Genomic DNA, 271,656 nt, shown 5'->3' on the forward strand with positions numbered 1-271,656 from the left:
AGGGTCCCTCCAGCTTCTCCGGTGGGGGCGGCGCTAGGGAGCCCTGCGCCCCCGCCCTCCCGACGCCCCCGCCCCATAGGTGCCCTCGGACCCGCCGAATTCCCAGCGCCCGGAGCCCGCGGGGTACGCCGGGAGGACGGCGCAGGCGGGTGACGTCAGCGCCGCGCCACTCACGCAGGCGTGCGCGCGTGCGCGGCGGCGGGGGGCTGCGCTTCCCAGGGGGCCGCGCGGCGCGCCCACTTCCGGCGGGCGGCGCGGGCCCGGAAGCGGCGCACCGGCGAATCCCGGAGCGACAGGTCGGCGGCGGCGGCGGCGGCGGGAGCATGCGGGGAGGCTGGCGGCCCGCGGCGCGCGGCGCGTTCTTTCCCCGGCGGTGGCGGCGGCGCGCGGCGGCTCTCGCGTGAGGGGCGGCGGCCGGAGCGTCCGGCAGGGCGCCGGACGGGCGGGCGGCGAGGCCCGCGGCTGCGAGGCGGGCCGGACCGGGCGGCGGCGGCGGCGCCATGTGGAGCGGCCGCAGCTCCTTCACCAGCCTGGTCGTGGGCGTGTTCGTGGTGTACGTGGTGCACACCTGCTGGGTCATGTATGGCATCGTCTACACCCGCCCGTGCGCCGGCGACGGCAACTGCATCCAGCCCTACCTGGCGCGGAGGCCCAAGCTGCAGGTGAGCGCGGGGCTTCGTACCTGATCTCTGACCTCGGGCTGGGCGGGGCCGGGCCCTTCGCACCTGAACCTGACCGGGCCTGGGCTGAGTCCTCTCCTCCCCGCCCCCGAATCCTAAAGCTCCTGACCCCGCACGCTGGCCCCCGTGCCCCTCTTCACCCCATCACAAGGCGTCCAGAGTCCCTGTACCCCTGCCCCGTTCATCAGCCAGCCACACACTTTAGCAGGTTGTTCCTTTGCAGCAGGCGTGTCCCAGAGCCTCCTGTCACCGAGCGGAGGTGTGTCCCTTGGGGAGTTAAGATGCACCTTTCCCTGTGTGGCTGGTCAGGTCTCTGTGTGCTTTCTGCCAGGGGCTTTGCCCAGCTGACTTTCTTGACGTCTTTTCCAGCTCAGCGTGTACACCACCACACGGTCCAACCTGGGTGCCGAGAACAACGTGGACCTAGTCTTGAACGTGGAGGACTTTGACGTGGAGTCCAAGTTTGAAAGGTATGGTTGTGGACAGGGTGACAGGCAAGCGTCATTGACGTTGAGATTGTTGACAGGTCAGCGTTCTGCGCGTGAGGAGGGTACCACGGAGAAGCGTCACCAGCCGTCTCGTGCACGGTAGAGCATTTCATTGCAGGCGTGTGTGATACGCACACAAGCAAACTTTGTTTTACTTGAAAGTAGCAGATGCCGAGTTTGTCCTTTAGGAAGTAGCTTACCCAGCATCTGACAGCTGTGGGATACAGTGCGGCCCTGGGGAGCTTCCAGAGGAGTGGGGATTATGGTGGGGACTACATGGGGAACAGAGCTTACACACGCAGTTTCCCACAGAAAACAACTTGTGTTTTCCTGGCAGAAGTGGTTCAGTTATGTCATCTAGAAGGAAAAAGGGAGAGGGACGGAGAGAAGAATTTAGCAGAAAATCATAATTAAGTGAAATGTAACTTTACAACAGAGCAAGCAGGATAAACGTTGACGTCTGTAGAGTGACTTTTTGAAGCTGTATTTAAGCTATGGTTCTAGTTTCTTAAATTCTAGCAAGTTTAATTTTAAAGATGATGTGTTCGTCACAAGTTCTCTTCTTCCCTCTTGGTTGTCTGGGAGGCGTCTGAGTGAGCACCGGGGTGCGTGGTGTCTTGCAGGATACACATCCTCTAGCCGCCCGCCCATGGCCCCTCGGAGAGCTGCTACGGGGGCGGGGCAGGGGGCGGGGCACACACGTTTGGTGTTGGCCCCCTTAGCCTGTGACCTCAGCGCCCGGAATGCAGGCCTTTCGGCTTTTGGGCAGCTGCCGTGCTTTCAGGGTGTGTTCCATAAATGTGCGCACTCAGGACTTCAGTAACGTCCAGGTAGCTGGGTTTCGTTTTCAGTATTTCTCAGCTAAAACTAGTTGGCTTTGGTTTGAAACAACATTTTTTATGGAAATATTTGCATAGTCTCTACTCTGTGTGCACACACAACATAATGTGTGCATGGTTGAAGTCATCATTTGTTTTGTTGCAGGACGGTCAATGTTTCTGTTCCAAAGAAAACCAGGAACAACGGGACGTTGTATGCCTACATCTTTGTCCATCACGCCGGCGTCCTGCCCTGGCACGACGGGAAGCAGGTGCACCTGGTGAGCCCGCTGACCACCTACATGGTCCCCAAACCGGAAGAGGTCAACCTGCTCACTGGGGAATCTGCCACGCAGGTGAGTGGTGCCGGCTGAAGGAAACCTGCTGACCCCCTTGTAGTTCACACACACATGTCTGCACGTACAGTTTGCATCTGGCGCTAGACTGACTGCTGGGAAGTGAAGCGATCAGATGTTATTGGCACATACGTTTTCAGCTCAGTAGCTTCTCATGGGTTTGCAAATAAATTTATGTCAAATTAGTGACATGCAATTTAAGTAGTTCAGTGATTTTTGTTTTTTATTTTTTCTGACTGTGCCGTGCGGCATGCGGGATCTTAGTTCCCCAACCAGGGGTCGAACCCGTGCCCCTTGTATTGGAAGCGTGGAGTCTTAACCACTGGATTGCCAGGGAAGCCTGTTCAGTGACTTTCTTTACCCAGATTCCTTCTCAGGCCACAGGACCTCTCAGCCCCCAGGGAGCGTGTGTGCACCCCAGTGGGTCCAGGGCAGCCCCTTCCACAGAGCTCAGCTGCAGTCAGAACTTAGAGTTGGGAGACACTGCACTGTGTGTAGGACAGGACAACGCTTGAATATTTATTCTAAGGATATAACTCAAAATTATGAAAAAGGTGTGTGTGCAAATTGTATCTTGTACACCCATAGAAAGCTGTACGTACAGCGAAAGGCTGGAGATCGCATACGCAGTCATTACCGCAGTGGAGGGTGGGACAGAGGGATCCTGGTATTCGGGTCCGCGTTGAATGCAAGGGAAGTCATCCACGCCAGGGGTGGCAGCTTTCCGGGATGTGTCTGCAGCTGTCACGTGTGTGTCCTTGGAAAGACCCCTCAGTTCTGTTTCCCTGGGGACCGCACGACACTGCCTCATGGGCCTTTCTGGGGTGCCAGGCGGTGGTGTGAAGGGTGGAAGGAGTCTCTGGAACTTACAGGTGCTGAATAAACGTTAGCTATCGCTACTCCTTGGAAGGCTGTCTTTAGTGTAAATATTAGGGCTAAATTGTAGCTTTAGGGAGGACATAAATATTAATAGAATGACATGGTTCACAGAGCTTCTCAGTGAGATCTGAAATCAAGACTTCCCGGCCGGGCAGAGTTTGTTTCTGAGTTCCGTAGCTTTAGGCTTTTTCCCTAGACGTGGACATGCCCCCTTCCAGACAGCTGGGTGGCGCTGGTTTAGAAGCACCTCCCTTCAGCCTCCTTGCAGAGGGCGGGCTCTCAGCTCCAGCACCTCCTGCAGACGTGCCGGAGGCTTGTCCTTCTCGGGGTCCCTGCTCCGGACAAGGGCCCGAAACAGGAGGCAGAGAGATCCAGGACCCCGTGGTGTGAAACAGCACCCCTTTGGCGTCTGTTGCGAGAAGGAAGTGCGGGTATGAGAGTCGGGGAGCTGGCAGCGTGGGTCCTCCCGTGCCCCGCTGGCCCTGCTTCCGGTTGTGCTCTCGGCTCGTGGGCTGTTCCGAGATGAAGGTGCCAGCGCCCTGCTGCCTCAGAGCCCCCCGGCCCCTCCCACCCCAGCCTTGGTCTTTTCCCGCTAAGTCAGCCCTTACGTGTAGCAGCAGATCGAGGCTGAGAAGAGGCCAACAAGTGCCCTGGACGAACCCGTGTCTCACTGGAGACCAAGGCTGACCCTGAACGTGATGGTGGATGACTTCATCTTTGACGGGGCCTCCCTGCCCGCAGACGTGCATCGGTACATGAAGATGTAAGTGCCGCTGGTCTGGCCGCTGAGCTGAGGCCCAGACGGTGGGAAGGCCACCGTAGTTCACGTTCACTTGCCCGGCTTTGCGCGTCGCTCGTTCACTCCCTGAGCGGACAGCAAAGGGGTGACCTGGTGGGTGGGGGGTGGAGGGATCGTGGCCGGCCAGAATCCTAAAGCAGATGGGCCGCACCCACGTTCCTGAGCCCTCTCTGTGACGAGGGGCCTGGGGTGCTTCCTGGAGCACCCCAGCCTGTCCCTCCTCCCTGGGGGTCTTGCTGATCACGGCTGCCGCCAGGACATGGAAGGGAAACGATGACACGGCAGGCAGTCATCTTGCCCTTTGCTCTTGGCGAAAGCTGGAAGGGAAGATGGAGAGCCTTGATGAGACCCTGTCACTCTGCACCCTGCACAGGAGGTTCTGTCCTGTCTGCGTCCTGTTAGCTCTGACTCGATTACCTTTGCTTAAAAATTGATTGTTAGGTTGTTCTGTCCCCATCACTTGCTATCGTAAGCATGACTGTTAAAATTCACTGACTTAGATGATCCCGTGTCTCTACACTTCAGGGAGCCCCCCTGTGAGATCACAACTTGTCACTGGGTCGTCACATAGCACCTAGAAATGGCTCTGATGAGAATTGTTTCCTTCTTCAGTTTTCAGTGGGTCCTGTGGTGGTGTCATGAGGTTTTCCCTTTTGTAAAACTAAAGTCTAATTTCTGAACACGTGATACATTCACATGGTTGAGAGTGTGAAAGGCACAGAAGGGTCATGGGGTGAAGGCCAGGCGTGGAGGGTAGATGGCTATTCACTTCTCAGCACGTCGCGGGCTGCCCCGTGTCGGCGCACACGCGGCCCCTTGCTTCCCCTCGCGTCCTGAGTGGTGTCCCACTGTGCGCCTGGTGCCCACCTCCTCACCCACCTCCTCCTGGTGGCAGCTGTGCAGGGCAAGAATGTAGCTCATGGCGCCCCTGCTGCCCTGGGCAGGCGTGTCCTGGGACTGTTGTGACCAGAAGCCACTGAAGGTGCGGGGGGATGAGTTCTGTGAGGCAACCCCGCGTCTTGGGGCTGCCTTCAGTCCTGGGGGCACGGGAGCTCACCGTGACCTTGAAACGGCTCTGACCCCCAGGGTCCAGCTGGGGGAGGCGGTGCACTACCTGCCCATCCTGTTCATCGACCAGCTCAGCAACCGGGTCAGGGACCTCATGGTGAGTAGCCAGGGCTCCCTCGGGCCTGTGCTCGGCTCGGCCGCTCGAGCGGGCCCCCAGCTCCTGCCCAGGAGGCGCCAGCGCCCGGGGCTGTGGTCGCGAGAGATGCGTAGGGCCCGGGTGGTGGGCGGGAGGTCAGGGTGCCAGGGCTTCCTGGGGGGGAGCGCCCTGCCGGTGCTGCGAGCTGGGGCTGGGGCCCCACGGGAGGGGAGGGCAGGGCAGGGGAGACTTGGCCTTGGGTCCGAGCAGAGCAGCGTGCGTGGGGCTGGGCTCTCACGGCGCCCTCCCCGCAGGTCATCAACCGCTCCACCACCGAGCTGCCCCTCACTGTGTCCTACGACAAGATCTCACTGGGGCGGCTGCGCTTCTGGATCCACATGCAGGACGCCGTGTACTCGCTGCAGCAGTTCGGTGAGGCCGCTGGGCGGGCGCCCTGGGTTCAGGGGGTCAGTCCAGCCCGGGAGCCCCGGAGCCCGGCTTCCATTCCTCCTGTGAGATCGTCCCCCTTGAAAGGCCACGTTTGGCCCGAGGAGCTCTTCCTGCTGATGAGATGTAGCCTTGCCAGGGCTCTGGTGTGGGGTTGGCAGCGTCCGTCTCACGCAGGGTCTCTGTCCTTTGCAGGGTTTTCAGAGAAGGACGCTGACGAAGTGAAAGGGATTTTCGTCGACACCAACTTGTATTTCTTAGCGCTGACCTTCTTCGTGGCCGCGTTCCACGTGAGTGCTCCTGGGCCCTCAGCGGGGCCTGCCCCCCTCCCCCGCTCAGGAGAGGGTCTGCACCTCGCGCACCAACCAGCTGAAGGACCTGGGGCTTCGTCTGCTGCTTTTGGAAGCTGTTTTGAAAACAAATCCAAAACCAGTGAGATCAACGAATGACTTTGCAAAATAAGCCTGTCCTTGTGGGTGGTATGGTGTGGCAGTTCAGAGGGTGACGGATCAGCCCTGCCGGGAGAATCCCTGTTAGACACAGCGGCTGGCGGCTGCTGGGGAAAGCCAGCCTGGGGGCTCGGGGTCAGGGGGCGGGGGTGAGGCCGCGAGGCACGGGCGCCAAGCTGCAGCCGGTTCCCAGGGCCTGGGAATTGGCCGCCAGTGAAGCCAGATCTCGCCAAAGCTGTGCTGGGAGACACGGGTGTTACTGAAAGGCCAGCATCTCAGGTTGAGCCCAGGCTTGTCTACACAGCTTGAGGGGCTCATCGCTGTCCTGTTTTCTTTGCAGCTGCTTTTTGATTTCCTAGCGTTTAAAAATGACATCAGTTTCTGGAAGAAAAAGAAGAGCATGATCGGAATGTCCACCAAAGCAGGTAGGTGCGCTCAGAACTTGCCCCTGTCCCCAGGACCTGTCCCACCGCGGGCTGATACAGGCGGGTGATAAAGCTCGTTTTGAAACCTACAGTTTGTGATCACCCGTGGCCAACATGGCTCTTGTTCGGGAGGGGCTTTTAGATCCCCTGTGCTAGCAACCCGGGAGGGTGCTGTCTCTGCAGTCGTGGCGAGCGTCACGGAAGCCTGGGACCATAGAGGGCAGGTGACACGGATGCTGATTCTCAGTGCCCGTCTGTGTCGGTTCACAGTCTTGCTCGGCTCCCAAGCTGGGTCTCCAGCAAGAGACGGTTCTTTTCCTCCTGCGGAAGTGACACCCAAGTGGGTGGTCTGGGATGCTGGGTTGGCCCCCGAGTCCAGAGTCCGTGTCTCGGGGTCTTCTGTCCTGACCTCTGGCTTCCTTGGAGGGGAGGGTCCCTCGCTGAGCCCTCCTGCCCCCTCCTCTGGCCTTTTCAGGCTGTGGCACGAGCGGGGCTTGTGGGCCCCGGGGCCTGAGCTCCTGGCGGGGAGCGCCCTACAGGGAGTGTTTCCACGGCTGTGGCGCCTCCTAAAGCACAACCTGAAAGGACGAAGTGCAGCTTGTAAGGGACAGCGGCAGGCAGCGCAGGGCCAGTGCGAAAGCCGGAGAGCCTGGGGTTGGGGCGCAGGATCCCTGTCAGGAGCCCGTTGTCGTAGCACGCCTCGTGTGCCTTTCGTGCCTGTGAGTGTAACTCACACGCGTTCACCTGCTGAGCTTGCCTTCCGTTGGGTCCGTAGCCTTTTGTAATCATTTTGCATGTCCCGTCGCCGCCTGTGGTCCGCGGTTCCTCTTCAGTGGACAAGGCGGAAGAAGCGGTTAGGGAGCTGGTGCGCGCAGGGGCCGTGGGCGAGGCGCGGTGGGGCAGTTCCCCGGCCTCGGCACAGCCCGGTTTCTCCCCAGTGCTCTGGCGCTGCTTCAGCACCGTGGTCATCTTCCTGTTCCTGCTGGACGAGCAGACGAGCCTGCTGGTGCTGGTTCCCGCAGGCATCGGAGCTGCCATCGAGGTGAGCTGCCCGCCGGGGCACCGGTCTGAGCGCGTGTCTGGGGTTCCGGGGCCCAAGCGCTCGGCGCAGTCGGGACCCGCGTCACTGCCCAAGGAGCGGCCGCCGGCCCGGCAGCCGGGCGAGGGCGCGGCTGCCGCGGCTTCTCGGGCAGAGCTGCCGACGCCTCCACGTGTCTCGTGGCCCAGAAGCTTCAGCTTGTCCCGTCCGTCCATGGGATGTGCTGACACGGTGGCTGAAGCCCGTGCAGCCCTTGCTGCGCTGGATGCCGTGCGAAGCAGAACGTGTGATGCAGGGGCAGTGGAGGGGGCGGCAGGCCTCTGGCACCACCCTGACCGGGACCCTCAGCCGTGGTCGTATTCCAGGGCCCCTGCCAGTGGGCACTGGCTCACACGGCTGTCGGGTTGGGGGCTGCGCCGGCACCGCCCATCAAGGAAGTGCTGGTGGGACCCCTCTATGGGCACTAGTCACCATGTGGAGCCGACTTCACGGCCGTGGTGCAGGTCCCACTTTAGGGAGGGTCCTGGAGAGACCTGGCCACAGCGGGGCGTGGGGCTTGGGGTCTCCCGGGGAGCAGAGGAAGGTGCCAAGGCGAATCTGGAGACAGGCGGGGTGGGGCATCAGTGCAGGTGGGCTGGGCGGGGGGATGGCCCGACTGGCGCCATCTCGGTGGTCCTGGGGAGGTGGTTGGGTCCACGTGGGCGGACAGACTGGGTGGGTGTGGGCTGGAGACCGGGGGGCCGTCCTGGGGCGTACCCGCTGGCAGGCGTGAGGGGCAGCGGGTAGCTGAGTGGTCGGGCTGGGCTGGGGCGTGAGGTGCCTGAGCAGCCGATGCCCTGGTCAGTCGCCATCCGAGCAGCGGGTCCCGGCTTCTCCCTGGTCCTGGAACCTGAAGTGTGGGTTTTTCACCTTCTCAGCTGTGGAAAGTGAAAAAGGCCTTGAAGATGACTGTCATCTGGAGAGGCCTGAGGCCCACGTTTCAGGTAGGGACCCAGCCGCATCCTCTCGGGGATCTGTCACCTCCTCCTGCTACTCCCAGCCCACCTTCTTCGTGTTTCGGCCAGTCTGCTCATGCAGGTTGCTGATGTGTTTCCTAGTTGCGTCCTGAGGAGATGCAGGTCTCCGTGAGGGCAGGGGATCGTCACGTGGTCACGTTGCTGACCTTCCGACCCCAAGAGCAGCTCGTCACCTGCAGAGCAGTGGGGAGACGCAGGGGCGTCTCGGGGCGAGTGGGCGGCTCACTGCACCTCTCTGCAGCTCTGCCCACGAGCCTCCTCAGTTCCGATGCACCCGGGGTCCCCAGTCGTAGACCCAGCGCCAAGCACGCTGCACAGCACCTCCGCCTCCGTGACCAGACAGGACGCTGGGCGGCCAGGCTCAGGGGTGGCACTCCCCACTCCTGCGGGGGTGTGATGCCGCCACGTGACAGCACAGTTCCTAGTTTCCCGAAGAGCTGCCCTTTGGTGTGGAGTTTCCTGGGCAGGTGCGGGCAGGGGCTCGGGCGTCAGTGTGAGGTTTACGGTCGGGCAGCTCACTGCTTCCTGTGACGGGCCTTGGGGTTTATGACGCTCCAGGTTTCCAGGTCAAGGGCAGGTCACTCGCAGACAGGGTGCAACTTCCCTTGATCTGAGTCAGCCCAGTGAATCCACTTTGATTTAAGAGCAGTGTCTTCACTGCGGAACTCCACGGAACTGGGAACAGGAAGCAGCGCGGGGAGTGAAGCGCAGGTTGGCGGCCCTGCTTCCGCCTCGTGTCCCACGCGGTGTGGCTTGCGGGTTGCGGCCATCGGGTCCTCTGCGCCACCGCCTCTGAAGCGGGGGGGCTGCCACGCCTGGGCTGAGCATTCCTGCCTCTCAGCCTGCAGCCCGGTCCCTCCTGCTGTGGCAGCCAAGCTGAGCCCAGATGCCTGCCTGGGCCACGACGTAACGTGGTTGTATTGAATTTCGTTGCAGTTTGGCACTTACAGTGAATCTGAAAGGAGAACGGAGGAGTACGACACTCAGGTGAGCGGTGGTCTGGGGCACGCATGCCGGCCTGGAGGTGGTGTCCTGGCTGCAACCGTCCCTGTGGAGAAGCTGTGTCCTGGAGCCAAGGCCCCCAGGGAGCCGGCCTGCCTGCCTGGGGGTTCTGACCCGGGAGGGAGCCCAGGGGCTTCTCTGTTTCCCAGCCCCTGCGGGCGCCCGTGCTGAGTGCTATACCACCGGGAGATGGCTTATTCCCGGTGGGCGGCTGTGGGGTTGCGAGCTGAGCCTCTGTCCCTGAGACGTGGTGACCCCACAGGCTCTGCGTCCTAGGCCATCGGACTCCCCCTGCCGAGGGGAGCTGTGGTTTTCATTTTGATTTAATACACGTTTCCCGAGCAGGGATGCTTTTATGTTCTGGTTTGATGGGCATCGACCGCATCCCAGTTTTTATTGGGTTTTTGATAAAGTTCAAATCAGAATTAAGGGTGATGCACTGCGTTAGTTGGAAGGCAGCCCTAAACTCGGAGTTCTGGGAGCATTTCTACAGAGTTCTTTCCAAGACGTTTAGCCATTGCTCTGCCCTGGGTTGGTCTGTCAGTTTGGCTGTTTTTTGCGGGCCGGTATTGTTACTGTTATCTCTGCTGTGCGGTCTTCATGGTGGACGTTCTGTGGTGTTTGCACAAATGCTCACCGACACACATCCTCCACACAGACTAGCTTCGCTGCCCTAAACGTCCTGGGTGTTTTCCCCTTTTTGTTAGTGAGTTCCATCGAGAAAGTTTCTGCAGGTTTGATGGTGGAGTCTCACTGGACGTGTTCTGTTCCCCGTAGGCCATGAAATACTTGTCGTATCTCCTTTACCCTCTCTGCATCGGGGGCGCCGTCTATTCTCTGCTGAACGTCAGATACAAGAGGTAGGACGTCACCCCGCTACTTTTCAGCCGGAGCCCAGGGTCACGGGCTGGGCCAGCAGTGGGGCCGGCACTGGGACGCCCCTGGGCCGCAGTCCTGGGCCTGCCCACCGCTGCTGGCTCTGCACGGCCCTCTCTGGTCCTTGCGGGGTCGGGAACGCTCATGGGAGCAGGCCTCGGGCTTGAACACACTGCCCGGGGCCAGAGGGGCCGAGGCGTCCACGGGCATCCGTGGTTTCCCGTCTCACTGGAAGTTGTGAAGGAAAGTCCGTCGGTGCCGAGTCTCTGCCCTCACCTTGGTGAGGGCTCCTGGGAAGCCGCTCCCTGTGCAGGTCGCCCCCGGCCAGCCAGCAGGGTCCCGGGGCTGTGGGGAGCAGACCCCAGCCCTGGCGCTGGCGCTGGAGGGCGTGCGGGCGTGTGTGGGGCTCGGCGGATAGCAGAGGCCAGCGCCGGGGCCTGCGGCCTCCGCCATCACCCGCTCCTCCCTTCCAGCTGGTACTCCTGGTTGGTCAGCAGCTTCGTCAACGGTGAGTCCTGGGTCTCCCGTCTCAGAGACAGCGTTTGCAGCGGGTCACTTTGTCCCACCGCTGCGTGGCCCGGTGTGGTGAGGGGTCCCCGTCAGGCCCCGCCCTGCCCCGTGCTCTCCTCTCCGGGCCCCGTGTTGCCTGCTGGGCCCGCGGGACTGGCCGTGGGCGGTGCGCTCTCCGTGGGATGGTTGGGTGCGGGCAGTGAACCCCGCTGTCTTAGGGCACCCCAGAGCCCCAGCCCCCAGCCCTGTGTCCTGGAAGGAGCGCCCGCCCACTGGGCTCGCCCTGACCGCGCTGCCGCTCTGCAGGCCGACAGGGCCGGGCTCGCGGGCTGCCGCGTTCACCAGTGTGGACAGGGGCCCTGTCTCAGCCCCGCGGGCGGGGGGCGGGTGGTTCACCACAGGACGGGGCTCTCGGGCGCGGGGTGTCCAGTGGTCGTGAAGCCTGGGGGGCGGCCGCAGGCCCGAGCACGGCACGTCTCCACGCCGCGTCTGTCTCCTCAGGAGTCTATGCCTTTGGCTTCCTCTTCATGTTGCCCCAGCTCTTCGTGAACTACAAGGTAAGACGCGTCCCTGCGTCCCCATGCCTCCCCGCACCGCCCCCCGCGTCCCCGTGCCGCCCCTGACGTGCTTTGTCTCCCTGTCCCCAGATGAAGTCGGTGGCTCACCTGCCCTGGAAGGCCTTCACCTACAAGGTCAGCGCCTCGCCTGCACAGGGCCCTCGGGGACTTGTCGTCAGGCTGGGCCATGCATCAGGCGGCCCTTCTGTGGACCGGCGTCGGGGGCTCCTTTAAGACATAGGGTGCCCTGCGGCGACTCTGAAAGGCCACGCTTCTTTGTCACAGCAGCACAAGGTGTTCTCCGAGTTAGAGCCGTGCTGCTTCTTGCCAACACGAATCAGAGAGCAGGCAGATGCCCTTGACCCGGTGGCCAGTGTCTGGGGTGCTGGGTCCGTGTCCACCCAGACGGCGGGTCCAGTTTCCCGGGGCCGGGCTGGCCGAGGGCTGTCTTGGTGCGTCATGGCCTGTCCCACACACACAGGCGGGGACCACACGGCCCTCCGGTGCTGTTGGCTGTGAACTAGAGCGAGCGGCATTGGGGTGGGGGAACGGTTAGAACATCCTTCTGTCTTCGGAACCGACTGGCCGTTCTCGGGCAGGCCGGCACCGTGATAGCCAGGCTCCCGGGTGGTGCTCCTGGGTCCCGCGTGCGGAGAGCAGGTGGGATGCTGGGCCTTGGGGTCTGTGCAAGGGGGTACCCTGGGCGTCAGCCCCCCCCCCACCTCCAGCTGGCTCCTGCTTCGTGTGGTGGCTCTGAGGTCACTGTGGGCGGCGCGAGTGCAGGGACGAGACCGCGTGCCTGGGTGGTCCAGGTGGGCACTGGGGCCCTGTCTCACGGCCTCGCCCGCCCGCAGGCCTTCAACACCTTCATTGACGACGTGTTCGCCTTTATCATCACCATGCCCACCTCCCACCGGCTGGCCTGCTTCAGGGACGACGTGGTGTTTCTCGTGTACCTTTACCAGCGATGGTGAGTGCCCAGTGGACTCGCTCGGGCCGCAGACCCACGCCTGGTCCTGTGGGGAGAGATTTGCGGGTGGCGGATGGGGCCTGGCGCTCTGGTGCCGGAGCGCTGCTTTCTGTCTGATTCGATCGCCCCTCGAGCGCACGGCTCTCCTGCGGCGGGAGGGTCGCTCGCAGCTGCTGTTCCGCGGAGCCCGCCGGAGGAGCTGCCTCAGCCCGGTGCTGCACGGCGGGGGCCGGGCTCAGGTCCCCTGTGGACGTGTCCCAGCCCTGCCTCCCCCTGGCCATCACTGTCCTCGTCCTCTCATCGGCCTCGAGAGCAGAGCTCTGGCCTGACCATCGCAAGAACGTCAGGCGGGCACGAGGCCAACCCGCACGCACCTCTCCCGTGGAGAACCGACCGTCCAGGTCTTGGCCGTCGAGCGCCCAGGACACGCGCGTGCGCCTGTCCAAACCAGCTGGCGTGACGCACGCGTGGTCTCGTTGCAGGCTTTATCCCGTGGATAAGAGCAGAGTGAACGAGTTCGGGGAGTCCTACGAGGGGAACCCCCAGCGGAAACCCCACGCAGACTGAGCCCGACCCTGGCTGCTCACAGCCGCGCGGAGGCTTTGGTGGAACTTCTGACGTCACACCCCTGCGTTGCCAAAACCCCGAATGTCCCTCACGTCCCCGGGTTCCGTCACGCTGTGTCCGACGGGAGCTGGCAGCCCTGCCGCCGCCGCCCGCGTGAACGTCTGTCCAGTGGCCGTGGCTGCGGGAGCGTCCGGTGCTGGCGGGGGCTGCGCCGTCACTGCCCTGCCCCAACCCGGGGGAGTCGTCTCGGGGCCTGTAAACAGTCCTTGAGGGGATATCAGACGTCTCTGAATCCATTCCGTGCAGACTCTGGGATCAAATGGCTTTTTTCCTTTTTGTTTAAAATTTGACTATTTTAAGGCTTAATGTATGTATGTTTCTATTTTAAAATAAATTTCTCTGGCTGTAACACTCTTTTTGATCTGGTATAACATGTAAGGTTTCAGATGCTGGCGTTTACCCCATTCCCGGAAATGAACGTGTGATGTGGTTTGTCCATATGTTTGTTAAAAGGAGCAAATTTAAAGAATCTTTCAGGCCAGGACTGTTCTTAAAATGCCTGCGTCTGGTATTGAAGCCTAAGTCATCACAGTCTTTGAGGGGTCAGGTGGATGGGGTTTTGTTAGAGAAACGCCCTGGGTAGCGCAGAGGGAGAAATAGGGCAGGAAGGCGTCTTCCCTGACAGGACAGGGAAGGGCGAGGTCTGGAGGGTGCCAGGACCGAGTCCTGTTCAGTGAGCTTAGCTCCTGAGGGCCAGTTCTCACCGTGAGTGGGCACGTGAGCACGTGCAGGAGGCACGTGCGTACGTCAGCATCTCAGCCCCTGTGCCTGGCTCTGAATCCAGTCTTTCTCATTGATGCGATCATTCCTCGGCGATGTCTACACTGGCAGCCTGTGGCCTCCAGAAGTTCGTCAAACGGCCCCTTCCTGGGCAGAACATGGAGCCGAGGCAGCTGGGCACTGGCTGGCGTCTGGAGGCGGCTCTCAGGGTCAGGGCTGTGTGTCCTTCCCACGAGTCCTCACAAGGCCAGACAGAACTGCATCCAGAGGTCAGCGGCCAGCATTCACCACCCGTGTTTTAGAAGAGAAGCTGCTGATTTAGAATTCTTTACCCACTGAAGGTATGTCTCAGAATACATTTTAAAATGGGATTTACAGACATCCAAAAGCTGGAAGAATTCATCACAGCAAATTTGCTCTGTAAGAAGTTACAGGGAGTCCTTCCATCAGGGGTGAGGGCAGCAGGTACAAATCTGATCTGCACAAAGTAGGGTAAACCCCGGAAACAGCAACCACGTGGGCAAGTACAGACTTATTTTCTTATTTAAATGATCTAAAAAATAAACCACTTAAAGCTAAAATAATAACAGTGTTTTGTGAGGCTCATAACATGTAGCAATAAAATGTGTGACAGCACAAAGGCCTGCAGGGAGGTTCTTGCACTGGGTGTGAAGATGTGATGTGACTCCAGGTGGATGGAGATGGGTTAGAGACAAGTGGCCTCTGAAACAAAACAGCCAATAAGGAAGACAGAAACACTCAGCGCAGGAGAAGGCAGGGCAATGTGGAAAGGAGCGAGAACAGTTGGGACGAGTTGAAACCAGTAGCAAAACTGTATACTTAAACCCAACTTATTAATAATCACATTAAATGTAAATGGTTTAGACACCCCCAACTAAAAGGCAGAGATTACCAGACCAAATAAAAAAGCAGGACCCAAGAACACAGACAGGTTAAAATCAAACACTGAGAGAAGATCCACCATGTTAACATCAGGAAAAGTATATTTTAGAGAAATAATATAACCAAGAAATGAAGTCTTTTCATAAAAATAAAGGTATCAGTTCATCAAAAGGACATAACAATCCTAAATGTTTATGTACCCAATAACAGAGCTTGAAAATATATTAAGCAAAAATGTTTAGAAATGCAAGGAGAAATAGTGGAGTACACAGTTATAAGAGATTTCAATGCCATCTCAGTAATTGATAGAACAAGTATTAGGAAATCTCTGTAAGAACAGAGGAGACTTGAACACTTTCACTCTATGTGACCTATTTACAGACACTCCACCCAACTTCAGAAGTGTACACATTCTTTTCAAGAGCATACAGAGCATTTACCGAGAAAGAATATTCTGGGCCAGAAAACCAGCCTAAACAACATTTAAAATGCGTCAAGTCATACAAATTATGTTCTTTAGCCCCAGTAGAATTAAGTTAGAAATCAATAACACAAAGATCTGGGGAAATCTCCAAATATTTGGAAATTAAATATCACCACTTTGAAATAAGCCATGAATCAAAGAAGAACCCAAAAGGGAAATAAGAAAGTATTTTGAAGTGAATGAAAATGAAAACATGAAATAGCCACATTTGTGGTACTTGATGGGGAGATGGAGGCCCAGCTGAAGCCATGCTTAAGAGGGGTTTAGGGCACTAAAAACCTATAGCAGGAAAAGGTTTCCACATCCTCAGCTTCCACCTTAGGAAACTAAGAGCAGATTAAACCCAAAGGAAGTAGGAGAACATAACACGTATCAGAGCAGAAATCAGTGACACAGGAAAAAGACAATACTGGGACTTCCCTGGCGGTCCAGTGGTTAAGACTTCACCTTCCAATGCAGGGGGAGCAGGCTCGATCCCTGGTCAGGGATCTAAGATCCCACATGCCTCAGGGTCAAAAAATCAAAACATAAAACAGAAGCAATATTGTAACAAATCCAATAAAGACTTTAAAAATGGTCCACATCAAAAAAAATCTTTAGAAAAAGACAATACGGAATATTAATGAACTCGAAATCTTGTCCTTTGAGAAGATCAATAAAATGAATAAACATCCAGCCAGACTAATTAGGAGGAAAGGAGTGAAAACGCAATCACAGCATCAGTTATGAGGGAGGTGACATCACCAGATTCTACACATGTTTAAAGAATAGTAAAGAATATCGGGGCAGCTTTGTGCCGATACAGCCAAAAAACATGGACAAATGGACAAATCCCTGGAGAGACACAAACCACCCAAGCTCTCACAGGAAGAAACCTGAATAGCCCTGTCTCTTCTGAAAATTCAATTTGAAGTTAAACCTTTCCCACAAAGAACCTTAGAACCAGATGGCTTCTCGGTGCGTCCACCTGACATTTAGGGAAGAAGTGGTACCAGTGCTATGGTCTTCCAGAAGACTGAGCAGGATGGGATGCCCCCCGACGCCCAAGCAGCATCACCGCACGTCCAGGCCAGACAGGCCTCGCGGGAAGAACGTTCCAGGACGTTTCACTCTGACCCCACCTCAGTGCCGCTCCCGCGGGCTCCTGGCTATTTCTCCCTGAACCTCACGAGTAAGTCTCCTGCTCTCACACGTGCTTCCGTTCCCTGGCCCACATTTCTTAGACCAGACCCTCCTTCCTGAAGCACATCCTCTAGAAATCCGGCTGCTGGTAAGATCCTTCCAGGTTTATTCCGCACACAGGCCTTCACTTCACCCTCATCCTTGAAAGATGCTCCTGGGGGATGGTGGTGCTTCTCCCGCTGCCAGCAGTCTTTCCAGAGCCGCCGTGGCTTCTCCCGTCTGAGTCCGCGATGCTCTCTCTACCACGTGTGGCATCCTTGCCGTCTCCCTTTCCATGTGTGATGCACTGATTCCAACAGCGTGTTGGAGTCTCCCATCGACAATGGGAGCGCCTCGGCCACTTTTCCCAGAAACGCCTCTTCCACACGTGGCTTCTCCGCTGAGATGTGTTCTGTTCTCCCTCCTAGTTGTCAACCCCCTTGCCCCTCTGTGCTGAAGGCAGTGTTGTTTTCAGAGAGATCTGTGTTTCCACGGTGCTAATTGTCTCGACTTTGGCACTTAGTTCATTTACTGAATTGTTCATTATTCAGTCATCTATATGGTTCCAGACGTTGTATTTGATTTTAATTTTATTTATTAAACCTCCTGGTCTGTCTGAAGGGTCTTCTCCTCTGCCTGCTCTCCCGCCTCTGGGTTTGGATAGAGGACGGGTCGGCGCTGGGGGTGAATGTCCTTCGGTGGCTGCAGAGTCTGCAGGCCGGATCCGGCTGCTTTGCTTCTGTTGGGGTCCGTCTGTTCTCACTCACAGTACTTTGTCCTCCTGTGCGTCCAGAGGTTTTTGGTTGTGAGCTCATATTTGGTTAAGACTGATCTGTGGGAATCCTGAGGCCAAATGCGTGGGTGATTCCTTCCAGGAAGCATTAGAGCTCGTGTCCTGTCTGCCGGGTCCCGGGCTCTGTGGGTAGAAACACCTTGAGACCCTCCGAGGCCCTGTGAGCCCGGGGTCGGCCGAGGCGGATAATGTCGGCTTCTGGTGGCCAGGGTGACGCGTCTGGGTTTTATTCCAGGAGCAGTGGAAGGCTCTGGTGGGTGTGATACGCTCTGACTCGGGCTTTTCTGAGATCATTCTGGCGCTTCCTGGAGCGTGGCTGGCGGCCTGGAAGGAGCTAGAACCCACCCACCCCCTGCCTGCGCCCCACTGCCCCCCGAGCTGCAGCTGCCCTGCATCCTGACCGGGGACTGGGTGTGTCTGTGAGGAAGGCCCTGCTCACTCCTCTCAGCGAAGCTCGGACCCCGGCCTCTTTCCTCCCCCTCCCCCCTCGCTCTTGTGACGGGCGGGGCAGAGTGGCCCCATGGCTCACAGCTTCTCAGTGACCCTGGTGAGGACCCCCTCCGCTGAAGGGCTTTGTAGACGCCCCCGCCCCGGCCCTGGGCCGTGCCCACTGGGGAACTGGGACACGGCTGGGCCAGGCGCGATTAAAGGGCTTAATTCTGTAAGTAAATTCCACCATTCAGCATCCAAGTGGATAATTTTATCTTACCGCTTCCTTAAACTTCATCAAATAACTTTCAAGTGTGCAGAAAGCCAAAGGTGTGTGTATAACAGGAGCCGAACTGTGTTTGCCAAAGTGCGAGGACTAAATGCCCCATTTGGAGGGATTTTTAGTCCTAAGCACTTTTTATTGGTTTTCATAAGGTGGTTTAAGGTGTGGGAGAAAGTACACAAAGGCGTGGAAGCCGGTCAGACGGATCTGAGGCCAAGCTGCCAAGCTGCCGGGGGAGATCAAAGGTCTCGTCCACCGAGAAACTGGGGAAAGATGACTGTATTCCCCAGAGTCGCCCTGTGGGCAGGCAGTGAGCCTGTGGGCTGTGTCCCTGGGTCCCCCACCCAACTTGCTGCCTTTCCTCCTAGCTACGCTGTGTCGCCCCAGCGCCAGCTGGGTGTGCAGCGGGACACCGTCCTGGCTCTGCCCCAGATTCTTGGGGGCTTTCAGGAAGCCGCCAAACGGACCTGCAGGGCAGGGTGATGACACCTGCCCACCTCCTCCAGGGCCGCTAGGAGCTGCTGTGTGGGAAGTCGCTGTGTGAATCATAAAGTTCCACGAAAACGAAGACCGTTCTTCATGTTATTTATCTTTACCTCTAAGAATTAAACAACCGTTCCAATAAACGTGAGGCAGGACAAACCTCCACAAAAAAGGGGCATAAAACACCCACTGCATGAGTCTGCTCCCGGAGACCCGCCCAGGCTCCTGACCCATGAACCCCATGAGATAATAAAACGGTTGCTCTGAGCCCGCACGTTGGAACAACGGGATCCTTGGACTCAGAGAACCTGGGAGACGGGACGGAGGCAGAGGTCCTGGAGGGCAGCCCTCCACCCAGGGTGGCTCCGGGCAGGACGGCTGCCGCCTCCTGCCTGCGTGGTCCCTGCCGCCAGGACCGTCCTCCTCGTCCTCTGCTCCGTCCCCTTCCCAGTGGGCCCCCTGGCTCTCCCTCTGGTGCCAAGAGGAGGTCCGGCCCCTCTGCCCCTCTGCTTCTCCAGAAAACACTTCCTAAATGCCAGTCCCTAAAGCTGCCTCGGCAATGTTCCCCCCGCCGCCTGCCCCCTTGGTGTCCAGCATGAAGGGCAGTGCTCTGCCCATCATTTGTCTTCTCTGTTCCCTGAGCCAGACCCACCTCGGCCCACGTGCAGCCCTGCTGTCGCATCAGCGCCCCCTCCCGGGTGTCTCCAGCGCTGCTGGAGTCCAGGCCTCTCAGGACCCGTCTGTCCCGTCTACTCCCCGTCAGAGCCCCTGCAGGAAAATTCAGGGACACCACCACGTGCAGGCGAGGGACCTCTCATATGGCGCTGGTTGGGATGCAAAACAGAAAACTAGACATATACTCATGACGTGACCCAGCGACCGGACCCCTGGGCGTTTGTCCCCGAGCGACGAAAAGTCATGTAATTGTGTACACTATGTACAACAAACACCCTGTCTGCAGTCGTTCATGGCGGCTGTATTTGCAATGGTTCCAAAGTGGGAAAAACCCAAATGCCCCTCAACAGGCCGCGTGGCTACATTAGCTGCCCATCCAGGCCTGGAATGCTGTTCCAGGATCAAAGGGGCAGACGATTGACACACACACGAATTATGCTGAGTGGAAAAGCCACCTTGAGGTGACGTGTGATATGATTCCATTTATGTAACTGTCTTGAAATGACACGGTTCAGCACAGAGTAGGCTAGTGGTCACCTGGGGCACTGGGAGAGGAACCCAGAGGCAGAGCCGCTGCCCTTGACAGCTGCACGCTCTGCTGCATTGAGTGTCGAGGGCAGAGGGATGGCTCAAGGACGCCCCTTCCTAGCCCTGGAACCTGGGCGTGTGACCTCCTACACCAGGGGCTTTGAGGCCGGGACACAGCCCGGACTAGCTGGACCCTGAGTCAATCGCAGGCTCCTTGTCAGGGTCACGGAGGGGGCCGCATCCACAGAGGCAGAGGTCGGGGCCAGAGAGCGTGGCAGGTCCACAGGCCATCCCTCTTCTTCTCCCTCTCCCTCTCTCCCTCCCTCTCTCCCTCTCTCCCTCTCTCCCTCTCCCTCTGTCTCCTTTTTCTTCTCTCTCTCCCTCTCCCTCTTCTCCCTCTCCCTCTCCCTCCCTCCCTGTCTCCTTCTTCTTCTCTCTCTCCCTCTCCCTCTCTCCCTCTTCTCCCTCTCCTCTCTCCCTTTCCCTCTCTCTCCCTCTCCCTCTCTCCCTCCCTCTCTCCCTCCCTCTCTCCCTCTCTCTCTCTCTCTCTCTCTCTCCCTCTCTCCCTCTCTCCCTTTCCCTCTCCCTCTCTCCCTTTCCCTCTCCCTCTCTCTCTCCCTCTCTCTCCCTCTCTCTCCCTCTCTCCCTCCCTCTCTCCCTCTCCCTCCCTCTCACCCTCTCTCTCTCCCTCTCTTCCTCTTCTTCTCTCCCTCCCTCTCTCCCTCTCCCTCCCTCTCACCCTCTCTCTCTCCCTCTCGTCCTCTTCTCTCCCTCTCCCTCTTCTCCCTCTCCCTCTCTCCTTCCCTCTCTCTCTCCCTCCCTCTCCCTCTTCTTCTCTCTCTCCCTCTCTCCCCCTCTCCCTCTCCCCCTGTTCTTCTCCCTCTCCCCCTCTCTCTCTCCCTCTCCCCCTGTTCTTCTCCCTCTCTCCCTCCCTCTCTCCCTCTCTCTCTCTCTCTCTCTCTCTCTCCCCTCCTAGCATCTGGTCCTCAGGTCCGTGGTGCCGTCCCACGTCTTGGCTGCAGATCCGAGGGTGCCTGGGTCGGGGCGTGGGCACGTGCATCAGGTTTGCCAGCCCGTGGGCATGGGGTGGTGCCAGACACGTCACTGTGGCCTGTCCCCCTCCCTGGGCTGCCCTCCAGAGCCAGCCCTCCTGCGCCCGCGGGGCTGCGGTGTCCCGAGGCCAGTGGCAGCGAACACAGGAAGCAACCGCTGCCCCTCGGACAGCCCTGCTCGGGAACCAATGGCTTAATCGTTTATTTAAACACTGGCCAGGGCTCCGGTCATGCCCGCTGGTTGGATTCTCTGGGACCCTCTTTCCTCCCTTTGCCGGGCTTCTCCCTCTTCACGCCTTGCGGTGACTCCTCGCAGACGGGGGGTGATGGTCCACTGCCAGCCCTGCAGGCCCCCCACCAGCTCCCCAAGAGCAGCCCCGGTGTCCAATCACTGCACACGCTGTAGGAAACCTCAGTCGGGCTACTGTGTAATTGGCGGGCAGGGGGGGCTCTGTTTGCCCCTTCAGTGACAAATGACACGTCAGTATTTGGCTCCTGGCCCAGAACCCACTGTTTAGAAATTTCCAGGTATGAAGTGTGAAACCCATCCATTGCCTTCCAGAAGTTCTAGAATCGGATTTTGTCATAAGCCAACAATATGAAATGTTTTCTGGGAACATCTTCATGTTTTACGATGCAGTGACTTCAGACCACCCCTAGCTTTCCAGAGACAGATTAACTGCACGTGTAATAGTGCACAGAGTATTCAGGAGATGAACGATTTCCATTCTCGCTAGGAAAAGTTTCCTCACTTCAACATGGTATATTATTCACACTGCTTCTGTTTCTTCTTTAACAAAAAAAAATTTTGTTTTCCACGCTGGTTTCTCCGGTTTCTAGTTGTTGGAAAAGAACAAATTTCCCAAAGCCGCCCCAAATCCTCTACTGGCAGAAACAAGCGAGTCTCAGAGAGCTCGCGGTGCTCACGCAGTGGACTTCCAGGAGAGCCACCCTTCGTCCCGAGGGTTACGAGCCGGGCAGACCAGAGCAAGCGGGATGAATGTGAGACGGCGTCGTCGACAGAGGGGTAGCGGAGGCCTGTTTACGCCGTGAAGACAATCAATTTCTGACCACGCTTCTTAACGCTGTGAAAGGCTAACATTTGTTCAGCCGCTCAGTGTTTGCCAAACTCAGGTGCATCGTCCCCGCAAGCCTTCCAAGACCCAGAAGCTTCCCATTTCTTAGGACTCCACCTTGAAGGATCTGCGGCGTCTGGGCTTGGGTGGAATGTCATTAGGGTGACTGCTCTGAATTGCCTGGTTCGCATGACCCGCCGGTGTCAGAACTGTGCCCCAGGCCTGGGGAGGGTCTCTGCGGCTGGGCTGGAAGGCAGGGGCTCCTGCTCTTCCTGGGGCCGCGAGCCTGGGGGCAGGCCCTTGACCTGTCCAGTCTCACCTTCCTCCTGGTGCCTGTGGAGGAAATGGCAGCTCTGGGTATGGAGGGAGGCCATGGGCAGGTGCCAGGAGCCTGCAGGTGGTGCCCCAGGGAGCCTGCGGCTCCACTTCTCCCCTTCCTTTGCCCAACCCATCAGATGCGTGATTAATAGGGAACTGATTTGAGGATTTTTGGTTTCGGTGGGAATCACAGAAGAACTCAAAAAGAGAAACTACAGCCTGGGGTCAGGGAGACCAAGCCAGTGGGGGAAGTGCTGACCGCTGCCTGCTGACCACTGCCTGCTGACCACTGCCTGCTGACCACTGCCCGCCGCCAGAGCCGGGCAAGAGCTCCAGGAGCCCCACCGCGGGCCGGTCCAGGTCCAGGATGCGCCTGCTCCCTTGGTTTCCCTAGGTCCGCCGGGCAGGGGCGGTGGTCCATTCTCTCCCTTGCACATCATTACACATTCACTGCCATGAGCCCCTGCTGGACCCCAAAGCATCCCTCACTGCCCGGTCACGGCCCACGTGAGAAAGTAACACACCAGAAGGACCCGCTCCGCAGGAGCGCAGAATGCACCAGGTCCCCCAGGGACCCCACGTTATGGTCCCCTCCCTCGGTACCATAGAGCCTCTCCTCTGTGCGACCCTAGCAAGACCCCTGCGCCCTGGGAGGGGTCACGGCGTGTGGGTGGGGACACTGCCCGGAGCAGCTGCGCGGTCGGAGCAGGTTTTCGTAGTACCTGGGCGCAAACACCTCTGGGGCCACACCCGCGGCCCGCAGGGTGAACCAAGGGCGGGGCTGCGGGGCTCCCGCGACCCCGCCCCTTCCTCCTCCCGACCCCGCCCCTTCCTCCGCGCGGACCCCCCTTGCTCCGGTGATGCCGCGCGCGCCCAGGTGCCGGGCGGTGCGCGCCCTGCTGCGGGACCGCTACCGGCAGGTGCTGCCGCTGGCCACCTTCGTGCGGCGCCTGGGGCCCGAGGACCGGCGGCTCGTGCGGCGCGGGGACCCGGTGGCCTTCCGCGCGCTCGTGGCCCAGTGCCTGGTGTGCGTGCCCTGGGATGCGCATCCGCCCCCTGCCGCCCCGTCCTTCCGCCAGGTGGGCTGCCTCCGGGGACTCCGGTCGGGCCCGCCGCGGTGGTGGTGGAGGGAGTGGGGAAGGACGTACCTGCGTCCCCAGCGACTCAGGAGCCCTCCCCCTCAGGTGTCCTGCCTGAAGGAGCTGGTGGCCAGGGTCGTGCAGAGGCTCTGTGAGCGCGGCGCGAGGAACGTGCTGGCCTTCGGCTTCGCGCTGCTGGACGGGGCCCGCGGCGGGCCGCCCGTGGCCTTCACAACCAGCGTGCGCAGCTACCTGCCCAACACGGTGACGGACACGCTGCGCGGCAGCGGCGCGTGGGGGCTGCTGCTGCGCCGCGTGGGTGATGACGTGCTCACCCACCTGCTGGCGCGCTGCGCACTCTACCTGCTGGTGCCCCCCAGCTGCGCCTACCAGGTGTGCGGGCCGCCGCTTTATGACCTCTGCACCGCCGCCGCGGCGCGGCCCACGCGACGCGCGGGCGGAACCCGGACTGGCCTCGGACTCACGCGCCAGGCCGGGAATGGCGGCGACGGGGAGGCCGGGGGATCCCGGGAGCTGCCGGCCAAGGGCGCGAGGCGGCGTCGGGGCGGCGCGGGGGGCCGTCCGCCTCCAGCCAAGAAGCCCAGGCATGGCCTGGAGCCCGAGCGGGGTACCGAAGGGCAGGCGCCCGGGGCCCACCTGGGCAGGGCGCCTGGGCGGAGCGACAGCGACCCCCGCGTGATGACACCTACCAGAGCCGCTGCGGAAGCCAAGTCTCGGGAGGGCAGCGTGCCCAGGACCCGTCGCCCCTTCCCGCTGGCGGGTGGCAAGAGGGGTGTTCGCTCCCCATCCTGGCGGCCGTCACATCCCCAGGGCGAGCCCGGTCCCCGAGCGGGGGCTGAGACCAAGCAGTTCCTCTACTGCTCGGGGAGCAAAGAACGGCTGCGCCGCTCCTTCCTGCTCTGTTCCCTGCCTCCCAGCCTGGGGGGGGCCCAGAGGCTCGTGGAGACCATCTTTCTGGGCTCTGAGCCCCGGCCCCCAGGGGCTCCCCGCAGGATGCGCCGCCTGCCCCCGCGCTACTGGCGGATGAGGCCGCTGTTTCGGGAGCTGCTTAAGAACCACGTGCGGTGCCCCTACGGCGCGCTCCTCAGGGCGCACTGCCCACTGCCGGCCTCCACCAGCCCGGCGGGGCCAGGCGATCAGAAGAGCCCCGGAGTGGGCGCCTGCTCCGGGGAGAGCCCAGCCGCTGCCCCCGAGGGGGACGCGGGCTCGCGACGCCTGGTGCAGCTGCTCCGCCAGCACAGCAGCCCCTGGCAGGTGTACGGCCTCCTGCGGGCCTGCCTTCGCCGGCTGGTGCCCGCCGGCCTCTGGGGCTCCCGACACAACGAGCGCCGCTTCTTGAGGAATGTGAAGAAGCTCGTCTCCCTGGGGAAGCACGGCAAGCTCTCACCGCAGGAGCTGACCTGGAAGATGAAGGTGCAGGACTGCGCCTGGCTGCGCGGGAGCCCAGGTGAGGAGCCCGACCTCAGGACCTCGAGCGCGGCAGGGCCTTCTCCGTACCTCGCTCGGGGGGCAGGGGGCTTCTTGGTGGCTGTCGGGTGGCTCCATCTGAGTTCTCTGCCTCTGTCCCCCCCTCCCGTCCAGTTTGCATAAATCTCCCGACGTTCATGGGCTCAGGCAGGTTCTGGGCGCTGGGCAGGGGCGGTGAGCGGGCGGGACACGTGGTCTAGGGCTGCACCAACAGACGGAGGTCAACAGGAGGTCCTGTGAGCGTGTCGGCGGGTCACTCATAACCCTTTTTGACGTCAAGGTTTATCGCCTTGGCATGGTGCCCCGCTGATAGAAATGGGGGCTGGGCCCAGAACCCCGTTTATGGGGTCGGGAGGCGAGGCTCCTGGGTCCCCCGCTGGATCTGGGCAGCCCGTACGCGGATCCGGATGTGAGTTCTAATTGTGCCTCCGCTAGGCCGGGGCCAGGCAGGCGGGAGGAGTGAAAAGACCGTGTCCTTGAGCAGGGCCCCGGCGTCACCAGGGGTCGAAGGGGAGCATCCGGACGCCGTCCGCTGGCCCAGGGCAGTGGGCAGCCGCTGTGGGTGCTGGCAGGACTTGTTCTGTGAAGCTGAGCCTGCGGTGTCCCTCCCGCTGTGGTGTTCTGGGTTTGATGTTGGGCTTCCTCCGGCCCAGCCGCTGTCAGCCCCGCCTCGGTCAGCACCCTCCTTGTCAGGGCGGAGCCAGGAGCGAAAGGCCCAGCACCCTCCCTGCTCTCCCTGTGTTTGACCAGCCCACGCTCCTAAGATGATCACGACTTCTAGAAGGAAGTCATCTGTGAGAGCCAGGTTTGCCCCCCGCCTCCCCCGTGCATGTGACGGTCCCTAGGTGGGGGCCCCAAAAATCGCGACTGTGGTGGCCTCAGGTGCGGCCGGGGCACGCCCTTTCTGGCTTCCCAAGAGACCCCAGGGGCAGGTAACGCGGACAGTCAGGGTGACCTTCAGCAACTTGGTTTAAAAAAATTTTTTAATTGTGGGAACGTAACATGAGACCTACCCTCTTAAACAACGCTGAAGCGGACAGCACGGTATTGCCCAGTGTACGCTCGGTGTCCTACAGCAGATCTCCAGAAACTTTGCATCTTGCGTGACTTTTACACCCCCTGGGCGGCAGCTCCCTGCATGTGGGACGCCGTGCATGAGTCTCCAGGAGGCGGGCTCAGGAGACCAGGCCCTCACCTGACCCCTTTGTGCTCGTGGGGCCCCAGCCCGCTTTGTGGAAGGAGGCTCTGAGTTCTGTGCTCTGGCCCCGATTTCAGACGGGGTCCCCGTGCCCCTCGAGCTGCAGGCACTGAGGAGGTGGTGTTTTCCCAGGCGACTGGGCCCTGGCCCCTGGACCTCCCGGGACCTGCTCACCTGAGCTGCGCCCCTGGCCATTTGCTCCTTTCCCTGGCCTCAGCCACGCCTTCTGCCCGCTGGCTGAATAAATGCTGCTCTGAGCCTCGGCTCTCCGAGGTCACCCCTTCCACCCCCTCCTGCCGGAACGCTGCCCCCTCCTCTGCGCCGGCCAGGCACTCCGTCCACAGCGCCAGCCTCCTCTGCCTCTGCTGAGGCCATTGCCCTGCCCGCCATACTGCCCACTGATACCTGTCAGCTCCCTGATGCCCAGCCCCGGAGGCCAGACAGCTGGGCTGTCCACATCTGGGGCCACGTGTCACTAGAGACGCCACCAGAAGGACTCCTGCTCGCTGCCTTAGCCTCTGGTTGGCCCGTCCTGTCCGCCTACATCCGACCACGGTTGCTTTTCCTGAGCTGAGGGGGGGAGCGTCCCCCCCTCCCGCCCCTGAGCCCCATGGACCTGAGGAGTGGCTGTGATGTCTCAGCGGGGTGGTGTCAGCCTCTCAATGTCCCCACCTCTCTCCTCCTCGGTCACCTGCCGCCCCTCCGACTCCCGGGCTGTGCGTTTCCCCAGCCCCGCGATAGCTGCCCCGTGTTTATGTCAGCTGCTTTTCGGTGTTTTCTGTTTCTACTGTGATTTCTCCTTTGATCTTGGAGTTATTTGGACGATTATTTTTTATTTTCCGAATGTGTGGCAGTTTTAAATTGCCTTTTACTGTTGATTTCTGACTCAGCCATGTGCAGGTCTGTAGGACCACGGTGGCCTGGAGCCCGTGGAGACTGGCTTGGTCTCGTGTGCGGCGTTTGCACTAATGGTTCCCGGGCGTTCGCAGGCTGGGGTGGGTGCTGTGGTCACCACATCAGGTGCCGCGCAAAACGTGTGTCCTTCCAGATGCCGCGACGCTGAGAGTACACGGCCCCCTGGGGTGGGTGTGTCCTTTCCTTCTTGTCCCGCTGGTCTGCACGTTGGGTTGTGTTAGCTGCAGGCACATTTTAGACTTACTCTTCCTCATGAATGTCTAGTGGCTCTTTTTACCGTAAAGTGTGTTTACCTGCCTTCCCGTTGGTTAGTATTTCCCGCTTGTGTCGTTTTTCATTACTTAGTTTTTATCTTCAACCTGTTCGTAACCTATGAGGATACGTGGTTTAGGTGTCTTATCAACAGCACTGAGCTGACGTTTTACGTTTATTTTCAGTCCATTCTGACAGTCTTTACCACTTACCTGGAGTAATTTTTTTCCATTTTCTGTGATGGTAGGCGAGTGTGGATGCATTTTTTCACCTTGCAGTTTGTCCCCTCTTCCGTGTTGTTATTCCTCATTTCCTGATGTGCATTTTCTCACGTGTGTGTGCGTGCGTTGGTTTTGCTTCCAGGGTTAGCTTTGTATTCTCCACTTACCCCCTCTGGGTGGTTGGTTACCTTGGGAACCGTGTAAGGGCTTTGCGTGTTGGAACCAGATCACTCTTGAGCTGTTCCCTCCACTAACCCAGTTGTGTCCCAAGTTAGATGCTGCTGGTACTGTTTCTACAGTCGATGTTTACGTAGCTTCATCCCCCCTTCTCTTCTCCTTGCTCACCGTTCATTCTCCTGCCCCAGACCTGCCTCTGGGGCCCCTTTCTTCTCCTCTGTGTTTCTTTCATGCCGGTTACGGGTGGTAAAGCCCCGGCTCTGTCTGCACTGAGGCCGCCCTGGCAGCCTGGTGACAGCTCTCGAGATGCACCTCTGCTGGAGATGTTATGGAGTGCACAGAATAAAATGCAGAGGACCGCAGGGGAGAGCGCTCACCTTGGCCCGTGGCTGGGTCCGGAGCCCCGCGCCGTCGGGAGTCCCTCGGCGTGTGGCCGCGTCTGCTCGCCCGCGGTGTTCAGCCTGGAAAACCCCAGGAGTTTCTGGCTCTTGCCGCCCGGGGGCGATGCCTAAACTGCACGCCAGCCCCCACCGCACGTCCCCCGTGTGGAGCGCGGTGTCTGCTTCCTCCAGCCTGTGCGTAAAGGGGACAGAGGATGAGGTGCCACATCATCGCTGCCCAGTGGAAACAGAACATGAGCTACATACATTTCAGATTTTCCGTAGCCCCAGTAAGAAGGTAAAAAAGGAAAGGTGAAACTAACTTAAAGACATTTTTTATCAAAGCCCAGTGATCCAACATCATCACTTTAACATGCAACGGGGGAAGCGTCGTTGCTGAGATACCCGCGTTCTCCTCTGCCCGAGGCGCCGAGTCGCGGCACGTGGGCCGCACGTGCAGCCGTCCAGGCCCGAGGGGCCACTCAGGCAGCACGTGGGGCGAGCGCCGGCCTCTCTCCTCCCAGGGGCTCGCTGCATCCCGGCCGCCGAGCACCGTCTGCGCGAGGCCGTCCTGGCCAGGTTCCTGTGCTGGCTGATGGGCGCGTACGTGGTCGAGCTGCTCAGGGCATTCTTCTATGTCACGGAGACCACGTTCCAGAAGAACCGGCTCTTCTTCTTCCGGAAGCGCGTCTGGAGCCAGCTGCAGAGCATCGGCATCAGGTACGGCCATCGGGAACCACGGCCTCTCCCTGCCCAGGGCTCCTCACCCGGCTCCTTCAGGGACCCCGCCCTCGGCACGGACTCCTGAAACCCCCTTCTTACCTGAAAGCCGGGGGCTTGGGCTGGATGGCCTGTGGGGTCTAGGAGTCTGTCTGGACTGAAACAGTACGGGCGGGCCGCTTACTTCCCCCTGGCACGTGGGCCCGGTACTGTTTAATCCGCACAGAACAGATAGGATGACACGCGATGACAAACCCGCCTATTTGATGCTGTGCAGTGGGGCGCGTCTGGGGCAGAGGCGTTGCCGTGAAGCAGGCCTCCCAGGGGCTGAATGGCCGTGGGGTGGCCGTGAGCTTTGTCTCAGTTGCTCACTGACTGTCTTACGTCCATTTTGAAAGACTGGGCAGGTGTCAGCTGGATTGGGACCCAGCCAGGATGGATGGGGTGACAGCCCGAAAGCCACGGGCCGGGCCTGGCCGAGGCACCCGGTGTCCGAGGGCTCAGCTGTGCATCTGCGCCAGAGCCGTGCCCTGCGCCCTGCGTTAGGACGTCTGTGGAGGGAGCCGGGCCGGGGTCCCTGAGTGCATGTGCTGCGGCCTGTGTCCTCCTGTGTCTGGTGGGGGGAGGCTCTGGAGGCCTTCATCGTGGTCTTGAGTGAAGGCGCCCCATTTAGGTATTTCACGCCATGTGATCCAAAGCGGCCGTTTAGGCTCTCCTTGTGGGCCCCTGGGGCCCGACCCCTGCCTGGTGGGGGTTTGAATCCCACGATGGGCTGTGCTTGGACCCACGCTTCACCCCTGGGGCCACCGGCCCAGCCAGCATCCTCACCCCAGCGGCCGGGAGGCGGGGGCCACCCAGGCCCTCCCTGTGGGTGGTTTTGGGCTAAAGGCTGAAGGTCACAGGTAACAAGGAGCTGGCAGGCCCATGGGGGACAGTTCTGTTCCTCGGGGGGATACGCTGAGCACTCCCTGCCCATTCTGTGTGGAGGAGGGCGGGGTCTCTGGCCCACGGGTCCCGGCCTGCACCAGCCAGGGCTCTGTCCGCCGGGAACTGGGTGTCCTGGCCCTGCCGAGGAGGGGCCTCCAGCAGACCCCCGGCCACCCTGCAAATCTGGGGTGCTGGGCATGGGTTCAGCTAACTTCTTGGGCGCTGGTGGCTGCCATGCTTGCCCGCCCCGGCTTCCCACGGGCACCTCTGTTTCAGACAACACTTAGAGCGCGTGCAGCTCCGAGAACTATCCGAGGCAGATGTCAGGCGACACCAGGAGGCCAGGCCGGCTCTGCCGACGTCCAAGCTCCGCTTCGTCCCCAAGCCCAGCGGGCTGCGGCCCATCGTGAACATGGGCGACGTCGTGGGAGCCGGGAAGTCGCACAGAGACAGGAAGGTCACCGCTTGTGCCGCTTTTAGGCAAAGTGCATTTGAACCCCAGGCCTGGTGGGTGTAGTCAGAGTCTTGGGGGGCCGGCAGCCCCGGTGAGGCCGTGGAATGGTGGGGTGCCGTGGATGGGGTTCCCGGGCCCAGAGAAGGAGCTCCCGGGAAGGCCAGTCCTGTGAGGTGCTGGATGGGCTCCGGGAACCCTCTGTGGCCCTGGCGCCTGGAATCCTCCGGGGGTGGGGTCGGTGTGCTCTCCGGGGCAGAGGGACCACACGATAGCTGTCACCAGCCTGCCAGGGTCCCGAGGACCCCCGTAGGACCTCACCCCCATGGTTAGCCCCCATGACTGCTCTCCCCGCCACGGCACCTCTGCCTCACCAGCAGCTCTGACCCCTTCCATGCGCCTCCCTGTAGGATTTGGGGGTGATTTGGGGGTGATTCCACCGTTAGTGAGAAAGAGAAGCTGTCGCTGCTAATGGGGGTTTGGTCCATGAGCGAAGACAAAGTGCTCACCCAGTGGGGCTGGGGTCCTCCAGGAGGTGGTGCCCCCCTCTCTGCTGGGGCTGGGGTCCCCCAGGAGGCAGCACCCCTCTTCGCTGGGTGGGGGGACCAGGTAAGTAGAGGGGACCAAGGGTGTAGCTAGTTGCATTTTTCCACACGTGGTGTCCATGATCCCAGGACGGGTCCCTGGGGAGACCCTGGGGTCTGGGGTGGGCGTGGGTGGGGCAGCCATCTGGCCCTTCAGCGGTCTGGGGTAGGCGGGGGTGGCAGCGGGGGCGGCACAGAGCGGGGGCCTGCCTCTCGTCCCAGGGGGCTGTCTGACCCTACATCCCCTTTGTCTGGGGCCCCTCTGGTGACACCGCCCGTCCTGGGCTGGGCCTGTAGGTCCAGCATCTCACCTCCCAGGTCAAGACCCTGTTCGCTGTGCTGAACTACGAGCGGCTGAGGCGCCCCGGCCTTCTAGGGGCCTCCGTGCTGGGCATGGACGACATTTACAGGGCCTGGCAGGCCTTCGTGCTGCCCCTACGGGCCCAGGGCCCGGTGCCCCCACTCTACTTCGTCAAGGTGGGCGCCCGATTCCCACCCCCCACCAAGGGAACCGGCCCTGCAGGTGACCCCTCGCGTCAGGCCCCCGCCGGTGTGGGGAGTGGCCAGCCTTTTGCAGTCCCGTGTTTGCCAGAACGAGTCACCCCTTGGTGGAGCTGCGTCCGTGTCCCACAGATTCTCCTGTGAACGGGAGGGCAGGGGACCCCATCTCCATTTGAGGGTGTCTGGCTCCCAGGGGCAGAGGCTTTGTGCCTTCCCCTCTGGAGTGGACTCCGTGACTGCACCCCAACTCCATGGGAGCTCCTGCCCTCGGGGTCCCCTTCAGGGAGGGAAACACCTGCTCAGGCCCCAGCACCGGGTGCCCTGGTACCCTGGTCATCCGCCAGGGGCCTCCTGGTCCCCAGCCTGCAGCTCAGAGAGAGGGGCGAAGACCCGCCCTGAGGGTGCTTAGAGTCCTGGGGAAGTGGGTATCTCAGCGAGAGCCCCGTGGGGGGCGGGCGTGGGGGACGGGGACGGGACAGTGTGAGGGGAGGTCCAGGGTCTCCCCAGGCCCCTGGTGTACGATTCACCCCAGGGTTTGCTGACCGCAGGTCAGAACCAGAAGGACCCGGGAACTCGGGGCCCAGGTGAGCGCGTCCTCAGGCACTTCGGTTCCCACGTAGGTGGACGTGGCGGGGGCGTACGACGCCCTCCCCCAGGACAGGCTGGCGGAGGTGATAGCCAACGTGATCCGGCCCCACGAGAACTCGTACTGCGTGCGCCAGTATGCCGTGGTCCAGAGGACTGCCCGCGGACACGTGCGGAAGTCCTTCAAGAGACACGTAAGCCCCACGGGGGGCGTGTTCGGTGCTGCGGAGCGCGCTCTGCGGGAGGCGTGCGCTGGGTGGTGGGGGGCGTGGTCTGCTGGAGGCGCATGCGCCGTGGCGGTGGCGGTGGGCGTGCTCGGCGAGCCCCCTCACCCCGCGCGCGGTCGTCATCCTCACTCTTGGTGTTCCCGTCGGGTCCTGTTCTCCCGCTGCCCGTTCACAGCCCCGGGGCCCCGACTGCACACCGGGCTGAGCAGAGAGGAGGGACCCTGGTGGCAGCAGAGCCACGCCTGTTTTCGTGGTGTCCCAGGGGCCACGCAGCAGGGCCGCGTGTGCGCCATGGGAGGGGAGGTGCCCGGGACTCCTGGGCCGCGCTGCTGTCCGTGTGTGCGCAGTGGGGGGAGGGTGGAAGGGCAGCCCCTCGCTGCAGCCGCCTGGGGTCTCCGGCCCAGGCAGGGCTGGGAGGGGACAAGGGCATTCGGTTGACCCCGAGGCCATCAGGGTGGGGGGTTTCCTAGCGCTTGTTGGGAAGGCTTTTGGACCACCTCCCTACCCCACCCCGGCCGAAACAGCGTGTGTACCGAGGTGGGGGGTGGTGTGGGAGTTTCCCCAGAACTTCTTGGAAGAGGCGCGTGTGAAGACCCCAGGACAAGGCGCTGGTGAGCGTGGTTTGCGAGTCCTGAGTGTGCGACGCAGGGATCTTGGGTTTGTGGACCGGGATGAAGCCTCCTCCGCTTCACGGTCCGGAACAGCAGCGCCCGCGGGACTCCCTCCCGCCCCCGGGGACCACCTCTCCTACCCCGTGCTCGGCGACACGCTCGCCTGTCTCTAACTCTGTAATGTGAAATCAGGGAAACCCTGCCCTCCTGTCCGGTTTCCGCCGCGTCTGGGGTCCAGCCGCCCAGAGCAGCCTCTCCGTGTTCTGTCCGCGGACGCCGTGCGCGGTGAGGTCTCACCTTCCGCTGGGTGGGCGTTTGCTGGTTCCTCTTTGGACGTGAATGAGGCCGCTGCCTCATCTCCGTGATGTGCCCTTTCGGAAACAAAGCCCTCGTTGCCGTGGGCGGATTCCAGGCTTGTGTAGTTTTAGGAGATGTTGCCCAAGAGGTTCCAGCGCGGCTGCAGGCGCTGCAGGGGGGCCCTGGCGGCGGTATTGGCGGTACGGAAGGACCAGAGCTGCAGCTTGCAGCCCGGCCGCCCAGTGGGGCAGCGCAGTCCTGTCTGTGGAACTCGGTCTGGGGAGATCTGGTTCTGGGCACCTTGTGTACCGGCCACGTGGCTGTCCTCTCATGGGGCACTGCTGCCAGGCTGTCTCCTTGGTCGTCCATCTTAGGGGATCTTCCCACGTTCTGGGGACAAGTCCTTGGGCAGCTGTGGGCTCCCAGGCACCTTCTCGGCCTGTCTCGCCTTTTCTTTTGCAAGTGGAGTCTCCACAAACAGATGCTTTTGTCTTGACGGATCCAGTTTATCCGCAGCTTGGGGCTGAAGCCGTGTTGTGCTTGAGCGGCCCACATGCCGGGCTACCTGACCTTGATGCTCCTTTAGAATGTTTCTCGTTAGAGCTGCGGCGGTTCAGCCCAGGGTCCGTTTTGAGTTAACTTTGGCGCTGCTGCTTTAATGTGTTCTGTCTCTGCCGGAATTTGGGCGTTTACAGACCTGTCTTCTGGTTCACTCGCCTTCTCTTTTCTGTCTCTGATTTTAAACCCGTTTAGGAAATTCTTAATTTTAGCCAGCCTATTTTTCAGTTTTAGAAATCCATGTGAATTTTCTCACAGATTCCAGGGCTCTGGTTACGTCCTCTATCTTTTTCTTTGTTTTGTTAGCAGTGTTATCTTGAGTGATTTTAAAATTCCAGAAACTCCATACCAGCTCGCCTGCAGGCAGGTTTCTGTCCTGTCTGTTTCTGCTGTTTTGTGGGTGGTTTTGGCCACACAGGCCTATTCTATAGCTTTTGGAATTTTATCACGGTGTGCCAGACTTTGTAAATAGGGATTTTAACGTAAGGGGTTTGCGAGCTTTCCTCCAGAGTGGATGGTATCTTCCTGGCAGTGGTGGAGCCGTGACCTTAGTCCTGCGGGGCCCATTCTAGGCAGTGTGGTGCCTGGTCTCCCTCACTTGGCCCTTGCCCAGTGGGGTCCCCTCGGGGCTGGGCGTGGCTCCGGGGGCGTGTGCTGCTGAGGGTGCTGTCCCTGCAGCCCCTCCCCCGGGAACCGCCCCTCAGTCCCAGCTGCTTCATGGCTCTGAACCCCAACATCTTCAGCCTCAGAGCCCCCACTTTCTGCTCGGGCTTCACCTCCCGCGGTGGATACAGGCCTTGGGGAGAAGTCGGGGTGAAGGTGGGATGCACCCCGAGGGCTGAGACCCCAGCCCGCCTGCGTCCCGCCTCCCCAGCATCCCCAGGCGGCCCTGCTCTGCATCTCATCCCTGGTCGTAGCGGCCATGGCGGGGCCTCCCAGGCTCTGTTCCCCGTTCTGAGGGTGCCCTTGCTATCGGGGCTTGGGGAGGGGGGCTGCACCCGCCTCACTCCGTCTTCCCGGCCAGCAGGTGTCCACCTTCACGGACCTCCAGCCTTACATGAGACAGTTCGTGGAGCACCTGCAGGCGACCGGCTTGCTGAGGGACGCCGTGGTCATCGAGCAGGTCAGTGTGGGCGCTCGCTCACTGCTGGGTCCGGGGCAGCTGTGGGCACCCTCCATGGCTGGCAGAGACTTGCACCCGCTTTTGGCCACGTTTTCCCTCTTTCTGGGCCTCACGCACCCTCTGCCGCCTGCCCGCAGCTCCTGTGAGATTTGCTGTACATCTTCGCTCTCAGTTTTGGCCTCGAGGTCACACGAAGGCGAGTCCCCTTCCTCTAGGAGGACAGAGAGGGTGTGCCCCGTAGACCCGCCTCGAGCTAGCCCATTGAGTGACCCGTTTCCTTGTGTGAGCAGGGTGTCCCCAAGCCATCGTTGCCAGCAGCGGGTCGGCCCTCGCGGTCCCCGTGCTTTGTGCACAGTAGTCTCGGAGCGACCCTGCCACCACGTGAGGCTCCCAGACACCAGGCGCCTTCCTTTGGGTCCGGGGCCCCCACCACGCGCCGGCCGGCTGGCCCGCCGGCTGGCCCAGGGCGGCGTCCACGCTGGTGAACGCCCACCTGCCTTCGCAGAGCTGCTCCCTGAACGAGGCCGGCGGCAGCCTCTTCAAGCTCTTCCTGCGCCTGGTCCACAACCACGTGGTCAGGATCGGGGGCAGGTGAGTCCGGACCCCCCAGCTCCCCCTCATCAGCCCCCGGACAGGCACTGCAGCCTTGCGGCCGGGTGACAGAGCAAGGCTCCCACAGTTGTGGGAGGTCCTCGCATTCAGAAGCCGGCAGATAATTGTTTTAACGTGTTTGGAACCAAACCGGCCTGGGCGAGTGCCTGTGTGAGACCCTGTGTGCGACCGAGGAGAGCAGTGGCCCTGGGGGCTTCGGGCTCACGGCCACGGTCGCTAGAGGTCAGCCTGGACTGTGGGGCCTTCTCGGAGGTCGTTAACCGTGGGCCAAGCTCAGGAAACTTTCTAGTTAAAGGGTGTATTTTCATTATCGTTATATTCTCAGTAATTACAGCACTTACTGAAAGATAATTACGTTAAAATATTAAAAAACATGTACACCCTTGGGAGGCACACGTGCCAACTGCACAACAGGGCGAATTTTGACAAAGGGGACACGTCTGCACGTGAGGGTAAACGGCACCAGGTGGGAAGAGAACTTTCTCCACGGGAAAGGCCACGCCTGTGGCCCCTGGCTCCTCCCCAGGGGCACCACCACCCGCTGTGACCTTCGTGGAGAGGGGTCGCGCCACGTGTGACCGAGGCATGGCAGGGCCTCGCGGGGGAGCGTGATAAATCTTGATTCACGTTCCCCCAGGCGGGTGTGGCGTGGGCACGCGTGTGCATGTGTGTCTGTGCTCCACGTCTGTGCACGTGTTTACGATATGAGCATCAGGCCCACCGTGGCTGGCCCACCTTCTAACCACGTCCTGCCCCCCAGGTCCTACGTCCAGTGTCAGGGGGTCCCCCAGGGCTCCATTCTGTCCACCCTGCTCTGCAGCTTCTGCTACGGAGACATGGAGAACGAGCTCTTCCCCGGAATCCAGCGGGATGGGTATGGACCCCTCTGTGTTGGCGGATGTTGCCTTGCTTGGGGCCTGTTTGTATTTTTGGTTCTGGATGTAGACGGGGCCTCACCCTTTCTTCTCGTAACGGCGCACAGGAGGTGGTCAGCAGGCCTCAAGCGGGGAGTAAACGTGGCTTTCTGCGTGGCCGGGGCTTCGGACCAGCGCCAAGCTCATGTGCTTCCGGCCCGATTGCAGGGCCCCTGCTCGGCATCCCCAGCTGGAGCCGAATCCCACAGAAACCAAAGTCTTTGGTTAGATTCTTTGGAGAAGGTCGCTTTGTCCGTGTCCCTGTGAATTCAGACGTTAAGTTTTTCAGCGTTTGCCCCGAGGGAGGACGTTGCTGGCGGGCTTGAAGCAGTGCGTTCAGGGTCCCCCCTCACCTCGGGGTCAATCCGTGTCCAGGGTGCTCCTGCGCTTGGTCGACGACTTCCTGCTGGTCACCCCTCACCTGACACGAGCCAGAGCCTTTCTCAGGTAAGGTCCCCCACGCGTGTGTCTCTGCAGGCGCGTTTTGGCCCACATGCGACGGATGGGACCTGTGTGCGAACACCCGTGCTCCCCACGCATCTGCGCATCTCTGGGGAGTGTCACGCGGTGCCGCCCCGCGGCTCTGAGAGCCCAGAGTGCCGTTGCTTCCTCCTGTCGCTGGCGTGGCCGTCAGGACGCAGGTGCCACCCGCAGGAGCTCAGCTCTGGCAGCGGGGCCGAGGCCGCAGAGGCTCCTTGGAGGCTCCGCACCCGTGATGCGCTGGTGGTGGACGGAGCAGAGGCTGTGCGCTGCACACCACGGGGGACGGAAGAGAAAAGGCCTGCACGGCTCACCTGCGGCTTCCCCGCGGAGAACATCTGAGAGAGCGGGGAATTCAGACGTGTCAAGAAGGAGGGGTTACCAGGCATGGGGATCGTGCCCAAAGTAAACCCGGCACCTGGGGCCCTTTGGGCTGCGGCCGCAGTGCCCCATCTCTCCCGGGAGTCTGGGGGCTTGTTTCAAAGCGTGGTTTTCCAAGGGAGAAGAAAGTTCCAAACCGAGCCCTCAAGGCGTCCCCGCCTGACACTTTGGTCACTTTGGTCGCTGGGCTGCCTTTGGAGAAACCCACCTGGACAGCACCCGCGTATCCCGTGTCTGCCTGCGGGGTAGCCCAGGCTTGAAGCCTGTAGAGTCTGCCCGCTGTGGTGCTCTGGGGCTCCCTATGGCAGCCCTAGCACAGGACACTGCAAACGTAAACTCGTCAGTTAAATCCAGCGTTGCATCCGGGTCCGCACGGGCACCGGCCACAGTTGGAGGGCTCACTGGCCACACGTGTCCAGTGGCCACCGGAGGGGACAGCGCAGAGGTCGTCGCCTCCGTCATGGGAAGTTCTGGGGGCGGCGCTGCCCTGTGGTCATGGGGCAGGGAGGTAGCTCTGAGCGTGCTCGTCGGGTCCCACCAGGGGGCGCAGCAGACAGGCGCGCGTCCAGGAGACGTCCTGCAAGGAGTTGGCTCGCGTGATGGTGGGGCTGGCTGGGCAGGTTTGAAACCCGGGGGCGGGCGGCAGGAAGGGCAGGTGCTGGGGCTGCAGTCTGTGGGCGACCCCGCCGTCAGGACACCCCCGTTTGGCTCTCAGGGCCCTTCCCCGATGGGTGAGGCCGCCCCACTCTGGGAAGTGGCCTCCTGTAAAGCCGGCTGGTTGCAGGTGTCAGCCCCACCTACAGACCCCCTGGTCTTACCCAGACTCGAGTTTGCACACCTGGGGACCGCAGCCTCGCCAGGTGGACACATCAGCTGGCCGTCACAGAGAGGACCCATCCCTCGGACGCTGCCTGCCCTCCGAGCCCCATGTCCCCCGGGTCCCAGCTGGCTCCCCAGCTCAGCCGCTCACCCGTCTTACCTGGAGGGATCAGCCTGGCATCCCTTCGTCCTTCAGGACTGGCCCTTGGGGCTTCCGTGCTCCCCTCCCCTGCTGCCTGCCTCTGCCCTTGCTGGCCTGGCCACCCTGGCCTCTAATCGTTGGCACTTGTTTGCCCAGAAGCCTGGAGGCCAGAGCAGGGCTGTGTCCGGCCTTCCTCGCGGGCCCGTGGTCCCAGCCCTCCATACCCCGCCTGCCTTGCTGGGCTGTTAGGTGACGTTGACCCGTGCCTCCGAGACCTGCGGGTGGCGTCCCCTCCGCCCGGTGGCTGACGTGGCCCCCCTGCTGCAGGACCCTGGTCCACGGTGTGCCCGAGTATGGCTGCCTGGCAAACCTGCAGAAGACGGTGGTGAACTTCCCCGTGGAGGACGGTGGCCTGGGCGGTGCGGCCCCCCTGCAGCTGCCGGCGCACTGCCTGTTCCCCTGGTGCGGCTTGCTGCTGGACACCCGCACCCTGGAGGTGCGCTGCGACCACTCCAGGTGAGCGCCGCCGCCGCGCGGCTCCGTGCATCCTACTCCCGCACGGCAGGGCCCGAAGCCCCAGGGGGTCAGAGGCCAGCGGTGGGCACTAGGGGATGGGCTCTTTGGGGGAGCAGTTTTCTGGGCGCTTTTTGGGTTTTTGTTTTTTTTGGCTGCGTCGGGTCTTGGTTGCGGCACGCGGGATCTTTCGTTGCAGCATGCACGCTTCTCTAGTTGTGGCCTGCGAGTTTCTCTCTCTCTAGTTGTGGTGCGTGGGCTCCGTAGTTTGCGGCATGCGGGCTCTCTCGTCGAAGTGCGCGAGCTCAGCAGTTGTGGCGCACAGGCTTAGTTGCCCTGCAGCATGTGGGATCTTAGTTCCCCAACCAGGGATCGAACCCGCGTCCCCTGCATTGGAAGGCAGATTCTTTACCACTGGACCACCAGGGAAGTACCTTCTGGGCATTTTTGATGAAAGGAAATCGCGTGGCAGACTCGGGGGCACGGCATGTTCCACCGGGAAGTGTGTGGATCTGAACCAGAGCTTCCAGGACCTGCCAGACAGGGGTCCCCGTGGTCTCTCACTGGGCACCAGGATTTGTGGTCACCTCTGGCCCGTCGGGGAGCAGGGCTGTCGTGCGTGTGGCCTGCTCTGTTCACAGTGTCTTGGGTCCCTGCCTCGGTTGGCTCAGGCTGCTGTAAAAAACACCACGGACGTTTCCGTTCTCTCGGTCCTGGAGGCTGGAAGCTGAGGTCCAGGTGTCGCAGGCTGGTTTCTCCTGGGGCCTCTCCTGTGTGTGCGTGTGGACGCAGCTGCTCCCCAAGGCCTCACACGGTCACCCTCTGTGTTCAGCGCCTCAGTGTCTCGGGACACCAGTCCCATTGGATTAGGGCCCCACCTTTATGATTCCATTTTGCCTTAATCACCGTCTTAAAGGCCTTATCCCCAGACAGTCTCGGGGGCCAGGGCTTCAACCTGTGAGTTTGGGGGATGCAGTTCGGCCCCTGACAGCCCGTGCCCCCACCTCCCCCACACTGAGCCTGAGAGCACGCAGCCCAGCCTCAGGCTTTGCGCAGACGGAGGGACTCACGGTGCACGTGGACGCAGGAACCTGGGCTCTTTCGTGAATAAAAAGCGCAGGTGTCAAGACGGTGGTGGATGGGCGTGCCCGTCCTGCGCTGGTAACCCGCTTCTGCTGGAGCCCTCGGGGCTGCAGCTGGTCCTCCTCCTGGGGTGCTCCCGGGAAGACGCAGGTGCAGACGCGTTCCACGCGCGGTTCACGCGTCCGTCTGCTGCTCCCGCCGCCCCCTCGTGTCCGGGCACCGACCACGCCGGTCAGTCGTGAACTGTCCACCAGGTTGTCTGGCTCCCCATGAAGCCGTGACTGTTTGGGGGAACGGGTGCCCGTTCCGGCCCAGCGCAGCTGATGGGCTGGACGTGTGTGGCGGTCAGAGTGTGAAGTGGACACACGTGTTTCCTGGAACCCCACGCTGTCTCACAGTTACGCCGGGACCTCGATCCGAGCGAGTCTCACCTTCAACCAGGGCTTCAAGGCTGGGAGGAACATGCGTCGCAAACTCTTGGCGGTCTTGCGGCTGAAGTGCCATGGGCTCTTCCTGGACCTGCAGGTGTGCGGGCTGCCCATGGGCGGCTGGGGCTGCAGAGAGAGAGGGCAGCTGGCATCACCTGGGGGTCTGCGCGCTTCGTAGATCCTGGGGGGTCGTGTGTGTCTGCTCTTGTGTGCGGGCGCGTGCATGTGTGTGGAAGCACATCAGACGTCACATACGTGTGCGCTCACGTGTACGTGTGTGGAAACGAGTGTGCCTGTGTGCGCTTCGTAGATCCTGGGCGTTGTGTGTGTGTCTATACCTGTGTGCAGGCGCGTGCATGTGTGTGGAAGCACATCAGGCATCACATACGTGTGCACTCACGTGTACGTGTGTGTGAACAAGCGTGTGCTTGCGAGTATGCGCAGGTGTGTAGTGTGTGTGGGTATGCGTGCATGTGCCTGTGTGTGCAGGTGTGCACTGTGTGGGTGAGTGTGCGTGTATGTGTCCTGGGCCCCCGGCCCTCACCCTGCCGCGTGGCTGTCCCGCCCTCGTCGCCCGGGCCCCTCCTCACAGGCCGTGGGGCCCAGGACCGCTGTGGCCTCAGCGCTGGAGCCGCGGGGCCCAGGCCGTCGCCCAGCCGGGCTGGGCTCTCCCCCCTTGTCCTTCCCGCAGGCCTGACTCCACCGCAGCCGCTGAGGGGCCCCAGTGAGGACCTGGCGGGTTTCACGGGAGAGGTTGATGGATTCTTATCGAGATGGTCCTTTTTCTTGTTCTGTTTGATGGGGCAATAAAGCAAAAGACAGAAACTCAAACGCCAGAGGTATCGCCAACATTTCTTTTCCCTTATGACTCCAGGTGAACAGTCTTGAGACAGTTTTCACAAATGTTTACAAGACATTCCTGCTGCAGGCCTACAGGTGGGTGCACGGGGCGGCTGCCCTACGAGGGAGGTGGCGGCCTCGCCCTGGGGGGCACGCTGCCCCCGGGCCCGCAAGGAAGCAGCGTCTGTGTCTCAGCGGCAGACACCGCCTCTCCGCAGAGTCCTCGTCAGCTCTGGAGGCGCTGCTCCGGGCACCAGACGGTGCTGGGAGGCCAGAGCGGCCCGGGGTGGCCCGAGTGCCTGTGCCGGCCCTTCCTGCAGCAGGAGGAGGGCTGCGGGGCCGGAGGAGGGCTGCGGGGTGGGAGGAGGGCAGCCGCGGGCGGGAGGAGGGCTGCGGGGCGGGAGGAGGGCAGCCGTGGGGCGGGAGGAGGGCTGCGGGGCGGGAGGAGGGCGGCCGCGGGTGGGAAGAGGGCGGCCGCGGGGGGGGGCGGGTAGGAGAGCAGAGGGCCAGTCGGTGCGCAGGAGCGTGTGTGGTCCCGAACCCTCAGGTGCCCCCAGGAGGGACGGCGGGATGCAGCTCCCGGTCAGTCCAGCGACTCTTCCGGAATGTTCCCTGCCCTTGGGTGGCTCTGCGGCCCCCCCTCCGAGAACCAGGGCCGGGCAGGTGACCGTGGAGGCCGGTGCTAGTCCGTCTTGGGGAGGTGGACCCCGTCCTTCATTAACTGTGCTGGCTGGCCTCGGGGACCCAGAGGCAGGCTTGCCGCCCGTGGTCTCCAGGGCGCCCTGCCCCGGGCAGCCTGGGGAGGCTGGGCCCCTGACAGAGCTGACACCCCCAGGTTCCACGCGTGCGTGCTGCAGCTCCCGTTTCAGCAGCCAGTCAGGAGGAACCCCTCGTTTTTCCTCCGGGTCATCTCTGACACCTCGTCCCGCTGCTACGCTCTCCTGAGAGCCAGGAATGCAGGTGTGCACAGGCGACCAGGGTACGGCTGGCGGGCCGAGGGGTCGCCCGGGGCGCTGGGCACCAGGGTCACCCCCACGCGCTCCGTCCTGTGCCCGTCCCGGGTCCCTCGTGCCCCGCGGCCACCGCAGCACCTGCCTTTCCAGCGGCCACAGCGGAGACGGGGCGTCGGGGCGCCTTTAGCTTGCTAGCAGCTCGCCGCCGTCCGCCGCGTGCCTGGAGAGTGACGTGGTGCTTGGGGGCAGCTGGTGGCCCCCCTGGCTCGCTCCGCCCGCTCCCGGGCAGGCCCTCCTCCCCTGGGGCTCTGGGCGCTTGCGTCAGTCCAGGCCAGGGTCCGCAGGAGGCCCTGGGCCAGCCCTGCCCACCTCAGGGTGGAGCCAGGGAGGGGCACCTGCGCCAGCCGCGCGCCCATCTGCTTTGGGTTCACCGCCCCTGGGCTCGGCCTACTCCGGGGCGTCCCCACCTGAACGCTCCCGCTGGAGCCCCTGCGTCTGCACCTGCGGCCTCGTCCTGGGCGTTTCCGATCTGTCTGAGGTTCAGGCCGTGCGTGTCTCTGAGGTCCTGGGTGTAACAGGCTTTGCCCTTCGTCACGTCTGTTTGTGGAGGTTTCTTGGAGAAGTTGAAGAAAACGTCTCAGTTTTCAGAATTCCTTGGTGCTCGTGTCGGGGTGGCCCCTGAAATGAAGTGGCCAGTCTCCCCGCCGCCGCCCCCAAGACCCCACTCATGCCATCACCCCCGGCAGGAGGGCAACGTCTGGGGTCCCTGGTATCCCCGGGGAGGAGCGCTGGGGCGGGGCCGGCGGGGCCTCAGCCTCTCCTCGTGTCCCCCAGGGATGTCACTGGGGGCCAAGGGCGCCTCCGGCCCGTTTCCTTCCGAGGCCGCGCAGTGGCTCTGCCTGCACGCCTTTCTGCTCAAGCTGGCTCGTCACCGCGTCACCTACAGCTGTCTTCTGGGGGCGCTGCGGTCAGGTAGGCATGGGTGGAGTGCAGAGCGCCCCTTCGTGAGGTGCAGGCCCTGCCCTCCGGTGCTGGGGCCCCTCCGTGTCTGAGGGGCAGGCGGGCGGGTCTCGGAGCCCCCAGGTGAGGGGTGCGGGTGCCCCGGGGGTTACAGGCCCCCTCGCTCACCCGGGGGCCTGGCATGACCACCTGGGTCTCGCCGCCGCTCTGCCGCTCCTTGGGTCCTCGTCCTCTATCTCCCCTGCAGGCCCCCACCCGCGTGTCCTTCCTTGCACCCCCGACCCAGGTCCCCGTCGGGCCTCTGCCTGACAGCCCCCGTGCCCCCGGCAGGGGTGGGGTGCTTGCCCCCTCCTGAGGTGCCCACCCCAAGCCCGCCTGCACACGGGTGCTTGGCAGTGTAAGTGCCTGCTGGTCTCAGCGGTGCCCCAGGCCCTGGGGAAGGGCGGTCTCTGGTTCCTCCGGGGCGTGGGTGGGGGGTGTGGTGGTCTGATTTCAGTCACTGCCTTGCAGCCAGAGCCCGACTGTGCCGGCGGCTCCCCAGGGCCACTCTGGCCGCCCTGGAGGCAGCAGCCGACCCAGCCCTGACCGCAGACTTTAAGACCATCTTGGACTGACGGCCAGCCCTGCTCACAGCCTGGGCTGGGCTCTGGAGCCCTGTGGGAGGGGGCCAGCTCCACAGCGAGGCCTGGGCCCTCCCCCGAGACCCCGGGAGTGGTCGGCCCCCAAGTCCTCAGGGAAGCAGGGCCCACGCGCCGTGGCCTTCTCATGACGGGGTCCGTTTTCCAGCTGTTGACCACCGGGAAGAGGCAGGTGGGAGAGCCGGGCATCGGGCGTCAGGCGTCTGGACGGGGCGGGGGGGACCTTTGTCACCCCCTTCCCCTCGCTGCAGGGGCTGCCCCGGTCTGGAGCGATGCCACATGTGTCCCTGAGGGCACGGGGCGGCACGTGGGGCTGAGTGGTGGGCGTGGGCTCCTTCCTGCTGACCTGTGCAGTCAGTGCCCAGCTCAGCCGTTCACACCCACCTCGGGAGCAGTGCCTGCCCCGGGCGCCTCCGCCGGCTGCATCCACGGTTCACGCCCCATGGTGCTTTCCCCAGAAGCGAAGGGCCCAGTCAGCTGTTTGAGGCCCGGTTCCTCCCGGCCCCGCCCTTGCTTCTGACCTCGCCTGTCCCTAAGCTCTGGACCCTTCCCGGCCAGTCCCCTCTCAGCACACGGCCCGGGTCATCCTGAGTGCGCTCCTGCACCGCCTCCTGCCCCCCCCGCCCTGCCACCCCAGTGCAAGGAGCCTTTGCTGATTGTTTTCACAGCTTACAACTGTTCTCTCAACGTTTGTATTAAAACGCGTACTAGTAAGTACTGTGTTCTGCAATTATAAACACGTGCATCTGTTGGGATGCGAGATACACGTGGGTCCTCGGCCTGGCGGGAGTCGGAACGGGGTTCCTGGGGTGGGGATGTGGAGGGAGGGGCGGGTGGCTCAGCGAGGGCGCTCCCACGGGACCCGGCCCAGCACCCACCGCTGCCTGCAGCCAGCTCTGGCCAAGCTCCATGGACACGTGGGAGAGGATGGACAGGAAAGTTCTGAGGACGTCAGGATTCCTCCTGAGCATGTTTCTCCTCTGCCCGTTATCTTCTCAGTGGACCATGGGATTCTCCTCTTTCCAGAGGGCTCTGTGGAGTGGGCAGCAAGGGCCGTGCACACGGGGGTCCGAGTCCGGCCCCATCTCTCCCCCAGGGCGCTTGTCTCCTCACCTCCTGTCCCCGTGTGCTGGACCTGGGCAGGTGGACGTGCTCAGGCAGGCAGTCCCTGGCTGTCCACCTCGTCTGCCCCCCTCTGTCATCTGGGTGACCTGTGTGCTGACCGCTGTGGGGCTCCTTTGGTCACATGCTGTCACATCCACTTAGCTGGACTCAGGCACAGCGCCTGGGGGGGAGCAGGATAGGCCTGGCAACAGGGCCTCCCAGAAATGGGGGGCTCTTCAGAGGGGAGCTGCTTGGGTCCCCGAGGGTAAGATCTCTACGGGAGTCTTCCTCATGCACGGGGGCCTCCCTGCACTGCCAGGGCATATGGGGCTCTGCTCAAGGTCAAGGATCGTGCTTCGGGAGGCCGTGTGGAGGACCCGGGGAGAACGGTGGTCAGCCCCTGACCGGGCCGTGGCCAGGTGCCCCAGAGAGCTTGTCCAGGGAGCCGGGGGGCTCGGCGGCGAGGGGCAGATTGCAACCTGGGCTCCCTGGTGGGGGGTTGAACCACACAGATGCCACCCCTGGTCCCCTGGGGGGGTGGACCACACAGATGCCACCCCTGGTCCCCTGGCGGGTGGACCACACACGTGCCACCCCCCAACACACACACGTTTCCGGCCCAGCAGGTCTGGGAATGTGAATCAAACTATTTCCAGGTGGTATTGGTGGTGCTGGGGGGCAGGGAAGTTGGAGGCTGTCTTCCATGCAGTGACCCCCCGGGATGGAGCCGACAGAGACTGGCTGGGTCCAGCGTCAGGGTCAGGGCTCAGGAGGTGGGTAAGGGCGAGGTTGCAGGGACACGGCTCAGCCGACACCAAGAGGGACTGAGGCGCCGGGGGGCTTGTGTGAGAGCAGGCCCTCCTCGCAGCAGCCCGTCAGAGTCCCCGCCTCCGCGTCCAGCCCGGCTCAGGTCCCTGTGGGGCGCCTCCACCCGGAGGAGCCATCGCCCGGGCCTGCCCTGCTTTGTCTGCACTGAGGCTGTGCCCTTCAGAGCCCTGCGGGGCACACAGAACAGGAGGGGCAGCTCAGGGGGTGACCTGGGGGTCGGCTATCTGCCCTGTGCCCGGGGGCGGCACGGAGGCTGGAAAGCGGCATTTCGATGACCTTGAGCAGTTCCCAAGGCTTCCTTCCGGGATGTCCCTGCTGGGGCCGCATGATGTTGCAGGTGCCGTCAGGTGTACCTTGGACGGGGTCGGTGCTAACGCAGCCCAGATCAGCTGAGCGTGAGTGCAGGGCGCCTGCCGGGGTTTATGACTGTTGCCTGTTTACTGCCACTGCTGCAGCGTCCGAGTGACCGAGCGTTTATGATGGACCCAAGTCCACAAGTGCATCATAAATAATCAGTGCGGGACTGACCCCACCCACCTGCTGCCGGCCTGGCGGTGCCCCTGCTGGGAAGGACTGACCTGCTGCCCAAGGCGGAGGGCGCTCCATGCAGGGGGAGGTGACCTGGTCCCCACAGCTGCACCCCACTGACCCGCCACTGGCCACCGCAGGCTCCCAACACCCCTGGGCCTGTTTCTGGCATTTCCAGAAACAGGCCAGTCATTGCTCAGTTTTCTGACTTCTACATGCCTCTAGAACCTTGTTTGTCTACTAAATGCATTTTGTCCCAATTTTACTCAAAGTCACTTGTATTTTTACTAAAGTGTAAAACCCTTGGAAAGGGCATATGCTCTGGTCAGGCTCAACTGAGTAAGACCTCACTCTGATTTATCTATTTTTTAAAATCACCATGCAGACTGCCAAGTCTCCTCAGGGTGAAACATGAAAATAATAGGATTCTGAGAAGCAAAGAAAAAACATCTAGTTTCTTGGGCTTCCCTAGGTCTGAACTGCAGGTGAAGGAGCCTCTGACTCACGTGCCCCCAGGTGTGTGCGCAGCCAGAGGAGCCAAGGTGAGAAAGGCATGAGGGGCAGGAGTGAAAGCAGGGCACAGACGATGGCCGGGGGCCCTCAGCCCCACGGCTCTGCTCCCCTCACCGCCATGACCCTGGTGTGTGCTGGCGCCCAGCCATGGGACGCTCACCTGTGAAGGTCGCTGGAGAGCAAAGGGCTTCCCAGACCTGGCAGCTCAGCGTCCCCCAGGCGCTGGTGGGAGGATAATGACTCCCAAAGACGCCACATCCTAACCCCAGAATCCACATCACCTGACGTGGCAAAGGGGCATTACCGGTGCAGGTGGAGTTTGTAACTAATCAGCTAACCTGAAGGTGGGACGTGATCCCGAATGCCCTGGGCGGACCCACTGGAAGCCCAGCGTCCCTGAACGTGGAGGAGGGAGGCTGAAGAAGACTCACGGCTGTGTTGGCTTTTTGATGGAGGAAGGGGCCACGAGTCACGGAGTGTGACACGGAGTGGGCAAGGTGCGGGCCCCGGCCTCCCCATGCGGCTCAGGACTCACTTTGGGGGCACTCTTGGGTTAACCCCGCTTTAATACTCAGCTCCTCTTAGGTGGGCAGCAGTGCACGTGCTTCTGTTTACTGGGGTCTGGGCTGCCGAGGGCCAGGAGGGCCCCTCACGCACGCCTGGCCTCACCGTGGTACTTGTCAGCTGGGGATGGTTCAGCACCACGGACAGCGCTTGCCCGGCCTGGGACTGGAGCTTAGCGGGAAGTGTTCCCAGCAGGACACCAAGGACACGCATGGTCTCCTTGAGTGAGGCCGTGGGGCTGGGGCTGGAAGCAAGCCCGCGTATCCAGTGCCCAGCGCCCTAGAGCTGACCTCTGGCTGTCGGAGGAGGGCCAGAGCAGAGGAGGGCGGGTGGAGGTGAGTGGGCTCAAGAATGGGCAGGTCTTGGCTGAAGGAAGGACCGGGCGTGAGTGAGGGTGGCCTTCCCCTGGAGACAGTCGAAACCTGTGTGATAATCGGCCTTTTTGTTCTTTCCTGACACATTTGACTGAGAAAGTCTCAAAAGAATAAAAGGCAGTGCTTCTGAGCCAAGCCTGGGAAGAGCCGGCTTCCCCACTGGCTTTCTCACCGCAGCTCCCTGGCCTTTGAGAGAGGGATGGGCCATGCTTCTGTGATGATTCTCTGCATTGGGTGGCCCGAGCATCGGTCGAGACGGACCCACACCCCCGAGATTCCCCATCACGTGCAGTCACACCAGACCCTCCCCATGACCCCAGGGCTCTAGGTAAAGAAAGGGGCTTCTATGGGGCGGGGCCTCATGGCAGAGAACGCAGTCTGCTCTTCCTTGGAGACCGGCCCTGCCTGCAGATTCCCAAACTCGCATGGCACGAGACCCCTCGGCTGTGGGGTGTGGCTGGGCCTTCCCAGATGCCCCCCTACCGCTGGCCTGGCTGTCGGGACCCCGTTGTTTTGCCCATGGAATCGCCGGGCACAGTGCATGGCCACCCAGACTGCCCCGTGCATGACCACCCGCCGCAGGGCCCAGGAGGCGGACAGTGGGCTGTCCCCCATTTGGGGCAGGAGACAGGTCCCCCCCACCTCCACTCCTGGACGGAGCAAGGCGGCTGCTCGGCCACAGGGGCCGTGAGTTGTGTGGGGCAGCTTCGCCCCATCTCTTCCCGAGACGAAGCACCCAGGGTGGGTGGATGGAAAAGGCACACGGCCAGGGACCGCTCCCCGGGGCAGTGGGGACTCAGGCAGCTGAAGCTCCGGGACTTGGCTGAGCCTCTCGTAGGGTTTTGGCTCTGAGAGACGGGCCTGGGATCTGGGGCGTCAGGTTCTGCGAGAGCCACTCCGGACACCCCTAGGGGCTGCAGGGTCTCGGGGCTGCCTTGGCCTGATCCTCTGGGCGTCGTCAGACGCTATGCTCCCTCCATAAGGGGGGCAGCGCCACCCACCCGAGCTGAGGCACTGTGGCGAATCTAACAGGACAACAGTCACGGAAAGCTCTTTGAGAAAGATGGCGCCATTCCTCCTGTGCCTGTCTGGTCCTCTGGGGCAGCTCCTTTCTGGGGAGGATTTGGAAGCAGCTGCTTCAACGCTCCAGGCAAGGGGCAGCTCTGAGCCACCAGACAGCCGGCAGGTTGGCGGGGCCCACGCGGCTCAGAGCACAGCCTGGGGCCAAGAGCTGGCTCGAGTCGGGGCCACGCGCCCACGCTCTGACCAGCTCGGTGGCGGTTTCTAGTCTGGGACCCGGCTGGGCGCTTGCAGAGCCCATCCCCACGGCACTTGGGAAGTGTGGCTTGAAGCCACGTCCCTGTGGGAGGGGCTTCAGGGACCTGTGAAGTCACCGGAGTCTGGAAACTGCTCCTGTCCTCCTGCCACTGACTGAGGCCCTTGGCCAAGGTCACCGGGTCTGCTGGAATCGGCACCATTGCCCCAGGGGACGTCGGGGATCTGGGGATCTGGGGTCTCAGAGCAAAAGCAGCCCACGTGGCCCTTCGGGCACGAATGTCCACTGTGAGGGTCTTCCGGGCCCTGGAAGGCACCAGGGAAGGGCCAGGCCGGGTCTGAGGTGGCCCCAGTGCTCCCAGCCCCCACCCAAAGACCTACGTACTGGGGGTTCCAGGCCTTGTAGCACGGGGTGAGCTGGCCAGGAGGGCAACGTAGGCCACAAAGATGGTCAGCAGCAGCAGGGGGCTGACAACCTTCCAGGTCACCTGCCAGTAGAGGCCGGGCCGCCTCCCGGTCATCCATGCTATGTCGTCACAGAACCTGTCACGGAGACACTCAGATCTGCCACGGGCTCAGATCCCCCAGCCGCTCGACCAGTAGCCTTTGTCCTGCCACAAAGATGTAGCCCATGGGGCTGCCCCACCTCCACTCTGACCTTTGCCCCACATCTTCCTGAGTGGCCCCCGGACCAGGCAAACTTCTGGGGTCCTGATGAGGACTCAACCCCCAGGTCAATGTGTGGGGAAGGCCAGAGGGGCAGGTCAGCCTGGCCCAGGGCGCAGCAGGACCTGTGGATCTGGCCCTGGGGGCGGGGAACTCCGGCTCTGAGGGGTACCGCTGTGGGAGGCGAGGCGGCGCCTGACCCGGGCGCCCAGGACGGGGACAGAGGCCCAGGGTGTGCAGCAGCCACTGCAGACCCGGGAGGAGGTATCGGCCACCCAGGAGCCGACCCTCCTGGGGCCCCTCCCCTTCCTGTCCCCCCGCCCCAGGCCACTCCTCACGGCTCCTGAGGGTCCGCTTCTGAGACCCACAGCCCGTTGAGCCCTGGGGCTCACTGTGCCCCCCTCGTCACCACGGGCCACTGCCTCTTACTCCCGTCTCCCGAGGGGGCAGCATGCCTCCGGGGACAAGCCCACTGTCCCAGTGCCCACAGAGCAGCATGGAGGCCATGCATTTGGCGCTTCTCAGGATCTCTTAGAATACAAGGTCAGGGGGCACAACCTCCAGGGTCATCTGGGCAGGGCTACGGTCAGGGTGACAGGTGTGAGTCCAGGCGTGAGTGTCCCTGAGAGTGACAGATGTGAGTGCAGGTGTGAGTGACAGGTGGGCCGCAGGCCCGGGCCAGGTGTGGGTGGGCAGGACCAGAGGCCTCCAGGAGGGTGGGGCTTGGAGCCCTGGCGGGGTCTCCTGGTACCCTAGTGTCCACCTGTCCTTGGACTTTAGGAGTCCCCCCGCGTGGCTGGGGACTGGTCGTTTTGTCACTGGCGTCCCCACAGCCCGGCGGGTGGGTCCCAGGGGTGCATCTGTGAACGGGTTTGTTTGGGGCGGAGCTCAGATGGTCCGTGTCATCCTGCATCTGTCCAGGAGACCGGCTGCCCGATGCCCACACGTGTGTACTTGGGGACGCTTGGAGCAGAGGGGCGGGGCCCCTGGAAGCTGACTCACCGTTTCCTCCCATAAACATAAATGACACCAACCACCTCGGAGAACGCGAAGAGGGTCAGGTCCAGGGAAGCGATGTAGCGGTCACAAGTCTCGAGCCAGTCGTTTCCCGACCGCAGCGTGAAGCAGGTGGCCGAGAGGAAGCAGAGCAGGCAGGCCAGCCCTGGACACAGCCCCCATGTTCAGGCGTCTCCCCTTGTCCACCCCCCCATCGTGTCCCCCTGCACCCAATGAGCTGGAGGACGCGCTCGGCTGGGGTGGCCTCCGTGGGCAGTGTGGGACGGAGTCCCCTGCCCCCGCCCCCCCGACCCTCGGCTCCCCTGTGCTGACCCCTGAGGCACTGAGCCAGAGCCGCGGGGTCAGGGCCCCCGAGCCTCGTGGAGGAGGGGCGTCTGGACACCGGGCAGAGTGGACGGAGGGTAGAGGCAGCAGGGCAGTGAGGACGGGCCCTGCAGGGAGGCCTGGCTGTCCACTCACCGGTCAGGGCCTCCTTGGGGACCCACCGAGTCCAGGCGTGGTGTGATGACGCTTTCCACGTTCCCGAACACGGATGTCGGGCCCGGGCTGAACAGCACCCAGAAGAAGAGCACGGCCCCGACGGGGGCCCCCGGCATGTGGAGGACGGCCTCCGTGAAGACGATGAAGGCCAGGCCTGTGCCCGAGGCGCTCTGCAACGTAGCGCACGGTGGGCCCTCACATCCACGCCGGGGCACGCGTGTGCGCCAACACGCCCATGCGGGAACACGTGTGTGTACCAACACCCTCCTGAGTCAGGCTGCGGCAGCCCTGTCCTGGCTGTGTTATAACAAACTGCAGGCGCACCTCTGAAGGGGGGGGACCTGTGCCCCTAAACCCCCTGCAGCAGGTGCCGTGGGGGCTGGGGGCCTTGGGGGCTGGGGGCCTTGGGCTCAGGAGCCCATCCGACCGCTGCCCCGGGGACCTGTCCCCTGACTGCCCCCGGCCTGCTGTCCCTGTCCCCACATCAGCTGGCCCCGTGCGTGGCTCCTCCAGCCACAGTCTGGCTCCGTGGCCACGCTCAGGCCCCTCTCCCCGGGCTCTGGGCACCCGCAACGCCCGCTCTTGGGTCAGCCTGGATCCCCGCCTGCTGGGCAGGGCCCGTCGGACCGGCTGCGTTTAGGCCGTGGGGTTTTCTAGGAGCTCAGAGAAGCGGGGCACAGGGTCAGCCCCGAGCCCTTCACTGCTGACCCCGGCTCAACGCCTGCAGCCACCTGCAGCCCGGCCGCAGCCCCTGGGGTACCTTATCCAGGAAGTCCTCCAGGCAGCAGGCCTCCAGGGGGAGCCCGCCACCCGCTCGGGCTGCATGGCGTCCAGGTGCGCGAGGGCAGCGCGTAGTCCTCCCTGGAGGTGCTCCGGTTGGGGAGATGGAAGGCGTTGGTGAGGCGGGGTGGCAGGTGGGGTGAACAGGTGCCCTAGCGGCGGGCACGGGGAGGCCCGGCCTCGTGCACACACGGGGGACAGAGGCTGCAGCCTCGGGGCCCGGGTACAAATGGGCCTGCGGCTCCCTGCCTCCCCGACTCGAGGGCCCAATGGCCCTGGGAGTGGCGCTCCTAGAGCTGCTGCGGCGGGGCTCGGGGGACAGCTCTCCTTATGCCTCCACGTCTGTCTCAGGCCTCGAGGCTCAGACTCCGCGGGGCTTCCACGTTTGCGAATTCTCCTGCTCGCTAGAAGGAACTTGTCACCTTGCATCCAGTCCCCACACCATCCCGAGGGCATTTGCGGACGTGTCCAGAGTGGCCGACGCTCCCGTTCCCGCCAGGCCCCCGGGACGCTGTGCCCTCTCATCCCCGGAGCTGTAGACAAGCCTCTCCCAGGCTGGTTGCGGCCGCGGTTTTCGCGTTTTTGTGGTTTTTTTTTTTTTTTTACACACACACACTGTATTTTATTTTTACAGGAGATAAATAGACTGACACCAAGCATTGTAAATGGATGACCACAACAAAAGCAACAATGATTGCAATTACCAAGCACGAAACACACTCATACTATGTCATAATATTGACATTCAGTCCAGTAATCCTCCACTATAACAGCTCTTTTACTTTGCAGTGAAAATTGATTTGTATATTTTTTGCCTCTGAGTCCTTGTGGGATATTTTTTTTTAATTCAAACAGAAAGTCACAAAAATTATAATCAATCTCATCAGTTCACTCAGTTCCATGTAATTAATTTTTTTTTCATCTTGATCTTTTGTTAGCACTTTTATGAGTTCATCAGTTTTTCATTAGAGTTCTGAAAATGTTTATTCATTCAGTTCAGCAGTACAGTCAGTTACCAGAAACCTGTACTTGTCAGAGTCTTTTCCATGAATTTCTTGAAGATGAAACCCTTTTATAAGAACATTTTTGCAAAAGCATCAGAGTACACCCAGAACTGTCTGTAAATGACAAAAGACTTAAAAATGACCACGGTTAAAGATTTGATGAAAGTTCAAGGAAATTTAGTTATTTCTGAGATATACATTTTAAAGTGATAACTAGAATTATGACTTATAACATTATACCAGAACATATAAGATTTTTAGAAATTTCATGTAATGTCTGAAACATTTCTATTAACATTTTTGTGCTTTTTGTCGGTGATTTTGCTCTTTAAGTGCTGTCCAGTGTCCCAGATGCAGCAAGAAGATGGGGATGCCGCCTGAGGCACGGCCGTGGGCAGGAGCCCAGTGGTGATGGGTCAACAATTTTGTTCGCCGGGCGTCTCGGTGGAGCGGCTGGAAGAGCTGCTGTCCCGCGGGGGTGACGCTGCTCACCGCTCGGGCGTGGCCACTGCAGCCTCTCCGGAACATTCCAAGAGGCGCACTTGCTCAGCAGTGCCCGGAGCGCCTGGCGGCTGCCCTTCTTCCCCCAACACAGCTGAGCAGGGTCAGGACAGGCGTCCCCCCACGCTCTGCGGGCACGGCCATCGTTCTGCTGGCCGTCCGGGGCCGTGGGGACGTTTAGCAGCACCCAGAGGGTAGGCTTGTGCAGCTCTGATGGGCTCTAACCGGGAAACCATGTCTGGAGGCCACCAGGCCGTCCGTCTAACATGGTAACTTCAAGGGTGGGGGCATCCTAACGGCATCAGCTCCCGGGGCTGTTGTGACAAACGACTTCAGCCTGGGGGGTCTTAAAATAACGGGGATTCATCCTTTCCCAGCTCTGCAGCCAGCCGTCCAAGATCAAGGTGTGGGCAGGACTGCGCTCCCTCCGGAGGCTACAGGAGAGGGTCCTTCCTGCCTCTTCTAGCCCCTGGGGCCCAGGTGTCCCCGGGTTTGTGGCCACGTCCCTCCAGCCTCTGCCTCTGTGGTCACCCGGCCTTCTCCTCCGTGTCTGTGTGTCCCCCTTCTGTCTCTTATCAGGACACCAGCCATGGGATCGGGGACCCACCCCGTCCAGGACAGCCTCACCGTAACCAGTCATCTCTGCAAGGACCCTGCTTCTGGGTCAGGTCCCATCCCAGGCTCTGGGTGGACCCTCCTCCCCACTGCTCTGGGGAAACAGAAGGTCATCCGGGGGACCCCCACGAGGGGGCCGAGCTGGGGGCCGCCTCGCCCCAGAGCCCGAGGGCACCGTGCTCCCTCGTCCTGGCAGCGCCCGTGGTCGCTGGCCGCCTGGAACCCCAGGACAGAGAAGACAGTGATGGACGCACGGAGGGAAGTCATGCCGTTGACCAGGGCGATGGTCACCGCGTCCCTCCTACAGTTGTTCCTGGGCAGACGCGCGTGTCGTCAGGGCCCCCGGGGGCCTGCCTGTGCTCGACCTGGAACACGGTGCGCTCCTGTGCTCTGAGGACATCTCAGACCCCTCCCCGCCGACAGCCTAGCGGGGGCCCGGCTCACACTCACCCAGTGGTCCCCACCCCCTCTCCTGCCCCCCACCGCCTGTCCCCACGGACAACCACCCGGAGGTAGGTTTAAGCGCATCACCGCTGGCACCGTGTGGCTTATGGCCCGCGGTCGTGCCTGGAGCCACGGCCAGTCTGTCTCATAAAGAGGCACAGGCCTGGTGTCTATTTTAAGTGACAAGGAGGTGGACACAGGCGGTATTTCTGCTTTTATGGCCCCATGCGTCACACACAGGCGGCCCCCGGTTATGGCCTTTTTCCGGGGTTTGATGACCCAGGTTCTCTTCCTGCAGCCACTCCGGAACTTGCTGGAAGCTGCCCCAGAGGGCCCCAACCTCCCGGCCCTTGGGGGATGACTCAGTAATTGCCAGATCTTGACAGTCTGTTCTTATCAGAAGCTCACAGCATATCGCCCTCCATCCCCGGCAGGAGGTCACGGCAAAGAAGTGCTTGGTGTGTCTCTCTGAAGCCTGGCTCCCTGCCCCCAGCCCGGCCCTACCTGGGCAGGTTGTAACTTGCAAAAGCGATGTGTCCTCCGAAGGCCAGGGACAGAGAAAAGAATACCTGGGTGGCTGCATCCAGCCACACCGGGGGCTCTGCAGGACCTGCATCTGCAAGGAGATAGGGGCCCGAGATCAGCAGACAAGCTGCTGTGGCCCAGTGCCTCCCGTTCTGGAATGTTCCCAGCATCCCTGGGACTACTCCCACGAGCAGTGCCACCTGCTCAGGCCCCAAGAATAGTTTGGGACCGCACGCGCGGAGCAGTTGACGTGGCCAGCTCAGGCTGCCTGCTCGTGACGTGTAATGGCCCCCCGGGTCCCATCCACACGAGACGTGCGGCCCTGAGCGCTTGGGGCACAGCCCCCTCGGGGCTGGAAGTCAGGGCTGAGCAGCTCGGACTCAGGGTGCTTGTTCTGCTTCCCCTCAGGCCCGGGGTTCTGAGGACTTGAGGGCCGGGTGGGGCCCCCGTGCACATGGTGCCTGATGTTTCTGCTGCTAGACCGGGCAAACCTCCGCCTGCCTGCATACCAGAGGCCCGTCCCTCCCCCGGGCAGGGCTCTGCCTGGGAGGCTGCGGGATGAGCTGTGCAGCCCCTGGGGTCCCGGCGGTGCTGGGGTCCCGGAGACTGTGGAATGGCCCAGTGGCTCCTCGCCTGGTGGGGTTGCACTGCTGGACGAGGGCCTCAGAGGTGTGGGGCCTGGGTCCCCAGCCGGCCTCCCCCGAACCCCCATTTCACAGCGGCCCCCACGTTCCAGACCGAGTCTTTGTCCTGCTCTCTCCCCTCCGAGCCTGACCCCTGAGACCCCAGGCTGCCCCTCCTTGGGGCCACATCTCTGCTCTCACAGCCGGGGGTTGGGACGAGCTGGGCTGGGCAGGGGCCCCAGCTCGCGTGCTTCCTGAGCCCGGGCCCCAGGGGGCTCGGATTCGGGACCCGCTCACGTCGGGCGTGAATAGGTGGGTCAGTCCTTCGGTCGCCCCGGGCAGGGTGAGTCCTCTGGTGAGGAAAACCGCGGGGAGCAGTTGAGGGAACGAGGCCATGAAATGAGTTGCCTGAAAAAGGCCGGTTGTTAGTCTTCCCAGCGTGTCTGTTCCGTGTGAGCCCTGGAGAGGGGTGGGCATACCGAGATGCTTGGGTGCACTGCCACGTCCCCCGTGGGGTCCGGGTGGGGGTGGGGGGGCGTGAGCTCCAGTCAAGCTTGCGGCGTTCGGGGCTCCCCCTGAAGCCCATACGTGGACGCCGCTGAGGAGGGCGATGGCCTCCCCGGGGCGGGCGGACTCCCCCTCGTCCACAGGCCCCTCTTCCTTCCACCCTGAGGCCCCCAACCGGCCGCTTCTCAGGGTCCATGGGGCCACACACCTGCCCACACCTTCTCCCGCAGAAGGACCAGCCCCCAATTCTTTCAGGGCTGGGGAGGGGTCTGCACACACGGCGTCTGCGAAAAATAAACCTGCAAGTGGACACCCTTCCCTCCTGACCCCCAGACCCCAATGCAGACACTGGGGAACTACCCAGTGCATCTTCAGGGACTTTCATGGCAGGATTATTCGGGGTTTCTGGCTGGCTTGTTGCGACAGATGGCTGCTTCCAAAATTCCAGTCCCCTCAAGCTAGGAGCCCCTCACGTGAGAGTAATCATCACCCTCACATGGTAACCGAGAAAAAGCACAGGCACACATGCACACTCGGACCTGCAAACCTCCATCACCACGGATCGGGAGGCCTGGTAGGAATGCATGGGATTTCATCACAGTCATTTAAAGGACAGACATATGAAATATTGGACTTATCCAAGCCCAGAAGGAAGAGAGGGTGGGAAGCCCTGTGCTAGGTGCAATTTGAAAGGCAGGCTTGGGGGCTTAGACTCAGGCTTCCCTGATCCTTACTGCATGGAGACCAGGTAACTATCAATATGTTTTTTCTCATTGTCTAAGTCTCTTTAAAAGATAATCCACTGTTTGAAACAAAAATGCTGAGAATGCAGGGGTTTCCTGGCAGTCTAGTGGTTAGACTTGGCACTTTGGTCAGGGAACTAAGATCCCACAAGCCGTGTCGTGCAGCCAAAAAAAAAAAAAAAATGCTGAGAATGCACTTGCTGTTTATAACACATTGCAAGTCCAATGTATGACAACAGTGTGGACACTGTGGGGAGGGAGGGTGGTGCTGAGAGCTTCCTCTGTACAGTGGTACAGCATTGCTTGGAGACAGACCATGATGCTACAACCCCTAATTCAACCACCAAGCTGCTACTAATAAGCAAAGCACATAGAGTGGGATCAAAAAATACTCAGCAAAAGAGTGAAACAGGAACAAAGAATAGAGGGGACAAGCAGAAAAGAAGTACAAGATGACAAACTAAACCAAACCAGATCAATAAGCACATTATATGTAAATGGTCTAAGCACCCCAGATAAAAAAGGCAGGGATTGTCAGACTGGATAAAAAAGCAAGACCCAACTATATGCTGTCTACAAGAATCACACCTCAAACAAAAAGGCCCGAAGAGGTGAAAAGAAAAAAATGGGAAAAGTGCACTGTGTTAATTTAGTCACAGAAGGCTGGAACAGCCCCTCCAATATCACAGTGGACTTGGAGCTGACTCTCACCAGGCGGAGGAGCTTGACCTCGTGGTGACAAAGGCATCAGTTCTCCGGGGACACGTGACAGTGCTGGTGTTGCGCCCCTCCTCGCCGAGCCTCTGAACCCCAGAGGCCAGCAATGACGGAAGTGGGGAGGGGTCCTCTGGGGCTGGCGGGAGCTGGGGAGCGGGGTCTGGCCTGTGGGCTCTCACCTTCCCAGTGGGCTCAATGCCTCTGATGACACACAGGTACACAGTGGCCCAGGAGGCCATCAAGCAGACCACCAGTCACCACTGGACAGAGCCACCGTCGTTGATGTCAGCCGTGGTGTTCAGTGTCTGCCGGTACCAGAAGTAGCTCACAGCGCCGCTGTCCCGGCATTCCTGCACAAAGCCCGGAACCAGCCCGTGCAGTCATGGGCTGGCCATAGACTGCAGACGACCTGGGCACACCGGGCAGGACCACTGCCACCCTGAGCGAGGGGCAGGGAGGCTGACTGCCAGTGGCCTCTGTGGCCGACATGGGGAGCCTCCCAGCCCCGACCCTTGGTCTGAGCACCCAGGGCCAGCCTTGTCCAGCGCGTGCCAAGCACAGGTTTCTCTCAGCCAGAGGCAGGAAGGGAAAGAGGTCAACCCAGCTTTACGAGCAAACTTGAAAACCATGACCGTTTCCCACATCGGGGGGGTCTCCCCAGATGGCGCCCTTGGCTGGGGTCTCCACCAAAGACTTAGTTCAGGGAGCACAGCAGCCTGTCCCTCACCCTCCCGTCACCGGCACACGAGCAGCTGCGAGGGCCTTGGTGCTCCTCAGTGAAGGAACAGGGCATCCGGGGCCCTGGGTCCCGCAGTGAACAGGCAATGGCAGGGGTGACAAGACCCAGTCTCAAGGTGCCGGCCGAGGCTGGGCTTCTTGCCCGAGCGCGGGGCCCGCGTGGTTGAGGGCCGGCGGGCAGGCGGTCCGGGGCAGCGGGTTGGGAAGAGTTGGGGAGGCGCCACAGCACCCGTGCCAGGACCGTGTCGCAGCGCGTGCTGACCAGGACAGATGTGATGAAGCCGCCGAGCCCTGCGGGCACCAGCCACGGTCAGCGTCCCCCTCCTGGCCCCCCGTTGCAGACCGTCCTCAAGCACATCCCACATTTCTGCTCCCTACATCGCCCCAAAGGGCTCCCGCTGTCTGCCCGCTGGCCTGCCTCTGGCTGCGTCCGCCCGCAGGCAGCCCGTCATCTTCCCAGCCACGCGGTGCTCTCCGGGCTGGGCCACGTTTGGCTCTCCACCAGCCTCAGGCTGCTTCCAGGTGGGGCTTTCAGATGGCCTGCAGCCACCAGGTGTGTCATAGGCCTGGGTGGTGACGCTCGGATCCCTTACTGCAGCACCCACCTCAAGGGTACACGGGGAGCTGGGCCTGCCCTCTGCCCGGTCTCCCCTGGTGCGTGAGCTCCTGGGACAGGGAGCTCTGCACGCATGAGCTGGGCGATACGGGACAGCCTGCTGCTGCGCCGGGGCTGGCCCGCCGCCTCTGCCACCGCACCCGGCATCCAAGTCCTCAACAGGGATGCCGCTGCCCAGGCCCCTGCATCTTTGCATCAGGGCACCTCCTGTGTCTGCAGGTTCAAAGCCACTGGATATGCAGTGGAGTGATGATCAAACACCCATGAAACACGCATGGCACACGTAAATGCAGCCCCACCCCGCCCCGCTGCCCCCAGCAGCTGCGGGCAGGGATCAGAGGGAGGTGGGTACCTACTGCACCCAGGTAGGGCGAGATGGCCGTCCACACCCCGATGCTGGCCCTGTGCAGGCGCTAGCCACTGGCGCTCGATGGGGAAGACCGGGCTGCTCTCGAAGACCAGGCGATGGGGTAGGGGATGAGGAAGGCGCCTGTAAAGACGCGGCAGTCAGCCAGCGGCGCCGTCTGCCCGGCCAGGCCTCGGGCCGGAGGACGGCACAGGGGTGAGGGAGAAGCGCTCGTGGCCGCCCAAGGGGAGGATAGGGGACCCCCGTGTCAGGGGGTTGCCGTTGTTTTAAATGACTTGGTGTCACCCCACCACGTGGTGCTTTATTGGCGGTTTTCATCCACGGACAGGCTGCGTTGTTCTCCCTGAGGCCCTGTGGCCCCTGGTTCCGGGGCTCCTGAGTCGGGGAGCTGGCCTGCTCACGGGGAGCCTCGGACTAGGAGACCCCCAGACGCTCTCCCAAGCTTCGCCCTGAGCTGGGGCAGGAACCTGTCTCTCCAACCCTTCACCCCAGTCCAGACGCTGGGAGGTGGACCCAGCGGCGGTGGGAGAGGGCGCCGAGGCCCCCAGGACGGAGCACGTACCGGCCGATGCAGGAGCCCAAGGGAAGGGCAGGCAGAGATGGCGGCGGCCCTTCTGCGCCGCGAGCCCCCGTGGACAAAGTGGGTGCCGCAAGGTGGCAGGGCCTGGCCCCCCCGAACCCACAGACCTGCCAGGCCTGCTGGGGAGACCCCGGTTCCCCCCTGGATGCTTCCACGCTGTCGGGAGGACCACTAACTCCCCAGCGCGGAGTCGGCGATGCTGGCGTCTCACCTGAGGGCCCTTCCCTCTGGGTCCCCGCCAGCCGCGCGCTTTGGAACAGCACGTGGGGGCACGTCGATGCTCCAGGACCGACGGCAGCTGCCCCACCCCCACCCCCGCCGCACGCACAGGTCCAGGTGACCCCAAGGAGCAGCTCAGCCTGTTAGGACCCCTGACCAACGAGGTCGGCCGGCTGCATCCTCCCCACACCGTCTGCAGGAAGCTTGCATTCAGCTTCGAAGAGCCACTTGCACGCACCACAGGCCCCTGCACAGCCTCCGTCTGGCTTTTCGTGTCACAGTCCGGTGTTTGGAGGCTGAGCTGGGGCCCTGGGGGGGCAGGTGGCCACGGAGCCCTCCGCCCACGTTGGGCTCTGGCAGGACTCCAGGGCCAGCGCCTGGGGCAAGCTGTGCTTACGGGTGTCTTCCACGCAGCAGCAAAGAGGCAAAGCCGCGTTAAAGGAGAAAGTTAAATTCCCGAGGGACTCAGCCTCGGGGGAGGCGCCGGATGCCCCAGGGACGGGAGGGCATCTGTGGGCTGGGACTTGGAGCTAGAGGGTGTGGACAAAACCCGGGTCACCCAGGGAGCCCCTGGGGGGAGGGGCCGGTCACAGGGCCGGGGCCCAGGGCACAGGTGGAGGGGCCCTCTTCCCTTGCCGCCCCGTCTCCATCCTGCCCTGCGGGGTCTCCTGCAGGCGGGCCTCCCAGCCACCCTTAGGCCTCGGCACGCACAGCTGCAGCGCGGCAAGGACCGACATGGAATGGCCACACGGGCAGGGACTGAGTCCTAGGTATGCGATCCACTGTCTAGGAAGGGCCGTAGCCTCCAGGCTAACCAGACCTTGGCCCCCTTCCCCCACCCCCTGCTCTGAGGGGAAACCCCCAGCCGGACGGGGCCCGGGTGGGGGCCTCAGGGGCGGCTGAGGTCAGCATGACCGGGTCCACCCAAAGGAAATATGCAGGGAGGGCAGGGGTTCTCCTGTGGCTGAGCCGCCACGCGGGGGGAGGAGAGAACAAGAGGTGTTTCTGGGACCACGTGGCGAGCAGCGTCCACTCCGTGCGTCAGATGCATTTCATCCCCGGCGGGACTGCCATGGGAACAGGAACTCATACCACAAACCAGGCTGGGGCACTGGGGGCGGGGCTCAGAGCGCTCCACGTCCGGCGTGGGCACCTGCCTCCCTCGAGTCCCACAGTAAGTTCATTTCTGCTGGATCTGAAGGAGGGAGGAGAGTTGGTCCACCATCGGGTGGACCTCAGCACAGGGTTCACAAGATCCGTGATGCTGGGATGAGGTAAGACAAGCGTATTTGGTCCTCATCCCGAAAAGAAATGCATTTCAGAGCTCAGAGCTCCGAAGACCCTCAGCATTTCGCGGGTGACGGGAGAGAGAAGCAGCTTCTGCCGTCCGTGATAAGCCCTTTAACCTTACCTGGGCTCACGCCAATGAGGTAACTCCTGGAGGATGGAGCTGGTGGCCAGAGGCCCCGACCATGCCCTCCAGGGAGACCGAGTTAATCACCAGTCAGTGGCCAGTGGTTCCATCAAAAACCCCGCCTGGCGGGACTTCTGGGTGGGTGACACTCAAGGCACAGGAGGGTGGCCCCCTGCACCTCGCCCTTCACGTCTCTTCCATATGGCGGTTCTGAGTTGTATGCTTTATAATAAACCTGTAAACCTAAGTGGTTTCCTGAGTCCTGGGAGCCATTCTAGCAAATTATTGAGCCTTAGGAGGGGTCGTGGGACCCCTTGAATTTGTAGCCAAGTTGGACAGAAGCTGTGGGTGACCTGGGGACCCGCTACTCCAGATTGGCATCTGAGGGGGGCATCTTGTGGGTGAGCCCTTGGCCTGTGGGGTCAGGCGGTATCAGGGTGGGGTTAGGGCGTGGGGCACCCAGTTGGTGCCCACTGAGAACCGGAGACCCGGTCGGTGTGGGGAAAACCTCACGCATTCGGTGCCACGGCCCTGAGAGCAGAAGGGGCACTGAAGCGCTGGTGACGCGGGGCACACAGCCCCGTCGGGGGGCCCACTGTACACGGCTGCCCGCTGGTGGATCTCGGAGAGCCCCACCCTCACCCTGCGCTCCACCAGCCCCGGGATGCTGGGTGCGGCACACACCAGGCCAATCCACTAAGAAACTGTGGAGAAAAAGAAGGTTCCAGTCGGAACAGCAGCAAGAGCCTGGGTTGCCCAAGATCTTTACGGAGAGAATCACACTAGGACAGAAAGGAGAGTGACACGCTGTGTGTGTTTGCGTGTGTGGAGGGGTGACTCACGTCGCTGGGGGGACTGCTTCCCAAACCCACCTAGACAGTCGACACCACGCCAGACACCCGGGCTGGTGTGTCCGTGTCTCTGGTTTGCACAGAAGAGTGACGGCAAAGGCGTTTGAAGGACGAGCAAGCCGAGAGGATACTGCTGGACACCAGGGCTCCTTAAAAACCCGTGCCACTTAACTCTGGGCCGCTTTCGGTGCCGGGGTCCACAGACCTCCAGGGACACGGAAGTCTGGGCGGGACAGGGCAGCGCAGAAATCTCAGCCTCTTGGTGAGGGACCCCATCTGTGTGGCTCCCTGGGGTGAATCCCGAGCCGCAGCGCATGTCAGAGCCCCGCGGTCAGTGACCTGAGTCACCGCCGGGCCTCTGTGCTTCTACCGTCCTCTGACTTAAAGAAAGCTCGCTGCAGAGTGGCGTCTATGTGACAGAATCCCTGGCCATCTCTGTCCAGATGTTGTGCTCAATTCTGCCACAACGTCGCCTTCCGTTTCCAGGCGGGGCAGGACGTTGAGGTGGGGACTCTGTGCATATCAGCGTGAGGCAGCGTGTGCTTGTTGCCCCCCTGTCACCTTCGAAGGCACCAGAGGCGGCCAGGGCAGGCAAAAAAGGGCCTCTCGCACTGTGAGAAACTTAAGTATTTCATGACGTTGGATCGAGAGCTTCCACGTCTGAAAACAGAGGCAACAGAAGTGTTTCAAAGCCCCGGGCACGGCTGGGGACCGGGCTGCCCTGGCCGCGGGCACGGCCGCCCCGAAGGCCTCACCGTCTGGACCGCGGGGAGACGGACCTCGCAGGAAAGGGGTTCCCAGGCCCCCGGCCCCGGCAGCCCTGACAGCGGGTAAGGTTGTGGGTGAAACGTCTGCAGACGTCCGATCCCCAGCGTACGGAGCATGGCCGAGACCCTGACCTGACTCAGAGGGCGCCGAGAGGCCCCCGGGAGCCCCGGGTCGGGTCTGCCACCTGTGCTTCTGCACTTCCCGAGGGGCCCCCTTCAGACAGGCGCCGGCCAGGAGACCCGGGGCCCAGGCGCCCGCCCGAGCCCACACCGCGGGGGCTCTGGCATCTCTGGGGCAGCTGTTACAGGCGTACCTGCATTTTCAAACTTTCCTGCATGCCATGTATCTTCTCACAATCAGGAAACAAAGACTTTATAAAGACGCAGCGTCCTTATGACCAGGAAGCTCGGCGGGCGGTGCTCACGTGGGGTCTGCTTGCCCACCGTCCGCTGCCCACCTGTCTCGCGAGGAGGGCCGGCTGTCCGCCCTTGAAAGGGCAAGGATGCCTGCCCGACCAGAAGATGTGGCGTGAGTTGTCAGCAGCTCAGCCTTTCCCGTCTCCTGGGCCCTGAAAGAGACGTTCCCCAAATTTCCCACCAGAGACCAACTCAGGCGGGAAGGTCTGCAGGCGCTGGGGAACCGCCGGTCTCTCAGGGGCAGAGCGAGCCTCAGCTCAGAGCCCACAAGAGGACGAGCCTGCCTGAAAAACCCCCACCCTGAACCTGGGGACAGAACGGGCCACGTCCGCCCCCGAAGGCAGTGGTCCGGCCAGCCTGCGGCCTCCTGTCCCCAAGAGCGAGCGTGACACCAAGAGAAGGCCGAGCGAGAGGCACCCCAGGCCGAGCCGCTGCGGCTCCAGCCCACGGGCTTCGGTGCTGGGAGCCTGAGCAAACCCCTGGGATCGCGGTCTGCGGTGTTGTCAGCAAGGCCGCAGCGCCTGCAAAGGGGGCCTGGGCGCCCTGACCGCCGCACAGCCCAGACGGGCAGGCTAACGTGCAGCACCGCAAAGCTGAGGCCACTGGGCCTCAGAGGGACAAACCCCCCGGGGGCGGCAGGTCCCCACCACCCTGGAGGCCGCGGTGGGGACAGATGAGGGTGCGCGGCTCACCTCCCCCGTAGGTCTGGCACAGGTACAGGACCTCCGGAGGTTGCCCAGGCCCACGGCAAACCCGACGCAGCTCGGGAGGTTCTGGAGCTTGTTGCCCCACGTGGGCCGCTCATCCCCACCAGGATCCACAGGTGGGTCCGGCTCCGGGGTGCCCGCCACGCCCACCACCTGCTCCTGGCCGCAGCCCGGGACCTCCACTGGGGATGGGAAGCCGCAAGCCGTCTCCCCTGCAGGTGTGATTTTTCATGATTTAAAGGAAAACCAGTGGAGCCGGTTAATGGGTAACAACCCCCCGCCCGCCACAACTGCATGCCCCTGCCCCCCACTGGCTCCCGCCCGATACCAACAGCCCGCAGCTGCTGCCACCACCAACACGAGAACCTGAAGGATTCCAAGGCTGGGGCACATTTAGTTGTTTTTATAAAATTTTACTTTTAATTAACTTCGTGAGATAATTGCAGACTTACACGTGGCCGTGAGGAATAGTACCACGTGCCCACGCACCCAGCCCCCCAGTGGAGACATCCTGCAAACATCTCGCCAGCGTCACAGCTGACACAGCGGACATGTCCATCCCCGAGGGTCCCTCTGTCCCCTGTGTGGCCGCACCCCTGGCGGCCTGCATCTGCTCTGCGTCGCTATAGATTTGTCATCTCAAGCACATTGTATAAACCGTGTGACCCTGGGGTTGGCCTCAGTCTCTGGAGACCCACCAGGCGGGGTGTAGTACGGCCATGGGGCTCCGTGTCCGCTGCGCACTGACCGGGTGGGGCTGTGAGGAATAGCTGAGATGAACATCTGCACACGGCTTTGTGTGGATGTGGGGCAAATGCCCGGGCAGGACTGCCGGGCCTGGGGCTGTGTTTATTTTTAAGCCACATTTATTTTCCAAAGAGATTTCCAAACTTCTCAAATTGTCTGAACGTGAACTTTCCCTCTGGTTCCCAATGTTCCTCTTCTGAGGATGCCCAGGTAAGTTCCAGAAGATCAGCCCTCCCCTCTGCATCCACTGGCACCCCGGTGCCCAGGAATCCATGCTGGGTGTGAGCCCACCATTAGCCACAGGGGTCGTGGAGGGAGTGGGGGCCTGGATACCCAGGGGGCTCCCTGGGGTGGGAGGGTGGCACCAGGGCACGGGGAGGGGGCTTGGCCAGGCTGGGGGACACGTGAGCCCTCCCCTTAGCTCGGAGCACCTCCTGCCTGCGGGCTGGAGAGGTAGTGAGCTGACACGGTGGATTCAGCCTAAGCCTCCCGCTGGGGGCTCCCTGGACACGTTCCCGCCCGACCCAGCAGACGCTTCCACTAGGACAGGCCAGGGCCCTACATCCATAATCTCACGTTTCCTGGAAGCTAGTCTTGCAGCCGGGCAGCAGGATGCCAAACATGGGGGTCCCGGAAACTCAGGCTCCAGGGGACACATTTTTTAGAGATCCCTTTTTGGGTGAGAGGAAAAAGTGAGAAAAGGGAGAATCAGAGAAGATGGAAAGCAGTGGGGGGAGAGGGAGCGGGAGGGGAGGCTGGAGATGAGAAGGGGGAGGGCAGGCCCAGCCCCGAGTTACCCGCACAGGCCTTCCCCTCCATGCTTCCTGCTCCGTTTTTTCCCTGTCCCCCCCCACAGCGACCTGGCCAGCAGCTCCCATATCCTGAGGTCAAGGTGCACCCACCCCTGCACTCCACCGGGTGCCTCGGGTAATGGGGGCCCCGTGGGCGCAGCAGAACCGCAGTCCAACCCCGTCCCTTCGAGGCTGGGGCTCCGCTGCTTGTGCGTCCTCTGCATTTAGACAGCATTTAGGCCAAGAGTGTGAAAGGGAGTGATTTATTCAGACAGGTACATGCGATGCCCACAAAGCCCAAATTTCTAACAATTTGCGAAATGTGAAGTCTGAAAGGAACCCTCACCAAGCCACAGAGAGACGGACGGACCAGCCCCGTCCAGGTCACGCGTGGAAGCGTGTCCCCCTCCATGCCCCGGGGCGGGGGGTGGGGCGTGTGTCCACGGGGTCCGCAGCAGAGCTGCCCCAGAGGAGGGTCGGAACGCTCTGGGGAGCAGGGAGGGGGTGTCCTGTGGAAGCTGGCGGGGCATCTCCAGGTGGGAGGGACATGGTGCCGGGACCCACTCCCACTCGGGTCTCCCATCCTGCGCCGAGAATCCTCAGAAGGTCCTGTTTAACTTAAACTTCCAGATCTTTCCATGGAAAGTGGAGGCGACTCGTTCTTGGAAACAAACACCCAAGTGCCGCGTGGCCTGGGCTGAGACTAGGTGTGGCACCCCGTCCCTGGCTGAGAGAGAGGGGCCGACGTCCGCTGGCGACACCCGGTGCACGGCCCTCTGGGCCTTCGAGGCCCCTGACGCTGCTCGGGACGCATGCACGGTCCTCCACCGCGGTGGCCAAGGCTGAGGTGGTGACCCGGGAACTCGTCTTTCCCGACACCTGGCTAAGTACTCACGCAGTTGCCGTCCGCTCAAGAAAGCGTGAAGTGGGATTTTCTGCCCTAAATCGCCCAAGCTGAGTTTTATTAACTATTCGTCTGTTCATGGCGGCCAGATGCAGTGATTAAGTGGGTCAGCCTTCACGACGCCGTAATGTGGCCAAGACTCGGGGGCTCTTCACGGCCGGCAGGTGGGCGGGGCCCCACAGGGCTCTGCCAGGTTCTCGCAAGCTCACCGGCCTCTTCTGGACAGGCCTTGGGAAGGGCACTCCTAGCCACGAGGTCAAAGCCCCGACCTCACGGCGGGAGTCCCGAGCTTAGGCGGTGACAGTGAGGGGAATGGGCGGGGGGACAACGAGATTATGTTCCTAGGGGCCAAGATGAGCAGGACACGCCCAGCAGGCACACCCCCGCTGCAGCTCTGACTCTCCCTGGGAATGCGGGCAGGGCGGGGGGACCACCAGTCTGCTCCTGGGCCGCTGGGCCTCACCTGGCAGGCATGTGTGCCGCAGGGCAACATGCATGTGTACACACATAGCCATAGGCGTGCATGCATACACACAGACACACACATAGCTGTGCATACACATACATACGCACGGATATACATGTGCACGGTGCATAGACGCACGCACATGCGTGCACACTCACGTGCGAGTACATTCATGCACCAACTCATGTATACACCTGCTCACACATACATGTACAAGCACACATACACATGCATGTGCACACACACTCACACGTGTGTGTCCCCACACCGGGAGGGTCTCTCCTGTCCCCTTTTGTGCACACATGCTTACATACACCCACACACGCACACATACACTTGCACATGTATATACACTCACCCATACACACATACCTATGTAGGCACACACCCACACACTGTGTACACACTTTTATACTTGTACACTCGCAATGTACACATACACACTCACACACGTGCACACATGTGTACATAGGCACACGGTCACGCCCATGTATACATGCCCCCACGCAGGCACACTCACACAACACACACACACACGTGCACACACACGCTCACACACGCACACACATGCAGACCACCCTCTCCTCTGACGCCACCCCCCCATGCCGTGGGCTGGGCCACTCAATACTTCAGGTCCCCGTTCACCGAGACCGTGGACGGCGCACCAACCAGCCCCTGCCGGTCCCCTGCCCTCTGGAAGCGGTTCCTGATGAGCTTGTAGATGGCGAAGCCAGGGATGACAAGGCAGGGCACCCCGGCCACAATGACCACCACGCCGTACACCCAGTTCGGGTACTTGAGTTTCTGGGATTTGGGAAATTCCTCCTGGAGAGAGAGAGCGACGTTGGGGTGAGCAGACAAGGCAGCCGGGGTGTCCCTCGGGGCGAAGTGCCCTCTCACCGCTGTGACTCTCTCCTGGGCTCCAGGGTGAAGGCAGGGAGAGCCCGGCCCCGCCCCCACGCTGGGGGCCCAGGGCTCACATAGGCTGGGTTCCAGACGCTGTATATCAGCTCCTCGTTGACCTTGATCACGAAGAAGAACAGGAAGATGGTCAGCATGATCAGGGGGCTCACCGCTCTCCACGTGACCTGCCAGAAGGTGTTGGGCTTGTGGCCGACCATGAACTCGATGTCCCTGTTGAACCTGGAAGCAGAGGCCGAGGGGGCCGTCACCGGCGCACACGGAGAGGCCTTTAACCCCAAGAAGGCAGAGCCTCTCCACTGCCAGACAGACGGCCCCAGTCCCGCGATGCCGCACTCCGACCCGTCACATCCTTCTGGGCAAAGACGCGCCTCCCCTGGGAAGACCACCACGGGCACAGCAGAAGCCGATCTGGAGCCTCTGAGAAGTCCCGCCGTCCCACGGTGCCGCTGCCCAGCTGGACCTGGGGACTCTTGTCAAGGTGTCCTCCTCCTCAGGCCCCGGGCAGGCACTGATGCGGAGGAGGGGTCAGAGCCTCTGGGGATGGAGGGGGGAAGCCGTCGGAGCTCCTGCCCCAGCCTCCTTGGCATGGCAGCAGCCCTGACCTTGGGGAGCCTCACCATCTCCCCCCATCCTGTGCCCAATGCCCTTCTGCACAGATGCGTTTGTCGTCTGCAGAAATCAGAACAAAGTGGGCAGAACGTAAACGTGAGCTGTCCAGGGCCCGGCGAACCCAGAGGATGCTGCTGGAGAAGCACAGGCGCCCAGGCCTTGTCGCCTGCGGGGCTCAGGAGCCCCGTGACCCGACTCTTCCGCTCGGCCCGTCCTCCCCGAGGCAAGCGATACAGGGTAGCTGCCCGGAGCCAGTGTCTGGCTTCAACGGTCCTCCGGCCGTTCACAGAGGGATGTGCTCTTTCAGACGGTTTCACACCCACTGCAAGGCCAGCATCACACATGCGGTGGCATCCGCACCTTTCCATCCCCACGTTCCTCCCTGACGTCTGCTGATGCTACACACAGCAGGTGGTCTCCCCACGGCGCCACCAGGCTGGTTCAAGTTGTGTTGCTGAGTGAGCCCCTGCACGTGTGTCCTTACACACGTGTGCTCTTGGTGGTGCAGGGAAGGGGCCCCGAGGCGGCCCCTCTATGGGCTCGTGCAGTTCAATGTTAATTGATTCCAGCAGATTATTTCTGGATCTGTGGTGAGTCCAGCTCCTACTAAGAGCCCAGGGACCGCCTTCTGGGTCCCCACCGATCCCCGATGCCCTGAGCGACTGGCCAAGGGATGGCTGACCGGGCCACACTTGTCTGCCTTTCTTTGCCTGAGAAGCCCTCCCCAGACCCCTGGGAGCGGCCCTGGCTGTGCAGCCCGAGCTGGAATAAAACACCCAGCTCCCTCCCCACAGGTGGGGTCCTGGGGAAGCCCCTCTACCCGCAGCAGACGGCCTGCCTGTGCACCCGCCCTGGCTTCTCTCACCCGCCCCGAGACTGTGCTGTCTCCTCCCGCTGCTGCCAGCGCTTATCCTGAGGCCTGGGAGCACCTGGAAGCTGGAGGGGGTACGGTTTGCATCCATGCGGGACCCCTCTTCTCTCCCTGTCGCCCTCCCAGGGCCAGGCCGCTGCCCACATCACGCCGGGCCGGAAGGGAGAGGCAGGCTTGGTCCTGTGTCTTCGCGGGCCGGCCGCCCCCGTCCTGCCCCGAACGCATCCCCTCGTCCCGTGATGGGAATTTCCCCTGGCCACTGGAGACGGTCCTTCGCCTTCCCTCCTACCTGTCTATGCCGTACACGTAGACGACGGAGAACATCTCGAAGAAGGCGATGATGAGCAGGGGGATGGAGCCCGCGTAACTGTCCAGCAGAGACAGCCAGTACTGGCCCGAGTTCAGGGTGAAGACGAAGGCGATGAGATACATCCCCAAGCAGATGAGGCCTGCGGGGCACAGAGCAGGGCCATGGTCACCGGGGCAGAGCGGGCTGCCGGGGACACAGGCCCCACGTCTGCACCCTTCCTCTGGCGGCTGCACCACGGCCACGACCCCCGGAGCCGGTCCTCCCAGCTCGGCCCGCATGGCCCTGGCCCCAGTCCAGCCTACCTGTGAGCAGCTCCTTGGGCCAGTTTTTGGGGATGACCTTGAGGTCCTGCAGGGGCACCACCACACCCTCCATGTTCCCGAACATGGACGACAGGCCCAGACAGAAAAGCATGATGAAGAAGAGCACGGACCAGAGCGGGGCCACCGGCATCTTGGTGATGGCCTCGGTGAAGACGATGAAGGCCAGCCCGGTGCCCTCCACGCCCTGCAGGGTGGGGCAGGCGTGTCACCCAGGGCCTGCCTCTGAGGCACCCACAGGCCAGTCTGGCCCTGTCACCGGACGGCTCTCCACCCGCCAAGCCAGCACCACGCAAGCATGGCTGATGTGAGCCATTTTGTGAAATGACCAGACCTTGCCTTTTAGCCCTAAGCGTATTTTAAAAAGCTGAACTAGTTTCACGACCGGAAGTGGATCACATTGTCCAGCAGTGGTCAGGGCCCCGTGCGGCCGGACAGACACACGCGGCAGACGCACACGGACTGCCAACTGCTCGCTGATGGGCACCCCCCTACGTCTGGGGCCAGAGCACTAAGCGACTTCAATGGGCCTGAGCGCGAGTCCCCAAAGCAGACACCCTGGACGTGCGCCCGCCAGCGGTCAGAGCAGCCCGCGGGGCAGGCAGCGCCAAGGACGGGCCCGCGGGTGCGTAATGACCACGCTCTGCCCGGGGTGGGTGGTCCTGTGCGGCCACATGTGGCCCACACAGGTCAGCAAGGCCTCAGGCACCAGCTCCCCCTCTCGGGGGCCGGGGTTCCCGGGGGTAGAACCTCCGCAGAGAAACCTGAGCTCGGAGGGACTGAACGGGGAGCCAGCAGCCCCTGCAGGACTCACGCGGGGCCGGGATTCCATCAGAAGCCGGGGCCCAAGGCAGCGTAGCAGCATTTACACGAGGGCCCGGGACACAAGGACTCGGCTCCACGCAGAAGAGTGGGAGGCTGAGGGGCCTGGTGCCCACACCGCGGAGGAACGTGTCCGGGGGTCTAACAGCCCAGACTCCGTGGAAAGACAGAAGCACGTGTGCGCTGCCCGGGGCGTGGGGGAGGGGGCAGGAGCACAGCTGACGGAAGACCTCCAGGGTGCGGGACTGCATAAACTTACGGCGTAAACTTACTAAAACCCTGCAAACTGCGCTGGACACGGGAGAGCTTCCAGGTGAGAACTGACACCTCAATTAGGTTGCTTTTTAAAAAGAAAGGAAATTCAGGCTCTCGGCGGGGTCGGGGGTGGTCACTGTGACTCCCTCCCTCTCACCCGGGGCTCCCAGGGGAGAGCCAGGCAGGGAGGACCCTCTGCTCTGTGACCGCTCCTGGCGAGATTGTGCTGTCGCCGGAGAAACAGGCCCTCAAAATGCTCCACATGCCCCGAAATGTCGGGTGGCTCCAAATAAGAATATTGCAAAAACAAAATTAGTAAATGTTGGCCCATGAGCATCACAGAAGGAACCGTCACTCATCACTGGGGTTGGTGTTCAAAGCATTTGTGCGTCAGGCGAGGGTTTCCCAGCACCGTGACGGCCACCAGCTGTCGAGTGATTTCAAAAGTACAGTTATAATGACTCTGACCTTTTCGTAGAAGAAATTAAAGTAAAAATGGACCACAGGTGTTTGACCTGAGGCCACGGAGAGGTCAGGCCCATGGAGGCCCTTGGGTCCCTGCCTCTGCATCACGGGGCCTCACACATGGGATTCGTGGCCCAGCAGACGCTGGTGCCCTAGACCCGGCGCCCAAGGGGCAAGAGGGGCAGGGCAGGCCGGCACGTGACAGGGGGGCGGGCCTGTCAGAACTGAGCTCCCGGGGAAAGCTTGGCGCCCACCCGAGGTGCCCGCTGCCCCGCCTCGCGGCCCCAGGCGCCTACCTCTGAGAGGAAGGTATTCATGTCGCATGTCTGGAACTTGAGCTCTGCGTAGGCTGCGGGGTTGGAGGCATTGCACCACCGCTGCATCTCAGCGAAGTTCTCCTGTGTCACGTTGCCTTCGGGCAGGTCGAACCCATTGATAAGTGTCAGGATGTTCCTGGAAAGAGAATGAGGCTGACTCCAGCCCTGGCGGGCTCCTTGGAGGCGGAGGCGAGGGGCAGGGACGCAGCGGCCGCCAGGGCGCCAACCAGCCACTCACGCGCTGAAGCAGTCATCGAAGCGCTCGGTGGCGCGGAAGCCGATGATGGAGTAGACCACGGTGGCCGCATACACGGACGTGAAGCCGTTGATCACAGACACAATGACCGAATCCATCTCGCAGTTGTTGCTGCGGACGAAAGCGGCTTCGGTGACCACAGTCTCGGGGACGTCGTGTACGCCCGACCAGCCCGCGCCGGCACAAGTGGGATGGTCAGAGCCATCGGGCCAGCCTGAGAGGCTGAGCCGCCCCTGGGCATGGATGGGGGAGGGGGCTCTCCCACAACCCGCCCGAACGCCAGGTGACGGTCCCCAAGCCCTGCTGCGACCTGGTGGCCCCTCGGTGCGCCCCCAAGCCCTGGGGACCCCCAGAGCTGGAGCTGGAGATCCCTGTGTTCAAGTCTCTGCTGGGTCAGCGCCTGCTCTGGGCTCAGGAGGTGACTCGTCAGCCCCACACGGGCAGGACAGCCTGGACCTTACAGCCCACCAGCCACAGAGGCTTCAAAGAGGCGGTCTGGGCCAGGTGTCCCCCACCCCCTGGCCTGGACCCCTTCCCTCCCCCCTCCCTCCCCCCTGCCCCTGACAAGGACCCCTCCTGCCGGCTCCAGGCCCTCACGGCTGAGGACCCCCCACCTCCACCCGGACACCCAAAGCCTCCCCCAGCTCAGCACATGGCCACTGACCTCCCCACCCTCCCCCCCTGCTGACGACACCATCCTTCCAGACGCTTCCATCAGGAGCCCCCAGGGAAATGCAAATCAAACCCCAGTGAGATGCCACGGCACACCCACCAAGGCGGCTGGAACCAAAACATTTGAGAGTGACAGGTGTGGGCGAGGGTGTGGAGGAACCAGGGCTTCCCACACGGTCCTGGGGGTGCTGCGAGGTGGGGCGGCCGTGGTGGAGAGCTGCATCTCAAATGGTCAGACCTCGAGCTGCCCTGCGGCCCAGCAGCCCTGCCCCTTGGGGTACACCCGCAGGGAGCCAAAACGGGTGCACACGGAGCTTGAACGCAAACGTTCACAGCAGCCAGAAAGTGGACACAGCCAGATGCCCAGCGGCCGAGGGGTGATAAACGGAGCCCAGCGCGGCCCATCCACAGGCCTCGGGACGACTCAGCCACGATGGAAGGAGCGTGACACGTGTGACAACGTGGGCGAACCCCGAGGGTCTCAAGTTCAGTGGGAGGAGCCAGACACAGAGGACGAAGGCTGGAGGAGGCCTGTCTGTGAGATGCCCAGAAGGGGCTGGCCCGCCGGGGAGAAAGCAGCTGAGTGTTCCCGGGGAGGGCATGGGGCTGACTGCTGAGGGGCGCAGGCTCTCTCGGGGGTTGGAAATATTCTGGGATTAGCGGTCATTGTTGCATGACTCTGTGAACACACTAAAAGCCACGGGACTGTGCACTTTAAAGGGGGTGGGTGTGTGCGGCTGGAAGCAGCTGAATCTTCACCCTCAACTACCCCCCTCCTCGCCAATCTGCTGGACCTCACGGCACCCTCGGCCTGGGCGACCACACTCAGCTCCCACCCGCCGTCGGAGTCTTTGTTCACGTGGTCTCTGGAGCCCCAGCCCGCTCTGACGCCAAGCCGGCCCAGCCCCAGGCTCCAGACCCCTCGCCCTGCTCGGTCCTTGCATTGCCTGCGACCTGACAGAGGCTCACTGGGCTGGTTTGCCCCTGCCGACGCAGGGACGCAGGACCCAGGAGGATGGGTCCTGGCGCACGGGAGGCGGGGACGGGCACACAGCATGTGCTCCATAAGTGCTTATGAGATGAGCGGACACCACGGCGTTCCTCTGGAGGCCCTGGGGGGTTCTGGCGCTTCCTGTGTGGGTGTCGGTCTGGGGTGGACTGTGGGGGACCCACACCCGGGGTGCTGGATGCCGAGGGGTGGGGGATGGAGGGGGGAGCACCAGCGCCCGCTGCCGCAAGGGCCAAGGCACAAAGGAGAGGCCAAAGGGTAAGCAGGTCCCGCCCGCCTGCTCACGGCCCTGCCGACCACAATCCAGAACACTCGGACCAGCGCCTCTGGAGAGCGCACGTCCCCTCCCTTCATTCCCACGGCGGGTCCGACGGGGAGACCGAGGCTCCGAGCGCCGGAGCGCCTGGTGCACTGACAGCCCTGCCGGCCACGGGACCCTCTGTCCCTCACACTCACTGGACGGAGTTGTAGCTGGAGAAGGAGATGAGGCCCCCGAAGGCCAGCGAGAAGGAGTAGAAGACCTGGGCCCCCGCGTCAAGCCAGGTCACTGGGTTGGCCAGCTCCGTGACCTGCGGCCAAACAGACCCTCAGCTGTGCACCGCAGGATGGGGGATGCGGGAGACACAGGAGGGGCGCCCAAGGGGGGACAGGAGCCTGGAGGCAAGGTGACAGCCGAGGCCACCAGTTGGCAGTCAGAGGGGCGACAGCTGATGACCCTCCACCCAGAGCCGCAGCTGAGCCGGCTCGTGACCCTCACAGGCCCAGCGCACACCCAGGGACCCTGGGACCGGGCAGGCGCTGCAGTGCCCAGCCCAGCGGGTGGACGGCGGGGACTCACGTTGGGCGTGAAGAGGAAGACGATGCCACTGGAAGCTCCCTTCAGCGTCAGGCCCCGGATCAGGAAAATGGTCAGGACGACGTAGGGCAGCGTGGACGTGATGTACACGGCCTGGGGAGGTGGCAGGTGTGGGGCGAGGGAGGCCGGACCGGGGGTGGGGGCCCCGGCCTCGAAGAGGAGGGCTGGCCACGTGCGACCTGCGCGGCTCTCCCCCGTGCGCCCCGGGCCCCAGCCTCCCTCTCTGGTTTCTATGTTCTGCTGTGAACGCGGTTACTGTTTAGCTCCTGCCAATCAGACGGACGTCACTGTCACTCCCACACTCGGCTTCTTAAACACGTGCTTGAGAGCCGTCTGGTCCAGCACCGAGTCTGCGGCGCCGGCCTGGGCGACCAGCAGAGCCCTCCCAGACAGAGGGCACGCAGGGGCTGGACCCTCGGAGCCGGCTGAAGGGGCGGTGGCCTGGGCGTGCCCCCCCACGCCCCCAGGAGTGCCCGCAGTGCCCGCACCTTCCCGGTGGTCTCGATGCCGCGGATGGTGCACACGTAGAGCACGCTCCAGGCGCACGTCAGGGACAGCAGGACCCACCACTGCACGGAGCCCGAGTCGTCGATGGAGGTGGAGATGTTGAGGGTCTCCCGGTACCAGTAGTAATCCACGGAGGAGCTGCGGGCACACTCCTCCACGTAGCCTGGCACGGGCACCCACGTCAGTGTGGGTCACAGAGCGCGCGGACCCCCAGGGAAGAAACTCGGGCCCAGATGCCAGGGCACTGACGCCAGGGGTGCAGTGCGCCTGTGCCCAGGCGTGCACATGTGTGTGCACACCCACACAGACACACGCAACAGACAATATGCACACAACATACTTACAGGCGTGTGCACACGCGAGCACATTTGCATGCAATCGTGTGCACGTGTGCTACTTGTGTCCATGCATAAGCATGCACACACCAAACAGACTTGCATGCAAACTCACATGCAAACCCAGGTACATGCACACACACAGGCACACGTGTGGCGTGCACACAGGGCCTCGACTGCCTGCCTTCTCCCCTCACCCCCGCCCCACGGCACTCAGCCATTCAGGGGGTCACCAGTCTTTGGGGGTCCCAGGCCGGAGCCCACACCGGGCAGCTCTGTTCAACCTCACACACTCTCACCACTCTGATCCCCGGGGTCCCAGGGTCCTGATTGCCCCCCGGGCTCACGGAACCACAGAGAGACCCTGCCAAGGGGGGCATGGTCTAATCCTGGCAGACCTCCCCTCACCCTCACCCCGCCCCCATCCCCAGAGATAGGGAAGTTGCCCTGAATGGTCCCAGTGAGGCCAGGGAGGCCACGGGGGCAGGGCCCGCCCCTTTCTGTGCTCTGGTTTTTGCCAAACTTGGGCTACAACCATGCGAATTTTGGAGAATCAAAGGGCAGCTGCTTGTGGGCCGACGCCCCCCCTCCCAGGTCCGCCAGGGCTCACCTGTCTGGTTGGCATTGAGTGGGCACTGGCTCCACGGCAGGGGGTCCTGGAAGGAGTTGAAGAAGTACCACATAACCCAGGCGATGATGGTGTTGTAGTAGAGACCCACCATGAAGGACACGAACATGGATGCGATGCCTGAGGGGGGGTGGGGAGGTCACCTCTGGCGGGAGCCTCCTGACCCACTGCGTGTGAGTGGACGGAGGCCCCAGACAGCAGGGGGCAGCCCCAGCGGTCAGCGACCCTCCCGGTCCCTGCTCTGGGCAGGCAGTGGGGCGCTCCGCTCTCCCCACGTGTCTGCCCCTCCCAGGCCCTGCACGCCTAGGGACTCGGGACGTCCTCTGCTGCCCGGCTAGCCCCTTGTGGCCTGGACCCTGCAGCTACACCCCAGGAGATTCTAAGGAAGGGTTTGCAAAGGCCTCAGGGCGGGGGCCATGGAGCCCTGGGACCTTCCTCTCCCTGAAACGTAAAGGGAAGGAAGGAGGACGGGGTGGTGCTTGCTGCCAACACGGGACCCCAGGCAGGCCCCCGAGTCCGGGCGCAGACACGCACCTACGCCCTTGAGGGCCGGGTGGATGGAGCTCCAGACGCCCACGCTCCCCTTCCGCAGCCGCTGCCCGATGGCGAACTCCAGGTGCAGCAGCGGGATCCCCTCCAGGACCAGCAGGATGAGGAACGGGATCATAAACGCCCCTGGGGTGGGAGGGGCGGCACGTCATCAGCGGGCGGCTCGCTGGACCGCAGAGGCCACTTGCACAGGTGTTTGCCACAGCACAAAGGACGTCGCCGTCGACAGTGCCCGTGCTGATGGCCGTCGGCGTTGCTGTGGGCGGGGCTCACGCCACCTCCTAACGGGGGCCGGCTCGTCCTCGTCTGCCATCTCTGCAGGACGCTGTCTGCCCCGCCGCCCCTGGAGAACTAGGGATGGTGTCCGCGTGTAGGTGGAGCCCGGGGAGGGGCACGTGCCAGGGTGAGCCCCTCGGCGGGCGTGGACACACATGGCACCCTCACGCAAAGGTAGGGAAGGGCAGAGAGAAGAGGCCAGGGGTTCAGAGGCTGACCCAGACATCTGGCAGGAGCGTATCTCAATCTGAGGCTTAGGGACCCTGCTCTGGGGACGTGGAGGAGCCAGACGCAGCGCCTGTCGGCTCTGCTCCCTGACGGGCACCAGGGCCCAGCCTGGCACTGACCAGGAGCCCCATGAACATCTGCCGAACGTAAATGAAGGATGGGGATGTGGTGACACCTGCTTTCATGGTGCACGTGGCCCCACTGGGCTCTGCTACCCGGCCCACAGTGACGCCCCTTCCTTTCTGTGCCCTTTCCCACTGCTCCGTCCTCAGCACCACCACCCCCAGCCCCCAAAAGCCATGGTTGTACCAGCCTCCCTGGCCTGAGCCAGGTCGGGACCCCCAGCTGCTCCCAGCCCCCTGACCCGGGCTCTGGGGAAAACAGGGGAGGCCGTCCAGGTGCACACGGCCTGGCACCGTGCCGAGCGCGATGCAGCCGAGATTAGCACAGTCGTGGTTACCAAAGGTCGTTAGCATTAGTCGGGACGGAGCTCAGAAGCCGAAACTGGGCGATAAGAATTGGAAACACACGACTGCTTCAGGACTTGAGAGTGGATCCAGGTCCAGCCTGATGGGGTCTTGCGGTTGGGTTCCCTGGACACCGGGGCCGCCAGCACTGCCCTGGCATGCTCGCTCTGTGGCACTACCTCTCCGCCCCAAGTGGCCGGGTGTCCAGCTGTGAACCTACCAAGTGAGGCGGTGCCCGCATCTGCCCCGCACCCTGGGTGTGACACCCCATCTGGAGTGTTTGTGCAGCCCCCGTCTCCCTGCCTTCCCTCCGCTCACCTCGCCCCCTCGTTCTCCCCGGCCCCGCCTCCTTTTTCCGACACGCTCATTCTCTGTTCTGCCCCAGATATCTCAAATCCTTCGCTTCTGCCCTGTTCTCTCCCCGACCCCAGCCAGGCCACCACCTCCCCACACTGGCCTCCTGGTCAGCGTGGGTGTCAGACCCTGAGCTGGAGGTCCTCATTGGCGTGGCACTGTGTGTGCGTGTGTGCCCGTGTGTGCGTGCATGTGTGCCTCCACACGTGTCTGAGTGTGTGTGTGTCCACGGGTATGTGAATGAGTGTGTATGTGTGAGCGTGTGGGCGTGTCCGTATGTATGTGGACGCTCGGTGTAAGCGTGCACATGGGTGTGTGTCCTTGTGCATGTACGGGTGCACGTCAGTGTGTGCGTGTGTAGGCGTGTTTGAGAGTGTGTGTCTGTGTGCACACGCGTGCTGAGAGTGCGTGTGTGCGTGTGTGTGTCGAGAGGGACTTGGAGGGGTGGGCAGGGGGAGGGGCGGGGGGCCCACAGCCTCTGCCAGCCCGGCTCTCCCTTTAGCTCCTGGGTTAGTCCCTCGGCCTTTTCTCTTTTTCCCTCCTCCGTCTGCCTCCACAGAGCCCTCACGTTGGCGGGGACAGGCCCCAGAGCCCAGCGGCACCTCCTCCCTCCCCGTGGGCCTTCCTCGGTCTCCACGTCAGGACACTGAGGGGCCATCGGCCGCAGGCCTCTCTCCCAACCTGGGGGTCCACGGACAGGCTTCTTCCGGTTCCAGGGCTGCCAGGGGGCTGAGGGCCAGGAAGCAAGGGGTGTGGGCTGTGACCATGAGGAAAGACCCCAGGAAGGAAGGCCCGCCAGACGGATCCCCTGCGGGAGGGGAGGGGAGCTGCCCTGGGTCTGGGGACACGGCCGGAGACGTAGGCTCAGGGCAGGGACTCCTGTGATCCCTCTGTCAGTGAAGGTAAAGTTGAAATAAGATTTGTCTATCTGACGTTTTCTCTGGAGCTTGATTTGAAAAACTTTTGGGCAGAACTACCAAGAAGAAAACAGCCCCATGGTTCCAAATCCCGTCCCCTCCCCTCACGATGCCACCTTTACTCACCCCCCACCCCCAGTCTCCCTGCACCTTCACCTCCATCAGGAAACTCCTATTCATCCTTGAAAACCTCACTTGGATAGCACCTCCTCCAGGAAGCCCCCCCCCCTCCTGCCTGTGGTCCTGGCACCTCTCCCTCCCACAGGCTCCTCGGGGACCAGAGGCTCAGCTTCAAGAGGATGGGAGGGTGGGACCAGCACATGTCCACTGCACCCCAGAGGTGGGCTGGGCCAGTGAGCCCTCCCGTGTGCCCATGTTGTGCAGTCTACCTGCCCGGCTCCCCCAGCCCTGGCAGCACCAGCAGGAGGCAGGCACTCAGGCTCCAGGGAATATGCATCTTCCCTTGTAAACGGGCTCCTCTTCTGTGGGGGCAGGTGTGGAGGAGGCGGAGGGACAGAAGAGGGAGGGCTGCGGGTCTCAGTGAGCGAGGAAAGCCACTTAAGTGCCCGGTGCCCGGCATGGTTCCAAAGGCCCCCAGAGACGGGGACGGCCCCCACGGAGGGACACACATGCACAGAGAGACGCGGGGGCAGGAGAGGTAAACATCCCCGGGAGAATGACACGGAGTTTCTCTCCGAAAATCAGGAAGCGAGACGGGGGTGGAGGGAGTCGCCGGAAGAGGACCTGGCGGTGGCCCACGTGGCGCAGGTTCAGGTGCGGGGTACTTCTCAGCTTTGGAGTCTCCCAGGGGTGCCTCACTTTTGTTTAATCATGAAGGATAATCGCAAACCCTCAGTCGGCTTCCAGGAGGAAAGTGAAGTGGAAACTGAGGCTGCTGCCCCCCCCGCGTTGAGGATTTACCGGGGGATTTGCGGTGGCTCCGCGGCTGGGCTTGTGTGGGGGGTGGGCAGCAGGTGCCTCAGCGGAGGGCCAGCCTCCCCTGGGCACTGCCCACTTCCCCAGACACCCATGGAGGGGCCGTGGGTCCCCCTGCCATTTCCCCAAATGACACCACTGCCCGCCCTCACCCAGGGCCTTCCCTGCGTCCCTGCCAGCTCCGTGATCTGGACTTAGTGCCCGGGAGAAATTGCTAGGCCGCCGCGGAGCCGGCCCGCGGGAGGGGCCGAAGTCACGTGGGTGGGTCCTGCCCTCCCTGGGCCTGGTCCACCCTGCTGGTCTGTGGGGTCCCAGTCAGCGTCTGGCAGAGCGGCCCCCCTGAAAGGCATCCAGGTCCCCCAGGCCAGGGGACACCAGAGCCCCGTGGCACTGCCCCGTGGGCACAGCAGCTGCCCAGAGGGTCTGGGGGCGGAGAGGAGGCCAGGGTTTGTCCAAGACCCAGAGGTCACGACCCCAGAAGTGGGACCACCCAGGACCCCGCACTCCCATGGGCCCTGCTCTGCCCTCCTCGCCTGGGCCCTGTCCCCCATGGGAGCCCCCAGCCCGTGTGTGCCCCGGATCTGCTGGATGGGCAGAGGTGGCCCTCGCAGAGGGAGTGGACAGAGCCGGGGTGTGGAGACCGGCGATCCAGGCACCCCGGGGGGGCCCACCTCCTGGAAACCCAGCTGGCACGGGGGAGGGCGGGGTGCGGGGTGGGGCCAGGGAGCTGAATGCAAGCGTGGCCCCTGGATGCCGGACTCCTGGTCAGAGCAGAGGGCAGGCAGCAGGTACACTGCCCGTCTGCCGGCTGGATTTATAACCGTGCGTGCGGACCCGACGACGGAACGCTCGCCCGGGGACTCGGGAAGGAGGGGCACAAAGGACGAAGGAGGAGATTCCTGAAGTGAGGCCACCCTGCGACGTGGAGGGAGGAGCGGTGTGGACGGGTCGGGGAGGGAGGCGGGGAGAGATGCCAGCGTCCCCCACATCCCTAGCCCAGAAAAGCAGCAGGTTCTTCCCAAACCCCAGGGAGCTGACACAGCCGGGGCTCCCACACCCGCCGGCCCAGGGGGCTGCTCTGGGCCAGCAAGCTCCTCCTCTGTGGCTGGGGCCACGAGCCTGCCCGCAAGGGGACAGCTCCTTCAGCGTCACAGACCCCTGCTACCTGCTGACAGCAAACACTCACCCCAGAGCAGAGGCAAGCAGAGGCTGAACCAGCCCGCGGGAGGGTGGAGGCGAGGGCTGCACCCCCGCACCCCCTGCTCGCCGAGATGCCGGGACCCATCGGAGACCCAGACCCAGAGGCCCGTGACAGCTTGGTCCCCCAGGGTCGGGCAATAGCCGGCTCGGCGTGCACACGGCTGCACACGGTCACACACGCAACAACTACCGGGAAAACGTTGCTGGTGCTCAAGCCTCTATCGGGGGCCTGGGGGTCTTTATTGTGGCTTTCTCTACTTCTCTGTATTTACTTTTTTTCATAATATAAAATTTAAAGTAAAGTAAAAGATCCTTTACTTCTTGAATTACCCAAAAGTCCTGGAAATAATTGGAGACAAAGTAAGTTTTCACCAGATCAGAACTGATGGTCAGGGTGGGAGGAGCTCAAATACCTTCAAAGGTGGCATTTTCTCCTCAAGCTGCACAACTGCTCCCCTCCCTCACAGCTGGCTCTGCGGGGGCGGGGACGTCACCCTGATGGGTCGCCGGCCACCCGCGGCCTTGTCCTCAGGGACTGTCCCCCGGGCGTGGAGGACAGGACACCCAGCTCCTGACCCGTGAGCCGGCCCTCCGGGTGGGGCGGGTGGACCAGAGTCCCGACCTGTCCGGGGCGGGGCGGCAGCCTCGCCCGGGTGTCCGGGGCTGGACCTCCACCCTCGCCCAAGCTGCGGGGCGGGGCCGCGTGAGGGACCCCAGCTGCCTCCGTCAGCGGGGTCTGCAGGCTGCTCTCGCGCTGCCCCTTGGGCTCCCGGCCAGTGTGCAGCTGCGCCCGGAACCCCACTTCCCACGGGGAGTTCTTCCTAGTCAAGGGCCTAGGAGTCTGGGAGTCTGAGGTCTTGGTTTCTGCTCTGTCACTCTCACTGAAGACCTCGAAGCTGCTTCCAGCGTGTTCCTCCCGGGCGTCCCTCCCCGGCTCTGGGGTCCCAGCCACCTCTTCTCAGGGACAAGCACGTGGCCTCCACCCACAAAGCGGGTCCATCCCGAGCCGCCCCGGGCGCCACGTGCGGAGGGAGCGGCGAGCCCCTCCTCCCTCTCCACCTCCTGTGCCTGTGCTGAGCTCGATGCTGGGACCCTCCCCGAGGATGGCCCTTCAGGGGCCGTGACCAGCACCTTCCAGAGGGGGGGCACCAGCCTCACTTAAGCAGCTGAGAGCCCGGCAAGAATAGGCCGGGCTCAGGCTGGGGGTCCCTGACCTCACAGGCTCCCTGGGGCCCCAGGCACAGAGGGAAGCGCAGGCTGGACCAGAGGCTCAGAGGACACACCCTCGCGGACACTCAGGAGCTCGAGTCCTTGGGGGGAATCACTGAGGGGACCCCGGGAGGCCGCTTCCACGTCTGCTCTTCTTGAGGACACTCGTGTCACAAAGCCTGGGAGAGCCTGCAGGTTCTTCAGAGTTAGAACTGACTCACGTCCCTGGAGAGCGTTCAAGAGCCCACAGGACCAGGAGCATACCCAGAGCATCCGACCGGCCAGCTCTCGGGGCCGTCTGTCCCGCGAGCACTGCGCCTGCCCCAAACCTCCTCCCCGGGTCCAGTTCCCCTGCCCCAGGCCGGCATGGGGGCCGGAGGGGACCGCAGTGTGGCCTGTATCCCTGCAGCCTGTGGACACCAGGAGGGGGGGGGATCGTGGCCACGGGGACCCAGATCCAGAACCTGGGGGGGAGGGGGTGCCTCAGCCCCCGGGGAAGGAGACCCCTGGGCTCCAGGCAAGGCCCCCGGAAGCCTCCGGCGGCAGCGGGATGGGGGGAGAGGGCTCCTGCCTCGGCCTGTGTGCACATGGGTTTCTCCATGGTTTCCTGCTCCCGGCCCGGCCCCTCCTCGGTCCATCAGGAAGCGAGGTGCCCAGTGAGGTTGGGATGCAGGTGACACACAGGGAAGGCTCAGCCCGGTGCCTACTTGGTGGCCTCACCAAGGGCCGGCGTTACTGCCCGTCGGGCCAGCACCTTCCACACTCAGAGGAGGGGGCTCCCCCTGACCCCCACCCCCAGGTCAGACCAGGTCTGGGAACAGGGCAGGGCTCCAGGGCGCTGGAGCGTGGGGGCCTCCCCGATGCGCAGGCCCTGGACGTGCGGGGCTGGGGCAGTGCTGCCAGCCCGGCGCGAGGGGGACGCCGGCCCCCAGGCCACAGCCTCCCGCCTCCGCGCAGTGGGGCCCGGCGTGCCCGGAGCGAGGGGGACGCTGGCCCCCAGGCCACAGCCTCCCGCCTCCACGCAGTGGGGCCCGGCGCGGAGGCGTGGGTGCCGCCCGCCCGCCGCCTACCTCCGCCGTGGCTCTGGCACAGGTAGGGGAAGCGCCACACGTTGCCCAGGCCCACGCAGAAGCCCACGCAGGTGAGCATGTACTGCGCCTTGTTGTCCCACTGGGGCCGGGAGCCGCTCTCCTGCTTCTCGAGGCTCTCCAGCTCACCCAGCGTCGGGATCCGGGCCTCCAGGCCAGGGTTGGGCAGCACCAGCCTGACCATGGTGGGTCCGGGTGGGTCCCTCAGGCGCGGCCGGAGCGGAGGGTGAGTGGCCGCAGGCCGGAGCCCCGGCACTTTATAGGGAACCTTTGGCACCTCACCCCGAGCACCTGGGCCGAAAGGAAGCGTCAGCAGATCTGGAGGGCGAGTCCGCCAGACTGTTAATGCCTTATCTGCAGAGGCGCCGCAGACCCTCCGGGCTGCTCCCTGGGCGCTGCCGGCCCCTCCCCCTGTGCAAACGCCAAGGCAGCGGCTCAGGTGAGCCTCGCCCACCCACCCCCACACCACAACCGCGAGGGCACACCGGACTCTCCGGGAAGACCCGATGGTAGGACAGCCGCCTGGCTCTGCAGGACTCAGGTTCTCCCCACCCTCGGAGCCCCGCCCACCGGCCACAGCCCCACCTGCGGAGGAGGGGAGGGGGCCCTCTTTCCCCGGCTTTCGCTGCCAGCGCTGGGGTGGGGGGAACGCGGGGCATCCTGACCCCCTTCCAGCTGGAGCCCCGGGTCCTGGGAGCAGCCCGCAGCCCTGTCCGCACTGAGCTCGGTGCCACCTGGCCCCTCCGGCCCGAGCTCTGGGCTCTAAATAGGTCCTCAGAGAGCGGGGCCACCAGCGCCCGGTGCCCAGAGCTGCTTCAGGTGGGGCCTCCAGGCTGGGCCCTCATCCCCACGGGCTCTCCTGGGGGCTCAGAGCCATTGCCCTGCCGCCTCCCGCCCCTCCCCCGCCCCCCAGCTGGAACCCTCCACCAGCTCCTGTGTCTCTAAGGGCAAAGGCCTCCGGATCCTGCAGGCCCTGCCTGCCCTGCCGTGACCTCTCACCTCGCCCCCCACTCCGGCCAAGGCCCCTACTGCTCCTCCGGCCCTGCCGCCCTCCCGGTGTGCAGGGGGCCGTCCTCCCCCTTCGAGCGGGACACGGCCTGCGGGTGGCCCTGCTCTCCCGTCCTCAGCATCCTCTCCTGTGACGGGACGTGCGGCTTACTTAGCTCCCTGGCTGATTGCTTGGTCCCCTGTTCCCGGCTGCACTCTCCTCTCCCCGCCTCTTCACTCACATTCATAGCAACTTTTTATCACGAAACAAATACATGCTTAGTCAGGAAAATTGGAGAGTTTACACCAGGAGTTTTCTCATTGTTCTGTACAGTTTTATAAACGTGTATGACACCCACTTACCCACTACTGGAAATGTCAGTGTCTGTGCATGACTTTTACTTAACATCATAACTTGAGAATGTTCCGTTCGTTAAATTAAAACTTTTAAACTAAATTCAGGTTTTTCTTTATTTTATTTTATTAACTCTTTGTTAAATTTTTCTTTCAAACATCATTTTTGATGTGGAACCTCAAACCTGCTCCGGGTGTTGGGCCTACTGTAATTTATTACAGAAACTTTCCCTGACGTGGCACATCTCTGCTGCTTTCGAGTTTTCCCTGTTACAAATATTGCTGTGATAAATGTATGTGAACACATGTCTTTTGTTACTGGTTGACAGGTTGGTGAATTTTGGTAAAGTGGGCACACCCATGTAACAGTCACCCAGATCAACAGACAGAACATCCCAGAACCCAGAGGCCCTGCCCCCTCCCAGGCACCGTCTGTCCGTCCACCTGCAGTTCTGAAAGCACAGCTGGGTTTGCTGCTCCTGAGGGCACCTCCTGCTCCCGGCTTCCCGGGCTAAGCGAGGTCCCTGGGTTCTTCGTGCCTGCGCCCCGCTGTCTTCTCGCGGGAAGTGCCCGGTCCGTCCAATCTGTCCTCAACCTGCGGGACAGCATCTGGTTTGTGCCATTTCCACGAGTGCCGCTCTGAAGCCCGTCCTCGCCTCCTGGTGCACCCGGGACGGTACCCGGGGCAGATGACGCCCCCGGGGCGTGCACTGGCCCAGCCTGAGAAGACGCTGCGAAACCGCTTCCCAGAGGACTGAGCCAGCTACCTGCAGGCCGGCCGCCGGGGATGGTCCACACTGTCACCAATCACCGGCCTCTGAACCTTGTGGCCACAGTGACCCCGCTAAAGGCAGTGCATGGTGGCCTTAATCGGCATTCCCCCCAGGCCTGTGACACCGCTGTCCTCCCGTGAAACCCATTCAACTGTCCTTTGCTGGTGGGATGCTGGCCCCGTCCCGCTAACCTCGAGGACTTGGTCATGCGCTCTGGGACCCAGAGCTTCACAAGCCCCTTCCCGCTTAGCCTTGGCCTCCTGTCCTCTCAGTGTGCCTTTGATGAGAAGAAGCTCCCATTAAAATGTTGTTGGATCAGCTCACCTTTAAAAGACCTTTGTCCACCTCAAGGTCATGAAGACACCCTCTCACGTTTAATCCAGAAGCTTTAACGTTTTCCTTATGTGTTTAAGTCAATGATCCTCTCGTCACGTGTTGTGTGAGGGCAGCTGTTGGCCAAGAGTCCTTGGCGGGGCGGGGGGGGGGACATGTCCAAACAACCTGGCACCTTTTACCCAAACTGTCACCCTTTCTCACTTCCTGCAGAGCTGCCCTTGCCATAAATGCTCATATCTGTGGTCTGTTTCTTCACTTTCCATCGTGTTCCTTTGGTCTTTTTGTCCACTCTCTTCTCCAGGGCACACAGCCTTCATTCCTGAAGATGTATGATAGGTCTTACGTCTTCCAACTGTGTTCTTCAAGGATGCATACTTTGTGGGATAAACTTGCCAATTTCCACAGAAAACCTGCTGGGATTTTGATTCAAGTGCATTCAATCTATAGATCAATTTAAACGGGATCTTAACAGTATTGAGTTTTTCAAACCATAAGTGTAGTACATCCCTCCATTAATGTAGGTCTTCTTTTTCTCAATAATGTTTCACAGTTTTTGTGTTTTTTTTGGCCACTCCACATTGCTTGTGGGATCTTAGTTCCCTGACCAGGGCTTGAGCCTGCACCCTCAGCAGTGAAAGTGCAGAGTCCTAACCACTGCACCGCCAGGGAATTCGTTTTGTCGTTTTTTTGTGTGGCGGTCTTGGAGATCTTTCATTACATTTATTCTTGCATTTGACATTTTTGAACACTCTTGTGAATGATATTTGTTCTTAATGTTTATCTTTTCATTGTGTATTGCTGGTACACATAACAACACAATTTTCATATCAAACTCTTTCTCTGACATGTTTAACCATTGCTTTTAAAAGATATTCTCAATAAAAAAAAATTTTTTTTTAATTTATTTATTTGGCTGTGCCAGGTCTTAGTTGCAACACGCGAACTCTTAGTTGCGGCGTGTGGGATCTAGTTCCCTGACCAGGGATGGAACCCAGGCCCCCTGCATTGGGAGAGCGGAATCTCAGCCACTGAACCACCAGGGAAGTCCCATCAATACAAAATTATGCCAACTAAAAATGACAGTTTTAATTCATCTTTTCCCATCCTTTTACCTTTTCCTCTTTTACTTTTCTCACCTCAGTACGTCGTGTCCAGCACTGCACACAGCTGGTAACAGGAGCAGCCGGCCTCGTTTCCCATCTTGGGAGAAGCTTTCAGTATTTCCCCACTCGGACCATTGAGTACGGTGGAGGCTTTTGTACAGACTCTTGTCCGGTTAAGGAATCTGCCTTCTATTCCGCGTGTGCTCAGAGGCCCTTGCATTTTGCTGTAACAGCTTTACTGAGGCGGAATTCTCACAAAGGACAATTCACTCCCTTTAGCATATTCACAGCGCTGTGCAACTGTCACAACAGCTGAGGTCAGAGCGTTCTGTCACCCCCAGAAGAAACCCGGCCTTCAGCTACTCCCCTCGTCACCCTTGAGGGGCCTTTTTTGTTTTAACGGTTGCCTATAAACTCCTTTTCCTTTGTTCTCTTAATGTGAATATACAGCTTGATTTTTAACTTTGAAACAACCTCGCGTTCCTGGGATGATCCCAGGTTTTCCAGGAATTATTTGTATCCCTGGGTGCAGTTTGCCGCAGGTTAGCCCAGAGGTTTTACAGCTATGTTCCTTTCCAGAGGAGTCAGTCCAGAATCCCAGTTGCTCACGGGGCCCTGGTTCCTCCACCTCCAGAGCAGTCGTGGGTCACAAACCGCCCCATGCTCCTGCCAAGAGGAAGAAGAACAGCCTCTCTCTGCACTTTCACAACGATGGGGATCAGTGTCCTTAATCTTTGCCAATTTCATAAGTTTTAAAAAATGTAGCTGAAACGGACCAGATGGTTTGTTGACGCCTTTATAAAGTGGGTCCCACCTTGATCAATTTCACATCTTTTCTATCAGGTTCCATCTCAACGGGGCTGGCGGCCAGCTTCCTATTTCTCTTCCAGTTGTGTTTAGAGGACGCCCACCCTTCAAATCCTCGGGAAAATGAGCCGAGCTGTGCCGTCTCCCTGGGCCGGGCAGGACGGCACCCGTAAGCCCCGGACAGCAGGGCCTCGGACAGAATTGACTACGCTTGAGTCCTGCCCTCCCTGCCGCCCCCGGGCTTCGGGCGACAGGCGGGGGGCCGTGTGGTCCCCTGATCCCCGCAGCAGTCACCTTTGCCTCTCAGGTGCTGTGTCCTCACGGAGGAGCTGATTACAAGGCCCGAGTTCCTGAGTTGAGGCCCCGGGACTCCCGGGACCTTGCATGCTTCTCCGTCCCATCCCCGCCTCCCCCCACCCCGGGCTGGATTCACTGCCTTCTGGGCCCAGAGTTGAGCCCACAGCTTGGCGCCAGCCACCCCCGCCCGAGAGCCTCCTGGTCTTTATCTGTGTTTGCTCTGCGTTTGTCTTCTTAAGGGGAAGAGGGAGCAGAGCACTGTCTCTGCAGGAGAGAGACAGAGACAGAGACAGAGACAGAGGGAGGGAGCCGGTGCCGGCTGTGCAGCCTCTGCACCTGCCGCACTCGCCCATCGCTCTCCGGAAGGGCCGCCCCACAGCCCGCTCTCCAGCAGCAGGACTCCCCAGGGCGCCCGCCTGAGTGCAGCTGGTACCCAGGGATGCTGGCTTTGGACCCTTGCTCACCATGGCCGGCAGAGGCCGGAGTCCCCTGGAGTCCCATTCCCACCTGTTTGTTTACTGCTGGGTTATCTAGAGAACTGATTGTTACCAACCTGGGTCTCTGAGGAAATAACCCCAGATAAGCAGGGATGAGATGCAATGTGATTCTGCCTTTGTTATGATAACAGCTGCCCTCAGAGCTCAGCAGAGAGAAGTGGGAGGGGCAGGGAGGGTGCCGTGGTTGTCCAGGAGGCCTGGGGAGGGGGTGGTCCGCCTGGGAGCCCTGGGTCCACTGCACAGAGCCCTCTGACTTATTTTGTGTGGTTGGAAAAAGCAGACAAGGCATTAGCTACAGGGTCTAAAGAAGTTTTGTCAGATCAGTAGTAATATGTGCACATTTATATTTTTATAACTTGTGATTATAAAAGTAATACATTTTTGTAATGGAAATGTGCAATGTAATTTGGAAAATGCAGGACAAATACAAGACATGGGTAAAAGCATTCATGATTTCACCAGCCATAGATGGTTGTAAAAAGCTAATTTAGCATTTTTCTTCTGATATGTGTGTGTGTATATATATACGTGCATACACACGTATGACACGTATATCCTAACATATATTCATAATCGGTATCATTTTGCATTTTCCAGTTAACATATTGTGTTTTCCCACACTATAAAACTCACACTGCCCACTAGCCCCCGTGTAGGGACATATTAGAATTTTTATTACCCATTTTTACCAGTAAAACAGGTTTACTCAGGGCAGCAAAGAATTGCAGTCCTGGCCACGCAAGCGTGGGGAGCCAGGGTGTGTCCGGAGGACACAGGAGAGGACCTTCTTTTACAGGAAGCAGGGGAGTTGTGAGGGGCTTTTACACCCAGAGAGCCCATCGGAGGAAACAGGCTGTTCATTGGCTGAGCCGTTGTCAGGCGGGGTGAGGATCTTTCCTCCTCCTGCTGGTGACCGTGAAGTGGCACCATTTCCTGCGGGAATGCAAGGCAGTCACCTCCTGCTGGCCTCTGCACCCACTGGCTTCCCGCCTGCCTCCCTGCTGGCTCGGGCTCCCTCTGCCGGCTCCCCATCTGCGTGTCCCCCCAGCTGGGACAAGGACTTCACCGGCCTCTCCTAGGGGCTGCGTCACCTTCCACCTGCAGTGGAGGACGTCCGAGCCCTACCCTCTGCAGCCCAGAGAAATGGGCAGACGGTGGGCACAGGGGTGCCGGGGTCCCTGGCGAGAATGTGTATGGGGGTCCTCACGTCCAGCCACTTGACCCCCGGGCTTTGGGAGCAGAGGGGCGGCCTGGCCTGCCCTCCCCAGCGAGGCGTGAGCCCCCGCAGTCACGGCCCCCCTCCCCCGCTATCGCTAGCTCCCGGCTGCTCAGGTCAAGTTGTTTTCACGCCTGGGCTCGTGATTAACCATCAACCTGAGGCAATGACTTCTCAGCGGCCTCCCAGGCCAGTACTTTTCCAAGAGGCCCTGCACCACCCCCCCGCGCCCCGCCGCACCCAGTGTCCCTGGGGGAAAACCCTGGGGGGTGGGGCAGTCCAGGGACCCCGCCTCTGCACCTGTGGCCCCTGCGGGGGTCCCCACAGGACCCCCACATGGCACCCCAACTCCCCCAGTCCAGGTCCCTTCTCCCCAAACCTTCTGGCCCCTCAGCTCTCTTCCAGCGCCCTCCCCAGCTCACCTCAGACCAGCCCAGAGCCCTCAGGCCCCTGCATTTGCCCCTCCCCCCAAAAGTCAGCCCCCTGTCCTGCATCCCAGCTCCCCCGGATGCTCAGAGCCTTTCCTCGGGCCCCACCGGATGCGCTCAGCAGACCCAGCCCTGGGGCTGCCCACACCACTCGCCCTTCCTTACAGGGGCCCTGAGTCCCCTGGGAGTGGGGGGCAGGGCTCCTCACTTAGCACCTGGGGAGACCTGAGGCGCACAGAGATCGCACGGAGCAGGTCGGGGGGTCTGCTGTGGAGGGGCGCCCAGGGCCGCCCTGGAGGCCCCCGCAGCGCCCTCTGGGCCGGAGCGCGGGTATTGGCGGCCTGGGCAGCCGCACGTGAGCAAGAACCGTCATTCAGGGGGCATTTGGCTTGAGGAGCATTGCTGAGCTTCGACAGGCAGGTGAGGCCCTGGTGCAGCTGCACCTCCAAACAGAGGTGCTCGGGAGGGAATGTAGTTTAGGGGGAACATTTTTATCACGAGAACAAAGTTCGAGGTTCACCCAAAAGAACAGTTTTGGAACTGTTTCTGCGTGATCCCACAGCTCCCTGGGCGCCAGGGCCCAAGAGACAGTCTTCACTGGAAGCCACGTTGACCTTGGGCCAGAGTGGCCGGTTCGCGGGCTCTCCCGGTGTGGACTCTGCTGGGGTTCCCATGGCCTCTGTAACAGACGGCGCAGCCACACAAAGGGATGGCATCCGTGGGGCTACACTCACCAGTGGGCCTTACGACGCCTCGCCGAGAGGTCACCGACAGCCTTCAACACGGCGGCACCGCCCGGGCCCACGGCCCCATCCCGAGCACATACTGCGTGCAGGCGCCACTCGGGACGGGCCACTGTGGGGCTGGGTGGCGTGGAGAGGAGCCGGGCAAGGACACCAGGGTCCCCACACTCAGAGATGACCAGGGGAGTCAGGGTCAGAGCTGGGCCGGAGAAGCGGGCTGGGGTCAGGCCCGCAGGGCAGGCTAACCACCCGAGGGCGAGAGTCATCAAGCCGGGCAGCTTGGGGGGCCCCTCGGAGCTCCTGGAGACGAGACGGTGCTGGCTGCAGGGGGGTGTGAGTGGAGAGGGCGGGGGGCCCCTGCCGGGGGGTAGCCTGGATGCGTACGCCTGGGGGACACTGGGAGGGACACGCGGGGGGGGCTGCGAAGATGCCACCCCCGAGTGCCAGCGCCTCCTGAGGTGGGGGAGGTGACCCACCGCCCCTCCACTGCCGCCCCTGGAGGACAGACCTGGGGGCTCCTGGGTGCGGACGGGCCGACCTCAGGGATGCCCATGGTTGGAAGCCAAGAGCGGCTCTGACGAGGTAACTGAAAAGAGTCAGACGGAGAAGGAGGCTCTGAGCAGATCACGTTCCCAGCTCACACGGCGCGCGCGGCGCAGTTTGCAAGAATTCGTGTACAGGAAAGTCAGTGCCTTCAGGAGAGCTGCCCGGGAAGGGAAGGAGGCGTGGAGATAAGCCCAGGCTTAGTCAGCTCACCGGGGGCAGGGCTGGCGGGGGAGCGGCACTCGGAGGTGGGCTCAGGGCAGGCGGTCAGGCTGGACGCCAGGGTTGCGGACACCACTGAAAGCCTGAGGTGGGGGAAGGGAAGCAAACCCAGCTCTGGGGACCCTCGTGAGCGTCAGAGGGCCCCCCGGCATGGGCCCCCCCAGAGCAGACTCGGGACATTTGGAGGGGTGCCGGGGAGAAGGCTCTAGAGCAGGAGGACCCGTGAGGGCTGGGCGAGGTTGAGGGCCGTGGTGAGCACGGCCGACTGGCGGGCACTGCGGCCGGAGAGCCCGGGGTCTCAGGAGCGGCCCTGCGCTCCCAGGGCTGCAGTGTTGGCCGGGCCGGGCTGGGGTCGGCTGTGACACAGGTCCGGGTGTGGTCTTGGCTGGCAGCCGGGTTCGGAGGGCAAGGTCACGGGGCGGGCAGTGCCTGAGTCAGCTCTGAACACGTGAGCGGCTGGCAAAAGTGTCAAGGAGCGAGGGAGCCTGACCAGAGTCTTCAGAGGAGGGACAGGTCGGAGGTCAGAGGTCGGAGGAGGGAGGAGGGACCGCACGGGCTGGGGTTTGGGAAAGGCAGGGTCAGCGGTGGCTGGGGAGCAGGGTCGACCCTCCGCCCTGAAGTCCACGGGGCCGGGAGAGGGACAGCCTCCCAGGAAAGCCCTTCCCCACCTGAGCGCTCACCTGAGCCAGGAGGGGCCCAGCTCACTCTGGGGTCGGGACGCCAGCCTCACGCTTCAGGTGGGGAAGCCAGACCCCTCCCCCCTGCCCCTCCCCGCCCTCTCCTCCGTGACTCAGTGGCAGGTGTGGCCTGCCCCCACCCCCAGGCCCTGGGACTCTGCCTGGGCGACAGCCACGCCCCGTCCCTTTGCTTCACCTTGACCCAGGGCGAGGCCCGGGCCCACCATGGACCCTCGGTCACCGTGGCTCAGACCCCATCTCGCCGGCCGCGCCCTGCTCAGAGCGCTGGGCCTCTGCCGGCCCAAAGGGCCAGACTGGGCCGTCCAGGAGGGCCGTCCCGGGATCCGCCTGACCCCCGCCCAGCGCTCCTGTCTGAAGTGCTGACAGGACAAGCTGGTCCCCTTTGCAGGGACGGTCCCCCCCGCCCCAGCCCTCAGCGTGCAGGGGAAGGTGTGCAGGGTCTTGCTGCCCCTCTCTTGCTGTCCAAGAACCCAGAGGGCCCGGAAACATGGGTCAGCGGACGCCTCTACTCTGTGGGGGTCTCCTCCCTGATGGAGGGCCCTCGGGCCCCCACCTGCCACGGTGGTCCTGCCAGGGGTGCCGAGGCTCCTCCAGACCTCCCCTCGCCCCCTCAAACTCCGGACTCTGTCTGGAGTCAGATCCCAGGACACGCTGACCCGTCGGAGACGCTGAGCCCTGAGCCGTGCTTTCCCAGGATGCGAGCGCGGCAGGTGCGAGGGTCCAGCTCCGACATGGCTGACGGTTTGCCCGCGGCCGGCCGGGCCCTGCGCTGAGACCCCTCGCCGGAGGGTGGAGACAATCCCCCTGGAGATGACGCCTGGCGGCCTTCTCGGTGTTTTGGACGTGGTGAGACGGCTCTGACAGAACTGCAGAAACGCAGCAATGCGGCTGCTCCTGGTACCTCTTGCCTAAGGTTAGGAAGCAGCACCCCCCTCGGTGCCTGCCCCGCACCTTGGACCCAGCAGGTGCCTCGTCTGTAGCTGCAGGTCATCCTGCTTACCGAGGGGCTGCAGGGCTGCCTGCTCTCTGCACGGCCAGCCCACCCCGCTGGGGTGCTGACCACGGGGGGGTCCTGCAGGGAGGGGAGAGCCTTCAGGACGCAGAGCACAGCCTTCCCACTTGCTGGCCGTTCACTTGCATGGAAGGAGCAGTGGCCAGAGGGACCGTTTACACCAGTCCCTGGGCAACCGCTGCTGGTTTGGCTGACGGCCGACCTGGAAGGAAGGTGACCAGGAAATTGGCAGCCAGATGGCCTGGGAGGTGCTTTGCTGACGGACCCACCCAGATGCACAGGGGCCAGAGGATGTTTGCGCCCGTGCGTGCTCCCCAGGGGGACCCAGAGCCCAGCAGGAAGGTGGACGACACGCCGCTCTCCGTGGGTAGACAGCCTCTTCCCAGCCCCTCTCCTTCCCGGAGGAGTTCAGGTCTGCGAAGCGGAGGCAGCGAGGAGGCCCGGCGCGTTGGAGGCTTGGCCTCCCCTCACCGAGGCCCCGCTGGCTGCAGGGCGCCGTCCAGCACCGAGTACCCAGCAGGCCCCCTCTGCGGTCTGGAAGACGGCGGTAACGCGTCCTTGCGGGACAGGTGCGTCCACCAGCCTCCCCTGACCCGGAGGCTTTCTCACTCGCCCTCCCGTCTGCCTGAACGTTTATTCAGAGGATTCTCCTCACAGTGTTTCTGACCCCGAATCACGGTAGGGGGAGGCGGGGAATGGTGGTGGTGAAAGCTTCAGCTTGGGGGGCTAAATTTGGGGAAAGAGAGTTTACAGAGGCCCAAGCGATGAGCAGGCAGGGTGGCCTGGCGGGGGGTGTCTGCGCATTTCCCTCTTCTGAGCACTTTCCTGGGGGCTGGGGGCCTCGCTCCCAGAGAACTGCCACCGGGGCTGGGCCGCATCCACAGTGAGAGGCGGTCACTGAGCCTGGGGACAGAGCGGGGCGGCTGCCTCCTCCCTGGCGGGGCCAAGTGGAGTGGGGTCCCTGGGGGACAGGGCGGAGGGACACAGCAGAGCAGACCCTGCCCGTGGGGGGCTCCCCCAGTGCAGCCAGCTGTACCCAGAGGGAGGACCTGTGGCCCACGTGAGCAGGCCCGAGAATGGCAGGTCCTCTGCCACATGGAAGCCCCCCGCCCTCCCCCGCCGCAGGGGATGGGGCGGGCTGGCTTCCGCTCCCCTCAGGGTCACCAGCGCCCTCCTCGGTCGGCCACCCTGGCTGGGGGCTCCTTTGGATCTGTGGCTGGAGGGGAAGAGGGTCCCCCGAAAGAGGGGGCAGTTCTCAGAGGAAGGGAGACGGTCCCAGGCCACCTGCGCTGGACCGCGAGCTCCCTCCATCGGGTGCTAAGGCAGCTGGTCCCCAGTTCCTTTCGGAGTGACATTCCCACAGTTCACTGTCAGCGTGAACGTCGATGAAGCAGACAAAACTACACTTCTCTGCGCAGCCTGTCGGGCGCCAAGACCCCCTGCCCTTTAACAGCCCAGGAAACACCAGGGTTTCGGTTAATTCCAAGCACCACCCCTGATGAATACAGCCTATTCAGGCTGCCCTGTGTCTTCACTGTGATGACCTTCCCCACCCAGGAGGGACCCAGCGATTGCCTTCCAAATCTGGATGCGGTGCTGGGATGAAGTGGGCAGCTGGGGGCGGGGGTGGGCAGAGCGTGGGCGAGAGCCCAGCCTCCCTCAGTGCCAGTCACCTCTCTCAGGTACATGGGAGGCTAGCTTAAGGCCCTGGGTGGGGGACAGGGCAGGGGGTGGGTGAGGGTCACTCCCAGACAAGTCCGTCCTGGCTGGACCAGGTCACACACTCAGGACGCGCCGCTGAGAGTAATGTCTGGATCGGCCAGCAGGGGGCACAAACACTCAGAGAAACGGAGAGACACACACTGCATGCGCATGCAGAGGGACACAGGCACACACGTGCACACACAAACACACACACGCACACTAGCAGGGCCCCCGAGACTCCCCTGAGATTAAGGTTTGCAAATCAGCTGCTGAAAGCCCTAGAGATGGAAGGTCAAGGCATAATCCACGCGACCGTCCATCCCTAGCCCCCCGCTTCGTGGGACCCGTGGGAGTGAAGCTGTCTGGAAACGGGCACTTACCAGGCTCCGTCTGCCCCGAGCTCACAGCCTCGAGAACAGCCGCGTGGAGGCTGAGACAGTGGGCAGGAGGACCAGCCCTTCGAGGGTCACTTTGCTGCATGTTCCTTGGCCACCCTGGGACTTTCACACAACTTCTCAGTGCCGCTCCTCTGGGGAAAGAGAAAAGGCTTAGGCAGAAGTTCCAAAGTCTCATTCAAGTTGAAAACATGTTCATTCTTTAGCAAGTAGCACTGGAGATCATCCTGAAATGACATCCAGCTTCTGTCTGTCTGTCTGTCTCTCAGACCCACTGCCGGGAAGGAACTGGGGGCGCTCCAGGGGCGGGGCAGTTGCCCAGCAGAGGGAAGGGTCACAGCAGAGGGCCCTGGGAGGCAGGAGGAGGAAGGACACCCCCGAGGGCCTGAGTCAGGAGGCGGTGGGCTCTGCAGCTGCGGGGCGGGAATGGCCAGAAAACCGGTATATGGCGCCCGGCCTGGCCCAACCTCTCAGGCGGGATGGCTCAGACCCATGCGGGGTCGGCATGTGCCAGCCTGGGGGCAGTGGGCCGAGGCCCCTCCCAGGCAGGCTGAGCCCCTGACAGGTCCGCGCGCGCCCCGCACGGACAGACCCTGTGTCCCCAGGCCTGGAAGCAACGGCCTGACTTTGGATTTTAACAGTTGAGCTGAGTCGGCATTTGTGGCCGTCCCCTCCTGCAGGGCCTTGAGGCCGGTTGAGACCTGCTCCTGTCCTGGCTGCCCCTGAGGCCGGGGCGCAGCTGTGCCGGGCATCGGGGTCCACGGTCACACGGGGTCCTCCAGGCAGCCGTTTGGGCCGGTCCTCGGTCTGTGGCCCGTGGCCTCCCGCACATGCCTGCAGGCTCCTTCCCACGCTGGGCGCTCCCTGCTCTCAGGGGCGGGACATCGGGACCTCTGCCACGCAGGCCCTGCGGGCCGTTTCTGCTCTGGGCTCACTCTGCCTGGAATTGGCCTTTGATCAGTGCCAGCGCCCATGGGGGCCCATGAGGACCCCAGGAGCCGCCTCAGTCGGTGGCTGGGGAGGCCCTGCTGCCCCCGCCCTCATTCTGAGAGGCCCCAGCTCCTGGGTGGGGCTCCAGGGCAGATCCGCCAGTGCCTCCCTCTCTGTGCCCCCCCACCCCAAGGCAAAGGCCCTCCTGCTCTGTGTCTGGGCAGGGCCCAGGCTGGGGGGCAGTTGGAAGGGGCCAGTGGGCCCTGCAGTAGCACTCAGGACCAGGAGGCGGCGGGGGTGGTGGTGAGCAGGAGGGGCCCTGGCCCCCGGGGCGGGGGGCGGGGGGAATGGGGAAGCTGGGCAGGGGCTCTGGGCACAGGCGGGGGCGGGGCTGACAGTAGCGGGACACTCCCTTCACTCTGAGAAACTTGGGGTGCATGTAGCCATCTACTTTAATACATATGTGAGACACTGAAGATGCAGACAGCGGCCAGACCAGCCGTGAAAGCAGAGCTCGGCCCCGCGGCCTGCGGCGGCCACCCTGGAAGCCACCCACCACCTACGACGAGCCCAGCGTCCCTGATTCTACTGTCTCCAGCTCAGGACCAACCACAGGGGGCCAGGCGCTCCCCTCACCAACCTCGTGGGACGCCCCCTTCCAGCCCCACCCCCCCGGCCTACCCGGGCCGCAGCCCCTGTCAGGGCACCTGCACCCCTTCTCTGCTGGGACGCTCTCCCCCACTGCCCGCCTGGGAGTGACATGGCAGGGCCAACCCCCTGCCCCGCGAGCTCGGAGGGCAAGCCGCCCACTGTCTGCTGGGTGGGCTTCACTTGAGTCCACGGTCGGCCTCGTGCCACTTTGGAAGGTGACCCTGCTGACGGGGGCTCTGGGCTCACACAGGTTTTCACGTCCCTGGGGAGGTCTGTTCCCTCCACACAGAGGCATGGTCTCCAGGGAAAGGCCGGGGGAAGCTGAGCCGCGGAGAGGGGCTTCCGGGGCCCCCCGTCCTCTGCAGACGCGGTCCTGACAGGGGTCCAGCTGGGTGGACCTCAAGGAGCGGGCCTCCCTCCCAGCCCCGCAGGAGCCCCCCCTCACTCGGCTGGCTCTGCAGCCCTGGAACTGGGTGAGGGTTACCTGGCGCCAAAGCACTCCTCCCTTCGTGCTTTCAATGCCTTCTTCTCGAAGTCTCTGCCCACCCCGGCTGCTTCGAGGGCCGTGGGTAGGGCTCGGAGTCATGGTCGCTGGCTGGATGCACCTCTATCATGCATTTTTGCCACCCGGGTGACGTCCTTGGCATCTGGCCGCAGCCTTCCGAGTTTGCACCTCTGCTCCTGTGCCCGTGGGCTGGCCTCCAGGTCCGTGACGGCCGCCAAGCTCACCAAGAGTCCCTCGGGGGTGGGGGACACAAGTGGCCGCCCTGGCCTCCCAGACCCTCAGGCAGGGCCGTTTGGGGGACCACAGCATCTCACCCACACGCGCGTGGGCTTCTGGTCGGTGCTGGCCTCCTCGCCCCCCCTCCTGCAACCCCAGTGCTCACGGGCCCCTCGGCGTGACAGTCACAGCGCAGAGCACCACCCCCGCCCCGAAGAAGCTGAGCTCGTCTCCCGAGAGCGTCCGAAGCGTCTGCGAAGTCTGCTGCTCGCCTGACGTTGAACGGCAGGCGTCAGCTCCTGAGGGACAGACAGACCGTGGCCGCTGACAAGCTGGGGGGCGCGGGGAGCCAGGTGGACAGCCGCAGCATGCAGTGGACGGTGGGTGCATCGGCAGCAAGCGTGGGTGACAGTGAGGCCAGGGGACCCCACCAGCCCTGGGTGTGCAGGGAGCAGGGGAGGTGGCCTCAGTGGGTGATGGGCTGGGGCCAGACGCCAGCAGGGGTATGGGGACAGGAGAGCAGGGGCCCTGGCCATGGTGATGAGATGGCCGCCCATGCTGCGGGGACCCCCATGGAGCCCCTGGGGGACAGGACATGCTGGTGCCCGCTCAGCCCCGCCTACCTGCCCTATCAGCCTTGAGAACACAGGGCACGGGGGGCCCTGCCTTCCTTGAGTCTCTCCTGGTCAGCAAGCCCTTCCAAGCCCTCTGGCCCTGGCCTCCTGAGCATGCCCCCCGCCCCGGCACTGCCCAGGCCAGCACCCCAGTGAGCTCCAGGGCTGAGTTCTCGCCCGGGGTCTGGCAGGCATCTCGCACCCAGCAGCTCAGCCCTGCACCTCCCCCAGCTTTCGAAGGCCCTGCCCCCTCGGAGGCTTTCCAGAACAAAGCAGGAGCCAGCCCAGGCCACGCGTGAAGACGGTGCTCCTGCCCGTGGGGGCCTCGCCCGTCACACAGCCGTGAGGACCTCCGTCCTCCAGCCCTGGCGTTGGGCGGGGATGCCTGGCCGCCTGTCGGAGAGTGAGTCCTCCTGAGAACCAGGAACCACCGTCCAGCAAACCTGCAGCCCCATCTCGCGATGGTGACCCCTGTCCCACGAGACCAAGGGAACCACACCAGCCAGCTGGTCTGTGCCAGGTCGGCTGGTCAGGGCCCCGGCCAGGCCGCAGGGTGGGGTGCCTGTGCTCCGCCGGCTGGTGAAGTCACGTGGAGACTGGGGGTTACTTTCAGGCACCTCCTCTGCCCACACAGGCTCTGCTCTCCCGCTGACGCCCGCCGTTCTGTCCCCGAGGCTGTGACTTTCCCTTAAAGCTCCGTGCAGCTGACTCTGTCTTGGGCGTCTCCCCTCTCCGGAACCTTCCGGAGGGTCAGCTGGCTCTTCTCAAAGGCCCTTTAAAATTGAAACACACTCTACCTTCAACCATTTAGTCTCTGCTTTTGTCAACATCCCACACGGCTCAGAAAAGATTTCAAAGAAGAAAGATTTCAAAGAACACTTCTTCTCAGGTGGCTTCCAAAGAGTTACCCACCAGGGCCCCCGAGTTCATAGAAACGTCCCAGGGGACCAGCGGAGGGCTCCATCCACGGCCAAGTGGGAGCGTCTACAGCTGCCATGCCACGTCCACAGGGATGGCCTGGGACACTTGAAATGGCCGTTGGCTTTTATAGCCCTCTCTGTTCCCAGATGGATTCCAGGTGACAAACAGATACACACCAGATACAATTTAAAGATTGGGGCAGAACATGACAGAAGGCCAACTATTTTGAACACAGTATGATTTTGGTTCTTATTTCTGTTTCAAATGTGACCTAGTTCCCTTAAGTTTAAAAAATCAGCGAACGTAAAGTCACATTCACAAAAGTGTCATTTATCTACCAATGATGTCACCAGAAAATGCACCCACGGTGAGTTAATGAGCAGCAGGCCTCAGAGAGGCTCCGAAGTGGCCCGTCCCCCGTAGGGTGGTCTTTCAGGCACGCCGCCTGGCCCCCTCCTGCCCGGCTGCGCCCCGCGGTTGCAGGCTCCGGCTGACCTCAGTGGTCACGTTGCCGGGACCCTTGATGGGATGACAGGCGTGGCTCTGTAACCTCACAACCACCCGGCGCTCTAGAATTTGGAGGAAGCTGGGCACCCGCTGCCTCTGGCCGGTGCAGATTTAGGCCCAGGAGGCCTGGCTCTGGAGCGCCTGCCGCAGGCGCTGTGTGCTGGAATGGCTGCTTGATGAGTGGACGGAGGGATGGGTGGGAGAAGCAGGCTGAGAGCACCGGCTGTGTTCTGTCTCAGACCTTCTCCAGGAGCAGGCTGGCCGCGGCGTGGGGACACTCTGAGGCTCAGACCGTCCATCTGCGGGCAGCGCCCAGGCCACCCAGCGTGGGAGGCGGAGCCACCGGCGTCTGAAGTCCCTTGAGGCTTGAGGATCACAGGCTCCAAAGCACCACGTGACCCCCAAGCTATGGGAGGCACCCCGGGGAGGCTCAGGGCCAGGGTCACCCCGGGTCCCCCTCGCTCCAGCGGGCTGAGACGCCCAGCCCAGGAAACCTGACCTCCCAAGGGACCGAGGGGCTGGAGGAGCCCAAGGGATCCAGTCACCGTGCTGGGCCAGGCGGTGGGTCAGGTGGCCCAAGTTTCCGTGTCTGCACATCCAAAGTGGGGCAGGTCTTGTTGCAGGGAGGGGCCCACAGCCGAGGGCTGACCCGGAGACCTGGGAGCAACGTGGCCGCGGTGGACTGGGGTTTCCGGAGGGGGAGGCCAAACAGGCCCACCAGGGGGGTTCTGAGCACCCTGACCCTGGGGTCCCCCGAGACCGATCCTAGAGCCAGGACAGGCCCAGTTGAGGCTGACTGGACCCTGCGGCTGAATGAACCCAGGTAGGGATCAGGGCCATCTCCCATTGTACTGGTTGCAGAGTAGCAAGCAGGCGGACCCCACACCCAGGCACGGGGTCCCCCATACCCCTACCCCACAGCTCACTGGCCAGACCCTCATCACCTAAACCAGCAAAAGCAAGGGGGTGGGGCTATAGAGATGGGCTCAGAGCCCCGGCACCTGCTGGAGTCCTTCCAGAGGGGCGGGTGCCTGGGCAAACCCGGGCTTCCCCAGCAGGGCAGGGTGACGGGAGGGGACGGCCGTGGAGACGGAGGGCAAGGAGGCCGCCCCCACTGCCACAACCTGCCCCTCCTGTGTGGTCTCCCCACCCCTGGATTTGGCTCCCATCAAGCCCCGCTCAGTGACAACGCCAGCAGCCTCAGGGCCAGCCCAGCACCCCTTGGACCAGTCCTGGCATCTCCCCCAACACACCTGGGCCACGGTCCTCCTCTTGTGTGCCCGGCTCCTTACCTTTCTTTCCCTCCCTGTTCTCATCTAAACTCCTCGAGGGCGGTCACACTACCCTCCCTCAGCACATGATTCAAGGCAGAGATGTGGAACTTAAGCCAAACAACCATGAGGGTCCGGGGCAAACAACAGCCATTTTGACACTTTCCAGAAGAAAAGAAGAATGAAAATTAACATTTACTGAGTGCCAATTGCACTATAAGGGGGAGTTCCAGGCATTAATTCTTGCATCCATCATCCCTCCACCCACCATCCATCTACCATCTATCCCTCCATGCATCCACCATCCATCATCCATCACCCATCATCCACCCATCCACCGTCCATCATCCGTCCATCCACCCATCCACCGTCCATCATCCGTCCATCCACCCATCCACCGTCCATCATCCGTCCTTCCATCCTTCATCCCTCACTCCATCCATCCATCCATCATCCATCCACCCCTTCACCCCACACCCATCATCCCTGCATCCGCTCATCCCTCCATTCATCCACTATCCATCCACTCACCATTCCACATTCGTTTCTGAATGTCAGAGGCACTGCACACCATCCTGGGTGCCGGAGCAAAGCAGGAAATAATACAGAAGTGTCTACGGGGAGAACCAAGGGCCACAGGCAGCTGCGTCGTCCGAGAGGGGTGTGGTGGGCTGGTGGGTACCATCCAGTGGGCACGGTGATGGTGCAGAGCCTAGGGAGGACATTCTAAAAGTCGGGAGGGTGAAACCGAAAGAAAACCGACTACCCCGTGGGTTGTCATACGGACCCTGGGGGGCACCTGCTGTGGCCCTGCATGTATGGGGTCCACCTCTGCTTACCCAGAAAGGCTGGGGCACCCCTTCTTGGCACAGTGAGGACCCTCCAGCCAGGAATCATCTTTCAGAGGCGGGGGGGGCGGCTTTCCTGACCCCTCCTGAGGCCCCCGTCAACCCCTCAGTCTTGAGCATGAATCACTTCCAGTTGGTGTCAGAGCCCAGCACCCTCCATCACACCCACACCCCAGCCTCACCCCTAACCCCCTCACTGCACCCCTCCCTTGGGCTCCTGATGGCCAGCCACAGAGGGCTGGGCTGGGCAGCTGGGACAGAAAGCGGCCCCTGTGCTCCAGGGCCCCGGGGAGCGTCCCAAACTCCAGGGCTGGGATGGGGTGGCCGCTGTGGGTCTCTGCGCTCCCTGCTGAGGGGAAGGGAGTGCTGAGGCTGGATGGGCTGCTCAGCAGATGCCCCTGCCCGGGGCTGGGGACACCAAGCCCCCCCAAGTAGGGGCTTTGTGTCCTGCAGCTGGCCGGGCCCCCATTTCCCGAGGGCAGTGCCGTCCCCATAACACGCCCAACCCTGAACCCGTCCCCCTCCAGGAAATGTCTCAGAGCTGCTAACGGGGGCCAAGCCTTCCACCGAATCACAGGCGGCAGTGGGCCCAATGGGTGCTTCATCTTCTGCAGACAAGGTGGGCGTGGCCCTCGCAGCCTGGAGCCCTAAAGGAAGCCTGTCTCCATCTGAAACCAAAACCGGGAGGCGTGAGGGAGTGACCGTGACGCGTCCGCCTTGGGGGAGCGGGTCTTCCTCACAACAGCACACTCGACAGCTTGGGACACGCAAACCCCGGCTCTGAGCCCAGAGCGTCACACAACACTCTACAGCGCTAGGACACACCAGGCGGCCTGACATCTCACCTGGTCCTGGCGGCCTGTAAGGTGACCCCGTTCACTGGAAGCTCGCTGCGGCCGTGCAGTTAATTCCCAGGACCTGAGTCACCTCACCCTCGAGCCAGCCCTGAGGGGGAGGCCTCACTGTTATCCCCCCTCCCTCATGAGCCAGGAAGCCAAGGCTTTGAGAGCGCACGCGCTCCTTAGCTGCCGCCCAAAACTACGACTGTCACCTTCCCTCACGCGTCGCCGTCTGCTGGCTCATCTGGCCGTGGCGCCAGGCTGCAGGTGCGTCCAGAACTGCTCCCGGCTCTCCTCCTCCAGGGCCAGTGGGCCGGCCAGGCACATTCCCGTCATGGTGACACCGGGAAACAAGCCAGCCTGGCCAACACAGCACCACTGGGGCAGGAAGACCCCCGCCGTGAGGGGCCGTCATCCGAAAGCTCCCAGGGAGCCCGTGACAGAGCGGGATGGAAATCAGTCACTCCGGCCACAGAGTGGGCAGGACAGTGGGGGGACCCAGCCCAGACTGGCCGCCTGGCTCTGCCTGGAGCACCAGGGCGCCTCGGCCCGCAGTTCCAGGCGGCCCTGAAGGAGCCCCTCCTGGCGTCCTGTCCAGAGCAAACGGGAGCGTCCCCTTGCGGCCTGAGGAGGGAGGCGGGTGCCCCATCGGGAGCCGCACTGCGCGGTCCCTTACCAGTGTCGGGCTGGGCCCCCTGCCAGGCCCAGGAAGGCCGCGCCCCCTCAGGCCCTCGCAGGGCTGCAGAACGAGAGCCTCAGGCTGGAGCAGGGCCCAGCGCGCGCCTTTCTTCCCGCTCACATGGGGGCTGCGCGTGACCCGCCTGGCAGGGGCCTCAGTCCTGGACGGGGAGACCCTGCCTTGGGCCGGTGGGGGGCCTGGCACGTGAGGCCTGGACGTCACGCCTGTGCCCCCAGCCCCTCCTGGCGGTCGCTGCCTGCCCCACTCACTTGACTTTTTTAACTTGCAGACTTTATTTTTTAGAGCAGTTTTAGGGTTACAGACAAATTTGTTGGAAAGGACAGAGGCTGCAGCTCCCCACCGGGATTTCGGAGCGTCGTCCGTTAGTTCATTACACTTGACAGCCGACCTTGACTCGTTATTGGCGCGGCTGTCATAATGCAATCTTCACTCCCTTGTGAACTTGCCTGAGCGTTCACGAGAGCAGGAGAGGCTCCCAGATCTGGGCTCAGAAGGCAGGACGGAGGGGCCGCTGTGCGGAGGTGGGGAGGTGGGAGGGCCCGCGGCCTCGCTGCCCCCCCAGGGCCTGGGCCCCAGCGTGCGGGGCGCGCAATAGAAAGACGGCCGAGGAGCAGAGAGAACGCCCACTTCAGGGGACCCACCAGCAGAGCAGAAGGACCGGGTGCCCCGTCCTCTCCCCGCCCTCACGGGCGGACCGCGCGCCCCACAGAGGTGGGTCGGTCCGGTCTGAGCCCCAGGAAGCTCCGCCTTCAGCGGGTGTGAGAGAGCATCGGGCTTGTGTCCACGGAGGGGGGGTCTTGGGCCTGTTAAATGAAAGGGTCACTCGCAGGTGAGACCCTCTGACGACTGGGTTTTGCTCCCGACGACACAGGTGGGCTGGACCGCGTGGGGCTCGGGGCTGAGCCAGGGCGGGGCGGGCGTCGGGTCAAGCCGCCTGCCTCCGCAGGGTCAGACCCCCGCAGTAAAGAGCTGCAGGGGGCTGCCTGCGACGGCCCAGCTCCCACGGGGGCGCCGGATCCACGCACAGAGCCCCGGCCGAGAGGCCTCCTCGCCGCCGCCACAGGGGGACCGGCCCGGGGTTGCGACCGCAGGGCCCCAGCAGCCTCCGCGGCCCCGTCTGACCTCACGGCTGCCTGTGGGGTCAGGTGAAGGTCCACGCTGAAGGCTTCCCACACCCCAGACTCGCGCTGCCTGGGGGGCTCGGGGCTGCTCCTGGGCCCGGGCGGCAGGTCTGCTGTCAGCCTCCAGGCGGCTGGGGCCCCAGCAGGCGCCAGCTCACAGGGCCTTCCCCCTCGTGTTTAACAGGCACTGTCACAGGTGAAACAAAATCGAAAGCCGGGGTCGCTGGTGAGATGACCAGATACACGTGGGCGGAGGTCGTCTGAGCCCCAGACCTCAGAAGCCGCCACCCCCTGCCCGGCTGCCCTCCAAGCAGCGTCTCCTGGGGAGGCTCAGCCCGAGCTCCAGCCGGCCCCTGCCGTGCCCACGGGCTGCCCGGGGGCTAAGGGGGCTGGCCTCACACACCGAGGGGCGATCCCTCCCGACGGCGCTGTACACCCCTCGCCTCCTCTCTCCCCGTCCCCGTCCTCTCTTCACCTCTGAAGGAAAGTCAGCCCCACGAGGGACCAGAGGGGTCCCAAGGCCCAAGCACGCCTGTGCTGTACAGGCTAGGAGGCCATCGGTCACACAGGGCCCGCCCGGCTCAGGGGACAGCGGGAGGGCCAGCAGGCCCTGCCCCTCCCCGTCTGTCTCTCTCTGTCTCTGTCTCTCCATCTGTTTCCCTCCTTGGTGTCTGTGTCTGTCTCTTCCTCCTCTGCCCCGCCCCTGGGGTCCAACCTCTGCTCACTCCCCCACTCTCTGCCCGGGAGCCTGCTCCTGGGGTGGGGGGGAGATGTTACCTGGGGACACTCACCTTCCTGAGGTCCTCACAGGACCTGCTGATGGCGGGGGTCGGGGTGCGGTGCAGCCTCCAGGTTTGTGACGAGCCCCCCAGGGTCTCCCAGCAGGCGGCCTGCTGAGTGAGGTAGCGGAGCCCAGACCCCTGGAGTAGCTGCTCAGGCCTCTGACCGTGGGCCTCCCTAAGCTGCCTGGAGGAGCTCCCTGGACACGGAATGAAGCCCCGAGGCGCCCCGTGTGTGTGCGTGTGTGCGTGTGCACGCACACGCGTGTAGTGGGGTAGTCCTCCCTGGGAGGCTGACAGAGGGCCCTGGGCTGTCCGCACCCGCTAGAGACAGTCCTGCCGTCACCCGAGCTGTCGGCTCCTCTGCTCTGGTCACAGCGGTCCGGGACAGCCCAGGACAGCCACTGCCATCAGAGGGGTCTGTGCGGTCCGAGCCCCTGGAGTGACCGCCAGGTGGTCAGGCCAGCAGCAGGGGCAGAGGGGGCTCCTGTTCGGACGACTGATGGCACACTGACCCTCATGGACGCCCAGAGCCCCTCCACACACACGCACGCAGTCCCACGCAGACGTGCCTGCCGCTCACCATCTTCTGTGCACAAACGACTCTGAAGCTGTGTGTTTTGGGTCCCCCTGAAGAGCCCGTGCTTTGCCATGACTGCAGCCTGGAGGCCTGGCTTCTGGAAGTTAGACTGTGTGCGTACAAGTGCTTCCCTAAGATGCTTTTACGGCCAGGATGGGCACTTCTAATGTCTGCTTTGCAATTTTCCATTTCCATTTTCCTGCTGGTCCCATTCCTCAGAACCTGGGGAACTCCGCCGGGAAATGGTGAATCGTACTGCCTATACGTTAGACCTCAGTTAGTAAATCAATGAATACACACAGACATAAAAAACAAATTTTTAAAATTAGAGGCTATAAACTTGTTGTTAGCTGATGAGATTAAAATTATAATTATAGTTTACGTATAAAACAGTGACATTGAGAGGATGTCCAGAAAAGATAAACCTCAGCAATGAGGCCAAAGCTATTTTCAGAGGAAAATTCTAGTCTTCAGTGTTCTCTTTATTTGCCAAGACACAACGCAGATCAGGTTTCTTAAACTGAGTATTCAGACCAAGACGGTAGAAGGAAAGTGTGCAAAGGCAGAGGTGATGAGAACGGCAGCAGGATGTCGTGCACTGGAGGAGGGGCAGGCAGGGTGATGGCCAGTTGGTCCCATCTGTACATGCTCCATCCCCGGTCACTCCGCCCTCCAGCCTTCACCTCTCCACTCACCATGCACAAGAGAACTTCCGTGGACCAGGCTGCATTTCTCTGTTTTGAACATTTTAAAGAAGAAACAGATATTTTCCATCTCCCCTCTCTCGCTGCTGTAGAGCCGGGATCTGGAGCCACGTGGGCTTCCACGGGTCAGGTCCCAGCCACGCCACAGGACAGGCAGGACCCGCCCACATGGTGCCGAGGACCTGGGGGATGCAGTGAGCCCGTTCGCCTGAGGTCCACTAGCCGAGGTCGGCGTGGCCTGAGTCTTCCGGATTTCCAGCCACGCACTGAAGGACTGGGTGGGCGGAGAGGGAGCCTGGCTGGACCAAGCAACTTTGGGCGTCGTGGACGGAAGTCTGGGGATGCAGGCTGTCCTCGGGCAGAGGCCGGGAGGGCCCCTCACCTGATGCGCCCTGGACAGAGGGAAGAGAAGGTAGCTTCGTTCCAGGCCTCCACATTCCAGCCTGTCCAGGACGCCTCCGGTCTTAGGGGTGGTGTCCCTGGGCTGAGCGGAGCTCAGTGGTCCTTTCCCAGATCGGGGGGCTTCTGATGACTGGTGATGACCACCAGTGCTCTTCCCATTACAGTTCTGACCAGACAAGGAGCTCTAGCGAGCATGTTATTTATTTCCCTGGAATTTCTAGAAATTCCAAAACAAGGACAAAAGGGGGTAAGAAAACAGAAGAGGTAAAAGCAATGAAGAAAGACAAAGCTATCATTCTTTACAGGTAAAAAGATTCCCAGCAAAACCACAGAGGAAACTAGAAAAACAAGTGAATAATAGAATTTAGAGCTCTGGGAGATAGCAGGCTACAAAATAAATACACAACGGCCAATAATGTTTGTCTTGTTTCTGTTTTTATTAATAGATTTCAGCATAGTTGCAAGATCCATTACAGTAGCAACAAAAAATGTGAATACATATGACTTAAATTTATGAGAAAGATGTGTAGAACCTGGATAGAAAGGTTAGACACCATGAAGAGAGTTCTCAGCAAATTTATTTTTAGACTGAATGCCTTTTCAACCAAAACATGAAGGTACTTGGGGGAAAACTTTCCACGGTGATTCAAACATTCATGTTGGGGGAAAAAGAAAAAATCAATGGGCAAAAATGGCCTAGAAAATATTGATGAATGGGGTGGGGGAGGGGCAGGACCGCCATCCCCGTGAATCACGGAAAACCTGGGATCTGTGGAGGCCCCCCCTCCTGCCAGGAGGGCTCCAGAGCACCCAGAAGAGCCCAAGAAGGTTGTGCAGGAGTGAGATGGGGGTGGCCAGGTGTACCTGCAGTTGGGAGAGCTTGGGGCCTGGTCATCCCCTCTGCTGCCATGTGAATACAAATGTGATGGCTGGACCAGGAGCAGCCATCATGGATCATGAGGTGAGTGAGTAGAAGCCATACACAGCTGACCACCGACCTCCTTCAAGTCATTGCTTGAATGTCACCTCCTCCTGGTGCCACCCCAGACACCCCATTTAAAATTTCATCCCCCAGACCCCTTCTTTGTTTGCCTCTTAATCAGAGCTCTTATTGCTGCCTCTCCTCTAGAATGCAGGCTTCAAAGAAGCAGGGATTCCTGCCTCCTTATGGCACTGCTAGGCACCAATACATATTCGCTGAATGAATGAATGAATGAATGAATGAATTGCTACCAAGTAAGTGTGAGGTGGTGGCAGACTAACCTGAGACGTGGAGGGAAAGCAAACTGGAGCACCCCTGGGGCCTCCTGCAGGCGTCCGCGAGCAGAGGGGCTGGTTCCCGCCCGGGGCCTTCCTGGCTCCCCAGCCCCACCTCCGCCCTCCCGGGGGCTTCTACCAGGTAGAATTCTGAGGGAGGCCATCGACCTGACGTCCTGGGACTGAATGGCTGGACCCTAGTGGCCAAGAGGCCACAGGTCGGGGGTGGAAATGCCCACCAAATGTCCAGGGCTCCCTCCCTCGGGACCCTCCCCGTGGGAGGCCTCCACCCTCACTCACCCCTGGAATCTTTGGTCCTGGCCTTCAGTGGGCATCCTCAGTGGTCCCCAGGCCACTGCCTGGCGCTGGGGTGGTCAACCTTCCCAGACCAAAGCTAGATCTCCTATATCCCTGGCCTGTCCCTCCCCAGACCAGGCCCTGGTGCGCTGAGCCCTGGCGCCTGGGGTGGGGTCTCCAAGGTCTTGTAAGGAGACCCCGAGGCTGCGCTCTTCTGAAGGGACCATTGTGGCTCCCGGATCAAGGTTTCCGTGTCTCACGGCGGGCAGGGGACCTCGGCGAAGGTGGGCACCGCCTCCGCCCGCTGCCCGACGGCTTTCCCTGGTGCCCTCGCCCCCACCGCGCTCCCTGCTGCCCCGCCCGGCCCCCGGCGCCCCCAAGGCCCACACCGCCCCCGCCCACTCCCGGGTCCCTGACGGCTCAGGGTCCATCCGGCCTCCTCCCGCGGCGCCCGCCCAGCCCCGCCCCGCCCGGCCCCGCCCCCCACCCGGGGCCCCGCCCGCGTCCCCGCCCGCATCCCCGCCCGCGTCCCCGCAGGCTTCGCCGCGCCCGGACCCGGAGGCTGGGGCTGGCGCTGGGGCCACCATGTCCCAGCGCTTCGTGGTGACCCCTGCGGCGGGCGGGGCGGGGGACGCGGGGCCCAGACCCGGGGGCGGCGGCCGCCGGAGCTCCAGCTCCTGCCGGGGGCCTGACTCGCACCCCGCAGCCTCCCCGGAGCCGCCGGGGATGGACGCGCTGCCCATCCTGCGCTACAGCCGCGAGCCGAGCCGCTACGGTAGGTGCGGGCGGTCCCCTCGGGGCGCGGCGTCCTCCGCGTCGGGGCGCGGAGCCGGGTCGGGCGTCGGGTGGGTGTCAGGCGGTGGCCGGTGGTCGGGCGGCAGGGCTGCCCAGGCGCTGGCCTTGGGGTCGCCGCGGGTCGCTGCGTGGTGTCGAGCTGGGGTCCACCTGGTGTTGATCTGTACCGTACGTCCTCCGCGCTCTCCCCGGGGACCTTGGCGTTAACGCCCCCCATCAGCGGTCTCCCTGTCGTGGGGCTTGGACAGGAATTTGAGTCCTGGGCCGTTGTCTGCGGGAACTGGCTGGTGACAGCCCCTGGCGCCCTCTGACCTCATTGCTCCTGGAGCTCAGGGCCCAGGTCAAGTCACATTCCGGTGTGTGTGGGGAGGGGGCTTGGAGGCCACCGAGGAAATGGCCGGTTCCTCCTGTCTGGTCGATGTGCTTGTGTGACTGCACAGCCCTCCCGTCAGCCCCTCGCTGTGTCCTTCCCCGGTGCCCCCACCCCTGCCTTTAATCACTGAACTTCTACCTGCGACTCACCTTCGGTCCCAGAACCCTGAGGAGGATGATGGGCGTGGGGCACATGCCTCCATCTGATCTGCTCTGAGCTCTAGGTCAGGGAGGACTGGACACTTGTCACTGCCGCTGGTTCTCAGGTCACCCTCTTGGCCCCGGGAGCCATTTCTTGGGCTCCAGGAGGGGTGCGTGTGGCACCTGATGAGTGAGCTGTGGTCTCAACCCCGGAACCACAGTGGACCCTCCCCACGGCACCCCTCAAACAGCCGCCACGGAGGGCGCGCCCCAGACGGGCTGGGCTGTCCCGCTCCGGGGGACCCAGGCGCCCTGTGAGCGGGGCAGCGTGAGTCAGAGCCGTGCGTTACTTCTGGGGTGCCTGCGGCATGCGGTCTGTGCTGAGGGAAGTAAGTGCCTCGACAAAGGGAGCGCGAGTCCCGGCGAGAGTGGCCGGCAGCCGTGAGAGGCGCCAGGTCTCCTGGACCCTGAGGGGGCCGCTCCAGGCTCCCTCAGGACCCCAGCCTGGGCTTACTGGCCCCCCCACCCTCCTTCCCACAGGAGCCAGGACCTCCGCGGGCCGCAGCCTTGCCTCTTGGCTGGACTCCCGGCGGGCACCGCCCTGCTTGGGGCTGCTCTCCCCCCCAGCAGGGCCTGGGTCAGGCCGACCCTCCAGGCCCTCCTCGCACCTCATTGCCCTTTCTGGCCCCGCTGCTTTGCCCGTCCTCGGTGCCCAGTGCCCTGGCCTGACCCCCCGGGGGCGCCCTCCGCCGGGCTCTTGCTGTCTTCATCTTCACGCTGACATGTAAGGAGGGCATCACCCCGAGTCCTTGACGTTGCAGGTGGGAGAAAGGGGAGCCCCCCACCCTAGGACTCCCCCCACACCCACACACCTCTTCTCCTGGGGCGGCTGTCGGAGCTCAGACTTCCCTCCCCCCTGCCCCTCCCTCCCCTGCTCACGCTCAGGGCTGGGGGACCCAGGCAGGGTCTGGGCCACCCCACCCGTTTCCCGGTCCGGCCCTCGGGTGTGGAAACTGTGCTGAGCCCGCGGCCACTGCCCGGCTGCCCGGCCAAGGACAGCTGGGCTCCAGTGCTGCAGGAGTTACAGGGCACAGTGCCAGCTGAGGACCAATCAAGTGATTTTCTGTCGTTCCCACTATGTGAGAACAAAGGACCTATTATTTGACGCTGCTATTAAGACAACGTGGGCTAAGTTTAAAAAAGCGAATGTGGGTTGTTGGCACACCTTGGGCCAGAGCCCGGAAGTGGAGTGGAGGCACCTGTCCTGAACTGCCCTTCACCTGCAGGTGTGTGATGGGTGACGGGGCGGGGGGTTTCTCACCCTCGGGAGACACCCAGCCCCTCGGCGCGCAGGCTGAGGCTGTGTCAGTAGCCCTCCCCGGCCTCTTGGCCGCTCATGACCCGGAGGGGGCCTTCAGCGGGTCTGGTCACCGACTCGGCCGAGCGCGCAGGGCTGGAGGGGGGTGGGCAGGTGAGGTGACCGCACAGCCTCACCCCAGGAGCGGCCCAGCCTCGGGGGGTGAGCAGTGTCACGAATGGTCTGGGAGGACCTGGGAGCGAGTGTGGGGAACCCGTCTGCCCCCTTCCCGGGGAAGGGGTGCTGGGCAGAGACACCAGTGCAGTTCCTTCGGTGGGATCGACAGGGGTTCCAGATCCCTCTTCCTTCTCCCATGTGCCCCCACCCAGAGGGCCACACCTCCCAGAGGTCAGCTTGGCTCCCCAGGAGCCAGATTCCCCTCGGCCACCTCCAGGTCTGTGTGGCCTGGGGCAGGCCGCACCTGAAACAGACTCTGAGTGGAAGGCTCTGGAAGCGAGGGCCGAGGCCCCGCGCTGTGGCTCAGAGCCAGTGGACAGCAGCGCGCCTCTTCCTGGGGGCCGTCTGGGCGGGGGTCTCCGCCTGGGCTGAGCGGGTCTGCGGGAGGCTGTCTGCGCCGCACTGGCCAAGGGGACACGAGGACCAGCAAGCCTGTCCCTCTGGGCGGCAGGCGCTGAGGCACCCGGTCTGGTCAGGCGCCGCCCTCGCCCGTCAGCCCACAGCTGCCCAGGGAGGAGGGCAGTGTGGACGCAGCAGGCCCTCCGCCAGGGCTCCCAGCAGTGTCCGCGGCCTGGGCACGGGCCTTAGGAGCCTCTGTCCGGCCGGGTCCGGGCCCCACGTCCCAGTCACAATGTCAGCAGGGCAGGTCTGCAGGCCTGGGGTGGGGGGTGGACCGGGGCCTGAGGCTGAGGGGCTCCAGGGAGCTCAGCCGCCGCCTCCTGGGCCTGCCCTGCATCTGGGCTCTTGGAGAGGTGGGGTGGGGGGTTGCTGGCCAGGGGCCCTCCCCCCGCCCCCACCCGGCGTCTCCCACCCCCATCCTGCCCTGGTACAGGCCGGTTTCCACCGGATCGGATTTGGGTTGGCCCCTCTGGTCCTTCTGAAGCCGGGGCTGTTATGCTGGTGGGGCCGGAGTCCTGCAGACCCGCAGGGTTATGCCTGGAGGACTGGAGTGCAGGCCTCTCGCTCTGAACTGGAGGGAGTGTGCTTCGTGGTGTCTTTGTGTGTCTGTGTGTGCGTACTGTCTGTGTGTCTGTATGTGTGTCCTTGTGTGTCTGTGTGTGTGTGTATGTTTGGCTGTTCGTTGATCAGGGGGTGAAGAGTTGACCGCTGAGCCTTGGGAACTGCTCCGGCTGGAGAACAACTGAGGACCTGACGCCTCCAGCGCAGGGCCCAAACTTGGAGGGTAAAGCTCCTTCATGAGTTGGGACCCGGGGGACCCGGTGACATGAAGGGGACGAGGCCCAGAGCCGACCTCAGGCTCCGCCCGCTGTCCCCCCTCTGCCAGGTGCCAGAAGGGAGGCCCTGGCCCCGACGCTTCTGTCCGTGGGGAGCTGCTGCCCTGTCACCCTCTGTGACGGGCCCTGTGCCGGGCGTGGACCCGGGGAGAGCCCACCTCCCGCCCTGACAGTGCGTGTGTGCCTTCACACGGCTGCACGTGTGGGCCACGCCTTCATCCAGGGCGTCGGCCGTAGTCTCCGCTCGAGGTGCGTTTCAGGGACGCGTCCTGTTTCTCTGGCTGCGTTGGAGCTTCCCTTCGGGAGCGAGGCTTGTTAGCTGCTGCCGGGAGCCGTCTGGGCGGTGGCGGCCCAGCCCCGCCAGGCACGCTCCATCCCCTGTGGCTTCAGTGTTTCCGGGAGCGTGGCCGCGTTAATGTGTAAGCGCCGACGCCCAGGGGCAGCGCTGCCCGGAGCAGAAGCAGGGCTCGCGGGCTTGTGGCTCAGCGGCTGAAGGGCTCCCGCCCAGGGATCCCTACCGTGGCTTAAACCACCCCAAGGCGCGCCCCTCGCTTCTCTTCTTGGCTACCCAACGTTCAGCTCAGGTCTCTTCCGGGGAGGAGGGGGTGAGGCGTCATGGGTTTTGAGGCACCAGCTCCCTTTACGCATCAAACTTTTCTTTAAATAGAAGCTTTAACACCCAAATGAGAGAGTCAGGGCCCCGTGTCACAGGCAGCGGGGCAGGGCCTCGGCCCCTGACGCCTGGGTGAGCCTGGCTCCCAGCATCCACACTGCCCGTCCTGCATGTGGCCAGTGCACACCGGAAACAAACACGAGGGTGTCGTGTTCGGGCGGCTACCACAGCCTCCTTCACCCACCGGAGGCTGCGAGGACAGGCCAGCTCCGCAGAGGGGGGCCCCTGCAGCTGCCCCGCTGCCAGGACTGCCTTCCTGCTGCCCTGCTGCCCTGTGCTACCCGCCTGGCCCCAGCTGCCCTGCCCTCGCCTCCTCCCACCCGGCCTCTGTCCCCATGAGCAGGGCTGTGCCTGCAAACATGGGCTCAGGCTGGCGTTCTGGATGTGTGTCCACAGTGCTGGCTACCGGACCAGTATGTTGGGGGTGGGGGGTGGACGGTAAAAAGGTAACTACAAACACAGGGTTGAAAAATGCAACTGTCAAAAGACAGCCCACACTTGGGAGGAAACATTTGTAACTCACGTGTCTGATAAGGGATTAGTATCCAGAATATATAAAGAGCTCCCACAACTCAACAACAACAAATCCAACCGGTTAGAAAATAGGCAAAGGTCTCGAATAGACGTTTCTCCACAGAAGACATATGAATGGCCAGTAAGCATGTGGAGAGATGCTCGACATCACTGGTCACCAGGGAAACACAAATGAAAACCACAACCAGATACCACTTTTTACCCATTTGAATGGCTGTTATAAAAAAATAGAAAATAGCAAGTGTTGCCGAGGATGTGGAGAAATAGCAACGCTTGTGCGCTGCGGATGGGAATAGAAGATGCTGCAGCCCCTGTGGAGAACAATTTGGCGATTCCTCCAAAAATTAAACATAGGATTACCACCTGACTTAGAGGCTCCACTCCTGGGGCTGCACCCAAAGGAACTGAAAGCGGGGGCTTGGACAGACACCTGTACACCGTGTTCACAGCAGCCCTGTGGAAACAGCCCAGGTGTCTGTCGATGGATGCGTGCATCCACAGAATGCGGTCTCTACATGCGGTGGGATGCGGTTCAGCCTTGAACGGGAGGGACGTTCTGACGCCTGCTACAACACGGGTGCACCTTGAGGACATTATGCTCAGTGAAATAAGCCAGACTCAAAAGGACAAATCCTGTAGGCTTTTGCATAGGTGAGGTCCCCCGAGCAGCCAAATCCGTAGAGACAGAGAGTAGGATGGTGGGGGCCGGGGGCTGGGGCAGAGGGAGCGGGAGTCAGTGTTTAATGAGGACAGAGGGTCTGTTTGGGAAGATGAGAACGTTCTAGAGATGATGGTGGTGATGGTTGCACGACCACGTGAATGTACTTACTGCCGCTGAGCTGTGTGCTTTTAAATGGCTGAAAATGTTGTTTTATGCCATATATATTTTACCACAATACAAAAAAATACCCAAAAAATGCAAACAGGAGAGAAGGGCTGGGCTGAGAGGACAACTAAATTCTCCCCCAGGCCCTGTTCCTCCCACAGAACCCTGGTCTCTTGTCTTCCGGGAGAGGCCAGATTGATTAAATCAATTCACACCATGCAGGCTCTCCCAGGAGTGGTCCTTTTTAATCTAAGTAACGCTCTGCAGGGTGCGAGTTCAGGCCTCTTACCAGCGTGTGTTTGTCCAGGGACCTTCCTGTTTCAAGTGACCTCCTGTGTGGCCCTTCCTGGTCCTGGCAGGGGAGGGGGGCAGCAGGTCAGGACGACCCGGGCCACACTGCCACCCCTGACCGGCTCCCCGTGGGCCTCGGTCACCCAGCGGGAATGGGAGGGCGTCCCGTCAGGCGACTCCCCCCACCCACCCCGGATGCCCGGGGGTCTCTGCAGACTGGCCCACGTTAGCTCCAGGGCCGCCCTCAGCAGGCGGCACAGACCGGAGTCCCTCCTCCCTCTCCCGCTGGCTGCTCCCAACCACAGACAGGGCCGGCGGCCAGATCTCCGGTCAAAGGAAGGGCGGGTGCTGGGTGCTGGGGGCTCTGGGGCTCTCGGCCTCTGGGTCCTTTCTCACGGCCTCAGCTGTTGTCGGTCCTCTGCTCAGCGACGGGGAGGCGCTGCTGCCCGCTCGGGGTGCAGGGAACCTCCCCGCTCAGAGTCGGCCTGGGGGGCTCCGGTCCCAGCTTCGTGCCCTGGAGGGGCCTGTGCGCCACACACGAGGTGAGACCCAGCAGGCGGGCGGTGCCCTGGGTTGACTTGTGTGCTGTCTTGACCACGGGCGGGGAGCGTGCATGCGTGCACACGTGTGTCTGTGTGCTCCTGTGTCTCTGTGTGCACGAGTGTCCGTGTGTGCACGCGTGTGTGTGGCGGCGAGGCCCCTGCGAGGGGCTCAGAGCCCATTGGTCCAGGCAGCCTTCCCCTCCCGCCATCCAGCCGCCCTCCGTGGGGCTGGCCGGTCCTTTCGGGCGGCCTCTGAGGGAGGCAGGTGTGTGGCGCCGGCCTCCCTGCCTCCCTGCCTGCAGCTCAGGGAGCCGGCGGGGCCCTCGGGTGGGAGAGTGAGGCGGGACCCCAGAAGAGGCGGGGTGTTTCACACACCACACGGCTCAGAGCACCTCCAGCTTTTTTGGGGAGGGACGCTTGGGGTGTTCCGGAGCTCTGTGGGCAGGCTCACCTCCGGGGCTGAGGGGACGGCCGCCTTCCAGGGGGGCTGCAGGGGTGCTGGAGGCTCCTGGGGCAGGCGGGTCACACACCAGGCCTCCCTCGGGGGAACTGGCGTCTCCTGATGCACAGGACCGCACCCTCCTCGGCCCCTGCTGGCCTCCCCCTGCACTCAGGACCCGGCACCCACGCTGCGGTGGGGACAGGTGGGTAAAGTCTGTTTTCTTCTCTGGTTGTCCAGCTGCGTTTGTCTGCCCTGAGCTCCACACACGCTGCCCAGAGAGCGGGGGCCCCCAGGAGAGTGGGGGGGTGTGGAGGGATGGGCCCCGTGGGGTGGCACCACATGGCCAGTGGTCCGGGGCGGGTCAGCGGGCAGCTCACTGCCAGGTTTTCTGGGCAGTAAGTTCAGCCTGGGGGAGGGGGGCAGAGAGAGAGACAGAGACAGAGAGATGCAGACGGAGAAGGAGGGGGTTGGGGAGAAGGGGGGAGGGGAGGGAGGGGGGAGAGCACGCCTTCCTCCTCCGTTAGGAAGGTCACCGGGGTTTGCAGCCCTGGGCCGCTCCGGCCCGTGGAGCGTGTAGGGACCGGTCAGTCCAGGTCTGTGTGGGGTGGCCCCGTCCACCGGGAGGGTGGCCGGCCCCGCAGGGCCCAGAGGCTGAGCAGCGTGACTGTGGCCGAGTGTGGCTGGGGTGAGGTTCAGCCCCGAGGCCCCGGGACCACGACAGAGGCCGTGCCCAGCTCCCGGGTCTGCAGGGCGTGGCCGTCGCTCCAGGTAGTGACCACAGCCCTTGACCCCCGAGAGCTTCCGACTCACCTCACGGGATGGGACTTGGGTCTCCGAGTTACAGTGACTTCGACACAGTGAACGTTCATTTTTCTCTCACCGCGTGGCGCAGGAGGCCATGCTGGCATGCATTCATTCGTTCATTCCTGTGAGCCCTGTACCCTGGGCGGAGGTGTCCTACAGAACGTCTGTGCTGTCCCTACGGCGGCCATTGGCCACAGGTGCCCGTTGACCGCTTGAAATGCGGCCAGTGCAACCCAGGAGCTGGATTTAACTTTTTAAATGTTTAATTAATTTAAATTTAAGCTTAACTGACCACGTGTGCTTAGCGGCTGCTGAGTCGGACAGCCCAGGAGCTGGGCACACAGCAAAGGAGAAAACAGAAGCCCGTGGCCTCGGGGCTTCCGTCCAGGAGATGACAGGTGGTGGACCAGGGGCAGCTGTGACACCATGACATCGTGACACTGTGATGCTGTGACACCGTGACGACTGTGCTGCAGACTGGCTTGCGTCCCCAACGTTCTTCTGTCGGAGCCCTGACCCCCAGGACCTCAGAATGTGACTGTCTTTGGAGACGGGCCTTTAAATAGGCAATTAAGGTAGATGAGGTCACTAGAGTGGCCCTCGTCGCACCTGTCCCTACAAGAAGAGGAGCTCAGGACACAGACACGCACAGACGGACGACCACGTGAGGACACAGGTGCTTGTTGCAGCCTCCGTCCCCGTCAGGCGGGCCCCTCTCGGCTCAGCCTCCTCGCCGACCCTGCTCTGTGCCCCCGGCTCTGCTCTGCCCTGAGCCCCCAGCCGGCCCCCGCCCCGCGCCGGCCACCTGAGCCCTCCCCCGGGCCGGGCTCCTGTTCTTGTTGCCTGGAAACCCGAGCGCTCCTTCCCCCTGGATTAGACTGAGCAGAGCAGGCGGTACCGCGCTCACGAGCAAAGGCCGTGCTGGGCACACTGGGCAGCCGCTGAGCCCTCGTCCCCTGTTACCAGAGGCCACCTCCCTGGGGGGGCGGGAGGGGCCGTGAAGCCGGCAGGTGAGGCCAGCGGCCCACCCCCATCCCGCCCACCTGTGTCCGCTGGCCGGGGGTGTTGGTGCGCCGAGGGGACCAGACACAGATGTGCCCCGTGTTCAGAGAGCGGTCAGCGTTTGCCCCTGGGACCTCAGGGGCCGCTGGGCCACAGCACGGGCCGCTGCTCCCCTACCTGGGCAGGGGCTGCGGGTGCTGAGCGCCTGGTGCTGCGCCCGAGCAGACGGTGCAAGGTGAGACCCCGCCTCCCGTGCACAAGGTCCCTGTGGTGGCCTGCAGGGTGCGGGCACCTGCTGCACTGCACGCCCTCCGCGGGGTCCCGACCTTCACACCTGCTGGCTCCTCGCCGACCTGCCGGGTTTCGCCGTCCGACGCGCGTAGTGCCTGCAGGCCCTCACGGCCGCCCCTGACAGAGAGCAGTGTTGCCACGGGCCTGCTGAGGGGGGCTGCCTCGGGGCGCTGACTGCTGCAGGGAAGCCCCGATCACCTCGGGCTGAAACGCTGGGCGGGAGGGGTCTGTGCCCGCCGCCTACGATGAATTGAGACGAGGATGCGCCGGGGGCCGCAGCGCGTCTGTGGCCAGAGGTCTTAGCTGCGCACTTCCTGGGCCTGGTGGCCGGAGGCGTGGGCATTCAGGGGGTCTTGGAAACACGCTTTAGGGGCAGATTGTGAGGGCCTCAGAACGTGGGGGGCTGGGACGACGGGGAGGGGCGCTCATGGATGCACGTAAGACAAGCAGACCCGCGGTGGGGGACTCAGGTCGCAGATGCGGAGTCTGGCTTCCCAGGGGTCCAGCGAGGCCTCTCCGCCCGTCTGGGACCACGTGTCAGAGCAGCCTTGTCTGCTGGGCGGGCCAGGCCTCACTGTCCCAAGTCTCTGCCGGGCTGTGCCCCCCACGGGGCGGCCGGGGGCTAAGGGTGCTGCCTTCTGCATTGCCCACCCTGCGTGCACGGCCCTCGGCCCCTGCTCTGGGCGTGTGCTTGGGGCCCGGTTCTGAGGCTATTAGTGGGCCGAATGGTGGTCCCAAAAGATGTGTCCTTGCCCTGACCCCTGGTACCTGTGATGGGACCTTACCGGGAAAAGGGTCTTTGCAGGTGTGATTAAGGGTCTGGAGATGAGGTCATCCTGGGTTACCCGAGGGCCCTGAATCCAAGACACGTGTCCTTAAGAGACACAGAGGGGAAGAGACAGGCCCCCAGAAGAGAGGCCACGTGAAGACGGGGGCAGAGGCTGGAGGGACGCGGCCATGAGCCCAGGACCGCCTGGAGCCTCAGAAGCTGGGTGAGGCCGGAAGGACCCTCCCCCAGAGCCTCCGGAGGGCGCGGCTGGCGACACCTCGCCATCACACTTCCAGCCCCAGAGCCGGGAGCGGACGTTTCTGAGTTAAGCCACTGGCTCGTGGTTCCGGGTCACAGCAGCTGCAGGACCCTCACACGGGCTCTTAGTGGTGCCAACGGGGGCCAGGTGGGTTTGCCTGAAGGTGTCTCGAGCTCCCTGGGCCCTGGGGAGGGGGTGGGTGCAGAGGAGACGAGGCACAACGCCCGCGCCTGCCTCGCCAGACTTTTGAGGGCGTCCCCGTCGTGTGGCATCGTCGTGGCCGCCATCCGGGGGTCTTGCATGTGCTGCTGCTCTGGGCACCTGGTTTGGCCTGGGGGCAGCACCACCGTCTGCATCTACAGAGCTGGAGGGGGAGCCGGGGGCAGCAGGCTCCAGCCTGGACCCGCAGCCCGTCCTGGAGTGCCCACCCTGCAGCCCAGGAGCCCTGCACGTCCTCCCCGAGAACCACGGACCCACCTTCTCTAGGGCTCACAGGGCTTCCTGAGGTGGCCCCAGTGTTACCCCAAAACTGGGTCCGCCTCTTGGTGGGTGTTGAGCCAAAAGGCACAACCAAGCCAGAGAGCGGGAGAGGAAGGATGTGTTACTACTTGCGGCAAGTAAGGAGAACGCCCGGGATCTTCCCCAAAGCAGCGTCTCCCCGAAAAGCAAGATTGGGGAAGGTTTAAGTGAACGGTACACGCATATCCAGGAAGGGGCTTGAGCAGAGGAGAGGTCAGCACAGAATTGGGGCAGGTGGACGGAGTCCGAGCTTTAGGTGACTGCAGTCGGGAGGGTCAGCGTCATGACTGTGTCCTCCCCCCGGGCGGGGGCCTTAGTTCCTGCAGGACCACTCAGAGACCGGAGCAGATTGTGGCGTACGTCCCTCGAGGAGCAACTAGGGATGAACTGAACTGTCGTTTCCTGAACTCTTGTTCTTGACTGCTTTTCCTTTGTTCCTACGTTCCTTCACTTCCCTAAAGATCACTGATTACCGAGACCTGCCCAAGGGCAGGCACTGTGGCCAGGCTTCAGTGACAAAGTGGCTTAGGCCAAAAAATGGCTTCTCTGATGTCAAGGAAGCCGTGCCTGGTTCTCTGTCTTCAGGGACCCCCACACTGTCTGCTTACACCGGGAGGAGGGGGCTGGGCCCTGCTCCCAAGCGGCCCTGGAACCAGTGGGAGGGGATCGTTGTGTCCTGGAGCCGGTGGGCTGGACGGTGAGAGAGCGAGACTGAGGGGTGACCCGAGGATCTCACAGAGGCTGCGACCTGGCGAGTGGCGGGGTGCCCTTCAGCCTCGCCACCCCCAGTGCCACTCGGTGATCGACAGCCTTCAAAGCAGCCCTGCAGGAGGGACCCCCACCAACTCCCCGTGACCAAAGCCCCCCCCCCACGCAGACCCTTGTTCAGACCCAGGGGTCCATCCCCAGCACCTCGGCTGAGCGCCCCTCATGGTGTCCACGGGGACATGGCACCGAGCACAGGCCGTGAGCGTTCTCACATCAGCTGCTGCGTTTGCAGGGACAAAGTTGTCCCCTTGAATTCAGCGGGGCCATGTCCATCCCTGGGCCGCCTGTGTCCTGTCACCGCGGGCCCTCCTGTCACCGCGGTAACCGCGGGCTGCGTGAAGTTGGCTCACATTTGGCAACAGACTCGCTTTGCCTGGAAGCTGGTCATGACCCAGAACCTGTGGGGCGAGTGTCTAACCCGCTCGCTGCTGGGGCAGCACGGGGGCGGCTCCAGGGTTGCCAGTGATGATGTCAGGAGCAGACGGGACGACGGTCCTGGGGATGCGGGCGGCGCCTGCCCCAGGCTGAGGCCACCGCAGCGGCCTCGGGTGCGGAGCGCATGCGTGTGAGGAGCTGGGGAAGGACCCGCAGGGGCCGTCTGCCCAAGCGGGGAGGTGGTGCATGGGTGGCCGGAAGGCCCTCGAATCGGTGCAACCCCCCAGAGGGAGCGGCCCCGCCGCCAGCAGCTTCCAGTCCTCGGAGGGGCCCTGCGTTGTCCAGGTAAAGCCTGGTTGACCCCGGGGGGCACCTTCACTGGCTTCAGAGGCCGGGAGGGTGTGGGGCCCGGCAGAAGCCACTGAAGGCCCGAGGGGGCCGGGCAGGACTGGGTGACCCGAGCACAGGGGCTGAGGGTGGCAGGAGGACCTCGGGCTGGCTGAGGCCCCAGAGCCGCCCAGCACCGTGGGGTTGCCCCGTGGAGAACAGTGCCGTGGCTTCTCCCCGGAGCGGCGTCTGCCCGGCCTCGTAAGCTTCAACCTGGTGATTATCCCCAGCCTGAAGGCAGGTCGCGAAGTGGGGGTGGGAAACGTCCCTGGTCTCGGAAACGGGGCCGGGGGGATGGATTGCCTACCGTGTGCGGGGCGCTGATCTGGCTGCCGGGGGCACGGCTCAGATGTCGGTGCCCGGCCCTCTCCCCGCTCCGTCCTGACTGTGGGTCCCAATGGTGCTCTGGAGTGAGAAGGGGGCCTCGGCTGCAAGGGCCACTTCCAGGATGATGTGCCCTAGGCTGCCGAGTGCAAAGGCCCTGGGGCAGTGCCGGCTCCAGGACAGGGCTTCGGATCTGAGTGAAGACCTCCTGCTGAGCTTGCGGGATGAGGGGGTCGGCCCCGCCAATCACTTGTTTGGCAGAAAATCCCAGGCGGGCGAGGGGGGAGAGCGTCCCAGCCAAGAGCGGGACAGGTGCCCTGACAGGGGCCGTGGCCCAGGGAGGCCGAGGGGGCTAGAAGGGGGCGTCCCACGAGGTTGATGAGGGGAGCGCTGACCCTCTGTGGTTGGTCCTGAGCTGGCAGGAGACAACGCTGACTGGTCCTGACCATCGGGGCCCATCGCTGCTGAGGCTGCGGTGTGGCTTCTGGGCTGGCGGCTGCAGAGGCTGTGAGCCGAGGAACCGTGGTCACCTGTGGTCTGGCTGCTGTGCACTCGGTGTCTCCGGGGCAGGTGACGGGGCTGCGTGCGGAGCGGGACTCGAATGTTTCGGTTGTTGGCACGTTTTTAGGTTTCCAGCGGGGAACACGTGGCCCCGCCTGTGTGGGGTGGACAGCCCTGCAGTAGAGGTAGAGTGAGCTCAAGGGGGGACCCAGGGGAGATGGAACCTCGTGATGACCAGGGGAGAGTTGCCAGCCGGGCGGTGGGGCTCACCGAGAGGCACTTAGTCCAGAGCAAAGTCCCTGCAGCTGCAGGCACCCGGGTGTGACTTGAAGGGTGAGGCCTGGGCCTGGGGACGCGGGTATCAGCCTCCGCGGCAGACCCGCCAAACAGCAACGGGAGGGAGCCAGGCTGGCCGCCAGCTTGGAGAATTCGCACCCACCGACCCGTGAGCTGGCCAGGAGGCCCATGTCGACCGCTTTCTCTTTCACTCTCTGGGCCTTGATCGCCTCTCTCCCAGGTCCCTGGCCTCCTTGCGATTGGAGGGTGCGATTCTGTTCCGAGGAAAAGTCCCCACGGATGCTGAGTCATGAGTCACCCGTGGCGTAAGCGGCAGAGCAGCTCAGTCCCCAGACAGGCCCCTGGGAGGGTGTGAGGAGCTGCTTTACCCAGCCGGACGCGGTCACAGCCCCGGCCACAGCTGCGGTCACGGCCGCGGTCATGGCCACGGCCACGGTCACGGCCGCGGTCACAGCCACACAGCCAGGCCCTCGGCGTCTCGGGGAGGCCTGTGGGTCTGGAGAGGGATTCTTCCTTTTCCCCTGCGGGTTCGTCGAGGTGGTGGAAACACACCCCAGACACAGGTGCTCTTTGCCCTCGTCCTCCCTCCAGTCCTGGGGCTGGGCAGGGCGGGCACTGGAGGCCGTCCAGCTCTGCCGGTGCCCATTCTGTTGTCCAGACCCCACTGTTCCTGTCTCCAGTCCCCCCTCCCGGCCACCCCCGGCTCACCGCTGCCCCAGGGGTCCCACACCTGCCCCAGGGGCACAGCCCCACACCCTGATGTCCAGCTGTGACGCTTGGCCTGCCTTCCCCACCCCCTCAGGGACCCACTCATCTCCTGGCCCTGGGCAGCAGTGCGCGTCCAGCCGGGGCCAGGAGGGACGCCTGCGGTGAGCGGGAGACCAGGCCAGTGCTGGCACTCCTGTTGAGCACATTCACATTGTTGTGCAGCCATCACCACCATCCTCCCCAGAACTTTCTCATCTTCCTAAACCGATACTGTGCACCCGTTAAACACTAACTCCCCCTCCCCCTCCCCCTCCCCCGGCCCCTGGCCCCCACCATCCTTCTGTCTCCAGGAATCTGACTCCTCTGGGTCCCTTACGTGAGTGGAATCCTACAGGATTTGTCCTTTTGTGACTGGTGTATCTCACTGAGCATAATGTCCTCAGGGTCCATCCATGTTGGAGCCTGTGTCGGAATTTCCTTCCTTTTTAAGGCTGAATAACGTTCCATTGTATGAATGGACCACCTTGTGTTTATCCTTCATCTGCTGATGGACACTTGGGCTACTTCCCCCTCTTGGCTATTGTGAATATGCTGCTGTGAACATGGGTGGACATACATCTCCTCGAGACCCTGCTTTCAGTTCTTTGGGATCAGTACCCAGGAGTGGAATTGCTGGGCCACACGGTAGCTCTCTGTTTAATTTTTGGAGGAACCTCCATTCTGTTTTGCACAGCGGCTGCACCATTTCATGTTCCCTCCAGGAGTGTGCAAGGGCTCCCATTTCTCAACATCCTCGCCTGTTAGTCTGTTTGCTTGATAATAGCCACCCTAACGGGCGTTGAGGTTTTCTAACATGCTGGGAACGTGTGCTGCCCCAGATCAGGGAGCTGGGGCTGCCTGGGGACCAGCGCTGTGGTTGGCTCAGAGCAGCGGCACCCGCACGTTCGTCTGGCTCTGGCGGGCTGTCCCGAGAACAGCCGCGGTGCCCGGCCGAGCCGCTCTCCCTTGCTGCGCACGCGCACCTGAAGTGGGGGGAGGGGCGACTGCCTCCGCCTGCCTGTCACGTGGTCGCTGCCTCGCGGTCTGGACGTAGCTCGGCTCACCGGGGGTACCTGGGGAGGTGACTAGGGTGGCAGCCGAGCCCCCAGTCTCTGACTTCTTTGAGGCTCCACCAAAGAGGAAGCCTGACAGCCCAATCAGAAGCAGGAGCCTCTCCAGGAGGCCCTTCTAGCCTCCTGCCCGCCCCCGCTCTCTGGGGGATGCCACTGTGTAGACACTGGTCAGCGATGACCCCCGGCGCAGCTGGGACTTCCTGCCTGCGCTCTGCTCCCAGGAGGCACTTACTGGTCCGCCCCCGACCCCGCCCTCGCCCCGGCCCCGCCCCCCCTCCCGACCCCGACCCCCTCCCCGGCTGCAAGGTCCTGTTCCCTACAAAAGAGATGAAAATACGCCCCTAACTGCTGGACTCCTCTGGCCTAATAGTCCACCCAGGGGGCCTGCGGGCCAAGTCCTCAGGCCATTGGAGAATCTTCCACTCAGGTCTGAAGACCTCGAGGCCAAGGCCACCACACCTCAAGGGCAGGGCCAGCTTTGTCCATCTGCACCTCCACCCTCACCCGGGCAGGGCGGGCAGGCCCAGCCCCTGGCACGGGCACCGTTATGTTCAAGCTCCAGATACGCACAAATAATTCTTAGGGCGAGCAACGTGTGGGACACACGTACCAAAAAACCAGTATTGACCGGAAAACTGAATTTGACCGAGCACTGTGTGTTTACCGGCAACCCCCATCGGTACCCTGTGACCGTGGACGTCGTCCTAGAGTGATTCAGAGAGGGCTGCAGCCACCCCTGACCCCGCCTCCCCAGGAGACCCTCTGAGACCCGCAGGTTGGTCAGGCCCGGTGCGCAAGAGGCCCGGGTGCGCCCTGCGCGAGCGGACTCTCTGTTTCTCCCAGTGCGTGCAGCTCCTGCTCTCAAGCCCCGCCGGCGTCACAGCCAAATGCTCGGGGGCTCCTCCTCCCGATGCCAGACCCCGGGCCGGGGAGCCTGACGTGGGGCTGGGAGCTCTCACTCCTGTGGGAGCACCTCTGCGGCGTAATTATTCTCCAGTTTGCAGGTTCCCCTGCCCCGGGGTATGGGATCTGGTCATATCGCTAGTGCGCCCTTCCCGCCGTCTCGCTGGGTTTCTTCCTTACGTCCTTGGATGTGGAGTATCGTTTTGGGTAGACCCAGTCTTCTTTACTGACGTTGTTCAGCGGTCAGTTGTGATTTTGGTGTGCTCGTAGCTCGGGTCCTTCCGCTGCACCGTCTTGTCTCTGACCCTAGAGTGATTTTAGGACATGTGGTGCCCCCAGGCCCTGGCGGGAAGGAGGCTGGGACCTCGCGGGAGGGGCCTGAACGGGCGGAGGAGCCGCGCAGGGGAGGGGGCGTCGGGACAACCTCAGGGAGTGGGGAGATGCCCAAGGGGTAGTCCGGAGAGTGGACCGCGTCTCCGGGAAGAGAAGGGAAAGAGGAGAAATCAGGTCGGCGCAGCAGGCTGAGTGGACGGTGCTGGCACACCATTCGTCCCTAAATCTCCACCGTCGCTCTTGGGAAGCTGCGCCCAGGTGCCCGCCCGTGTGCCCAGGAGGCCTGGCTGCAGCTCGGGGCCGGAGTCCAGCCAGGGCTCGGCTCGGCTGCCATCCGCCCAGAGTGGACGTGGCGCTGAGGGTGGCGGCCCCAGGCGGCACCTGGTTACGGGCGAGGACGGCGAGGTGAGAGAGGGCAGGGACGGTCCCCGACCCGGAGCAGGAGCGGAGACCCTGGGCTGGCCGCCTCTGCTGTCCTCAGGGCCCAGGGTGACCACCGACGAGCGGGTTGGCCATCTGGGGCTGTGTGTGTCCCGAGGCTGGCAAGAGGGGTCGTGAGTTTCCAGAACCTTCCACGTGTGGAGCCGACACTGGCCTCCTCCTCAGCCCTGCAGCAGGGCTCCAGCGCTGAGGGCGGCGTCCAGGCCCCGGGCATGCAGGTGACCGTCGGGCGGGTAACGGGACAGCCGGTAAGGGTCGGGGAGGACCGCGTGGACAGGGGCTCCGAGTCACACCTGGTCCTGCTGCCCCAGCCTGTTTCCGTGGGAGCTGTCTTGTCCTTGGGTCTCCCTGGGCCGCTGTCCTCCATGCCAGGCCCTGCTGGTCACCCCTGGCTCCTCTCAGATCCTGCCAGGAGGCCGGGGGTCTGGGGAGGAGTTCCAGAAGGCCGCAGTCCCACCTCCCATCCTTACTTACTCCTGGGCCCTCCCCTTCCTGCCAACCCCCCAGCTCGTCTCAGGGTGTCTCCCCCCGCCACCCCGGCCCCCAGACCACCCTCCCTGGACAGATGCCTGCCAGGTCCCTGGCCCCCGCCATCTGGCTCCCTGGCCTGCACCCCTCAGACTGGCCTGGGGGTTCCCTTTGGTGAGAGGAAGCAGTGACCAGGGCCCTTCTGAGCTCCGCCTCCCCCATGCCAGGCTGGGCCGTGTCCCCTCCCGGCCCCCTCCCCTGTCGCCCCTGGTGGCCCTCGTCCTCTGCCTCCCCCCCTCCCCAGGCGGCCTGGAAGCCCAGGGTTCTCTACTGGTGCCCGTCCAGGTGTGTCTGAGGCTGCAGGTCTAGGGACAGGCGGAAGCCTCTCACCTTCTTCCTGCAGTCGACGCGAGGGCACCGGGCAGAAGTCTGGGCAGGTTTGGGGGGGTGGGAGCCCTGAGCCGAGCCCCTCCCTCCCTCACTTCCCGCCAACCTCCGCTATCCTGCCCCTTGAAGTTTCCCCTGACGCCACAGAGGTCCCTCGGACCGGCGCTCCCTGAGGAGGGGGCACCTCCTCGCGGCCAGCCTCCCCTGGGGGCCCCGCGGGTCTCCTGGCGGGAGCAAGTGCCGTGGCCTCTGGAGGGTTCCGGAGCTGCCAAAGCTGGCCACCTTGATGGGGCAGCAGAAGGTCACCAGACTAGACGTGTGTAGACCAAACAGGTGCAATTTTCGGTGATTTTCACCCTATTTTCTGAACCACATCCAGAAATAAAGTCATGGAAGTAACATCAAAGGCTTCCTGGGCTTTTTAACTTTCCTCTTCAGGGGAAAATAGCATCGGGTGCCCTGGACTGCCCTGGCGTGGACGTCCCTCCCACGTGGGCTGACCCGCCTGCAGGCTCGCGGCCCAGGAGTCGGGTGACAGGGAGCAGCACAGATTCCCAGCCTCTGACGACAGCCAGACGTCTTTTCCTTCTGAATCACCTGGTTTCGGGGCAGAGGAATAATGCAGCGCCGTGGAAGCGGGGCTGTCTGGCATTTGTGAATGTAATCCCAGCCGGGATCTTTTATTTCCTTCCAATTTAATCATGTCACTTACACCCCACCAGAGTCAGGCTGTAACTTTCCCCCAAGACAATGACTCCTGGGTGCTCTCATGTTTATTCCGTGGCAGTTTTGGAGGCCCTGGCCCGGCCCTGGATCGAGGCCAGTGGCGTTTGGGGTGGAGGCGGCCAATGCCGGCGGGCACCTGGAGGCCACCCCCTCCCCACCGCTGGGGACCTTGGAGGTGAATCCACAATGTCTTCTTACCATCCGTATCAAATTCTTAAAACTACTGCAACAAATGATACAAACTGGTAGCGTAAAGCAATACAAATGTGCCCTCGAGCAGTCTGGAAGCTACGAGTCCTAAATCAAGGTGTGCGCTCCCTCCGGAGGCTCTGGGAGGACCTTTCCCGCCTGGTCCAGCTCCCAGGGCTCCAGGTGTCTCTGGCTTGTGGCTGCATCTCTCTGCCCTCTGCCTCTGTTGACGCTTGACCTCCTGCCCTGTACCTCTCCTCTGGTGTCTTCACATCTCTCTTACAGCCACCAGTTGTGCTGAATTAGGGCCACCCTAACCCCTACCACCTAACCTTAACTCACTTGCCTCTTCAATGACCCTATTCCCAATACGGCCAAGTTCACAGATGTTGGGTGTTAGGGCATCAGCGCATCTTTGGGTGACCCAGTTGGACCCACCACACTGCCTTTGTCATTTTCGCAGGCTCTGCCGTGCTGACCACCTTTCCTCACACGTTTTGCTAGGCTGTATTTTCATTATCATTTAATTCAAAATATTATCTGCTTCAACTGTGGCTTCTTCTCCAGCACATGGGTTTCTTGGAATGAGTTGCTGAGCTGCAGGCACCTGGGGGTCCCCATTACTTCTCAGGCTGATTTTCTGCACGTGTCTCTGGGGTCCAAGATGCGGCTCTATTATTTCACTCTTTGAAATCAGTTGAGATTTGCTCTATGGTGCAGACCATGATCCGTTTTGCTTACTATTTTAGTGAATTTGGGGAGAATGGGGGTCTGCGGTTGGTGGGTGCGTGTTCTGGAATCTGTCAGTTAGGTCAGTCTTGTTACCTGCGTGGTTCAAATCTTTATCTCTACAGCTTTGGGAGTTTTTTTGGTCCACTTGTCCCATCGTTAGAGAGGCATCTCAGGCTCTCTGTCGGAGTGAAGTGTCTCCTCGTTTCCTCTGTCACCCTGTCGTGTGGGGCTCTGTCACGAGTGCAGGGGTCGGGGGCTCCCCTCCCAGTGGGTCTCCCTCCACCGCCTTCTTTGGTGTCAAGTATGTATTTTTTACTCCTGTGCTGTCTCCCGTTAGCTGGTCAGTCACACGTCCTCCTGTTCTTGGTGGTGTTGCTTGTTCGGGGAAATTAGCAATTTCCACACAGCCCAGGAACCCAGGACTCCCCCCACCTCTTGGGCGCCATTGCTTGTGTTTAACCCACCGATGTATTTAAGGTTTTGCGCGTTTAAACACTGACCCCATGGCCGTTGGCTGGCTTCTGCGGTCCACGTTCTGGCCCATTTCCCTATGTCCTTAGGCTTCGGTTATTCTGTGTTTTCTGTGCTTCTGTTGAGAACCTTATTCTAGCTGCCTTCAGCTTGGGAAGAACTTTCTGAGGTTTTGCTTGTCTGGAGATGTCTTTATTTCGCCTTCCTTTTTTCAAATTGAAGTATAGTTGATTTACAATGTTGTGTTAGTTTCAGGTGTACAGCTCACCCACATGTGAACACACACACACACACATATATATTTTCTTTTTCAGATTCTTTTCCCTTGTGGGTTATTACAAAATACTGAGTATAGTTCTCTGTGCTATACAGTAGGTCTTTGTCGTTTATCTATTTGATATATAGTAGTGAGTACATGTTAAATCCCAAACTCCTAATTTATCCCTCTCCCCGCTTCCCCTTTGGTAACCATAAGTTTGTTTTCTATGTCTGGGGGTCTGTTTCTGCTTTGTAAATAAGTTCATTTGTATCTTTTTTTTTAGATTCCACATATAAGCAATATCATATGATATTTTTCTTTCTCTGACTTACTTCAGTTAGTATGACAATCTCTAGGTCCATCCATGTTGCTGCAAATGGCATTATTTCACTCTTTTTTATGGCTGAGTAGTATTCCATTGTGTATATGTGCCACATCTCCTTTATCCACTCCTCTGTCAATGGACACTTAGGCTGCTTCCATGTCCTGGCCATTGTAATTAGTGCTGCAGTGAACATTGGGGTGCAGGCATCTTTCCTTCTCAACTACTGCATTTGCTGGCGTGGGCACCTGGCAGGCAGCTGCTTTCCCTGGGCACCTTAAACACTCTTCCTGTCCCCTCTGGCCTCGTCCCTCCTCTGACTGCCTCCCAAGCTGAAGTTGCACGTCTTTTCTGGTTCTGCTTTTTTGACGTGCATCCCCTTTCCCCTCGGGAGCCAAGTGTAGCTGTCAGACGGTCTCATCCCTGATGTTATTTTTCCTCTGTGCTCAGCACTCCTTTGTATCACACAGTTTGGCCCCTGGACTTTGTCTCTGGGAGGATCGTGCTCTTGCATTGGGCACAGGTTGACTTGGCGGATTCTGAGTGACCTTGGCCTTCAGTGGCAATCAGAGCTTATTTTAAAAACGTATTTTTAACTCATTGCCCTGAGAAAATAGAAATTAGTGGCTTGCAGCATTTACAAACAAAAAGCTGTTCTCTGTAAATGCAGGATGTAAGTTATTCTTACTAGCGCAGCCCTCTCTGCTCTCACGTGATTCAAGCCAAATATTTAAGGTTTAAATGAGGTAAACTGAGAGATAGTTATCTAACTCAGAAACTGTTAACCAAACATACTTGCCTTCTGCATGTCCTGGCTACTGTAAATAGAGCTGCAATGAACATTGTGGTACATGACTCTTTTTGAATTATGGTTTTCTCAGGGTATAGGCCCAGTAGTAGGATTACTGGGTCATATGGTAATTCTATTTTTAGTTTTTTGAGGAACCTCCATACTGTTCTCCATAGTGGCTGTATCAATTTACATTCCCATCGACAGTGCAAGAGGGTTCCCTTTTCTCCACACCCTCTCCAGCATTTGTTTGTAGATTTTTTGATGATGGCCATTCTGACCAGCATGAGGTGATCCCTCATTGTAGTTTTGATTTGCATTTCTCTAGTAATTAGTGATGTTGAGCATCTTTTCATGTGCCTCTTGACCTTCTGTATGTCTTCCTTGGTGAAATGTCTATTTAGGTCTTCCGCCCATTTTTTAACTGGATTGTTTGTTTTTTTGGTATTGAGCTCCATGAGCTGTTTGTATATTTTGGAGATTAATCCTATGTCTGTTGTTTCATTTGCAAATATTTTCTCCCATTCTGAGGGTTGTCTTTTTGTCTTGTTTATGGTTTCCTTTGCTGTCCATCGACAGATGAATGGATAAAGAAGATGTGGCACATATATACAATGGAATATTACTCAGCCATAAAGAGAAACTAAATTGAGTTATTTGTAGTGAGGTGGATGGACCTAGAGACTGTCAATAGAGAGTGAAGTAAGTCAGAAAGAGAAAAACAAATACTGTATGCTAACACATATATATGGAATCTAAAGAAAAAAAAAATGGACTGATGAACCTAGTTGCAGGGCAGGAATAAACAGGTAGACATAGACAATGGACTTGAAGACAGGGGGTGGGAGGGGAAGCAGGGGCGAAGTGAGAGTAGCATTGACATATGTACACTACCGCATGTAAAATGGATAGCTAGTGGGAAGCAGCCGCATAGCACAGGGAGATCAGCTCGGTGCTTTGTGACCACCTAGAGGGGTGGGATAGGGAGGGTGGGAAGGAGACGCAAGAGGGAGGGGATATGGGGACATGTGTATGCATATGGCCGATTTGCTTTGTTGTGCAACAGAAACTAACACAGTACTGTGAAGCAATTATACTCCAACAAAGATCTATTAAAAAAAAAAAAAGACACACTTCCCTTCTCTCTCTCTCTCCATGGAGCAGAAGAAAGCCAAGAAAAGGAGGTGGGTTTGGTTCAGTTTGCCAAGCGGATTTGAAGTTTAAAGCCTGGGGTGGCGGCTCAGCCTGCTTGGGAAACGTTTGGCAGAACCGGCTGCAGCCAGGTCTGTCTGTCCGCGGCCCCCAGACACGCACATGCGCGTCCCTCAGAGGCTCCTGTGCGGAGGTCTCAGCCCAGAGCCATGCGGGGGCCCCAGCCTGTGGGCGGCAGGTCCTCTCCCTGGGCCTCAGGACCGTTGGTGTGACCTTGGGACAGGTCCCGGTCACTTTATCTGTGCTGTGGGTAATAATAGGATAGAAATCACTGCCCTGGGCGCTGGAGGGTGACCTGCTTATCTCTGGCCTTCAGCAGCTGTTTAATTTAAAAGATTGTAAAGTATTTTTGTCTCAGTGAGTCTGGCGCATGCCACCAAATGTGGCAGGTCCAGGGAAGCACCCAGCAGAGGGTCAGCCCCTTCCCCTCCAGCCAAGGAGATGCCGCCTGTCTCCTCCCGGGGCCGGGGCGGTGATTCCTTACACAAAGGGGAACATAATTCAGATGCTCGTGTTTCTTACTTAGATACATACCCCGGACAGTGTTCCCCACTACTCTATGCAGGGGAAAGCATGCACTAAAGCAGATAGTCAAGAGGTGGAAGCAACCCAGGTGTCCATCGATGGATGATGGACAAACACAATGTGGTCCATTCAGACCATGGACTACGCTTCCGCCTTCAGAGGAAGGACATTCAGACGCAAGCTGCAATGGGAAGAACCATGAGGGCTCTGCTGAGCTGGCTGGGAAGGGACGGGCACCGTGCCTATCCCCTGTGTAAGGACCAGGGGGAATCAGGTCCAGAGAGACGGAGACCAGGGTGGTGGGTCCCTGGGGCCGGGGAGGGGGCGGGGAGCTAGGGTTTAATGAGTTTCGGTTTTGCAAGATGATGAAAAAGTCCCAGAGATGGAGGCGGTGATGGCCGCACACCCACGTGGTGAAAGGTGGAACCGAGGCACAGAGCTTATGTGAGTGAGCACGGATCTGAATCTGGCAGAGTGTTTGTGCGGGCCCCACCCGCTAGGAATGGGGGGCTTTTGTGGAGACAACGGGGCGACTTGATGGGCCTCAGCCTGGGTGTGGCTCCTTGGGGAGCCCCCTCTCCGGGACGGTGGCTCTGTGTGACGGGGGCTCTCGCGCTTGCTGCTCTGACTCTGGCTGGGCTTCTGTTTGACGTTTAGGCCACCAGGGCACCAGAGTGACCCCACGTAGTGGCCTCCTGGATTAATTATGGTTGCCAGTGTGAGTGTTCCTGATGCCACTGGGCTGTCACTCAATTACAGTTAAAATGGTTAACTTTATGTTATGGGTATTTTAGCGCAATTAAACAAAATTCATTTTTTTGGAAAGGGAAAGAAAAGCTGAAAGGAGTAGACGGTTTGATGCGTTTCTGGGCCTGCTGTTAAAGGCAGGCCTGGCAGCAGCCGTGGCCTGGGCCACAGCCCGAGGTCCCCGTTGACCTAGGGTGACGCTTGGCGGGTTCGAGGCTGCACCCCAAAACCTCAGCTGGTCCTTACCAGGCCTGCGAGGGGGTCAGAGGTGGACGCTGTGTCTGCCCGGTGACGGACTCCAGGCTGACCCAGTGACCCAGTGGCCCTCCCCCATGGGGGCTCGGGGAGAGGGGAGCCACGTGGCTGCCGTTCCTGAGAGACAGAGTAGGGACGCTGGGACCAGAGGAGCCAGGACGGCGCAGCCCCACCCCGGCCACAGGGCTGTAGTGCCCGACGCTCAGCCTTCCTGAGACCCCTCAGGAGCTTGTAGGAGTGGGGCGCGAGGCGGGGGCCCCGCCCAGGACTGCCGCGGGGACCCAGAGGGTGTCCCCCGCTGAGCACGGTGAGCCCAGAAAGGGTGGGAAATAACAGAGGCTGCGGATGGGCTGGGGTGGCAGGGGTCTCACCTCTGAGACAGCACCTGGCCTGCTTCCTGGCCCACCAGGCAGGGAAGTCCCCTGAGGAGGCTTAGAGGCCCTACTCAGCTGCCCTGGGGTTGGGAGTCTGGGGCACAGACCCCCCAGGTGACCAGCGACATGCCTCGAGCAGACGCTGGCCAGAGGAAGGCAGACGTCCTCCCAGCCCGCGTCTTCCATCTTCCCCGTCCACACAGCACTCAGCGCAGCCGGCGGCCTCCTGTGCAGCCCCCATGCCACAGCCCGTCCGGGGAGATGCCTGCAGTCTGCTCCCCTCGGGCCTGGGCCCCAAGCTGGCACCACAGGGCCTCCCCACGCCGCTGCCCCCTCCATCCGCCTGCTGCCCGGGGCCTCCTTCCCCCAGGGACCACTCCTCGTGCCCTGTGCTTGGTCCACCTCCGTCCTCCAGCCTGGGGACTCGCCTCCCAGACCAGATGGACCTGCTGGTTCACGCTGTGTGTCCAGCCTCGGCTGCAGTGCTGGGGGATGGAGCGTTGAGCTGATGAGGGAACTGGTCAGTGAAGGAGCCCACGCTTCCCCCAGAGCCTTGTGACCCCCACCCTCTCACGGCCCCCGTCAGGGACACCACTGCCCCGGCCCCTCCCAGGCTGCGTGCGCACGTAGCTGTCCTTCCCTAGGAGAGCTTGCACTGGCTCCCGAGGACACCCGTGGATGTGCGGCAGGGTTCACCCCTCGGGGCCAGGCGAGGTCCCGACGACAGCGGGCTCGCGTCCAGGAAAGGCACAGCCCCGTCCCAGCCCCCATAGGCTGTGTGACATCTAGCAAGTCACACAGCCTCTCTGGGCCCCACAGAACGAGTGTCTTTATTGTGCCCGCGGTTGGTTGCCTTTTTTCTTTCTCCGTGATTAGTTGAGGTCACCCGCACGAAGACTCAGAGCAGCCCCTGACTCAACGAGTATCAGGGAGAAGCCCTGCTGGGGGCTTGTGGGCCCTTGGGGCCTGGACGCCGGCCTCCACCCTCCCCAGGAGGCTGTGAGCTACTTGAGGGGAACAGGCGTCATGCTCTGTTTTGGTGAACTCAGCGCCCGCCCCCATCAGGGCCTCCTGCCGGCTGGGCTAAGCAGACCGTTGTCTGGGGACCGAGGCACCTCTGATGGGGGTGTGCCAGCCAGTCGGGGCTCCGATGCCGGGCAGACGGCTTTGTGATTTAACAGGTGTTTGCTGGCTCCTCTTTCCTTGTTGACAGAAGGTCGGGACAGAAGCTGCCAGGAAGATGAGGGATGCGGACCTGCCGTGATTCAGGGGTGCGGTGACAGCACTCCAGGGGGGTGGCAGCCGCGTTCTTCCCTGCGAGTTGCAGACGGGGCTGGATGCCACGGGTCGGTTTGAGCCTGATTCTGACTCAGAACACCCCTCGGAGCCCTTCTGTCTTTCTCCTGTGAGGGATGCACCCACCATGCCACGCCCTGAGCGTTCTGTGCCCAGGGATGCCCGCGCAGCCCCATCCAGGTCAGAGCGGGGCCCGGTCTGCACTCCAGACGCGCCTGCCTGCCTGCCTGGGAGCTGCCATTCTGGCACCTGGCCATGCGCTGGTCTTCCTGCCCTGGAGCGCCTGGTGGGCAGGGTGGTGCGGCCTCCTCTCGTCCCAAGGCCGCGCGCATCCCACCCGATGCACGCGCCCTCCCGTTTGCCCGTCGCTGTTGATGGGCATGTGCGTTGTTCACAGCCGGGCCGACCCGATGGTGCTGCTGGGACCGTCCTGGGGTGTCTCTGGTGCACACACGTTGCTGGGTGGTGACGGAGCTGGTTTTATATGCCCGGCGTGTCAGGAAGTCCCCACGTCCTGCCCTGGCCCGCACCAGGCCTTCCTGCGGTGGTGGGTGGACCCCGTCCCTGGAGGGGCTGCCTCACCTCCACTGTGGAGTCCACGCCCCCCCTTCTTTTCTCAGTGGTCCTTATACTGTCCGGACAGGCCTGGGTCGGTAACACGGCTGGCAGCTGCCTTGGGCTCTGGGGCCCACTTTCCTGCCCCTGATGGCGTCCCTGAGGAGCAGTGGCTGACGCTGCTGAAGACCACGTCGCTTCCTTTCATGGAGCGTTCCAGGCCATGAAGGAGTCCCCAGCCATCACCTTTGTGTACTTCTGTGTTCACGAAGGAGTCCCCTGCCATCACTTCTGTGTACTTCTGTGTTCACGAAGGAGTCCCCAGCCATCACCTTTGTGTACTTCTGTGTTCACGAAGGAGTCCCCAGCCATCACTTCTGTGTACTTCTGTGTTCACGAAGGAGTCCCCTGCCATCACTTCTGTGTACTTCTGTGTTCACGAAGGAGTCCCCAGCCATCACTTCTGTGTACTTCTGTGTTCACGAAGGAGTCCCCAGCCATCACTTCTGTGTACTTCTGTGTTCACGAAGGAGTCCCCAGCCATCACCTTTGTGTACTTCTGTGTTCACGAAGGAGTCCCCAGCCATCACCTTTGTGTACTTCTGTGTTCACGAAGGAGTCCCCAGCCATCACCTTTGTGTACTTCTGTGTTCACGAAGGAGTCCCCAGCCATCACTTCTGTGTACTTCTGTGTTCACGAAGGAGTCCCCTGCCATCACTTCTGTGTACTTCTGTGTTCACGAAGGAGTCCCCAGCCATCACTTCTGTGTACTTCTGTGTTCACGAAGGAGTCCCCTGCCATCACTTCTGTGTACTTCTGTGTTCACGAAGGAGTCCCCAGCCATCACTTCTGTGTACTTCTGTGTTCACGAAGGAGTCCCCAGCCATCACTTCTGTGTACTTCTGTGTTCACGAAGGAGTCCCCAGCCATCACCTTTGTGTACTTCTGTGTTCACGAAGGAGTCCCCAGCCATCACCTTTGTGTACTTCTGTGTTCACGAAGGAGTCCCCAGCCATCACCTTTGTGTACTTCTGTGTTCACGAAGGAGTCCCCAGCCATCACTTCTGTGTACTTCTGTGTTCACGAAGGAGTCCCCAGCCATCACTTCTGTGTACTTCTGTGTTCACGAAGGAGTCCCCTGCCATCACTTCTGTGTACTTCTGTGTTCACGAAGGAGTCCCCAGCCATCACTTCTGTGTACTTCTGTGTTCACGAAGGAGTCCCCAGCCATCACTTCTGTGTACTTCTGTGTTCACGAAGGAGTCCCCAGCCATCACCTTTGTGTACTTCTGTGTTCACGAAGGAGTCCCCAGCCATCACCTTTGTGTACTTTTGTGTTCACGAAGGAGTCCCCAGCCATCACTTCTGTGTACTTCTGTGTTCACGAAGGAGTCCCCAGCCATCACTTCTGTGTACTTCTGTGTTCACGAAGGAGTCCCCTGCCATCACTTCTGTGTACTTCTGTGTTCACGAAGGAGTCCCCAGCCATCACTTCTGTGTACTTCTGTGTTCACGAAGGAGTCCCCAGCCATCACTTCTGTGTACTTCTGTGTTCACGAAGGAGTCCCCTGCCATCACTTCTGTGTACTTCTGTGTTCACGAAGGAGTCCCCAGCCATCACCTTTGTGTACTTCTGTGTTCACGAAGGAGTCCCCAGCCATCACTTCTGTGTACTTCTGTGTTCACGAAGGAGTCCCCAGCCATCACCTTTGTGTACTTCTGTGTTCACGAAGGAGTCCCCTGCCATCACTTCTGTGTACTTCTGTGTTCACGAAGGAGTCCCCTGCCATCACTTCTGTGTACTTCTGTGTTCACGAAGGAGTCCCCAGCCATCACTTCTGTGTACTTCTGTGTTCACGAAGGAGTCCCCAGCCATCACTTCTGTGTACTTCTGTGTTCACGAAGGAGTCCCCAGCCATCACTTCTGTGTACTTCTGTGTTCACGAAGGAGTCCCCTGCCATCACTTCTGTGTACTTCTGTGTTCACGAAGGAGTCCCCAGCCATCACTTCTGTGTACTTCTGTGTTCACGAAGGAGTCCCCAGCCATCACCTTTGTGTACTTCTGTGTTCACGAAGGAGTCCCCAGCCATCACTTCTGTGTACTTCTGTGTTCACGAAGGAGTCCCCAGCCATCACTTCTGTGTACTTCTGTGTTCACGAAGGAGTCCCCAGCCATCACTTCTGTGTACTTCTGTGTTCACGAAGGAGTCCCCTGCCATCACTTCTGTGTACTTCTGTGTTCACGAAGGAGTCCCCTGCCATCACTTCTGTGTACTTCTGTGTTCACGAAGGAGTCCCCAGCCATCACCTTTGTGTACTTCTGTGTTCACGAAGGAGTCCCCAGCCATCACTTCTGTGTACTTCTGTGTTCACGAAGGAGTCCCCAGCCATCACCTTTGTGTACTTCTGTGTTCACGAAGGAGTCCCCAGCCATCACTTCTGTGTACTTCTGTGTTCACGAAGGAGTCCCCAGCCATCACTTCTGTGTACTTCTGTGTTCACGAAGGAGTCCCCAGCCATCACTTCTGTGTACTTCTGTGTTCACGAAGGAGTCCCCTGCCATCACTTCTGTGTACTTCTGTGTTCACGAAGGAGTCCCCTGCCATCACTTCTGTGTACTTCTGTGTTCACGAAGGAGTCCCCAGCCATCACTTCTGTGTACTTCTGTGTTCACGAAGGAGTCCCCAGCCATCACTTCTGTGTACTTCTGTGTTCACGAAGGAGTCCCCAGCCATCACTTCTGTGTACTTCTGTGTTCACGAAGGAGTCCCCTGCCATCACTTCTGTGTACTTCTGTGTTCACGAAGGAGTCCCCAGCCATCACCTTTGTGTACTTCTGTGTTCACGAAGGAGTCCCCAGCCATCACTTCTGTGTACTTCTGTGTTCACGAAGGAGTCCCCAGCCATCACTTCTGTGTACTTCTGTGTTCACGAAGGAGTCCCCTGCCATCACTTCTGTGTACTTCTGTGTTCACGAAGGAGTCCCCTGCCATCACTTCTGTGTACTTCTGTGTTCACGAAGGAGTCCCCAGCCATCACTTCTGTGTACTTCTGTGTTCACGAAGGAGTCCCCTGCCATCACTTCTGTGTACTTCTGTGTTCACGAAGGAGTCCCCAGCCATCACTTCTGTGTACTTCTGTGTTCACGAAGGAGTCCCCTGCCATCACTTCTGTGTACTTCTGTGTTCACGAAGGAGTCCCCTGCCATCACTTCTGTGTACTTCTGTGTTCACGAAGGAGTCCCCAGCCATCACCTTTGTGTACTTCTGTGTTCACGAAGGAGTCCCCAGCCATCACTTCTGTGTACTTCTGTGTTCACGAAGGAGTCCCCAGCCATCACCTTTGTGTACTTCTGTGTTCACGAAGGAGTCCCCAGCCATCACCTTTGTGTACTTCTGTGTTCACGAAGGAGTCCCCAGCCATCACCTTTGTGTACTTCTGTGTTCACGAAGGAGTCCCCAGCCATCACCTTTGTGTACTTCTGTGTTCACGAAGGAGTCCCCAGCCATCACCTTTGTGTACTTCTGTGTTCACGAAGGAGTCCCCAGCCATCACCTTTGTGTACTTCTGTGTTCACGAAGGAGTCCCCAGCCATCACTTCTGTGTACTTCTGTGTTCACGAAGGAGTCCCCAGCCATCACCTTTGTGTACTTCTGTGTTCACGAAGGAGTCCCCAGCCATCACTTCTGTGTACTTCTGTGTTCACGAAGGAGTCCCCAGCCATCACTTCTGTGTACTTCTGTGTTCACGAAGGAGTCCCCAGCCATCACTTCTGTGTACTTCTGTGTTCACGAAGGAGTCCCCTGCCATCACTTCTGTGTACTTCTGTGTTCACGAAGGAGTCCCCTGCCATCACTTCTGTGTACTTCTGTGTTCACGAAGGAGTCCCCAGCCATCACTTCTGTGTACTTCTGTGTTCACGAAGGAGTCCCCAGCCATCACTTCTGTGTACTTCTGTGTTCACGAAGGAGTCCCCAGCCATCACTTCTGTGTACTTCTGTGTTCACGAAGGAGTCCCCTGCCATCACTTCTGTGTACTTCTGTGTTCACGAAGGAGTCCCCAGCCATCACCTTTGTGTACTTCTGTGTTCACGAAGGAGTCCCCAGCCATCACTTCTGTGTACTTCTGTGTTCACGAAGGAGTCCCCAGCCATCACTTCTGTGTACTTCTGTGTTCACGAAGGAGTCCCCTGCCATCACTTCTGTGTACTTCTGTGTTCACGAAGGAGTCCCCAGCCATCACTTCTGTGTACTTCTGTGTTCACGAAGGAGTCCCCAGCCATCACCTTTGTGTACTTCTGTGTTCACGAAGGAGTCCCCAGCCATCACCTTTGTGTACTTCTGTGTTCACGAAGGAGTCCCCAGCCATCACCTTTGTGTACTTCTGTGTTCACGAAGGAGTCCCCAGCCATCACCTTTGTGTACTTCTGTGTTCACGAAGGAGTCCCCAGCCATCACCTTTGTGTACTTCTGTGTTCACGAAGGAGTCCCCAGCCATCACCTTTGTGTACTTCTGTGTTTCGCAGCCCTGACTTCAGGCTGTGCTCCTGCAGGCCTCGGGCCTCCCCGATGGCCTCACGGGATGGCCAGCCCAGGGGCCGCCCCACAGGGAGCCCTGGAAGCCAGCCAGGTGGCCAGGCTCCCTGCAGCCCCAGAGAGACCCACGGCACTCTGAGGGGTGAAAGGGGAGCCTGGCCACCACATCAGCAGAAAGGGCCCACGTCGACCCCAGGGCCACGTGGTGGAACCTGACGGCTTTCAGTGGGACCGCAAGGCTGGGAACCACCCGCACGTGTGCCAGGCTGGGGTGGACAGGATTTTGGAGGGAAGACAGAGCAGCAAAGGGGAGCCATTGGGCCTGAAGGGAGGTCAGAAGCATTAGAGCCTGAAGCTGGATGCCCCCGTCCCCCCAGCCCCTGCCCCGTCCTGGCACAGGAAGCCGGGGCCGGCCCATCCTGCCCATCCTGGAAGTCCCTGGGGAAGTCCAGAGCGGGTGGCTGTGTCCCTTCCCTGCACCCTGAGATGTGGCCTCCTGGGGAAGGCTGGCGCCCTGAGCCATCTCGGGCCTGGGGGTGTGTGGCAGGGGAGCCCAGGGGGCTGGGGGCTGGCGCGGAGATGGCAGGGTGGGTGAGATACGCGGCCTGGACCCCTGATGCCCTGAGAGTCCCGGCTGTTCCTGAGGCTGGGACTGGCTGCTGGGGCCCTGGCGCACTTGACCATGGGTGAGACGGGCAGCGTGGTAGCTGTACGTGGACAGGAGTGGACGGGAGACAGTTTCACACGCGCGCATTGCCAAGCAGAGGCGTGCGCCTGCTCCCAGCGTTTCCGTGGAGCTGACGGCCCTCGGGGGTTCTGGGGAGCACCGTGGGGTGCTGGCGAGGGCCCTGGGCGTCTGGGCTCCGGCTGTGGCCCCCAGGACAGGGTCGGGGAAGGCGGCGGCGGTGACCGTGGGTCTGGCCTTTGCATCCCCGGATCCCAGTTGCTTGAAAAACGCTGTGCTGTCAGTGGTGCTGCCTTCAGCCTCCCTGGTGAGACTTAAAATGTCCTGCGAATCAGAGAACGAATTCCTGAAGCTCGCCTAGAAGGCCTTCGCCTCCAGCACGTATGGTCTCAGGTGAGGAGGAGCATTTGTACCTTCCCAGGTTGAATTTTCACATGCCAGACTTTGGTTGCACAAAAACGGGTCAGGGCCCTCCTTGCTGGACCAGGTACAAAATGCGGCCGCACCCTCTTCCGGACCGTCCAGCAGGCGGGAGTTCTGCTGAGCTCTTCTCTGACACCGGGGAGCCACCGCTTCCTTTCTTCGAGAATTAAAACAACAGGGCTCTGAGCACTGAGGCTGTGGGGTTCCCGGGAGCTGGGCCTGCCTCTCTCCCTGCCCCGCCCACGACTGATCGGACCCCGACTCTCTTCCCTGTAAACCAGGCCGAGGCTCGCCAGCTGCCCAGCCGCACCGGGAAGAACCCCCAGAAATGGTCGGCGTCTTCGGGGTTTCAGCTCAGTTCATTCTGAGTGCCGTTGTCTGGGGTCAGCCTGTAGCCGGCGACTCACCCAAGTCCTCTCTGGCCTGTCCTGGGCCGTGTCCCACCTCCTCCCAGACCCGCTCTCTCTTTCCTGGTGGGAAGACCCCAGTCTCCGGCAGGAGACTCCCCGAGACCAGTCATGCCCAGAGCGGCCTTCTTTGGCCCTGGCTGGTGATCGAGTTTGTCCGGTTGTCTGAACATTCCACGGGGTGACTGCCGAGAGTCCTGCTGGGTCTGGCCGGGTCGGCTCGCTGTTTCGCTTAGCTTGGCCTGCTCTCCTTCCCTGCGGTTTTTGGAAAGCTCTTTGCAAAATCCTCAGGTTACAGGGAAAGGTTTCTCAGGGTGGGGGCTTCTCTCTTTTGTCAAGGGGCTCTGGGTCCTCCTGGTGGAACTCGGGCAGGAACCGGCTTCCCAGAGCTGTGCCCCCCAACCCCTACCCCCCCACCCCACCCATCCCCCACGCCCATCCCCCATCCCCTATCCCACCCCATCCCCCATCCCCCAACCCCCAACCCCTACCCACCCATCCCCCCACCCCACCCCCCTACCCCCATCCCCCATCCCCCTACCCCATCCCCCACCCATCCCCCTACCCCACCCCCATCCCCCCATCCCCCTACCCCACCCCATCCCCCATCCGCCTACCTCACTTCTATGAGGTGCCCCAGACGGCCCGGTGGGGTCTCCCAGAGGGTGGGCCTTACAACTGGATCCCTGCCCTCTAGTGCTCAGGCCCTGTGCTTTCTGACCTGTGTATTCTTTTAACGTCACTTCCTTTCCTCCGCCCAGCAAGGTCTCTGGGGGGGGAGGGGCGTTTGCTGGTGGGGGTCCCACCTGCACGTCTTCAGATGCCACCAGACAGGGACTTTTCGGGGAGGTGCTGCCCACTCCTGTGTGTGCACCCCGATCCCGGAGGCGGAGGGGCAGGGTGGGCGAGCCTGGGGCATCCTGGCACCAAGAGTGGGCCACCCAGCCACCAGGCACATGACGTCCTGAGCTGGGGACAGGCAGAGCGGGGCCAGCTGGTGGCAGGAGGACATGGAGGGTGTGGAGACCGAGTTTCAAGATATGGCTGCGTGTCACTTAGAAACAAGGAACTTCTGTTTGTTTGTTTTGTTGTTTTAATTGAAGTCCAGTTGATTTACAAACTTGTGTGAACTTCAGGTGTACAGCAAAGTGATTCAGTTACACATATCTATATTCTTTTTCAGATTATTTTCCATTAAAGTTTATTACAAGATATTGAGTATATTTCCGTGTGCTATACAGTAGGTCCTTGTCATTTATCTATTTTACGTGTAGTGAAACAAGGAACTTTATTTACCTAGAATTATAAAATTATTTTATTTTGAAAAATTCCAAACCTACAGAAAAGCACAAGAATAGTGCGAGGACCCGCACTCGCCCCAGTGATGTCCTTGACATCTGCCCTTGCCGTCCCGTCCACCCCTTCAGCCCTTTCACCTGCTGAGGGCTGGGTTTCGTTTGCTTCTCAGGTGACAATGACGTGATTCAGGAGCCGGGCCATTGTTATGCAGAACCCAGAGCCAGTTAGGTCCTGGGTAGGCGGCCTGGCCGCAGGGCCGCAGGGCTTCTGCGTGGGTGGGCCTTGGGTAAGCACAGCCAGAGCCCGGGGTGGGGGGCCTGGACTTGGGGCCACAGAGGGGGTCACAGTGGGGAGCTGGATGCAGGGTCACCTACAAAGTCTTCTGCAAGCTCAGCGCTGACTGCCACCGCAAGTTACTGCCACCTGTGGGGGGCAGTGGGGGTTGAGGTTTCATCGGCAGAGCCCCAAGGGCAGGGGGGCTGCCAGCCTCCCCACAGACCGGGGGTCTCAGCTCCGTCCAGCTGTGTTGGTGACCACGGGAGCGCATCAGCGAGTCCAGCCCCTTTGTTTTACAGATGAGGAGACCGAGGCCAGAGGCCAAGGGTCGTCGGCAGGGGCTGGGAGGGCATCTCCTTTCCTGTTCAGAGCCTGTGTTTGGTCCTCCGACTTCGCCGCCCAAGGTTCAGCCGCAGCCTCATCTTTCCGGGCTGGGCCTTGCTGTCCGGGAGGGTGTGCGGGGCCGGGTCGCGTGCGCAGAGGGCCCCACATCCAGGGAAGAGGCCACAGCCCCACTCTGAGCCACCGCATGGGGGGCAGACACGGGGTCCTTGTGGGTGACGTCAGGGAGAGGGTCTGTGCTCCGCCACCCCCTTCAGCGCCACATCCATCGAGTTGCCGGGCGACACTCCCATCTTCCCCAGGGAGCTGGTCCCTCCCCGGAAGGACATCTGGAAACGCTCCTGTCCTTTGGGGGCAGCCCTTTCCCCACCTTCCACGCTGCTGACCTGGAGAGCCGCTGACGCCACCCAGCACCATTGCAGCCCTGATCTCTGCCGTCTGACACTGCTGCCCCTTCCACGGGCCTGCAGATCTCCCCTCGGCCCAAGGGGGTCTGTGACCATGGCCCAGGCCAAGGGCACCCCCGCCTCAGGAGGCTGGTGCTGCTGCTGCTGGGTGGGGCTGTTGACAGGGGAGCATTCCCGGGGGTCCCAGGCCCTCCTTCTGCCAGGAGCCCGGGACAGAGGTGGGAGCCTGGGCCACCCTGCCTGCTTCTCTTGTCTTCTCTTGGAAGTGGCTTTTCGGATTTTGGTTTTCTGTGCGTTGGTTGTTGACGAGAACACAGTTCAGGGGAATGCGGATCCCTTGGATCCCTGCCCAGAGATATGCGCGGCCTCCCCTGCCTTCAGGCCCATAGAAACTCACGTGCACTTTCAAACAGGATCAGAGTGTCTGATTATTCTGCTGCAGTATGTCGTGACCATTTTTGCCCACACCACCTATATTTACGCCTTATTTTTGTAAAACTGTTTTGGGGTGATTCATTGCACCTAAATGCTACAACTTTTTGGGCTAATTTCTCTTTGATGGACGTTTGGACACAGATTTCCTGTGTCTTTAAGAAACTACCAGGTGATGGCAGGTTACAAGGCAGGTGGCATCCTGGTGAGTGCCTAGCTCGGGTCTGGAGTCCCACCTTGTGCCTTCCCTGATCTGGCCTGCAAGCTTCCCTTCCCCGGGGGCCTCCCCAGACAGAACCTAGTGGGGTGGGGGCAGGGGAGGTCTCCCCCGAGCCGGCAGGGATGGGCCTGGGGTCCCCGGTGGGCGGGGTCCTGTCGCAGAGCCCAGGTGACTTGTGGCTACACGGTTGTGTCCGTTGTGGACCGGGCGCCCTGCTAACCGTGGCTCCCTTCAGCTGGAAGCGCTTCCCTAAACGAAGCGCTCGGTGAGCCTCAGTCAGGCAAGGGGGAGGGGAGACCAGACCTCAGGCGGGGTGGACAGTCCCACTCTCGGGGTGAGGGGGACAGTGAGGGCGGAGGGGGGTACAGTTGCGGGCAGGGGGATGGCCATAAGGGCGGGAGCAAGGGGGACAGACCGGCCAGAGGCCTGCTTGGGGCAGTGGGGGAGCGGGCCGTGCAGGAACCGAAAGTCAGCCGCTGTGGGCGGGGCGGCACTGGGGGTCTGGGGCGCGGGCAGCGCCCGGGCGCAGGCTGGGGGAGCGTCCGCAGCGGAAGCAGCCCCGCCCCGGCCCATGGAGCGCAAACTTTTCCAGGGCTCGCGGGGAAAGCCAGGTGCGGTCACGTGGGGCGGGGCGGGGCGGGGGCGGACCGCGCTGACCCCGCCCCTGCGCCCTAGTCCGGCCTCGTCGGCGGGAGCGGGCGGAGCTGCGCCGGGGCGTTCGGAGTGGCCAGGGCGCGCGGAGTGGCCGGAGCGCCAGGCGAGCCATGCCCACCAACTTCACCGTGGTGCCTGTGGAGGCGCGGGCGGACGGCGGCCAGGATGAGGGTCCCGAACAGACCGAGGCGCCGGGCCCACCCGAGGGCGGTGAGCCCAACTGCCCGATCCCGGGTGAGGGCGGCCGCACCTGCCCGCGGGACAAAGGCGGAGGCCGGGCTGCGCGGGGCTGGCGGCCGGGGGGAAGGAGAGGGGAGGGGAGGGAGGGGAGGGAGGATCGGGAGGAGGGGGCGGCCCTGGAGGGAGGGGGTGGGAGGCCGCGGCGGAGGGGGTGGCACGGGTGGCAGGGAGGGGAGGGCGACCCGGACCGGGACGTCGCCCGAGGAAGGGGTGTGGGGCTGCTCTCCGCTCCTCCTCCCCCTGATTCCCGGCCCGCGCCTTCCTCTCACTCCGCTCTAGTTTCCACCGCTTTACCTGCTTCTGTGGTTCCCGTCTCACCGCCCCCCACTCCTGCCTGACGAGCCCCCTCTCCGAGCTTAGTGGTGGAGGCACTGGGCGAGGGTTTCAGGGGCGGTGCGCCCTCCTCTGCTGCGCCCCCATGGTCCCCCCCCGGGGCCTAGGAAGCACCTTTCTCCCACTTGGGGTGGGCCCCTGGGGAGGTGTGAGACGCCCTGGGTAGCTGTGGAGACCGAGGAGGGGCTCTTCCTCCAAGAGTTCCCAGGCCCCCCAGGCCCGGTGACCCGGGGGGGTCCCCACCCGTGGTAAGGCTCCTGGGGCAGGAGCGCCTGGCTCCTTCCTTCCCAGCCACCTCTGCTTTGTTCGTCTCCGCTCTTGCGCGGTGGGGTAAAGGGCCGCCAGTCACATAAGCCCGGCTGACCCGGGACAGGCCCACGCTCTGTAGGGTCTTGAGCAGGAAGGAGTGCAGGTCCCTGCCGGCGCGGAGGAGGGGAGCTGTACTCAGGCCGAGGGTCCTCCTTGCCCACTTCGCTTCTGGAATCAGGTCTCTGGCACTTTCACTTTCTCTTGGTGCGGGGGCATCCCCAGGCCTGTTCCTCCATTATCTGGGCTCTAGGCCCGGGCTTCTCTGCAGCTGATAGGTTGGCCACCCCGAGTCCGCTGCTTCACCTGGGGCTCAGCGCCCCTCTAGAAACGGAGGGTCACTCTGCAGCGTTGGGGAAGAGGTGTCCTGCTCCAGGCAGGAAAGAGGGCGAGGTCAGTGGAGGCCACAGGTCCTGGCGCCTGGAGGCCAGGCACCGCTTGGGGGCAGCACGCTGTCCTAGTGGGCAGGGGCGGGTCGGCAGGGTCCCGCCCCGTCCCTCGGGTGCCCGCCAGCTTTCCTCTGCACGTGGGTGTGGGTGTGGGACTGGGCACGGCTGCCGACGGCTTGGAGGCTGAAACCAGGCCGGACTTGAAGGCAGAGTCCGTAAGCCCAGCCTTTCTCTCACTGCGGCTCTGACTAGCGCATCCCGGTGTGGCCTTTCTGGGTGAGCGGCGTTTCACCGGCCACTAGGAGCCATCGTGTCCTCGGGGACCCTCAGCCTTTCCGGGTGTGCGGCCCCCTGCCTGCTGGCTCCTTCTCGGACGGGCCTCGGTGGCTCTCTGTAAGCTAGGTGCCCCTGGGCCTGCGCTCAGGGCTGCCAGGAGGGCCGTGGTGTCGCCTGCCCGTCTGACCTCGAGCCCCCAGCCCGCCCTCAGTCCAAGGCTCTTGCTTTCTCAGCCGTAATCCCGCTTCATTCCCTCTCCCGGCTCGTCTAGAACCCCCTCTGCCTGTGTGCTCTCAGAGGCAGGAGCGCAGGCAGATGCTAAGTGTGGGCGTCCTGCGTGCTTTTCAACAAACCCTCTAGGGTCTGAGCTGCACCTGTGACGCTTAGATGAGTTGGCACAGAACTTCACCCTGGGAACCCCGTGTTCTTCACTCGTCCTCATGTTCCCTTAGAGGGACAGCCGCAGAAGACCTTGGGGAACTGGGCGGAGCCCCCTGTGGGGTCACAGGCAGGCGTGCTGTTGCCTTTCGGGGTCTGCTCGGCTAGGTTCTGAGTTTTAACGCAAGCCGTCAGACCAGTCGGTGCCCAGAGAGGCCCTGTGATGGGCACCGCGTCGCCAGCGTGACGGGGGAGCCTGGCAAGCACGCGCCGCTCAGTGGTGGGACAGCCCTGCGGGAGCCGGAACCGCTGGCTGGAGCCCCTTTGAAGACCCGCGTGCGGGGCCCTTGCCCTGTGGTCCAGCTTGTGGCCACACCTGCTCGTCGCAGAGTCACTGAAGTTCCTTCCTGACTCTGTGGCTGGCCTTTGAACCTGCAGGGGGGCACCTGGCTTTCTGGGTGGGCCTCCCGGTGGTGCTGGTGAAGCAGGTTTGGGGATACCCTCCCGAGGTGTACCTGGGGCTGTCGTGGAAATAGGGAGCGTGGGACGCCAGGGCGAGGGTGGGAGGGAGGTGAGGAGGGGCCAGCGCTCACGTCTGCAGGCCCACCTGGCTGACCCAGAGCTTGGCAGGACCAGCCTTGGTTGTGCCCGGCCTGAGGCTGAGGGCCCAGTCGGTGAGCCTGTGACACGGGGCGGCCGCCTGGGCTGCCTCTGGTCCTGCGTCCAGGCTGGGCCTGCCGGGGAGTCCTGTTGTCAGCCTGTGAAGCCGGGGCCCGTTTCCTGGCTGTCGGAGGCTCTGGGCCTGCATCAGGGTGCGGTGGCCGATACCAAGTGTTGACCTTGAACTGCCCCTGCTGTTTTGACCTTGGCTGTGTCCGGTCGGCAGGCCCACAGTTGGTGCTTTAGAGCCGGGAAGGTGGCCTGCGGGCGGTGAGGTGGGGGTGTCCACGTGCACCCCCAGAGGGGTGGCGCCGACCCCACTGCCCTCCACCGCAGGGCCCGTGGGCTGGGCCCTGGAGGTCCACTGTCCCTGCCGGTCTCCTGCCCGTTCCTCCCCGGGAGCTGCCCTCAGCTCCGCTGGGGCTTCCTCTTCCTTTCTTGTTCCTCTTTTTGGATTCCTTTCCCGTGATTTCATGCTCTGCCGCTCAGGTCCTGTGGGTCACGCGGGGGTCTGCTCTTGCCCCCTGTGAAGGGGACCCACGCCCCCAGCCACTGACCCAGGCAGCTCTGGGAGCGTCACCTTTGTTCTGCGGGGCTCAGGGGTCACAGGGAGCAGGCTGTGTGCCGATGCGTGTGCCCGCTGCCCTCGAGGGGCTGCTGCCGCTGGGGTGGCCAGAGCACAAGGCCGGGGCCCTGGGCGTTGGGACGTGAGCGTGGCCGGAGAGTGGGCCCAAGACAAAGCCTTGAGGTTCTGTCCTGCTGGGCCGAGGCCGCGGAGCATTGCTCCGTCACTGGGTCCAGGAAGGAAGGGATGCGTCATGCTGGCGCGGGGGACGTCTGAGCAGGAAGGGCAGGCGGTGCAGGCTGTCAGAAGGGCTGACCCCTGAAAATCGGTTGAACCTCATCCACCGAGGGAAGAGTGGACGGTGCTGTGTGTCTCCCGGTCCCCCGGGGCCCCAGGGGGAGAAGGGGTCCTCTGTTCTCCAGCAGCGCACAGGGCATCACCAACCAGCGGGCCCCGCCAAGTGCTGGAGCAGCAGGGAATTCCATTGCCCCCCAGCCCCCAAGAGGCGCCGGGCAGAGAGGCAGTTAACACGCCCCAGGACGCTCAGCGCGGTGGCGCCTCCACACGCAAGCCTTGCTGGCCTCTGGGGCCCTCTCCTTGCCTAGCAGAGAGCCCAGCCAAGCCCACGGCTCCCCTCTGCCAGGGGCCGCCCAGGACACACACACCGGGCAGTCCTCCCGCCACCCTCAGACACACGCGCACGCGCACACACACACACAACAGGACAGCCCCACCCCAGCCGGCTCCCTGCCGCCCTTCTGTGGAATCCCCCTGGGCCAGCTCAGCACCCCATGGCGTCAGACCCTGACTCATTGCCCCGAGGCGCCTGTCTCAGGCCGGGCTCACCCCATCCCATCCCGGGGGCTGCATTTGAGGGAGCTGAATTTCTGGGGACAGGCTGCTGCTGGTCCTTGTTACCATCGGACAGCCTGCATCCCGCCGGTCCCCTCGTGCGGCCAGGCCCAACACAACCCAGGGACAGCCTCGGGCCCGAGTGCCCACGTCACTGGAGGTGGCGACACAAGCAGAGGGTCTGTCTGCAGGGCCTGCCACTCCGCGCTTGAGGCCACAGCCACCTTATGAACGGAGGCAGGTGGGTTCACCTGGGCAGAGCAGCTCCCCGTGACGGGGCCCCCACCGCACAGAGAGCGTGCAGCTCAGAGGCCCTCCTGGCTGGGCGGTCACACGGCCAGGGCATCAGAACCAGACGGCCCCGCAGCCCATGGTCTCCGCGTGGACCCCGTTATTTTCAAATAATTGATCCCACATGTCCCCTGCTTGGAGGTGGGCAGCGGGCTTACTCTCTGCTTGGTGGGGGGGGGGAATTCTCGCGGGGTCGTTGGAGGGGGGGTGTGCCTAGAGAGGGTGAGGGGCCTTGTGTGGGCCCAGAGCCAGTCAGGGCCAAGGTCACCCAGGGTCTTGATTTCCTGCAGCTCAGGGCATCACAGACCGAGCAGGGGGCAGCCGGGATGGCCAGAGGCATCTGCCAGGTCGGAGCCAGTAGACGAGGGGGCTGCCCTCGCTTGCCTGCCCCCGGGGAACCGGGCCGTGGAGGGAGGCTCTGCCCAGCAGGCCTGCGGCCACGGCCCTGAGCAGACCTGAGCAGGTCCTGGCACCTGACCGGGTGGCTGCTGGGTTGGCCTGGGCTCCTGCCCTGGGCGATGGGTGGCCTTGGGCCGGGGGTTCCTTCCCAGGGCCAGTGTCCTTGGGGCACAGCAGCGGGACTGTGGTTGGGCTCGGGGCGGAAATTGGAGGCACAGGCGGGTGGGAGGACGGTGCCGCTGGCTGGTCTCTGGGGGTCTCCCGTTCCCCCCTGAAGGGCCGCGCGTTGCTGGGCACGTGAGGCTGGAAGGCAGAGGCTGCCGTTTGGCCTAAGTGTTAACTGCCGTGCGCGCAGCCAGGTGCTTTTGGGGGCGCCCCTCTCGTACTCAACTTTGCAGCAGTGCTGCTTGCGGGGAGCAGGCGTGTGCAAGCCGCTCTGGGAGCGTGAGGCTGGCCAGCGTGACGGTCTGGGGCCGTCCGGGCTCCCTTCTGGGGGACCCTGGGGCAGTGCCGCCCGGCACACAGAGCAGAGCACAAAGGGTTACACCTTTCCTTTATGAGAAAGAGGGAACTCCCTCTTCAGAGCAGAGGTCTGGTCTGTGCAGATAAGCCTGCCGCTTCAGCAGGGCCAGCCGAAGAATGAGGCGCCCTGGCCCCCGGATCCATGGCCGCTCCTGCATCTGTGGCCCCTGGCGCCGTGTCGGCCCTGGAGCCCCGTGCCGGGAGCGCTGGTGAGGGGCCCCGTCCAGGTGCCCCTGTGGCTGGGGGGTGGGGGTTTGTGGGGCCGTGCTCCTGGCCGGGAAGGGGGTGAACTGTCGGTGCCAGGTCTTGCCTGGGGCCTTGTGCGTCTGCGTGGCCTCGCTGCCCGCGCCTCTGGCAAGGCCTTGGGGCCCTGGCCTGGGTTTGTTTCCTCTTTCTTTCCTCGGGCGGTTTCTCCTTGAGAACACAATCGGGGAGGAGGTGGAAATTCTGTTTCTGAGCTTCGCGAGGCTTGGGTGGGCCCTGTGACCAGCTGCGAGTTTCCCGGGCTCAGGGTTGCTCTCGGGCAGAATCCCTGGCTCCATGTGCCCGTGGCGCTGGGGTCTCTGCTGGGTGTTGGGCTCCTGGGCCTGCGTTTACTGCTCGCAGCGAGAACTGCTTCCCGTCTGCCCAGCCTGCAGCCGGCCTGCAGCTGAGCCTGTCTGGGCGTCCGCGTGGTCAGCATGTGCCTGTGGCCTGGCGCCGTCTGCGAGGCGGGGGCACCCCACGAGTCCACGTGAGCGGGACGTCCCCCCAGGGAGATGGGGAGGCCTCGTGCGGGCCCCGCGCCGTCCTGGGGGTTCTCCTTGTGCCCGTCTCCCTCTCCTGGAGCTGGCCTGTCCCAGAGGCGGCCGTGTCCTGGGCCCCGTCTGGTCACAGCGCCCACGGGTCAGGCCTGGGTTCTCAGGGAGGCTCTCGGGACGGTCACTGGGGAGGGATCGTGTGGAGCCGAAATCAGAGTAGAGAAGCGCCAGATGGTTCTTGGGTTTCCTCTTCCCTCGGATGGAGGGTCTTGACCACAGCCAGACAGGAGCCTGAGTCGGTAACGGGAGACGCCCCGGGAGGCTGGTGGGGCTCCCGGCCGCCCACCTCCCGCCTTTGCCCCCGGCTGGGCCAGCCCTGCAGTCCTGAGCCCCTCCCCCCACCCCCAGGCTGGGGTCACGACCGCCAGTCCCCGAGGAGGGAGAGGTCGCATCAGCGGCAGACACCGGGGGGTGGCGGGGAGCCGGGTCCCCGAGCCCACCGGAGGCCCGCGCTGCCCAGGAGGGAGCACGTCCAGCCTGGGAGGGCAGGTCCTTTGGACGGACGGGAAGTCCCTGAAACACTCACTTTTCTGGAGAAGCAGCTCGCAGAGCTGTGGTCCCCAGCTGTGCCCCGTGTGCCTATGTGTGCCTGCACACGTGTGTTAATGTGTGTGTCTGGCTGGTTCCTCTGTGTCCGTGCCTCTTAGTAGCCGAGAATCCCGGTACTTTCCTTGTTGTCTCGACTGTGCGAGCGTCAGGTTTAAGGAGAAGGTGCCAGAGGTGGTGTCTTTGGCCCGACTGCTGGGCCGAGGCCCTGGGTTGGAGCAGTGAACGCCGGGGCGGTGGCCGTGGCCTTGGTCCGGGTTGAAGGGCGGCTGTGTCCCTCCAGTGCCCCGAGCCTTCCTGAGTCCTTGTCTGTGAGCGCCCCGGTCCTCGGTGTCGCCCAGGAGAACCCTCACCTCGGGCTGCGGGGTGGTGGGGGCAGGGGGCACACCTGGGCCAGGGAGGCTCTTTCCCCTCGGCTGCACTGCCTGCTGATGGTTTCGGCTTGGACCTGGTGTCACGGAGGGCATGGGGCAAGGGCCAGAGGGCATTAGTTAACCCTGAGGGTCGTGGGACCTAAAAACTCCGTTCCAGCGCTGAACCCCTTGGAAGAGGACCCAGCCTCGGGGGCCGGCCAGTCGGACGCGCTGTTAGGTCGGCAGGTGGGACTGTCCTGCTGGAGGTGGCCCCGCGGCCCCAGGGGAGGACTGCGGGCCGCCCACTGCCCGTGCCTCGGTGCTGGCCCGGCCCAGCGGACCCTCGGGAACGCCCCTGGCTCTGAGCCTCAGAGGTCACGCTCCGCTCCTCCCCTGGGAGCTCTTCCGGAAGAGAAAGAGACGGTGGTAGAAATCCCAAACACCGGCCCGGGGGGGGGGGGGGGGGGGGGTGGGGTGGGGTGGGGAGGAGAGTGCTGGCGCACTGGGAGGGGGAGGGCTTGTGCGCAGAGGCTGCAGCAGGGCAGGCGGAGGCTGTGACCGCAGACGGAGGACGCTGCACTCAGGACCCTCAGGGTCCCCCTCAGGGATGGGGCTCTGACCCGGTATCCACAGCAGACCACTGGGTCAGGGCCTGCCGGGCTCCGCTTTGCGCCTGCCTCTCTGGCCTGGGCCGTCCTCTCCCGCCCCGAAGGCCCTGCTGCCCTGCTGTGTTCGCTCCTCTCCTGGTGGCTTCCTGTTCCCGCCCCCTCGTCCAGAGCACCGGGTCCCACGCTGTCCCTGGTGACCACCACGTTTACTCAGGTCCGGGTTAAGTTTGCATTTCGTGGAGCCGGAAACCGGGCATCAGCACGGCTGTGGGAGAAGCAGGTCGAGGACGGGTGGGAAGAGCAGAGGCCGCCTCGGCGGGGGCCGTGTGTCTCCGAGGGCCGGGCGCGCGGGCTGGTAGAGGCTGCTGTGCTCTGAGCCGCGTCAGGCCTGCACCGGACGGGGAGGGTCCGCTTGGAGGTGTGGCCGGCGCTTGCGGGCGCGGGGGCTTCTCAGGACGCCCGTGATGACACAAGTCACACGGCCTCGTGAAAAGCTTGCTGCTGCCTCCCCTCACGGGGAGGCGGAGGGATGCCCTGCCCGCTGCGCCCCTTCCTGGCCGCGGTTGCTCCGGGCCTGGGCTCTCACTGCCAGTTCTGGGACGGCTCCTTGGTGGTCTTGGGCCGAGGCTGGTCTGCAGCTCCGGGTCCTGGGCCTGGTCCGGTCCGGCCTTGCTGGCCAGTTATCCTGGGAGCCCCGGCCAGGATGCCGCCCCGACCTCTGGGGGCGGTGGGCTTGGTGTGCCGTGTTCAGATGGTGCTGCAGGTTCCTGGAACTTTCTTTAGAAGCTGGAGGGAGACCAGCAGGTGGGTGGACACTAAGGCCTGCGTGGGCCGCACTGGGAGTCACCCCTGAAGCGCTGGCTTCCTCGGGCCTGGCGGGCGCGGGGGGCGCCAGGAGCACGGGAGGGGCTTTAAACAGGCCACGCCTAGGCTGTGACGGTGCCTCAGAGCTTCCTAGTTTTTGTGATCTGGACAGTTCTGAGGGGTGCTGGCCAGGTGTGTTGCAGGTGCCCTCGACTGGCATCCGTCTGATGGTTTTCTCGCGGCTCGGCGAGGTGTGGGTTTAACGGGAGGCCCCGGAGGGAGCGTGAATTCTCACCGGCACGCAAGGTGCCACCGTCACCGGGGCTCAGCACTGGGGTATCCGTCAGGTTCTGCCGTGAAGCCCCTCTTTTCCGCTTTCCGTACTTCATCTGTGGGAAACGAGTCATCAGGTGCCGCAGCCCTTCCCCAGCCTTTAGAACGAGTGGATCCTGGCTTTGTGGGCGCCTCCTTTTCAGCCAGCGCCCAGGTACCGCTCTGTCCTCCTACTCAGCCTGCCCCGACTTGGGGGGCAGGGGGATGGAGGGGTTGCCCGCACTGTAGGGGGGGCCGGTAAATATACATTTTAAAGCCTTAAAAAGGTTAGTTATAGCACATGGCTGCTGTGTCCTAGAAAAGCAAAACTCGGGTGTGAGTGGACGTCGGCAGTCCAGAGCTGCTGGTGCAGCCAGAGGCCAAGGGGCCTGCGCTCGGGCCATGTGATGCCTGCCCACGGCTCCCGGGGTGTTTGAACTCACCAGCTGTGAGCGGGGTGGGGGGGTCACCTGTCCCAGGCTCCAGACTCTCTGACGGGCAGCTCTGCGCGCATACAGGCGCCCGCCCTCCCGATATCGGTGTGTGGGGCGGTGCTGTGGGCGTGTCCTGCGTGTTCGTCAGCTGTTTCTGTGCGGCCCCCCCAGTTCCCTCCTGTCCCCTCGGGTCCCGGGCACCTTCAGCCCTTCTTTCCTGGTGCTGCGTCCGCAGGGTGGCCATTCTCGGGCGTCCCCAGCACACGGGCACCCCTGCTAGTTGGACGTGTCCTGGCCACGGTGTCCCGTGGTGAGGAGTGTGATGAGATTCTGAGCCTTGTTGGTTCCGCGTGGGTTTACTGGCCGAAGGATCCTTGTTTTAAAACCGAATCAGCCCCCTTCCTCGGTGACGAGAGGGGTGAGTCACGTGCGAGGTGGCTGGGCTCTGAGGGACCTCCCGGCCTGCAGGGCCTCCCCGCCCACTGCGCCCGCCCGACTGGACGCTAGGGGTCCAGGGGTCCCGGGCTTGCGGGGGCTGTGACCTTGGACCACGTCAGGCTGTGATCTCTGCGCGGTGAGCTCCACTGGCGGCCCCTGCCGCGCGAAACGAGCAGGCCTAAAGCCCCGTCTGTGCGCGAGGCGGGGAGCCAGCTCTGGGGGGGGTGGGGTGGTGTTAATCGCGTGGCCTCCAGGCCGTTTCTGTGACTACACATCTGACGGCCCAGACCGGCCCGTCCGTTAGAGCAGGTGAACGAGGCCCCGAGCACTCCTGCCCGGAGACAGCAGGTGTGGGTCCTGCCCTCCCGGCCGGCGTGGCCCAGGACACCTGACCGTCGGGGGGACCCCTCCCACACGGCCCGGCAGCCACCGCTGCGCAGCGAGGGCGCCCGGTGACCTCGGGGGACCCGCCCCAGGAGGACGGAGGCGGCGGGGCCGGTGAGGCGGGCCCTGCGCCCCGGGATCCCCTCTGCTCGGGCTTGTCCTGGGTCCTCATTGTCGCGAACAAGCAGAGTCCGCAGCGGGCGCAAGCCCAGGTGAGGGGTCTCGTCCCCGAAACATGGGGGGAGGGGCTCAGCCAGAGGAGGACCCCTGCCCTCCAGAGCCGCGACCGGGCCTGGCAGGGTCGTGCCGGGTGCCATCAGAGTCCCGGTGGAGGCGGGAGGGGTGTCCACCCAGAGCCTGAGGCCCTCAGAGCCCCCAGCGTGTACCAAGGGCTCAGGCCCCGGGGGTGTGTGTACCAGTTTCCTTTGTGAAGACTTGAGTTGTAACCTGCTCCTCCTTTGAAAAATAAAAACTGGGATTTGAGTGTTCTCCAGCGCTGAAGGCAATTATGGGGATTTTAGGACTCACCCGGGTAGCTTGTGATGGTTTTGCATCTTGTGGGATGGGATCACAGGTGTGTCCCTCAGGTAGAAGCGTTTGATTTTTAACCAAGAGTCTCGGCTCCAGCAGGTCGAGGAGGAGATGGCTGCCCGAGGCTCCTACGTGAGCCTCTTCTTTCCGCTGGGTGCCCCAGCGCTTCGGAAAGCTCGCTCGAGGGCTGCCTTCTCAGAAATGAAGGGAAACGTGTTCTCGTTAAAGGATTAGCGATTAAGATGCTGGTTTACGATGGATAAGGAGACTCACTGTTGGCCGTAACCCCTGGTGTGGGTGGTGCAGCCCCCAAACCAGGGGGGTCGGGGGGTGGGGGGGTACTTACGGAGATGCTGGGGCGTGTGCTGTTCCTCCTGTGCGTTTTGTGTGCGTTCCCCCGTTCTCTGTGCTCGCTCTGTGTGTTCATTCTGGTTATAAGCAGCGAGATGGAAGACCAGAGCCTCACAGCCTGACAGCCCAGTCCTGGCCGTCCCCAGGCTCCTGTGCACACGTGCCCAGCACACGTGTCCCCACGAGGCGGGCCATCCTGGCCTTTGTGGGGCGTTCACGGCACCGTTTCCCACTCCCCGGTCTCCGCGGTCGTCCTGTGTGTAAATAAGCCGCTAACATCCACCTGCCTCGAATCAGTTGATCCTGCTGGTCTCCCCGGGCCCCCTCGCCCAGGCACTTCTCGCCCACTTGCTCCTTTCCAATCCTCGGTTCCGGGCCGCCCCCGTCACGGCGGATGGGCCAGCTGCCTCAGCTCCTGTTTGAGGTCGTGGTCTCACTTTCCCAGCCACCGGGAGCATCAGATGCTCCAAGAAAGATGTCGTCTCTGTGGATGGAACGCGGTTGCAGGTGCCCATCTGCCCCGTGCCCGGTGGGCATTCAGACAGACCCTCCAGAGCCCCCTGGACCAGGCTGTGCTTCCCGGGCGGGGGCGGCAGGGGCACCTGGGCAGCTGGGCCTGAGCTGAGTGGAGGCTCTGTCCGTGGTGGCCGCCTCTCCCTGGACGAGAAACACGAGACCTGGGAGCCACGAATTTGTCCAAGGTTGGGGCAGAGGGAGAACCCAACACCCCTCCCGGGGTGGCCGGCACCCTGGCCTGCGTGGCTGAAGCCTGTTGACCGGGACAGGGCCGGCCTGCGTGTCCTCCAGAGTCTGGTCTGCAGAGAGCTCTTCGCAGCTTCCGTTTACGCCAGAAACCCAGTCGGAAACGCTTGTGTCTCGTTACCAGAAGCAGGATTGTCACCACCAGAAAAATGCAGTCATTATTCCCAGGAAGAGGACGCTGAGCAGGAGCCCGCCTGAGGCCGGAAGGAGGGAGAGAGGCCGGCGCTCTCCTGGAGACACCTGCGGAGCCGGGGGAGGGCGCTCAGGAGTGATTCCTCGTCTAATTGGATGTGGTGGTATTTTTTAAGCTTTGTTTTGACCCAGCTTCAGAACTCTGACTTCAGAAAACTTTCAAGGGCACATGATCACGCGTCATCTGCCTGAGCATTGGTCCCACCTGCCTTATGCCTCCCGCCACCCCGCTCCCCCTTTTCACACGTTCCTTCCTGATTTGCTGAGAACAGGCAGCGGGTGCGATGCCCTTTGTGTGTTTCCTAAAACAAGCACATTTTCTCTCATGATCCCTGTAGTACGGTCACCAAAATCAGGACGTTTTCATTGACTGAAGTCTTACTCAGATTTCACCGTCAGCCCAATAACGTCCTTTATGGAAAGAATCGGGCTGCTTCCATCTTCTTCCTCTTTCCAGAACGTTCCGGAGCTGGCCCGTGTCCTCCGAGGCCTCTGAGGAGGGCCGGTCCCTCCTTTGGTTTGCTTCAAGCTCCTCGTGCTGGAATCCGGGGACCCAAGCAGTCATGTCCTCTCCTGGGTGTTGGTCAGCCTGTGACCCTCGTGTTCACCTTGACCCTTGGTTCAGTGGGTGGTCGGCTCTTCCTGGCACTGCCCCTGCCCCATGGTGCTGAGCAGGTGGCTCGTGGGGCCGTGGTGGCGGGGGGGGTCCTTGCCCCATCCCCTCCAGGTGTCGCCCCTGGTCCCGGCATCTGCTGGTGGTTCCTGCACCAAGCGGTTCCCCGGCCACTGGCTTCCTCGGGCCTTCTGCTGCCCCGAGCTGGTCACTGGGGCTCGGCAGTGAGGGGCACAGGGTCCGTCCGGCAGGAGGGCAGGGCTCTGCCTGCCATGCGGCTTCCGCGGGCCGGACCCTGGGAACCTTGCGGGGAGGGGTCTGGGAGGCCTTGGTGGATGGGCGTGGAGCTGAGTGGGGTCTGTGGATTTCGGGGGACTGGACAGCTGAGTGGGGGGTGAGGGGCGATGCCTGGACCCCGGCGGCTCCCGAATTTGTGTCCATTGTGAGGGGCAGGCGCGTAAGTTCACAGGGGATGGACTGTGGGCCCCCTTCCCTGTGCGTCTGGGCTTTGGTTTCCTTCTGGGGCTTTGGGGGATTCCATCAGGAAGTCGGGTGTCACCCCTGACGGGACCTGGTGCGCAGGTGATTCCCCGCTAAGGTCATGCTCAGGGTTGGCCCAGGGCCCCTGGGGGCCTGCAAAAAGCCAGTTTGGAGCGCCTTTTCCTGGTGTCTTCACTCGGTCCTTCTGATACAGGGTCACATCACCTGTGGAAGGCCTGTGGGTGGGGCTGACGTGCAGGTGGGCCCAGGTAGGGGTGCCGGTGTCTCCGAGCTCACCCCATGTCCCTGCTGGCGGCTTCTGGGATGGCATTGCTCCTGATCCGGTGGGATGGGGCAGGGCTGGGAATCAGAGCGATGCCATCGGGGTTTTTCTCTCTGCTTTGAATTGGGAGCACGTGGTAAGGCTCACGTTTCAGGATCTGGGAGGAGCTCCCAGGGTGAGTCGGGGCTGACCCTTCGCTCCTCTGCGGCCTGGCCACGCCCAGGACCTTGATACACTCTAGCTGGGGACGGCGGGTCAGGGCTTCCTGACAGAAACAGCCGTGTAGACAGCAGGGCTGCGATGGGCCACCTGCCGGCCGTGCGCCTACGTGTAGGCTCCGTGACACTCCCCGTGGGGACTGTGGTCTGAGCTAATGGGGTCACCGGTGAGGCCGCCGTAATCCACCGGGATTGGGGGAATTGGAAACCTGAAGCTGCTGTTGGAACAAAGCAGCGAACCTCTGCGCCACCTGGTACAAGTGCCAGTCCCCACCCCGTCCCCGCCGTGGATGGTCACAGGCCAGCCTGTCCGGAGCTGCTGGTCTTGAGCTGTTTGTCCTGTGGGACCCAAAAGGGCCGGGGTGGGACTTGAGGTTCCTGGACCCAGCGCCACCTTTGGCGTTCTCTCCACCTGGTCCCTCGCCCCCCGGCAGATAACTTAGAAAAGTCCGAGGCATGCAGAGAAGCGCCTGGGGGGGCCCCCTCCTCCAGCTCCCTCGTGGCCGCCTTTAATTCCTTTCACATCTGACCGAGCCCTTCCCCACAGGAGATGGAAACCCCGGGGAAAGCAGCCCGTTCATCGGCAGCGTGGAGGTGGGCGGAGAGACAGCCTTCGAAAGGAAGAGCATGGCGCTCTTCGAGGCAGGTGACCCCCACCCACTCTCCCCTTCAGAGCGGAGGCGGCAGCGCCCGCGGGAGCAGACCCCAGTCTCACGGTGCCCTGAGGTCCGGGCAGAGGCCTCGGGGAGCCCCGCGGAGGGGCTGGGTCTGGGCCGTCCGGGGAGCCCCGGGGCCCTGAGCCCTGACCGTTGGCCCGCTGGGCACGTGGAGCGGGAGCCCTGCTGGGAGGTCGGGCTGGTCGGTCTGGGGCGTCTCGGGGCAGGGGGGGGGGGTCACTGACTCCACCTCTCGGCCCCAAACAGGAGGAGATGGACAGTAATCCCATGGTGTCCTCGCTGCTCAACAAGCTGGCCAACTACACCAACCTGAGCCAGGGCGCGGCGGAGCACGAGGAGGCCGAGGACAGCCGGCGGCGCCAGGCCAAGGTGCCCTGCGTGAGGGCCTCCCCTCCCCCCCGGATCCCCCGGACCCTCCCCCACCAGGATCCTCCAGACCCTCCCCCCCCGGATCCCCCGGACCCTCCCCCCCCGGATCCCCCAGGCCCTCCCCCCCGGATCCCCCAGACCCTCCCCGCCCCGGATCCCCCGGACCCTCCCCCCCGGATCCCCCGGACCCTCCCCCACCAGGATCCTCCGGACCCTCCCCCACCAGGATCCTCCGGACCCTCCCCCACCAGGATCCCCCGGGCCCTCCCCCCCGGATCCCCCAGACCCTCCCCGCCCCGGATCCCCCGGGCCCTCCCCCCCGGATCCCCCAGACCCTCCCCCACCAGGATCCTCCGGACCCTCCCCCACCAGGATCCCCCGGGCCCTCCCCCCCGGATCCCCCGGGCCCTCCCCCACCAGGATCATCCGGACCCTCCCCCACCAGGATCCCCCGGGCCCTCCCCCCCGGATCCCCCGGGCCCTCCCCCCCCGGATCCCCTGGACCCTCCCCCACCAGGATCATCCGGACCCTCCCCCACCAGGATCCCCCGGGCCCTCCCCCCCGGATCCCCCAGACCCTCCCCGCCCCGGATCCCCCGGGCCCTCCCCCCCGGATCCCCCGGGCCCTCCCCCCCCGGATCCCCCGGGCCCTCCCCCACCAGGATCCCCCGGGCCCTCCCCCACCAGGATCCCCCGGGCCCTCCCCCACCAGGATCCCCCGGACCCTCCCCCACCAGGATCATCCGGACCCTCCCCCACCAGGATCCCCCGGGCCCTCCCCCACCAGGATCCCCCGGGCCCTCCCCCACCAGGATCCCCCGGACCCTCCCCCACCAGGATCATCCGGACCCTCCCCCACCAGGATCCCCCGGGCCCTCCCCCACCAGGATCCCCCGGACCCTCCCCCACCAGGATCCTCCGGACCCTCCCCCACCAGGATCCCCCGGGCCCTCCCCCACCAGGATCCCCCGGGCCCTCCCCCACCAGGATCCCCCGGACCCTCCCCCACCAGGATCATCCGGACCCTCCCCCACCAGGATCCCCCGGGCCCTCCCCCACCAGGATCCTCCAGACCCTCCCCCACCAGGATCCCCCGGACCCTCCCCCCCGGATCCCCCGGGCCCTACCCCCCCGGATCCCCCGGGCCCTCCCCCACCAGGATCCCCCGGACCCTCCCCCACCAGGATCCTCCGGACCCTCCCCCCCGCCCCCCGCTTCGTTTCTCAGTCACGGGACTTGTCCCGCTGCCACCTTCCTGGGAGCCTTATTTCTGAGGGTTTGTCTCTGGGGGCCCCCTCCTAAGATGAGCCCAGCCCTCTGAGGATTCTGTGCAGAGACCTCGGGGAGGGTCTGTAAGCCCAGCCTGCGGAGCTGCGCGCAGCGCCTAGGACAGATCGGGACCCGGGCAGGCAGCTCCTGGCCTCTGTCCCCAGGGGACCCGGGAACCGGTGCCAGAGGCTGACGCAGGCCACCCGTGACCCTCAGCATAACCGTTGTGTGGCCAGGTGGGCGGGTTTGGCAGGATGACCCGGCCGCCCCACCCCCGAGCACGGCTCCCCGGGGGACGGTGGCAGCGGCCCTTGTTGTCCCTCTGACCAAGGGGCACAGAGATGGGGGGTCGGTCCCCCAGAAGTGCCTTCTCCAGGGTCTGGACGCCTCTAGTATCTTGGGCCTCGTAACCGGTCAGGTTGACCCTTCAAAGCTGCCTTTTATGGGAGTGCTGGGGGCCCCGTCACGGCCTTTCAGGACAACTCAGGGTCATCTCGCCGCTGCACAGGGACAGGGGCCGGGCCTGAGGCTGGGCCAGGCGGCTGGGGGCCCCGCGCCCGTGAGACTGGAGGGTTTGCTTCTGGTGTTTCACGGTCCGTGAGGCCAAAGGCAGGGGCCGGAGCTGCTCTCAGCTTGTGTTGACCTCCTCATCCTTCACCGTCCTGCGTCCGGGGTCAGGAACCCTCACGCTTTCATCATCCACAAACAGGACACGGGTCTGCGGGGGGCGGGCTGCCCCGGACGCTGGCGCTCAGGGCCCAGGCGTGACAAGCCAGCCGCCCGGTGCTGTTCAGGCCTCAGGCCGAGTCTGCCCGAGGCTTCCGACCCACCTCCACGCTCCCCGGGCGCCCCCTTGGGTTACTTCCCCGGGGTCTCTGCTCCGTGCCAGCCCCATGCCAGCTCTCTCGGTGCGGGCGTTCCTGTGTGTCGACCTTCCATTCTCACGCTGAGAAGCCCCCCAGCTTCCTTTGAGGGGGGTCCGTCCTTCGGCCCAGCGAGCGGGCTGGGCCACGTCTCCCCAGCCTCCACGGGACGCCTTGATTCAGGCAGCCTGGCCCCTTTCACAGGAAGTGTTTTCAAAGCAGATCTTTCCAGCTTTTTTTCCTTTTATTCACCTAAGTTTAAGCAGCTTCCCCCATTAAACGTCCTCTTGTCTTTTTAGCCAGGTGTCCTCAAATCCCGACTGTGTCGCCTGACGCTGATGTCACGCTGGCCGGCGGGCAGGGCGGGCTGGCCCCCGGCCTTGTCCCTGAGCTTTCCTCCGGGCAGGTTTGCTCGGCTGTAGTCTGTCTGGGGTTACGGAAGGCGTTTCTGTCAGGCACCCTCCTGCAGTTACCCCACAGCGGGGCGACCCTCTCCCAGGCCGCCTCTGGTCGGCCGTGCTGCGGGGCCTTCCGGAAGGGGGTGACTCACAGGTGGCACGTCCTCTCTGAACTCTCGCTGGGTCCCCTCCCCTCGCTGGCCACTTCCTCCAGGTGGGTCAAGACACGGCAGATTTCTGTCTGGACTTGGTGCTTCTGCGCCCTTTGTAGCTTAGGGAATGGTGGCCGGTCCCTAACCCTTCCTTCCGGCCTCTCATTTCCCCTCACTTCGTGGTCTCCTGAGGACCTGGGCTGCAGTTGCTTCGGACAGAGCCCAGATCAGCTTGCTCCCCGTCTTTTCTCTAACTTCCCCCCCTTCCTGCTGTGCCCCTGATGGAGGAGGGGGCCGAGCCCTTCTCTCCCCTCTCTGCCCCGGGGCAGTGACGTGGTTTTGCCCCCACCCACTTACTCCTGGGCAGTGAGGGTGTTGCCAAAATCTTGGCCTCTGTACACCAGTGCTGAATAGAAATACGGAGGCAGAGTTTTGGAGGAAAGAGAAAGAATGGCTTTATTTCTTTGCCAGGCAAAGAGGGAACACAGCAGGCTAGCGCCTCAGAAACTGTGCCCACCCTGCAGGGGGTAGTGAGGAGTCTTATAGTGGTCAAGGAGCAGGGCGTGGCCAGCTCGTGGACAGTTCTCGGATTGGTTGGCATCAAGGTGAAGTTTCAAGCATCGTCAAGCTTCTGGTTTCAGCCGGTCTGGGGTCTGTGTGCTTGTGGTCAGCAGGTTCCGTCTGGTGGGTGTCTGCTTCCTGCAGAAACAACTTAGGAAGGTGTGTCAGGCCTTTACCTGTATGTTTCAGGGAACTGGGAGTTCGTGATTCTGCGATGCGGCAGAATTATAGTCTGAATTATTACCAGTTCCCCAGGCCAACAGCTATTCTCTGTTTCTATTGATACATCCTCACATTCCCAATCGTTCACTCTTGAGTCAGCATGTTACTTCCAAAGACAAGGACGCAGGGGCTTGCACACAGTTTCAGGGGGTCCTGCTCTGGATTCTGTCCAAGCCCTGGCCTCGCTTCAGCTGTTTTCCACGTAACTGAAGCTGTGGCCTCTGCTGGGCTTCCTTTGTCTTCCTGCCCCCTGACCTCTTCACAGTGTCTGGGCCCCACGGTGTGGACTCAGCTCCCGGCGGGGGCGGGGGGCTCTGGGGGAGGCGCTGCCGGCCCTGGAACCTGCTCCGCTCTCTTCCAGAGCCCCCGCATGGGCACCTTCATCGGCGTCTACCTGCCCTGCCTGCAGAACATCCTGGGCGTCATCCTCTTCCTGCGCCTGACGTGGATCGTGGGGGCGGCCGGCGTCCTGGAGTCCTTCCTCATCGTGTCCGTGTGCTGCACCTGCGTGAGTGGGGCGGGGGCGGCTGGACGGCAGGGCTTTCCGGGGTCCCCGGCCCCAAGGGCACCCCTCACCTGCGCTGGTGTGAGCGCAGGTCAGCACCCGGCTGCTGACGGGCCGGGGGGAGTCTCGTGGGCCCACCTCCGCAGAAGCCAGGGGTCAGCGTCCCCTGGCGGCCACCACTCACGGCCATCCCGTCCTGCATTTAGGCCAGGTCCCCTGCCCACTGGTGACACGTTCAGCCCTGCACCCAGCTCACCAGGCCCTCCTCCACATGGCCTCCGCACCCACATCCCCGTCTGCCTTAGCGGCCCAGGAGCCTTTTCTTGCGACAGCTTGTCGTGCCTGGTTCAACCCCTCAGTGGCCCTCAGCACCTGCCCCCCTGCCTCCCTCCTCACCTTCCTCCACTGCTGTTACGAGGAGGGTGATTCAGCTGCTCTCACCCCGCCAAGTGCCACCTGCCTGAAGGAATCAAACAATGCAGATGAGCCAGAGTCCCCTCGACCCCAGACCGCCACCCTGCCTGTCCCCCAGCCGCGTCCCCCGGCCGCCCCGGGCCTCCCCTGTGTCACGGCCTTCCCGGTCCTGTGGTGTCGTGCTTAAAGGTCGTGCTTGAAGGTTCTTGCTGTTCTGCATGTGCTGCTTTCACTTAATGAGCCTGGAAGTATCTTTGGAGTAATCACCCCGCCCGCCCCCCCCCCACCCCGCAATAAAAACTGATGAAAAGCAGGATACAGAGCAGGGCCTTCGTTAAGCTAGAAATGTCCCTGGCAGGAAGCAGTCAGGTGGTCACTGAGGCTGCACGCTTCCCGGGGGCTGTTTCTTCCCGTCCTCGGGTTGTGAAGTCCTTGGTTGCTCCCCAACCCACAGGTGTGGCCGCTTTCCTGAGCAGCGGGTGAGGAGGCCCGCCCTGGACAGGCTCTGGCAGTCCTCCAGCCCCGTGGGGTGGGTGGCCCGGGGGACACCTAGGTGGGGGCCTACGGGGGGTCCCCCTGCATCCCATCAGGAAGTGGGCACCCACTGGAAGCAGGAGGCGGTCTTGAGTCGGGTGTTTCCTGGGGGGTTCATAGGACCTCAGCTTTGGGGGTTAAGTGGGAGAGAGCAGGGCTGTGGTCCTGAGCATTCTGGCGCCCAGTTACTCAGCAGCCCTCTGAGGTCAGGAGCCGGGAGTCGGCAGGCGGGCGCTGCCCCAGGCCTAGTGCTGTCCGCCTCCCGGGGTGGCTCTTGCAAATGCTCTTTCTTCTAAAAGGCCCCCGTCTTTCTGCAGACGATGCTGACCGCAATCTCCATGAGTGCGATCGCGACCAATGGCGTGGTCCCAGGTAAGGGTGCCGCGGGGAGCTGGGAATGGCGGGGAGTGACCAGCGGGCTCTGCTGTGGACGGTGGTGCACGTGCCACATCGTGTGACGTTCACCCTTCACCCCGGGCGGCCTCAGGGGCGGCAGAAGGCGGGTCCCAGTGCGGACACGCCCTCACCCGCCTGCAGCACGGATCCCCACACCTGGAGGGGCGGACGTCCCCGCGTCGTGGCCAGGCCCTTCCCTTCCAGAGGCCCCGTCGGCAGTGACCCTGCCGTTGGGCAGCGGAACTCGTGCGGCTCCCGGCCCCCACCTGCACGTGACCCTTCCCCCGGAGTGCCCCCCCCACCGAGGGCACAGTGGGGCTTTTCTAAGGCCAGGGTGGGGTGCCCCCCCGCGGCTCGTCCCCCAGAGCCTGCCCGTGCACTTGGGGTCCCTGAGAAATTGGGGTTCTCCTCAGGGGGAATCTACGTAAATGCCTCCAGGGATTTTCTTGTCACGTCTACGCTGTCCACTGCTTGCTCTTCAGGAGGGGGCTGCACCTTGAGATGTCCTCCAGGTGCCCAGTGTCACGCATGGTCCCTGGTCAGTGTCCCAGTGGGGTCTCAGCCGACCGACACGACGACCAGGGACGGGCTGGCGAGGCCGTGGGTGTCACTGTATCCGTGGGTGTGACACACAAAGGATGACTAAAGAGCCCTTGGTTTTTTAAACCTTCTTGGGCGAAAGTTGAGTCGAGGTTTCGGGTGTGATGTCAGCCGCAGACTTTCTACGGGCACGGCCGTCGGGGTCCAGGCCCCTGACTGTGGCTCGACCTCGACCTCATTTAGTCACGGCTTCCAAAGACAGCCGCCAGCGGGGGGAGGGTGCCTGCGGACGCAGGCGCGTGTCTCACCCTTGCGGCCAGGCTCCCCGTTGCGTGGACGAGCCCGTCTGCCCCGGGAGGTCTGTGTTCACGGCCAGCGGCAGGTCCGTAACCCGCTGCCTCCCATCTGGCGTATTTGCAGCGGGCGGTTCCTACTACATGATATCGCGGTCTCTGGGGCCGGAGTTCGGGGGGGCCGTGGGCCTCTGCTTCTACCTGGGCACCACGTTCGCGGGGGCCATGTACATTCTGGGGACCATTGAGATTTTTTTGGTAAGTGCTATGTCTCGGGCGGGTTCCCTTGTCCAGGCCGCAGACGTGCGGCCTGAGGGTCTGTCCCAGGGCGTCTGCTGGTGTGGAGGCTCACGGGGAAGGGGGGCCCAGCGCCGAGCCCCCCAGAGAGGGCCCTTTGGGAGGCACAGGGGCGCGCCTGGCCCCGCGCTCCCGTGTGGTCGTCTTGGGGAGGGGCGGGTGGCCCTTCTTGACCTCGCTTTGCCCTGCAGACCTACATCTCCCCCAGCGCGGCCATCGTGCAGGCTGAGGGGGCGAGCGGCGAGGCCACGGCCACACTGCACAACATGCGCATATACGGGACCTGCACGCTGGCCCTCATGGTCATGGTGGTCTTCGTGGGCGTCAAGTACGTCAACAAGCTGGCCCTGGTGTTCCTGGCCTGCGTCGTGCTGTCCATCCTTGCCATCTACGCCGGCGTCATCAAGACCGCCTTCGACCCACCTGACATCCCGTGAGTCCTCCACCAGCCTCCGGGCCGGCTTCCTGGCCCAGTCTGCGGCTCGGGCCTTAACCACTGACCACGTTGGCCGGGCTGGGGATGGCGCGCTGTGTCCGCAGACGTCCCCACTCTGGCCGGGTCGAGGGTGAGCGGGTCGCGGTGCTCTCGTGGCCGTGCTGTCTGCCAGGACAGGACGGGCCCGGTGACATCCAGCAGCGCCGAGCTCCTCCCGGCTGTGGCCCTGTCCTCACGGAAGCCGCTGAGCAGGGTCTTCTCTTGTCCCCTTTCGGGTGAGGGTCGCGGAAAGGGGTAGCCCCGGGTCACAGAGCGAGCGCGCAAGCCCCCGTGCGGCCCCACCGGGCTGGGCCAGGAGGAGCCGGGGGGGGCGGCCACTATGCACACGTGGACGCGCCACGCAGGCCACTCACTCCGCGTCAGGTGCCCCAGAGCGGAGGGCGGCAGGACAGACCGGGGCCCGGTGCTGCCGGAACCCTGCTGCGGGCCGGTCCCTCATGCGAATGCTCTTGTCACCCTGAATGGAGGGGGTCCGAAGCCCCGCACGAGGGACCGGCGAACTCCACTTGGTTACGGAGAAGAGCAGTGGGTGAGGCGTGTCACCACCTGCTCCTGCCCAGGATCTGTCTGCTGGGGAACCGCACGCTGTCCCGACGCAGCTTCGACGTCTGTGCCAAAGTCCACGCTGCCGACAACGGCTCAGCGGCCACTGCGCTCTGGGGCCTCTTCTGCAACGGCTCCACGGCCAGCACCTCCTGCGACCCGTACTTTGCCCAGAACAACCTCACGGAGATCCAGGGCATCCCCGGTGTGGTTAGCGGCGCCCTCCTGGGTGAGCGTCCGGCGGGTCTGCCGGGCCCGGGCCTTCCGAGCTTTGTCCCTTGGGTCCTGTCCTTCTGCCCAGCCTGTGACCACTTCACCCCGTCCCCGGCTGCTGGCCCACTGGGGTCCCTCTGGGCTGATTCTTCCCAGAGCCGTAGATGCCAGGTGAATTGTGCAGGCAGCAGGTCAGGGCTTCAAAGTTGGTCCTTTATCTTTAGAATTGCAAAGCGGCAGGATTAGGATGTTGATAAGGGAAGTAATTAACGGGTGGGGGTCCCTCAGGCAGCTCGTCAGGGGTAGATTGTTGTGCAAGGTAAGTTTTTTCATCAAACTTGACTTAAGGACCAAAACCTTTCACTCAGAGATTAGGAGAGAATAGTTTTCTTAGAGGTCAACTTCTCCTAGTCAGTCGTCCTTGTCCTGGTGTGAAGTTGGAGTCTGGGGTGGGGATGGTCACCCGATGGCGATGGCGGAGCCCTGATGGCAGGTGTGGAGTCTCATGGCCCACCTGTTCCCCCCACAGATAACCTGTGGAGTGCGTACACAGACAAGGGGGTGTTTGTGGAGAAGAAGGGCGTGCCCTCAGTGCCCGTGCCGGAGGAGAGCAGAGCCGGCGGGCTGCCCTACGTGCTCACTGACATCATGACCTACTTCACCATGCTGGTCGGCATCTACTTCCCCTCCGTGACCGGTGAGGCCTCGGCGCTCCCGGCGGGTCCGGGCCCCCTCTAACACACCCACCCCCGCCCCCTCTTTCTTCTCCTTTTGGCTCAGAGATGAGCTTAAGGGTCTCCGTTCCCCATATGTCTGAGCGGGGAGCTCAGGAGCTTTTGGCGTCAAGGAGCTTGTCCGTGTTCTTGTGAGAGGCCCAGGTTATTCGGAGTGGCCCTGCGACCTTGGCCCTTAGCAGTGGACCCGAGGGCCGTCAGAGGCCGGGAACTGCAGCGTCCGTGTCCTTACGAGAGAGTCTGCTGACCTCCCGCAGGGCCCTGGTGCACAGTCCCCCACACGTGCACACGCACACGCTGGTCCGCACGCTCACACACGCACCCGTGGGCGCACACCTGCTTCTGGGTGCCCCTCAGCCTGGCCCAGCACAGTGGAGCCCCGGCCCCCCCGGCTGGCACTGGCCGACCGAGGGGCCCGGCGCCATCCTCGCGCCTGTCCTTCCTGCTCCTGGCCCCCACTCAGGCCTGTCTGCACGCTCCGGGAGGCTGGCCTGCCAGGGGCTGCTCGCCCCGCTCCGAACTTCACCTCCGCCTTCCCCGAGGCCCGGAGCTGGGGGAGGTAGCCTCCCCGCGAAGGTGGGGTCACGGTGCCACTTGGACAGGCGTGGGGGGTTGTGGATCCGGCCCCTGGGGGGTCTTTCTCCTGTACTCCTGTCCCCCTGCTGTCAGTGATCAGGGCGGGGAGACCTCTTCTGTGGACGTGGGTCTTTCCATGCCCCGTGGCATGCCCATGGGCTCTGTGCTGGCGTGTCAGGCCACGCCTGAGGTAGGGTCACAGGTGTCGAACGAACCTGCCACCACCTGGATTTTCTTTGATCCCAGTAGGAATCACTTACACTTTATGTGGCAAATGGAGTGACCAGTGCGGGATGGGGGGCGCGGCGGAGGCGGTGGCCAGTCACCGCATGGGAAGGAGGAGGGCTCAGGCCAGCGGGGTGTCTGCTGAGGCTGAGCTACGCTCTGACCCAGACCTGGCCCCGGAAGTGAGTCAGCATTTGGCTTCACTCTCCAGGGAGTTTCTCACTCCCGGCCACGGGGATCAACCAAGATCACAGTGGGGATGAGGTCGGAGGGGATGCACACGGAGGCCAGGTCTGATTTTGACGTCCGTGGCGGGTGTCTGGGATGAGCCGTGCCCTAGTCTCCACCGTGACTTCGTTCACAGCTGGGCTGGCTGTCCCCATGGAGAGCGTGGGGGACATTTGGGCACCTGCCCACGTGTCCTGCAACAGCCTACCCAAGATGTGAAGAGAGGTCCAGCCTGGCTCTGTGAGGCCCGACGTGCAGGCTGGGGGTCTCTCCTTTGCGTTGTGAGGATGTCCCAGTCCCATTTTGACTCTGCCCCAGATGGGCCAGGGTGGGTGGGCAGGTGGGCAGGTGGGTGGCATCTCCTAGGTGCCATCAGTCCCTGTGACCCATCAGTTCTCCCTCCATCTCCGTAGGCATCATGGCGGGCTCTAACCGGTCCGGGGACCTCAAGGACGCCCAGAAGTCCATCCCCACTGGAACCATTCTGGCCATCGTGACCACGTCTTTCATTTGTATCCTTGGGGGGGTCGAACGTGGGGGCCAGGTGCTGAGGGCGGGACGGCTCTGTGCCTTTCTTCACTCACTGCCGGGCCCTCTGTGCCTCCGGGCGGGCCTCCCTGCCTTGGGCAGTTCTGGCCACACATCCGTTCTCAGAGGGGGCTGGGCTGGCGTTGACCTGACTTAGGAAAATAAACACAGACTCCTGGACGCCAGCCTAGGTTGGTGGTAGAACGTGGCTTTGTCCGAGAACAACCGCGTGTAGTAAGCACACTGTGACGTGACGTGTTACTAACATGTAGCCACATGTGTGCTCATGTCACGGTCTTGTCAGGTGGGCTCACTGGCTTTGCGGTGCCAGTGGAGCCTTTCTCACTGAGCTCATCCCTTTCCAGCCGGCGAGGTCTCCAGCCCGGTACCTGTGGTGGTCACCCTGCAGGCCAGGCCCTTCGTGACTGACCTGAGGTCCGCATAGCAAGGAAACGGCACGGGGCCCAGGGCGGGGTGGGCAGGGTGTGGGGTCGGTCCAGGGCTGGCTTCAGCTACTGCATCATGCCCACCGTGTCCTTGACCCAAGCCGCAGACCTTTCCTGCATTGTGCTTTTTGGGGCTTGCATCGAAGGCGTGATCTTACGAGATAAGTACGTTTCATTTATGGCTTCTGGGAACTTCTGGGGCCAGGGCTGGTTTTCTCGAAGGTGATTTTAGCTTTGAGACTGAGAATCCCAGGATTTCTAGCTTTGTGTGTAGCAGGTGGCCCTGTGGCCCGCGTGTTAGAGTCTGACCTGTGCATCCGTCTCCTACTCAAGCCTGGAGCTGGGGTCCCGCACAGTGACCTCAGACCCTGGTAGAGCTGGGGTGCAGGGGCTCCCGGGAGAGGCCGTTCCCACTCAGCAGGTGGGAGAAGGTTTCAGTCTTCCGCCCGTGTCTGAAAGCTCGCCGCCCCTCCAGGTTCGGGGAGGCCCTGCAGGGGAACCTCGTCATTGGCATGCTGGCCTGGCCGTCCCCCTGGGTCATCGTCATTGGCTCCTTCTTCTCCACCTGTGGGGCTGGCCTGCAGAGCCTGACGGGGGCCCCACGCCTGCTGCAGGCCATCGCCCGGGACGGCATCGTCCCTTTCCTTCAGGTGAGCCCGCTCCTGAGAGCAGGGAATCCCCCGGAAGGAGCGCGGCAGGAGGGGCCAGAGATCCTGCCCCGGAGCGTGGCCTTTACGGTTGAAGACGGTGGGACCCACCTCAGTCCCCGCCTCCAGACTGGCAGCCCACCCTGAGGCCTGCATTTCTTGTCCTGCCCTGTGTCTGCCACGTGTCCCGAATTTCCCTTCCCAGGACTACCGCGCGGGAGGAAGGCTGGTGGGAAAGCCTCCTCCCGAGCCCTGCCCTCCCGCAGGGCTGTGCTCGAGGACCCAGGGCCTGCAGCAGGGCCCTCACAGAACTCTCCCAGTGGGTGTGTGCCGTGGGGAGAGCCCCGTCCAGTGCTCGAGGGTCTCGCCCCCTGGCCTGCGCTCGATGAGGGCGTCTGGGGTCTGACGGTACCTGGGCCGCCGTCTGCCCTCTGGGTGTCGGGTTTGCTTCCTGGACGTGGCTGGGTGAGGTCCAGGCCACGTCGTGAAAAGTCCATTTCTGCTTCTGCCGCAACTCTGAGACCTCTTTTGGGTTGGACCCGACTAGCTCGGCTTCTCGCCCGAACATGAGCTTTTTTTCCTGCGTTCTCCCCCCCGCCGCGGCCACCCCCCCGCGGCTCCCAGCCCACCTGCCTTTCTCTTGGCAGGTGTTTGGCCACGGGAAGGCCAACGGGGAGCCCACATGGGCCCTGCTGCTCACGGCCGTCATCTGCGAGACTGGCATCCTCATCGCCTCTCTGGACGGTGTGGCCCCCATCCTCTCCATGTGAGTGCCGCTGGCCCCCTTGGCAGTCACCCTGGGGATGTGAGGCCCCTGCTCAGGGGACGGCAGACGGGAGGGCGTAGGGCAGAGCAGGGGGCCAGGCGGTGGATGACGGGGCAGGCGGACCCCACGGGAGGGGACCGCGATGTGGGCAAGGGGGCTCCCGGGGGAGGTGGCAGCGGCTCAGGCAGCTCTGCGGGACCTGGCCCGCCCCTCACGCCGCTGTTCGTGTCCCCAGGTTTTTCCTCATGTGCTACATGTTCGTGAACCTGGCCTGCGCCCTGCAGACCCTGTTGCGCACGCCCAACTGGCGCCCGCGCTTCAAGTATTACCACTGGTGAGCGGCCATGGGGAGCCCGGTCCCCTCCCTTCTCTGGGACATGCGGTGCGTCTTGGGGGCCAGCTGCCACCTGGGTCCCTGGCTGTCCTTCGTGGGGCCAGCCCGGTCTCCGAGCCGGGTCTCTTGTGGGCGCCTCGGGGCCATTTCAGCCCTTGGGATGGTCCGGGTGCAGGAGCCGGCCACGGCATCCTTGCTGTGCTCCGGATGAAACCAAAGCAAGGGTTTCTGCTGGGCTCCAAGGCAGCTGCTCAGGTGCCGGTCTGGGGGTCCGGGCAGTGAGGTGTGGGCCCCCTCTGAGCTACCTGTCCCCCAGGACCCTCTCCTTCCTGGGCATGAGCCTGTGCTTCGCCCTGATGTTCATCTGCTCCTGGTACTACGCCCTCTGCGCCATGCTCATTGCCGGCTGCATCTACAAGTACATCGAGTACCGTGGGTGAGCTGCCGCTGGCCCCTCTCCCGGGCTGGGTGCTCAGGGACCTCTAGCAGCCGAGGGGTCAAAGCCCATCCTTCCTGCTGGGGGCTGCATGGGTTTCTGCCTGTGAGCTCCTAACAGGTGGATAACCACGTTTGCTCTTTCTAATTGATTCCACGTTTGTTACAATGTTTCATTAGGTTTATCTATGTGTATCTATGTGTAAGTATACTGTACTTTTTTAGCAGTGCTGTTTGTAAACTTTGAAATTTATTTAACGATAGCACTGATGTGCAGTGGATTTTCAGAAATAGGCATTTCTGAAAGGTACACTGTAAAAAACCGAAACGGTGGGCAGGTTAAGTGCATCTCAGAGCCCCTGGTCCATCACTGGGGCATTTCCTCTGGACGCCCTGGCCCCCTCCAGAGGGTGAGGCCCTGGGGAGGTGGGACCTAGGGGGGCTTCTCAGGGCACGGGGCGTGGGAGGGCCTCCAGGGACACTGCCTGAAGTCCCTTCCCAGCTCTTGCAGGGTGGCTTGGAAGGAGGGTCTGGGGGCTGTGACCGCTCCTGCTGGGGAGCCGGGCCACGGCCTGTGAGTCAGAGATCCCTCCCCGCGCCCTCTCCTTCCTCTGCCCCATCGATGGCCCCGACTCGGAGATCCTACGTGGGTGCCAGTGCCGTCTCCACCCTCCCCGTCCCACCAGGTGCCCCTCGCCATGTCCTGCTGCTTCCTACTCCCGCCCGTTCTCGGAAGCCCCCTCCTCTGTCACAGAAGCGCTGAGAGGCCCTGAGTGGCCACCTGGGTGCGCTGTGGGCGGGGCCTCACCACTGCCCCCCTGTCCCGCAGGGCCGAGAAGGAGTGGGGCGACGGCATCCGGGGGCTGTCGCTGAACGCCGCCCGCTACGCCCTGCTGCACGTGGAGCATGGCCCCCTCCACACCAAGAACTGGAGGTGAGTGTCCTCATGCCCTCTGACCCCACGGATGCCCGTTCCTAAAAGCAGGCTGCAGAGAGAAGACGGTACCCACCCACCCCCGTCAGGAGACGGTTGTCAAGGAAGCTTTTAGCACCTTTGTCCCTGTACGTCAGCCTGGGCTGGTCAGCTCGGGTCCGATCGCCCGGTGGAGATGCATCGGGGGTGGAGGGGGAGGAGGGAGGCGAGCTGACCCATTCGGGGGGCCTGCCGTGGCTGGAGGGCGTTTGACAGTCTTCCCGCCTCTGGGAGGAGGGTGGGGAGGCTGGCCCTGCAGAACCCGAGTTTTGTCTGCGCTGAGAGCCCGCTGCCCAGCGGGGAGCCTGGGGCGCATGGCCCGGGAGGGGTCTCACCCAGCTCGCCTGCAGGGAGGGTGGTGGCGAGTTGCCGTGGTAACAGCTCCCCGCCCCCCCACCCCCACCCCGCGCCCCCGGCAGGCCGCAGGTGCTGGTGATGCTGAACCTGGATGCGGAACAGCACGTGAAGCACCCCCGCCTGCTGTCCTTCACCTCGCAGCTCAAGGCCGGCAAGGGCCTGACCATCGTGGGCTCCGTGCTAGAGGGGACCTTCCTGGACAAGCACGTGGAGGCCCGGCGGGCCGAGGAGGTGGGCCAGGCGCCAGGGAGGGGGTGAAGGGGCCGCGCCGGGTTCGAGCCGTAGTGTTTCCACCTGTGCGCCCGGCCGCCGTCCTGTGTGTCGTGCTGCGTCCTGTCTCCAACTGGACGGCAGTTTTTGAGTTTGAAACGAGCAGGAGGGAGACCCGCGGAGGAGAGTCTGACGTGCGCGACCCCAAGACCTCAGTCGGCGGTGGTGCTCGGGGCCGTCGAGAGCAGCCTCGGGGCAGGCCTCCTGACAGGCGGGCCCGGCGCCCGGGGCGTCTCGTCTGCTCCCATGACGGGGCCTGCGCTGCCGGGTCTGCCCGTCCAGAGGCTCCACGGACCAGGGAGGGGACGGCGGGTCAAGGGCACCCAGGCCAGGCCTCCGTCATCCTGACTCGGACGCTCAGCTGGTGCCACCGCCACCTCTGGTCTCGGTCCGGGGCAGCCCCGATGCCTGGGCTTCAAACCCCGTCTCACGGGCAGTTTCAAGCATATGTAGCAACAGTAGATGGTACCACATGGCCGTCCCAGCGTGGCCCACGTCCTGTCACCTTGCCTGCCCGCCCCACCCCGGGAGTGTCGACACCGGTCCACCGCTCACTGTCTTTTCACCCCAGACCCCGCGCGTCTGTCTCTGAAACAGGAGGCGATTCTCACAGCAGCCCCACCACGCCCGTCCACAGGCCGCGTCCAGCCTGCCTGCTCTCCACCCCGGCTGTTGGGCTCGGGCAGCTTCCCGTCTGGCTGGGGCATCTGAGTCTTACTCTCGGGTGGGTCCTTCGTCAGCCGTCCCCACGTCTGGGTTGGCCGCTGTGCCCGGGCGTCCGGGTCAGCCCTGCTGTCCAGGTGTCTGTAAACCGGGCTGCGCCCAGAGTTCTCCGGAGCACGCGGGGGAGGCACGGCTGCTTGGAGGGGGTCGTGGCCTGTGTAGCCCGAGGCATCGACACCCGCTTCCTTGGTTGGCTGGACAGCCAGCCCCCGGGGACCCGCCCTGGCAGCCAGTGGCTCTGGTGCAGCTTGTTCAGGGGACTTGCTGTGTCCTCTTCCTCATCTCTCCAGAGGCACCAGCCGTTCTCTCAGCATCGTCGTGACCCAGGGGTTTCACGGGGTCGTTGTTGGTGTTGGCTGTGGGTGTAGGCGCCGGGGTTGTGACTGCGATCCCAGGTGTAGATGCCGGGGTTGTGGCCGTGATCCTGGCTGTAGACGCTGGGGTCATGGCTGTGACCTTGGGTGTAGATGCCAGGGTTTTGGTTGTGAGCCATGGGTGTAGATGCCAGGGTTGTCTGAGAATTGTATCCTCCCTGTCTGGTATTCCAGTTTCATTCATTCTTGGACTCCTTTTCCCCTGCCCAACCGTTAGTGGGTAGAGTTCCCTGAGTGATCTCACACATCTTCCTTGGTGACCTTGGCCATCTGTGAGCCATGGGTGTAGACACCAGGGTTGTGGCCGTGATCCTGGGTTTAGACACTGGGGTTACGTCTGTGACCCTGGGTGTAGATGCTAGGGTCGTGGCCGTGATGTCGGTGTAGACACCAGGGCCATGGCTGTGACCCCGGGTGTAGACCCTGGGGTTGTGGCTGTGATCCCGGGTATAGACGCCGGGGCCGTGGCCGTGATCCTGGGTGCAGACGTGGTGTGTCCTCCTCGCTGGTGGGGCAGCCTCCTTGTGCTGGTGCCTCGGCCTTCTCGACAGCTTCCTGCGTCGGTGTGAAGAAGCCCCAGACCCGTGTCCGAGGGTGGGAAGGTCCCAGCTCTCGTGTGCGACATTGCGCAGGCGCTGACGGAGCGGCTTCCCTCTCTTACACTCGCAGGTCCTTCTGTCCTCCCAGCGTCTCTGGGGACGGGCAGGGGGCAGAGCGCGGCTGGGGAGGTGGGCCCCAGCACTGAGTAGGGGGTCTAAGGCTCCGGGCCCCTGCCCGAAATGGCACCGACTCGGCTGGATTCACAGCCCTCCTTCCAGACACTAACATCATAACCTGATACGTGTCCTTTTGGACTTTCTCCTGTTGGTTTTTTTTAAACAGACGATCCTGCAGAAATACCACTTAACACGCTTATTTTGCTTTGAACTGTTGCTTTTCCAATCGGCCGGGCGCTTGTTTTGTTTAGGACAGCTGCACAGTGTTTGTTCCGTGGAGGTGCCCTGAGTTTTATTCCGTGAAGTTGCTGTCCTGGGGATGGAGGTGGCTCCCAGTGCTTTGGTGTCGGGAAGTGTGGCGTAAGCAGCACTTAGACGTGTCGCCGTCCGCGGGGGATTGCTCCTAGGATGGGTTCTTGGAGTTAGAGCCTCCTTCCCTGGTGCCGTGCCCCTGAGGCTCCGAGCCAAGTTCCAGTTCTGGTCTGCCTGGTAGTTTACGTAAAGGCCGGTCCGCGTGGCCGGTGGGGAACAGGGGGACCTCAGGCCCCTCTCTGCCGTCTCTTACTGGGAGGGCTGTGTCCCGTTGCTGCCGTGGGAAAAGGAAGGCACAGCTGGGTGTCGCCCCACATGTCCGGCACGGATGGCGCTCAGAGCCCAGTGTGTTCCCGAGGGGAGGGGCTGGGTGGAGGCGCTCACGGGGTCTCAGAGGGTGCGGACCCCAGGGGTGCTGCAGTCGGGTGCAGCCAGTTTTGCTGTGCAGCCCACAGCATCTCACCCGCTGGAGGGGCGCTGGGCACCCACCCGGCTTTGTAGGTCGAAGACTGGGCAGTGCACTTGGACCTGCCTCGATTTTTTCAGCGTGTGTCCCGCCCGCGGAAGCAGAGGCCTCGTGAGGGAAGGGCCCTGTTGGTTCCTGCTGCGTTAGGGGGATTGAGCAGCTCACGTCCGACGGTTCAGCAGCTGAGACGTGCTGGCCGGGACGTGGGAAAGGCTGTGCTCCCCTTCCCGGGAGCGTGAACGAAGCTGGTCTTCTGCGGGGCAGGGAAGGGCTCACACGTTGACTTTGGGTCCCACGGGGCGTGGTCCTCAGGGCCCCAGGAGCTGGGTGTGGAGGTGGTGCCCGAGGCCCTGGAGGTACCACTGGGCTGTCCCTCAAAGTTCCCGCGAGGCCAGGGTAGTGGGGGCCCCGAAACCTCACAAGGCAGCGAAGTGGGCTTCCCAGCAGTGGGACAGAAGAACCACAAAACCCCGCTGTGTCTCCTTGAAGCCGTAGCATCAGGTCAGCATTTCCACCAGTGACCTGAGAAGCTGTTGGTCTCAAAGCTGGAATGTGTGGCCTTTAAGCCCCTTGAGTGACTGTCCTGATGGGGCCGAGCCCCTGGCCTCTGGTCTCCAGGAAGTGTGCGTCCAGGGAGCCCTGAACTGCACTGCGGCTGCACCAAGGCGGCCCTGGGTCACATCCAAGCACCTGTTTGGACTCTTCCTTCTTGAGCCAGCAGCCCTTCGACGTGGTGGCTCAAGTCCGAGTGGTCGAGGGGGGACGTGGCTCCAACCCTTCATATGAGGTCCTGGGGCGTCCGTCACAAGTACCGGCAACAGGGGCTTAGAACAACCAAGATTCACTCTGTCTCGGCTCTGAGGCCAAAAGTCACACATCGAGGTGCCCCAGGGCCAAGCTCCCTCCTGAGCTCCAGGCGAGGGTCCTTCCTGCCTCGTCCAGCTCCCGGGGCTCCAGGTGTCCCTGGGCTCCTGGCCACGTCCCTTCAGTCTCCACCTCTGTCTTTACATGGCTTCCCTGTGTCTGTCTTCTCTCCTGTCCCTGACATTGGATTTGGGGCCACCTGGATAATCCAGGATGGTTTCACGTCAAGACCCTTAATTACATCAGCAAAGACTTTTTTCCAATAAGGCCACATTCACAGGTTCTCAGGATTAGGAAGTGGGTGTATCTTTTGGGGGCCACCGTCAATTAACCCACTGTGGTCTGTCCTCTGGCCCCCAAAATGCACACCTGCCTGATGTGCAAAGTACGTTTATCTCATCACTGCATCCTCCCAAGTCTCAACCCCTTACAATGTCAACTAAGTGCAGAATCTCGTGTGAGTGCCAGCAGCTCAAGGTCCCAAATCTCGTCTTCTAAATCCCCTGACTCAGGTGGGGGTGAGATTCTGAGTGGAGGCCATCCCGGGGCAGAATCCCTCTGCCCACAGCCTGCGCGACTCGGAGACAAACAGTCCGCGTTCCAAAGTGCACTGCGGGACCTGCACGGGGGACGCGTCCCAGCCGGGGAGACACAGATTGGAGGAGCCAGGGGGTTTGGACTCCAGCAGGGCAGTTCCATGTGGTGTCGGGCCGGCAGTGCTTCCCTGTGGCTTGAGGCCCCACCCCCAAGCCAGGCCACTGAGGGCCAGTCGGCATGGCCGGCAGAGGACCCGCTGCACAGGTGGCGCTACCTCAACAGAAGGCCTGCCGTGGTCACGGTGTGCCGGGCTGCGCTGTGACGTGGAGCTGCCCCAGTCGGGTGCCTGGCACGTGGCTGCGGGAGCAGCCCTGCACCCGCTGGGCATTTCACTCCCGCACCACCGCCTTCTGGGAAAAGCTGTTTGGTTTGACGTGTCCTGACCAAGGTTCCCACAAGCCAGGAGTGAGGGCCAGGGTGTCCCTGTGCAGTAGGGGGTGGTCTGTGATCCCGCAGGTCCCAGCGTGCCCTCAGCGGTGCCCTTCACCCCCACTGTCCTGTGGGCACGCACACGCGCGTGTACTCGTGCTCGTGTGCACACGCAGGCAGTGCCCGAGGGCACCGGGCCCGGCCTCGACTCCAGGAACCAAGGGGCGCCCCCTGAGCCTCTGGCCTCCGCGCGTGAGGCTGTTGAGTCCGCGTGGGGCCTGCCCGGCCCCTTGTGGTAGGTGGGTGTGTGCTGGCGCCTGCTGCCCCCGCCCGCCCCTCACCCCGAGCCCGGCCCGCCTGTGTCTGCAGAACATCCGGGCCCTGATGGGCACCGAGAAGGCCAAGGGCTTCTGCCAGCTGGTGGTGTCGTCCAGCCTTCGGGACGGCATGTCCCACCTGATCCAGTCGGCCGGCCTGGGGGGCATGAAGCACAACACCGTGCTCATGGCCTGGCCCGAGGCCTGGAAGCGCGAGGACAGTCCCTTCTCCTGGAAGAACTTCGTTGGTGGGTCGGGCCGTGTGGAAGCCTTGCGACGGGAGCCCCTTCCCCTGGTCTCGCCCCCGTTTGGCGGTTCCCGCGGGCGCCCCGGCTGGGCCGCAGAGTGCTGGGGGGCAAGGGCCGTGCCCCGCAAGGGGCTTCGTGGGGACCCCGGGCTCCCCTGCCCCCGTCCCGCTGGTGAGTCCAGGCTGCTTGGTTCTGCTGGGTGGGCCTGTGACCCCGTGACCTCTCCACAGACACCGTCCGTGACACCACGGCGGCGCAGCAGGCCCTGCTGGTGGCCAAGAACGTGGATCTGTTTCCGCAAAACCAGGAGCGCTTCAGCGACGGGTACATCGACGTGTGGTGGATCGTGCACGACGGCGGTCTGCTTATGCTGCTGCCCTTCCTGCTGCGGCAGCACAAGGTGGGGGCGGGGTCAAGTGGGGGCGGGGTCATGGGGGTCACAGGGGAGGGGGGTGGACGGCGGGCAGGAATGACCGCCCCCCCGCCCCCCGCCCCCCAGGTGTGGAGGAGGTGCCAGATGCGCATCTTCACGGTGGCCCAGGTGCACGACAACAGCATCCAGATGAAGAAGGACTTGCAGACATTCCTGTACCACCTCCGGATCAGCGCCGAGGTGGAGGTGGTGGAGATGGTGAGCGAGCGCGGGCACCAGGCGGACACAGCTCTGATCTGCAGGGTCCCCATGGCCCTTACAGCCCAGGGCCGGCCTGCTTGGCCTGTCCACGACATCCTTCTCTGTCCTCTGGCTGTGACGGCATCTCGGGTTCCTTCCTTCCTTTTCCGTGACCTCGACAGCTTCGAGGAGGGTCAGGCGACTTGTCGTGAGTCCCTCAGTTTAGGTTTGCCTGATGCTTTTCTCGTGGCTGGGCTGGGTCACGGGCTCATGGGAGGGGGACCCGGCCGGACCGAGCCTGACCACGGGACTGGCCGCCTCCCGGGGGATCTGAGCTCCAGGGCCAGCGGGAGGGTCACGGTCGGTCCTGTGGGGCGCATGTGGGCTGGCCTGTGTCCGGAGCCCACGGTTGTGGTGCCTCCTCCTCGTGGGTGTCTCGTGTGTCAGTGAACGTGGGTCCCGGGGCGGGTGGAGGGCGTTCAGTCATGACCTGCACGCTCACACGTAGGGGTGGGGACGCCGGGGCCGGGGCTGTGAGCCCCAGAGGGTGGCCCGGGGGCCCCCAGGCGCCCAGCACGCTCGCTGGGGGACGGGGGGCGAATGGTGATCAGTGTGTGCTCGCATCTGCTTCCGTGCTTCGGGACCTGTAGGTCGAGAACGACATCTCGGCCTTCACCTACGAGCGGACGCTGGTGATGGAGCAGAGATCCCAGATGCTGAAGCAGATGCAGCTGTCCAAGACAGAGCAGGAGCGGGAGGTGCGTGGGGCCACACAGGGGTCCTGCTGGGCCCCTGCACAGAGCGGGGTGTGTCCACCTGCGCCGCACTGGCCTGTCCTTTCCTGGGCCCCACGTGACTGTCAGGACAGGGTCCTTGAGGCCTCCTCGAGCTTTTGTCCCCACACCTGGTTTTGTGAACAGCCGGTGGCGTGGCTTCTGCCCCCATCTCCCCTCGCCACGTGGCTCAAGGTCTTGCCCTCACAGGCCTCCGGGGTCAGGGCCTGTGTCTGCCCGGCCGTCCTGCTGGTGCACGGCCCTGCCTCTCTTACAGCATATCCTGACCGGCCACCTCCTCCTGTCCCTCCATCCTCAAACCAGCAGCCGCCAACTCGTTACACCCCTCCCAGCCTTGTCCCAGCTCACGTGTCTCCACGGCCCTGCACGGCCTGACCCTGTCCCTGCCTGAGTGACCTTCGCTCTCGCCACACAGGCCGCTGCGGTTTCCTGGGGGCCCCGACCCCTCACCCCACAGGCCTCCTCCCGCTCCTTCTGGCTGTCGTCAGTGCCTTCTTTGCACACAGCTCCCCGGGCACCTTGTGTGACATGGGAGCTCCTTCCCCCTGCACCTGCCCTTCCCCAGACTCCATGGCACTGACAGCCCCGCCCCAAGGACATGGGCTCCCTGACAGCCCCTCTGCTGTTGATGAGTGAGAGGGTGGATGGATGGGTGAGGGGAAGGATGGATGGATGGAAGGATGGAAGGAAGGATGGACGGATGGATGGATGGATGGGTGGGTGGGTGGATGGATGGATGGATCGATGGAAGGAAGGATGGATGGATGGATGGATGGATAGAAGGAAGGATGGACGGATGGAAGGAAGGATGCATGGATGGTTGGATGGATGGGTGGGTGGGTGGATGGATGGAAGGATAGATGGATGGTTGGATGGAAGGATGGATGGATGGATGGATCGATGGAAGGAAGGATGGAAGGATGGATGGATGGAAGGAAGGACGGATGGATGGATGGATGGGTGGGTGGGTGGGTGGATGGATGGATGGATCGATGGAAGGAAGGATGGATGGATGGATGGATGGATAGAAGGAAGGATGGACGGATGGAAGGAAGGATGAACGGATGGAAGGAAGGATGCATGGATGGATGGAAGGATGGATGGATGGAAGGATGGATAGATGGAAGGATGCATGGATGGATGGATGGGGTGGGTGAGGGAAAGGATGGACGGACGGATGGATGGACAGATGGATCGATGGAAGGATGAGCAAGTGAACGGGCGGGTGGGTAGGTCAAGGCAGAGCCTGTGTGTGCGGCACTGTGTCCAGTGCAGAGACGTGCACGTCAACATCTGCTGTCAACAAGTCTGGAAAGGTCCTTTCTCAGGGGCTTTCAGAGCTGGGACAGGAGGAGACAGAAATGTAGCGATGGGTTTGGTCTGGAGCCCAGGAGGAGGGGCCTGGCCAGGTGGGGCTGGGAGGGCCGGCCCAGACGTCCCCAGGCCCCGTGGGTTGTGCTCTGTCTCGGGTCCGGGGCCGGCCGGCTTCTGTCCCTGTGCACATCCCCTCCCCGGGGGGTGGGTTCCTGCTGTCACGGTGCAGCTGCTGAGTGTCCTGCTGTCCCACCAGGCGCAGCTAATCCACGACAGGAACACCATCTCCCACTCGGCCGTGGCCGCCAGGACCCAGGCCCCGTCCACGCTGGACAAGGTGCAGATGACCTGGACGAAGGAGAAGCTGGTCGCCGAGAAGCACCGGAATAAGGACGCTAGCGTGTCCGGGTTCAGGGATCTCTTCAGCCTGAAGCCGTGAGTGTCCACCGGCACCAGCCCGCAGCCACGAGGGGCCCCTTTGCCGCCGTGTGGAGCGGCAGGCACATCCAGCCTCTGAGAGGGCGGAGCCGGCCCAGGGCCGCAGTCTCCTTCCAGGGCCAGTTAGCGGGGACGTGGGTGGTGAGTTGGCGGCAATGCCACCGTCAGTGTTCCTGGTGGGTGTCCCAGCACCTAGAGGTCAGGCCTGAACCCCCACGGTGACCTCCAGGCTGCCCGTCGGGCCAGGGCCCATCCCCCTCCTTGGCTCTTGGCTGTGGTGTTGAGCTGAGGGCCCCCAGGGCTGGCACAGGTGCCAGTTGGTGGCGTGGCTGGACCTGGGGAGGGGTCCCAAGTGGGAGACTAGGACAGTATCTCCCGGGTCTTTGGTGGCGGAGCAGAGCTCTGGAGCCCTGAGTCATCGGCAGGGCCTGGGGGGCCCGAGGGGGCCCGAGGGGTCAGTCCGCTTGAGGAGGACCACAGTCAGCTGAGAAAGGGCAGCCTGGGGTGAGCCCAGTAGTTGTGCAAAGCGTGTGTCGTGTTTCCTCTTAAAGTAACGTGCTCTCTGTTTTCTCTTCCATGTAGAGAATGGGGAAACCTGTAAGTCACTCCCTTTACGCGGGACCTCGTAGACGTGGTTGCCTGGCATGCGCTGCACGCACAGCCCCCGTGAACCGCGTGTGCATGTCCGAGTGTGTGCACAGCCCTGTGTGTGTGCAGGGCCCCGTGTGTGGGTGTGCCCGTGAGTACATGTGTGTGCACGCCCCAGTGTGCGTGCATGGCCTTGTGTGTGCATGTGTCCATGCATACGTGCTCAGCCCTGTGTGCGGGTGTGCCCGTGTACGTGTGTGTGCCGAGTTCTGTGTGTGCATGCACGTCCCAGTGTGTGTGCTCAGCCAGGTGTGTACGTGTGTCCGTGTATGTGTGCCTCGGCCGTGTGCGCATGTCTGTGTGTGTGTGCGTGTCCATGTATACGTGCCTGGGCCGTGTGTACGTGTCCGGGTGTGTGTGCATGTCCTTGTATATGTGTTTGGCCCGTGTGTGCGTGTCCGTGTATATGTGCCTGGGCCACGTGCGCGTGTCCGTGTGCAGGTGGCGCTCGCCCACTGTGGCTTTCAGTAATTTCCTGTTTAGTTTGCTCACTCCGTTCGGAGCGGCTCAGGGCACACACCCGAAATCCCTTCTCTGGGTAGCACGTGAGGACTGAGGTTGGAGGGCGGTTGGTTCCGAGCGGCTCTACAGCGGAGCAGAGCGTGTGCTGTGCCCATAGCTGGTAGCGATCGTTCACCCACATCCCTTGGGGCTGGGGTTCGGACCTCATCTCAGCTCGCCCAGGACGGCGTTTCCTCCCATCTGCCCGGCACCGGGTGCCTTTTTGCCCCGTAGGAAGCTGCCACCTTTAGTCTCGTGAGAAGGGATGTGGATGAACCTCTGCATGGCCGGCCCCTGAAGGCTTAGGGCCAGGGCTCCAGGGCCCGCCTGGGGTTGCTGTCTCTCCATGCATCTGTCCACCCCTGGTTCCCCCATGGTTTTCGAGCTGTTTTCCCTCCCGTGGGAGCCTGGCCAGCGTGCTCCGTGGAGCCTTAGGACTTGGGGTGCACTTCCTGTTCCAGCCCATAAACCCGAGTGCATCACACACTGAGGAAGCAAAACGTGCAGATGAGTCGGGGAACGCTGGGCTGAGTACTGCACCTCCTGCCGTGTTTTCACGACCTTGAAGTGCCCTACAAGTACAGCCTCCTAATTAAAAAGACAAAAACAAGCCTGTGGACACAGGAGTGCGTGTCCTCCCCCCAAAAGGCGCGGTGAGCCGTGGGCCCGTGCCCCGTGTGCGCCTGGCAGGGGTCAGCAGGATGCGAGCGGGGGACGGGACCTCACTCCCCTCTGGCTTCTCCTCGGGGTGGGCTGGAGGGGCTCCCGGAAGGTTGGAGGTCGGCCCACAAGTGGCATGTGCCCAACTAAAGGTCGCCGCGGTGGGCGCCCTGCGGGGGGTTCGCTGGCCCCCAGGCGTGTGGGCGCCTCTGTCTCGCCGGCCGCCTCCGTGTCTCCGTCAGGAGCCAAGGGCCTGGGTTTCCAGCTTTGCCCCCACAGAGACTTCCTCCGCCCCGGGCGGCCCCCGCCCCACATGCAGTTCCCAGCCTCAGGGGACCCCGTGAGGGAAGCCCTTCTCCAGGCTCAGCAATGTCCACGTGTTTCCATTTGGTGGCCACGTGTTTCCATTTGGTGGCCTCGTGGCCGGTTGTGGAGGCAGTGCAGGTTTCCATTAACTTCCTGGACACACGGGCTGCCCAGCCCCACGTCCGCGCCTCTCTCGCCTCCGCGGGGCCTGTCATCTTGGAGCTGCGGGTCTGTGCAGACCCACACTCCTGATTTTAAGGTTATATGTGTTTTCAGACTGTTAACCCTGAGAGGCCCTTCAGTGTCACACACGCATTCCTGGGATCGCCTTGTCCCCAAACGCACTGGTAATTGTGGCCCATCCTGGCAACTGATTCACGGTTCTTGTAACGAAAGACCCCCGACTGCTGTGGACAGAGACCCAACCTGTAATTTTACCAGATAAAATTGGAGAGAGGAAACCAAGGGCTCCATCTCCCTGTTTCCCTCCTGGTAATTGGAGGCTGTAATTGGATTTATTTGGCTTAAGGGTTGCGTTGATCAAAGGTTGTGGCCCGGAATGCATCCTGGGGGCCTTTCCCTGACCCCTTGTGTGGCGGCCTGTGTGTATGTCTGCCCGTCTGCCCGTCCCTCTCATGTCTGAGGCACGGGTGACCTTTGAGCTGCGTATCCTGTGTGCGGCCCCAGAGTTGGTGGTGGTGCTGGAGCGCCCAGCGCAGAGGGGGTGCTGGTGCAGTGAGGCGGGTCTTCCCAGCCAGGGGGTCTGCCCCCTGCTTCTTGGAACCCAGCTCGCTGGGGAGGGACCTGGGGAGGGGGGAGGGCAAGCACGCAGGTGCCTGAGCGCCTGGTGTCCCCAGTCTTGCTTCCCCGGGGATCCTCCCTTGGGGGCCGCTGCCAGGCCTGGTTGCCCGGGACCCTTCGGGAACCACAGGTGCACAGTGGATGGTCCGCCCGCTTCGAGGAGTGTGGGGACCGGGCAGGCAGTGAGCGTACGGGCACGGGGTCTGGGTCACCAAGGGCGGGGCTCTCGTCCTTCAGCCGTCGGCCGGCTGGACGAAGAGCTGGGGGTGGGCCTCATGGCGGCCGCACTCTCGGCCGGAATCTCCGGCTCTGTTCCAGGACCTCGGGCCTCCGGAGCGGGTGGAGGGCTGGGCCCTTCCTCGCTCAGCCTCTCTGCAGCCCCCTGGACCCCAGCCTGCGTTGGAAGGAGCGAGGGGCAGCGTTTAGGGCAGGCTCAGCTGCAGGGCAGGGTCTCCGCGGGAGACGCTCCGTGACCTAGAGGTGCACGCTGTGCCGTCGAAGGGGCTGCTCCCGCCCGAGGGGCAGTGCTTGGGAGCAGAAGCTGATTCGCCCGGCTGTCATCTTGGCCTCCGCGTGGAATCGCCGTGCCGGGGGTTCTCCGGGTGGCGGGTCTGATCTGTTTTCACCCGCCCTTTCGGACGGAAGTGGAGTGGGCAGGGTGGGGCCTGAGCCCGGCACCCAGGACCTCGGCTGGAGATGCCGAGTGACCGTCTTCCTCCCACAGGGACCAGTCCAATGTCCGGAGGATGCACACGGCCGTGAAGCTCAATGGCGTTGTCCTTGACAAGTCCCAGGATGCCCAGCTGGTCCTGCTGAACATGCCGGGCCCCCCCAGAAACCGGCAGGGGGACGAGAACTGTATCCTTTCCCGGACGCTGTCCCCATGTCGGGGCACCGCTGCCGCAGCAGGATAACACCTCTCTCCTCTCCTGCTCAGTGGAGACGCCCGGGGCAGGGATCGGGAGCCGCGGGGCCCTCGACATCGGGGGCGGGGGGGGGCGGCCAGCCCGGGTGGCCTGGAGCAGAGCCGCTTCGCCATGGGCCGCCCGCGGGGCCGTGGGCAGGCGGATGCAGAGGCTGTGAGCCGGCGGCTCCTGCCAGCTGCCTGGTCCCCACGTGGCCGGCAGGGGGCCGGGAGCCAGCGGGCGAGTGTGCGTCTCCTCCCCATGTTTGAGCTGCTGGGGCCCCAGGGCAGCCGGGCGGGGGAGCCCCAGGAGTCGCCCCTGCTTGACTCGGGCGTGAGCACCGGGGCCGAGGGGGCAGTGTGGCCACGTGACTGAGGAGGTGGCCTTCCCGGGGCCTCCGTGGGGATCACAGTGGCCCCGTGTGTCAGGATGGCGAGTGAGGAGCACGTGGGCTCAGAGACCGAACACCCGGCGGGGGGGTCGCCGCATCACCGACCCCGACCCCTCCTGCTGCAGCTCCGGCTCTGCGTCCTCATTGGCGCTGGGCTCTGAGCTCCCGCCCGGCGGGTCCCTTCCCGCCCGTCTCTAGGACGTGGCAGAGCCGTGGCTCCACCCCCAAGCCCTTCCCGGCACCAGGTACCCTGAAGCCCCCCGCCGGCTGGAGCCCTCGTGGGCCAGCTGCGGGCGCGAGGCTGTCGTCCTGGCCTCGGGGTCACAGGTCGGCCCCCCGGGGGCGGGAGGAGGTGGGAGGAGGTAAGCAGCCTTGTTCCCGGGTTTTAAGCCTCAGGCTGACCACACGCTTCAGGAGTCTGTGCCTCGTGCTGACCGGGACTCCCCGGCCTATCCAGGGTCTTGGCGAGTGGACAGGTCCCTCCTTGGCAGGGTCAGTGCCCCTCTTTCCCTCACACTGGTCCCTCCTCCCCTACCCCCCACCCCGAGTCTCCTCCCCTGAAGGCCCCAGATCCCGGCCTTCCCTGTCCCGTCCTCGCCTCTTTCTCCAGACGAGCCCTAACTGGACGTGGGCTCTTGGGTGGTAAAGGCGCTCCGTTCACCCTTGCAGCCACGCACCTGGAGGGGTTGGCTTTGTCCTTGACTCGGTGCCCCCAGACATGGAGTTCCTCGAGGTCCTGACCGAGGGGCTGAACAGGGCCCTCCTGGTTAGGGGCAGCGGCCGGGAGGTGGTCACCATCTACTCCTAACGTCCGGCCGCTCGGGGCTGTGCCCGGCGGGTGTGCAGATGGCGCTGCGATGCCTGCCGACCAGCACCTGCATGCCTCCAGGGGCTCTCCTGTCCCGGCCAAGAGCCGGCACCTGACTCAAGATTTCCTCGCGGCCGAGGGAGGCGCGAAGCCCTCGTGCCCCCCTTCCCCCCACCCGCCCCGGCGAGGCTGGCCGTGACCTGCGACATGGCCGGCCGTCTCGTGGTGACAGAGGAGGTGGGAAGCCCCTTGGATTCTAGAATCGATTTCCCTGGGTTGGATCTTTGGGCTGTCGTGCAGTTACGGTCACTCAGATCCCCCCCACCCCAGGGTGCCTGCGAGAAGCCCACAGACAGGTTGATCCTCTGCAGCTGAGGGCTCCGTGCAGGCCCTTCAGGCGGCACGGGCTCAGGCACCGGCTCTTCCCAGCTGGGCGTCCGCCTGCGTTTATGCTCCGGGAACCTGCAGGCAGCAGCGGGGGAGCCTTCGGGGCTGGGAGCGCCACACACTTGAGCGTCTGACGTGCACCCGCCCCTGTGATCTCAGTTTCCACACTTCATGCTGGAGAAAGGGGACGAGGCTGCAGCCGCGGGAGGGCCTGTGGCGTCAGCAGTCACGGCACCCGGCTGTCAGCTGAGCCTGTGTGTCCCCTCCCACCGGCACCGACGGTCCCAGCTGTGTTTAGGGCGCTGACAGGTGGTCCCAGCCACATTGAGGGCACTGACGGGTGGTCCCAGCGACATCGAGGGCACTGACACGATACCTTCCAATGATCCTGGACTGTTTGCACTTTACACGCGTGATCACGTCCACTGTATATTGTCGCAGTAATTTGTGCCTCACTTTCCCGATGGCTTATTTATTTATTTAAACACCTGGGGGAGTTTGAGTGATAAAAGTTGACCATAAGGAGATAGCCTCTGTGAAAGGGGCTCCAAACAGACCAGCCGTTGGCTTTCTCTGGCTTCCGTGGGCTCCCAAGGGAATCGGCCTGGTGCATGGATTTCAGGTCAGGCAGGGGCTAAGCGTGTGCTTCCAGACGCTTCTGAGGGGTGGCCGGGCAGCATTCGGCGGCCACAGCATGTGCCAAATGCCACAGCTGGGCTGGGGAGTGGGGGGTCTTGGTTCAGTGCTGAGTTAGGCAGTGAAACCCACCTCGGTGGCTTCCAGACCCCTCGCGCATCTGGGGTGGGGCCGCCAGTCCCTGTCCTAAGTCACATGACCCCAGCTCACGTGGAACGGAGGTGCCTGGGCCTTCCACCTGCCTCCTGCTGTGTCTGTCTACACTGGGCATCCTTTCCGTACTGTCAACTGTGTAACCGTAACTGCAGCCATTTTAAAGTTGACTTCATGTTTTCCTTTTTTAGGCTCTTTGTATGATTTTGTTAGTAGAAGAATAAAACTGTATAAAATCTGAGTATGTTGAAGAATCTCCTGTGACTCGTTCAGCATAGAAATTAAACATTTGGGGATGCTCCCCTCCCTCTTTTCTTGGAGGAGTTTATTTCAGGTCTGATCAGCCAAAGCACATTCAGATGGCGAAAGAATCATCATGTGAATTGGTTGAAAGAAGTAAAAACCAAACGAGAACAACCAAAGCTGCTGTCAGCAGGGAGCTGTCCCATGTCCCACCATGGTGGGTGTGCAGCACAGCAGTGAAATCCTGCTGTCGGCTGAGATGACTCCACCTGTCATCTCTATCAGGGTGGAATCGGCAGAGAATCTGTCACGAGGGGCCCTGTGTTCTGACACGGGCTCGTGGCGAGACAGCCCTTCCCGCCTGCGAGGATGTAGGCATGACCACAGAAAGGAGACTGACGAGTGTTGCCTGGACATAGAGAAACTGCTTGTGGGGACAGAGTTGCAGCTCCTAAATGTGTTAAACCAGGAGACCCAGCAGCTGCACTCCTGGACGTAAAAGCCAGGAGAAAAGGATGCCTGAGCAGCCGTGAAAGCGCCTGTTCCAGCACTCACGGCCGCCCCGCTGCGTAACAGCCCACGTGCCTGTCAGCAGATGCACGTGGGCAAGCACAGCGTGTGCACGTTTCGTGGTGTGTGACTCAGTCCTGAGGCGGACGAAGTGCTGATGCTGCCACACAGGTGAGCCCCGAGAGCATTCTGCTGCGAGAAAGATGCCGGGCACGACCGTCAGGTTCCCGTTACATGTCCAGAGTGGGCAGAGCCAGAGACGGACCGGCTGACGGTACACACGGGGGTGGGGGTGGAGAGTGGGAGCCCGTGGCAGGCACGGGGTCTCTGTTTAGGGCGAAGAGAAGTGTTCTAAGGAGGTGGTGAATCCTCAGCCTCCCCGGCCGCTGCCCCCGTTGGCTGCCTCCCCGGTTTCCCTGGCAACGTCTGACCCCTGCTCCCTCCCAGCGCCCCCCTTGTGCTGCCCCCTCGCCGTGGACGCCAGCAGCGGCTCTAACCCCGGCCGCCCAGCTGTGTCTCCGACCTGCTGTTTGCAGAGTCTGGGGAGGCACGGAGCGGTCGAGGCCCTCCCCGCGGTGCACGTGGACCCTCAGCCTGGAGCCGCCTGGGGTCGCCTTGGGGATGCAGCCCCGCCAGACTCAGCGCCAGGCGCTTCGGAGGGCGAGGAGGCAGCTGGGGCTGCGGGCTCGTCCATGGTTGGCTCCCCCCTGGGGCAGCGACCCCCCCAGCCACCCCCAGCCCTGACGGAGGCGCCGTGGGTGTGTGTACGGTGGGAGCATGTAGCTCGCGAAGCCCGTGGGAGGCCCCGGGTCCCACTTCTCGGACGATGGCCAGTGGCGGGCACCGCCCTCCCGGTCCTTCCAGGCTCAGACTGGGCGGCGGCCGTCCTGTGTCTGGTGGTGGCGGGCGGCGTCCACTCCCTCACTCACTCTCCGTGCTCGCTGGGCTCCCGTGAAGAGCCTGGGCCCAGGACAAGCTGTGGGTGCCTCAGAAGCAGACGGGAACGGGCCCCGCAGGCAGCAGGCACAGGCGAGGCCGGCCCGGCACGCGGGGTTGGGGCACAGGGCTCATCTCAGGCGCAGAGACGCATGAGGGCTGCAGGCAGAAGTGAGGGAATGAGGCGGAGAGTGGCCTTGGGAGCAGGAGTGGGGTCTGGGGTGGGGCCCCTGGCAGGCTGTCTCCTCCCACATCCCACACCAGGTGCCACAAGTGCAGAGACATAACTGACCACGTCGTGTCTGTGCTCAGAGGGACACGGAGGAGAGAGACGCCCGGGCTCGGGGGCAGGCAGGGGCCAGTGGCCTGCGTGGTGTGGCACCGGGAAGCCGGGCTGCTTGCTCTCTGGATTCACCTTTGGGCCGAGCAGACAGGGACCGCACGCACGAGCGGAGCGGCCGAGAGCACAGGCCCGGGAAGGGGGCGAGAGGGAGGCCGGTGTGCGGATGGGGGACCAGGAGGTGGGGTGGCCAAGCTGACAGCCCTGCGATCAGCCGAGGACCAGAGGCCACGCCCCCGAGTGTCGCGAAGACCTTCGCTCACTCGTACCAGGTTTATCGGGCAACACGCTCTCCGGGAGGGCCTTCTTAGGAAGGAAGACACGGGTTGGGCCAGTTTCGGGATCGTCCAGTAGCCAAATCTACACTTAACAACAAATAAGTAACGAGGCGCTTTGCTTCTGTTACAGAAGGCATCTCTCTGCACTTGACCAGTCACCACGCAGCTTTCCTGGTGGACCCGGCGCTGGGGCCTCTGGCTCCTCCCTGCCCCACCCCCCCGCCCAGGCCCAGCGGGCAGGAGCTACCCCCAAAGCAGGCTGGACACAGCTCCGCTGACCCCGCCCACCTCTGTCTCACAGCCTTTCTTCCAGGAGGGCATCTGCTTCCCCTGGCCCATGCGGTCCCGGGGCCCCGCCCCAGGTCAAGCCGCCGCATCCACGGGAGACAAGCTGTTCTCCACGTGTGGACGTTTAGTTAACGTGTCCGCGGCCGCCCGGGGCCCTGTGTGTGCTCGTAAGTCATCTTCCTCGTCGCTGCTCTCAAACGGCTCTCTGTCCCTTTCAGCCGTCCTGCACCCACACTGGCGGCAGGGAGGGTGGGCCTCTCTCCTCCACGGATCCACAGGCAGCAGACACACACACTCAGCTTCTGGTCCGTTTGATGGCATTTCACTTACATTTTGTCTTTAAAACCGGCGTCTGGACTCGGGCTGACGTTGAGGCCTCAACACACTCCCGGTCGGCCAGCGAGCTCCGCCTGAGGGCGGTGTGGGCGGTGGCAGGGCTGGACGGGTCTGCTGGGACTGAAAGTCCCCTCATGGGGGACCGGGTGCAGGAGCTCTGCACACAGAGGAAGGGACCAGGGTCGGGGCCAACATTTGGTGCCGAGGGGCAGGTGACATGGAGCTGGGTTCACGACAACAGAATGGAACGTGGACTCGTCCACGCGGGGCCACACCCGGCCGCTGGCCTCTGGGCCACCCGGGCCCGGCCTGCGTCTGCTCCTGAGATCCCCGGAGCCCTGAGATGTGGGACGCCTGCTCCTCCCTGAGCACGAGGGGTGCAGCTCACAGAGACGCCAGCCACTCGGAAGCCCAGAGGGGTTTTTAAAGCAGCCACGAGCACGGCGTCTAGAAGGGGGGAGGAGGAGATGGAGGCGAGGTGCATCCACAAAGAGCCAGCGTCTCCACGTAAGCCTCGGCCCACGCAGCCCCAGACAGAGGTGTGAAGTGTGCCCATAGCATGAACCCAATTTTAGGCTTAGGGGTTTTTTTATTTTGGTTTTTTTAGAGCAGTAAAGTGGGAGAAGAGTTACGCATAAACGCGGAGCTCTGTGTGCCTGCGTGTGCGTTAATTTTACTTCTACAAACGTACAAACAGCGACGGACATGCTCTCTCCGAGCACCGTGGGCCCGTCCCAGCTGAGCGGCCAGCTGTCTGCACTCGTGGCCACACGCTGGTGCAGGGGGACAGACCGATTCGACTGAAAACTCACTTTAGAACAAGGTGTGACATGTTACAAAATGCACGTATTTTTATTATGACTGGGGAAGAACTCAATCACAGGTCAACCACCAATTTGCTTTATCCTTAAAAACAGTGCCAAGGAGGCAAATACAAAACCAGCTGCACAAATTCACAAGTTGCTCATCTCAGTTGGAGCAGCGGCACGTCCTACCTCAGGGGGATCCGCGGGCCGAGGTTCCAGGACACCCAGACTTCCTGCTCTCCTGCAGCCCTCTTCCCAGCCTCCCAAAGGGAATCGCGCTTTTCCAAAGCTGAAGCTGTGTCCGGCACTCAATGGTTTACGCCCGCCTCCTGTCCAGCTGCCCGTGTGTGTGTCTCGGGGGCGTCCACACTTCCCTGGCCCCGCTGGCCACCTCTGTGTCCTCTGAGGATGCTGGTGGCACCGCCTGTGGCCCTGCCTGGCCGCCCCTCCTCTTGGCTTTCACCTCCGCCTTTCTGGACTCCGGCCGCTCCCTTGGCCCCCCGCGTGGCCCCCCTTCTCCCCTGTGATCCGTGCCGGCCTCGCACGCTGGAACTCGCCACCGCACACGTGGCCCCGAGCCGCCCCTCCCGGTTTCAGCATGGACAAGCCACAGGAGCCACAAAGCCCCCGGCCACCCGGGGCCAGTGACCAGCCTCGCGCCCCCTGCCGCACAGGAGACGCACCCAGCGGGGCTCCGAGAGGAGAACACGCCGAGGCCGTCCGAGCAGAGTCCCTTCGAGCCCGCAGGCCTCGCTGTGGCATCGTGACAGAAGCAGGTGCAGGCGGCTAAGCGTACGAGTGTGTTCAGGATGACACAGGAAGCTTCGGGGTAGGGGTGCCGCGGCGTGAGAGGCCCCTCCGCGTGGGTCCCCGGCGCGTCGGGCTGCTAGGCCGGGTGGTGGTGGTGGTGGTGGTGGTGGTGGTGCTCGTGGTGGTGGTGGTGCTCGTGGCGCTGGACCGCCGGCACCGCATAGGCCTCGCCCGGCAGCGCGGGGGGCAGCTCCCGCACCGCCTCGTGCTCCAGCGCCGCGGGCTGGCCCGGCACGGCCTTGAGCGGCGAGTGGCCCTCCCGGCCCCTCTGCCGGCACCGCCTGTGGCCATAGGGTGGGGGCAGGGACTGCGGGACATGGTGACCGTCCTGGGGCGGGGCCTGGGCTTGGGGGGCCGGCGGGTGGAAGCTGAAGGCTCTCCCGGGCCTGCCCCCGCCGGGGGCCCCAGGCGGCCGCCCCGAGCCCTGGGGGGACCTCAAGAACGGCCTCTCCGGCCCCTTCGGCCGGGGCTGCAGGTCCAGGGCCCGGGGCACGGGCTCAGCGGCCAGCAGGGCGGGCTCAGCCAGCCCCAGGCAGCGGCGATGGTGCGCGGCGTGCGCGTCCGACTCCTGGGAGCGGGACCGGCCCTGCGGGTGCGCTGCCCTGGCCGGGGGCTCCTGCCTGGCCTGCGGCGGGGGGGACCCTGCAGACACGGCACCCGTGAGACCTTTGGCGGGGCCTGGGACATCCCACCCGGACCCGGTCCTGCCGCACACCTGAATGGCCCACTCTGGGACTCGGGGCCCCAGCTGGGTCGCCGCAGGGACCCGGCGCCCTCAGGCCTGGTGCCAGGGGCCCGGTCTCCAGGACCCACCTGGTCCGAACTTAGACGCGTAGTTCTCGATTCCCGCCAGGTCCAGGTAGTGGTTTCTCCGCTCCGTGTTCTCGTCCACGCAGTACGGCCCCCGCTCGGAGCAGGGGTGGGGGTCGGCGGTGGGCCTCCTGGTGCAGCATGGGGGGCAGGGTTTGCTCTGAACAGCACGCCCGCCCAGAAGGGGCGGGTGCTAGGACAAGCAGGGGCCAAGGGGACCCCAGGACCACGGTCCCACCCAGTGTCCTCCGCTGTCTTTGCGTCACCTAGGACGCCGGCTAGGGCTCCGTGGCTGCTGCCCCAGTGAGTGGAGCCATAGGGCACGGGAGCAGCTGGGCTGAGGGTCTGGAGGCCGAACCCCTGCTGCCCTTCAAGCCCCATGGCCTCTCAGACGACGCTGGAAGCGCCCAGCTCCAGCCCGAGTGCTGGCCACCCACCCGATGGCAGGGAGTGACCGGGGCTCCCTGGCCGCATCCAGGCCTTTGTGCCCAGGTGCCCATCCTGGCGGGCCACCCCAAGGGGACAGCCCCGGAGGCCTGTGGGACGCAGGAGTGTGGCTGGGCCGCTCGCGTCTGAGGAGGGCAGAGCTGGACGCCAGCCCCTCACCTGATGTGCGTGGACAGCCTCTTGTCGGCCACCCTGGGGTCCTCGGGGAGCTCCCCCTCCATCCTGCATCGAGTGGGCTCCCGGTCTGAAAGAGGCAGGTGGGCACTCGTTCACTCACCCACTCGTTCACTCATTCACTCATTCATTCATTCAATCACCCACTCGTTCACTCATTCACTCACTCACTCATTCACCCACTCGTTCGCTCACTCATTCACTCACTCACTCATTCACCCACTCGTTCGCTCACTCATTTACTCACTCAAGCACCCACACACTCACTCCTTCACCGAACAAGCAGCTTCGAGCCCTCGCCAGGTGCCAGGCCCCGCTTTCCACGTTCAGGAAGCCATAGAGATTTTTTCTGTGATGGGGGCACTGAACAGTAGACACAGTTAACACCCCCCGGCAGGGTGAGTGGGAGCTCTGGGGAGATGCAGTACGGGGGCAGGGGGCGCAGGAGGCCTGCCTGCAAGGAGGGGTGGGCTGACGTTTAAAGCAGGGTCTTCAGGGCACCTGAGCAGGGAGCTGCTGCAGCCCAGGAGCCCAGGCCCTCACCCTGGCCGGCGGGGGGGCCTTCCTTCCTCTTGCTGGAGGGCTCAGGGCTGACAGTCAGCTTCACTCGGAGGGTCTTGCTGCTGCCCGAGGAGTGGTTGACCGAGGCATCGACAACCTCGTAGATGGTGTGCATCAGACTGGACATGTCCTGAGGGTGGGCATGGACGTCATGGGCACAGGCAGACCGGGGGGAGGACCGCCCAACCCACACTGCCTGCTGCCGCCTCCAGGCTGCCTGCCTGATTGATTCACTCGGCATCCCAGCAGAGCCCAGCTAAAGGAGACAGCTTATCTGAGACGCCTTTCCTCAGTCCTGTGAATGCACCACGCGGCCTGAGCCAGCAGCCCTGCTGGAATCACATCTTTCCGACCTTTTAAATTTCAAACCGAATCTATGTTCAAAAGACTTAGCAATCAGATAAACTATCAAATTTTGCTTTTAACTCAGACACACTTATTTCAGTCATCCTACGTGTCTGCTTCCTTTCAAGAGGCACTTTGCCCCTCCTGGACGCACAAGCCAGCAGAGCGCCGGGGGCACGCCTGGGGCCCTCGCCGCCCTGCGGAGGGGAGGGGCTGCTGGCCGGGGCAGAGACAGGCGTGCAGGGCTCTTCCAGGAACCGCACAGACAGCAGCCGGGCACAGGAGCGGACGCGGACTCCGGCCGGCTCTGCCGGTGACCCGGGTCCTGCGGTGGCTCCCCTCCCGCCCCCCGCAAGCCTGTCCCATGAAGGGTGCCAGCCTCTCCTGCCACCCTGGAGGGGACTCAGCCTGTCCCAGCGTGGCGGCGCGGGCACGGTTGCCTGTCTGCCGCCAGCGCCCCTCCAGGGGCCGTCTGACGCAGACACAGCGTGTCACCTCTCGGGTGGCCTTGCCACTGTTGTCGAAGCCGTAGAGCGTGAACGTCCACTCCTGCCGGTTGTCCTCCTCCACGGAGACGTCACACTGGAGCGCCTGCAGGGGTGCGCGGGGACAGGCAGGGCCATCCTCACCCTCGCGCCGGGACCCCGACCCCCGCCCTGCCCTCCAGGAAACGGGCCCCTCCCTCCCGGGCGGGCGGGGAGGTGAGAGGTCGGTAGGGTCGACTGCTGGATCATTTCCGTGGTGCTGGCACTGGCGCTGGGGAAGTGCCTTGAATTACTTGGGGCCACACTGGCCAGCTCTGGCCGAGTGCACGGCGACACCTCCACCCAGCAGAGCCTGCCGCGTGGAGCTGCAGGGCGCAGGGACCCCGTGTCAGCGCAGTATGCGCCCCCCCTCCCCGGGCGCCTGGCCGCCTGCAGGAGTGGGAGAAGGGCAAAGACCTACGTCCACGTTCAGGCGCCGCCTGCCCGGCCCGCGGGGGCCCTCGCGGCTCGCTGCCCTTTCTCCATCGTCTGTGCCGAAGAGCTGTCCTGGGCCCTCTCGGCCCTCGGCCTTCTCCGGCGGCAGGGCCACTGCAGGGACGAGAGGGGTGGCGCGGGTCCGTCTCCCCTGGCCCGGCCCGGGGGCTGACGCAGGGCTGGGGAGGGGGTGTGGCCCCGGGGCCACCAAGTCCTCGCCGGGCCTGAGACCCTCTCCAGACGGGTCTGGGCTGAGGGCCTGGGCTTCTGGAACACGCAGCATCGAGGGACCTGAGCGGAGGCCAGGGCGGCCCTCCCCGGGGTGAGCCGTGGCCGGATGCGCGCTCCTGCCTCTGCCTGCCTGGCTGCAGTGGCTTCGAAGCCTGGGGCAGGGAGAGGGTGCCCTGCAGGCCCACAGGCAGGCGGCCCGGCCCGAGGGGCCTCCAGGAGGGTTGCTGCACTCGCTGTCTGGCTTCCCCTCCCCAGCGACACGGTCCGGTCTCCCAACAGCCCGCGACTCCAGAGCCTGGGAAGCTGCCTGTGCGCCGGGCAGCCCCCTCCCCGACCTCCGACGGATAAGAAACGCTCTGGTCTCCGGGCTCACTCACTCCCCAGGACAGGAGCCGGGCGTGTCTGGGAGACACGCAGCTGCCAGGAGACACCCGGGGCCCGAGCTCCTGACCAGGGCTCGCGGAGCCCCTCCAAAAGCAGCCCTGCCGGTCGCCCTCCCCGCCCACGTAATGCTGAGAACACTCACCCGGAACCTGACCCTCGGACAAGCCCGGTGGTCACCTGTCACACTCCGCAGGTGGACCCGCTCCACGCAGATGCACACGTGTGGCAGTGACTAGGGCGGTCATGCTTCACACGCAGACCATTTTGGACAGCCTTACACTAACGCAGCACATCACACCCACGGGTGACCCGTGGAGTCACCGAAACGCCCGTGTGCGGAAACTGTCCTCCGGCCCACGGGCTCGCGGGTCTCCAGGGACGTGGACGGGCAGAGGCCCTGAGATTCACCTTTTGCTTCTCCAACCCCCAGACTGAAGTCCGTGTCGTCTCCATGTGACGGAGCCCACGTGAGATGTGTTTCTAAGCACATCTAAGAACAATTTGCTTTTAAGACTGGGGAACCCGCCTTGCACCTGCCAACGGCCACCGGTGGGGACCCGCGACCAGCCAGGGCTGGCCTGGGTGTGGTGGGATAGGTCGGGGAGCATGGGGCGTGGGTGGTCCCCATCGTCAGGGTGTCCTGGGGGCAGGTGCCTGGGGTACGGTGTGGCGTCCGTGAGGTCTGGAGAGCAGGACTTACCCTCTAGGGGACATGGGTCGTCCCGGAAAGGTCCTTCCTTGGGGTCCCCGCCAGGCAGCTCCTGCAGGGAGAAAGGACAGGGCAGACGGTGTGCACCCCAACACGAGCTCCGGGTACCGGAACCGGACCCCACCTCCTGGGGCGTCAAGAGTTCTTGGTCTAGAAATACCACCCTCTCCACACTCACTAAGCCTCAGATTTTTGAAAGTAAAACACACGCACATCCCTGGATGTTGTCTGGTTCCACGAGAAGTGTCTCCAGGACGAGACATGGTGCCCGTGAGAGCGCCAGGGCTTCAACAGGAGCCCCGCACAAGGGACATGGCCTTTGCCCGAGGGCGCAGCCACAGTGAGAACAAGGCTCCCGCCTGGCCTTTGCTGCGAGAGGCGGGCACAGATCAGAACCCTGGGCTGCGGACAGGAGAAGCCGCCTGTCCTCTGCTCCCTGGCCCGCATGCAGCATCTCCTGTCACAGCCGGGCAAGAACCCGAGTGACCTGCCCGCGAAACACCCACGAACCCAGGGGCCGGGGCTGCAGGGGGACGGCATCTCCTCCAGGGTGGCCGGGCCGAGGGCACAGACAGAAGCCCCTGGCTTCCACAGCCGATCCCAAGACCAGTTACGGAAAAACGGGACAAGACTTCCAACGTATCCAAAGGGTGTTTCAGCCAGGAAGCTACAGAACAGAAGTTCACGTGGCCCGTGGAGACAGCCCAGAAAAGTCAGAGCACAGAGACGGGAAGACGGGCAACATGGCCAGGGAAGCTGCCTCAGACCCTGGCTCCATCTAGTGTCCCAGTGGCGGGTCACGCGGCGCCGCCCCCAGGACCTGGGCGTTTCCCCAGGTGACTCTTGGGCAGACGGACGTCTCTGTCCCCCACGTTTCCGTTCTGACTCCGAAGCCACAGAGCTGTTGAGAGCCTGGCCAAGGATGCAACGTTCAGACGTGTGTGTGGACACGGCCCCCCAGGCTGCTTGGCTACATGGCCCTCTTGGGCCCCAAGGCTCTATCAGACCACCTGACGCAGCATCTCCAGATCACTTGGGGCCCCTCATCTCTCCCAAGGGCTCAGGCCCAGGCTGGAGTCAACTCGGCAGGAGGCCCAGTGGGGTTGCCCCGCCAGGTCACCTGACACCCCACAAGCTCGGGGTCCCGCGGGGGATGGTGGAGGGTTCCGACCGCTGCCCCTCAGCCTGCGGGTGGTGGCGGGGGACCAGCCCTGACCTGTCCACAAACAGGCCTGACGTCATCTCCATGTGCCGGTATTGTTGGGTCAGATTGTCCCGCTGCCACCTTGTCACGCAGACGGACTTGGGGTGGGAAGCATTGTCACCACGCCGGTGCCTCAGAGGGCGCTGATGAGGCCCGGCCGGGAGGGACCACTTGTGGGACCAACTGGGCGGCAGGGAGATGGGGTCGCGCTCTCAGGAGCGGCGGCCGCCTGGCGGCATCCTCGCCCTGGCCGGTGACTGCAGGAGCCTCTGCCGGCCCGAGGTGCCCCGGTCACCACCAGAACAGCAGAAGGCCCGGTGCCGGCTCGGCCCACGTGGCTGTGACACTGGTCCCTGCTCTCAGGTTCCCCATCTAGGTGCCTGACGCCACCAGCCAGACCCAGCCCCTCACGCCAGGCCCACCAGTGCCCTCGGGATGGCCGTGTCCGTCGGCAGGAGGGGAGGGGACATGGGCCACCCGCAAACACAGCTCTGCATCTCTAGCTTCTTCTTTCTGAGAGCAAACAAATCAAAACAAAAACCACGAAAAATACCTAGAATGCTTTTACCCAGATTTTCAAACTGATTATTTTGAAGAAGGCCTTGATGACAAACACAAACCACAAACACGCCCTAAGATACTTGGGTCCACGGGAACGAGGAGACAAACGCACACCTCCTGTTCTGGGCACGCGCTGCCCTGGGTGAATTCAGTGAGGACCGGCCCGGACGTCCCGCTCTGCGTGGGGAAGGGAACCCCCCCACCCAGGCCCCGGGGTCTCCCCAGGAACGCGGGTGCAGCAGGGCGGGGCCGAGGGACAGAGCGTGGGCTCCTCTGGGTGAGATGCCGGCTGTGCTGGGGCCCCTACGCACGTGACGTCAGGGAACCTGGCCTGGGGCTCTGACGGCCGTGGGCGCCACAGGAGCACCCGGACGGTGCAGGGACCATCGCTGCCCAGACGGAGCCTCGAGGAAGATGTGGGGTGGCGCCGGTGTCGCTGGGCCCAGGAAGGAGGGGGACCCCTGCTGTCTGCCTCCAGAGCCCCTACAGGTGCCCCTGGCATCTTCCTCTCTACTAATCCCCTGCCCTAACCCCCTCCAGGTCACAGCCTTCAGAATAAGGCTGCTTCCATAGTTCTCTCAGCACACCAGGTGGGCAGTGAACTTGTTTTAATAAGAAATAAAGACACCCGATTATTAAGACGCCACTCCCTCCACCACCCAGCCTGCTGGCATCGAAAGCACCCGCTTCGCCTAGCTCCAAGCGTCCTTGGGGTCCTGTGAACGCCCTGCACACGCAGTGCCCGGGCTCACAAGGTCCTCTCCCGCCCAAAGACAGGGCTGAGCTCTCTCCCGGGTGGACGTTAAGATAACTTCCAGTCACTTCTAAAAACCTGAGTTTTGGTTAAATTTTTTTCTGTAAAATCAAAATAAGCCATGAAGCTGAGGTCCCAGGCATTTGTGGGGAGCAGCGGTTAGCTCCCGGACCAGGTGCCAGAGGCTTGCGGGTCAGCTGGCAACAGAGCACAGCATTTCTTGCTAGAAGGGCCAGTCTCGGGGTGAAACGGCTGAGGCCCTGAGACCCACTTCTGGGAAAGGGCCGGTGGCTGGCCCGGAGGACTCGGCCACCAGGAGCCAGAGAGACAGGCAGGAAGCCAGGGTTTCCACATCGCTCGCCTGGCTCGGCTGAGAGGTCAAAGGGAAAACAAGACCCACCCAGGCCCTCTATATGTGAGCTTAAAAAAGTTGGAAGTTCAAAAATTCACCCCATTTTTTTGTTTTAAAATAATTTGAGCACTTGCTTTTGGCGTATTGTGTTGGTTACAGAGAAGATGATAAATGCTTTGGGCTGGGGGAGGGTCAAGACAGACACGGTCTGCACAGACCCTTGGTTGGACCCTGAGATGTTCCCCTACGATCGCAAACACAGTAAGGACACAACGGGCCAGGACGGTACCTAATCAGCCACGGATATGACAGCCGTCATGACCTCCTTCCCTAGTAGAGCTGGACGTTCAGAACATTTGAAGGAATGTTCATCCACGTACACCCCGATGTTAGAACACGCAGCGTTTAAGACCTGAGTCAACAACGACTTCTGTGATGCAGAGCAATCAAGGGAAAGAAAGAGCGTTGCAGGGAAAGTAACCGTGCTCCCTGTGACTGGTGATTTCAAATTCGTCCTGGTTACACAAAAATGCCCTTTAATCTTCACTGCTTTAGCTCAATAGAAGGGCCAAGAGCTTTAACTGCAACGTATAAAACCTCCCGCAGGGCTGCTGACCAGATGTGCGGCCACTCCCCGCAGGGTGACCTCCTAAGTGGCCCGAAAACCGGGGCCCTCGAGCACGACCGGGGTGCAGACACCCCATCTCTGATGGCCCCGCTCAAGGGCCCCGCCTCCGCCGCAGCGCCTTCCCCAGGGCGGCCCAGCCCCACCCCTCCTGGGATGCCCCTCCCAGGCTGGCGTGCACCCCCCTTGCTCTGATCCCCGGCTGCAGACCCTCCCCAGCATCAACCTCCCCCCTCGCTCCCCTTTGCCCCCCCAGAGGAGCCCCGGCCTCCTGCATACAGAACCCTCCAACCTCACCTCGCTTTCCGGTCTGGCCCCCGCCTTCCCGCTTCCCCGCCTGCCCGGATGGTCCTCGGCACCAACCACCTCCTGGCTCTCCTGGTGACGGGCTCCATCCCCATGCGGCCCCGGGACCCCCATGTCAGCCAGCAGGGCCTGCGAGATCGCCATGCTCTACGATCCACGTGGGGCCTGAGCTCCTGCCGACCCCCTGCGGCACCCGGCAGGGGCAGCTCCCCCCTCGCTCCTGCAGCATCTGCGTTCACTCTCCGGCATCCGCCGGGCCCGCCTTTCGCCAGGCGCCCTGCTGGCCCCCTGGGACGGCACCAGGGCCCACGTATCCTGATGCTTTATCCTCCCTGTCCTTCTTTGGATGTCAACGTCAGGTGGCCGCGGACTTCGCTGCAGGGTCCCCATGGTCCCATCCCCACCACTCTCACCCGCAGTGGCTCTCGGGGGAGCCCACCAGGCCCATGGGCCACGGCCCCCAGAGGCCACGTACCCTGCTGTGCCTCTGTCCTGAGCTCAGACTCCCGAGGACGTCTGCTCCATGAGCCACGGCACAAAACTGAATTCCTGGTCCTTCCCAGCAAGCGGCCCTTGGCCTGGCCAGGTCCTGCTGAAAGGCCCAGGACGGCCCATCTGCCCAGGTGAGGCCTACAGGCACAGAGGTGTTGGGACGTACCACCTAAAAGCTCAGACCCCGGCCTCCCATGAAAAGCCAAGAGGTCTAGCCGCACATTCCCACGGCCAGGGTGCCCCCTCCATCCACCAGAGCTGTTGACACTGGGCCGTCCACCCCTCATGCGAGCCTGGTTGAGGGGCAGGAGATGGGCTCCTGTTTAAGGCCACGTGGATGTGGGGATGTCTGGGTGACTGGAAAGGAGAAACCTTTGGTGACGTAAACTATCACCTCCTGACCACCGTCCGCTTTCCAAATGTCAACATTCACATATCCCTTCAAAATTCAGTGCCTCTGCGACCTTAGGAAACATGTTCCCGGGTTTTCGGGGCCGCCCGTTTTCCTTGGAAACCCCACACGCTTGACGGAGCAGAGGGTCTCCGCCCCCCGACTCCCGGAAAGATCCCTGAAGGAAACGGTGCGGCCAGAGTTTCTGCTCTTCCCACGGAGCCGTGAACCGGGCGGGGCGTGTGAAAAGATGGCCTTTATAAACCTGCTTCCTCATCGGCATGTTAAAGGGTCTGGTTAGCAACTGCTCCTGACAAACATGCTGGGCATCCTGGAAGGATCTTACAGACCGCTGCAAACTCGAGACCCCAGGGGGACCTCCTGGTAGATCCTGCAGCCCAGCTCCCCGGCCGCTCGGGCCCGGTCGCCCCTTCCTGTGGCCGCCCACCTGCATGGGAGCCTGCTTCCCTGCAGAGGCGGCCGTGAGGGGTGCCCGGCCTCCACCAGGCTGCTTGGCTCCTGAACCCGGGGGTCCACCCGGGGTCCTGGCATGGACGCGGGTCTGTGGCGAGTCCTCGGCAGCTGACAAGCCTTGGGGCGGGTGGGGGCTCACATCCCGGCCTTCCGCCACCACCCCCCGCAGATGCTGCCGGGAAAACTCAAGGCCTTCCAGGCAGCAGCCCTTGGGGTTAGTTCAGGCCTTGTTTTGCTCCAGGAAGGGCAGGCATCTCCTCTTTTCCAAACAGATAAACCTGCACTGTGTTTCCTTCAAAAATCCAGGTTGATTCAACCCAGATTCTTCACCAGGGCTTAGTGCGGGGGTCTGCGGGATTTGGGCTTCAACAAACAGGAGCTGTCAAGGGTCACAGGGCCTGGAGGACAGTGTGTCAGTGTCCTGGGGCGGCCGTAACAAATGGCCACCAGCTGGGTGGCTTAAAACAAAGAAATGTATCCTTTCCCAGTTCTGGGGCCAGAAGTCAGAAACCACGGTGTGGCAGGGAGCTCCCCCAGAGGCCCCAGCGAGGGTCCCCCCTGCCTCTCCCAGCTCCTGGGGGCCCCAGGGTTCATGGCCGCATCCCGCCAACCTCTGCTCTGTGGCCACGCTGCCTCTCCTGGGTGCATCTTCCATTCTGGGTCAGCCCCCCGCCCTCCTCCTTCCTCTTACAGAGATACATCTGGTGGCAGTTTGGGCCACCAGGACCATCTCTCATCTCTAGATCCTGCGTTTAATGACATCTGCAGAGACCCGTTTTCCATATAAGGTAACAGTCGTGGGCTCTAGGACGAGAACGAGCCCAGCACCATCCGGAAGCCGAAAGGCGGTTGAGAACCCTGAACCGGCCGCCGACCGTGCGGCCTCGGCTGTCCTCCCGGTGACGCGAGGCCGGGGTGCAGAGTGACTGCCCACGCACACGCTCACAGGGCCTTCTCCGGAAACGGGGGACAGACAGGGAAGCACACTGGCCAGAAAGCCAGCTGCGACCAGGCCCCTCCTCCGGCCGCAGGGGTGGGGAGACCGCAGCCCTGCTCCAAAGCCAGGGTCACAGCGCAAACCGCGAGGGCAGACTGGGAGCCGCGTCTGCTCCCACAGTGGATTCTTTAGACTCCGAGGAGGCCCCAGGCCTGAGTTTCTGAGAACTAGTTTTCCCCAGAGGACGGAAAACTAGCTCTGTGTGTTGAGTCCAATTTCCTTTCTGTGCAGGATCCAAGGACACGCTGCTGTCTCAAGAATCCAGAGGGTCCCCCTGGGAGAGCCGGGCTGCATGCACCCACCCCAGGAACTGCCCTGGCCCCACCGCTGATCTTGGAACAGGAAAAATATGGGGTTATCCCCTCAGAGGAGTTTGCAGCCCCCTTGCAGCTCAGGAGCTAAAGCCCACAGAGCATCTTGGGGTCTGGAAATACAGCCCCATGGGATGTAAATTCAAGGCCGCTTCTGAGAGCCTGGACTGGGTGAATTCCGGAGTCCTGAGATGAGATGTCTGCAGGTGGGGGCAGGAGGGGGGCCCAGTGTGGATGGGAGCCCAAGCAGGGGGAAGAGAAGAACACAGGAAGTCAGAGAGAGGAGGAGAGATGGGGGAGGGGAAAGGAGAAGGGGAGGGGGAGGGAAAGGGGGAGGGGCTCCCCTGGGGGAGCACCGGGAGGGGTGCGGGGCGGGGAGGAGGACCAAGCACGCCAGCTGGGGGCATCCTCCAGAGCGAATGGCTCCTGGTAGAACAGACCCTTGGTGCTCCCCAGCTCCCTCAGGAGAGGGCGGCCTCAATGCCAGGAGGACGCTTGGGGTCCGTGGCCTGCGGCGCCCACGCCCAGGGTCACAGGTACTATCGCGAAGGTGCTGTTCACCACGCGTTCCCACCTGTTCGGAAGCCAGATGGATCGCGCCTGCTGCGCCCATCCCCCCCGCACACCTCTCCCAGGGGCGCAGAGCACTTCTCTGGCCACACCCCCTGGCTGCCCCTGGGCTCTCCTCACACCAGCCCCCCTCGCGGGCTGTCGGCAGTCGTGGAATGTTGATCAGTCCAGCAGGGTTTCTGATCATCAGAGACAGAGCCTGGCCTTACCTCCCCGCCCTGGACAGGTGACGCCCTGGGCAGGTAAAGCAGGTAGCTCCGAAGCGGCACGTGGGGAGGGCCTTGGGGACGGCTGGAAGGGGCCGTCGGAACCACCCTGATTCCGGTTCTGCGGTCAGCACGGCCAGGGAACTAGCTCCCCAGAGGCCACAAGGACAGCCGCCACCCCCCCCACCGGACGGCAGCTCCACCCGCGGTTACTCCTGCAAACAGCAGCCCCGGGTGGTGGGCGGCCCGCTGGGGACCAGGATGGGGACCCGGGCGTGGCAGAGGGTGGAGATGCGGGGCCGGAGTGTGCACCCCAGGCAGCCAGGGGCTCGCGGGGCTCAGGGAGGAGGCCGGGGTCCTCAGGGGACGTGCCCAGCGGGCTTGTGCTACGTCAGTGCCCAAGGTGACAAAGGCTACTCCGGGGCAGTTTGGGGGGAGCCTGGGGCCGGGCAAGGGGCAGGGGTGATGGGAGATCTAGGCAAGGGCGACCTGGGCCAAGTGGGGGTGCCGGAGAGGAAGCTGGGCTCCTGCTCGGGGCTGTCAGGACGCCGGACGCGGCGGGATTGGTGTGGGGTGAGAGGTGGGCAGGCCTGGGCTCACCATGCACTGGACAGAACTGGGCCACGCGGGAGAAGGCAAAGGCAGGGCTCAAGAAACCCCAAGGGCTGGGGCACTGGGGAGAGACGCCCCAGAGTCAAAGGTCAGGGGTGCAGCAGAGTGGACGGGGAAGGAGGCGGGGTGGGGCAGCGGCAGGAGGGGGGACGGTGGCCTCAGGTGGGAGAGAACGGAGGGCAGAGGGGGTCTGCCCACGCCGCTGCCTGAAGGCCTGGTGGGCACACATCTCAGAAACACCCGCAAGGGAAACTGAGGGAGCCTGGGCAGAACTGACTGGAAGGTGCCGGGCCAGCGCGTCTGTCTGGAAATGCCAGGTGGTGGGAGTCTCGGCTTCAGCGGCGGAACAGTTTCAGGTGTGACGACGCAGTTCTGGGGCTTAATAATTCTTACTCAAGTGCGGCGACGCCACGAGGGTCTCCACTCGAGGGGCCACGGCGGCTGTGGCTGTGAGCTCCTGATTTCAAAGCGAAAGTTAAGGACAGCGAGGCCTCGGGGGAGGGGTGGTGCGGGGCTTGCCCGCAACCACAGAGGCCTTCGGCGTCTTGCTTCCCGAGCTACAACCGCCTTCAGGAGCCGAGGGGCATTTCTAGATTTGCCCATCGGTGCCCCTGCGTTAGCGCCGCTTAACCAGGCTGGGAAATAACCGAATTTGGAACTGAAGGTCTAGAAGCTCAGTCGTTTGAGGACCAAAGGGTCTCCTAAAATAAACGCCTACAGACCTCACGTGGCAGCACAGGCCGTAACCTGCTTCCTGGGTGAGGCCACCCTACCCCACCGGAGCATGGCTGGCACGCGCGTGGCAGGAAGGCCTGAAAACATGCACCACGGGGGACTCAGCACACGGCTGTGAATAAGTTACAGGGGGGCGGGAGGGGCACCCAGGCCACCTGCTGGGGAAATAACTCCACCCTAAGACATGTGCAAGGAAAACATAATAAGAGGAGGGTCAGTGAGAAGCCATATATATATATACACACACACACACTCCCTACATATGTATACACGTGTATACACGTGCGTGTACACACATATACATACGCATGAAAACACATATACATGCGTGTGTACACACACACACGCACACTACCTCCACATATATATATATATATACACAGGCACACACATACCCACACACACCCACACACATAATCTCTACCCCAGATAATTGAGAAGTGGCCATAAAATATGCCAAAAATGTCTTCAGTGATTTCAATTCTCAGCACCCTGGAATTGTGTTTTTTGTTTAACACTAAATCATTCTGCAACAAATCTGCAGACCGAATTTTCTCCCGGTCGTGCCTGCTCCTGTTTCCGTCTTCAGAGCTAACAACGAGTAACTTCACAGAACACGGAAGATCGCGGGCGATCATCCTTCCAGCACCTACAGCTGCCCTCCAAGCTTCCTGGCCACAGAGGTCACGACACGCAACATACCAACAAGACCCTCGTCCCCCACATGCCTGAACCACCGTGCCCTCCACCGCTCCCGTTCAGACGAGGTTTAATGCCCCCGGGTTTGAGCTGCAGACCCAGATTCACCTTCCCCTATCTGACTTCTTCCTCTGGAAAAACCACTGGACTCTTCGTCTCTTTCATTCATATTAAAGCCTCATGTTTCCTATTTCAAAGGAAGATCAGCTGCAAAGTGGAAGAGAACCCCATGCATTTGTGTTTTCAGTTTAGAAGGCCCCGCGTGTCCACGAGTGACGTCAGTGCCCACAGCAGAGAGAAACAGGCTGGAGACGCTAAAGGCTTATACCTGGTCGCGGCTCCGGAGCCCGAGGGCCGGGCACTCTGAGGACAGCCATCAGGGTTTTCCTCTCTTTGGCAGCACCTGTGTGGCGTCAGGTGGAAACACCGCCTCGTGGCTCTGAGGCTGCTTCCGGCCCCCGTGCGTCAGAGCGGACGGAGCCCAGCGCCCCCTCCCCAATTCTACACACAGGAACCTAAACCCACCCTTCAAGCAACGGGGTTGAGACCCCACCCATGAAAGACAGAAAGTGTTTTGAGGAGACCTGCACTTGCCTTGTCTAATCCTTTTGCCCTCCTTCACCCATTCCTCCCACCCTCACCCCCAGCCCCGGCAATCAGCGCTCTCGTCTCTGTACATGTGAGTTTGGTTTATACACATATTTGCATATTTCTGGTCCTCATACGAGAGAGATCACACGGCGTTCGTCTTTCTCTGCCTGACTTACTTCACTTAGCATAACGCTCTCAAGGTCCGTCCATGTTTTGGGCAAGATTTTTTTCTTTATTGCTGAATAATACTCCATTGTATAGACACATCACATCTTCTTCATCCATTCATCCATCAACGGACATTTAGGTGGCTTCCGTGTCTTGGCTATCGTGAATAGTGCTGCAGTGAACGTGGGGCTGCATATTATCTTTTTGGGTTAGTGTTTTTGCTTTCTTTGGATACATACCCAGGAGTGGGATTGCTGGATCATGTGGTAGTTCTATTTTTAACTTCTTGAGGAATCCCCATACTGTTCTCCACAGGGGCTGCACCAATTTTCATTCCCACCAGCAGTGCACAAGGGTTCCCTTTTCTCCACAGCCTCGTCAACACTTGTTATCTCGTCTTTTTGATGATGGCCATCTTGACAGATGGGAGGTGACACCTCGTGGTTTTGATCTGCATTTCCCTGATGATTAGCGCTACTGAGCACCTTTTCGTGTGCCTGTTGACCATCTGCATTTCTTCCTTTGAAAAGCCTCTTTGTTAAACGATGATGATCTCGTCTCAGAAGCGTCGCCAGGCCCAGGGCAGCCTCGTGGTTTGGGAAAGTCTGGGGAGCATGGGAAGAACCCCGAGTGCAGGAGACCCGCTCCTGCCTCAGAGCCCTTCTCCAGGTTTTCCTTAAGAAGCCTCGAAGGAGGCGCAGGTGTCCCGGGCTCATGGGTGGGCATGGGGTCCTCCATCCCAGGGCACTGCAGTCCCCCTGGAGGGGCTGTCCCCACCACGTAGACACCCCAGCAACCTCTGTTCGCCCTTTACAGTCACCTGGGATCTCCGTGTGACTCAGAAAAACCCAGACGAACACCAGCTGCAGACGCAGGGTGCGCTGTCCCACGGAGGAGCCCTGAGCCTGCTGTCCGGGCAGTCCGGGAGGGTTCCGTGTACTCGATAGCCGTGGACGCTGATGCCAGTGGAGTCTGGACCCCAGACTTTCTCTTCCAAGATATCCTTTCACTGTCCTCCTTCCTCACCCACAAACTCCAGCACCTCTGACTCCGTGGGTACGTTTACATGAGGGTGTGGGAAGAGCCGTGACACGGACGATCAGCTGCACGGCCACGCCCGCCCGTGTTCTCTCCCGTGGGCCCTTCGGCAGCTCCACCGTGGATTATAAAGCAGGGCCCTTGGCAGTGTCCCCGCCAATTTAATTTGTGGTGTGAGATGGATTCCTCACCGCTTCTGCTGCTCTGCTGACACCCCTTTGGGGAGAGGGTTCTGTGGGTTGGAAGCAGACCGCGGTGTATCATCTGGATCTGGGACCACCAAGGACGGCCTTCACCCTTCTCACGGCCCCAGCGAGGGACGGAGGGGAGTCAATGTTCCTGAACTTAAGTTTATCCTCCTTTCCGAGCCAAAGTGTGTGTCTCCGACGGTCCTCTCCCCTATCTGCGTGTTTGTACATTTAGGTGCATTACATGCTCGCCAAACAAAAACTACTGAACCCCTGGTGCTAATGATCTGCTTTGCTTCCTTGCATCTAAAAGGATTCCGGCCAATTTTAAAACCCAAACCTCCAGCATGGTCAAAAATGAGCAGGGATTTGCCTATGCCTGCAGACGCTGGCCGTTGACGGTTCCTTGAAATACATGAGACCCGCCAAGCTCGCTGGGGCTCTGCACTTTCCAAACTGCAGCTGCAGGGGGAGGGGCCCCGGGGCTTAGCAGACATCAAATGGAGCTTTCTGGAGCTGTGCTGTCCACGTGGCAGCCACAGCCACATGTGGCTACTTACGTTTAAACTTATGAAGGAAACCACGTTAGAAATCCAGGTCTCCTGTCACCCGCCACACTCCGGGCACCAGCGTGGCCGGCAGTGACCGCCGCGGGCGGCGCGGATGCAGACCACACCCAGCGCCGGTCGGGAGCACCCAAATCCCACGCCCACCCACAGGAGGAGACGCGGTGATCGGCCGAGGCCACAGAGGTCGCCAGCTGGACTCCGGCCCCCCAGCGGGGCTTCCCCAGCCCGGGACACTTGGGACCTCAGTGACCCAGCTCTGGCTGGCCGGTGTTGGGAAGATGGCTCAGTCGGCCAGGCAGGAGGGCAGGGGTCTGAAACAGGCAAGGCCGACAGTCCTGGTGGGCAGCCTGAGGCCCCCCGGACAGGCCAGACATCCACGGCAGGGCCCGGGCCAAGGCGTGAGCAAAAATCCCAGGGGCCGGCGCAACACGTGAAACCCGGCAGAGCGGACAGGGGGTGGCCGGGAGGCAGGCGGGAGTCGGTCGGCACAGGCTCCGAGGGCCGGCAGGCAGTCCTGGGCGGAGGAACGTGCCTACCTGGCCGCGTGTGGACACTCGGCCGGCGCAGAGGCCCAGCAGGCGGCCCACATGGGCAGTTCTCGACTCCAGGCCAACCGGGGGGCTGGCAGATCTGCTGAGCGATGGGGGTGCCAGAGACCGAGGGCCCGGGGACCACGGGGCTGTCCCAAGCAGGCCAGGCTGTGGACGCAGGCCCAGGGGTACATTGGGAGTTCTGTCCAGGCTGTGGGGAGTGGACGTCCCAGCGGCAGCCGGACAGGCGCTCCCGGGCCGGGGAGAGGCCAACGGAGACGTTTGACCTGTAGCTGCCAAAGGGCCAGAGGGGCGCGTGCCGAGGAGGGAAGGGCGCCAGGCCGCGAGCCCTGGACACAGAAACCAGGTGCCCAGGACGGGCCTGCAGGCCACGAGGTGCAGGGCCTCTTCCCGACCAGCTCGTGGAAAGAAACTGCCGGAATCCCTTTCGCACCCAAGTGGAAATCCGCGGCGTTAGACTACATTCTCACGGGCCTGGAGCCCCCAGAAGCTGGAAGAGGCAGGGAGGACCCCCCCCCGCAGGGCCTCCAGAGGGAGAGCAGCCCTGGGACAGCTCAGTGTCAGAGGTCCGACCTCTAGAACGGTGAAAGAGTAAACGTCTGTCATTTTAGGCCGGCCAGTTGGTGGCACTTTGTCACGGCCACCCCAGGAGACCAACGAAGGGAGCCCAAGGCTGCTCTTTCACATAACTATTTTAAAATATTTAACTTTAAGGCATTCCCAATGTGTGCTTTTAGCCATCAAAGACCTAGAAAAGATCCACGGTGAAATGCCCCAGTGCCTGCTGACCACAGGTAAGATCACGGGTCCAGCCTCCCTCAGGAAGAATTCCCAACGCCTCCCGGTGGGGTCTGGGGTCTGCCCAACCCTCACCTGAGGATCCAGGGACCCCAGGGCAGTGGGCCGGCACCTCGTGGGTTTAGGGTGTACACGTGGGCATCTGCAACTCCCCAGGCAGGGACGGCCCCGTCTTCCTGGGGGAGAAAGATCTGAGAAGATGGCCTTCAGGCCAGAAGGATGCAACGTGCCCCAGGATGTCAGGGTGCACTGGCCTCTGGATGGGGTCGCCAACCTCCTACAGCCCAAAGAAGGGGGGGAGGGCGGGGAGGGGGAAAGGGGAGAAGGGAGTGGGGAGGGGGGCTTCCCTTCTCTTCTGAGAAGAGATTGGAGGGGGTGAGACTGGGAGCTGCAGACACACCCCCACGGGCAAGGCTTAGACCCGTGGGTTGTGAGGGCCCGGTCCTCCTAGAGATTCTTTGCCTTCTGGTCGCAGGGAAAGGAAATTAGTGCTCAGAGAGGGAGGTGCGTTTCAAGGGTTTCTTCTCCAGAGAACAGAGGAGGCTCTTTTACAAGAGCTGTTACAGGGAGGCCGCGGAACCAGCAGAAATACCCACCCTCTTCCAAGCACAGCAACCGGAGGATTACAGACCTCAGCTCTGGAGGCAGGAACCAGGCATGCGGTCCCCTCCCCCAGGCCCCGCTTCCCCAGAAGCCCTCGCAGGGGGACCCGGGGCTGCAGGGGACCCTGGCCCGGAGCAGCAACGCCGTGCAGCTCCCAGCTGGGCTGCAAAGGCGGCCGCCGCACGGGGGCGGAGCAGCGTTCGGTCAGCGTGGCCACGGGAGCCGCCCCTGTGCGAGGCCCAGGCCCCCCTCGGGCCTCTCTCCCCAGGAGACCCCGACCCAGAAATGCACCAGCTCAGGCACTCAAGCCGCCGGCCTGGTTGGGACGGCAGAGCCCAGAAAGCTGGCTGAGTGTCGGCTGTCAGAGCAGCGGCGGGGCCTGCACGGGGTGGACGTGGAGGGTGGACATGCAGGGGACAGAGCCGGTCCTGAGCCGATGAAAGCCTCACAGCCCATCAGGGCCGCACTGCACCCCAATTCCTGAGAAGGTGACCGTGTGCAGAGGTGGGGTCACCGCGGAGGCCCTCTGGTAAGATGAGGTCACCGGGGCGGACCCTGATCCCACAGCCTGTGTCCTGACGAAGAGACCGTCACATCTCAGGGGGGTGACCCTGGGAGGACACGGAAGGGGCGGTGCCTCCAGGCAGGGGAGTGAGGCCCTGGTGGGAAGTGGCCTGTGGACACCTGGACCCTCCACCTCCAGGACGGAGACAAGCAGTCCGTCGTTTAAGCCGCCCCGTCCGTCCGCCTGTCCGTCTGTCCATGGGGCTTTGTTATGGCTGCCCCAGGAAACCCACACTCGGCCCATCGCCGAGGTCACCTCTCCCTGTGAGGGCCGGGCACCCTCCTCCTCCCCCAGCAGCCAGGGTTCCTGCTGCAATGCTGTCAGCCCCTCGCTCCACACACGTAATTGTCCAGAAGACACCTTGCTGGGTAAAAAGGGCAGCAGGCGTCGGGCCCCGTGGAGAGAGAGCAGGCCTGCCGTGCACTCCTGGGGGCTGGTCACCGACCCGGCGGCCCCGCGGTGACCCGCACACCAGGCCTGCTTCCGGCCGCGGCATCCTCCTCAAGAGCTTCCATTCGACACAGGCTTTTTCTTCCAAACCCAGCGACTGTCTGATGCAGGGTCAACCTGGGAGAGGCCCCACTTCACGCCCAGGAGGGGCCGAGGCCCGGGGGCAGCGACGTGCAGCAACCCAGCAGGCGGCTTCCCTTGAATCCCAGCGCAGGACAAACTCAGGAGATGGGCCGTGCCTGGCCGGGCCCGAACCGCTGCTGCGAAGCCGAGCCTCCGCTCCGGGGACCGGGAACTGGGGACGGCAGCCACAGGCCTGCCCTCTTCAGGGAGAAGGAGAGGAAGGGGCCACCGTGACCCCCCGCCTGCCAGGCCCGCCTGGAGCACCCAGCCTCTCGGGGGGCTGTGACCTGCGGGCGCAGCTCACCGGGCCCTGGGGTGAAAGCCAGGAAGCTCGGGCCCGTCACGCTTACTGCCCACGGCTGGGCTGCCATCCACCACCGCCCCTGCGGGCAGTGAGGACGGAGACCGGCCCCGCGGCACTAGCGCCCGCTCCCGTTCTGCTCTCTGCACGTCCCTCGCTTCACCCCTCCTCGTAGGACCCAAGCGGAGGCGTGTGGCCTCCGAGCCACGGAGCACAGGCTGTGGCCCAGAGACTTGAGGGCAAGTGACAAGGCGGGCAGCACCAGGCCCAGAGTGGGGTCTGGGTGGCCATGAGGCCACCACGTAGGCCGCCTCCCGCGAACAAGGGGAGAGAGGACGGCTTTGCGGGGTGGGGGGAGCCGCCCCCATTTCAAAGGGGCCACATCACGGGGCTCCCGGTCGTTACCTGTGGGCAGTATTTCTTTGACAGCCTCGCTGGGGCTGCCTGGGTGGCTGCCCCCGGCCATATGGCGGGAGTGAGAACAGGGGACGTGCGTGGCCTCGGTGTCTCACCTCCGGAGAAAGCGACGGCCTAACCCAGCAGTCCCCAACCTTTCTGGCCTCAGGGGCTGCTGGGTGGAAGACAATTTTTCCACGGATGGGGAGTGGGGGTGGCTCAGGTGGTAGTGCGAGCGACGGGGGGCGATGGGGGTTGGGGGGGGTGGGCGGTGGCTCAGGCGGTAGCGCGAGCGACGGGGGGCAACGGGGGGTGGGGGTGGCTCAGGCGGTAGCGCGAGTGACGGGGGGGCGACAGGTGAAGCTTCGCTGGCTCGCCCGCTGCTCCCCTCCTGCTGTGCAGCCCGGTTCCGCGGCCCGGGGGCTGGGGACCCCTGACCTAACTCCTGACCCCCAGAGAGGCGGGGCAGAGGGGCGGGGCAGCCCCGTCCACCTCCTCCCCACCCAGGGAGGGTCTGTGGACTGGCTCAGCCACGGCCGTGCTGCCCTGCTGGCAAGCTCTGGTCGAGCACTGGCCGCCCAGGTGACGGCGGCTGAAGAAGAACAGGTGCTGCCAACGAGGGAGATGAAACTAAAATATAGATCTTGTCGGTCACTTTGTTGCTCAAATGAGAGACTAGTCTGTTTCGGCACACACGGCGGGGTCACAGTGCCCAGGAAGATCGCTCCAGAGGCCAGGAACCGTGTGTGCACGGCGGGGTCACAGTGCCCAGGAAGATCGCTCCAGAGGCCAGGAGTCGTGTGTGCACAGCGGGGTCACAGTGCCCAGGAAGATCGCTCCGGAGGCCAGGAGTCGTGCGTGCACGGCGGGGTCTCAGTGCCCAGGAAGATTGCTCCGGAGGCCAGGAGTCGTGTGTGCACGGCGGGGTCTCAGTGCCCAGGAAGATTGCTCCGGAGGCCAGGAGTCGTGTGTGCACGGCGGGGTCTCAGTGCCCAGGAAGATTGCTCCGGAGGCCAGGAGTCGTGTGTGCACGGCGGGGTCTCAGTTCCCAGGACACAACCTACTCACTGACACTCATCGCCCTAAGCTCACCTCGAACCCCACAGTGTCAGGGCTGTAAGGACCCGGCTCACTCCTCACCAGGGCTCTGAGTCGGTCGCGCAGCATTGCTGGGCCAGGGGCCGGGGCCACACCGACACTCTGGATTACCACTGCATCTGGGTCTGTGCTCACACCCCCTTTAAAAGCTGGCAGTTCAGCCAGACAGCTACCAGGGCTGAGAGCTGATTTCTGAAGACTGCGAACTGGCATGGATTTTTAAAGAAAAGATAACAGGCAAGACTTCAACAAAACCCCTCTAAGTCATTCACTTAACTACTTCTCCACAGAGGAAAATGAAGGCGAGATAAGGGACAGGTGCTGCTTGGATGTGGCACCAGGTTCTCCCATGGTGGCCAGTCACGTCCTGAGCAAAGCAGGGTGACAGCATGCCTCTTCTTCTACTTCTGCAAAGTTGATGTTCCCGCCCACCCAGCAGCCAACTGGGCTGCTCCAGGCCCCCCGCCGTCCTGCAGGCCCCTCCTCTCAGCACAGTGACCCCGAGCGGGGGCGCTCCATGAACTTCCCCGTCCTCCGCCCGAGCACCACCCCTGGTCTGCACGTGGGGCTTCTCTGCGGCTGCCCCCAAGGGCACACGTGAGAGTGGTGGGTCAGTGTCATGTGCCAACGTGTCCCCAGGGCAGGCAGAAGCTGGGGGCTTCTCAAGAGACCAGCATCCCGAGGGCGGTGTCTCCGTCCACCACTGTCCTGCCCTGGGGCACAGCCTCTGCCCGCCTCCGGCCCTGCCACGGCTAACTCCATCCACCACCCGCGCCCTGAGGTCGGGGCGCCGGCCGCAGCCTCGCCGGGTCCACATCCCAGAGTCCTTGCCACCCATACGAGGATGCCAGAGCACGTGCGAGGCAGGCCCACGCTCTGCCCTCACGCCCGCCCTGGGCACCTGGTTGGGGCGGGTGCCACGTGCATGGCGTCTGGCCCGTCTGCGTGCCCTCAGCGCCTCCTGGTCGTCAGATGCCATTGGCTGCAGGCCCACAAACGACCCCAACCTCCTGCACCCCCCGACCCCGGGGACAGCCAGGTGGGCACAGTGGCTCCCCCTCCCCACCGCGAGGCCCGCCTGCAGACAGCGCCCACCCAGGTTTCCAGGTGAGGAAGAGGCAACCGTCGGCCACTCGCGCCTGGGCACACTCAGAGCAGCTGGCTCCCTCCCGGGGTCCTCAGGCCACCCCGTCTCCCCCGCCCCCTCCAGGCATTTCCCACAAAGCGGCCTTGCGGATCCAGGGTCCCCAGCCCAGCGGCTCCCCAGAGGCGGATCAGTCAGGACCACCTGGCTCATCCGTAGGCCAAGCGGGGTCCAGGGAGGCCATCTGCAGTTCTGCAAGCTTGGGCGGGGTGAGGGACACTGACACCGCCCGACCTTGGGGGGATTCCCTGCCGACCTGTGAGGTCTGGGCCCTCGGGCCTGTGGTTGCTGCCCCCAAATCCACAGGAGCCCCCAGGCTTGCGTGCGCACCTGTGCTGGCCTCACACACGGCCAGGCCACATCCAAGGGCAGAAACAGGGCCCTGGGTGCGCAGCGGGCCCCTGAGAGAAAGCCAAGCCCCCCTGGCTGGTCCTGGAGTGGTGCCCAGACGCCCCACACAGGCCAGGACTCCACAGATCACGCGTCCCCAGAGCGCGGGTCACGGAAGGCCAGGGGTCAGCCTGTGGAGCTGCACGGTGGCTACGGCGCCACCACCTGTCCTGCTGGAAGCCACCCAGGCCACTCCTTCCCCGTGGCTGCGGCCCGACAGCTGAGGAGGAGCCCTGGCAGCCACAGGACAGGACACAGCCCCGTAACGTGTGGTTTACGCCGCACACCACGGCTCCACGGTGACTGGGGACGGGGGCGGGGGACAGGGGGGCATCCAGAAGCCACGGGGCGCCTCCCACGCCTCTGGAGCCGGCTGGAATTCCCTTTCTTGGGCTTACTCAATAGAAATCTGAGTTTGAGTCACAACAAAGTTTCAGCTGTTAGTGGTGATTCTTGTCTTCTGGACTCTTCCCGCCCCGCAGGGAGCATGGAGAAATCAGACGGGCAGATGGCGAGTGAGCGCGTGCCCGGGAGGGGCAGCCGTATCCCCACAGGGCCTCGCCCTGGCCTCCGCCAGCCCCACCTTTGGAACAGCACGGTCAGGCGCTGACGCTGTGACCGCCGTCTCTCCTCCCGACTGTAACGCACGTGCAGCCTCAGTCACTCCCTGCTGCATCCTCTGTGCCGCTCTTGCCAATGTCCCGCGTCACCGGCCGGCAGCTGCACAACCCCAGGCCCCTGGGGCCCCTTGGCAATGAAGCGAGGCAGCGTCTCTCAGAATCAACGAGGAGGACCACTCTAGATCGTGAAGCGGGCATCTATCTGCCCGAAAACACTCACAGTTATCGGACACCTTATTAGACGTGCACTAAGTAGGCACCAGGAGCCAGCATGACTCACTAATTAGTGGGCAAAATCAACCTCATTTCCTTTATTTTGGGGGGGGCGATGGTGAGTGAGGGCAGGTGAGAGCTAGGTGGTGGACATGCACTTAATTTCCACGAGGTCATTTGGGACAGTTCTTGTGGCAACACGGCGCACCAGGACTGACCTGCGTGGAAGCACAGGAGGGCGGCCTTCAGAAAAGGAGGACGTGTCCCCTCGCTGACCCCAGTCAGGTGTCCTGGGGGCACTGCACAGTCAGGCTGGCCTTCCTTGGGACATCGCCTGGAAGGGCAGGGACGGTGACGGGGCTCCGGACACCACACAAGGGGAAGGACCGGAAACAGGAGGAACGTAGGACCTGACACCCCAATGTCCCCCGACAGAGCAACTTCCGGGCAGAGGCAGGAGTGGAGGTGCCCGGCGAGGGGGGCAGCGGTGCGGCAGCGAGACACCTGAGCACCTGGGCCGGGGGGTCTAAACTCCCAGCATGGCTCACAGCCCCGTGGCCAAATGAGGAAAAGATGGGAAAAGGCGAGGAAAGATAAAATGTATTACATTTAAAGGCCCATCCCTTATTCTGAGATTTTTTCTTTCTACGTCGTGGTGTCACGAAATGAGGCTGTCGCATGACATTCAGGCTGCGGCAACAACACACCACAGACCAGTGGCTTATAAACAACAGAAATTCATCGTTCATGGTCCTGGAGGCTGGACGTCCAAGACCGAGGGGCCCACAGACCTGGCCTTCTGCCTGTAACGCCACGCGGTGCTCTGGGGCTCTCATGGGGGCACTGATCCCATCGTGAGGACTCTGCCCTCAGGGCCGAATCACCCCCAAAAGGCCATCCTCTGCATCTATCACACGGGGGACTAGGTTTCAACACATGAATTCTGGGGGGGACACAAACATTCAGACCACAGCTGAGAACAAAATAACAAGGGAACAACCCAAGCCAAACCCCACACTGTTCTTTCAAGAACGTCCCGAGAGCATGGAGTCCATTGGCCTAAGAAACCATCGTAACCTGGCACTATAGCCCGTGGCCACAGCGGAAGCATTCTGTTTTCCGTCTCCATAGCCCGCAGCCTGGGACGAACACCGCCTGCGTGTGGGACCTGCTCTGCTGTACTGTCCACGTCCTGAGCTAACAACGGCCCCGCCCGAGAGCTCCAAGGCCCACCGTGCCCACGCCCAGGAGAACGCCCCCAGGCGGGTGGCTGGCAGGACAGGGTTAGGTGGTGGACATGCCCTCGACCGCTCTGGATCACCTGCCGCCCCTACACACAGGAGGACCAAGCGGGAAGGAAACACCATCCCGTTACCAACACCCACCTGCCCAGGCAATCAGAATCAGCCCAAAGAAGGGACAGAGACCAGCTGGGGCGGCCCCTGGTACCGAGGAGCAAATGTCCATGCAACCTTACTATGACGTACCCAGCAAATACTGTAAAATAGAGTTCTACCTTCACAGGTATGGGAGTAAAATTTCACCCCCAGAAAGCAGGAAGCATAACTCTAGTGTGTGTTTGATTTCAGGGTGTATCTGGGCCCCTTCTCAGGACGAGGCCACACAAGTGTTTACAAATACACTCAGAACTTTCCATTTATCAACCGGCCAGAAAAGCGTCTTTCCAAAAGGAGAGCTGACGTGCCCGTGAGCTGCTGCACTCTGTCTGCAGGGGGCTCTGAGGGGAGCAAGCCGTGGTCGAGGAGGGGGTCTCAGTCGCCTGGCATGGCCACCTACCCAACTCCAGTCCACACTAATGCCCGCGACCGTCCACCGGCCTCTTTCTCCTCCCTGGCGAACGTGCGCAGTCTGGTTTGCCCAAGGCCCCTCTGGTGCCCCAGGCCTGGATGGAACACCTTCCAAATCCACTCTCAGGGGCGCTGGGTCCTGAGTGGGACCCCTGCAGCCCCTGACAGCACCTGCAGCCCGGGTGGCCCTGGCTGTCCCTCTGAAGCCTGGCTTTCCCGTGAGCATCCCCGCAGGCCAGCGGTCACCCACACGGCAGATGGGCAGCACGGCGGCCTTCAACTCTGGCCGCCACTGCTGTGCGGAACACTGAGCCCAAAGCTGGTCATTCCCCAGCCCTGCCCCCATTCCTCCAGCCTGGGAGAGTGAGGCCTCGCGCCACATCCCCCCTCCCGCAGAGGGAGGGGCCGTCTGGCCCAGCCCGAGTCACTCTGGGCCGTCGGGGCCCTCGCCTTCTCTGCCCTGGGGTCCTGGGTCCGGGTCAGAGGGCACAACGCTGCTACTCAGGTCCCCTGGCCCCAGCGGGGCCGCCGGGCCCACCACGCCTACCTGCTTGTCCCTTGTGCCGTGATCCACGCAGCCCCGCCGCTCCGCCTCCTCCGTGCCTCTGCGGCCACCCAGGTACGCAGACACCACGAAGCTGTCCCCTGCGGCCCCGTGGGCGGAGGCGCGGGAAACGGGGCACCGAGGAGGGAAGGAGACGCCCGGTAAGCCCGCGGGAGCTGCGCCTGGACGACGCCCCGCCGCCCGGCGAGCCCACCCCTCGCCGCGCGGCCTGGGGCGCGGGGCTCCGGCGGGGGGCCGGGGTCGCGGTCTGGGGCGGGGAAACCTGTGCGCTCCCGGAGGCCCCAAGGCCAGGTTCCCCGCCTTCCCCCGCCCCCCAGGCCTCGAAGGCAGAAAGCGCGTCGCGCTCTGTGCTCGGGTCCCAGCCCCGGTGGCAGTCGCGCGCCCCGGCCGCCGCCCCGCGCGCTCACCTTCGGGGCTCTCTCTCCGCTTGAAGGCTGCAGCGGCTGCGGCGCGGCCGGAGGGCGCGGGGAGAGGGAAGGGACAGTGAGTGGCCGGCGCCCGCCCGCCCGCCTGCCTGCCCGCCTGCCCGCCGCCCCGCCTGCCCGCCGCCCCGCATCTCACCGTGCTTGGACTGGAATTTCCCCATGTCGCCCCCGGCCCGCCCGCCCGCGCGCGCTCCCGGAGCCGAGCCCAGGTACCGGGCTGGGGTCCGGTGCGGGGTCCGGTGTCCGCGGGGGCCGCAGGGACCCGGCGACCGGGTTCCGGTCAGCCGCGGGGAGCGGGGGCGGCGGCGGCGGCGGCGGCTGCGGCGCGGCTCCCTCTGAGCGCGCGCCCCCGTGCCCGGCCTTTAACCGCGGCCCCCGCAGCGCCCCTCGCGGCCGCCGCCCGCAGCGCACTGGCCCCCGGGACTCCCGCCCGCCTCCCGCTGGGGCGGGAGCCAAACCAGGGGCGTAGGCGGGTGGCGCCAGCCGGCGACGAGGACCCGGGGCAGGCGGCCTCTTAGGGTGTCGAGGGTGCAGTGGACCTCGCGGTTCTGCGCGGGGCCCTTGGGGGACAGCTCCCCACCCTACCTCTCACCCCGTGTCCCCGCATCCCCCATTCTAGAGGCGCCCGAAAGGCCCTTCCACTTGCAGGAGAGGACCCTGGGGCACCACCCAGGACTCTAGAGGCAACCTGCTTCCCTGTCTGGTGGTAGCCTGGGTCTTGGAGAGACCGTGAGGGGATCCGAGTGGACAGGAGGCCACTGGGGAGGGTCCTTTGGAGGGACAGGAGGCGGAGGAGGAGTCTCTGGGAAAAGCCAACTGCAGGTCCTGGCCTGGCTGGTGGGGACCCGCTGGCCTCTTTCTGCCTCGGGTTCATCAAGGACAGGGAAGGACTGGGGTGGGGCCCCAGGGCTGCTTTCGCCCTGCACCCTATCCCCTTGGCCTTGGCTGGACTCCTGGGCAGTGGGCAGGGGGTCTCCTGCGCTTGGCCCCCTCCACGTCGCCCAGCCCCTGGGCGCTCTCCCTGATCTTCCCCTGCAACCCCTGCCCTGCATCGGCCCCTACCCGCTTGCCTTCGGAGACTGCCCTGCCTCACCTCCTGCTTGGGCCCCCACTTGCTTCTCCCCTCGATTCAGCTGAACCCCCCCAAACACCCGCGAAGCACCTGAATCTCCTGCAGCGGCCTCAGCTCAGCAGGTGCCCGTCACTCTGTGTCACTGCCGTATCTCCAGTCTCCGTGGTGACCCCACATAGCCCAGGGCCGGCACCAAGCCCTGGAGGTGGGCTGCCGTGGGTGGCTGAGGTCGCCCCTCAATGGAGCTGGGCCTCCCCAGCTCGCCGCTGCAGCCCTCACAGCTGCCCGGCCCCCAGCGCTCACCCCCACATAACACGCATTGACGAGCTACTGTCCGGCAGCCCGGGGGCGGTTCACACGCACCATCTGGTCCAGGTTTCGGGCTGTGTGGTTTCTGGTGCTGGCGTCGCCCCGTTTTACAGCGGCCCACAGTGCCCCGTGGTGCCCGCCGGCGCACAGCTGGTCAGCGACAGGATGGGAGGCTGAAGTGGGGTGCTGCTCCTGACGCGGGCCGACCCTCAGCCTGGAACCAAGCTGCTCTCGGGGGCTGTGAACACAGGCGTGAGCAGTGCTGTGGCAGCCTGGCCCTTGAGCCGTTCCCTTCGCCCCGTCTAAAGGCCCGGCCGCAGAGTGGGCCACTCCGTGCAAGCAGACGTCCCCAGCCCTGGGGGACAGGTCTCCGCCGGACCTGCAGGCGGCCCAGGCTCTGACCCTGCTGACGGCCGCCTTCCACGGGGCACCCGGCTCCAGGCCGGGGTCTGAGCCTCTCTCAGCAGCGCTCCAGGCTCTTCCAGCCCTCCCTCTCTGTCTCCACCATCCATACGGCCTTTGACCCCAACTGAGAATACAATGGCTCGTCATCTTGTGGTTTCATGTGTCTCGTTAATGTTTTTGTGACAACAATAACGATAATGCTATTGTGCGTTATGCCAAGTGACCGCTTGGGGATTGCAGCCTTTCCAAAGGCATCGTGTTTATGTCCACGTGAGGCGGCAGCTCAAGGATGGGCGTGTGACGCCGTGTGCGGATCCGCTCCTGGATGGGGCTGTGCGTGACACCTGCGTGCTCACGGGTGCAGCGGCTGCAAAGCGGGACTCCCCATGCTCCACGGAGGGGTGCTGGCTGGGAGCCCGGCCTGGTGTGGTGGCGGAGACCACTGAGCCTCATTCTTTCTGCCAGGCTCTGGTTCTTGTTCTGTGCGGATGTCACGAGGTCTGGAGAAGGCCCAGAGGTAGAGCGAGGGTCCTGGGAAGGCGGGTGGCGTGAGGCTGGGGCTGCCTGGTGCCTGTCCTCACGGCTGCCTTGTCACACAGCGCGAGGCAGTGGGACCGTAAAGCAGAGACCTCACGCCCGTTCCACCCTGACCTGGGCTCGCTGGCGACTGTTTTCTTTAAATTCATTCTTGAGCTGTATTGAGATCTAGTTCACATGCCCCACAGTTCACCCGCGTGACACGTACAACTCCTGATTCTCAGTATTTTCATAGACGTGCGCAACTGTCGCTGGCAATCGCAGAGCGTCTTTGCCTAACTCAGAGAGAAACTCCACTACCCGCTGTCTTCCCACCACCCCCAGGGAGCCGCACGACCTGTGTTCGTTCTCCATGGGTTGCCCTGTTTTGGACCTTTCATGTGAAGGGAATCACGTGACGTGTGGCCTTGTGTCGGCTTCCTTCACTCAGCATAACGTGTCCAGGGTTCATCCGCGCTGTAGCAGGTCAGTGCTTCATTCCTCTTCGTGCCTGAGTGGCATTCCGTGGCGTGGATGGACCCCGTGTTGTTGGTCTGTTCAGCTGCTGGCGGACACCTGGCTCGTTTCTTCTCTCAGGCGGCTGTGGATGTGCACGCACAAGCCTGTGGACAGGTTTCCAGTTCTCTTGGGCTCGCGGCTGGGTCACGTGGGGCCTCTGTGTGGCGTCGAGAGGAAGGACCCCACTGAGGCCCAGGTGTTCTCGATGTGGACGCCCGCCTCCCAGCCCGCCGGCTGTGCGGGAGGCTCCGCCCCTTGCCGTCCTGTGACGTTTGGCTCTGGCTGTCCTGGTGGGTGAGACGTGGTGTCTCACATGGTTTTGGTTTGTGTTTCCCTGATGAGTGACGATGTCAGCACCTTTTCATGTGCTTCTTGTCCGTTTGCATATCTTCCTTGGAGAAATGTCTATTAAGTCTTTGTCCTTTTTATCGTTGAGTTGTAAAAGTTCTTTACGTATCGTGGTTGCAAGTTCCTTATCAGATATAGGATCTGCAAATATTTTTTTCCATCCTGTGGGTTGTCTTTTCACTTTCTTAATGGTGTCCTTTTAATTTTGATATTTCCAGTGTATCCATTTCATCTTTTGTCGATCGTGCTTTTGGTGGCATACCTCCAATTTCTCTGAGTCTTCATTTTTGACTTTCTGCCTACGTGGCTGCAGCCAGGGGGCAGGGCACAGCCGGTCATCCTGGGAAGTCCCTCAAGCTTATTGGTGCCGGGAATTCTCGACTGCAAGAAACTCAACTCAGACTCTGAACCCCAAAGAGGGTCACGAGCCAGAGCCACGGACGAGCAGAGGTGGGGCTTGCCTGGGCACTGGACAGGGGACTCAGCCAGCAGGACACTCTGGGGCGTCTCTCTGCCCGAAGACTCTGGGCTCCCCCGGTGCGTGTAGACATGGCCACGGCAGCTCCAGCAGCCCCGCTCACACCGAAAAACAGGAAGAAGCAAGGACGGTCCCACCAGCTCTGGCTGGGAAGATCCCAAGAAGGGGCCTGTGTGCAGTGGCCGTCAGCCTGCTCAACATCCAGCCCTGTGCTTGGGGGGTGGGGGGGTGATGGCAGAAGGGGCCGGGGTGGGACTGACACGGACCACGGCTGTCACCTCACAGAGCCCCGGCTGAGTGTGGGTCCCGGCCAGGACAGAGGCAATGCGGTGCCCCGCCCGCCCTCTATGAAATCCTGAATCATCTTTGGCTTGGCCGGCCAGAAGTGCTGTCTGTTTGCAGTGTCCTGTGTCCTCCACTTGGTCCTGTTCTGGGTGGAGAGTGGCCCATGGCTTCCCAGCCTCACCCAGCAAGGCTGCCAGGTGTTTTGGGTGCAAAAACACGGCGTGGATTGAAGTTTCCAGAGAATGGCCACTGTCCCCCCACCCCCCTTGCTACCGCAGTGCCCTCAGCTGGACAGGCAGATCGTTGACAGAAGAGCAGACAGCAGACTGGGCTCCAGGCCCCCTCTGCCCTCAGGCCCAGGTCCCAGCAGACCCTTCCCGGCGAGGCCCAGGCAGCAGCTAGGATGGGCTGGGCCTGGCCACAGGCTATGCTTTGCTCGTGGCTCCTGCGTCCTGGTCACTCGCTGTCTGGTGCCACCATCACCTCAGCTGGCGACCCCCACCTGCTCCTCGGAAAGGCCCCCAGGGCTCCTGTTCCCACCTGTAAAAGCTACTCCGCCCGACACCTTGTGGTCCCTCCTGAGCCTCAGACGAAATGTCTGCCGACTCCGGGGATGAGCACAGGCTCCCTTCTCACCTGGGTCCCTTGTCTGGGGGCGCTGACCTCAGAGATGCCGGAAGGGCCCTCCGGCCCGGGACACCGTGCTTCCCAACCAGGCGAGGCTGCGGCCGCGTCCCTACGGGGCACTCAGCGCCCTCCCCCTGCCGCAGGAGGGACACGAGCCCCGCTCTGCCCGCTCCCTGGGCTCAGGGTGCCATCTGGGTGCCTTGAGGGGCAGGAAGGGCCCTCAGCCCTCCGCAGCTCAGCTTCCTGGCCTGGCTGTCAGTGCCCACGGGCGCCTCCCCTGCGGGTGGGTCCTGTGCGTGTCCCTCGTCGTCCACACAGGGCCAAGGGTGTCCTGAGTGTCCGGCAAGCCCCCAGGCTCAAGGGGGACTGGGAGGTGAGGGGAGCCCCTGCTCCCATATTTCGGGATGAACTCGCCGCTTGAGCTCAGGAAGGAGGGTCTGCAGCGCCGGCTTGGAAAATGCAGGCGTCCGTCCAGCTCTTGGGCTCACCAGCCCAGACCAGGCACATTGGCCTTCGGAGGCCCTTTTCTCCATAAAAAACACTGAAAATTCTATCTTCTAACTGTGCCCGCCCCTGTCCTGATGGCATTGCCTCCTCAGCCTCCCCACCAAAGGGCTGAGTCCTGGCCAGCTCAGTGACCAAGCCCACGGGGCCGAGGCTGCGCCCACCATCTGGGCCCCAGGCCACCAGGCCCTTCAGCGGAAGCGGGTTCAGGCTGCCTTCCTTCCATCTTCGGGCTACCCGTGGAGCCCCACACCCCGTGCCGTCCCCCAGCCGGGCTCCCGGTCCTGCAGGCTGCCGCGGGCTCCCGGCCAAGCCTGGGCTCCCGAGAAAGGCCACCTGCCCGCTGACCTTGGCTCCGCCCAGCTGGAGGGCACGGATGCAGGAAAGGCAAGTCCTTCTCTGCTCACAATGATGTAGCAATCGCTTTAGTTCTCAGGAGGAACCTCCAAGTTAAGAATCTGCAGAGGGCTCTTTGCTGAGGCACACTTAGGATCTCAGGCCGAGCGCACACACTTGGCAACAGCGCTGGGAGCCTGACCAGCGCCACCGCGCACAGCTGAACGGAGCGCCTGCCACAGCCCAGACACCATCGCCGCGAAAAAGTGCCCCCCATCTCAAGAGGGACGCAGACAAGGAGCCCTGATAGCGGTCGAGGGGTGGAGCTCTGACCCAGCGCCAGCTCACGGATTCCGCGCCAGGCCCCAGACGGAGCTCACATGCGCTGGCGCCAGGGGAGGGGCCGGATCCCTGGGGGACGGGGCACGGGCACCCCGAGCTGAACCCGGACCTCTCACGCCCACCCTCCACCGGGACCCCCAGTCCCCCACCCTGCCGGCAATCCCCGCTCAACGGTGGCCCTGGGACGCCGTGGCTGCCAGCCCCTGGCGCCTGCTGGACCCTGCCCGCTCTGACCGTCCCTCCCAGGTAGGGCCAAGCCTAGCTGGGATCCCTACAGGATGCGCCACCAGCTCCAGGGCCCAGCAGAGCCGCTGGCCTGCGCGTTCTTGAGACTCAGGCCTGGAGCCGCTGTGACCGTGCACAGTGCAATGTGGCCGTGCCCTCTTTGTTACTCTGGTCGGCAGGGGTGTGCTTGATCACCGTCCTTGTCCCGGACCTTCTCTGGGGAGGCCTCTCCTTGTTGTCCACTCGTTCGGCGGGCATCGTGTTTGCGTTGGTGCTATCGCTATGATGTGACCCCTGCGGGGTTGCCGTCCGTTCTTCCCGCAAGTCTCAGACCAGTGTGGTTTGCGTGTGGCCCCCTCACGTGGCACCGACTGGTGTGTCCTCGCCACAGTCCGTGTGTGGGACGCCATCCACCTTCTGCCTTCAGGGTGGACACTCTGCCTGGGCCCCCCGTGCCTCCGAGGCCCCTTCCCCTCTGCTGAGCTCTGTCCCTCTGAGCGTCCTGGTCCCCCGGGCATGGGCGGTCTGGGCGGGGACACTTGCAGTGTCCTGTCCTCTGCCGGTGGAGAACCGGGGCGGACCAGGAGCTGAGAGCAGCCCAGGCTCACTCAGAGGCAGCCTTGCCCGTGTCCTGAGCCCCCTTCCAGGCACGGCGCCTTCGGGACAGTTCCACTGTTGGTAGAAATCAGTTCTCAGCACTTTCAAAGGGCAGGGCTGTGCCGAAGCCGCGTCTCTAGTCATAAATCTGCGTCCGCACGATCGCATCAGGACCCAGGCGTGTCTCTGAGATGAGCAGACGTGTCTGGAGGTGGGGTGAGCCCGAGGGGGCATGCTCAGCCGCTGTCCTCCCCACGTCCGTCACCCAGCGCATCCGCGGGCAGGTAACGGGGAGAGTTTCCGTTGAGAAGAGCTGCAGGCGATGAGGAGGCCGGATCCAGACCACTTTCAGCTCGGCTGGGGGATTTCCTGCTCTGAAAATGCGTCGCAGCCCTGGGGGGCCTGTGTTCCCAGGATGCCCTGCACGTGGCCTTCGTTGACTGCTGTGAGGGGCTCGGTTGATGGGGGTGGGCCCGTGTGCACAGCGGCCCTACCCCAGCTCAGGATCTGGGACGTTCCTTCCCACCCAAGGGGTCCCCACCTCCCATGCTGCGGGGCTCGGGGTCACACGCCTGCGTTCCTTTGGGGCCGGGGGAGGGGGTGGTGCGTGGGGTTTCGTGGCTGCTGGGGGACACCCCCCCAGTGTGTTTAGTGGACGATCTTGAAAACCTGCATCGACTTCTGGGGAGCACAGTTTGTGGGCCCTACACCTACCCCGAGCCTTCGCCTGGGTGCTGGGACCCCCACCAGGACCCACGTCCATGGACAGGGGCCCACACCCAGCTGGCGGGGGGCAGTGCTGGCCCAGACACCCCGCGCCCCGAGGGAGGCCCGAGCACAGACGTGCAGGAAGCTCACAGGAGCCTCGAGGGGCAGACGGGGCGGAGCTCCACCTGGGAGGAAGCGCCCCTCAGGCCAGGCTTCTGCTGGACGTCCTCTTTGCTAAATGAAAATACTTTCCGTCTGACCATGTTAGTAAAGGCTTGGGTCTGTGTGCTGTGATGTGCTTAGCCGTCCTGTAAGGACCCCCAGGACCGGCCACCCCACAGGACGCAGGACGGAGGGCCTGGCCCCTTCCCGGGCAGAAGCACTCGGTTGGGTGGCAGCCGCGAGCTTGCGGGGGCCCCGCTCTGCCGCAGCCGCCCGGGACCTTCCCGGGGAAGCGGCCCGGGAGCCTCCTGCTTATCGTCCTGTGGCGGCTCCAGGTGCCCGGGTCATTCATTTAGGGAACTCGGGCCTCTGCCGATAAGCACCCTCACCTGCTGGGTCCTGAAAGCGCCTCTGGCCCAAAGCAGGAGGCCCGGCGAGCGCGGCGAGGTCTCGGTCTCTGACCCTCAGACCTCCGATCTCCTCTGTTGTCAGCACCGAGTGGGACTGACTCAAGTTATTGCAACTAGAGCCACACTGAACGTTTTCCTCCAGAAAGGATGACACATGTAGCTCTGAGGGAGAGGAGAGGACCCGGAGCACATGGAGGTACGGTTCCCACCGCGGGTACCCAGTGCATTTGAATCCGCAGAGCTGGGCACAGCTGGCTATTTCCATTCAAGCCAGGTGGCCGTGACGTGGAGGGTGAAAGTTTTTCCAGTACGGGATGGCCGGCCCCCCGGGGAGCCAGGCAGGAGCAGGGCCCAGAGCCACCCAGGGTCCCGGCAGTGCCCGAGGGCCAGCGCGTTGGCAGCAGCACCTGGGGTTTCTGAGATCTGCCCGTGTGGATCCAAAAGCTTCATAATATTCACAATATACGTCATACACATTTATGAGAATTGTTTTTCTGTAAAAAGAAAAGTTCCTTACTTTTTCTCAATATAAAAGTTCTGGCTGATCATTATAGAAAATTTAGAAAATGTAGACATTAAATATGAAGAAGGAAATAAAACTGTCCCCAATGCCACTTCCCTGAGATAACCGCTTCATTATCCAGAGTTTTGTTTCTGCTCATTTTACCGAAAACTGTTTCATGGTCACTTTCTTGTACACCTGAATAGTCTTTAAAAGCACAATTTACATTTCTGCCTGATGCTCCACGGCACGACCATAGGACATGTATCACTGGCTCCCTCCTGTCATGATTACAGGTGACACCGTCACACCTGGCCTCCGTCACAAATCATTGTCTCTGTTCTAACTGTCCCCTGAACTGCCTGGCAGAGGTATGGAACCGCTCTTACTTGTGATGTCTAGAGGTACATTGCTTTTCAAAAGCCCTCACCAGTTTATACTTCCACCTATAGGCAAGCCCATCACATTCCAAAACGATGATAAACTGAAAAATGAAGTTTTATTTTTGTTTCAGTATTTCTTTCTTTGGCTGTGATCAAGGTTGGCCTCTATATTAATGTCTACCGTTACATTTCCATTGCTATTATGGTATTATTTTTATTGATGGGTAAGAGCTTTTTGTATATGAAGGATATGTTTGCCCCATCATTTTGTTGCAAACATTCACCCAGTTTGCTCTTAGACTTGTTTTTTTTGTTTGTTTTTGTTTTTTTTTTAACATCTTTATTGGAATTGAATTGCTTTACAATGGTGCGTTAGTTCTGCTTTATAACAAAGAGAATCAGCTATATATATACGTATATCCCCATATCTGCTCCCTCTTGCATCTCCCTCCCACCCTCCCTATCCCACCCCTCTAGGTGGTCGCAAAGCACCGAGCTGATCTCCCTGTGCTATGCAGCTGCTTCCCACTAGCTATCTATTTTACATTTGGTAGTGTATACATGTCCATGCCACTCTCTCACTTCGTCCCAGCTTACCCTTCCCCCTCCCCATGTCCTCAAGTCCATTCTCTACGTCTGCGTCTTTATTCCTGTCCTGCCCCTAGGTTCTTTGGAACCTTTTTTTTTTTTTAGATTCCATATATATGTGTTAGCATACGGTATTTGTTTTTCTCTTTCTGACTTACTTCACTCTGTATGACAGACTCTAGGTCCATCCACCTCACTACAAATAACTCAATTTCATTTCATTTTATGGCTGAGTAATATTCCATTGTATATATGTGCCACATTAGACTTGGTTTTTGTATTTTTTTTTCTGATTTACAGAAGTTTAACATTTCTACGTAATAAAAAAAAAAACCTACATTTTCTCTTCCTATTTAATTGAACAGTGTTTATCCTTGTAGAGTCTTTGCCCATTGGAGCAGGCTGCTTTACAGTTGGTGTGGACGGTGGCCACCCGGTGGTGTCCCCAAGCCCGTTGTCCACCACTAGAGCACCTGGAGGTCCAGCAGGGCTGACCAGGCCGTCAGCTGCTCCTCTCCCCCCAAACTGGCAGCTTCGGCAGGGTGGGAGAGCGGTGGGGTCGCCCTTTCAGGCTCACCTGCTTCTAGAAACTGACTCATAGCACCAGGGGCCCGGCCGAGTATGTGCTGCAGGGCAAGGGCGAGCTCGGGTCTGGGGTGCCTGAGTGACGGGCATCGTGTCGTCCTGCACGTGTGCCCACAGCTCCAGCCAGCAGGGGCTACGGGGCCGGGCTGTCCCGAGGGAAAGAGCGTCTCCTGCAGTCCCGGTGGTAGAGCTGGCTCAGAGTGGACCCATGACCTGAGCTCAGGACGTCCAGCCAGAGAGGGAGACCCTGGTGGGAGGAACCCTGAGACCCCCGACTCCCAAAAGGCCCCCATCAGAGGAGACATAGAAGCGAGGGTCTTCCGCGCACTCCCCAGTGACCACCTCTCTCCTCCGTGGGCCCAGGCCCACCCCCAGTTTCCTTGAAGGAAGGAAGCCCTGCCGCCTGCCCGGACGCCTGATGTCCTTGGCCAGCTACCGAGGGGCCCAGGTCACGTGGCTCCAGGGTGAGGCTCCCCAGGCCAGTTCCGAGGAGTGGGGACCCATGCTTTTTCTCCCTGAGGGCTGTGGGGAGGTAGCCGAGCCGGATGCAGCCTGGCCAGGCGGCCACAGCCCTGCTTGTCTGAGTCGCCCTTCCCGGCTCTGGGGGGTCCAGTCAGCCCGTGCCCTTGGAGCCTCTGGCAGGAGGTGGGTGGCCTCGGCTCAGGCTGCCTCTCGATGGGGCCGGAGCAGCTGCCCCGGTGAAGGGGGGCCACACGCAGCGTCCCGCCGCCTGCTCCAGGGGCCTCCTCAGGGCCCTTTGGTCAGGACGCCACCTGCTCCCGTGCCGTCAAGTCGGCTTCCCGGGCCCCAGGCCCGCCTGCTGGCCAGTGCCCTGCATGCACTCAGTAAGCCACATAGGGGCCCACATTGCCTTTCTTCAGGCGGCTGGCTCGGGGGGGCCGGGTCCTGCAGGGGCCCACGCGGAGGCCCTCACCGTGTCCCCCCGACGGTCCGGGTGAGCTCGGGGCTGGAAGGCAGAAGGGGATTGTGGGGCGGGCCCTCCTCCCTCCTCCCCCCAGGTGCTCACACGCACACACGTATGTGCACACACCTGTACAAACACGCACACACACGTTCACATGCGTGCTCACAAACACACACATACACGCACGTGGGAACAGGCGCCCTCGGTGTTTTCCAGGGCCCCCCACCCTCTGCACTTAGTCCCCGATTCCTGGGCCGCACGCTTGGTTTAACGCTCTGCTGTCGCTGTCTTGACCCCTTAGTGGGATCCTGGCTCTAGTTCCCTCGGGGACCTCGGCCACTTGCCCCACCAGCCCTGTCTCTCCTCCAGGCCGGCAGCAGAGGCAGGGCCAGCGCGACCGCAAGCCTCCAAAACTTGGAATCAACCAAGAAACTGAAATGGGTTTGAAGCTGTCACCACCTCTTTCCAGTTGCTTCCTGCTTGCACAAGACTGTTAGGAAATAACCACAAATTCCATCGTTCTGGCTGACTCTGGGGGCTGAACTCTGACCTCCACCCCCTGCCCACCCAGCGCTTGCCCTACAGGTGAGTTCCTGCCGGAACGGCCAGGATGCAGGCGAAAAGGTGGGCCCCATGCTGGGCCAGCTGCACAACAAGGGCCTTGAGCCCAAACCCAGGCTTCTCTCACCGGGGTGGGGGTGGGGACCCCGGTGCCAGACAAGGGTGCCCTTGGCCACCAGTCCTAGAACCCCTCAGAGCAGGGCTGGGTGGGGGACGTGTAGCCCGCGACCGGCAGCTGGCGACTACTGGGGAAGCTGGGGCCTCGGGGGGACGTGACTCAGTCCCCTCTGTCCAGTCCGTCCTCAGCACCTTGGATCCCCAGCCAGCCCCCGGGAACTTAGAATTACGTCGCCCCCGAGGGCTGGGTGTCACGGGGCTCGGGGGTGCATGGGGCCCGGGGCCCGGCCTCAGTGCCCACCCAGCCAGCTCCAGGCCGGCCTGGCCTCCGCCCGCTCATGTCACTTCCACAGTGGGGACTCACTCACGCTCAGGGCACACAGTAGGGCCTACGAGCGGTGCTGCACTGTTGAGCCGGACTGACCTCTGCTTTCCTGGGTTTCCCGGGGTCCTGGACATCCCAAGCTGGGACGCACCTTAAACAGAGTTCCTCCTGCCCGAGGGCCTCCCTCTGCCACGGGTCACCTGGCTCGGTGCCCTCAGGTGAGCACAGGTGGCTCCGCCCCGGGTCTTCCCTCCCAATGTCCCCAGGCCCCTTGGGGCGCTGTCTCCTTGCTGCCAGTGGGCCCCAGCCTCTAAGTCTGTTTTCTGCTCCCCAGGTCCCTCCTTCCGGCCTCAACGAGGAGTCAGAAGAGCCCGCACGTTTGGTGGGGCTGAGAACAGGCACAAGAGCTCCCCCAGCTGTGCTTCCCCTTTCCTCCGAGTGTGGTCTCCTCACCTGGCTTCTCATCCCAGGACTCGGCGTGGAGCCCAGCCTTTCCGATGGGACCTCCATCAAGGGCTCCCCACGGGGGGCACCCCGGGCTGCTGGGCTTCTCTGCTCCCCTAGAAAGGGGGCTCAGTCCTCACGTGCTGACCCCTGACTGCCTGGGGCAGGGTCCCGCCCGCAGACGTGGGAAACGGAATGACAAATGGCAGCTCCACGTGCCACTGAGAGCAGCGGTTGGGCGGGGAAGGGGGAGGTTGAAAGACCATCCCCGCGCTGGGCGTCCACTCAGCTCAGCCCCGTAAATCACCCAGGGAGCTGGGAAGCAGCTGGACCCGCCCCCTGACCTTCAGGGCCAACCCGGGGCCAGGCCCCTCCTGTCGGCCCCCTACTCGGGGGAAGCCGGGTGCACGTCTGAGTGCTGAGACGGGGCTCAGGGAGCAGGGGCCGGAGACAGAGCAGAGAGACACCTGGGCCAGCACGGGGCGAGGAGCAGGGCCAGGCCCCGAGCTGGAGGTGGCCAGGAGTCTGGGGGCCGCTGGAGACCCCTGAATGGGGGGCGCCGGGCACGATCTGCTTTCCTTTCAGTGATCAGAAGGGTCGGTACAGAGCCTTCTCTCTCCTGCCTCCCCCGCTGCCCCTGCCCCCAGCCACGGTAAGCAAGTCCCCACTGCGGAAGCGACGTGAGCGGGCGGAGGCCAGGCAGGGTCTGGAGCTGGCTGGGTGGGCACTGAGGCTGGGCCCCGGGCCCCATGCACCCCCCGAGCCCCGTGACACCCAGCCACCCAGTGGCCAGAGGGAGTCGGGGAAGCCCCTGCCGCAGGGGGGCCGGCCGTCTGGGTGCCTGGTGTCCTGCTGGGGGGTTGGGTGATCGTGGCGGGCAGGCCTGGCCGGGAAGGGGCGGGGGTACAGGGCCGTGACTCAGCACAGGGAGAAACCCCAGTGACCAGGAGCACGGGGAGATCCGGAATGTTCCGGGGCTCCTGTTGCCTGGTGGTCACAGAGGGTCTCTCGTCTCCCCAGTGCAGCTTGGCCAGGATAGGGCATGGGGGCACCTTGGGCAAGGCCTCCAGTCTCCCGAGCATCACGCTGAATGGTGTCTGCGTATGTGAGGTGGGAGGACGGGCAGCCCCAGGACAGCCCCAGAGCAGGGGCTCCTCGTGCTGCTGTGACCCCTGTCCTGAGGCCGCTGTGCACCTGCTCCCTCCTCAGCCGGGCGGGGGCGGGGCGCCCACCTCTCTCATCCTGTGTCTGGGGCATTGGCCTCCGGTGAGCCCCCCAGATTCCCAGGAGTCTGAGTCAGTGGGTCGGTGCGGGCCCCGTACACTGTTTCTCAAGGCCCCGGGGTGCCTGCCTGTGTGTAGCCAAGCAAGTGGGAGGGAGGATCTGGGGTCAGGGCTCTGCGTGGCCCCGTGATGCTGGGCGGTCCCTCCGCCTTGTCATCCCTGTAATGGGGATAATCATGGCCTCTCCAGCCAAAGACGGGTGGTGAGGATAAGGCAAGGCAGGCATCAGCAGGCGGGACGCTGGGCTTGTCTGGCACCCAAGACGCCTGCCTACCTGTGCGGGGCCCGGCGTGGGCGCGGCTCTCCCCCTGGGGGAGGTGGAGCCTCGGCTGTCACCCTCGCCCCAGCGGGGCTGCGTCTGGGGGAGTGTCGGGGGGCCGTCCTCCCCCAGGCAGCTAGAGGGGCCCCCGAGTCCCCCAGCTTCAAGCCACCTTCTCCCTCCAAGGTTGAGCCGGCGCCCTCGCTCTGCCCGCCTTTGCTTTCTCAGCATCACTGCACTGCTCCTGTTCTGAGTTCGCCAAGGACACACAGCACGCAGAGGATTTGCTTGGAAGGGATGGCTCTGACCCCTTTGAGGCTCAGAGACCTGCCCAGACGGGCCGGGCCTATTTCGGGCAGTGCCCTCCATGACATCCCCGGCACCCGGCTGAGGAGCACGCCCCAGGCCACCACGTGTGACCACAGGGGGGAGAGGGAAAGCCTGCATGCCCCCCCAACCTGGATGTCTGGGGGGACAACACTCTCAGAGGGTCCCAGCCCAACTCCTGTTCCCCCAGATCTCCCCTCTCATCCACCCAAGTCGACAGAAACTTCCAGCTGCTCCTGCCTCTCACACCTGTGGTGACCTGTGTGCTCCGCCTGCAGTGCCCACGTGCCGTCCAGCCCCTCCTCACAGCCCGTGGCGGCTTGTGGCCCGGCCTCCTGGGCTCTGTCCGGGGCGGGGGAGCCGCCTTCTCCCATGTCCCTGCTGCTGCCCCCCAGCCCTCCAGGCGTAGGGACTCCCTAACCAGCGGGGTGGCAAGGCCACTTCCCAGCTCAGAGCCCACAAGACCTCCCCGCTCCGCCCTGACCGGACCCCCCTTGCAGGGTCCTCGCCCCCTCTGCTTCAGCAACACCAGCCTCATTGCCTGTAGGACACGTGCCAGCGTGGTCCCGCCTCGGCGCCTTCGCGCGTGTGGTCCCAGAGCCGGAGTGCTCCTTCCACACTCTGTGGCCCCTCCTCACTTCCTCCACTTGGGTGGCACGTCCTTGGTCCCCAGGAAGCCCCCTCCTCCTCATGTGTTTACTACCTGAACACACCTTCCGGCCACTCTAAGTTCCATGGAGCCTGGGAATCTGAGTGTTTGCACAACTGCCCGGACAGGGCAGGTGCTCAGAAATCATTTGCTGGCTGAATGAACGAGTGAATGGGTGAGTGAAGAGAGCCAGCGAACCTTTCAGGGTGACTCACCTGCACTTGCACTCACAGGTGACGTCCAGAGACTCCTTCCCCCTGCAGGTGGATATAGAATCTTGGAGAGGCTGTGTGTCTTAACCCCTTTAGTCCGCTCTAACAGAAACCTACAGGCTGGGGGGTCTTATTTCTCACAGTCCTGGAGGCTGCAGGCCTGAGACCAGGTGCCAGCGGGGTCGGGTTCCGGTGAGGCCTCTCGGGTGCAGACGCCGCCTTCTCGCCGTGGCCTCACGGGCAGAGAACAGAGCGGAGGCTCCCTCGCGACCCCACAAGGACACTGACCCCCAAGGAGGACCCACTCTCACGGGCTCACCTGCCCCGAGTCACCTCCAGACACCTTCACGGAGGGGTTAGGGCTTCAATGTATGAACCCGGCAGGACACGGCATCCCATTCATACCACGTGGTCAATAGAAACTTTATGAATTGAGCATTCTAAACGCCCAGGGCGGTGGGGGTAAATACTCTGGTCCAAGGGGGCCCCCGAGGATCTTCCAAGTCCAGCTTAGAAGGGGAGGCATTCCCACGTGACTCCACGGGGGGAACCTGGACGTATCAGGTTGATTCAGCTCGGGGCAGGGAGCTGTCCTGGGCAGTTCACAAGTGGACGTCAGCCTTGGGTGGGGGAGGCATGTGGGAACCACGTCTGACGGATCCCCTGAAATGTTCTCTCAGGAACCTCGAGGGTGTGGACCGAGCTGCTACCCCTGTGCTTGTTTCTCCGTCTGGGGTGACGGACCGGGGTCCCCAGGAGTGGGTGGCTCCAAGCGCCACATCCCCTCGTCCGGACACCAGGACGCCTGGAAGTGCTGAAGGCCGAAGGCCCTTGGCGTGTGCAGGGGAGAGGTTGGTCTTTTCCGGCCTGGGCCTGAGGTCGGTGGGGTGGGGTGTCCCTTGTGTTGTGTTCTGTTCTCTGAGGTCATCAGAATCCCCCAGGTTCAAGGGGACAGGGCAGGCTGCCCCCTTGGTGTGCAGAGGGTCTCAGGGTCCCGGACATGTAGTCAAACCCCCGTGGGGACACCCTCCGCTGAGGTGCTGCCTCTCTGTGGTCAGTCCCCCTGGAGAAAGTAGAACCTCTCAGGTCGAGGGCCGGCCTCCCCGTGAGCCCCTCAGACCTTCACCAGAGCCTCCCTCCTCGGGGACCCAGGAAAACTTTGTTCTGGGCTCTCACGGCCTGGGGGCTGGTTTCTGGGAAGCACCGGGCAAGTGCTGCCCAGAAGAATTTGCAGAAAGAGGCAGAAAAGAGAGAAAGGATGACCCCTGCCTGTGTGGCCAGTCGGCCTGAAGAGGAGGCCGCGGGAAGTGTCCCCTCCTCCCTGAAAGTGGCAGGGGAGCAAAGTGACCCCCGGTTGAGTCCACTGCAGGCCACCCGGCTCCCCGACCGAGTCCTCGGGGCCCCCAGGCCTCCGGGAGTGGGCCTCTCAGCCGCTCTGAGGAGTTCCCAGGACATGGCCATGGGGGTCCCACCGAGGGGCCCAAGCCTCCCTAGTTCAAGGCTTCCTGACCCTTCAGACCTGCTGGGTCCACCCCGGGGCCACTGCGGTCGCATGGTGGCTGTGCAGACTGGGACCTGCTGCCCCGAATGAGGCTGACAGAGTTCGGTTCTGGTGGTCCCGTCAATGTCCCTGTGGGCGCCGTGAAGTCAGCTCAGCCCCATGTTCACGGTGGCCTGGAAGGACCCAGGCTGGGCCGGGCGCTCCGTCCACCTCTCAGAAGCTGGCGTCCACGGCCCAGCGCTGGCCTCTGACAACTGTTAATGCCAGGGCCATGTTGCATTGAGTGCCGAGCCCAGGGGGTTCTGTTGATCTCGGTGATGAGGCCTCGAATCTGGGGCGGGCACTGGACACACGTGACAGAGAAGGAAGGGGCCTCAAGGGCTTGGCGACCCCTTCTCCCAGCAGGCGGGCTCGCCCTGGGGGGTGTTTGGGCCGGAACGTGGTGGCCTCGTCAGGCCCAGGATTCCGCGGAGAAGCAGGGGCGCCGCCCACGGGACCTCCTCCTACAGACACACCTGGGGGGTGCACATGTGTGCACATGTGCACGTGTGTGTCCTCATCGCAACCCTGCTTTTAATGGATGAAATAGTTGGAAACGCCCTAATGCTCGCCAACGGGAAGAAGCACAGTGACCACACCACCGGACAGGACACCACGCAGCCCTTAAAACGGTCAGGATCTGCACCAACTCATGAGGAAGAATGTCCAGGACTCACTGTTGAGAGAAAACACAGCCGGTCTCACAACATATTCTTGCCACAATCTTATTTGTACAAAAATCATTCTGTCTGCATTTGCGTGGGGAAGCTCTGGAAAGACACACATTAAATTGTTAGCAGAAGTTACTTCTCTTGGGGGTGGGAGACTTTTGTTTCAGTTCTGGACTTCTTCTTTTTACAATAAACACATTTTTTTTTAATAGATGGGGGGGAAACTTTTAGAAACTACAAGTGTAAGGAGAAGGCTTGAAGTGTGGCAGAGTGTGGCCCCCTCTTGCCCGGGAGCGTTCGTTCCGGGACCCGTGTGTGGGGTTGAGGTGGGCAAGGATCCCCCTGCGGGACGGTCTCGCTCACAGGACTGGTTAGCTGGTTAGCTGGTTAGCTGGTTAGCCAGCGCTCAGGCAGTTGACTTTGGTTCTGAGGTAACCGACTAGCTCTGCAGCTCCAGGCAGGGCAGCCTCCGCTAGGGAGCCAAGGGGAAGGGGGAGTTCCAGAAAGAGAGGCCCAGGAGATGCTTTGAGAGCTTTGTTTTCTTTAGACCAGTGCATGGGACTCGGGTTTGCGTGGCCTGGGTGGGTACAATTTTATTCATTTGGCTTTAAAGGCATAACAAGAATAAGCACCAAGATCCTCCGTCGATGTCCAGGGTGAAAGCTGACGCGGAGGGCCGTGACGGTTAGACCGGTGTCTCAACGGCACCAGGCAGACGTCGACCCCAGCAGCTGGGCTCTGGGCGCCATCCTCCGTTCCGGCGACCGCACCCCGAGCGCTGGGCTGGTTCTCTGACCATCGGGGGCTGGACCCTGGACCGCCAGCCCCCGTGCCGCCTCCACAGCCTGGAGGCGGGACGGGGGCTCTGCGGGGACAGCCCACGGGCAGACCTGTCTCTTTCCAGGTGGTTCTGTAAATCAGCCACACAAGCCATGCTGGAAAAAGTGGGTGTTCTTCTTTCAGTGAAGAGAAAGAGAAACAGAGCTTCTCTCTGGCTTTAAAGACACCAATGGCCCAGACCCAAGAAAAGCTGAAGGGGAAGGAAAGATATTGTTCTTTCGTTCCTTTACCCCAAACTTCCCTCAGCTGCATACGTGCTGAGAGGGCAACAGGTACGTGGTGTGGAGGGGAGGCCAGGGGCCTGCGCAGAGCACAGGGACCCCCAAGCCAGGGCCCAACCTGTGGACAAGGCCGTCTCAGCTGCTCCCTCCACCTGCTCACTCTTCCCTCCCCGCTGGAGACCCGGCCCCACCCCTGCAGCCGCACTGCACCCCCTCCGCCCTTCACCCCCGGAAGTGTCGCTGGTCCGTCCTCTGTCCCTCCCGCAGGTGCCAGGAAAGCAGGGGGGGCAGCCGACAGGGCTCAAGGAGCAGGAAGCCGGGGGGATCCAGGGGTGGCCCAGCGCCTGCCCCACCCCCGTGCACGCGTGCACACACACAGGTGTTTGCACAACACACACATGCACGTGGCGCCCATGCAGACACACATGTACGCGTGCACACACACCTGTGCACAACATCGCCAAGACTTCCAGGCCTTAAGAACAGAGGGAGCCGCTACACGTCCCCTCCCCAGACACCCATGTCTGCCGTCTGACCCTTTGCGCGTCAGAGCCAAAGGTCACGGCCTCCCCCTGAACTTCAAAAGCAAGAGTGAACTCCTAACAGACGTGCTCCCCGACAGCTCAGGCCCAGGCGGCTGGGGGCCAGCCACGTGTGGCCTGCCTGCTCCTCAACAGCCGGACCAGGGCGCGGAGGGGACACCCACCTGGCGGGCCAGCACGGAGCCCCGGAGACCGCCCCAGGGGGGCTTCTGCACGCCGAGCTCTGGACGGAGGGGTCGTGTACTCAGCAGGGTTTCCCTTGCTGGGTTGCACTGTTGGCCTAAAGCAGGTGCAATACCCAGATGCACCTCGGGGAGGCGCCGCTGTGACCGCCCCGGCTGTGGAGGGGGAGGTCCCTGGGGTGTTTCCCGAGGTCCCCGCCCCACGCCCAGCCCTGCTGGGGAGGCGTTGGCGCTGCAGGCTCCCTGCCCTCCCCCACTAGCCCTGGAGCTTTCTCTGAGACCAGGCCCGAGAAGGGAAATGATCCCGGGCCCGGGGGCAGTAGGGGGTGCAGCTGGCTTCGGACCCCAGGTGGCCCCCGGGTGAGTTCCGGGCCATCTCAGGATGATAACGCGCTCCCCCAGGCCAGGAAGGGCCAGGTGAGACACACAGGAGCCCCCAGAGGGGCGTCTGCGTGGTCCTGCTCGGGGGGTTCTCTGGGACCGTCCCTGCTGGCCGTGGGCCAGCTGGCGGCCCTGGCTCCCCGCAGCGTCCCACTGGGGCCCCGGAAATGCCCTTGCCAGGAGATGGAGGAGCAGGCAGACCCCAGGAACAAGCGGACAGACGTTGTCTAGGAGGAAAGAGAATTAACCCCTGCTGTTGTTTCAGCCTCGGTAAGGTCGTTCCACAGGAAACAGCCAGCTCGCTGCCTGCTGTGGCCAAATGACAGTCAGAGACGGGCGGCGTTACTCAGGCCAGAATCCACCAGGTTCACTGAGGTGCCGTCGATCACACTAGGGCCCGAAGGAGCCCACAGCCTGGGGACGTTTACTGCCTTTTTTCTTCAAAGGTCTTTAAAATACAGTCCATTTTCTTTCATTCAATAATTTTACTTCTAGATATTATTCCTAAGGAACCACTGAACAGAAGGATTGTTGCCTGGAGACGTTCCTCCCGGCTGTCCTGACAGCAGCGAAGGCCTGGGACACACCGGGAGGGACGAGCAGGGATGAGCTGGTGGACCCTGGTGACCGGAGCACGGACGCCCACGCAGACGTACAAATGCCGTCGGAGAAACTTTCTGATGACACAGGAGACGCTCATAATTTTACATGAGTAAGTCAGACGTGAAACCAGAAAACACGTGGTACCTACACTGAAAGGTGTAGGTGGGGTTTTAATGTCCTTCTTTGTAGCTTTCTGTATTTAAAAATTTTTCTACACTGAGCATACACTGTTTTGATCTTTTAAAATCTACCAGAAAATGTTACATTAATTTTTTTCTAGTTGTGGGAACATTATTATTTTCAGAGGTCTTGTGAAAATTTTAATGGCTTTATTGAGATATAATTCACAAGTCACACCACTCACCCATGTCAAGTGTATATTCCAGTGGTTTCCGTCTCGTCACTGAACTGCACAGCCATCAACTGGATCCAAGTCTACAGCATTTCCATCATCCCGAAGAGAAACCCCGCCTCTCCCCACCCCTCCCCCAGCCCCTGCAGCGCTGACCCACTCACTTCCTGCCTCTGCGATTTGCCTGTTCCGGACATTTCACATTCATGGAATGTGCGTCTGGCTTCTTCCACCGTGTTTCCGAGGCTCCTCCATGACGGGGCTTCACCAGAGCCCGTCCCTCTTTACGGCCGGGGGATCCCGCTGCAGGGGGGCCACACCCGGCTTACCCGAGCATCAGTTGGGGAAGGCGGGCTGTCTGCACGTTTGGCTGTGTGAACACGTGGGCACGGGGTTTGTCTGCGTCCCCTTTAGTATCCCACGTGCCCTCTGCCCCCTGCCCTCATGGGGACGCGCCCCCCGCCCTCCAGCTGCGTCAGCTGGAGCTGAGAGAGGGGAGGGGATGAACCCGAGGCTCTGGGAGATAAGCAGGCGTTCCGGCCTGGAGTGGGCATCACCGGGCAGCCCTGCCCTTCCCACCCACTGCAGCCCTGTGCGAAGCTGCCGCCCCGCCCAGGTACACTGCCGGGCGTCTGACATCCCCCGGGAGAACGGGGCAGGCGAGGGGTCACGGGGACACCAGGCAGGGCAGCCCCGAGGGGCAGCTTCCCGCACCAGCCACCACAGGCCCCGTGTCTATGGCAACTGCAAAACATTGTGGACACAAAGTGGACGTGTGTGTGAGACAGTAGGGGCCGCAGGAGGACAGACTGCCTGGAGTCGGTCGGGCAGCCGCTCGTTTCGAGCCCTTGGCCGTGGGCCCGGCTGCCCCTGAAGACCAAGACCTTGACCTTCTCTGGGAACTGGGCTGCGGCCTGGCGGGAGGGGCCCCTGGGGAAGTACCAGGGAGCGGATCCTGAGGGAGGAGGAGGACTCGGGTCTGTCCCCCTCCCCCGTGCCCTCCCCTCCCCCGGCCCCCCTCCCCTCCCCACCCTCCAGGTCCCCATCCTGATGGATTGTTTGGCCGAGCCCTTGGTGACCAGGTATGAGTGTCACATTTCTTGCCCCACCGCCCCGGAGGCCACAAGTAAAACAGGTCTCACTGGGCTCTGCTCCAGGTGTGCAGGGGGCCGGACCCCTGGGGCTACAGGGGGGACTCCATTCCCGCCCTTCCCAGCTTCTTGAGGCCCCTCGTGGCCCTGGGCTCGCAGCCCTCCCCATCTCAGAGCCAGCATCGCAGCTGAGTGCACCCTCTGACTCTCCGTCTCCCCCCCGCCCCGGAAGGACCCCTGTGACTGCACCGGGCCACCCCGATGACCCGGGATCACGTCCCCACCTCGAGGCCAGCTGGTCAGAGCTTATTCCCCCTTTGCCACGTAGCCTAACGTATCTGCTCCCGGGTCCAGGGATTAGAACGCAGAGGTCTTTGGGGGTTCTGCCCGTTGCATCCAGCATTCAGATGCACGTATATTCAGATGGGCGCAGAGGTGACCTTGGGAAACGTGCATGGATGCCTTGATGCCACCTCTTCCCAGGGACCACAAGTTCCTCTGAGGAGTTTCAGGGAATCATGGATTCTTCCTGCTGAATTTCATTCCCATTCTCACCCACACCCTCACGGCAGCTCCCAGAGCAGACTGAGCCCTGCCCAGGCTGAGAGAGACAGAGACAGAGACAGAGACAGAGAGACAGAGAGAGACAGAGAGACAGAGACAGAGAGAGACAGAGAGACAGAGACAGACAGAGACAGACAGAGAGACAGAGACAGAGTGTATGGCGAGCGTCAGTGTGGACGGAGCCGTTTGCAGGGTGAGACGCTGCTTCTTTCTGCATGGGACACACCGCAGCCGGGGCTCTGGCAGGGGATGCGGCTGCCCAGACACAGCAGGCGGCCTTGCTCGGCTGCCCGTGGCCCTGGGAGCCCCAATCTGGAAACGGGTGGTTGAGCGCCCCTGAGAACGTCTTCACCGTGTGTTTTTAGTTCCCAATCCCTTTTCAGCCGAGGGAACCGATCAGGGCCAGGAGCAGCCCACTCACTCCGGTGCGGGGGGCGGGCGGACGGCTCCGCACCAGACACACCTGTGGTTTCCTCGGGAATGAAGGTGCTGCGCCCTCGGGGAGCATCTGTGCGTCTGTTTCTCCCGTTAGACGCGGGTAGACGTTCGGAGCGTGGCTCCCGCATGCAGCTTGATTAACCCGAGACAGAAGTGGTGCCCGCTCCCCGGTCCCTGCCTTCGCCGAGGGCTGGTTCCAGGACGCAGGGCTGCTCCCCCCACCTGCCCCCCCCTGCCCGGGAGGCGGGCCGGTCTCCGCTCTGGTTTCTGGTCGGTGCAGCTTCCGTCCGGGGGTGGCCAGGCCCTGAGCTCAGCCGCCGGGGGTGCAGCCTCGGCGGGAGCCCCGACTCTCCCCTCCCGCGGCCCCCCATCCCTGCCCCTCAGGCTCCACCAGCCACCCGGCCTCTGCAGAGTCTGCTGTTGTGGTCTGAGCTGTGTCTCCCGGCATACTGGGACACAGAGCCCCTTGCTGTCGCCTGGAAAGCCCCTGGATGTGCTGGGCTGTCTGCCTTCTTGTCCGGAGTGAGCTCCCTCCTCACGGGCTCCAGCCGCCCGCGTCAGACCCGCGTGTCCCAGAGTCTCCCAGGCTGGGGCTGGACTCCCCTCCCTGGAGTCTTGGACGGACAGACGTTCTCAACTTTCACACTGTCCCATTCATCCCTCTTTTCTTCTCTGAGTCATGCTGTCTCTGTCCGGTTTGAGAAATCTGCCCCCGGGTCATGAGGCTATTTTCCTGTGTCCTTTCAGATCCATTTCAAACTTATTTTCGTTTTTGATGTGCAGTGTGGGTCGAGGTCCGTGTTCCCCTCCCGTGCGGAGGCTCGGTGGACTGGGCGCCGTTCACGGAGAAGACTCCCCTTCCGGGCAGCGGTGCGTTTGCCCAGGCCACGCGACTCGGGCGCTCGGGTCCATTCCACTGTCGTGGCCTCGCCTGCCACTCCCACCCCGAGGGTCCACGGCCACCCACAGCCCTCCCCTGAGGGTCTGCGGGGTGTGGAAGCTGGGGGGGGAGGCGGGTGTGCCCCCCCAGGCCCATCTCCCATCACCTCCGCAGCCTCAGCCCCACAGAGGGCCCTTTATGAGCCGCAGGGGCGTCCAAAGTGCTCCCGAGAGAAGAGAGAGGAACACATTGTTTTCCAGGAGAGCGTTTAACGAGGCCCTCCAGCCAAGACGGCACAAGAGGAATACAGGAGCACAATTGAATCCTTTATTTGAAAATGTTCGGACTCGGCTGTTTTTACAGACACATTCTGGCCTGAGCCCCCCCTTCTCTGCCCGCTTCACGCCACTGCGGCTTTCACGGGGAGCAGGCTGACGTTTCCTCTGACGGCATCTTTTAAAGCTCGATGGCAGCAGGAAGAAACAATTCCTACCAAAGTCGAGAGGAAAAGAAAGCATATCAAGTGAACCAGAACAATTTTTACTTATTCCTGTTTTAAAAGGCAGAGCCCACGTAGACAAAGCAGATGTTTGCCGTGCAGGCCGCAGAGCCTGTGACTTCCCTGCTGACGGCCATTCAGGGGAGAGTGGACGGCGGCTTGAGAACTGCTCTCGTCATCCTTGCTGTAGGGAAGGAACAACTGATATGTTGATAAATGCATGAAAATAAGAAAACCAAAAGCAAATGCACGAAAGGAATGCAGGTCTCCAGGAGCCACCCCGCGGGTCCCTGTGGATCAGCTGGACGGGGTGGGTCCACACCCCGCTGGGCCCTCACCACCGCTCCGACAGCTACACCCCGTCCCAGCAACTGTCTGCAAATGCGACTTGATTTGGGAGGAGTCATGTACTTCCCATGAGCGGATGTGGGCTCCTCGTTTCTGAGCCTGACTCTCTCTCATCAGCACCCAGTTCCCCAGCACAACCTGCCTGAGAGCACGGTGTCCCCTCCTGCCCTTGTCACAGGGGCCTCGTGGACAAAGACAGGGTCTCGAGCAGACGTGGTGCCCCGACCGCCTCCCAGTGTGAAGAGCGGCTGTTTGCTGAAGGTGCGGGCCGGGCTACGGGGGCTGCCACAGGAACTGCCACGGGGGCTGCGACGTGGCATCCCCGCACCTGTGTGTGGTGATGTGCAGGGAAGATCCAGTTCATTCATTCGGGCTTCAGGAGCACGTGGTACCAGCTTTATGAAATGCTCAGCAAGACAAAGAGTAAAGCAAACACACCAGAGGCCACGTGAGAAGGTGGGACACTTGTCGTCCCCAATGTTCAGTGAACATCCTTCAAATTGGCCTGTAAAGTGAATCCCAACGGTCGCTGTTGGAAACTTGTAACAAAATAATTCTTAAGTTTACTTGGAAAAAAGAATCCAATAATAGCCAGGGAAGTCCTAAAAAGACAGAGCAAGAAGGAGTGACTTTCCCTAAGAGATGTTAAAATATATGAAACTCCGTGTGGCAGGGGTGTGAAGCCAGCAGTGGATTCCAGGATTTCAGGAATTTACTGTTGATTGAGACAGCATTTCAGGGCGGTATGAAGAGACGGAGCTTTTTAAAATTTTTTTTTTAATTAATTAATTAATTAATTAATTATTTTTGGCTGTGTTGGGTCTTCGTTTCTGTGCTAGGGCTTTCTCTAATTGCGGCAAGCGGGGGCCACTCTTCATCGGGGTGCACGGGCCTCTCACTATCGCGGCCTCTCTTGTTGCGGAGCACAGGCTCCAGACGCGCAGGCTCAGTAGTTGTGGCTCACGGCCCAGTTGCTCCGCGGCATGTGGGATCTTCCCAGACCAGGGCTCGAACCCGTGTCCCCTGCGTTGGCAGGCAGATTCTCAACCACTGCACCACCAGGGAAGCCCTAAAATGGTTTTAACACTGAAAATAACACTGATCTCTTCTTCATGTCTTATGCCAAAACCGATATGTTGATTACAGTATGTAAAAATATCCATCCATATTTTATTCTAATCCTTTATGGTTTCACTTCCACCTTTTGCTTACTTTTTGAGCTTGGGTGCAGAGTTCATCAAACCTCTCACTTCTGGAACATGCGCTGTCCTCCTACTGGGTCACTTCTGGTTCAGCTACACTGCTTTATGCCCTGCCCCGTTCCTCCAGCGAGTTCCACGTAGTCCCCCAATGCAACTGGGTATGTCTTTGTTTGTGTATGAACCGTGCAAACACACAGGGTGCTTCCTGAACTAATTTTAGTGGCATAATTGATATTTGCAATGATCTTACTCATAATTGTTGATTTTTTAAACTTAACACTGTTTTTAAAGCTACGTCCAGATTTACGCTATTGTCCCCACAGCTGGTTTGCTGATTCTCAAATCTGCTGTGTTTGGAATAGCCTGGGGTTTCAGAACAAACTGATGCCTGGTCCCAGCCCCAGAGACTGTGAATGATGGCATCTGGGGTGCAGCCTGGGTGCCGCACATCTTAAAAGCAGGCCAAGTGGTTGCCACGTGCGCAGAGGTGAAGGGCTGCCCTGCTCACTGCCTCTGGGGGCGGGTTAGGCACCACCTCACCTTCAGCCAGTGGCCACCACCATCCTCCTCCCCAGAGAAGGTGGCAGTGATACGCGAGCCCGTCTCTCTGGCCCTCTGCCTGCATCCCCCGATGGTGCCCCGGGGGCAGGGTAAGTACCCATCACCCAGGTTCTTCTCCATTGCCCTCCAGATGCCCACAATGCCGGTCCCCCCGCCGGGCGGTGCTTCCCAGCACCCCGCCTTCTCCCCCCGTCTGGTGGGCATGAAGTGACAGCCTGCTGCTTGCTCTTGCCTGCCCCCGCTCCCCGTCACAGGCGAGGCTGCTCGCTCACCTGGGTGCCCCTCTGTGCATCGCCCACCCACCTCCTCTGCCCAGTCCTGGCTCCCCCTGCCTGGTGGTGGGCAGGAGCTCCGGTGGGCTCTTCAGGGCAGACGCTGGCAGGTTTTTGATGATGGAAACGGCTGCCCTCCGCCTGTTGCTCATCCACAGTGTTGCCTACAATGTCCTCCACGGACACACGCATCTAACTTTGACGCAGGCAAACCCAGCAGGTTTTCACCTTACGGTTTGTAGTTTTTGGGTTGTGAAGACAGTCTTACATTTTCCCCTGTTAGCTTTAAGGATTATGACTTCACTTTTGGAGCTTTATTCCAGCTCCCCCTTTTTGCATATGGTGTGAGGCAGGGATGTCACAGGTAGTAGCCAGTGTTCACACCTCTGACTGGACCGGGCACCTTTCTCCGTGGACATCTGGCCTGCATCTGGCATAGAGCTGGTCCCACATGTGGGGCTGCACTTTGGCTCTCCCTGCCTGTCCTTGCAAACCAGCCCCCTGCCTTATTGCCACGCCGTGTCTCGGAGTCAGTATCGGCAAGAACAGCCCCTCTTCCTATTTCACAGTTCTGGAGAGTCTGTCCCTATTAAACTTGGCTGCTGCTGGCAGAAGGGTAACACTGTAATACTGACTTCCTCCTGGGTTAGGTCAGATTGTTTGTCGATCGATCCTGTGCATTGTCTGTAGATGATCCAATCATCCATCTACTCCTAACTCCTTTACTTTGGAGTCAGGAGCCTACAAAGCTCTTTTGAAACGCAGTGGGGATGGAGGTCACCCTTATTTTGATCCTGGTCTTGGAAAAGTGCACCAGCTTCTCTGCTGCGTGTCCCATAGAAGAGGGTAAGAAAGTGCATCTGACATGGTGTGGGCTGTGGCCTTGGTGGCCCTAAGTCTCTGATTGCAGCCCTAATTCTCCAGTGGGTATTGGACTATCACATTTTCTGTTTCTTCTCACACTAATTTTGGCATTCTTTATTTTCCCAGAAATGTTTCTGTTTTGCTTAGGTTCTTGAATTTATCGGTGTTTAGTTTATAATCTTCCCTTTCTTCACTTTGTCTACATAGTTGGCATAAATTGACTCTTTTATTATTTAGTTAACAGTTCTGAATAATACATCCATATGGTTTAATAAATATATAGAAAGGTAGAGAGTGAAAATTATCCCCCCTGCTAACTTTCCCAGTTCCATTCCTTCAAGAGGTAATCAGCTGTAATACTTTTTTGTGCATGCTTCCAGAGGTTTTTTTCTTTTAATTTACATACAAGAAATGTTATACAAGAAAACACAAGTCTGCCCCCCACCTTTTTACAAAAGAGACAAGTTATCCTTGAAATGTCAGTTGGCTTTTCAGCATCTATTGAGAACATATTATGATATTTGCAGGACTTCTAATATCTGATAATCATAGCCCCATTTGGTCCTAATGTGTTGCTGGATTCTGTTAGCTAAGATGTTAAAAAGACTTTTGCAACAATATTCATGATGCAAGATTGGCCTGTTTTATTTTTGATGCATTCCAGACTTTGATGTTATATGCAATTTGTAAAAAGAATCTAGAATTGTCTATTCCTATTCTGTGCTCTGAAACAGCTTAAAGGGCAGGTCTGGTGCTTTTTTCAGAGTAGGTCTTAGACAGATTCCACTATTTTTTTCCATGGAAAGTGGTCTATTTAAAGTTTATATGTCTTCAAGTTCCATTTGGTAAAGTATATTTTTCTATAAAGTTTTCCATTTGACAGAGGTTTAAATTGATTTTGACAATAATCAATTCTGATTTTTAAAAATTTACTCTCTTTCCATAGCTATTTCCCCTTATTACTTTTTCCAATTAAAAAAAAGTTGGGACTTCCCTGGTGGTCCAGTGGTTAAGACTCCGCACTTCCACTGCAGGGGATGTGGGTTCCATCCCTGGTCGGGGAACTAAGATTCTGCATTCCACATGGCGTGGCCAAAAAAATAAAAAATAAAAAATAAATTAAAATTTTAGTAGAATACACATAACATAAAATTTACCACATTAATGATTTTAAGTGTATGTTCAGTGGTATTAAATATATTCAGAATGTTGTGTAACCATCACCACCGTCCATCTCCATAACTCTTTTCATCTTGCAAAACTGAAACCCTGTACCCATTACACAATAAGCCCCTCCCCCCCCTTGGTTCCTGGCACCCACCACCTACTTTCCATCTCTATGAATTGATGACTCTAGGTACCTCGTATAAGTGGGATCACACAGTATTTGTCTCTTTGTGACTGGCTTATTTCCCTCAGCATAATGTCCTCAAGGTTCATCCATGTTGTAGCATTTCTTGTTTGTTTGATTGCATACTATTTATATTGATTTCTTTTTTAATGTTTTACCATTCTTGCATATTCGGATTATACCTCAATTGGCTATGGTGTATATCTGCATACACAGTTGACTGTGATTTGCTAATTTTAAAGCACATTTGTGTCCATGCTCATGTCAGTGATTGCTGTAATGTTTCTTTCTTGCAATGACCTTGTGGTCAGATATGAATAATGAGGTCATTCTGTTCTCTTAAATCAAGTTGTGAAGTATCACCTCTTTTTTCTCTCTTCCCTAGAAGAGTTTGTGTAAGACTGATGTCATTTCTTCCACAGCATTTGGAAGAATTTACTGGTGAAGCCAACTGGATCTGGAGTTTTTGTGGGAATGTTTTTAGTAGGACTATTTATGGTGTTTTTTTAAAAAATTAATTTATTTATTTTTGGCTGCATTGGGTCTTCGTAGCTGCATGTGAGCTTTCTCTAGTTGTGGCGAGCGGGGGCTACTCTTGGCTGCGGTGCGCAGGCTTCTCATTGTGGTGGCTTCTCTTGTTGTGGAGCACGGGCTCCAGGCATGTGGGCTTCAGTAGTTGTGGTGTGTGGGCTCAGAAGTGTGGCACTCGGGCTCAGTAGTTGTGGCTCTTGGGCTCTAGAGCGCAGGCTCAGTAGTTGTGGCTCATGGGCTTCGTTGCTCCGCGGCACGTGGGATCTTCCCGGACCAGGGCTCGTACCCGTGTTGCCTGCATTGGCAGGCGGATTCTTAACCACTGCACCACCAGGGCAGCCCCAGTAGGACTATTTAGACTTAAATTTTTTTCTTGTATTAGTTTCGGCACGTTGCATTTTTCAGAATTTGTTCAATTTATCTACGTCGTCAAGATTATTAGCATAAATTGTTCAGCACGTCCTTTCGTGAGTCAATATCTGTGGGATCCTTAGTGATGTCTCCATTCTCATCTTTGACACTGTTAATTGTGCCTCCCTATCTTCCTCTTGATTAAACTTTCTAGGATTTTATCATTTTATTTTTATTATTCTATTTCAAGCAAACAATCTTTGGCTATTGATTTTTTCTCTCCTGTATGATTTATATTTCATTAATTACTGATTTTATCATTGCTGTATTCTTCTTTCTAATTAATTGAGTGTAATTGCTTAATTTTCTGTTCTTTTTGTTGCAATGTAAATAGAAGTGAGAGTTTTCTTTCTTCTTCTCCTGACAGCACGGAAAACAAAGGGAACGGCAAACCAGCTAGAGAAGAAACACAGCCTGGCCTGAAAGAGTTCATCACTCCTTGTTTTACTTTGTCACTGATTTGTAGTAACTAGATTTATACTTTACAAAGCGAACCTCACTCCCTGACACTACGTAATTGACCTCTGGCACCCATCACCCCTAACTCTGTGTGAGTTACATCCCCTGCCTCTCACTCCCTAACGTTACTACGTCCCGGCGCTTACATTCTATATGTCCCTCATAACAAATCACCCCTGTAGTTTTTTCATTTCAGAAACAAGATCACCGGCACCCCCGATAAACCAGAGGCAAACGGACGCAATTACCAGACTGCCGGACCCCAATTACCGGGCGGCCTGATGCCAGCTATGACTGTTTTGAAATAATGCAAAGGAAAAGAGGAATGCAAGACCTTCACTACTTCGATCCTCATCCTATACCCCGGACTGCGAGAGCCCCACGTATAAAATCTTCCCTGATTCTCAAGGAGGGCGGGCCCAGTTCTTGAGGCGCTAGCCGGCTGTGTCTTCCCTTCTGCCTGGCAGAAGAATAAAGCCATCTCTCTCTTCCTCCAAAATCCCTGTCTCCGTATTTCTGTTTGGCCTTGGTGCACAGGGAAGCCGAGATTTTGGCAATATTTTCTCAAATTCTTGAGTAAAGTACTTATTTCTTTGATATTCAGCATTTTGCCTAATATATGCAATTGAAAGTTATACATTTTTTCTTTTTTTTTTTGTCTGAAGTTTGTGGGATCTTAGTTCCCAGACTAGGGATCGAACCTGGGACCACAGCAATGAAAGCACTGAGTCCTAACCACTGGACTGCCAGGAAATTCCCCAAAGTTGTACATTTTCCTTTCAGTATAGCTTTAACTATGTCACACAAGTTTTTATACTTCATATTTTTATCATCATCCCATTCAAAATATTTCCTAATTTCCATTGGGACTTCTCTTTGACTAATGGATCATTTAGAACTTTATCATGTTATTTTCAAACATTTGGGATTTCCCTGCTTTGTATCTTTTGGTTACTGATTTCTAGGTTAATTTCAATGTGGTCATAGAGTATTGTATGTTTTCAATACTTCAAAATTTGTTGAGGGATGCAAAACGTCATCAGTTTTGGTAAATGTTCCTTGTGCACTTGGAAAAAAAAGTGTACACTGCAGTCATCGATTAGATGCAGGGTTCTGTGCATGTCAACCAGGTCAGATTTGTTTATCATGATTTTCAAATCTTCAATATTTCTACTGATTTTTGTCTGTTTGCATGGTGTACCTTTCCCCATCCTTTCATGTTGATGTACTCACATTTACATGTGTCACTTGGAGGAACAATTGTTTGTTTTGTTTTGTTTTTTGTAATCCAGCCTGACAATCTTTGGCTTCAGTTAGAGGACTAATGTATTTTAATGATTTAATGAAATAATAATTATTTTTGGTGTAATTAATGGTACATTTGTGTCAAATTTACCATATTACAGTTTGCTTTGTAGTGGTCTCCTCTGTCCCTTTTAAATCTTTCTCTGACAGATTTTGACTAATATCTAAATATCTCTTATTATTTCCCCTAAATACGATTTCTATTTTTCTTTTAGTGATTTCCCCCATGTATCCTTGATAAATTAGAGTTAGTACTCAGCCTCCTGGACAAAGCAAGCACACTTCAACTCTTGAATCCCATTTACCTATCCTAGCTTTTTTTTTTCCTTTCTGTGTCCTAATTCTACATTTATTTAAATTCTACGAGATATTGTATTGCTGCAGTCAGTCAGCAGTCATCTGGGTTTCCCCGCATATGCACCCTTTCTATTGTTTTCCACAATTTTCTCTATCTTTCTTTAAAAAAACAAGATTTCCCTTCTGCCTGAAAATTTTCCTTTAACATTTATTTTAGTGAAAATTGCTATTGGCAAATTCTCTCAATTTTTGTTCATTTTAATATATCTTAACTTCATATTTATTCTCAAAAAGCATTTTAACTGGATAGAGAATTCTAGGTGAGCTGTTATTTCCCCAGGATTTTAAATATACCCTTCAATTGTCTCCCAACTTCCATCATTTTGTGAAGAAGTCAGCTGTCTGTAACCCTGTTTACAATTTTTCCTTTATTTACATTTCTGACAGTTGGACTATGATGTGCCCAGGGGTGGTTTCCTCGTGTCCATTTTGCTTCATGTTTGTAGATTTTCACAAATATGTGGTTTGATGTCTTCCATTTTCTTGGGAATTTCTTGACCAGCGTTTCTTCAAATATTTCCTGCCCCTCGTTCTCTCTCTTCTCCTTCTGGGATTCCCATCCATGCACATTATAGCTTTTCACTAAATCTCAGGTGGTTTTATGCTCTTTTTGATATTTTCGCCGACCTCTCTGCCAGTTCACTGACCTCTATTCTGTGCTCTAACCCATCACTAAATCCACCTTTCAAGTACTTAATTTCAATTAATGTAGATTTAGCTCTAGTATTTCCATTGATTAAAAAAATGATTTCAGTTCTCCTGTGAAATTGGGCATACTGTCATATTTCTGTTTATATATTAATAGTTAGTTTAATTGTTAAAAACTGGCAGGGAAGGGTTAAAAACAGTTAATTTAAAATCCATATCTGGCAAGTCCAGCATCTGTTCACATTTGATACTGTTTACATTGTCTTTTTGTCCCAAGGTTTTTGGCCACTTGGTCCTTGGTATGGTTGGAAAGTTTGAGTGTGTTTTGGATGCCATGCATGGAAATAGAGGCTTGGATGATGTATTTTCCTCCAAAGATCACTTAATTCACTTCTAGGGGGAAGTGAGCTCCGAGTCAAGAAATCTAAACACCCAAGAAGTTTAAAAATCACAAAGAGCGAGCCACAAACCAGGGAGCTTATAACATCTGAAGCAGAAGTGTTAGGACAAATTATCTGAAATAAGTATGACAAATACCCTTTAAAAATAATGGAAGACATTAGCAATAGGAAAAAGAAAAAAATACCCTGAAAAAAGAAGAAAGTAGAAATAGTAGGTACACAATAGTTGAAAGAACAAACTATTTTGAGGGCATAATAAAGCTATTCTTACAAGGTCTCAAAAGATTTGCCAACAAAACCCACAATGAAAACATTTTTGGAGGAAACCTCAAAATATAAAGAAACAAACCCAGAAAAGCTGCAAGAGATGTAAGAAGAAAAAAAGAAAGATTAAAACTATAACTTTATAAAGTTTGTTGTTGTCTTAAGAAAAAACTAAGACCAAAGAAAAGAAACATGGACACACATATGTATGAACCCAGAACAAGAACTCCCAGTAGTTGCAAGAGATGAGGGACGAGGACGTGGAGACCAGGGGTTCTGAGAGCCACTAAACCCTCCTCCGGTCGAGTGAGCATTTGCTATCAATCTGAATAAAGGCAAAAACAAGAAAAATGAATGAGAAAACGTAGAGCAAATTGAAATTTAAGAGGTGATAGGAAACGTCCAAATACATCAATAATCTCTGAAAACCTGGGTGGGCTGACAGGGGTGTGCCAGGCCTCCTGGGTTTGCGGGACACCTCTTCTCAGTTCCCTTCACCTCACTGACTCTTCCTCCTGGTCCCCAGCCTCAGAGTTCAAGCGCCTAGGTCTCTGTACTGGGATGCAGGGGTGTGTCCTTCTGCCTCATGGTCACGTGATGCCCCTGGCTCCTCCCCCTGGGGCCCCAGATGTGCATTTCCACGACATCCACTCTGGATGCCCCCCCCAGCACGTTCATTATGTGTTCCCCCATATCTCCCCTGCTCTCAGGAACCGGCAGCCCCTCCTCTAGGGGCTCCAGATGAAACCCCAGGATTCTCCTGGCAGCCCCCTCACACTCCACCCAGCCATGAGCAGACGCTCTCAGCTCTCCTGCCAACCCACCCAGGACCCAGGCACTCGCACCCCTGTCCCCACCCAGCCACCCTGGGCACTGGCCACAGCCTCCTGGCCGGTCTTGCTCTTATGCCCCCCATAGTGTATCTTCCATGGGGAGCCAAAGGATCCCTAGAACTGAGAGCCAGGCCCAGCCACCCCCTAAGAAGCCCCCGTGCCCACCCTCCTCCCTCCTGGTAGGAGCTAGAGTCCCCAAAACGCCTGCAGCCCCAGGTCGTTGCCCGCCCTCCCCAGCCTCCTCCAGCCCAACCCACTTGTTCTGCCCCCAGGATAGGGGTTCTCTGGGCCGGGTCCCACAGGCCTTCGGTTTCTGCTCAGAGGCTGCACCATGGACGCACCCCATCCCCTGGGCCCCTGCTTTCACGGTCGCTGCGTGGACGTGGCACACAGACAGGCTCATGGCTTCCCAGCCTCACCAGGTGGTTGCACCCCGGGCCCAGGGCAGGGCAGCCCCCAGTGCAGGGGCCAGCGCCCCCAGGGCAGAGGCGCTAGTCAGGGGTCCAGCTCTGTCCTTCCGTCCAGCCCCCTCATATGGAAGTAATACTGGGCCTCATACAAGATCCTGGTTCTTGTTTCAAATTATGAAACAAACATTCTCCCCGGATAATACCACGTCAGGCCACGAGTGAGGCTTTGAATTCCAGCTTCAAGGGGAAGTTAAATTAGTTCTCAACCATAGCATGTAGGTTTGTAGTTAAGTTGGATGCCGTCCTCTGCTACCAATTAAAAGTAACTATTAGACAGGTACCTTTGAATTATTTGAGTCTACACACGTTACGCCCTTCACAGAGACTTCGTGAACAAAAGTATAAACTTCAAAAATAATTAATGCAATTTAAGGACAAAAAAATAAACTTCAAAGCCCCACAAAACAGCAGAACTTCATCAAAGCAGAGAAAACAAATCTGTTTCCAGTTTGGATTTGAAACCTGACCAGCGGCCCAGGGTCTAATCTTGAGCGGAGGCTTGCGAAACACTTTGGAAGGAGGCCGCCATGCCCTCCCCGCCTCTGCAGTCATGACACAGCTTCGTGCCCAGAAGGACAGAAGGACGTCTGTCCTCACTGTTCTAAGGAGAGAAGTTCCCTTTGCTCAGAGAAGAGTGTGCCCAACGCCCAGCGAGATGCTGTCTAAAGGTCCGCTCTCGGCTACGCTACTTCCTAGAACAAGCCCTTCTCCCCATCGGGCCTTCTCTAGAAACTTCAGCTCAGGGCCTCCCATGCGTGAGTATTCGCTAAAAGTTAGTCTGTTAAAAAGACGAGCTACGTGTTAAAATGCATAAAAGGTTAGTTGTAAGTGTTCATCACACCGACCTCCTTGAGAATCAGTCGTTGGTCCCGGACGAGACCCCCGTCACTCCGGAAAGCACACAAGATCCTTTAAAATGTACCTCTTGGTGTTGCATCTCATCTCGTGACTCTGGTGGTCCAGGAAGGCAGAAACCAACCGCGTTAAAGGCCCTCAGCCTCCCTTCCTGTTTTCCTCCACCCAGAGTCCCCGGAGGGGAGAAGAACCCAGGCCTCCTTGGAAATCTGCTCTTAAGTTTAAGCTCTGGCCAGGAACTCACTCTTTGTCGCATCTCATGACACCAACACGTTAAGTCAATTAAGGCAAAAATCGAGTCACTGGCCCACGTGGGCTGAACAGTGGACGGAGCTGACAGGCTGTTGGATGCGGCCGCGGCCGGACTGTCTGTCTCAACCTTGATCTCCTTTGGGCCCGTTTCTCTCCCGGTTCATCAGAGCTCAGGAGGTGAACAGTTTGCTGCAGAAGCCTCCTCAGCCACCCAGCGTCCCAGGGTGGCATCCCTGTGCCTCCGAGGAGACGGGCGCACTCCTCCCTCACCTGGCCCGGCGGCGGGCGACGTCACCTGCCCAGGTGAGGCAGGCCAGCCCTCCCCGGCTCCGGCTCCTGCAGAAAGGCCGGCAGACCCGCGAGCCTGCTCCCCCAAGCCTGCCGTGCCCGCAGAGTCTGTACGAGGCTGGGAGCTCCTGCGTCCCCTGCCCTGACGGCCCACCGCTCACCCCGCCGGCGTGCATCGCTCCCTAGTGTGTGTAGGGCGCTCGGTGGGCGCAGGGACGTCGGGGAGACAGTTCCTGCTGTGAGAGCCCTGGAAGCCGAGAGGGAGGGAAGTAAAGCACCAAAGACAAGAGAGAGGAGGGCGGGTCCCTCTGCTGGGGGCGGCCCCTCGGGAGGAAGGGGACACACGCCCATCGCCCCCGGCCCCTGCTGAGCCCTGGGCACCCCGGGCCTCTCCCACGCGTCCCCGCTGGGTGTGGTGCGGGGTCAGGGTTCTCGTCCTCCCCAGGTCCTCCCTCGGCTCCGGGGGCCTCTCCGGGTGCTCTGGGGCGAGGGGCTGCGGCCCGGCTCTCAGCCCTCTGGACAGGACCGACACTCCAAGTCGTGAAAACAGGATTCGATGCAGGTTTAGCACATGCCACCCCTCCCCAGGCGAGCACTCAGAGCGAAGCAGAGGGAACGCCAGGGGCCTGCGGGGACGTCCTGTCCCCCAGCTGGACTCCCGTGGAGAAGAGGGGGCACAACATGCCACACCCAGAGCCCCCCCCCTCCGTGGGCTGTTCGTGGTCCATCCGGTTCCCTTTGTACAAATTGGAGGGTGAGGTGTGAGTTCCGTGACACGCGTGAGACTCCAGTCCTGTCCTGTGTGCCAAACGTCCGGCACCTTTACCACCGACGCGCCAGCGAAGTAGGACCCGCGCGGCGCCGGCCTGCAGGACGACGACAGCTGCGCGGAAGGCGGCAGGCGGAAGTTCCCGTGGGGGGAGGGGTGCGCATGCGCAGGCCCGGCGCGGCCGTGCGGCCCACGTGACCCCCTGATGGCCGCGGGGCGGGGGCTGTTCTCACGGAGAAGCAGGCCCTCGGGCGCAGGGAGGGGCCGCTCGGGGCAGGGCTGGCCCGGGCGCTTTCTCAGCGGGGACGCCTTCAGGGCTGGGTTCGCAGAGGGTTGGGCCCCAGGCCTGGGGTCACTCGGCGCACAGAGAGGCGGCACCGCGGGTACGCTCGGTTCTCGGACAGCCCTGGCCCGGGGCTGCGGGGAGGTGGCAGCGCCACCCACGTGGCCTGGCTGTGCCCTCCGGGCGCCTGAGACCCGGGCCCTGAGCGCCTGGAGGGGGAGGGAAGGCAGCGCTTCCGGCGCCCGGGTTCGCCCAAAAATTCACGAGAAAAGCGGGTGAGGCGTAGCGTGTTCTCCGTGGGAGAGGTTTGATTACACATTCATTTCGCTAAGGGATTCAGTTTCTCCTTTTTCCCTTGTGTCAGTTTTGGAAAATTGTGTTTATTGAGGATCTCATCCATTTCCTTTGTATTTTCGAATATAACAGCGCAAAGTGTTTCAGAGCGCTCTCTTACAATCTTTAACTGTCCACAGAACACACAGTAACGTCACTTTTTATTTTCGATGTTAGTAATTTAGGCCTTTTCCCCTTTTCGTTCACTTTTGTCAGGGTTTTATCAGTGTTTTTGATCTTTTCAAAGAGTCATCTTTTTAAAAACAATGCTTTACCCTGTGGTTTTTATTTTATTAGCTTCTGTCCTTATCCTTATTATTTCCTTCCTGCCACTTTCATTGGCTTTAATTTCTGAAGATGGAAATTAGGTCATTGTTTTTAAATTCTTTTTTTCCGTAAATATTCATTTAAGGCTATAAAACCACTGCATCCCCCAGGTTTAAATTTGTCATATGTTTATCGCTCAGTCCAAATGCGTTCTGATTTCCATGGTGATTTATTTTTGACCCATGGGTTATCCAAAAGGTTATTGCTTAATTTCCAAACATTCGAGGATTTCTTAAATCGTGTTTATGCTGTCCCGCTGCAGTTAGAGAAAACACGCTCGAGCGATCCAGTCCTTCAGGTCTGCGGAGTCTTGCCTCGTGACCCACTTGTTGTCAGTTCAGTTAAATGTCCTGCGTGCCCTTGAAAGGCTTGTGTTCTATGCACTGAACGCGCTGGTCTCCATTTGTCAATTATGTAAATGTGTTTTACAAACCTATGTCTTTAGGCAGTTTGTTCCCAGTTGCTAAGCTTCGTGTGCTAAAATCTCCCGCGATGACTGTGGACTCGCCCACTTTATCCTTTGGTTCTGTGGACCTGACATCCGTCACCACTTAGGCTGTGTCTCGTGCACAGATCAGAATCACCGCACCACCCGCTGGATGGCCTTTTCACCCCCGTGAACACTTCGGCCCCACGGTCTGCCCCGACCTTGACCTTAGGGTGCAGCCGGTGTTGGCAGTGCGGGCCAGGTGCCCCCACCCCGCCCCGCCCCTCCCACGTGAGGCACCCCGTGAGCCCGCAGCATCCCGGGTCCCACACGACACCCTGGCTGTCGGATGTGGTGGCGGGCGGCCCTTCCGTGGCCTCCACTCCACCTGCATTCTCATGCCTCCACCTGGGATGCGCTTCCTCCAGCTGAGTAGCTCACCTGGCGTTTCCTTTGGTGCCGGCCCCTAAAAATGTCTTATCTCTGGTGTTCAGCCTGGAATGTCTGTTCCGTCTTCGTGTTGAAGGCTACTCACATGGGTACAGGAGTCTGGATGTACTCACTTTCTCTTAGCACCACAAAGATGCCAGTCTGTTCTGTTCTGGGTTGCATCACTTTATTGCCCCTTATGAAGTGATATTTGTGTTTTTCCTCTGGCTTTTAAAATATGTCCCTTAATTGGGAGATTGGGATTGACATATATACCTTAATATGTATAAAATAGATAACTAATAAAAAACAAAATAAAATATGTCCCTTGGCCCTTGGTTTTCAGCAGTTCTCCTGTGATTTGTCGACGCATCAGTACATGGTTTTCTTAGCACTGATCTTGGCGTTGGAATTGGTCTTGCTTCCCGACTCTTTCTCTAGGGCTCCAAATACGTACATGGGGTTAGGTGTTTTCATCACATCTTCACCTTTTAAACTACGTTTATTTTCTATTTTAATTCTTTCGTCTTTCTTCTTCAGCCCAGGTACTTCCTACATCTTACAGTCCAGCTTTCCACTCCCCTCTTCTCCTGTGTCTAATCTGCTTTTAAACCTGCCTATGAAGAGTTGTCTTAAACTTTCTTTTTATAACTTAATGGAGAAATAATTGATATACAAAAATACAAAAAGTGATTGTATTTAGAGTGTGCAATTTGGTGAGTTTCGTCACATAGATACACACCTGTGAACCCATCACCGCTCTCAAGGCTGAGCACTTCTCAGCGCTATGACTCACGTGGACCTCAGGCCGATGTCCTCCTTCACGGCTGGGTGTTACTGTCCTGTCTTCTGGCCACTGCTGCTGGTCTTCAGAAGCCTGCATCCGTCTAAATGCTCCTTGGCAGGCAAATTGCCTTTTTTCAACATGCTTTCAAGCTGTTTTTATTGTTCGTATCTTGCAATCTCACTACAATACAATGGATCTAGGTTGGGTTTATTCTATTTCTTTTGCTATTTACTGCCAGCCATTAAGGTTTTCCTTTTCTGTTCTTCTGTGACTCCCATGAAAACGAGCTGAACATTTTCATTCTCTCTTCCGTGTATGTTAATTCCTCTTTCATGTTTTTCCATCTCTTTCTCTTTATGAATGAACATTGTGGGTTATTTCTTCAAAGCATAACTTCCAGTGATGTTTCATCTGTTGCTTATCCCATTCTTTGTATTTTTAATTTCAATGAACAATATACTTCATTCTTAGGAGTTTATTATGAACTGAATGTTTGTGTCCCCCCAAATTAATGTGCTGAAACCCTCACCCCTGATGGGATGGTGTTAGGAGGTGGGAGCTTCGGGAGCTGATGAGGTCATGAGAGTGCAGCCCCCATGATGGGATCAGTGCCCTGAAGACAGAGACCCTACAGAGCTCCCTCACACTTCCTGCCTTTTGGGCACACAGTGAGAAAATGGCAGTGTATGAACCAGGAAGAGTCCTTACCAGAACCCGATCCTGCTGACCCCAGACCTGCAGCCTCCAGAACCGTGAGGAATACACATCGTCATTTAAGCCTCTGGTCCGTGGTAATTTATCATAGCAGCTGAACTGATAAGACAAAGTTTTATTTTGTCCTTTTAAAAATTATTCCTGTTTATTTTTCACGTTTCATGTTTGTTCTTCATTTTTATATTTTATTTTGGCTTCAAGTCCCTCCTTTATAATTAATGACTTTAAACATAGTGACTTGGGGCAGATTCCAAGGTTTGAACCCTTTGCTTTGTGGCCTCTGCCCACTCTCTGTAGTGCTACCCTGTCTCCCTGCGTGTTTGTCCTTAGGATTACGGGCTGCTGTTCGGGGGATCCGAGCAGGCTGGCTGGGGTGCCCCTTGAGCACATTCTGGCCTTTACTTTCGGCAGGAATCTTGGCTTATCACCAGCTTGGAAACATGTTTGTTTGTCGTTTTACCTTGGTGGTTCCTGGATCACAGAAGTACTGTAAATGTGGGCTGAATTATGTTAATTAATCCATCTAATTTTATCAGGAGGCAGGTATTTTTCTGAATGTGTTGTTTCTTTCTCGTAAGCTCAGCTACTCCTCTACAATCCTTATTTTGCTTTTGCTGTGTTTTCTTCAGCATTTCCGTCTGCACGCAGTGGGGTGTCTCTTGCTTTTTGATGTGTCTCAGCAGCTTGCACACAGGAAGATGCCAAGGCCCTTGCTCGGCTGGACCCCTAGGACTCGGACCCTGCCCTCACCACAGTCTGATGGAGGAAGCAGATGTGAAAACGTAAAATCAGGCTGTCTTGCGGTGTGACAAGAGTTCTCACCCAGAGTCAAGTCTGGGTGCAGTGGGGGGCAGGGGAGCAGTGCCTGCCACAGACAACACATGTCTCAAGGAGGGACAGAAGCTCCTCCTAAAAGTTTTGTATCATTGCTACTAATGCAATTAAAATGTTACTAAAATAATTTAATTACCAAAGAAAAGTAAAATCAGTATAAGTGCAGGTCAAGGAGCAGGCCTTTGGCTTCTTAACATCCCAGGCTAAGAAGCCAATGTGTGTGCAGAGCACCCAGTGCCTCTGGAACAGTTCCTGCTCCAGAGATCCCTGTGGGGCTATGCCCCTGCCTTCTGAATACACTGCTGCCTGCACTTCTCTTACTTACGTGGCATCATGCAAGCATTTACTTTCAGGTGAAAAAGCCCAATCTGGATCACTCTGTTTCAGCTGAGAAGTTCATTTACATTATTAAGACCCCCCCGGAATTCCTTTTGACAGTGAGAGGTGCTGTTTCAGAGTTGGAAAGGAGCTGAGAGGGAACTACAGAATTATTTAGTCAAAATATTTTCAGCAATTTTCTTTCTCTAAATGCAAGGAGGAGAGAAATGAGAAGGAAAGACAATGCAAGTAAAATATGTTTATTTACTTTTAAATTATTTCTTATAAAGAAGAAATGAGTCAGTCAAAATCTATCTTTTGACTATTTCGAAGAATCGGTTCCTTCATTCACTCTTTCATTTATTTATCTGATACACATTTATTTTAATACTAATTACAGGCTAATTTTCTGCTTAAATTTCTCTTTGCTCAATGACACCCCAATAGCACAGAGCACACCTGATACCCAGATACTGGTTCCTAATACCATTTCCCAATAAAAGGCACCAGGGCTCCTTGGAGAAGTGATTGATTCCAGGGCTGGGCAAAAATATGAGATGAGCCCAGAGTATCTCATTGTGCCAGGAAGCAAGGAAGCGCTCAAAAGAGGATGGTGGGGAGGGAGGTGTGTGTCAAAGGGCACAGGAGACAACCTGGGAGAGCCCCGTGGCCAGAACTGGAACCATCTGAGCAGTCAAACAAGTAACAGCAGTACAGGGGTATCAGCTCAGTGTAAGGCGAGTATCCACTCTCCATACTGACGTAAATAAATAATGGAATAAGCAAAACATGAGGGAAAGGGAGACAGTTCTTCCTTACGCAGAAATTCCAGTTCTTAAATGTAGAAGGAATGAGGTAAACACACAGTCACCATTAGAACACCACAGGGGTAATTGTCGCAGCAAAATCCACCAATGCATGCTAAAGTTAGTGGGCGAAAGTTTGAGGAGAAATAGGATATTTGCATAGTTTTAAGAATCTCTCCAAGATGTTTATTACTTACAGAGGAAATAGTAACTTTTCAGTGGGGGAACCTGGCAGACACCACCTTTCCCAGGGGAATCAAGTCAAAACACCCTGGCTTCCTGCACCCCACAAGACACACCAGAAAACGCACAGCACTTCTGCAGTTTTCTTGCCAAAGATACGTAACCTCAACCGAGTCGTGATAAAATAACAGACACTCAAATTGAGAGACATTCGACAAACCCCTGACCTTCAGAAGTGTGACGGTCACGAGGAGACAAAGTGCAGTGGGGTCCTTTGTAGGACCTGGAACAGGGGTTGGACTTGTGAGGAAACTGGTGAAATCTGACCCAAGCCTGCAGTGTAGCTGGCCGTATTCTACCCGTGTTAATCCCTGCTCTGGAGCACCGCGTGTGCCTGCGCAGGACGCCGGCACGGGGAGCTGGGCACAAGTTACACCGGAACTCTTTCTCAACTTTTCTCTGAGTCTAAAATTATCTCAGAATAAAAAGTACAAAAGAATAGTGTCCATGGGTTTAAAAATGTACACAAAAGCTGAAAAGTAACAGTCCTCAGCATCACTCTGATCCCCGAGGAAACTGCTGTTGATAGTTTCTGAATTTTGGTGCTCCTGGAAGGAAGAAGTCCCGAGGACACCCTTGTCCTCCAGGCCTAGATCTGCACCAGTAGATGTGGCATCGGCTCCCTGACGCCTGGGGGATTTCTCCTCCCCGTCTGCTCCCCGAGTTAGGAGTCCCAAACACAGGGAGCCGCTTCTCAGAGATGCGGCCGCCTGGATGTGCCCCTCCAGCTGGCGCCCTCGACGGTGCTGCTTCTCTTCTGGAGCATCTGTTTCCACATCTGTAAAATGGGGTGGAAGGCGCCTCCCTCACAGCGTTGAGGAGAGAACTGGGTGCTGGGTGTACTGACCTACGTGAACTGGTTGGAAGATGGTTTGTACACAGAAAGCTCTCAGAGACTGTTGGTTACTAAAAATACATTCCCTGTGTTAATCTGTTGTTCTTGTTTGTGAAGAGAGAACGCTGAATGTGAACATGGAGTTGAGGAATGGCTCTGCTGTGACATCCACAAATAAAATGATATCACTGCAAATTAACTCCCCCTCCCTGCGACATTTCTACTTCCCATTATCATAGACCCAGGTTGACTTTTGGGTCAGCCCCTTAGAAAAGGAATTGAAGAGAGTCTATAGATGTTCTGCAACCTCATGCTGAGACCAAGCGGGACCCTGCCATGTCCTCCTCCTGCCTCTTGTCTGTAGAAAAGCTTTAGCCTCCTAGGACTTCCCTGAGTTCCAAAGAGAAAATTTAATCAGAGAAGTAAGAAAATGTGAAACAAAGGAAAACCGTCAAACAAGACAAAGTAATAATAGTTTAGCCATTAAACAAAATTAATGACCTTTAGTTCCTCCTCAAGGGCTATAGTTACTATTCTGAGCCCTGTCTTTGAGCTGCTTTGCAGATACTGAAACCCCACCAGGAGGAAGAAGTTAACTGTCTGCTGCCCACAAGCATGTAGACCCCAGACCAGCTGAAACCAGAGGTTGATGATGCTGACTCCTGATGACCTCACCAGCAGCCAATCAGAAGAAAGCCCACGAGCCGATCAGGCACCCTACAATCCTCACCCCTGATGTTGCCCGTGAACCACCCCCACCCAGAAGCCTTTGGGGAGTTCCAGCCCTTTGAGAACTAGCTGTCCAGACTCCTTGCCTGGCACCTGCAATAAACAAACGCTCCCCTTTCCTTCACCACAACCCGGGGTCAGTAGACTGGCTTTACTGCACGCGGGCGAGGGGACCCAAGTTTGGTTCAGTCACAATGTTTCTGTGTCCCTTTAACTCCTGTTGTATCCTCGCTCCTGGAGCCACGAAAGCCCCCTTCTCTCCTTGTTTGGAACCAGCCTGTGCCTGTAACTGCGAACTGACACATTTTCGATGATCTGCCAGCTGGTGGTGATCACACAGAGAACCACGAGGCGGCTGGCGTTTGTGATGTGGCGTACTTTCCCAAACCGTGTCCGCGTTTCGTTTGGCTTTCGTCCTCGCCTGGACCTAACGTGCTTTCCTCAGAGAAAATGATGGAGGTAGGAATCTGCCGGGAGTGGCTTCGGATCCTGGCCACCTTGCAGGTGCTGAGGGCTGGCTGTCCCAGCCAGGGTCCCCGGCGCACGGCGTTGCTGGGCCTCATCCCCGTGTGTCACCAGGCTTGCGCCCTTGGCCACTGGGGGCTGGCTGAGATTTCTGGTCAGCTTTTGTCGACTCTGTCATGCATTTTCTCCTCCTCAGTTTCAGCATAGAATTTGTAAATCATCAACAGGGAGGGACTGGTGAAAGGGAGAGAGGAAGGAAGGGAAACGCCCTCATAAAGGCCCTTCTCAGAGCAGCAGCAATAACATTTTAACATAAAGCTGGCGGAGAACACGTCGCTCAGTTTTGAGATGAGACCGTAGGCACACAGCCCCCTTTTCGTGCTCAGGGGCGACTTGGAGGAGAACGTGGGCTTTGGGGAGGAGAGGGGTGCGGGGTCCTGGGAAGCAAAGGCAGAGGCAGGCCCCTCCTGGGGCACCGGTTCTGCCCTGAGAGGTGGGCAGTTGCATATTTTACAAACCCTGAAATTCCAGCGTGGGAAGACCCGTCCCCCTCACAAAGCCCCCAGCACGGCTCCCCACCCTCCCGCCCAGGTCACCCACCTCCCCTTCTTGGCCCAGTGGGGAGGGGCCGGGAGTCTCCGAACAGCAGGAAACGGTCCCTCAAGTGCAAAGGAATCAGAAACATCTGTGCCGCTTTTTTTCCCCCCTCTGTGAAGCATGTTTACAGTTCTGGGAAATGGACTTGGCCAAAACCACATGGGATTTCATCAAATGACCGTTTAAAATACTTGGCAAGTCCACAGAGCAGCTTGAGTCTGTCCATCTCTCCCGAACGCTGGCTCTCGCAGGAGGTGGGTAGTGGACCCAGCTGACCACGTGGTTTCTCGGGGTGGGATCACCGTGCTCCTCCCGACACCCCCCTTTGAGGCAGGACCCACACAGGTGTTTCTGGTCCTGAAACGTGAAGAGGCTCCGTCCCTGCAGCGTGGCCGCCGCAGATTAAGGTCAAGAACAGGGAGCACTGCGGCAGGGGCAGGGGGCCGCCCAGGAGCCGGAGCAGCCGGCTGGGTGTCCGGGGAGAGAGCTGGCGTCCACCGAGCCAGAGCCGTGGGGCCGGCAGCTCCCCACTCTCTGGTCATCAAGGGCCTTTCATTTTCTTTTCCAGTAGTTTGATGGAATGCCACAAAAGAGGGTTTCTGGAGGAGCCCCACAGTCTGGGGTCTCAGCTCGGCCCAAACAACCGGAAAACGTTCCAGGAACTGGAGCATCGGCACCTCGCTGGCTCTCGGCTTCTCGGGGGGTGAAGGAACGTGCAATCACCCTGGAGACAGCGCACTAGCTGCCGGCCTGTGCTGGGAGGGGAGGCCGACGGGAGCCGCCCACCGGTGGAGGCTGTGAGCCCGGGGTGGAGGGCAGGGCCTGCAGGGCGCCCAGGGGATGGAGGGGTGAACTCGGGCTGCGTGTGCTCTTCACACCCGGACCCAGCCTACAGAGCCCTTCCTGGAGCGCCCGGCGCCCCGCGGCCTCTCCTCCACGTCCAGCTGCCCTGGGATGGGCGCTGGAGTTGCTCCCAGGGGTCGGGGGCTTCACGGGCGAGTCCGAAGACCCCGTGGATCCCTCGTGCCGGAGCAGCCCTCTGAAGGCCACCTCTCGGGTTCGAGACCCCAGAGGAGCGGAAACAACGGGCCCCCACTTTCTGGGACGTCTCCTGAGCCGGGAGAGCAGGCAGAGATGGAAGACCGTCCCTCCTGGTGGCCGAACGGCTCACGCTGACCACTGGCCCAAGCCCTGAGCCCAGCCGATGCCACCCTGACCTGGCCACAGACAGCTCCCAGGAGCCAGACTTCCAGGCCCGGGTCACCGAGATGGACCCATTTTCCAGATGGGGGAGTCAAGATGCTTTGTCCCGGCAGGCCTTCTAAGCAGTGGGCGTCCAGCAGCAAACAGACAGACAAAATTCCAATTCAGTCATGTGATCAGCTTATAGAAAAACATCTGAGAACACTCACAGTCATCACGAAAAGCTTTTTATGAGACTTAGCAAGGCATTTCCTTAACTGGATGACGGGTCTCTTCAGAAAGCCTTCAGCAAATATAACACTAAAGGGTGAAACAAAGTATTTCCCTTAAGAACAGGATTGGTAAGTATGCCTCCAACTGCACTTCTTGCTACATTCAGAGAGAGGTAGGCGGTCATATCATCTGCGGGAGAGAGAGACACACACACAGGGAGAGACAGAGACAGAGACAAAGAGAGACAGAGGAAGATGGAGAGAGAGACAATGACTAAGGATTGGAAAGGAAAGAAGAAAAACTAGACTATTCACAAATGGTATTATTATATTATAGAAATTAGGAAAAATGAACAAAATGAAAAAGAATAATAAAGATAAGAAATAAGAGAGAATAAAGATAGAAAATCCAAAAGAATTTGCACATACTTTAGACGTAACAAGATGTAGCAAGTGTGTCGGATGTGAACCCAACACACGAAATCACCTGCATTTCTATATCCCAGATAAAACATTCTAAAAACGTAAAAATCTAACAAAAGATGAACAGGGCAATTGAGGAGAAAATCATACACTTTACTGAGACATTAATAAAGACCTAAATCCAGGAGAGGTTGCCACGCAGACAGAGGGCAGGACTCGTGCTGTGAGGAAGCCGGGGCCTCCCAATGGGTCTGTGAACCCAGCGCAATTCCAGTCAGCCTCCGGCGGGTTTGCTGTGGACCCTGGTGAGATGATTTTAAAATTCACGTGGATGGGCAGAGGAATACGAGCTGCAGAGATGAACCAGAAGCAGAAGACCACGGCAGGGACCTTCCCCACCGATACTGAGAGCTTACACCCTCCAGATGGTGGTTATTTTTGAGGAAGAGAGAGGCGTTGATCAGGGCGAGCAAGGCATGTCGTTCCCGTGGGGTCTGGCCTGAGGCTCTTTGGTCACCGTGTCCCTTAAGCTGTGCACACGCGCTTTTGTACGCTGTCCTGTCACCTCGCTTTATCTCATAATTCTAAAACCAAACCAGAACAGAACAGACCACGAGCATGTGGCCAGGGCCGCTTACACGGCTCATTGGGCCCTTCAGTCAGCCTTCATTTGCCCCCGCCCGGCTGGTTTATCCCCACAGCTCTGAAAACTCACCTCGTGGCCGCAGAAAAGACAATTTCTCTTCCTTTTTCAGTGAAGGCTCTTCTAGGGGCTGAGTGTCTATGGTCCCACCACCGACGTCCAAGTCCACAGTACGTGACTCCTGCCACCCTGCCCTTCCGCTGCAAGCTCACGAGTCTGTCACTGCCCCTCTGGAAACCCTGAGGCCGGGCTGGACGCCCTGCAGGACCCCTGAGAGGCACCCGAGGGCGGAGCTTCGCCTCCCACTACCCGGGCCCACCTCCTGTTCCCTTCAGTGGAAAGACCCACTGCACGATGTGAGGGTCACACCCTTATTAACCCGTGAAATGTCCACACAGGGCCACAGAACTGCCCCATCAGCGTGGGCTGCTGTTACCCTGGGTCTGACTGGTGGGCACTGACCAGTGGAGACCATGGCAAGGCGGGGGTTATTTCCTTTGTTGGCCCGAGGGTCCTCTTCTCTCCGGCCTGCTCAAGGCTACACCAGGGCTTTTAAGCAGCCGAGTCACACAGCTGTCTCTTGATGAGCTTGTGGTCCACTGACACTCTCGGATCTTCTTCACAAACTGTCAGGCTGGGTCTTCCTGCTCCTCTTGTGAACCGAGTGGGCCCGAGAGCATGGCTGTGGACTTCTCCCACTATCTTCCATCTTGTTAACTTGGGCCCTTTCTCCAGGGTGGTGAAGCCGTCTTGGATCTTGACTTCATCCTTCAGTACATTAGCTCTCCCTCCCAGCTTCCTGTCATTTGCACGTTTGATCAGCATGCAGTGCCTCCCTCCAGGGAACCAGAATGCAGGGGGGCTGATAGTGGAGCCCTGGGGGGGCGACCCAAGTGAGGACCAGGCTCATGTCCACCAGGTGGAGCAGGGGGGATGCAGAGACCAGGCCGGGGATGGGGGGGAGTGGGATTGGACAGAACCAGAGCATCGGAGAAGTGGGCGAGAGGGGAGAGGGAGACCCTTCCCCCCGAGTATGCGGGGTTGAGGTGCTCTCTGGGCCCCAATCACTAACGCAACTGTCAGGTGGACACGGAGGGTGGTCCTGGGATGGTGGACAGAGCAGAGAGCAGGGCATTCTGGAGCCCCTCCCACCACGGAACCGGTCAGCCTCTGTCGCGAGAGGCCGGACAACCCAGAGGCCTGGACAAGAGGTGTTGTTTCTTTCGCGTCCAGGTGTGGCACTCCGGCCTGTCGCCTGCAGGGACCAGAAGTGGCAAAGGGCCTCGGGGCCACAGGAGAGGGGGTGAGGAGGCACCCCACACCCCACGAGTTCCTTGGGACACCGGCACATCCTTGGTCCAGAGGTGTGACGGGGGCACCCACAGGCTGGGAGGCCACGGGTGAGCCCTGCTGATGCCCACGAGGGCAGGGGTGGCCTTGTGTGGGGACCCCATATTCATGTGCAGGGCCTGGGGTTTCCTCTCTTGCTGCTCTAGTTCTGGAACAAATTCTGAAGGACCTCTGGGACACAGCCAAACTCTGGAAGTAACGCTGCGTCTGGAAGGCTGGCCGGCCCGGAGGGAAGTTGCCCAGGACAGATGTGCTGCTTTCAGGAGGGGAGAGTGGAAGGCCTGCAGGCTGATCCCAGAGCCCCGTGTGGGCTGAGGGTGGCCCTCAAAAGATGTCCACCGCCTCACCCCAGAATCCATGAACTTATTGGCTTATTAGGGAACGATTCTTTCAAATGTGATTGTGTTGAGTGTCGTAGGATGAGAGAATGCTAGCTTATCCGCCGAGCTGTAACCCCAAAGATAGAGTCCTTACAAGGGACAGGGGAAGAGAGACACAGCCACAGAGGAGACCCACGTGATGACACGGCCACAAGCCCGGGGACACCTGGAGCCCCGGGAGCCGGAAGAGGTGGCAAGGACCCTCTCTGGGGCCTCGGGAGGGAGCGCGGCCCTAGGGCACCTGGATCTCAGACGTCTGGCCCCGGAGCTGGGAGAGAGTGAATCTGCTATTTAGGCCCCAGTTCCCGTGTTTTGTTACAGCAGGAAGGGAAGCTGGCACCAGGCGTGAAGGAGAGGGTCCCAGCTAGAGTTCAAACCCTCCCACAAGGGACCACAGCCCGCCCCCGCCGTGGGCTCAGGACCGAGCTGGGCTGGTGGATCTCAGCAGGGCTGGACCTGCGATCCCTGGGGCCACATGCCCTCTGCTGGGTGGGTGGGGGGCTCCCGTGAGGCCCTCAGAGGACATGGGGGTCACCGAGCACGTGCTGCTTCACAGACACAGCGGGAGACTCTCGGCCTCCGACATCCATCAGTGTCTATCAGGTGTTTGATATCAGCTTGTTCTTTGTCCAGAGCTGGGCGGCACTTGTTCTTAATCACCACCGCCCAGCTGCTGGGCTCCCGAAACTCACGACGTGGGGTCTGCACCATGGGGACCCCAGCCCCGCCAGGGGAGCCCTCCGCCCGTGGGGATCTCGCGCCCTCGCAGGGATGAAGCAGCCCCGGGTCAGCACCAGCCCCGTTTACTGGGAAACGTTAGACCAGTCGGCAGTGCCTCTGTGGTTAAGTCTTCCCACTGGCATTTCCTGTTTTTATTTTCTTTTCTTAAATTCATTAAAAAATTTTTTAAAAATAAATTCTAAGGTAATTTAACTATGAAGTGGTTTAAATCCTCATTTCACATTTTTTATTTGAATATAGTTGACTTACAATATATTAGTTTCAGCTGTACAACATAGTAATTCAGTACTTTCACAGATTATACTCCAAAGTTATGATAAAACATTGGCTATATTCCCTGTGCTGTACATTATATCCCTGTAACTTTATCATTTTATTCCTAGTGGTTTGTACCTCTAAATCCCCTTCACCTACCTTGTCCCTCCCCTACTCTTGCCACTGGTCACCACTAGTTTGTTCTCTGTGTCTGTGAGTCTATTTCCACTTTGTTATATTTGTTTGCTTTAATTTTTAGAGTCCACATATAAGTGATAACATACAGTATTTGTCTTTCTCTGTCTGACTTATTTCACTCAGCATAATACCCTCCAGGTCCATCCATGTTGCTGCAAATGCCATTATTTCATTCTTTTTTATAGCTGAGTAGTATTCCATTGTATATATACATATATACATACACTGCATCTTCTTTATCCACTCATCTGTTGATGGACGCTTAGGTTGTTTCCACATCCTGGCTACTGTGAATAGTGCTGCTATGAACATTGGAGGGCATGTATCTTTTCTAATTAGTGTTTCCATTTTCTTTGGATAAATACCTAGGAGTGGGATTGCTGGATTATATGGTAACTCTATTTTTAGTTTATCAAAGAACCTCCGTACGGTTCTCCATAGTGGCTGCACCAATGTACATTCCCACCAACGGTGCAGGAGCCTTCCCTTTTCTCCACATCCTCTCCAGCATTTATTGTTTATAGACTTTTTGATGATGGTCACTCTGACAGCTGTGAGATGGTATCTCATGGTAGTTTTGATTTGTGTTTCCCTGATGATTGGCAATGTTGGGCATCTTTTCATGTGCCTGCTGACCATCTGTGTGTCTTCTTTGAAAAATGTCTATTCAAATCTTCTGCCCATTTCTTAATCACGTTGTTTATTTTCTTGATTGAGTTGTGTTACTTCTTTATATTCCCCGTTTTTAATATTGTTATAGGCGTGCACATGCCCAAGCCCTGAAGGCCCATCCCAGAGGCTGGGCTGCCCTGGGGTCTGTGCAGAGCTCTGGCCGGGTCCGGCCCATGCAGGCTGTTCCACGCTGCATCTCGGGCTGGCTGGACTTCAGGAGGAAGTGTGGTGCCTTTTGGGCAGCCGGGTCCAGCAGGGACGTGAGCCCTGATGGGGTGCAGCGCCCGAGGCCACGGTCCCTGCTGACCGTCACAGGTCCCGGCCAGGGCTGACGGAGGGCAGGGCTGGACAGAGCTGCTTCTGGATTGGCACGTGGTCCCAGTGTGCCACACTGGGACAGCACTGGGGCCAAACGCTGACCCCTAGGGCCCTCAGGCCAGACGCTCATCCTTCAGAGTGCTTGGTGTCGTGTGCTGGCTGTGTTCAGGGGAAAACTGAGCTGCCTGACTCGGCTAGAGGTGGGCCTGCTATGGAACAAGTGAGCCAGGACCTGAGGTGTTCAGGACACGTTCCTGACACACGGAGGACCCCAGGGTCTTTCCGTCCCCACGACTGGATTCCCAGTGACCCCTCAGGAAGAATTCCACTGCCACAATTATTACAAACATCAGGTCACTTCAGAGTGTGCTAGGTCGACGGGGGGCTGGACCGACTGCCCTGCAGACCTCAGGCTCCGGCCAGGCCCCATCCAGGGCCTTTCTCCTGGCTGGAGACCAAGAGAGAAGAAAATGAGGCCACTGGCGACACCACACGTGTGACCAGTGGGACGTCGGCCAGTTCTCAGCCCCTTCAACAGAGAGGCAGGCAGAGGGAAGCGTGTCCAATAACCCGCAGGAAAGGCCAGTTCCACACAGCTGGCCCGTCCGGCTCCCATGCTCACCAAGCCGCCTCTGGACGGGCATTTCTCCTCCTCTGCCCCACCCTCCTTTGCGGTGGGCAAAGCTGCCCAGCCCTCCTGCACCCCGGCAGGAAGCGGGTCCCTGTGAGCCTCTAACCTGGGCGGGCTGGCTGGTCCCACCCCTTGGGCCTAGCGCGGCCATGGGACGTGACCCCTGCCCCGGGGCAGGTCACTGTCACCCCGGGTCCTTGTGGGCCCACATGGCGGCTGTCCCTGGCACAGAGGTTTCTCGTTCCTGTGGCACAGCCATCCTCTGACCTCGACCCTTTCAGAGGGTTCCCGCCTGGCTGAGTCGGTGGCCCCTGGGACCCCCCAGTTCAGCAGCCTGAACTCCCTGTGAAGCTCAGGTACTTCTCTGCAGCTCTCCAGGAGAGCCTCTGCCAGTGGATACTGGGGCCTGGGGTCTCAGTGGCTGAGCCTTAGCAACTCTCCCGCCTGCCCGGGGGAACCAGGGCACGGGGCCGAGGACCCAGCAATCCCAAACCGCCTCTGTTTTCCCCTCGACGTGATGCAAGAATTGCAAAGCTCCTGAGAGCTCAGATGCCGGCCTCTCCAGGAAGCCGACCACTGAATGGTTTTCCTGGAACCAGTTCCCCTCCCAGCCCTGCCTTCTTATCGCCCACCCAGAGCCAGAGAAGGAATTCGTCCTTCCAGGGGAGCGGTTTGCAGGGGGGCCGGGCCACAGACGCAGTGCAGAGGGGCCACCCCGGGAAGGCCCGCAGTGGGGGCACAGCGCCCGTGCAGGGCCCAGCTCCCCCTGCTCTGCCAGCCAGGGAAGCTTTGCTTCATTTCATGCACAGATGGGGCTTCCAGGTACGACTTCTCTTGAAGAAGTTTCGTGGATTTTTTTTTTGGCCGCGTTGGGTCTTTGTTGCTGCGCACGGGCTTTCTCTAGTTGCGGCGAGCAGGGGCTACTCTTCGTTGCCATGTGCAGGCTTCTCATTGCGGTGGCTTCTCTTGTTGCGGAGCACGGGCTCTAGGTGCACGGGCTTCAGTAGCTGTGGCGTGTGGGCTCAGTAGTTGTGGCTCGCAGGCTCAGTAGTTGTGGCGCACAGGCTCAGCTGCTCCCGTGGCATGTGGGATCTTCCCGGACCAGGGCTCGAACCCGTGTCCCCTGCACTGGCAGGTGGATTCTTAACCACTGCACCAGCAGGGAAGTCCTCGTGGATTTTTTAAAGTCTGAAAAGCACTGGATAGAGATGAGGTGCTGAGGTCTCTGCCCAGAGAGAATCTGGTTCCCACTCCGGACCTTCCGCCATGAGAGGCCCATGCGGAGCCGCTGGTGCGCCGCCCCCCCCCCCAGGCTGTTGGAGGAGCTGAGACGCCTTTGGAGCCGTTGTGAGCTTAAGGGGGGTGGCGACGAGTCACCCTGGCCGCAGCGCCCGCCCCAGAGTCTGTGTGCACAGCGGGGCCTGCAGTGAGCATGGCCGCCTCACAGGGCCTGGATGGGAGGCGAGCGGCAGGGGTGCCTGAGAAGCAGCCTCGGTCTCCGCCACACTACCAACCCCGGGACACACGCAACCCCAGGACTCGGACTCAGGGGGTCAAAAATGACGAAAGGGAGGAAGAAAGCTTCTCTCTCAGAGATGAACCCAGGGAGGGGTCCGGGGGGCCTGATTGTCCTCCACTCTCCCCAAGGGGCAGCTCCCCGGGATCCAAGCCCAGCTCCGGCTCTTTCCGGCCGGCAGCCTCAGACGGGTTATTTCAGCTCAAAAGCCACATATTCCTCCGCTAGATACGTTTAATATGTTATCCAGGCTTCCCCCTGCCAGCTCCATCACGCCCACTGCACTAGGTTTGCCAGGAGTGGGGGACGGGAGGGAGACACAGGGGCCACCCTGGGCAGGGGCTTCCGAGGGTCCTGCCCTCGCCTCCCCGTGGGGCCTGGGGGCCAGCACGACGCCAGACCTCCCCCCCCGCACTTTGTCCCCACGTCCGACATGACCCCTCTGAGCAGCTGGCAGTGGGCACCAGGAGCCGAGCCTGCAGGGGATGTCGCCCCATCCCTGCCAGCCCCATGTG

The 271,656-nt window shown here is 61.3% G+C and overlaps 6 protein-coding genes, 3 long non-coding RNA genes and 1 pseudogene across 39 annotated transcripts; 6 read left to right on the top strand and 4 right to left on the bottom strand.

Moving 5' to 3' along the window:
• The first annotated feature begins 253 nt into the window (after positions 1 to 253).
• On the top strand, positions 254 to 13,431 carry CLPTM1L (CLPTM1 like). Of its 2 annotated transcripts, none has more exons than XM_082456376.1 (17): positions 254 to 662; positions 1,050 to 1,150; positions 2,153 to 2,342; positions 3,836 to 3,984; positions 5,107 to 5,185; positions 5,479 to 5,596; positions 5,807 to 5,901; positions 6,401 to 6,485; positions 7,424 to 7,527; positions 8,442 to 8,507; positions 9,477 to 9,527; positions 10,320 to 10,402; positions 10,892 to 10,926; positions 11,430 to 11,485; positions 11,576 to 11,620; positions 12,340 to 12,455; positions 12,938 to 13,431. In XM_082456376.1, the coding sequence occupies exons 1-17, from the start codon at positions 501 to 503 to the stop codon at positions 13,020 to 13,022; spliced, it is 1,620 nt and encodes a 539-aa protein (XP_082312502.1). In that variant the 5' UTR covers positions 254 to 500; the 3' UTR covers positions 13,023 to 13,431. The 2 variants fall into 2 exon arrangements, with proteins under 2 accessions (XP_082312502.1, XP_082312503.1); XM_082456377.1 differs by having other exon boundaries at positions 3,839 to 3,984.
• A 9,401-nt stretch (positions 13,432 to 22,832) lies between these two features.
• Positions 22,833 to 43,758, top strand: TERT (telomerase reverse transcriptase; the record flags this gene model as incomplete). Of its 20 annotated transcripts, none has more annotated exons than XM_082455506.1 (16): positions 22,833 to 23,066; positions 23,172 to 24,534; positions 28,222 to 28,417; positions 29,621 to 29,801; positions 30,677 to 30,856; positions 31,501 to 31,659; positions 34,186 to 34,281; positions 34,787 to 34,872; positions 35,654 to 35,767; positions 36,183 to 36,254; positions 37,957 to 38,145; positions 39,624 to 39,750; positions 40,528 to 40,589; positions 41,329 to 41,453; positions 42,281 to 42,418; positions 42,917 to 43,758. In XM_082455506.1, the coding sequence occupies exons 1-16, from the start codon at positions 22,848 to 22,850 to the stop codon at positions 43,018 to 43,020; spliced, it is 3,411 nt and encodes a 1,136-aa protein (XP_082311632.1). In that variant the 5' UTR covers positions 22,833 to 22,847. The 20 variants fall into 20 exon arrangements, 19 of the variants coding, with proteins under 19 accessions (XP_082311632.1, XP_082311633.1, XP_082311634.1 ...); XM_082455507.1 differs by lacking the exon at positions 42,917 to 43,758 and adding an exon at positions 41,041 to 41,156 and having other exon boundaries at positions 42,281 to 42,391; XM_082455508.1 differs by lacking the exons at positions 34,787 to 34,872; positions 39,624 to 39,750.
• Positions 43,759 to 51,010: 7,252 nt separating this feature from the next.
• Positions 51,011 to 64,087, bottom strand: LOC309657726 (inactive sodium-dependent neutral amino acid transporter B(0)AT3-like; annotated as a pseudogene). Its single transcript has 8 exons — positions 64,018 to 64,087; positions 63,514 to 63,740; positions 58,559 to 58,696; positions 57,580 to 57,881; positions 57,032 to 57,220; positions 55,183 to 55,293; positions 54,242 to 54,353; positions 51,011 to 53,606 (listed from the first exon to the last, which is right to left on the bottom strand). The product of its transcript is annotated as an inactive sodium-dependent neutral amino acid transporter B(0)AT3-like (transcript).
• Positions 64,088 to 65,523: 1,436 nt separating this feature from the next.
• On the bottom strand, positions 65,524 to 83,102 carry SLC6A19 (solute carrier family 6 member 19). Its single transcript, XM_082457007.1, has 12 exons — positions 82,799 to 83,102; positions 76,127 to 76,267; positions 75,575 to 75,712; positions 74,611 to 74,792; positions 74,105 to 74,215; positions 73,723 to 73,835; positions 71,568 to 71,696; positions 71,309 to 71,465; positions 69,453 to 69,657; positions 69,130 to 69,289; positions 67,417 to 67,579; positions 65,524 to 67,261 (listed from the first exon to the last, which is right to left on the bottom strand). Exons 1-12 carry the CDS (start codon positions 82,998 to 83,000, stop codon positions 67,058 to 67,060), a joined length of 1,905 nt encoding a protein of 634 aa, XP_082313133.1. The 5' UTR covers positions 83,001 to 83,102; the 3' UTR covers positions 65,524 to 67,057.
• Positions 83,103 to 96,580: 13,478 nt separating this feature from the next.
• On the top strand, positions 96,581 to 98,650 carry LOC309658337. Its single transcript, XR_014262197.1, has 2 exons — positions 96,581 to 98,250; positions 98,482 to 98,650. It is a non-coding gene; the product is annotated as an uncharacterized lncRNA (long non-coding RNA).
• Positions 98,651 to 116,642: 17,992 nt separating this feature from the next.
• On the top strand, positions 116,643 to 187,405 carry SLC12A7 (solute carrier family 12 member 7). 6 transcript variants are annotated; one of them, XM_082456356.1, is made up of 25 exons: positions 116,643 to 116,938; positions 158,110 to 158,204; positions 158,486 to 158,608; positions 162,435 to 162,581; positions 163,844 to 163,898; positions 164,883 to 165,013; positions 165,244 to 165,485; positions 166,109 to 166,320; positions 166,834 to 167,001; positions 168,481 to 168,579; positions 169,149 to 169,206; positions 169,517 to 169,691; positions 170,336 to 170,454; positions 170,690 to 170,788; positions 171,105 to 171,224; positions 172,053 to 172,157; positions 172,616 to 172,784; positions 177,614 to 177,809; positions 178,040 to 178,209; positions 178,309 to 178,440; positions 179,073 to 179,180; positions 180,787 to 180,965; positions 181,551 to 181,565; positions 184,609 to 184,742; positions 185,897 to 187,405. In XM_082456356.1, the coding sequence occupies exons 1-25, from the start codon at positions 116,842 to 116,844 to the stop codon at positions 185,986 to 185,988; spliced, it is 3,240 nt and encodes a 1,079-aa protein (XP_082312482.1). In that variant the 5' UTR covers positions 116,643 to 116,841; the 3' UTR covers positions 185,989 to 187,405. The 6 variants fall into 6 exon arrangements, with proteins under 6 accessions (XP_082312482.1, XP_082312479.1, XP_082312481.1 ...); XM_082456353.1 differs by lacking the exon at positions 116,643 to 116,938 and adding an exon at positions 144,258 to 144,476; XM_082456355.1 differs by lacking the exon at positions 116,643 to 116,938 and adding an exon at positions 144,258 to 144,452.
• A 3,516-nt stretch (positions 187,406 to 190,921) lies between these two features.
• NKD2 (NKD inhibitor of WNT signaling pathway 2) lies at positions 190,922 to 218,545 on the bottom strand. 2 transcript variants are annotated; one of them, XM_082456378.1, is made up of 10 exons: positions 218,361 to 218,545; positions 218,207 to 218,242; positions 217,782 to 217,879; positions 196,323 to 196,383; positions 194,994 to 195,121; positions 194,544 to 194,639; positions 193,686 to 193,833; positions 193,128 to 193,212; positions 192,525 to 192,652; positions 190,922 to 192,353 (listed from the first exon to the last, which is right to left on the bottom strand). In XM_082456378.1, the coding sequence occupies exons 1-10, from the start codon at positions 218,383 to 218,385 to the stop codon at positions 191,788 to 191,790; spliced, it is 1,371 nt and encodes a 456-aa protein (XP_082312504.1). In that variant the 5' UTR covers positions 218,386 to 218,545; the 3' UTR covers positions 190,922 to 191,787. The 2 variants fall into 2 exon arrangements, with proteins under 2 accessions (XP_082312504.1, XP_082312505.1); XM_082456379.1 differs by lacking the exon at positions 218,207 to 218,242.
• A 16,828-nt stretch (positions 218,546 to 235,373) lies between these two features.
• Positions 235,374 to 238,601, bottom strand: LOC309657685 (uncharacterized protein). Of its 2 annotated transcripts, XM_082455513.1 has the most exons (4): positions 238,572 to 238,601; positions 237,202 to 237,831; positions 236,071 to 236,391; positions 235,374 to 235,443 (listed from the first exon to the last, which is right to left on the bottom strand). In XM_082455513.1, exons 1-4 carry the CDS (start codon positions 238,573 to 238,575, stop codon positions 235,418 to 235,420), a joined length of 981 nt encoding a protein of 326 aa, XP_082311639.1. In that variant the 5' UTR covers positions 238,576 to 238,601; the 3' UTR covers positions 235,374 to 235,417. The 2 variants fall into 2 exon arrangements, 1 of the variants encoding a protein (XP_082311639.1); XR_014261876.1 differs by lacking the exon at positions 238,572 to 238,601 and having other exon boundaries at positions 236,071 to 236,373; positions 237,206 to 238,104.
• A 16,247-nt stretch (positions 238,602 to 254,848) lies between these two features.
• LOC309658015 lies at positions 254,849 to 262,547 on the top strand. Its single transcript, XR_014261999.1, has 3 exons — positions 254,849 to 255,060; positions 257,728 to 257,842; positions 258,402 to 262,547. It is a non-coding gene; the product is annotated as an uncharacterized lncRNA (long non-coding RNA).
• A 109-nt stretch (positions 262,548 to 262,656) lies between these two features.
• Positions 262,657 to 267,743, top strand: LOC309658052. 3 transcript variants are annotated; one of them, XR_014262012.1, is made up of 3 exons: positions 262,657 to 264,143; positions 265,193 to 265,250; positions 266,314 to 267,743. It is a non-coding gene; the product is annotated as an uncharacterized lncRNA (long non-coding RNA). The 3 variants fall into 3 exon arrangements; XR_014262013.1 differs by having other exon boundaries at positions 262,657 to 262,853; positions 263,168 to 265,250; XR_014262011.1 differs by having other exon boundaries at positions 262,657 to 265,250.
• Positions 267,744 to 271,656: the final 3,913 nt, after the last annotated feature.

Source organism: Balaenoptera physalus (genome assembly GCF_965194825.1).
Source record: "Balaenoptera physalus genome assembly, chromosome: 3".
In the NCBI taxonomy this organism is placed as follows: Eukaryota; Metazoa; Chordata; class Mammalia; order Artiodactyla; family Balaenopteridae; genus Balaenoptera; species Balaenoptera physalus.

Bases quoted from the DNA above. Each gene is read 5' to 3' on its own strand.
- CLPTM1L (XM_082456376.1), top strand. From the start codon at position 501: ATGTGGAGCGGCCGCAGCTCCTTCACCAGCCTGGTCGTGGGCGTGTTC. The intron at 1,151-2,152 runs GTATGGTTGTGG...GTTTTGTTGCAG, and splicing joins GTGGAGTCCAAGTTTGAAAG to GACGGTCAATGTTTCTGTTC. The intron at 2,343-3,835 runs GTGAGTGGTGCC...CCTTACGTGTAG, and splicing joins CTGGGGAATCTGCCACGCAG to CAGCAGATCGAGGCTGAGAA.
- SLC6A19 (XM_082457007.1), bottom strand. From the start codon at position 83,000: ATGGTCAGGCTGGTGCTGCCCAACCCTGGCCTGGAGGCCCGGATCCCG. The intron at 71,466-71,567 runs GTGAGTGGCTGG...TTCTCTTTCCAG, and splicing joins TTCGATGACTGCTTCAGCGC to GAACATCCTGACACTTATCA. The intron at 67,580-69,129 runs GTAGGAGGGAAG...CTCTGCTTCCAG, and splicing joins TACGTGTACGGCATAGACAG to GTTCAACAGGGACATCGAGT.
- SLC12A7 (XM_082456353.1), top strand. From the start codon at position 144,353: ATGCCCACCAACTTCACCGTGGTGCCTGTGGAGGCGCGGGCGGACGGC. The intron at 166,321-166,833 runs GTGAGCGTCCGG...TTCCCCCCACAG, and splicing joins GGTTAGCGGCGCCCTCCTGG to ATAACCTGTGGAGTGCGTAC. The intron at 178,210-178,308 runs GTGGGGGCGGGG...CCCGCCCCCCAG, and splicing joins TCCTGCTGCGGCAGCACAAG to GTGTGGAGGAGGTGCCAGAT.
- NKD2 (XM_082456378.1), bottom strand. From the start codon at position 218,385: ATGGGGAAATTCCAGTCCAAGCACG. The intron at 194,640-194,993 runs GTAGGTCTTTGC...GCACCCCTGCAG, and splicing joins GGCGGCGCCTGAACGTGGAC to GCGCTCCAGTGTGACGTCTC. The intron at 192,653-193,127 runs GTGAGGGGCTGG...ATGCTGCACCAG, and splicing joins AGGCTGTCCACGCACATCAG to GAGGCCCACCGCCGACCCCC.
- LOC309657685 (XM_082455513.1), bottom strand. The intron at 236,392-237,201 runs GTGTCCCCTCCG...CACTGAAAGAAG, and splicing joins CGTGCTGGCCCGCCAGGTGG to AACACCCACTTTTTCCAGCA. The intron at 235,444-236,070 runs GTGCTTATTCTT...TTCTCTCAACAG, and splicing joins GACATCGACGGAGGATCTTG to TGAGTCCTGGACATTCTTCC.